The following is a 270,105-nucleotide window of genomic DNA, read 5'->3' on the forward strand; positions in this document are numbered from 1 at the left end:
TTTTCCACCTGAGCTGTGGATCTCTGCAGCTCCTTCAGAGTTATTATGGCTGTTTTGGCTGCTTCTGATTGATTAATTGATTATTTATTTGCTTAGCTCGTCAGTTTAGGCGAACAGCTTTTCTTGGTACGTTTGCAGTTGAGCCACACTCTTTCCAGTTTCAGATGATGAATTGAACAATGCCCTGTGAGATGTTGAAGGTTTGGGATATTTGTTTTAACCTAACCTTGCATTAAACTTCTCAACAACTTTGTTTGAAAACACAAGATTTGGAATACTGTGGATAAAATCATATTTGGAAAGTAGAATTCAGTGTGTCTGGGTCAATAACAATACTACTTCTATAAGTAATGACTGGGTGTGCCACAAGGATCAACCCTTGGCCCCCTCTTATTCACCCTATATATCAACGATCTAACAAACGCATGTCCATCCGCAACATGTTAAATGTATGCAGATCACACCATCATAAAATCATTTTAATACCCTTTGAAAGATTGTACAAACTCTAGACAAAACAAACTCCTATCATTGTCATATTCTATTAAAATATAATTTTCTTATTTGGGAGAATGTGATCAAATGTCATATGTTGTTGGTATTTTAAATTCTCAATGGAATGGCTCCACTTCCACTGCAAGAATACATCCATCTGAGAAACTGTGGGCACTCGAGCCCAGAGCAGAAGAGATTGTGATGTTCCATTTAGAAAAAGCAGTTTTGAGCAGTTGTCTTTTTCTGAGAGCATCAAACACCTGCAACACTCTTCCCACAAATCTCAGGAATGCCATTAAAAATGTTTTCTAAATTAGTAACACAAAAGTGGCTCCTGGATAATCAAAAATGCACACATAATCTAATTTAGCATTTTATTATTAATGTGTCTATCGTATATTGTTTATATTCATTGTGTCTTTTGAAAATATGTTTATTTCTACGTTCATTGTATGACCGTTTTTACGAACGCTTTGTTAAAGTAATTTCGTAATTGCTTGTTTTTAATTGTCCTGTATGCATGTTTCATGTCTTATGTTTTTACACCAAGCTGCAATGGGATTGCGGATGAAAATTAAATCGGGCATATTTACATGTAAACCGGTGCTCATGTTAATATGCATTGTCCCATTGTAAATAAATTACTAAATTATTAGATGGGAATATTACATTAGACTAATAGATACTTTTAATACAGAGTTGTAGGCTTAATAAAACCTATCCTCTTAAAGGTTATTTTCAAAATGTACTTTTAATCTGAAAATGTATTGAATATGATTATTATATACATATACACACACACACACACACACACACACACATATATATATATATATATATATATTCCAAACCCTTTGTGAAGTGCCTTGAGACGACATCTGTTGTGAATTGGCGCTATATAAATAAACTGAATTGAATTATATATTTACCGTCGTAATGATCAACTCTAAACCTGCCCAAACTGACAGTTCGGTTTGGCCTGGACTGCTACCTGTGCTGTTGGAAGTACTTTTTACTTCTGTTGGCACCATGAAAGCATCAATAAAAAATAAAAGTTGTATATTAGGAGCAGTTATTGAATTCTGTAAAATAGTTTTAGAAAGTAAAATTAGTTTTGAATTAGGAAGAATTGAGGTATAATTGCGCTGTTTACTGTAACCGGTGTACAGAAGAAGCCGGTTTGATAATGGGTAAGTTTAATTTTAAGTTATTAAATAAACACTCCTTGAGAAAACACTAAAATAGCTAAAAACCCAACACATAATAAATGTAGAATACCTATTAATGGAACCATAGTGTTCAGAAAATACAAATTATTGCGTTTACATATATTACACACATTAAATCAAATATTTTACTTCGTGTCTTCAAACTTTAATGCTGACATCAGTTGAAGGAGTTTCTGCATCAGAAATCCTGATTCCCCACGTCAATAATAATAATAATAATAACGTTTTTAGTTTGTGTTACATATGCCGACTGAACTTCATTTCCAGGAGCTCCACCTTCGTCCCGGTTTAGGTTTTTTTGTTTTTTTTTTTGGTTCTGTGTGCAGCTGCCATGAAGCAGAGGGAGGAACAGCTGGCTGAGGGAAGAGCCAGCCCGGGGAGTCAGTCACATTCTTGGCTGGGATTCAATGACTGAACCAGACACAAACAAACAGAGAGAGGGAGAGAGAGAGAGACTCGCACACTGACTGGATGAGTGGGGAGACAGACTGAGCAGACGAGCCCTATTTCGGAGCGCGTAAAACCGCAGGATCTCAGTAACAGAATAAACCCGCTGATTGGACGAGTTTTCACACCTCGGCTTCGACACTTTATTTGTGAGTTTGGTTTACAGGAACTGCCCTGTGATTTCAGCAGTTTTCAGTTTTCTGAATGGACGCGCTTGGGAAGCTTCTCCGCCGACATGGAAATGCGTCTTAGCGAGCTTGTTGCCGGATGCTGAGGAGGAAAGATCCAGACAGTTTAACCCAGCTTTCATTTTGAGTTTCCAGCCGCACACAACATGGAGGGCTCCGGCTTCCAGCCCCATCCCGGACTTCAGCAAACTCTGAAGCAGTTCCACATCAGCTCGATGCGCTCTCTCGGTGGACCGGCGGCGTTCTCCGCCCGGTGGCACCAGGATTCGCTCTTCGCCAAGGATGGCAAATCCGCGGAGATCGTGCTCTCCCTGCCGGCCCACACGCCTCCAGTGATGTCCGGCCCGCTCTTCATCCCGTCCGACCGCTCCACGGAGAGGTGCGAGACGGTGCTGGAGCGGGAGCCCATCTCCTGCTTCGTGGTCGGCGGGGAGAAGCGGCTGTGCCTGCCGCAGATCCTCAACAGCGTCCTGAGAGATTTCTCCCTGCAGCAGATCAACTCGGTGTGCGACGACCTGCACATCTACTGCTCTCGGTGCACGGCGGATCAGCTGGAGATCCTCAAAGTGGTCGGGATCCTGCCCTTCTCCGCGCCGTCCTGCGGACTGATCACTCAGACGGACGCCGAGCGCTTGTGCAACGCTCTCATCTACGGCGGGACGTACCCACCTCACTGCAACAAGGAGCTGGGCTCCCTGGAGCTGGAGCGAACCGAGAGGAGCTTCAAAGTCTACCACGAGTGTTTCGGTCGGTGCAAGGGCCTGTTCGTCCCGGAACTGTACACGGGTCCGGCCGCCGCCTGCATCCAGTGCATGGACTGCAGACTCATGTTCCCACCTCACAAGTTTGTGGTCCACAGTCACAAGCGACTGGAGAACCGGACGGTGCACTGGGGCTTCGACTCGGCCAATTGGCGGGCTTATGTGCTCTTAGACCCGGACTACACCGACAAGGAGGAGAAAAGTCACCTGGAGCAGCTGCTTGAAGAGTTGAAGGGGAAATATGACCTGACGGGCAAACTGTCCAGTAAATCCTGCAGAGTAAGTCAGGTCTGCTTCATCTTTATAACTTGATTTTTTGTGTGTGATTTGTTTGGATTTGTGGACGTTTAAACAGCCTCAACCCTCCTCCATTATCTGCATTGATTAGCATTAAATCTGACTTCCACTCCAGACTATCCTCCTGAGTTTACATGGACACCATTACACTCTTTCTTTCCTCAACACCTCATATCCACATTCAATGACTGGCATTATGACCACTTCAACGTGTTTCACTGTGATTTATGAGATAGATAAACACAAAGTGATGCTTTATTGTGAAGTGTTACATGGAAGCATTTAAAGTTTGCCCCTACCCATGTAGTGTTCAGAAGAAACATGTGGAAGAAGGTGCTAAGATGAGGTGAAACCAGACTTTAACTTTTTGACCTACGTCCAAACCACCATGCGTGGTAGAAAATTAACACTGCACATCATCCTGACCTGATTAGCCACACAGTGAAACATGGTGGTGGCAGCATCATGCACTTTTCAACAGGGAAGCAGGTCAGAGTTAATGGGAGGATGGATGGAGCTAAATGCAGAGCAAAAGGGAAAGAAAAAAACTGCAGGCTGAAAGAGACTTCAGGATGCAGCGAAGGTTCATGTTCCGACACTACATATATAGCCACATTAACAATGTAGGGTTTAGATCAAAGCAAGTTCACGTATTACAATGGCCTAGTCAAAGTCCAGACCTAAATCTAATTGGGAATTTGTGGCAAGAGTTGAACACTGATGTTCACAGAAACTCTCTATCCAATCTGACTGATCTTGACTCATTTCACGATGATCAATGGGCAAAGATTGAGTATGCACTTTCCAGATTTTTATTTATCAAAAATAAATGAAAATCATTCCTTCTTTTCTTGTCAGAATTATGCACCACTTTGTGTTGGTCTATCACAATAAATCCAAATAAAATACATTGAGGTTTGGGGTTGTGACGTTACAAAATGTGAAATAGGTTTCGATGCCTCCGAGCATCCATCCTGTCACCTAAACCACCTATCACTCCCCAGGGTTAACCAAGGTCATCTGCTTCCTGATGAATGAGCCCTCAGTGATATATTTTATGAGTTTGAGGGAGGCGGGGCAGGTTTGGGGAATTGGGTTTAATGAGGTTTACAGAAGATGGAAATGTGAATGTGTGTGTGTGTGGTAGATAGCAAAAAAAGATGGGGTTGCAGCTCTTTGCGTGGGACAGGGAAGCTCGGGGCCAAGAGACGAGGTGGCTGATTCTTCGTCACAGAGCAGCTGACATGTGGGACTCTGATAATGAGTGGACTTCTCTGAATGCATCACCGTGGCGCTGCTCCAGGCTGAGCCGGACCCAAAAGATGTCTCATACAATGGAAAATAAATACTTCTTGGTTTTGAGGGTCCTTAAAAGAAGCACTCAAAGCTAATTTATAGATAACTAACAGGAAATATATGTCTGCATTTTTCTTGCGGCGGATGTCTTTGTAACACCAGACAGCAGGGTTGATGTATCACCTGTGCAGTTATGGACGCCCTCAAAATGTTCAGTCTTTTTCAGAGGGTGTCTGATAAACTGCACTGAGCATCATGGAGGCAGCGTAGCCGAGAGGAGGTGAATATGGAGTGTGTGTGTGTGTGTGTGTGGGGGGGGGGGGGGGGGGGTAATCTGGGTTGGCTGTGGTACCACTGTCACTCTCGTCCCAGTTAGCAGACAGACCTGATCCTCGGGGAGCCGCTCGCCAGCACTCTGCCCATACATCAGCCTGACAGGCCAAGCTGCTGAAAGGCCGAACTGGACTCGTCGTGGCTGCTTTTGGCTCGGCTTACCCAGCCCAAATAAAGACACAATGTTATCGGCCTGCCACAGCCTCTCTGATGTCAGGGGTGTTTTATTAATAAGAGACAGGTTACCTTGTCTGCTTGTATCATTTGTCTAGACTCCCTCCCTGCGCACTGAAAGAGGAGCAGAGCTGGCGCTGCCATAAGGAGCTTCAGTGTTGATGTGGCTTTAAAGGTTTTCTTGAGCAATCCAATTGTTAATCATAATTGAAGTTTCTCTTTTTGGCATCTGATGAAGCATTTGGTCAGTTAGCTGATGGTGCAGATGGGGACAGATTGCAGAGGGGACGCAGCAGAACATCCCATTCAGAAGCTGCAAGGTGTGTGAACCGGGCCTTGACATGTTGTCAAAGGGCTGCAACCTCTGACCCTTTGTCCCCCTGCGAAGATAATGACCCAGCCAACCCCCATTCTTTTTACACCATCCAATCAAACGTCCTTGTGTCCACTCCAGCTGCCAGATGGCTTCCTGATAAGGGATGCAGAAATATACACAGCAAACTCCGCTCCTAATGGCTGCTTTATTCTTTTTAAATTTCACCATTAGGGGTAGAGATGTCCCGATCAGATATTTGTTGCTGATTCGGATTTTACCATAATTACCAGCATTCAGAACAACAATTCTTTTTAGCCTTCCTTTAATGAGTAGCCATGTATTCATAAAATGTGATTTATATATATATATATATATATATAGTAGAAGCAAATTTGCAAGATGTTATAGAAGAGCAATTACCATAAAAGAGGATTTCACCAATTTAAAACAAAAATAAAATGATTTGGAGTTGAACTTTGTAAACCGCCTTTATCATCTTAAATGAATGATTAGTTATAATAATCAGGCCCCGTTTTTCTGGTGAAAATGGAAAAGTTATGAATAAATACAGCATGTTCCATAACAGACAGAGGTTATGGGACATGCTCAGCCCAAAAGGTTAAAACAGTGGATAAAACTGAGCAACTTTACTGTTAATTAACAGTGTTAGCATTTATTTTATGTGATTTAATTAACACTTTGTCAGCTATTTAACAAAACGTCCGCCCAGGTGGGAACAAAACGAGCAAAACTGCAAGTATGATATGGCGAAGGAGTAAAATGGCTGGGATCTGCTGAAGCGTAGCTTTGTTGTAGCAGCCTGAAGAACGATTAGCATACTGCCAATCAGCCGATTCTGATCATTAGACGACTTCTCGGTGCATCACAAGCTTATCGTCATTAGAAGATCATTGTGTGCAATATCAATAAGCCGTGTGGGTTTCAGTAATTATTGATGTGCCATTCAATCAGCTAGTCATCATAATTGACCAGTTTGAGCATGATCGATTCTGCCCTCTGACTGAGGGATACGACAAGGGATACAACTAACAATTATTTTGCTAACTGATTAATCTGTCGATAATTTTGTCAATCGATTAATAATCAGATGGCAAAAGTTGCTTAATAGGAGACTTTTTTACAGAATTTGAACCGGGTGAAACTAAAACTATACCACTTGAGGAGTTCTGGATAGAGGATATTTACAGACAAAGAAAGTCTTTCATCCTAAAGGCAAAATGAATATATTTTTTGTACAATTTTGGCCTGCCTACTGCTCTGAGTCAGTTGTTCTTTGAGCAAATGGCATATTTTAGGGTCTGTATACTCCAGTTAACGATTATTCGATTACTAAATTAGTTCATGATTATTTCAGTAATTGATTCATCACGATTAATCTGAATAATTGTTTCAGCCCTGGATAAGACTTTAAAGAAAACTGGAAACCGGTGTTGGCCATTAAAAACCGGATCAGTGCAACTCCAGTTCTAGTTAATTATATGTGAGGCATTGACCTGTATAAGATTCCCATGGTAAAATTACCACATTTTCATAGCATTAACATAAAACAAAAATGTAAAACATTGCTTGTATTTAAAACAGAAAGACAACTACTTCTACTGCTTCTCAAATAATTTAATATATTGATTATTACCTTAATAATATTAGTATTATCTATAACAATATATTTATTGCTATTTTTGCATAAACTACACAAAAATACAGAATAAACAAGTAGTTTCAAGTGCTTATTTTGCCGATTATTATAAATTTTTATAGGTTCTGCTCTTGACAGAGAAACACTGGGGGTATGACAAGGTTATTTTAGCTGGTTATTTAGATAGCTGCTCAGGTAGCTAGCCTGCAGTCAGCTGCTTTACAAAGACCTCAATCACAGCTTTCCAGTTGCAGTTTTAAACAGCATTACTTTTACAATAGTGATACGCAGTGTTTCTTTACTTTTTACAACATGAATATTTGCAACCTGAAATTTTTACAAACAGGCAAATTAGTCTTTGTTGTAAGCATAAGAAATGTGTTGGAGCCCATGTTTCTGCCAGCTGTCCAGCAACAGGTGGTGGAGGGGAAGTGCTGTGCTACCGTCATTAATAAACGAGTCTCTCCTGCATTTTCCCCGCATCTTACTTAAAGGACTTTATAATTTAAGAATGCTAAGATGGAAAAATGTTTTTGTTTGTAATTTTACAAAACTATCCTATTTTGATACCAGCCCATACCTGTCAAATATGCTCCATATACCAATATTTTAGCTTGGTGGTTTTAGGTATCAGAGCATAGAAAAGATTTACAGTCATCAAGGGATATTGGCAGTTTTTAAGAAACGTTCTAGCTACAAAATAATTTCATAATCTCGTGTTCTGTTGATATAATGCAGCTCTAATTACTGTATTTGTACTATTTGGCGTGAAATCCTCCATGAACTTTGCTGAATCAAACTCCAACTTCATAGGCAGCCCCTACATTATGCTGACCCTCGCACATAGTGATTTTAAATGTTGACATTTCTGATTAGCATGGAAATCTTTTAGAAAGAGGATTGGAATGGAAATTAAAAAAATTCCCTCAAAAGTGGAATACATCTGAGCATTAACTGTAAAAACAAAATCCCTAAGAAGTAAGGCCAACACGATCAGTCATCTAACTGAGTGGAGAGCTAAAGGGGGCTCTGTGTGGACCATCCTTAATAGGAATGGATATTAAAACCATCCAAGGGAGGCCAATTTATGCCATTTCCCATTCCATTGTTCTTCTCACTCGATGCAAAAAGCCTGAAACCTAGATTAAAGTGAGGCAATGGCTAGAGGATGAGGTGATTTGGTTTTATGAAAGATGAATTATTCTCCTTTTTAAATTCTCTTTAGCTCCTATTATCAGCAAACTGCATGTGTGGGCGAAGTCCTGTACATCGAGGTTACCCATGTGTTTTAATGTAAACAGTTGAATGTTATGGCTGGATCAGCTGTAAGAGCCAGATTAAAATCAGCTCACCGCCAGCTCATTTCCATTCCCATCTGTCTGCTGACCTCTCTATAAGTCGTGAAAGCTGACATGTTGCAAGACATTGGACCTTGATGGGTCTGTCTGACCCTGCCAGCTAAAACCTGACCCAACCACATCAACCAGACTAAACAAAATCAGCCGCACTTAATTCACATTTACTGTATTCCTTAATCTAACCACTGCCGGTCCAGATTTCCCCTTGTCCTTGGTGATATTATTCTTACTGCCCAGACCACCCCCCATAACCCCCCATAACCCCCCACCACCACCCCCCCCCACCCCCACCCCCCACCCAAAAAAAAAAAACACCCCCACCCCCACCGACTGCTGACCGAAACACTGCAACCACAGTAGAGGCGACGAGTTGAGGCAAAGGGGTGTCAGGAGCTCCCAGGGGTTGTGGCCTTCATTCTGGCAGCGGTGACCCCATGTTAAAAGGGTGTCAGCTGGGGCTCTCTCATGGGTAATGTGTGCTAAAGACCTGCTGCCTCTTTTGTTTGAGGGGCAGGCTTTCAGAGGCTGTGAAGTGCGGCGAGCGGTTCTTAGGGAGCGCCCTGTTCCTTTAGGCACTGCATGGAAAGGTCTTTAACCCTCAGCCTCTCTTATGGTGGGAAATCCACACTGGTGAGACTGCTGTGTCACCAGTTTCCTTGTTATGTCCTGAAAAGACAGATAGGAGCCCATGGTGGTGTCTGCATGTCTAATAGAAAACTAAGACCTGAGGGAAAAAACTCAGTATTATTTTTAATGGAATCTTAAAAGAAAGATAATTCTTTCAGGTAATAATATCCTCAAATTACCTCATGAAACATCTGCTGTACAAATTGAGACTTATTGAACACTTGATACTAGTGGAGCAAAGATAATGAAAAAAAAATATTTTGACACAGCTGAAAATGCCTTACTTAACAGTATAGATGCAGAGATTAGGGTTTTTCTTGATGATACCGAATTTCAATCTTTCTTTGAGTCCTTTGGAAAACCTAAAGCTAATATATTTCCACCTAGATTGATACTAAAGAAAATTAACAATAGGTGTCTGAGCACAACTCCCTGTGGAATGCCTTGTTATTTTAAAACATCTATTGTATTACTAAGAACAATGCAGCTGGTTTTTAACAAGTTATATAGTCGCATTTAAATTCTATGTGAATATAAATTCTGAGGTTATTGAAAAAAATGAAGAAGACTATTTTAAACGCTTATATTTTCCATACTGAAACATGCAGGTGAGGGAGTAAATAAAGTAGAAAAACAACCTTATTATTCAACCAAAGTAATTTCAGGAATCCTTTTTCAGCCCCATGAAATTTCTGATCGCTTCATGTGGATCGCCGTCCTTCCAAACCTCGATGTCATTCCTCAGAATTAACATGCGAAGGACTTCTTGTGTAACTGGAGGAGCGAGGGAGGAGGATGATGGGTGATGATCGGCACGGAGGAGACGAGCGTCCTCTGTGACTAGAGTCGACAAGCGTCCGCTGTGACTAGAGTCGACGAGCTAGTTAGTCAGTCGGGCTGTTAGTTGCAGAACAGATGCCTGTATTAGGTTAGTGTAATTCCACAATCATCATCATCATCAATTCTTCCTCGATAACCTACTGGTTTCCAACTCTGTGATTAAGAGTCAGGCCCATCTGGTGAATAGACAGGAAATCCTGAAGTCTGCATCTGCTGCTTGCTGAGCTAAGCTGCTGCAGTCAGGGGGGCTTTAAACTCCAATAATCCCACATAACTCCTGGAATGCAGAGACCATAGTGCACGTCAAAACTGTCATATTCTCTGGACAGCTTTTTCTTTTTCTTTTAAGGAACATGAAAGACTCAAAAGTCTCTCCTCCCTCTCCAGCCTGTTCGTAGCATCTTGACAATTTATAGCCATTCCCTCTGGAATTTTGTAATTAGAGCACGAATTAGATATGCCGCACAGAGAAATCCAACAATTGTACATTCCCCTTCCACAAATGCTTGCCTGATAGGAGGCCAAAAGACACAAAAACAGGACTTCAATATTTATCCCTTTAAACCTCCTCTTTTAATTGACCTGCAGCTCCGCAGAACTGTTAGACCACATTGGAGATGTGCTAATGGAGCTCCAGCCAGAGCAGAAGTAGGCCCTGCTGGTGCCATATGACAAATCGGCATGCTGCTCTCGCCTACAATCCGCCCACCAAACACCTTCAAAGCTATCGGGAGGAGGATTAGCTCAGGCAGCTAAAACCAAACAGACTGCTCAGTGTTCAGACGGCGTTTTGGCCAAATCTCATTCGTGCCTCCTGTTTTGATGGCTAGCAGATCCCAATCGGGGGTTGTGTGCCGTTGGTTCAGATGGGACTGGTGCCGTGCCAAGTTTGCTGTGAGGAAAAGGGAAAAGAATCAGTGTTTTAGGGATTTACTACATTGCTCTTTGGGATATGCATAATTTATTTTCGTATTAAGGAGGATTCAGATTAACTTTGAATTCTTTGCCGAGTTCAGTCGACGGTGAAGCAGGGGGAGTCTGACTATGTGGGTGTGTGTGTGTCTATGTGTGCTGGTGACGTAGAAAAGTCAGAGTTCAGCTCCAGATCTGTTTTGTGTATCTTTGTGTGTGTGGGCAGGCCTGGACTACAACATTTCGAGGCCTCCGTCAGACTCTTACAAAGGACTCGTCCTCAGTCGGAGTCTGTTCATCTGCGCTTGTGATTGGAGGGCGCCTGTGGTTGCTAAGCAGAGCTGCTCTTCCTGTGCTAAAAAGGAACTATGTGCTCTCTGGCTGCTTGGCTTAAAGAACAGCGCTAGAACACACACACACATGCAGAGAAGTCAGTGCACGGTCTTCTTACAGTTCAGAGACCTCACCCTCCTCCATCCGATTGCCCAAACTCCCTCATTTTGACCTCTGTTCTGTGACTCGGCAACTCCTCTCAGCATCCTTTTCACCCCCCTCGCTTCACTCTGAATCGCTGAAACCTTGACTGACGCCTCCTCTTCATCCTCACGTTGACACGCCCTCCTCGGCCCCCAAGGACCGATGTTCGCGAAGAGCCGCAGACTCAGGGCTCTGTTCCTCTCCTCCGCTGAGATCTCCTGCTGCACTCCCCCTCACTCTGCATTATACTTAGATCTCCACCTCCACTCTGGTGAGCACACGCTGCATGAGTCTATACTCAGACTGGCCTACATACAGGCACATGTCTTATTTGGAGGGACGGAAGCTTATCATCCATCCCCTTCATTACAGATAGATAGATAGATAGAGCAGGAAATATTTTGTCAGGATGACCTCATAACCATCCTCCCTCTCGTTTCAAGTGCTGGCTAAATTCACGAATGAGTGGGATCTACTTTTTTTGGACTCTGCTCCTCTTATGTACGTGATGTACCTACTGAACATTGCATCTGAGAGTGCTCGGATCTTGAGAATATTTTATTTCTCCACCCTGGGTCAAAGCTTGTAGCACAATAATTATTCCATCCTGAAGAGCTGCCTGCCCTCCCCACCATGTGCACTCTTCAGACTTGAGCTAAACATGCTTTCTTGCAGAGATGGAGCAATGCCGCATTGTCAGCAGGCACCCGTATCAAATGAATTCAGCACAGCTGTCCTAGCAGACTCTATCGCAGGCAAGTGAAGAAACATTATTTATTCAGTATTATAGTCACCCTGGGTTCTGTCCCTCTCTGCTACAGCATCATCTGGTCAGGTGGACTGCTTTTTTTCCTCCTCGATGACCTTGGATTAAAAAGCAGAGCACACCTGCCCCACCCAGCTCTACCATCCCACTCTTCCTTTCTCTCTTACTATAGCATAGTTTGTATTTAAAAAGACAGGCGTGAAGAAGGACGCACAATCTGAACTCCCTCCTTCTCTCCTGTTGCAGGTGTCTGGTAGTTGCAGGATTGCCCGAACTGTCATTGCACTAGCCTCCGTCACGCTTGTGGCGTTGACAGTCCTCTGGCTTTACTTCCAACTGGTCGACAAGCACAGACACTCACACCTGCTGCCACAGCCTGAAATAGAGTAGGCCCACCCTTTATCCTATAATGAGGGGACTATTATAAAGCCTGTGTCTAAAGCAGCATGGAGGGCTAATGTGAAGACAGGAGCTTGACATGCTCACATCATCTTATAAAACCTCAAGCTGCTTTTCAGATTATCATGAAAACTAGTCACATCTCCTTTTGGCGCCAGCAGGTCTAATCTGCTGCTCATGAGTGTGCGTTTAAGTCACCTGTTTGCATCCTCCTCCAGACAAGTTGAAAGTTTTTAGTTGCAGCTTACAGAAAGAACATAAACCTATTAGAAGGAGATGCACCGATAAGGCTTTACCAGGCCAGTGCCGAATTTTGGTTTTCTTTGAGGTCTGACATTCTGATTTTGGTTTTAACCTTTTTCATTTTGTTTTTTTTTTCAATCCAGACAAGTTAAAAATAATTCAGGTGTAACCTAGAAACAGATTATAAAATTATTAATAAAGGCTTTTCCAGGCAAATACTGATTTCCAGTTTTCATTGAGATCTGAACTGCCGATTTTGATTTTGACCAATGTTGATTTATTTTTCTTTCACTTAAGAAGCTGAAAGTTTTTTTTTTTTTAACATACTGACTTACCATAAATCTATTAATAGAGATGCACCAATCAGACTCTTGCGAGCAAATATGGGTTTCCGATTTTCTTTTCTGCCAATTCACATTTTGACCATTTATCTTCTTTTTCCTTCACTCTAGACAAGCTAAAAATGTTCAGCTGTAACTCACAGTAAGAATATAAATCTCTAACTAGAGATGCTGCTATCAGGTGTTTCTGTGCCGACACCCATTTTTGATTTTCCAATTCTTATTTTTACCGAATACAAGGACTATAACGCATTGAATTTATGTGATTTGTAGGGAATGACAAAAAATTTTATTAACTTGCATGTTGTTGGATGATGCATGTGTAGACTGAATATAGTGAAACCTTGTGAATATTTAAATCCATTTAAATACTGACTGACTGGAGCAGATAAAGGAAAATTTGGCAGATTACGATCTCTGGACGATTGATTGGTGCATCTCTGCTTTTTTAAGCATGTTTTAAAGGTAATTTATGTGTGTGTGACCTTGTGTCAGGCTGTTGTGTAAAATAAATTGCAGGGAAGGTGGTCTTATTGCAGCGTCTGTTCTGAAAGGAATGTATGAATTATTCCAGGGGTAATAACGGGGCATTGTTGCTTGAGCTCATCTTCAACAAAGGCACCCATCTCTGCATGTCCATATTTAATTCACCCTTTTCAGCTGCTCAACTGTATACTCTGCTAATATAATGAATCCCTCCAAAGAGATTAGTCGCCCTATCATCAGTGCAACTCCCTAATTTCTCTGCCTTTTGTTGTGGCGCAGGCTGCGCTAAATGGGATAAAGGGGCTCGGCTGGACACAGTGGGAGGAAGTGGCTTTTGTGTTTGCATGCAGGTGCAGGGGAATGACAGTAGTTTATACTTATTATTTTGGGTGGGTGAAGATTTTCTTCTTCCTTGTGCTCCCCGAGTGCCGCTGAGATACACCAGAAACCTCTGGAGCTCGACTTGAACCCTCAATCACAGGGCTCCTCGGGGGTTTGCAGTAAATTCTTCAGGCGAATGGTTTTCTCTCCCCCTTCCTCCCTCCCCAGTCCTCCTCTTTCTTTTTCTGCTCACATCTGGTGAACAGCACTAGCACCCTTGTCATCTTTTTACTGCGCTGAGGTCATTTCCACCCTGTCGGTAAAGTGGAAACACATGACGTGCGGGGTTCGGTCTTAATGGGGTGGAGCTGGCACTCACACGCACTTAACGGCCAAGAACTGCCAAAACGGCCTCCTCATGGAATGTCTCAACTTTTAAAAGGAAAGACATTTGGGGTTAATATTGTTAGAATACTTGTTTTTATCACTAAGGAGCAGCCAACATGTAGGATGTATGGTTGTTTTTAATCATGCTCAGCAATAAGTTTCTACTTGCAAAAACAGATTTAAACATCTCAGTCACATTGATAGTTTAAAGCTTTAAAACATCTTTTCTACTCTCAGGAGGGTTTGACATGGTATGCATGGGTTAGAATCAGACTTTCATAGTATAATCACCTTGAGAAAAATATCACAAATCTAACGTAGTTAAGCAACTATTGAAAACAAAAATGTACGACATTATTTAATTGCTTTTACTTTAAACAGAAAAACAGCAATTATTCCAAAGGTCGATAAAATATTTATTGTAAATAGTAATAAGAATTTTGTCATAACGCAAGTGGTAGCACTGATGGCTTGCAGTAAGAAGGTCCTGGGTTTTAAATCCCAGGCTAGGATATTCTTTAGGGAGATTGCATGTTTTTCCTGTGCTTATGTGTAATGACAATCGACTTATTTCAGTTGCAAGCAAAATAAACTGTAGTAAACTTCTTTTAGAACAGCAGTCTGAAAGTCCTGACCAGCAGTGCTCAGCAACAGGTAGGGGAGGGGCACAGCTGAGTTACTTCATGCTTGCCAATTATATGTAATCTCTCAAGAAGTATATGAAAGTCTCTCAGAACTATAGTCCAAATCCTACAGAAAGTCGTCCATTTTGGATCAAAGCCGACATTTGGTAAAAATTGCACACATTCTATTCAAGCATACTCCTGGTCTCTGCTTAGCAACTGAAACATGAATCAGTATAACCTTAAGGCATCAGTGATTTCAAGTTATCAAAAGCTTAATGCTGAACAAAGCATGTGGGTGTGGCAAGGCCTCAAATTTGGACTTCTTGAAATAAGACATGAACTCGCTTTCATATAAAAACCCTTAGGGCTACCAAAGTTTATGTGTGTAACCATAGGTCACTGCTTAACACCCCACCCACTGAGAACAGGAAGTCAAATGTTTTAATAGTGGATGTTTACTTAGCTTCTAACGATTTCTGCTGACAGATAAAAACATGAAGAGTTTTTTAGAAAAAGGTGCATCTATCAGTTCGACTGAGTCCTTTAGTAATCATGTTGATTGTGTAAAGTTTTGGTTCCTGCTGCACCAAAACATTTCACAGCACATCTCGTTGTTTCTCAGCAATGAGGTCTTCTTGTCAGTGAAAACCACGCTCTGCCTACTGACACATTTTGGTCGTTGTTTTGACAGTGCATCATTAGTATTAGCAGATTCATCTTGTCACTCTTTTTCAGTGAAGTCGCCTTTTAGTGGAGGCACTGTTCTGTTTAGAGTTAAAAAACCTTTTGCCTCTCACAGATACTGTACTGCTGGGGAACCTCAGTGGAGTTAACAGTTTTAATGGAGTTTTACTGCCGCGCTACATGGATCTCCATGTGTCTCCAAGCAAATTCCAGGCACACTGTGGTTTCCATTTTGTGGTAGACAGGGCTGCAGTGTAAAAAGGGGTGGGCTCCAGTTACTGCTGTCTGTGGGCAGGCTACAGTCGGCCTGAGTGGCTGTGCAGAGCAGCTGCGTGGATTTTCGACAAGACGTCACAGACTGCACCGGTGCTCATTATTTAGGACACACAGACTCCTGCGTTGCACACCTCTGTCCCCGTTACCTCTGCGTCAACTTAGGTTTTTGTTCTTTTTCTTGGCGTAAAACTAGAGAATAAAGAAAAGTGCTGAGGCAGCAGTTAGCATCACTGCCCACAGATTCTGCTGTACAGAAAAAACAACCCTGACAAACACTAACCCCCCAAGCCCTTGTTTTTATTTTTTCTCAAAGCAAACACGCAAAGGGAGCTCCTTAGAGATGCACCAATCAGAGATTTGGGCTGATTTCCAATAACCAGTTTTTGCAAAGCTTTGATCTGCCGATACAGATTTTTAGCCAATTCTAATTTCATTTCAAATATTATATTAGAAGATATAGGAACAACATACAAACTAATGTTTTTTCAGCGTTCCTGCCATGTGTTGTCATTATTTCTGAAAACACATGGCAGGGTTTACTATTTTGAAACATAAATTATAGAGTTGACATTTTTAGCTATCTTTAGCATCTTATAATAGCAGCATAAGGGTTTTACTACACTGCTCAAAAAATTTAAAGGAACACTCAATTGGAAAAACCATCATGTTGAATATCTATACTGATATGAAATGGGTGACATGTTAGGAACAAAAGGATGCCACAACATTTAATTGAAATAAAAATGATCAACCCATAGAGGGCTTAAATAGCAGTTACCAAGAAATTTAAACTGAAAAACTGACGCAGCAGGCTAGTCCAATTTGCTGAAATGTCACTGCAGTAACTCAGATTGGTACTAGGTAGTTCGTATGGCCTCCACGTGCTTGTATGCATGCCTGACATCGTTGAGGCATGCTCCTTATGAGATGAAGGATGGTGTCCTGGGGTATCTCCTCCCAAAACCTGACTATGGCATCACTGAGCTCCTTAACAGTCTGAGGTGCAACCTGGTGGCGTCACCTGGACCTAACTATGATGTCCCAAAGATGTTCTATTGGATTTGGTTAGGGGAGTATGGAGGCTAGTGAATGGTATCAATTCCTTTATCCTCCAGGAACTGCATGTATACTCTTGCCACATGAGGCCGGGCATTTTCATGCAGGAGGTGGAACCCAGGACCCACTGCCCCAGCGATGGGTCTAACAATGGCTCTAAGGATTGCCATCACTTATCCTGTACAGGTCTATGCACCCCTCCATGGATATTCCTCCCAGACCACCAATGACCCACCACCAAACTAGACATTATGAACAATGTTGCAGGCAGCATAATGTTCACCGCAGCTTCTCCAGACCCTTTCACATCTGTCACATAAGTGAACATGTTCTCATCTGAGAAAAGAACAGGGGATTGATGCCAAACTTGCCAATTCCAGTGTTTCCTGGCAAATGCTAGTCAACCTCCACGGTGCTGGGCAGTGAGCACAGGGCCTACTAGAGGATGTCGGACTCTCAGGCCACCCTCATGAAGTCTGTTTCTAATGGTTTGGTCTAAGACATTCATGCCAGTGCCTTGCTGGAGATCACTATGTAGGGCTCTGGCTGTATTCATCCTGTTCCTCCTTGCACAAAGGAGCAGATACCAGTCCTGTTGTTGGGACCTCCCTGTCCAGCTTTCCTCAAGTAACTCTCCTGGAATCTTCTCAATGCCTTTGAAACGTTGCTGGGAGAAACAGCAAACCTTCTGGCAATGACACGTATGGATGTGCCATTTGGGTGGAGTTGGACTCCAACTTGACAAAATTACAGTAAGCTAGCATATGATTAACAAGTACCATGATTAGCTTGGTTAGCTTTACTAGCTGTAAATATATGGGTTTTACTATTTTAAAACAAAGGCAAAGACATTACCACTGTTAGCATTAGTTACTGTAAACATTGGGTTTTTACTATTTTAAGACAACTACATAAACATTAAAGAGTTGACATTTGAAACTATATTTAGCATTTCATGTTAAAGATCAAAAGACTTAGTGTCGCTAGCATTACCTAAACTGCTGTCACTATGTGTATTAACTAGAAAATGTAGACCCTTATCTTAAGTGTGAGATTTCCAAAAGGCCGCCAACATTTCCAAATCCAGCATGTTCCATGATGGATCTTGACAGCTCAGTATGATGAAACAGAGCCTTCCTGTTCTCTGTCTTAAGTCCTGCTCTCTCTTGCTCTCTTTCAACATGAATGAATCGTAAGCATGTCTGTAGATGTTTCCTGTTAAATAACTTAATACATACTGTGTTTCCTCTGACTTTTTTAAATTCATCATTAAAATCTCATTGATTCTGACAAATGTTATTTTGTATGTGTACTTCCCGCACACCTAGGAGTGTAAATCCTATTGCGTTCAGATATAGTTCAATCACTAATCAGAAAAAGGTAAATCTGAAAATGTTATTATTCTGGTCACCAAATGATGTTTGCCTCTCTAGAGCTCCTTTTCTAATCCATTATTCTGACTTAGCTGAAAAACAACTTCCTTTAGTGATACATCTTTTTCTTGCTTAATAATATACAACATGTGTTGTCTAGGTGTTTTGTGTTTCACCAAATGCCCTCCTGTCCACCCTTATACTTGCTCTTCAGAAACATTAAACTGCAGCCACAGCGAGAGGCTGGAAGGACAGTAAACTTTTATCACACTAATAACCTGCAGACACAGCCAACCTAATGGCTTCGGCAGCCATGACAGGGGTTGCCCAGGGGTCAGGTTGAATTGCAGGACATAAATGGTCAATCCCAACTGGTAGGACAAATAAAGAAGGAAAGGGCAAAAAAACAAGAGGGGCATCTGAGGTGAGCAAAGGGTGAAGACAGCTGTTATTGGAAGAGAGGATAATCACTTCAATTGATTTGCAGTAAAAGAAAGCTATTGATTTGACGGTTCTTTTATAGCGTGTCGATCCACGGCCTTTTAACTTTCTTTCCCACCAAACTCAACTCGCTCTCAAACACTGGGCTCAGTCCGAGCCGTCAAAGGGCACAACTCCTACACAAGTGACAAGTGAGTGAAAAGATTTGTATTTGCCCAGCGCTTGGTGAAAACATCGCCCTCAGAAGTAGCATTGTATTTGTGTTTGCTGGTGCAGGGGTGTTAATGAAGATCCAAACTAAACCTCCTTATTTCTTTTTCTCAGGATTCCTCTTCCTCGGGCTGAGGTGAATGTGTCCTGCAGAGGGTTTGGTTTAGGTGAAGTCAGTGCTGGAACAAAAATGTTGCAAACCGCAGGCCAGACTGTGGTTCTGCGGTTCATCTTTGTCCTCCTGAACGCAGACGGCTGTTTGTTTTGCTTCTCCGTTTCTCAGGGAGATTTAAAGACATTGCCAAAGGTCTTGCACTCACGCCCAAAGCTCGCAATTAGCCCCCCAAAAAACTTTTCACACAGGAAAGTAAAAATGTTCCCGGGTATAGTTATTACATCTGGACTTCACCACTTTACCGTGAGAGCACACATGCTTATGAATCCGACTTCCATCTTGTAAAAGGGCTCTTTGGAAGATGAGATGCCGTTGAATTGTTTCAGTGGCAGGATGTTTGTGTGTTTTGTTCCAAACCTTTTTTCATAAATAGCAGTTTTTATTTTACTGAGGTCAACTGGTTTTACTAGAATTGGGGGGCAAGTCCAGAGGCAAAGGAGGCCTCCCCACCATCTGGCATCCATAAAAAAGGGGGAGCAGGAGGTTTTTTTACTGGGGTTTTATGAGATGGTATGGTGAGACACTGAGGGAAGGAGTGACAGAATGGATGGTGGACTCTGGTTGCCCCCTGAGCTGCAGAGCTTCCTCTGCCGTCTCAATGACAGGTCAGAAGTTCATTGCCTTTTTTTCCTTTTTGCATTTGCCTGGTAAGGTGAAGGAGGTGACTGTCAGTTGAGAGTTAGAGGCCATGAGATACAACAGCTCTGAAGTGCCAAAGTGCGTTGAATTTCTTTTTTGACTGTCATTTTACAAAACACAACTTTATTGGGATTTTATTTGAAAGCCCCACACGAGGTAGTGCAAAGTTGTTAATTGGAAGAAAAAGGTTGCATGATTTCACTTGTTTTGCCAACAAAACTCTAAAAAGTGTGGCATGCATATTCATTCAGCTCCCCTCAGTTGGCATTTTGCAGATCCACTATTGCCAGGGGCAAATCTAAAGGCTAAATATTTGCTATTTCCTCTTTTCAGAATGGATCGAGATTGTCTGTGAAAATCAGTTTTCAAGCCTCGTCAACCAACTGGATTTTCGTCTGGACTTTGGCTTGGCCGTCCTAACATAAATTGGTCTTGAGCTAAGCTATTCCGTTGTAGCTGAGCTCTAGAATGGTAAACTTTAAACAGGGCTTCTTATGGCTTTCTTTTAAGAATTTCCTTGCACTTGAGGCGCCCGGATGCAAATGCTTTTAATAAGGGGTATCAGAGTATAGGATTACAGAAGCATGCCACACCTCTTAGATTTTTATTTGAACCAACATTTTAAATAAAATATCCCTTTGCCTTCCACCTCACCATTACGTGGTACGTTGTGTTGGTGTAGCACATAAAATACCAAGTACCAAATAACAGTGCAAAGATCAAGAGGTATGAACACATATCTGTGCTGTCTATAAAGACACAAGTCTTGTGTATTTTTAAATTGTCTCTGAGGATTGCAGATTGGTGAATGTCAGAAGATCAGACCTGAGCCTTGCAGATGGTGCAGAATTATGTGGCTGCGTAAACACTGGTGACTCAATGACTCGGTGTTGTTTGGGTATGCGTCAGCCTCTCAGATTGCCCTGTGTGCCACAGAGTAACTAACACAGTAAGTTGTTTTGTTCAGCAACACATTCTGGCCTTCTCTGCTTTATGTCTAGAAACAGTCTTACAGTCAGGTGGCGGTGCATTTTGTTGGCATGAGCAATTCAAGTAGGAATAACAGCATTGTTGAGCTCCGACAGCACTAGACTCGATTTGAAGCCATCGCCAAGGACACTCCTTAGAGTCTTAGTCATGTTCCCTGCTGAGTTTTTTTTAAACAGTTTCAAAGGGCCTGAACTGAATCTGAAACTACACACTCAACCTGATAGCTTTTCCAGATTGAGGTCTTCATTGCAGCCATTTCAATTGCTGGTATCCCACATCTAGTGTGTGCAGCACTCTTCTTTTACTGGTGAAACCTTTCAAAGCATTGTCTCTGTAATATGTTGCATTTAGTTGGAGGAATCCCCTTTAGTTGGGCAAACAACAGCCTTAAAATTAGGAACATGCACAATAAAACAGATAAGACTAAATTTAGATTTGACATGGAGGAGCCTGTTTAACCTTGTAAAGACATTGGTAACCAAAAGCAACAAGCAATGAAATTAATAAAACTATTAAAAACTTACCCTTAAGATGTTTCCATGGAAATAATGCATTTGTCATTATATTGCATTGTTGCAGACCATTGGTCGGTCCCTGGTGGTTATTTCAGGCTCTATTTGCTTTGGAAGCCTTTTGGGTTATTTTACAGCCATAGCTTGTCAGCATCATCTGTCAGTCAACGGTATTCTATATGCAGCCATTGTGGTCTTTAGCAATTTATTTAGGTACAATTAGCATAGAAAGCATTAGTAACTGTAAATATCAGTCTCTGTGTGTATTCCTAAAGGGTTGCCAACATTTCCATATCCAGAATATTCCATGACAGAGCCAGGTTCAATGATCTAAACGATAAAACAGATCAACATTGGGTTAATTAGTTCAACCTTCCTGTTGTCTACTGAAAGCCTTGGTCTGAATGAACAGATGACATTACTCCAAAGAAAATGCTTTTCCTTTCTAGCAGCCTCTGACACCTTTTATGCTTTTTCTGAATTCATTTTTAACACTGCAATGATTCTGACAATAGCTACTTTAAAGCTTCCTCCTTAGGTGACAAGGCTACTAGTGGTTTTATTTACTAATTTAGCCCATTTTTTTAGGCTTGCCCATAAAAACTCAAGTTAGTTTAAAACAATAAACTAAAACACACCTAAGTCTTATTATTTCTATACTGACATGCTGAGATAGGTCAAACTTTGTGGAAACTGTGCCAGATCCCCTAAAGCAGGGTGGGTGATAAAATACATCTATCTAAATTAGTCATATCGACCTCTTTCTCTCGCCAGTCTGTGGTCTGGTTCTTCTGTCCCCTCTGTCGCTTCCCTTCCAGCCCTAAATGAAGAAAAGAAAAATGCTGACAGAAAGAAAATAAGTGAGCGCTTGTAGGTTTCTGTGTCACTTTACTCCTTCAAAGTTTTAATTGTTTCCTTACCACTCTGTAGTGCTCAGCGTGAATGAGTTGGGCTCTGTTTAACACAGGATCTGTTCAAGACATAAAATAGGAGGGAAACTTTTTTTTTCCTTCATAGCGTGATAAGCTTATGTTCGAAATGCTTTTTATTCGCTTTATTAGGAGGGGGTTTCCCTCACAAATAAAAGCCGAGACAGAAGTCCTAGGCGGTAAAAATTTTCTTTTTTTCTTTTCAATAAATAAACTGTTTTGGACTGTTGCCTGAAAAATAAAGAGAGCAGATTAGCTTTATACAATCAGTTAATCAGTTAAGTGAATAGGCAATCTTCAAAATGATTATTGATAATAATAGCCGTTTGTTGCTGTTGTTTCTTAGCAACCATATTTTAATCAAGTCTAATCAAGTCAAGTTTAATCAACAATAGAGACACTTTTTTTTTTCTAAAACACCAAAGTTCTCAGTAGCAAATTTATTGAAGAGTCTCCAGATTATCATTATAATCGTTGGAAAAAATACTCTTTAAATAACAAGCAAACTGATTGCATTTGTAAAAGTTTTTCCTTTCTTTTTTTTTCCATCAAAGGCACCTTCAGAGTCAGCAGCAGTCTGAGAATCCAGCTTCATTTCAGCCAAGAGCCTCTCGACATACTTTTGGCCATTTAATCGCACCGTAGTTTGCATCGTCTTGTCCATTAAGAGACAGAGCAAAATAAAGCTTTGGTGATTGACTAAGAGGCTGCAGATGAAGTAGGTCTTGCTTTGGCTGTTTGATCCACTGCAGTGATTCAGGGGATAAAAATGTGGCCTGTGTCTCTTTAAGAGCACTAGCCTGTCTGCAGAATGCATCAGTCCTGTGGAGCAGACACAAGCCAGCGAGCGGACGGGGGGAGGAGCGTGGGGCTTATGTGGAGGGAGGAACGAGGACAGGAGGGAACAGCGGCAGTCTGGGCTTCCAGCCTCCTGGCTAGACTGCTGAAAGTTATTATTGAGTTCCTGTGTAGGGCCTCCCCTCCCTGTGGCATACTCCTCTGTATTCACTACAAGGCAGACAAGGGAGCACAACACAGGCGAGGAGAGAAGTTGGCAGACTCCCGTGCCCCATTGCAGTGACCTTATATGCAACAAATTAAGAATAATTTAGTTTGATTCCGTGTTTTTGCTTGGGTGAAGCCTCTGAAAGCCTCGTCAGCCACACAAGCTAGCAGCCGCACAGCTGCTCGACAGCAGCTGAAACTACGGCCTAGCTCGCTCTTGTCTTGAGTTACAATTTAGCAGACGTCCTGTTTTCTTTGGACTCGCCTTAACTAGTTGAGACAAGAAGGTTGACGGTTCACCAAAGCCACAAACTAAATCCTCTGCTGCTGTGCTAAGTATGGAGTATGATTCAAGGACAGGTGGTTAGGAAATGTACTCCTTCGCCCTCCTTTACATAAGTTCTCTGTGTGTTACATGTTGAAGAATGCAATTTTAAAAAGTCAAAAATCTGACTGATTCTCAGAGGTTTTTTGATTATACAGTGCCTTGCAAAAATATTTCTATATCCTGAACCTTTCCACGTTTTGTCACGTAACCATTCAAATTTATATGTTTTTTATTGGGAGTTTATAAGATAGATCAACAGAAAGTTGTACATAATTACAAAGTGTTCAATTTACTCAGATACCCTGAACAACCTTTAGTACAAGCAATTGCCTTCTGTTCCCATCTGATTACTTAATACTTTGTTTGCAATTTGACCTAAGTATAAAGGAGGATTAGGTTACAAAACTATATCTTGAGCTTTGAAGATCTTACAAAGTCCATAATAACTGTGGAGGAGCTGCAAAAATACACAGCTCAGGTAGGACAGTCCATTGACAACAGCTGTCAGTCATGCACTGCACAGATCTGACCCTTGGGGAAGAGTAGTAAGAGGAACAAATAAATTGTTTAAATAAACTATTAAGTCCTATTTAAAGGTTTCCACAAGCCATGCAGGGGACACAGCAGATATGTGGCAGTTGCTATGGGTCGAATCAGACCAATACGTTGGGCCTACATGCAGAACTGAGTCAAAAAGTATGGAAAAGTATGAGATTTACTTTTATCATTTTCCAGGTCTGGATAACTATAGAAAAGGAAAAATACAGTTTGGAACATGTTTTGAATTCCACAGAATTTATTCCTTACTCTATTATCCGGAGGGAAAATGTCTAACTTTCTAAAAAGGGGAGATAAATACTATAATAAAAAAATTAATTAAAAATAAAGTTGAAAAAAGGAAATAAAGTCCCTTTTACATTGGTTTCTGTTGAAATTGCATATTTCATCTTTAAATTCCCACAACCCAACTTTACAAATTAAATAAGTGTATGAGAGGCCACTAGCTGTACTTTAAACAAATCTGTTTTTAGTGTGAAATAACCCATAATAATAATCCTTTTAATGAGTTTTAGTATCTTGGATTTTCTCCCTGGGCGATGTGAGCTGCCCACTGCTCCCTAAGGTGTGGATTAAATGCAGAAGAAAAATTTCGTTGGACTGTACATTTGTAATGACCATTGCCTTTAACACACATCTCCCCCACCATGAAACATGGCAGTGGCAGCATCATGCTTTGGGGATGGGGATGGGGTTTTTTTTGTTTGTCTTTTTGTAGCAGGGATAGAAAAGGTGGTGAGAGCTGATGGTTTAAAAATCTGTGGAAAGACTTATCATTGGTTTTCACAGATGTTCTCCATGTAATCAGACTGAGCTTGAACTATTTTGCAAGAAGTAAAGGCAGAACATTTCAGTCTCTAGAAGTGCATATCACCTAATCCTTGCAGCTTAAATTGCAGCAAAAAGGTGGTTCTACAAAGCACTGACTAATGCAGATGAATACAAATGTACACACTTTTCAGATTTTCATTTGTAAAAATATAAAAACAATAAATCAATTTTTTCTTTCAATTTACGTTTATGTGCCACTTTGTTTTGTTTTATGACATAAAATCCCAATAAAATCCCCTACAAGTTTGTGGTGACAAAGCAAGAAAAAGTTCTAGGAGTATGAATACTTATCCAAGATGCTGTGTGTTGCACATGTTTTTGCAGCACTGCAGTTGCTCATGTCTTGGAGCTGGAGATTACACAGTTACATACGTCCTGCCCTACACTCGGGTCCCCGCTTGCCTGCAACACTAATCCCTTTCCGGCCGGCCTTCGTTTAGCTGCTACATGAGAGCCGCAAAGGGCCTGCGTCCTCCCAGCTCATCTCACCGTGAACAAGACAGACTTTTATGTAATGCCCTGTCCTGTGTGTTCGTTCTGAACCTGCTGTTGCTTTAAGCTGAGATCCTACAGGTTAAAAGCACCCAGCTGATGCCTGTCCGATTGCAATAAAGAGTATAGGGCTCATCTCGACAACAGATTCAAGCCCTAAACACCTGAGGCTTATCATCATCAGGCTCTGCACATTATCTCCTGCAGCATGTCACATATGTGCCCTGATTACTTCTAATTCGCGTGATTGTTCAAGGCCCCGGTTTGCTGAAAACGCTGGGCGAAGAAAAGGGGGAACCCTGGCTCTGAAATGAGTATTTTGTTCTGTTTGTTGAGTCAGAGCTTAGTTGGGCTCTGCTGTTATGTAGTTGCCATGGAGAAAAACACAGCCTCTTGTGCAATAAAATGGTCCAGGAAAAGACATTTCCAAGAATTTTTCAGAGTGGATAAAACAGACGGCAAATTGCAGAATTCATGAGGTGCTGTGGTCCACCTCCCACCCTCCTCATCCCTCCATTTCAGAGCGCTCACATTCATTTTATGGAAGCTCTGAGGCTCAAGCCCTCTCGCCTAATTACTTCAGCAAGAAGATATGTTTTCCTATGAATGGAGAAGGGAAACAAAACTGGAGTTCAGGCATGGGATTCATGATCATAGGAGCGGATGTTGTGGGTGTTTTATCTCGTTTCCCTTGCAGACAATTCCTTGAACATGTGGAAACAAGAGAGATGCTATTTGATCTGACAAATATTACTGTATGCACATACTCACACTGTGAAAATAAACAAATTTTGCCTCAAAACAAGGACATTTTCACAGCTTACGAATGGCTAATTAATTGTACTCAGTTGGAGGAAAGTTTATAAAACCCAGATGTTTTTTTGTATTTCCTCATTTCTTTCATAAAGTTATAGAGAGAGTTATTTTCTCTCCTCCATTGCCCTACTATCTATGTAGGCACATTAGTATGTTTTAATAGTGCAAATTTGGGTGTGGGCTTTCCTCTGGCGGGTTATTTTCTGGCAATGATGGTTGAACGATCCATTTCATCCACTCCTTTCCCTACAAACACCTGTCCCTTAAAGCATATCACTTCTTGAGTACAACTTCCATCTAAAATGGAGACGATGGATAGGATGTCTTCTTCCTTCTTGTACTTGGAACTCAGTCTCTTTTTTGCAAAATTGCCTTTATAAGCTCTCTGAGGTAATTGCTGATGTCTTTCCATTTGACATTGTGTTAACACACAACTGTATGCTCAAAAGCAGCAAACTGCTAAGTCTCCTGCTTTTATAGAGGTGGTCGCATTTGACGATGATCAATGGATCTGATGCCTTATTTATTACAGTCTGGCTGCTAATTTCCTTACTTATTTTTTAACACACGATATTTATATGTTTTGGCTTCCCCTGTTCTGATAAATAGTAACTATATGGAATCTGTTGTGTGTTTTTGTGCACATGGTTAGATTTACATATAAATAAACAATTTGTATAAATGAAAGAGCCTTGAACCAAACCGATAATATTTCTTATGTTTTGATTTGAAAAACAGCCTATTTTGTTTTTCCCACGACTATATCTAGAGTTGAAGATTTCTTCCACAATATTCGGGCAGCATTTAAAGTTCAAAGTTATTTGGAGACCAAATGTCTTTAACAATATTATGTACGTTAAACGGTGATGGTAGAAGCAGAGATTTTTGGACCTAGTGACCAGAAGGACTTCATCTTAACAGAAAAATAAAACAGAATGGCATCTATAAATTTCACCAGGATTTATTGCTTCAGCTCAACCAATTAGCTCCTTAGCAGTTTCTCAGGACGTGTACTGCGTAGGTGAAATGACCTCACATGGGAACCCTGCCCGAGCAGTGACCCTAATTTCACCTCGCCCTCTCACAGCTTTTATGGCCTCCTGCCTTTAACCTCCCCCCTCTCCTTACCATCCCCGCACACCTCTTAACCTCTGTTATTCATCCTGTTTTCATCTTTCCAAATAAACCTGCCACCTGCCCTCCTCTCTGACGGCCACTCTGGGAGGGTTGTGCTTGTCTAGCTCGGGTTACGATGAAGGCACGGCGCTGCAAACCGAGGCTCAGCTGAGTGGAAAGCTTCTTTTACATTTTAAAGATGGCCCAGCAGTTTGTGGCTCATTGGTCACACAGTTTCTTGTGATATGTTGCTGTCTTGAAGGTAATGGCTGCTCAGATTATTAAAATATTTCACAGCAAGATTCATAATTGGTTATTTACTGAAGATAAATTGTGAGGAAGTGTTGCAGCTTTGTCTGTAGGTTTTTGAGTGGCAATTATGTTTTTGTTAGCGACAGAAAAATATGTGCAAGATCTAAAATGGTGCAGGACATTCAAATTACACATAAATGGTTGGTTTTAGCACTAGGTGCTAGATTTTATAGGGACAAATTTGATCTTAAGCCTAGAAAGTGAACATTTGGTCAGGATTTCCGTAATACACTGGCATCCTTTGTTACTTTTTAATCCTTAACAAATGTTTCTGGTGACTAAGAATATAAATAAATTATAAAAGTAGACTCAGATGGCAGCTGAACCTCATACTCTTGGGGCTTTTAACTTATTCCGTGCAATAATCAGCTGGCAGCCCAGAACCAGCAGTAAAACAGCAGGAAGATGCAAAAATTAAAAGTAGAGAATCAATAGCTCAACTGGATCTCCTGGTAAAAACCTTATCTAAGCAGTTTAGCCTGTAACCTGTTTTCTTGCTGACTAAGAGGAGAATGCTGAATGAGGAAATAAATCTGGAGAAATAAAATGGCACAACTCAGATCATAGTTTAATAATAAAACCTGTAATTAACAGAACCGTTAAAACATCTTAATACCATTAAATTATATTGAACTGGACAATCTTTTGCATTTAAATCAAGTGGGTTCACACAAAGTCGCACACTGAAGGCTGATCAGATATTTTTGTTGATTTGTCTTGATGTAATGATTGATCATTGACCTCTCAGTCTCTCCAGTGTGTAATTTATGTTCGTTTACAAAAAATCAACTTGCCTAATAAATCTCAGAGAAACAAAATGCGGACAAACAGGTTGTAAAATACATGCTGGCTCCTTTTGTTCACATGATGCAGTTTGCAGGCTTATTAGCAGGTTGTAGCGGTAGCTGCTAAATGTAAGTGTAACTGTGGTAGCAAAAAGAGGAAAGATTTAATTAGCTTTTTAAGTGAGTGTAATTAAAAACCTCTGTATAAAATCTTTTTCTGGGGTACAAAATATCTATTCGTATTCTTTTGGTTATCCCAGATGGGCCCTGGAAGGAAAATACAGATATATCTCTTCACTACCGATTAAGCACAGTTAGTAACTGTAAATATTAAACTTTTATTTTATTAAAACCCAGGTATTACAGAGTTGATCTTTTAAACAGTATTTAGCGTTTTGTGTTAGCTATTAACATAGTTAGCACAGTTAGCATTCATAAATGTTACCGTTTTACTTTTTTGAAATATAGCTATTATGAAATTGATATTTAAAACTGTCTTTAGCATCTTGTATTAGCTATTAGAATAGTTATAACCTTTAACATTAGTAACTAAACATAAAGGTTTTGCTTTTTTAAAATCTAGCTATTATGCAGTTGATGTTTGAAACTGTCTTTTTGGTTTATATTAGCTATTAGGTATTACAGAGTTGATATTTTAAACAGTATTTAGCGTTTTGTGTTAGCTATTAGCATAGTTAGCACAGTTAGCATTCATAAATGTTAAGGTTTTACTTTTTTTAAAACTAGCTGTTATGAAGTTGATATTTTAAACAGTCTTTAGCATCTTATAGGCTATTAGTTATTGGCATAGTTTTTAATATTAACTAAACATTAACTTTTGTGGTTTTCAAAACAGAGATTACATATTTGATATTTGAAATAATCTTGTATTAGCGATTAGCTAATGAAAGCTATTGCAGCTAGGCACCACTTTATTTTAGTGACTGAAAGTCCATTTGTTTCTTTTGAAGGAATTATGATTTGTCAGTCAGTCATTTTCTACCGCTGCTTCAATGGTGGGTTTCGGGGAATCTGGTGCCTATCTCCAGCAGTCTATGGGCGGGAGGCGGGGTACACCCTGGACAGGTCGCCAGTCCATCACAGGGAAATTTTATATTTTTGGTTTCAAGTTGTCTACAAAACAAGTAAAGCAGACGAGTATTTAAAAATATTAAGATAAGTGATGTTTCCTGCCATAATCTTGTTAAAAACTGTCTGACAATACAAGACAAACAAATAACAAAACTATCTACGTTAATTGAAAATATCTGTTTTTACAAGCATACAAAAACAAATAACAATTCAAAATACATATTCCATTACTTATAACATTTTGTCTCTGTAATAAATGTAAATGTTTTCAGTTTATTTTATCATTTTTGAATATGTTCTGCTTTATTCTCTGCAGTATTTTTCTTTGAGATTTGCTGGTCTATTACAGTTGCTCTTCCTCCCCCCCATCCTTCTCTGGTGTCCTGCCTCATGGTCTCTGTCTCTGTGAAAGGAGGAGGAGGGGAGGCCAGGATGCAGAGGAGTGATTCAGTACCAGGTACTGGGAATGACCCTGGCCTGTGTTTTGGAGCTGCTGCTGTTTGGGTTGTAAAGAGGTTATCCAGTCACATTTTAATCGTCAATCTGCCTCCTTTGCCCTGGCATTGGTAATAATCTGCGGGATTAAAGCCCAGCTGGTTACACTCTGCACTCGCTGACTTGTTGCGAGGTAGAGATTAATAAAAGTGCTTATCAGTGACAAAGCCAGTTTAGTCTGAAAAAATTCAGTTAACTGCTGAGATGATGGTTTGTTAGCACATCTAACAGTCTCAGAGAGAAAATGGTTGTTCTTTTACCAATTAACCTTTGTTTTTCCTTCATCAGAACTAATTCATTTATGTTAGACACAAAGAGGTAATGTCTGCAATTTTAGTTCTAAGATCATTTTTATGGGCTAAAATCGTACCAAAACATTTTAAATATTATTCTATGTCTTCATAGGTCTGAGAAAATAACCACTAATCTTATCTAAAGAAAATTAGTTTTGAAACATCAAGACATTAATAACAACAGGGAGGTTGTTATTAAGATTTTGACGGGGGAAAAAAAGAGGATTTTAACCTTTATTCCTTTGTGCAATGCTATATAACCGGAAGCCATTTTCTAAAGAATTATATGAATAGAGACATTTTTTGTAAAGGCTCAATCATAAATCTAATTTTTCTTGTTAGTCTTGCAAAAAGAAAAATTCTCTTTTGAAATCATATTGCAGCAATAGATGTGAAATGGGTTTTCTGCAAAAAAAAAACAAGGCCCTTTCAACACACCCTAAACTAAACATATTCCTAGAAAATGTGTGACACTAACAATCTTTTATTCTGTATAAGCTGTATTTCTCCTTAAGTTGTAACATCAAATACACTTCAATGATATGCAAAATGATTGCTTTCTAATGCATTTTTTTGCCAAAAGATATAAAAGTATGCATGATTCAATGCAGTTTTAAAAATAGCATCACTGCTCTTGTTGGTATTGCAGATTTTAATTAATAAAACAGTTTACAGAATGTAAAATTTTATATGAGATAAAGCTGAAATCTCTTACCAGCAGATGTAAGCAGAGATAAGGAAGAAACATAATGCCAAGGGATTAAGCTGGCAAAGATGGCGCTGGCACTGCTGCGCTGCAGAGATCAAGTTATGTGGGGGCATGCACTTATACACACAAACATACATGAAAGCACCAAACCGGAACACTTATTCATGCTTTTTGCCAGACTTTAAATATTTGATAAAAAGAAACAAAAATATTGACAAATTTCTCCACTTTGTTTTTTGAAAGTATGCTGCAGCAAGGCTAAAATCTGATGTTTGATTTTTACTAAAAGTGTATTATATAAAGCTGCCATGTTAGTGCCCTTTCTTTAATCAATACATGCTACAAAGTGAAATAGAAAGTGTGGAAATAACATAGAAGCCTAAAGCAGTTATGCTAATGTGGGATTTATCTAAGGAAAGCAAAGTCATTTTTCTCTAATGTTGAATTTTCCCACAAATTCTAACATTCTCATTCCTTTTATTGGTTTTTCCTAGAAGTTGGGTTTTGTTTTGGTTATTGAAATGAATTTTATCTACATAGGCTATGCTAAATTAAAAACATTAATGCACACCCTGTGGTTTTCTTTTTCTTTCTCATTAACCTTCATCCCCTCTGGCCTTCAGGTCAGCTGTTCAGCTGCTCTCAGCCTACATTGTAAATGTATTAAAAGTTAGTAGAAGCATAAACATTGTGTATGTATGTGTTTATGGATTCATATTTAATTTTCTTGTTCCAAATGTGCAGCAGGAAGGCTCTGGCTCATGCTCGTATAAATACCCAAATTGCTATTTTTTATCTTACACTGACTCAAGTTGCCACTAAAAAACGTTTATGTTAATAAAATATAACCTGCAGAGATTTTTGTTTCGTGTCTTTTAGTCTGAGGTTTACCGCGAGGTCACCCTGCAAAGCGGAGGGAGTGATTCAGATGCCACAGTTGGCATACTGTACTGTAAGAAAGGCAGGCAGGCATGTCTTTGTTGTTGTAGTTGCCATGTTTGGACCTGAAGAGGAATTCATCCTTCCTCAGTGTACGTTTTTCTCTTTTCTTTTTCTTTGCTCTCACCGTTGGGATGATCCTTTCATGGGCACACAGGCGGTTCACTTTATTCAGTAACAGGTTCTTTTGTTCGTGACAAAGACACCAGAAATTAAACTTGTCAGCGAAAGATTACGGCGAGTTCATGGTGTCTTATTTTCTTAAGCCAGATCTGGATGTGACGCACAATAGCAGTGAATGGAGGAAATGCACAAAAAAAAAAAGTAAGACTACAGCATGTCTTCAATGTGAAAAAATTGGAGGAAATCTGAAATCCTAAGTATTTTGTATAACAGAAGAAATTATGTTTATCGTGCCTTACTCACTAGTGAGTAAGTATTCTATTAAAATAAAGCTTAAGTGCGCTGTACGTGGTGTAGCGGTAGAGTGTGTGATGGAGGCTACAGTTCTTGATGCAGCTGGTGATGCTCCAGGTTTGAGTCCCAACCCTGGAGACCTTTGCTGCATGTCTTCCCCCTGTCTCCACCCCGCTTTTTGTAAAAAATAACAATAAAAGCCATGTCTTAAGCATATGACATAGTGAACAAGATTTCTGTTTCCCAAAAAAGGCTACGTTGTCTGTAACAAATATTTTCTAGTCAGTATGGACCATTCCAACTGAAATTAATACCTGGATATGCACTCAACCCTAAAACACCGGCTATCCATGTACATCTTATTTATGGCTCAGTCGGCTACTCCTCGTCTTTACTTAGCCCTGAAAAATAGGTTAAAAATAAACTTTATTTTTTTGCCTGGTCAAAACTTAGCCTACACATTGAAAGATGTTGGAAGTCAGGCTTGGTTAGCAGCCATTTAATCAACCCTAATGATTTTTTAACCACATTTAGACATGAACAGTCTTCATGTGGACATCTTTCCACCTTTTCCTGTTCAACCACATTTTGACATTGTTGTGGAAGGAGAACTATGTCACTTTTTCTATGTCTTTAAATTAAATTTAAATGTATGAGGTTTACCGGCAGCTCATTAAGCTTTTAAAAAAGGGTTGTCCGCCAAGGAGCAGTCAAGGACATTACTTTGTTTATATTTATTTACCTGAAGGATTGTACATATTGGTGGCACTGGTACAGCTATTAGAGCTATTGTCAAATTGACCAGTATTTTCTTCTTTCATACAATAAAAGGTTATTACTTGCAACTCATTAGTTCCACCTTTCTAAGATATATATCTAAGTTTTCTGAATCCATTAGTAAACTTTATCAGCAGAATTTTGATAATAGAGAGAATGATTAATTTAAGACAAATTTAGGAAGAAGTAATCAGTTTACTTAGTTCTGTGCTCTAATTTAAGTTTCTCTGCCTTCAAGTGGAAAAGCTGTAAGTTTTTGGCGTGACTTTCCACCTTTAGGGAGAGCAGCTTGTCCTCCATCCACCTCAGACCTCATCAATTCCCAATCCTAAAGACAATTAGTACAATCCAGTAAGCTTTACTGGCGACCTTATGCCAAGCCTTTTGGCTGTCTTTCTGTGACTGCTTCCGTGACTCAAATAACTAGCCTACATAAATATAACATCCTCAAAATGGACGCAGCGGAGTAGATTGATAAACTAATCTAAGATTTCGAGAGGGGAACTGGGAGCTGTGTCTGCGTGGAACAGGGATGAGGTTTCTGGGATATTCTAATCATGCAGCGATAGTTTTTCGCCCAGCTGTTACTGTACGAGGTGACCACAGGGCTTTATATAAATCAAGGGACTGTCACTTGTCATTTGTGCGGCTGAATGGAGAGCTCAAGGCATCACTGGGACTATATCTACATCGAACCGCAGGGATCATGTTACTGAAACTAGTATTCTCCCACTTCCAACTAAGGCTGTCACCCGAATGAGCCGTGCCAGTTGGTGTGCCCTTGAGTGAGACAGCGCCCCACTAAGCACATGTCGATCTGGGGATTACATTCAGGAGTTTAGGAGGGGAAAGGAGGACGTAATCTGAAACTGTTGTGTCTTGTTGCTGTGCACTTTTCTTAATGCTGTGCTATCATGCAGGGTGCACTGGTATTGTATGACCGCTGCCCGAGGAAGTTCATCTGTGGAAACTATTTTTGTCTCGCCAGATGAGTGCTGCAGCATGTTTTGTATCTTCTAATTTCATTAGTGCTTTTTAGAGCCACAGCAGATGTGAGTGGCTTATACTTTAGCCTTCCATAACTGTGTGTGTGTGCGCGCGCATGTTTGTATGTGTATAGGTGTGTGCTTCTGAAAAGCATGAAATATTTACAGACTTGGCAAGATTACATAAAGTGAAGCACCCTAGCTCACATTTGTGCTCTTAGCTGCATAACATTCTCGTGTGTATAATGAATATAAACCCTGCATCCAGCAGGCATTTAGGCACAGCTCTTAGAAAGAAAAGGGAACTCTCAAACCATCTGTTTATGAGTGCGTCAAAAGCTTATTGTGAAACTTGTTTAGTTTAATGGGTTGTGTCATCCTATAGAGCCAAGCTAACAGTTTCCATCAATAGACGTAGAAGAGGAGACGCCACATTGGCTTCACAGCCCAGTAGAAACAATTTTGAGAGTGGCATGTTTGCCTTTAAAAATATGCTAGCAAACTAGGGCTTTTCTAATAAAAGAAGCACTAAAGTGTACATTCAGTTATTTTAATTGCCTTTTAGTTCAAATATTGAGGTTCACTATACCAGAAAAAGGACAATACTTTACAAATGGCTGATTTTTTTTTTTGAACAAATGAATATCAAACCATTTTCCTCATCGAAGAGTTGACACTGACTGAAACTGTAGTCATTCTTTTAGGTTAATTAAGGTTCAAACTGAACAATTTGCGTTTTGTTTTTCTGAAAAAGAAGCCAACTTCTCCTTAGAGATATATAGAAGGCATCATGTCGTCCAACTTGAATCTTTACCACGACTTTGAATGCAATTGCTTGTTGTTTTCATTAGCCAGTCCAGAGCAACCAATCAAATATCTCCTCATATTGACTTATTTTCCTAATATTTAGCTCTGAAATACACATATTTCACACATTAATATGATTGTGAATAAATATCTAAAAAATGTAATTAGTTACGTATCAGTTTGTGCTTTCTAGCATTTCTGTATAATTTATAGACTTTGTTTGTGGCCCTTATAGTTGTTTTATTTATGTGTAGAATATCATTTATAAGGACAAATCTGCTTGGTCTAGTTGTAATCTAAACATAAAGAAATATCTACATGTAGATTTCAAGCTGGGTTACGTACAGGCTTGTTATTGACTAATGTCTAATTGAAGTCTACATGTAGCTTAAAAGATGAAATCAGAATGTGTGCAAAGTTTTTTTATCGGAAACTTTTATTTCATTTAAACACAAGGCAGCCATATTAGATTTTAAATCATGGGTTTTATGGGATGTCCACTTTTCCCAATCTGAATTCAGACTTCCAGGTGTCATTCCAGTTGATCTACCTCTTTACAGACCGTTTTAATTTTCCTACATAAACAGATTTATTATTTTTCCAAAAACTGTAAGAGTTATTTTGGCTAGGTTGCATCATCTGAAAAGTGTCTGTTTGTCAGATTGCTAAATCTTCTTTGTACCTTCTACATTTTAGGTGTGAAATTTTCGCAGTATAAGGTTATACTTATATTGACAGGTGGAATTAATGCTTACTTTAAGGAACACCGAAGCTTAACAAGGTGTTACCGAAGGAACACCTTGTTAAGCTTTTTACACGTTCAATTATACTTTGTCTGTTGCTCAATTTTTGAAATCTGTTTTTTCAGTTATATAAGCCAAAGTCATGTTACAATCCCTGTTGTAACAGAAGGGCAAACAATAAGGCGTCCTTTAATTTCTTTATAATAATGTGATGAAACTTTGTTTTTAATTTTCCAATTCTGGGCTGTGATGTTTGCTCTAGTCAGCTCTACCCCAGTGCAACATGTTTTGCACACCACAAATTCTTAGCACTAATATTCTACCAAAAAGAATAGGCCTTGCTGTTATTCACCAGGTCAATTAAACAGGAAAATCTCCATTCAGAAGTTGCAATGAGCCGTGTGTGTGATTATAAGCCACACTGGCATGAAAATTGCCAAGGCCTTATCCTTATACAGTATTGCCTTGCTGTTATATAGCACTAATTAAAAAATAATGCATGTCTGTTCTAGCCCATCTGCTATTAGACCCTGTTTAGCCCACAGGTTTGCTTTGAACTGCTCCTTCATTACTGCTCCTCAAAGAAATATCATACAATAGTGAGTTGAAAAGGGCAATGCTTAAATGGAGTCTGAAAGGGGAGGCTGTACTTGGCCTTCAAATACACATTCCTTCGGCTCAGTGCTTCCTCTGTGGTCCCCTGCTTCTGGCCCACTCCCCCCTCCCACTCAAGACTCAGTTCCCACAGGGGACTTAGCCAAAGCAAACTCCTCAGAGGAAGTCTCCCTCTCCTTCGAGTGTGAGGGAAAAGAGAGGGATGCATGTCCAATCAAGGCCCTGTGGGACCTGCGAGGCAGTAGGATGTGCGGGGAGGCTGTTATGACTCCGTGGTTGTGCTGTGTCTATGATGTGGTGGTGAGTAAAGCCTGTGCGGCTGCTCTCCTGTGAGGTCAGTGTCATATTTAGCCAGCAGGTCCCTTGTGGTGTCTGGGAGTGTCTGTTTTCTGGCTCTATTATGTCTAGTGCTCATAGCCTTCCTGGAGCTGGAAACCTCAGGGTAGAAATAGTACCAGACGAGCAGACATCCTTTGTCAGGAAAACAGCAGTCACGTCAGTAATTACAGAGTCTGATTACAGCAGCCCAGCAGCTCTTACAATACCACTGGCCTGGAACCAAAGGCAGGTGAGGGGTCGAGTCACCGTTGAATCGGATGCACTCCAAAGGAGGTCAGGTTTATAGGAACCAACCTACAGTAGCAAAAACAAACACGAAGCTTTGTGTGTGAAAGGTGTGTGAAAGGTGTGTGATGTCGCTACTGGTTTGACAGGTGGAAATAAGAGGGGAGTGTCCCAACACAAAAGCACACCTTATGAAAAACCATATCCATGGTTGTAAATATAGGGGTTATGAAAACTGGAATTTATTGCTTTATATTTTACTGGAGTTATTTGTTAAACATCTGTTTAAAGTTTACAGTTTATGTGGGTAGAATTTCTTCATATTTCAGAAGTTATGTAAATTTAACAGCTAAATGACACATGAATAAATGACCTAATGTGTAAATAATTATTAAGATAATTTTTTCTTTGTCCTTCAATGTTAAAAAGACATTAAAAAAAATCTTTGGTTTGTGATTAAGGCAAAAATGCTACTAAAATAGTACAAAACCTATATAATCTTCTTAAACAGGAAGAAATGTTAAAATCTTCCCTGACAAGCACAGATAAATTTTACAGTTCATTAGCAATGATTGTCCCAGGATTAAGAAGCTCACCTTGCTAGCAAGTTAGGCTTTAGCATTAGCATTCTTGCTACACTAGTTTAAAATGGTTGCTAACTTTCTAAAACCTTTCTAACAAGGAGGAATTAAAAATAATTTTCCATATAACCACAGCTAAAGTTTGCAGTTTGTTGGCAATGACTTTCCCATAATTAAGAAGCTCAGCTAGCTAGCCAGTTTTGGCTGCCCCAGTGCTGTTGCTAAACTAGCTGAAGATAATGTGACCAGATTTTTTAAATCAAATCCAAGATATAATGAAAACATTGGTACAGTTATGGTTTCATTTTTTTAATATTTATTCAGAATTAAATCAGGTGTAAAAGCAGGAAAGTGTCTCTCCACAGTGTTAGCATTTCCTAAGAATAATAAAACAAATAAAGTGATAGTACCAGTACTGTCTGTCTTCTTCCCCCTCCTCCTTTTTCAAACACTCTTCTGCTCTTTCCCTCCTCTTAGCTTTACTGTGCTTTATCAGTCTATTTTCCATCCTTCTATCTCTCTTTAACTCTTCCTATTTTCCCTCTGCTCTTTCACTCTTGTTCCTAACAGTCGTTCTATTTTCCGCCTCTCTCCTCTTCTATCAGTCTTTCACTATTGTAAATCAGAGACATATTTTGATCAAAATCTCCTCCAAAAACAGTAAAACCTATAACATACTGAAAAACTACAATGTAACAAATAAGAATTTTGTTTCTGATGCCCTTTATTTTGAATTTCGGTCCTCACTTTAGTAAAACAAAACACATCCCAGCCCTATTTTATTTTATGTGGGCTCAGCGAATGTTGACAACAATAACTTTTCTATCTGCAAAGCAAACCTTTATCACTGCAAGGATGTTAACAGCAGCGCCACCAGCTACCATAATAACAGTCTACTCACAGCATTTTTTTTCCCATTCACAAAACGTAAAATCTGGGAGATTTCCGGGGACAGCTTAAGCCGGGGTCACGTCATGTAAAACGGGGACTGGTCACCCTAGCTAAAGATGGAAATAAGCTCAAACATTTTAACTATGCAGAATATTAAAGGTTTAAGGCTTTCCTGACAACCACAATTAAGACGAGATGTTCTTAAGTCACAACTACCTCAGAGATAAAAAAACTTGGCTAGCTATCAAGTTTAGCTTTGTTGCTAAATAGCTGTATACAAACCCAAATTTATTCTGAGCCACAAGTCTTAGAAACTCTCTTAATTTTTACAAAGTTGATATATTTAGCCTTACTGTTCTCTACAGGACACTGCACTGTGAAACACGGTAGTGTCAGTACCTTGCTATGGGGATGCTTTTCTTCAGCAGGGAATGAAAGTGAGAATAGATTACGACCGAACAAACGTTTTCAGTAACATTTCGGTCCAAATGTTGAGGTTTGATGTGTCACCAAAGTAAAACAGCCAATATTTCCTGAATTAACATTTCATCCAGGGATATTTTTTCACTGACAGATATACTTTAAAGTATGGATTCACAAATTACAAGGTTTTTATCAGTTTATCAATCTTACGCGTTGGAGCCAAATTTTGACTGATACTGCCCTGGATGGTGAAGTTAAAGCAAATGATGATGATCATCTTCAGAAATGTAACTAGGACGAGTCTGTTAATGTTGCGGCTTGAATTTGTTACTCTAATTGGTTTCCATGCATATTGGCAACTAGTGTGATCACCGAAGATCTTTGATGATGAAATATGGTCACCTCAGTCTGCCCTGTTATACTTCAAAATGTATTATTAGGAATTTGTTTAAAAAACATTCGTATAGGAAGAAAAAAACCAGTAAAATACAAACGTAAGTACTCCAAGGGATTCTGATCAGTTGCCTTTATGCCTTATGTGATGTCACCAGAGGAATGTGAGCAAGGAACCTTATTTTTAGGAGGGAATTTTTTATCTTGATTAAATGATGATGAAAAACTGACCACGACATATTCCTGTACTATATATAAATTAAGTTGAATTGATTTAGAGGAGGCTGCACGGTGGCGCAGTTGGTAGCACTGTTGCCTTGCAGCAAGAAGGTCCTGGGTTCAATTCCCAACCTGGGGTCTTTCTGCATGGAGTTTGCATGTTCTCCCCATGCATGTGTGGGTTCTCACCGGGTACTCTGGCTTCCTCCCACAGTCCAAAGACATGCCTGTTAGGTTAATTGGTAACTCTAAATTGCCCTTAGGTGTATGAATGAGTGTGTGCATGGTTGTTTGTGTGTTGCCCTGTGACGGACTGGCGACCTGTCCAGGGTGTACCCTGCCTCTCGCCCATAGACTGTTGGAGATAGGCACCAGCTCCCCTGTGACCCACTATGGAATAAGCAGTAGAAAATGACTGACTGATTTAGAGGAAGGTCTGGCTAGCTTTACCTATTATTACATCTTACATGCTTGAATCAGATTTAAATAATTTTAATGACTAATATTTAACACCTCCTTAAATTCCTTTTTTACAGTGTGTATGATACATTGTTGTATTTATTTTAGGTGTGCTGTGCCAGACCCAACTTACCTCCTCCTCCCTGTATCAGACACACACACGCTCCTATGAATACACACACCCTCCCACATGCACATACGTATCTACACCCCTTTAACCACCCACCTGACCACACATCCCACTCACAGCTGCTTGTACACACACACACACGCACACACAGAACATGGCCTTGTGTAGAAAACTGACATGATTCATTACCAACCAGGCTCCTCTCAAAATTTCTATATTTAGGTGATTACAGCAAAGCAGCAATAAAGATTTTCATAAGTACACGTAAACCTGCAGGACTGTTTTTCATTCAGGATTTCTGAAGGGAAGTAATCATTTCTCTTGAATCGCACACAGGGAGATGGGAGTGTTGGCCCTTCCTGCAGGCAGGATGTCATAGTAGTGAGTAAGAGAGCAGGAGGCAGGTCTGTGCTGGCTTATGTGCCTGGCTAGGTAAACATATCCTCTGTCTGACAAGTGCAGACCTGAGGGTTGTGAGCAGGTTATCCGTCCTGGAGTTTGCCACACATGCAGGAATACAAAAATTTCTGTGGGATTCAGTACTTTTGCACCCAGATGGATACTTTAACTCCTTGTTGGTTTTGAGAATGCCCTCGAACTGCTTATGACTCTGCAGGTTTGCGTCAAATGTGCGTTCCCATCTGCAGTGAGATCCGAGTGCAATTACTTTAATTTTTCTTCCTCCCTGTCTGTCTTTGGACTGCGGTGTCTCTGTGGTTCGTGGAGTCGATCTGCTCCACCTGACGGCGCCTCTTCTCCTTGGCAGGCAGCAGTGTAGCCCTACACTGGCTGCCAGCCAGGCCCGCTTGAGTGTCTGCTCAGCTCAAAGACCCGCTCACACACAAGTGCACAAAAACACACACAGATGCAGGCATGCCAAGCCCAGAGATTGAATGCTTACACAGACGCATCCTCCATCCTCCTTGCCTCACTATGGCTCTGTAATTTGTTCCCTTTCCATGACCATCTCTTATTTTACTGTGGGAAGGAATTCTAAAACATCTCTTCATGTTCTGACAAATCTGTGTGCTGCTCATGAATAACACCTTTTACAGTCATAGGGCAGTATTTTTTCTTAAAATATCCACTGTACTCTGTGATGTAATGTGTGCACTTCATCTCTGCAAGGATGCCGATGATTAAGCACCAACTCTCTACCTCTCTTTGCAGTCCCCCAGCCCGATCCCAGCCAAAAGGTCCAAGTTTGACAAATTACAGTCTCCGACAGCTGACAAAGACAGGAAACCTGAGTGGTTACAGTCGTTGTCCAAGTCTGCACACAAGGTTTGTACGCTTTACAATATCTTCCAAAATTATTTACACTTCATGGAATTTATAAGACTTTGTCACTTTGTAACCACAAACATTTTTTATGTTTTATGTGACAGACCAACATAAAACTAGCAAATATTTGAAAAGGCAAAGGAAAAGTATTACACATAAAATTGTCAAAACATATGGTATGCATTTGTATGAACCCACTTTACTCTGATACCCCTAAATAAATCCAGTGCAACTGTTTGTATTCAGAGAGAGTCCACCTGTCTGTTATTTAATCTCAGTAAAAATCTAACTGGTCTGTGAGGGCCTCAGATGTTTGTTGGTAGACATTTGTGAACCAACAGCTTCATGTTTAAAGCTAAAATGCTAAAGCATTGAGACAGATGCAGAGGTTCACCTTCCAGCAGGACAGCGACACTAAATCTACAAAAGCAAACGGTGGTTTTACTCAGTTGACTCAGGGAGGCTGAACACAAATCCACGCCACATGTTTCAGGTTTTCGAAAACTTGAACCTTTTTCCTTTTATGTCTCAATTATGCACTTCTCTGTGTTGGTCTGTCACCTAAAATCTCAGTAGAGTACATTGAGGTTGTGGCTGTAGCATGACAAAATGTGAAAAGTTCAAGGGGTTTGAATCCCATTACATGGCAATGTATGTCTGTCAAGGTGAAAAATCACAAGACTAGCACTCCTTTCAGTCACTACATTATCATGTATGTATGACCTCTAATTATATGGCTGTGTTTAAAATAGAGGGGCTTTCTCCATGGCTGATTTAATGTCCTTGTGGTATTTTAATGGAAGTTTTTGTGTGCTCTCAATAGGATCTAAAACAGGTCCAACTGAAACAGAGGCCCTCTGCTTTCCGTCCCTGGTCTCCAAAAGCTGTCGAAAAGGAAAAGCCAGTACCTCAAAAGGAAGCTGAGAGGTGAGTCCTCTAAAAAGATCAGTTTTACTGTATCTATTAGGCACATAATAGCTGATTTTGGCTTCATTTATTTCTTTTTTACACATATTTTCTCCACAGACCCAGCATAAGGAATCGTGAGATTCTAGCTGCTCCTCCGGCCCCCCCACTCCACCCCAATGACAGCCACGTTTCAGGATCCAAAAACATTTCCATAAAAGAGCCGCATAACAGCAAACCAACTCATTGCATCTCTTCTAGTCAGACCGAGGACATAGACACAGATGGAGAGATCGACGTGGACGACTGCGATGATGGTAGGGTTGTGTCATTAGCTTGGCCAAAATTAAAATGAAGCAATAGATACAGCATTGCACAATCCATCCCTAAAGACACTTTTTTTAGTTGCAAGTGTATTTCATGGTGAGTAGAGCTGAATGTCAGTTCGTTGTGATTTCAGAACAACTGCGCCATCTGGTGTCAGAAAGAAGTACAAAACCAATCTGATTAAAATAAAATGCAAAGTGTTCTTCTTAAGTTTAAAAACCAAATGCAGAACATTAATCTATGTTTTATTTTAGTTATAATATTTTTACCACATTATTATAAGTAAAATACATTCTCCTGAAATTTCTTTAGGTCCAGTTCCAGCTTTCTCCCTGACTTCACCTCTGTCGGTGTGTGCTGGCGTGTCCCAGAACCTGTCTCCTCAGAGGCCTCCTCAGGCCATAGCTCCCTGGCAGTCAGGAACTGTTTGTCCAGAGATAGACGCCATGAGACAGATGCTATATGCTGGAATGGACACCAGAGAGGCTCGGGAAAAAGTCCTGCAGGAGATCGTCCGGATGAGAGTGAAGCAGGAGGAGAAGCTGGCAGCCGCCCTGAATGCCAAACGCAGCCTCCAACAGGTATCTCTTCGTTTTATGAAAACCTTGTTTGAAGACACATAAAACAGGCGCATTCCACACTTAAAAACCTTCAGTAAAGTTAGCATGTGTTGAAGTAGTATATCTGAAAAAAATCACTTTAAGAAGTAATAGTTTAAAAATATAAAATCAGTGGTGCTACACTTAGCATCCCTGCTGTTAACATACTGTGCTCCATTTGCTAATAGGAAAGCACTTTGCTGCAGAAAGTTGGAGCATACAGAGAGAAGATCTTTCAACAATCTTTCTAAATTGTTCAGAGTCTTTGGTCTTCTCTTATGCTCAGTCCACAGGGTTTGTGCAGAATGATGTCTGGGGATTGAATGGCATAGAAAAAGGGTGATTTTGTGTCTGGTGAACCGTTATTGTGTTGATCTGGTCATGTGTTTTGGATCATTGTCCTGCTAAGAGGCGCAAAGATATTAAATATAAATCTGACCTATTTTCATTGACCTGAAAGTGGGTCAGATTTATATTTAAAATCTCCTGATATTAAAAGGAGTGCAGGATGGCATGCACTCTATCAAGGTTCCCAAGTATATTTAAAAGAGAAATAGGCCCACAGCATCGCAGATCCTCCACCATGCTTAACAGTGGAGGTGAGAAGCTTTTCCACTTATTCATCATTTGTTTTACACCAAACGTCTGGGGAGTGTTAAAGTCGTAGCATTTAGCAACTCTAAACATTTACATTTGGCATGTAGATGGGTTCTAATGGCTGTTCTGGAGACTTGGTGACCATGGGATGCCTCTCTTTGTTGCACTTTTCTAACTGAGCTTTGGATATTGTTTTTTTTTACCCATCTTACTATTCTGCTCATTGTGCGTGGTGGCCAGACAACTATAGGTCCGAGTGGCATGAAGCTAAGAGGACTTCTGTCCAATGTCATATGAACACCCCAGGAAAATGGAAGTTCCTGGATCACTAGTTAAAAGTTGTTTTCTAGCTAGATGCTAGAGAGAAATGTGTATTTTATGTAAAGGTATGGAGCGATATAGTGTAAATCTCAGATTATGCTACTTCAATAAACCATGAATTTATTTAAAGAAATATCTTTATCTGGGTTGCCATTAAGGCCGCTGTATGAAAGTCTTTAACATCCATAACACTTGTGATTTTCCAGGAGCTGGAGTTTGTGAGGGTGGCTAAGAAAGGCCGCCTGCGCGATGCCATCGAAGCCAAGCGCAACCTGCGGAAGGAGATTGAGCGCCTCCGGGTGGACTGGGAGAGGAAGATGAGGGACGCAGAAGAATCCTGTGGGCGGCTGAAAAGAGAGCTGGACAGAGAGAGACAAGTTCGAGTTTGCGACCAAGGTTGTGAAGCAGAACGTCTTCGAGTCAAGTACTCCACTCAGGTACGATGCTGCTGAATCACTAGGAAACCACTGAGTGGAGTAATTAATGAATAATAATACTATTTACTGTCACTGTTTGCAGTCTAACCCTCAGAGTCGTAGTAGCTAAACAAAATGCAGAAAAATAATAACCACATCATATAGTCATATATGAACCCAATATCTTTATTCCATATCCCACTGTGTAATTGATGTGTCCTTCCTTCTGTCCTTTCTTCAGTGTTTCCTTCCTTAACCTACTTGTGCCCTTCCATGGTATGCTTCCTTGTAACGTTCCATCCTTCTCTCCTTGCTTCCCCCTTTTTCTTTCTTCTTTATTTCTCTACTTCCTTCATTAATACCTTATGACCTTCCTTCCATCTTTTCTTTGCTATGTTCCTTGTCACCTTCCTTACTTATTGTGTATATTCCTTGTATCTTTTCTTTTCTTCCTTTGTTGGTTTTTTTTCTTCATTTCTTCTGCCCTTTCATGTCCTTTCTTGCTCTTTATATCGTTACTGTCTCCATTCTTCTTTATTTTATCGTTGTGTCCTGCCTCACTTTTTCCCTTGTCTCCTTTAATATTTCTTCACGTCCTTCATATCTTGTGTCCTTCATTTATTTCCTTTCTGGTCTCCTTTAGCTCCTTGCGCTTCCCTAGCTCCCTTCCTTCCTTCCTTCCTTCCTTCCTTCCTTCTTTCCTTCTTTCCTTCCTTCCTTCCTTTGTTGTTATCTTGCCCTCTCTGAACAATCCTGCTCAGTTTGGCTAAAAGATAAACAATATTTTAAAGAATAGAAAACAAATTATCTGCTCCCAAAAATCATATAGGCACACCCACACATTGCAGTATATTATTATATAACTATCATAGATAACGTGTTTAAAGTAATGCTAAACAACATTATTGCCAGGACTGTTAGCTTAATTCTGTCAGCCTTCCCGACACAATAACTGAGCTTCCACGGCAACACCATTAGGTCAAAATTGTTTTACAGACACCAGTTTCACCAGAGCTAGAGCAGAGTTTGAAAACTCACAGTAAAACAGAGGTACAGTCTAAGGCACAGAGCCCCATTACATCCTGCTGAAAAGTGCAGGCTCGGCACATTTGATGTGCACGTGTTGGGGATGTCCTTGTTTAGCCCACCCCTATTACACGACCAGATATGTTTCATTATTGGTTCATTGATCCCATTGATGTTTTCAAATATCAAAGTATGCATGTTTACCAAACTGCTGCAGATAGAAAGGATTTAATAGGACAAAAACTTCAGTGTGTTCAGAAATCTCTTTGGCGGTTGGTCTGTCATAGCAAAATAAAGCTCTTCTTTCTTGATTTTTAACAAGCTAAAGTCATATGTTTACTCATGAGTTTGCTTGTAATTATAATGAACTTCCCGCATGTGTGGTTGTGTAGATCGAGGAGTTGCACGTGCAGCTACAGCAGGCGGAGGCCGATCGAGAGCAGCTAAGGCAGGAACTGCAGCAGGAGAGAGAAGCTCGGCAGAGCCTGGAGAGCGTGGTGAAAGACCTGCAAACCCAACTGGCCCTGCAGGCTAGCAGCAGTCCTCCTGAAGACCGCAAGGACGCGAACAAAGACACAAAAAGCCAAACCACACAGCCCAGCAAAGGATCCTAAAGGTTTACATGTAAAAAACACAAAAACTGGACAGAGAGACTCTAAAGGGGCTCCTGTGTTGGAAAAAACATAAAAAGTCACTTTTGTAGAGGAAATAAATCTGTCATATATGATATGTTACATATGTTATACATCAATATTATTATGAGAATATGAAAAATCACTACATGAACTGGAAAGAAGCATGAGCATGTTATAGAGAGTGAAGCAATGAGAGACTTGTTCAGCGATAAACACACACCATTTCAGTGGCGTCAGAGCCCTCCTCCTGACGCTGCCAGAGAGTTTTGGTTTCGGTATAAGCTATTCTGAGACGTACACAGCTACACAACACTACTTGAATATGAAGGGAAGGAACAGGCTGCGTCTGGTGGACGACTAGAGTCTTTGTGCCACGACACATGGGTACACCCAGAGGTGTCACTGCTGACCACTGGAAGCTTACCACTACTTACTTTAGGCATCTGCTCGATTTTCGTGAACGTGTGAAGCATTTAATGACATCCTTTTCGCTCAGTTCCACCAGCAAGAAAAACTGTATACAAGCATATATAGCAGCCTATCTACCTTTTGTATTTGATATAAACCTAAAGTATTGGCAGTTCGGTGGGCTTCCTTCCTGCTCACCATTGTTTTAACTCCTAGATATTTTATGTAAGTGTTGCTTTTGTGGCTCGTTGTTGTTTTGTTTTGTTTTTTCACTCCCAAGCCATCCAGAGGATGTTTTGCCCACTTTAGTTTACACAAGTCTGTAAATCCACTCCTTAGAAAAAAGAAAGTTCTAAACAGCTGTTAACGTTATAAAATGGTACTTCTGATTTTCTAATAATTTAGAATCTACAATAATTTGCTGCCTATTGCAAGACAGAAATCTTTTTTTTGGTCTCTGGTTTTAGGGCTCTTAAATCAACAGTGGCTGTTTGTATGGAAAACATTTTTACATATATACAAAATATGAATATCTATTTTTTTACTTTGAGAAAAGTTATTGCACTTTTTAAAAACAGAACCTAGCGTTGAACTCCCTGTTACATTTTTAGAATCAGAAAGAATCTGAAATTATTTTCACTTTTCCCTCAGTATGCCATCGGATGTAAATACAGTATTGTAAATAAGATTTTTGTTAGTATGCTATGTTTGCTTGGCCCAGACTTAAGTTGATTATGCATATTATTTTTTTGTTCTTACTTGAAACCAAAAAACAGAGAGACTATTTGATTTTGCAAAAGTGTAATTTCATTGTTGCTGTTCCTTGAATATCACTGCTATCACAGGGCATACACCCAGCCAGGTAGACTTATTGATACAAACTATTAGTAGTTGTGAGTTTTTCACACCCAAAGAACTTTAAAGATGAATTATTTGATAAATTATAGAATATATAGTTCACCTTTGACCAAAAATTGACAAATATATGATATAATTCTCAGCACTTCCAGCTCCTTCGTCAGACTAACTGGGAACTTCTGTTGGTTTTTGAACCTTTTGGTGCTCTCATGTGTAACAGACACTTTTTTATGTCTTACCATTATGATACCCTCGCTCAGTATTTGTTGGGCACAGTGTAATAGCAGTATCCATTTTGTTTGCTGATGCGCCTGTACTTTTCTGGGGTCTGGAAGTGGGTTTTCACCGGCCTCTTGTTTCAATGTTTTCCTTTTCCTTTCAGAAAACTTGTATAATACCCATTAAAATTTAAACCAGTTCTAAACAGTTCAGTTTGTTGTGCTTGTTTGGTTGTGTGGACGTGTTTGCATTTTATTTTATGTTTGATCCAAACTGGTTTTAGTTTCACTGGATTTTTTTAAAACTGCTATCTTTGCTCATCTAGAGATTGAACTTTTTGTTCATTTGTCTTTGTAAAATAACTCAAGCTCAGTAAGATTGGATGGGGCACATCTGTAAACATACATATTTTTTATTCCTGCCACAAATTAATACTTGAATTTATGTTCAGGGCTGTTCTCCTGGGAAAGTGAACCTCTGCCCAGTCTTAAGTCTTTTGCAGCATCTAACAGTATTTTTTCACTGCATTTAACTACATCCCCCTTTCATCAACTCTGACCACCTTCTCTGTTCCTGCTGAAGAAAAGAATCCCCACAGCATGATGCTGCCACCACCATGTTTCTCTGTGAGGATAATGTGTTCAGTGGGACATACGATTAGTCTTTCACTACACATACAGTGCCTTGCGAAAGTATTCGGCCCCCTTGAACTTTTCAACCTCTTGCCACATTTCAGTCTTCAAACATAAAGATATAAAATTCTAATTTTTTGTGAAGAATCAACAACAAGTGGGACACAATTGTGAAGTGGAATGAAATTTATTGGATGTGTCAAACTTGTTTAACAAAAAACTGAAAAGTGGGGCATGCAATATTATTTGGCCCCCTTGCATTAATACTTTGTAGCGCTACCCTTTGTTGCAATTACAGCTGCAAGTCGCTTGGGGTTTGTCTCTATCAGTTTTGCACATCGAGAGCCTGAAATTCTTGCCCATTCTTCCTTGCAAAGCAGCTTGAGCTCAGTAAGGTTGGATGGAGAGCATTCTTGAACAGCAGTCTTCAGCTCTTTCCACAGATTCTCGATTGGATTCAGGTCTGGACTTTGACTTGGCCATTCCAACACCTGGATACGTTTATTTGTGAATCATTCCATTGTAGATTTGGCTTTATATTTTGGATCATTGTCTTGTTGGAAGATAAATCTCCGTCTCAGTCTCAGGTCTCTTGCAGACTCCAACAGGTTTTCTTCCAGAATGGTCCTGTATTTGGCCCCATCCATCTTCCCATCAATTTTGACCATCTTCCCTGTCCCTGCTGACGAAAAGCAGGCCCAAACCATGATGCTGCCACCACCATGTTTGACAGTGGGGATGGTGTGTTCAGGGTGATGAGCTGTGTTTCTTTTACGCCAAACATATCGTTTTGCATTGTGGCCAAACAGTTGGATTTTGGTTTCATCTGACCAGAGCACCTTCTTCCACATGTTTGGTGTGTCTCCCAGGTGGCTTGTGGCAAACTTTAAACAAGACTTTTTATGGATATCTTTGAGAAATGGCTTTCTTCTTGCCGCTCTTCCATAAAGGACAGATTTGTGCAGTGTACGACTGATTGTTGTCCTATGGACAGACTCTCCCACCTCAGCTATAGATCTCTGCAGTTCATCCAGAGTGATCATGGGCCTCTTAGCTGCATCTCTGATCAGTCTTCTCCTTGTTCGAGATGAAAGTTTAGAGTGACGGCCGGGTCTTGGTAGATTTGCAGTGGTCTGATACTCCTTCCATTTCAATATGATTGCTTGCACAGTGCTCCTTGGGATGTTTAAAGCTTGGGAAATCTTTTTGTATCCAAATCTGGCTTTAAACTTCTCCACAACAGTATCTTGGACCTGCCTGGTGTGTTCCTTGGTCTTCATGATTCTCTCTGCACTTTGAACAGAACCCTGAGACTATCACAGAGCAGGTGCATTTATACGGAGACTTGATTACACACAGGTGGATTCTATTTATCATCATCAGTCATTTGGGACAACAATGGATCATTCAGAGATCCTCACTGAACTTCTGGAGTGAGTTTGCTGCACTGAAAGTAAAGGGGCCGAATAATATTGCACGCCCCCCTTTCAGTTTTTTATTTGTTAAAAAGTTTGATACATCCAATAAATTTCATTCCACTTCATGATTGTGTCCCACTTGTTGTTGATTCTTCACAAAAAATTAGAATTTTATATCTTTATGTTTGAAGCCTGAAATGTGGCAAGAGGTTGAAAAGTTCAAGGGGGTCGAATACGTTCGCAAGGCACTGTAGTATTCTACATCTAGGCCAAAAAGTTCAATTTGGTCTCATGTGACCAGATTACCATTTTCCACACGTTTACATTTTCAGATGTTCAAAGAGCTATTTAAGGTATTGTTTTAAACCCCAACTGGCTTTAAACTTCTCAACAACATTTTAAGTAGTGTGACAATTACTAGGTATGTGAGCAATAATAGTACTACTGTTATACAAAGCATATCAAATATTCGCAGGCATGGGTCACTGTTCAGTATCAATGCAAAGAGGTTTCAAAAGGTTAGTTTCAAATTCACAAAATGCTCACCGTAACATTCCGACAATTTAAAATCCATTTTAAAAAGAGAATACGCTATGAGTGACCAGTTGCTGCACACTGTCGGTCAGTTGGCTGTACGAAGGCTGCTATATTTTTCCCTCCACCACATCTAGATTTGACTGTGATTTGATGTAGCAAGCAGCTGACTGCAGGCTAGCTGAACCAATTAACCAACTAACATTAGCTTGTTATCCTCTTAATGTTACTCTATAAAGAACAGAATGGCAAAATACAGGTACATCTCAGAATATCTGACTGTCATAAAACAGTTGATTATTTTTTGTCACTCATTTTAAAAAGTGAAACTCATATAGATTAATTACATGTTGAGGGATATATTTCAAACTTTTATATCCTAATTTTTATGATTTGGCCAACAGATAATAAAAAAAAAAAAACTTTAGTGACAATAAGAATATTAGATAAGATTAATATAAAAGGGTTATTTTTAAACAGAAATGTCAGGCTTCTGAAAAGTATGTACACTTCTATGCACAAAATATTTGGGTGGGCTCTTTACACACGAATTACTGTATCAGTGTGTTGTGGCATGGAGGCGATCAGCCTGTGGTTCTGCTGAGGTGTGATGGAAGCCCAGGTTGCTTTGATAGTGGTGTCTCCCATCTCCACCTTGGCAATCCTCCATAGATTCTCTATGGGGTTCAGGTCAGGCCAGTTTGATGGCCAATCAAGCACAGTAACACCATGGTCACTGAACCAGTTTTTGGTACCTTTAGCAGTGTGGATTGGTGCCACATCTACTGGAAAATAAAATCAGCGTCTCTAAAAAGCCTTTGAGCCAGTGGAAGCATGAAGTGTTCTAAAATGTCCTGCTAGATGGCTGCGCTGACTACAGACTTCGGAAAACACAGTGGACCGACAGCAGCAGATGACGTAGCACCCCAAATCATCACTGACTGAAAACTTCACACTGAACTTCTCTGCCTCTCCACTCTTCCTCCAGCATCTGGGACATTAATTTTCTTAATGAAATGCAAAATTTACTTTCATCTGAAAACAAGACTTTGGACCACAGAACAACAGCCAACTTTTTTGTCTCCTCAGCCCAGGTAAGACGCTTGTAGCCCATGTCGGATTCGTCTGTGCATCATGGCTCTTGGTCCTTGACTCCAGCCTCAGTCTTCTATTTATGAAGCTCACCCAATTTCTTGAATAGATTTTGCTTGACAATCCTCTCAAGGATGCGTGTATCCCTGTTGCTGGTGGAACTTCTCCCACCACACCTGTTCTTTCCAATCAGCTTTCTGTGAATATGCTTGGATAGCGCACTCTATGAACAAACAGCTTTTTTAGCAATGAGCTTTTGCTGCTTACCCTCGTTGTGATGGGTGTCCATGACTGTCTTCTGGACATCTGTGACGTTTTCTCAATAATTGTGTAGGCCACTGAGACTGAGAGACCATTTAGAGGCTCAGGAAACCTTTGCAGGGGTTTTGAGTTAATTAGCTGATGAGGATGTGACACTATGAGTTTCCTGTATGTAACCTTTTCACAATATTCTTACTTTCTGAGACACTAAATTTTGGGTTTTCATTATCTGTAAGCCTTAATCATCAAATTAAAACAAAAAGACTTAGGATTATTCACTCTATGTGTAATGAATCTATATGTGAGATTCACTTTCTGAAATGAGTGATAAATAAAACTTTTTCATGATGTTCTATATTTTCAGATGTACCTGTATATTGACACTGCTAAATTTGGTGTCTGTTTATTCTATATGTTTACTTGGGTATTTTATCTTAAAATATATGCAATTTGTGTAAATTCTTTAATTCTTGAGATTGTTAATACAACATGTGCTGTAAAATGAACATGTGAACACTTCACAGTCCCAGTGTACTTTCTCAGGAGCTTACTGGCTTCACAGAAAATCCCTCCATCGAGGCAAGGCTGAAGCCTCACTGTGGGATTACAGCTTGAGGAAGACTTAGTCACTCAAACAAGTTGCACACTTCCTCACTCGGAGTACTCTGCAAGCGAACAAAAGTAAATAAAAAGAAGAACCTGTGGACGATGCGCTGGATCCCGATCAAGAATGATTCTTTAGGATGAGAACTTTATCCCACGTGGGCGGACTCAGATGGGAATAGGAGGGCATGCTGACACTGAGACAAGCTGCGCTACATTAAGATTTTCTGTTGAAGACCGGAGGAAGGTAGGTTCATGTTGTGTGAATGGGACAGGAGAGCCGGTGCCAAATGTATGGTTCAGAGATGAATAACGGGCCTTCAGCAATGGCACCACCATCTCTTGGCCAGAGCAGCAGCCCACCATTGTCCTCTCGGTCGCCTAAGAAGACCACCTTTCAGTCTTTGGGATCTATATCATCAGGGATGTTCTCCCCTTCATTGGCCAAACGCTCCGCTCATGAAGCCAAGTGCACCTCAAACCAGGTGAACTCACCCACTCATTCCATCATGAGCTCACCCAAACTTTGGCAAAAAACATCCGTCTCCAGACTTGCTGAGGAGTTTTTCTGGATTGGCGGCAGTGTGGTTGCACAACCCAAATGGAGGCTGGGTCAAATAGGTAAGCCCCCTCTAACTTTTCAGAAACAAAACATCCGCCAGACATATTTTGGAGATGTTTTAGTAGACCTTTAAATGTTTTCAATTGCACAAACAACAGAGCAGGGAAGCAGAGTAGCAGATAATGAGCATATGGACTGTAGACAATCCTTTAGGATTAGCCTGAATGATGTGCCAGGTTGCGTCACATCTATCTGAGCTTCAGATTACAAACAAAGGTTACCTGCTCACGGCACACAAAAACAATGACCTGACTAGGATCTGAATAAACATCATGGAAAAATGTTATGTACTTCATGATTATCCTACATACTGTAAATTTATGATGAAACAAATAATTTATTTCAGCTCAGGAAACAGTTATTGCTCTTTAAATTCAGATATTAATCTTGCATAATCTGTTTAGGATTGCTCATGTTGTTATTTTATCAATAACACATTAGCAGCTACCTAAAAGCATTTGACACAGATAATAATCTCATAAACAAGTGCTCAGTGCTAAACATCAGCTTTTATGTATTTTATTAATGTATTTAATGGATATAAACACAAATTCATTGCACCATTATGTAATTATGCAAATATTAGTAATTACACCAAGTATCAATAAAACTGAGGTGATTTTTTACTTGTTTTGCAATTCATGCGTTTATTTAAGTATTTGTTCTCAATACTTAGATCTGTCTGCAGTATCTTTTTTTTTTGTGGTTATTATCTCAGTACCTATGCATCACATTTAATTTCCAAGCTTGGGTTTCTGAGGGACAGAAAATTATGCTTTTATGTTATCTCCCCTGTAGTGGAGAGGTGCATGTGCACCATGCAGACTGGCACTCAGATGACCAAACTGAAGGGGAAAAAGAAAGGGCTGGTCCGATTTTTCTACCTGGATGAGCACAAGACCTGCATCCGGTGGCGGCCTTCCAAAAAGCACGACAAGGCCAAAAGTGAGAGTTCAGTGTCACTTTTATTTGTACAGCACTATATCAACAAGGTTTACCCAAAGGCCTGTGTTACAAAATGTAAAAGAGCTGTCAAGATTTAAACCAAGGCTTTGTACAGAAGATCGGCAGTATAATGTAAATGCTTAAAGATGTCTATTGCTCCAATAGAATGACTTTAGATGACTTTATTCTCTGAAAATAAAAATAAAAAACAATTGAAGAATCATTAGGTTTTTATATCAACAGACAGATAAATGTGGTTGTCATCAGCAGACCACGGGAAATAGATATTATATTTTCCAGAAATACAACCACGGAAGCAAACCTTTTTATAAAATTTAGACTTTTTTGTAATTAATTTTTTAACATTTTAAAATATTAGGTACCGGTACATATGTACCTACACCCTTTGCTGTGTGAAACTCAAAACTCAGCTTAGATGCATCTGATTTCCACTGATCATCTTTGAGAATCTCCTGCAACTTGATTGTAATTCACCTACATTAACTTCAGCTGCCTGAAGATGATCGGTGGGGGAACATTCTTATCTTTACAAGGTCTCACAGCTAATAGCGCATATCAGAGCGGAAACCAACCTCTAAAGGTAAAGGAACTGTCTGTAGACCTCCAAGGATAATAAAACGAATCAGCAGCACTGAACATCCTGAAAAGCATTGTGCTCTCCAATATTTGGAAGTGGAAGACGTTTGCAATGACCAGGAACTCCACTAGATCTGGACACCCAAACAAACTGAGAAATCAGGAAAAAAGGATCACCATCTAAGAGGTGACCAAGAATCCAATGGTTACAAAGTTGGAGCTCAAGTGTTTGTTTGTTGATATAGGGGAACCATCTAGAAGCTCAACCTTTGTTAACTCCACCAATCAAGCTTTTATCCTATGGTGGCCAGTCAAACGCCCCTTTTCACTAAAAGGCACAGGGCAGCCAGTCTGAATATTGCCAAAAAGGACATTAGAGATGGTCAGAAACAGTGTGTGGTCTGACTAAACTAAAATAGCACAGTTTGGGCTAAACCGCAAGAAACATGTCTAGAGAAAAACATACACCATCCCTACTGTGAAGCCCAGTGGTGGCAGCATTATGCTGTGGGGATGTTTTTTATCTGCTGCAGGAAATGGGCGACTAGTCTGCGCAGATGGTGTGATCACAGCAGCCAAATAAAAAAGTTTTCAGGAATATCTGCTCCATAATGGCCTGTAAGTCAGACTAAGGTGACAATACTTCCAACACAATAACACCTGGCCATAAAGTGGTCAGGCCATAAGCCAAAAGAACATATCTGGAAAGGCCTAAAAATGCCTGTCGACTAACACTGTCTATCCAACCTGACTGAGGATCTGCAGAGAGGAAGGGAAGATTATACCCAAAACAGTTGTAGTGAGCCTGTAGAGACATAACCACAAAGACTTGAAGGTGTGATTGCTGCCAAAGGTGCTTCAACAAAATATCAAACCGTGAGTGTGAAGATTTGTGTACCTGTGATGCTTGAACGTTTAGATTTTTTATGTATGTACAAAAGGACTTAAAACATATCTTCATTTTCTTACAGTGAGCTATTTTATGTAAAATAAAAATCTTCATGTAAACTATTGTTAAATTGATTTTAGAATCCGACTGTAATGTAAACACAAATGTGAAAATGGTAGAGGTGTGAGTACTTTCTGGTTTCTCGGTCCATCTGTTTTCTGTTGACTTTGGGAATGTTTTCTCTGTTCCAGTATCCATTGATTCCATTCATGAGGTCTGCGAGGGGAAGAAATCAGAGATCTTCAGGCGCTATGCAGAAAACCGTTTCGACCCAAACTGTTGTTTCAGTATTTACTACGGGGATCGAGTCAAGTCCCTGGACCTGGTCTCCAATAATGCAGAGGATGTGCGCACCTGGATCAACGGGCTAAAGTACCTCATGGCTGGCATCAGTGATGAAGACAGTTTGGCCCGCAGACAACGCACCCGGGATCAATATCCTTTGTACAGTCCATTACATTCATCCTGACAGTACAATTAATAAAAGCTGAAATCACATTTCAGATTTTGTGACTGAGCCTTAACTGCGGTTGCACATGGTTGCAGCAGACTTTCTCTGAGGCTGACAAAAATGGAGATGGTACCTTGAGCATTGGGGAGGTTCACCAGCTGCTCCACAAGCTGAATGTTAATTTACCCAAGCAGAAAGTCAGGGACATGTTTCAAGTGAGAACATTTCCCCACACCATTAATTCTGCACACCGCTATAGGCTGCACATAGAAACACAACTACCGAACATCATTCATGATATTTACAACAATAATAATAAATTTGGTAGTTGTATACGATTTAATAATTTTATGAGCTAACATGCTAGCTTACGCCTTGCAAAAGTACTCATACAATTTGATTGGATTTAATGTTACAGACCAACACAAAGTTGGCAGAGCAATAATTGTGAAGCAGAACGAAAAGGATACATCATTTTCAAAATTTCACATGGGTTAAGCGTTCAGATTTTTCTTTGCTAATATTTGTTGGCAAAGAACAATCTGAATGAGGATCTGTAGTTGGGGTAAAACGCAACTGCAGATCCTCATTCATGTTATTTGCCACGACGTTTGGAAGATTTGATAGTTTTAGAGGCTGAAGCTTAAACTAACAAACATCAAATGAATGATATGGCAACAATGAGCGATTAGCTAAATGTGAATAGTACCAAATAACAGCAATGCTAACATGCTTGTCTTTAGCTTCTTTTTGGCTTGTATTTTGAAATAAATATTTTGTGCTAAGTCCCAGTTTTTAAAGCTGGGATTTCACTGTTTATAAGCTGAGTATAGTGACTTACAAAGAAGTCATACATTTTAACATTTTGTCATGTTACAACCACAAACTTCCATAGATTTTATGAGGCAAACCAGCACAAAGTAGTACATAATTGTTAAGTAGGATGAAAAGGATAAATGATTTTCAAACACCTTTTTAGAAATAAATATATGATAGGTTTCATGTTTGTACCTCTCCTGTCAATACTGTGTAAAATTCTCTTTCCCTGCAATTACAGCTGCAGTCTCGTTGCTAAATAATTTTTATGTGTCAACTGGATTCCAGTTTGGACTTTGACTAGGCCATTCTGACAAATAAATGTGCTTTGATTTAAACCATGACATTGTAACTCTTGGTGTATGTTTATGGTTTTTATGGCCTCTAAGAAGTGTTCTTCCAGATTTAACCTGTGTTTAGCTACATCTGTCTCCTGATCAACTCTGATCAGCATTCTCTTAGCATTATGCTGCCACAATAAAAGAGGTATACTCAGGGTGATCATCTGATTTTAATTTACTGAGATTTGGGCAAAAAGTCAGTGAAAAACAATGAGGAAAAACAGGGCAAGAGTTAGGATAACATCGACAAACTTTTTTAACATATTTTAAGATTGATTTTCTCTTTCATTTGGCCATCAATTCAATGAAAAGCAGAAGAAAGATCAAATGATTACATTTAGAAAAAAAACTCATTTATTTTGTAGCTTGGCAGAACAGGACCACAGACTGCCACAGGAAAGCCATATGGCCACCACAGATGGCCTTAACTGCACTGTATTATTGCATTAGTTCAGCAGCTAACTGTATCTCTCCTGATGACAATAACTATACACAAGCTATATTTTATTACAGTTTTTTCAGATAGGCCTATGCAGGGAGATTTCTTCCCTGGCTTATAAAACTCTTCTGTTTATATCTGCAGGAAGCAGACACAGATGAGATCCAGGGCTCTCTGGGCTTCGACGAATTTTGCTCCTTTTACAAGATGATTTCCACACGCAGAGACCTCTACCTGATCATGATCTCCTACAGCAATCAAAAAGAAGTCCTGGATATACACGACCTTGCACGTTTTCTGGAAAACGAACAGAAGGTAAAAATGGATCCGAAAAATCTGACTGAGATGTAATGGGAAAATAAATCCTTAACTTTTCCACCATTTCCCCACCATGTGAACTGGTGTGACATGGTGGTCTCTAAATGTGGTCTATAATGTGGCATTACCATTTGTAGTTTTATTTGTTTACAAATGTATGCTTTTCCTGCTTCTTGTTTACTTTATTGTACATTGTATTTTATTTATTTTATAAAGTATTGTTTTTTTCTATCTGAGACCCATTGTTCATTGCGTTAAACTAATTTTAAATGTACTAACATTTCCTCAGTGGAAATATTACATGAAGACAATTACTACAGAAATTGCAAAGAATGTAATTTTAATTTGAATCAACTCTGCAGATTTCATCAACTGTGGTAATAACATAAAAAAGGAGTGCATTACATAGTTTACATAAACACTTGTTTTAAGGTCTTACTTTAAAATCTGAGAGTTTGTGTTTTTATTTGAAATGTATAAAATATTCATGTTTATTTATTGCTCTTTGTATTATATCTCGTACTTGTATTTGTCGTCTTCCGCTGCATCCGGGACCAGGTGGCGGGGGCAGCAGACTCAGTAGAGACACCCAGACTTCCCTCTCCCCAGACACCTCCTCCAGCTCCTTCGGGGGGAGCCCATGGCGTTCCCAGGCCAGCTGAGAGACATAGTCCCTTCAGCGTGTGCTGGGCCTCTTCCCAGTGGGACATGCCTGGAACATCACTTCACTTTCGGCTCAGCTCTCTCTTCAGCGTCCCCATTACTGAACCCTGCTGGAGTCCAACATGGACCTGGAACAGGTCCGAATTAGTGCCGGCAATGCAGACCCAACTCCTGCTCCACTTTTACAGAGACCGGATGGCCCCTAATAAAAGGCCCCCGACTCCGTACTCCTGGAGCACAGGGCACCACGAGGGACACAGTTGAATGCCCTCTTCAGGTCCACAAAACACATGTGGACTGGTTGGGCTAACTCCCATGAACCCTCAAGTACCTTGTAGAGGGTATAGAGCTGGTCCAGTGTTCCACGGCCAGGATGAAAACCATACTGCTCCTCCTGAAGCCGAGGTTCGACTATCGGCCGGACTCTCCTCTCCAATACCCTGGCATAGGATTACCAGGGAGGCTGAAGAGTGTGATTCCCCTATAATTGGAATACACCCTCCGGTCACCCTTCTTATGAAGGGAGACCACCACCCCGGGCTGCCAGTCCAAAGGCACTGTCCCTGACTGTCACGCAATGTTGAAGAGGCGTGTCAACCATGACAGCCCCACAACATCCAGAGACTTGAGGTACTCAGGGTGGATATCATCCACCCCCAAAGCCCTGCCACCATGGAGCTTTTTAACCACCTCGGTGACTTCAGCCTGGATGATGAAAGAGTCCAACCCCAAGTCCCCAGCCTCTGCTTCCACCTGGGAATGTGATGGCAGGATTGAGGAGATCCTTGAAGTACTCTATCCACCGCCCGAAAATGTCCCCAGTCGATGTCAGCAGATCCCTACCCCCACTGTAAGCAGTGTTGGCAAAGCACCTCCTGAGGTGGTAGTCCTTCTCCATGGCTTCACCGAACTCCTCCCAGGCCCGGGTTTTTGCCTCTGCCACAGCCTGGGCCGCGGCACGCTTGGCCTCACATTACCCATCCCACAAGCCAACTACAGGCGGTAGGGCTCCTTCAACCTGCGGCTGAAGGTCTGAAGACACAACAACAAAGTCTATCATTGACCTCCTGCCAAGGGTGTCCAAGTGCCACACCCTTATGCATGAACATGGTGTTCATTATGTAAAACCCGTGACTAGCACAGAAGTCCAATAATGAAACATCACTCGTATTCAGATCGGGGAGGCCATTCCTCCCAATCACGCCTTTCCAGGTGTCACTGTCGTTTCCCACACGGGCACTGAAGTCCCCCAGCAGAATAATGGAGTCCCCGGAAGGGGAACTATGCATCACCCCTGACACAGAAGCCAGAAAGGCCAGGTACTCCGCACTACCACTTGGCCCATACGCTGAAACGACAGTCAGAGACCTGTCCGCGATTCATAGGCGCAGCCATGCGACCCTCTCATCCACTTGGGTAAACCCCAACATGAGACTGCTGAGCTAGGGGGCAACAAGCAAACCCACCCCAGCTCGCCACCTCTCTCCGCGGGCCACTCCAGAGTTGAAGAGAGTCCAGCCTCTCTTGAAGAGCTGGTTTCCAGAACCCACTCTGTGCGCGGAGGTGAGCCCTACTATTTCTAGTCAATGTCTCTCAACCTCCTGCACAAGCTCAGTCTCCTTCCCTCCCAGCGAGGTGACATTCCACGTCTCTAGAGCCAGCCTAAGCATCGGGCCGTCAAGGCCTCCACCTTTGTCTGCTGCCCGATCCTCTTTGCATCGGTCTCTCATGGTACCCCCTGCAGGTGGTGGGCCCACTGAGGGATGGCCTCGCATCTCTCGTTCAGGCTTGGCCAGACAGGGTCCCACGAGCAGCAACCCGGCCACCAGGGCACCAGGCGCTCTCCGACGAGTCCCGACCCCAGGCCTGGCTCCTGGGTGGGACCCCGACTCTGACGTACCGGGCAATGTCACATGCCTCAATGTTTTGGTCCTCAGGAAGGCGTCTTGAACCGTTCTTTATCTGACCCGTCACCCAGAGCCTTTTTGCCATGGGAGACCCTACCAGGGCCATTTAAGCCCCAGACAACATAGCCTCTAGGATTATTCAAGCACTCAAACCTCTCCACCACGTTAAGGTGGCGGTTCAAGGAGGGGCTTTTTATTATATGTTATACGTAAATATTTTTTATTAATGACAATTTTTGCATGAATGCAAAAATTACTTTAGCAGTCTTCCTTTTAGTTTCAATTTTTAAAAAAATGCTTCAATAACAATTTATTTTATCAAAAAACAAACATTATTTAATAGCGTAGTTTGTTTGTCTCTCCTGAACAAATGTACTGTAGATTTTTTGTATTTCTTCTTATTATTGTTATTTTATGGCTTTACACACATTTTTCCCACTGTTTTTCTACTAATGCAGGGGGCTGCATGTAATTTGAGCTAAAATCTATGAGAAAAACACATTCCTTTTAGAAAGAACGTTTACTGCTGCTGAAATTTAGAAAAAAAACAGTATTTACAATAAAAACATATGTACTATATATTAAGATGTCAACACATTGTGTTATGTTCTTTATAGATGCGTGGTCTGACCAGAGAGCATCTAGTCGACATTGTGGCTAAGTTTGAGCCCTGTCCTGAGAACCTACAGCATATGGTGTTGGGTATTGACGGTGGGTGGATGTTGCTTATCAAGTATATGATGAGAGAAAATTAAGCACATTTCGCCACTTAAACAAAGCTTGCCACCAGCGTACAAATACAACTCATGACACTTCAATCTTTCTTCTTAAGGTTTCACCAACTACATGCGAAGTCCTGCAGGCGACATCTTTAACCCTGAGCACAATCAGGTGAACCAGGACATGACGCAGCCTCTCACTAATTACTTTATTGCCACATCACACAACACCTACCTGACTGGAGACCAGCTGCTCTCTCAGTCAAGGGTGGAAATGTATGCCTATGTTCTGCAGGCAGGCTGTCGCTGTGTGGAGGGTAAGAGACTGCATAATGCATTACAAGTCCTTGTTTTTATTTTGCATGACATTGCAGAGAAGTCAACACCTTTTTGTTATTTATTCCCTCTCTTCCAGTGGACTGTTGGGATGGACCAGATGGTGAACCCATTATTCATCATGGCTACACTTTGACATCCAAAATTCTCTTCAAAGACGTTGTTGAAACAATTAACAAATATGCCTTCACTAAGTCACCGTAAGCTCTGTTGTGTCTTTATTATGCTGAATGTGTTCCTGGGTTGTTTCAAAGCCTCAGTATGTCATGTTGGCTCTGCCCCAGGTACCCTGTCATCCTGTCCATAGAGAACCACTGCACTGTGCCCCAGCAGAAGAAGATGGCTGAGTATCTGAAAGAGGTGCTACAAGAAAAATTGGATCTGACTAATGTCAGTGGGCATGAATGCAAGAAGCTGCCTTCACCTGAGATCCTGAAAGGGAAAATTTTAGTCAAGGTGCATTTTTCTTTATTTAATTGTTCAGACTAAGTGCAGTAAGTTATAAAGTAAAGTGCAAAAAAATGAGTATAAATCTTTATTTTTCAGGGAAAAAAGCTTCCAGCAAACCTTGACCCTGATGCAGAGGAAGGAGACGTATCCGATGAAGACACTGGGAATGAGGAAGAGGATGATAGTGATGATAGTGACAATGATTTACAGGCAAATTAAGGGATGGATGGATGGATGGATGGATGGATGGATGGATGGACATGTTAACAAATAGCATTGAACTGTTTCAGGATGGCAACGGTGCAGAATCAACTAATCAACCCAAAAAGAAGAGACGGTTTGGCAGATCAATCATAAGGAGCTTTAAAAGAAAGGTGCTTCAGATTCTTTAATCCATATCCTTCAGTGTAATGTAAAAAAAACACAAAAGCATTTCATATTTCCAAAAGCTTAGCTTATCTTTTATGTTCTCAGAGAAAAAAGAAAATCCGTATGAAGAACAAGACATTGTCTGACGGTGAATCAGACCACAGCAGCAGCCGAGAAAGAGCTCAGATTGTTTACCATCCCAAGTAAGGTCATTGCATTGAGCATCTTATCCATCAAATGTGTTTACTATCTGAAGTTACATCTGTGTGCCTACAATGTCTCTTCAGGAAAAGGAAAACCATGAGACTCTCCAGAGCTCTCTCTGACCTAGTCAAGTACACAAAATCTGTCCGTGTGCATGAAATAGAAACTCAAGGTAAAGTCAAAGAGCCTCAAGGTAGCAACATATTTTGCTAAAATTGTCACACTAACTATGTTTTAGGATGCAAGGGGTTGTCATGGTGTTGGAAGACTTGTACATTGCTTAGTTTAAAAAAGTTCTTTATTCTAAATGATTTATCATTAAAAGACACTTTCATTTATTTAGTTTGGTAAACTTTGATAGAAGTGGTTTGAATACTTTTCATATTTATCTTGAGTGTTTTATGATCTATTAACAGAATTTTTATCTTGCCTAAGAGTTGCATTTGAGTGGTTGCTATGCAGACTGAGCAGGAACTTGTGTGTGGGGGTGTTCTGGGAAGAGGTCTGTTTGCACCCCAGCCAATCTTCGTGTCCTTGAGTGCCAGATGTGGACGTGTGTGTGTATCAGTATCTGGATAGAACCAGTTTTATTCAGTATGACTTGTATTTGTGAAACTGTGTGTGGTCACACCCATGATGCTGAAACATGAGTGTTTTTTTCCTTTCTTTAATAAAAAGCTGGTTCAGTGTGAAGCTCCTCTGAAAGAACGGACTGTCTCCCTGGCCAGTCTAAGATAACTTTGACTCACTTGTGTCTTCATTCATACCTTCTCTGAAGTTATCAGTGTGTCTAACTCTGACACATGGATTTGTGTCTTGCAGGATTTTTGAGCAGCTGGCAGGTATCATCTCTTAACGAGACTGTTGTGAACCAGATATTACAGCTAAAACCTGCCGAGCTGGTGCGTTTCAACCAGCGCCAGCTGCTGAGAGTCTATCCTTCAAACTTCAGAGTGGACTCCAGCAACTTTAACCCGCAGCCATATTGGAACACAGGATGCCATATGGGTAATAGACATAGATCATGTCCTCAAATGCTGTATGATACTACGAAAAGGGCCTGCAGGTTTAATTTGCATGCATTAATCTTTAATTTTAGTTGCAATGAATTACCAAACAGAAGGCCGAATGCTTGAACTTAACAGAGCCAAGTTTTCAAGCAATGGAAACTGCGGATATATTCTGAAGCCTAAATGCATGTGTAAAGGTATGGACAGTGGAGTGTGTACAAACAGCACAATTAATGTACTCATGTATTACATTGTGAAAGAGTGATAAAATGCTGCTGGTTCTTCTCAGCTGCCTTTAACCCAATGATGGAGGATCCCTTGCCAGGACACAAAAAAACTCAGCTAATGCTAAAGATCATTAGTGGACAGCAACTTCCCAAACCCAAAGACTCCATGTTTGGAGACAGAGGAGAGGTAAGAGGCTTAATAGTAGGACAACAATTCTAAGACTCATTATTTATTCACAAAAAAACCAATAGATCTGACTTTATTTTTTGTCAGATAATTGATCCCTTTGTTGAGGTTGAGATCATCGGTCTGCCTGTTGATTGCTCCAAGCAGCAAACCAGAGTGGTTGATGACAATGGTGAGTGCGGAAAATCCAAGTCAAAGTAATTTTATGTCCCTCTTTATTATTCTTTTAACTTTTGTGTCATGCAGGTTTCAATCCAATGTGGGAGGAAACCCTTGTTTTCAGCATCCAAATGCCTCATATCGCCCTGGTGAGGTTCCAGGTCTTTGATCATGATCCTATTGGACGTGATTTCATTGGACAGAGGACGGTGGCTTTCACTAGCATGATGCCAGGTAGGATCTCTGGTCAAATCTTCAGACTTGGAATAGAGTAGAGTTTAAGTCTGGGTATTAAGATGTGACCATTAAGTAAGATTTATTTGCTGTCTGGTTGATGTTTATGGTCATAATCCTGCTAAAATACCCAGTGACAACCCTGTTCAAGTTTTCTGTGAGAGGTCATCAGATTTTTATTTAAAACCTCTTGGTAAAGATTTCCTGATTCTATGCACTATGAAAGGTTTGTAGGACATTTGGAAGAAAACAAGGCCCACAGTATCATATTTCATTCACCTTACTTTACCTGAGATGCTTTCCTACATATTCATTCTTCTCTTTTACATCAGACCTACCTGAAGTGTTTAGGGGATATTTTTTTGGCTGAAAAACGCACCCTGATTGATTCATATTTCACCCCTTTTCCCCTCAATTTAAGCAGATTAACCCAATATTTTCTTTTCAGATTTTTCAGGAGTGCATTTGGAAAAAGAGGGGTAGAAGCTTATTTTTAATACAACATGCCTAGACTAATTCTATTTATTTACCCTTCATTTAACTTAGTAAGTTATTAAGAACAAATTCTTATTTACAATAACAACCTTGTAAGTATTCTGATACATTACTAGCAAAAGGTATATGGCATATACAGGGGTTGGACAATGAAACTGAAACACCTGTCATTTTAGTGTGGGAGGTTTCATGGCTAAATTGGACCAGCTTGGTAGCCAGTCTTCATTGATTGCACATTGCACCAGTAAGAGCAGAGTATTAAGGTTCAATTAGCAGGGTAAGAGCACAGTTTTGCTCAAAATATTGAAATGCACACAACATTATGGGTGACATACCAGAGTTCAAAAGAGGACAAATTGTTGGTGCACGTCTTGCTGGCGCATCTGTGACCAACACAGCAAGTCTTTGTGATGTATCAAGAGCCACGGTATCCAGGGTAATGTCAGCATACCACCAAGAAGGACGAACCACATCCAACAGGATTAACTGTGGACGCAAGAGGAAGCTGTCTGAAAGGGATGTTCGGGTGTTAACCCGGATTGTATCCAGAAAACATAAAACCACGGCTGCTCAAATCACGGCAGAATTAAATGTGCACCTCAACTCTCCTGTTTCCATCAGAACTGTCCGTCGGGAGCTCCACAGGGTCAATATACATGGCTGCTATAACCAAACCTTTGGTCACTCATGCCAATGCCAAACGTCGGTTTCAATGGTGCAAGGAGCGCAAATCTCGGGCTGTGGACAATGTGAAACATGTATTGTTCTCTGATGAGTCCACCTTTACTGTCTTCCCCACATCCGGGAGAGTTACGGTGTGGAGAAGCCCCAAAGAAGCGTACCACCCAGACTGTTGCATGCCCAGAGTGAAGCATGAGGGTGGATCAGTGATGGTTTGGGCTGCCATATCATGGCATTCCCTTGGCCCAATACTTGTGCTAGATCAGCGCGTCACTGCCAAGGACTACCGAACCATTCTTGAGGACCATGTGCATCCAATGGTTCAAACATTGTATCCTGAAGGCGGTGCCATGTATCAGGATGACAATGCACCAATACACACAGCAAGACTGGTTAAAGATTGGTTTGATGAACATGAAAGTGAAGTTGAACATCTCCCATGGCCTGCACAGTAACCAGATCTAAATATTATTGAGCCACTTTGGGGTGTTTTGGAGGAGCGAGTCAGGAAACGTTTTCCTCCACCAGTATCACGTAGTGACCTGGTCACTATCCTGCAAGAAAAATGGCTTAAAATCCCTCTGACCACTGTGCAGGACTTGTATATGTCATTCCTAAGACAAATTGACGCTGTATTGGCCGCAAAAGGAGGCCCTACACCATACTAATAAATTATTGTGGTCTAAAACCAGGTGTTTCAATTTCATTGTCCAACCCCTGTATAAACAAAAGAACACTAATCTACTGAAGTACTGATAACTTGTTGCCTAAATATGTCAAAATTGTATGTATTTAGAACATTTACTTACATTCCTTTTGTTAATACACCTGTTTTGTTCTTGTCATAATATATTTTACAACACTTTCAAATATCTTTGTTATGGTGGTTATTGTAAAAGTAAGAAATATTGTCTTTTTTTATTCTGATTTAGCAAACATACAGTGTATCCAGAAGGTATTCACAGCACTTTTGTCACATTTCATGCTACAACCTTATACTTAAATGGATTAAATTAAAACGTTCCTCTCATAATTTTCCACTCAATAATGACAAAGGAAAAGTTGTTAGTTTATTTTTTTTAAATCACATTTTCATAGATATTATTCCATGTCTTAGTGTTTTGTTGAGGTGCTTTTTAGCAGTAGTCACATCCTCAGCTCTTCCTGGGTATGTAAGATTGCTACACCTGTCTGTTGTTTGGTGTTTTCTACCATTCTTCTCTGCAGATTCTCCCAAGTCCATGCAGGTTGGATAGGCAGTGTTGGTAGACAACCATTTTTAGACCATTCCTGTTGAACTGGATTTGAGCACTGGCTTTGATTAAGCCACTCCTAGACATTCACAGACTGCTCACATTGTCCTGTTGGAAGATGAATCTTGACTCTAGTCCAGAGTTCCAGAGCACTCTGGAGCAGATTTTCTACATCTAAACGTGCTTCTCCTACGCCCTAAGCTGACAACTCACCCAGTATCAGAAAAATATTCCCACACCATGATGCTGCTAGCACCATGCTTCACACTAGAGATGGTGGAATATATGTGATGCTGTTGATACTTTAATTTCACCAGACCAGAAGATTTTGTTTGACATTTGACAACCTCTAGGGTGCTTTCCTGCTAAATTCAGGTGGGCTACCATCAATACTTCCTGGATGCCCATTATTACATCACACACCATCCAACCAGTCAGCTTGCAGTTATATATTTATTTTCGGGGGTTTGTCTTTTATCCATTAGTTCAGTCTGATTTCAGTGGTTCTCCACATGCTACGAAAAAGTCACTTCTGCAAGGCTTCAGAAAAATACAATTTCAAATAAGATCTACATGTAAATACACAAATATAATAAGCAGATAACGCTTACAAAATTTTTCTGGAAGAAGATGAAGGACAAATATACTAACCAGTTCGATTGTGTTTGCAGGTTATCGGCATGTCTATCTGGAGGGAATGGCAGAGTCATCCATTTTTGTTCATGTTGGTATTAATGACATGACAGGAAAGGTAGAGTACTTTAAAATAAACCTTCACAGTACTTATCCTATTCTTTACGTCTTGAATTAAACTTTATTTGTAAAACAGATCAAACCTGCTCATGCTATGCATGCAGCTAGAAAACACATCCAAAAAGCAGCTCAGAAGCACATGAGGGCCAACCAAAGGCATCCTTCTGTAGACGTCTCTGTCCTGTCCTCTGAAGATGGACGTGCTCTGTTTTTCTACAAGGATCTGGACACTATGTCTCAGGATAGCAGAAATGGTGAACTGTCTCCGGTTGTAAAAGGCCCAGCAGCCAAAGCTGCCCTTCACAAAGGGATCATGAGTGAGCCTGTGAGACGAGCCTACAAAGTGAAGATCCATGAACCTCCAGAAACACACAGAGGCTTCTTCAGCCGGATGTCCTCCACAGAGTCCCACAACAGCAGTGGGGCAGCTCCCTGTGTGAAAGAGGAAAGTTTTGACCTGGACACTCCTCCACAGCTTTCCTGTGAGATTCCTGCTCCTGATAGCCAACGACAAACTGATCAAAAGGACTCTGAGAATGAATCGGGGCAGCAAAACTGCACTGAGCAATATTCAGTGAAGAGATTTGAACCAGAGCACTCTGAGTTACCAGAGGAGCAGGAACCAGAAGAAGAGAGTGAGGTTTTTATTGAACCTGAACACCCTCCAGAACCTCAGCATGACTCTATCCCCCATTCTCAGACTCCACAGCCACAGGCTGAAGCTAAAATCTCTAAACTTATCCCTCCATCATCCCCCGCCAGGGTCAGACGCACCTTAGAAGCTCCTCCATCCACTCTGCAATCAACCCCGATACGAACGAAAGCCCGGTCACACAGCTGCCCCCGAAAACAGACATTTTCTCCTCAGACGCCAGCTGTGACCCGGAAGCCTGCTCTTCGCTGGCACATGCAGCAAGAGCAGACATATGGCAGCCAGGTGAGACGTATTCCCAACGGCCTCTGCCTGTCAGGCAGCTCATCCAGCAACAGCGACGGCAGCAGCGACAGCCTGGGGTTTGTACCCAGGTGCCCGCCAGCTGGGTCAGAGCAGCAAGAGGGCACCCTGCAGAGGGAGATGAAGGCCCTGTTCGACCAGCGGTTGAAAGAGATTCGTTGTAAATCACCTATCTTTTTTGACGGTGAGTTCCATTCACAACAAAATAAGAAAACAAAAAGAAATCGTATTTACCTTCTTTTAGAAATAAAGACCTGAAAAGTGGGGCCTGCATTTTCATTGAGCCCCCTTTACTCTGATACTTGCAATAAAATTCTGTGTAACCAATTTCACCTAATTAGTAAATGGATTGCACCTAGATGTAATTTAATCTCAGAATAAATCCAGCTGTTCTGTGTAGGGCTCAGAGGTTTGTTAGAGAACATTAGTGAACAAACAGCATCATCAAGACCAAGGGAAGCAGCAGACAGGTCAGGGAGAAAGGTGTGGAGATACTTAAAGCAGAGCTAGGTTATAAAACAATACCCCAAGCTTTGAATTTTCCAAAAATGGAAAGTGTAATACATGACTGCAAAACTACATAATCTAAACATCCATCTAAACTGACAGGATGGGCAAAAGGTGCAGGCAAGAGGCCCATGCTAGCTTTGCAGGAGCTTCAGAGATCCACAGCTCACCAGGATAATTACTGAATGGGGCACAGCAAACACACAGAAGAAGGTGCTGTGGCCACATGAGACCCAAATTGAACTTGTAGGCAAAATGCTCTGTGTGTAGGGTAAAACAAATACCACTTAGCACCATTAAAATGCCATTCCCACTCTGAAACATGGTAGTGTCAGCATCATGCTGTGGGGTTGAAAAAGCTAGTCTGATTTGATGGGAAGGCAGATGCAGCTAGAAACAAGCCAGTCCTAAAGAAAACCTGTTTAGATGCTGCAAAAGACTTGATACTTGGGGCAGAGATTCACCTTCCAGCAGGACAATGTCAAACAATGTTCACGTGTTAGAATGTGAAAACACGTACTTTCATTCCACTTCACAGTTATAGAGTGATTTATGATGTTCTTTCACATAAAAATAAAATTAATTGAAATTTGTGGTTGGGGCATGATAAAATGGGAAAAGTAGAAGGATCATTAATCAGATGAGGGTAAAGTGGTTGTTTCTAATCTCAGCTTTTCACTGTTGTTTTTCCTGATTAGATCACGACTCTGAATGAGGAAACCAAAGACATCAAAGTCCTCCAGAAAAAGAAAAGAAGAAAAAAGCACATATGAAGGCATGAAGAAAAGCATGAGACTGAATCTGTAGTATCTGACTTAGAGCAGGAATATAAATTTTATGTGTTTTAGGTCAGCTGTAATGTTTACAGTCCTTACCTTTTCATTGTGAGACATGGTTTCTAAAAGAAATTGCTGGAATCACATGATGCTGCTGCCAACTGTACAGAAATGCTTGCAAACTGTTAAATTACTAGCTTTATATGTGAGTCGTATTTTCAGATTTTAAATGTTAACTTGGATTAAAAGTTATTTTTTGTAAAAACTGGCAGTGATTTTTTTCTTTTACATTTTAGAACACAAACACAAAAAGGACTGTGAGTTTTATGGGTTAAACATTGTTGTTTTGAATGAAAGTAAAGTAGCAAATTAAAAAAATCTATAAAGTTAAGTCAGAATTAATGTAAAAAGAATAGTTCATTTTTAAAAGGATCTCTATGCTTTTTCTTTGTCTGCATTTTCCTGGGGTTTGTTTGCACTGCTGGTCTTCAGGCGCAGACTAAGCTCCTCGGTCAGCACGGTGCAGCATGACTTCTGCAGAGATTAGGGAAAAGACCAGAGAAACAGAACATTTCACTGATAATTAAAATGCAAACACTTGTGATCATATAATCAAGTCCTCGAACCTGAGTACCATTTTTTATGATTTGTTTTAGTTCTACTCGTCAGGCTCTTAAAGAAAAAGGCGATTTACAACTTTACTCATGTGAAACAATGACTCGTACCTGCTGTTCTGCTGCCTTTCTGCGACTCTTAAAGGTGAGCTCAAGAAAAGCCATACATGTCCCCAGCCCTAGGCCCAGAGCGAGCACCAGGAACATCCCCTTCAGTCTGTGTGGCTGCACCGCAGCAGGCTTGGCCTTATCCGCTATGCAGCTGCTCGCCCACCACTTGCTCCGCAGATAGGCCAGCTCACCCGCCTCGCTAAGCTGAAGGATCGCCACACTGAGGTTCTTTATGATCGGGGAACCTTGATTAAATGCAACATTTTGGCATCATGATATCTTTTTATGTTTTTGCTTTTTTCATATATTAATAATAATATAATAATGTATTATTGTTTTCTGTAGTATTAATTTGTATTATTTCTTTAATGTTTTTTTTATTTAATGAACATTTTGGTAGATCTCAATTAATGAGATTTTAGGAGGAGGATTCTTACCAAGGGGGGCAGCGATGCTGTATCCCCTCATGCCAATGACCTCATGCACTCTCACCAGCTCACAATGACGTGCTACTGCCAAGTCCAGAGAAACAGACTCTCCAATGAAGGCAAAGTTTCCCTCCTTTGCTCGTTTGACGCCCTCATCCATTGACGACACAAAGCTCTGTGTTCTCTCCATGTGTTCGTAGATTCTGCGGTACACTGGGTTGTTGGAGTTCTGAGGGAAAGCAACAAAAACATTTCCAGTGAGTCACAACAGAACAGACCTGCCAGGTTAGGTCACACTCACCTTAAAGAAAGCAAGAGTGGAGGAACCAGCCAGGCAGCTGTACTGGATTGTGTCCTGACTGGCCAAGTCCTCAAACCCTTTCACTGTCAGCTGGCTGGACTCTGGGGTTTTGGAGGAGCTGAGGTTGGAGAAATAACAAGCCAAGAGGACTACAGAAAATAACCACCAGCTGCTGCAGATGACACGTCCTGAAAGGGCTTTAGGATGAGGACCAGCACCTGAGATGCACACAAAAGAATTTTGCTTTAATTTGGCATTTTCCCAATTGTTTGGTGCCTGGTGGCCTAAACGTTTGAGGAATCTTGGAGTGAAACATTATATTATAAACACTGTTACTACTGTATTAAAAAACATTAATTGTTAATGCTATTCACTTCTTATAAGAAATTAGCAGTTTGTGCTACAGTGAGAAATATTATGCAATGTTTTGTGGGCTAATTTGTTCATTTCAGATTATATTAATCTGCTTTAATTCAGTTTTAAGAGATAGATGCAGGCAGAATTTTACAATTTTAGATTCTTCCTAAAGGTCATCTACATACGTGTAGCTAAACTGACTTATAGCAGCCATGGTACCAAGCTAATCTGTAAATACATCTTTGATTTAAAAACATTATAAAAAAAACAAATTAGTATTAGTTAACCAACTAACTAGTTTATAATTTAAAAAGAAAGTGAACGGTGCTTTACCTTGTAGAGTCAGCGCTCCAGCTGTGTACCACAAGCTGTAGAGGAAACTGAATCTGTTTCCCTCACTCTGAGCCTCACTCCACTCACATGGGCTTAGTCTGCATTTAGCATGAGAAAAGAAAATCATTTTTAACAAAGAAAGCACATAAATGAATACCTCAGGCAAAAGAAAGTTTGCAAACGTTCCACAGACAAGAATTCGGAAAGCGGCAACAGCATTCAATCCTGTACCCTGTTAAAATCCTTAGACAACTCATATTACCAACCTGCTAGCTATACAGATGCTAGCAGCAGTGCCCATGTAGGCGATGAGTATGCCGATCCAGGTTTCTGATGTGAAGGGTGTCAGGAAGTCAAAGAAATCTGCGCCCTCTGAGATGTCCTTCCTCAGGAGGATGCTGATCCCCGTCTGCATGAAGGGTTTAGTCATGCCCACAACTTTCTCCCGGGCTGCAGTCAGAGTCAGAGGAGCAATCGCAAGGTCTGCCTCCTGTAAAACAAAATGATCAATGGATTGATTTTTTTTTTGTAAAGTTGTAAAGTTTTTGGATTGATTTAACATTTGCTGTGCTCACCCCTCTCAACACCTCTCCAATCATGCCATTCCAGTTCCCATTGTCATCCTGCCTACCATAGGAGCTGTCTTTCACCAGCTTCACTTTGTACTTGAATCCAACTTTCTTGGCCACTTCAGAAAGCAGGTCCATGCAAAAGCCTTCCAGCTGACTTCCTTTGGACATTGTATATGGCTCTTGCTTGAAGGGATAGGCATACAAACAAATTATCAGTTATCACGTACCTTGTTTTTAATATATATAAACTTCTTGACTGACTGATTTAAGGAACAAAAGACAAAGATCAGCTACCTTTATGGTTGTGATTCTCAGTTCAGTTTGAGCTGATGTTGGAGGGGAAAGTGGAAATATAGAATAAATTAGACACTGCAGTATTTTTTTAGCTAGTAATTACAAAACCTTTGACAAAACAACACTACTGTGTCTTAAACAACCTTGATAATGTTTAAATGAATTACCTTGCAAAAGTATTCATAAGTACCTTGAACATTTTGTCAGAGACCATGACAAAGTACCGTGGTGCATAATAAAGAAAAAGAAACACATACATGTTTTTTAAAGTTTTGTTTTAAATTTTTATTTGTTTATTCCTTCCATATTCTGATGCCCCAAAGTTAAATCCAGTGCAACCATTTCAAAAATCACTTAATTAATTAAAGTAGTCCAACTGTGAGTAAAATAATTTTCGTATCAATCCAGCTGTTGTTTTTCTTGCCTCAGCGGTTTGTTAGAGAACAATCAGAATATTGAAGACCAAGGATCACAGCAGATAGGTCAGGGATAATGTTGTCAGGAACTTTAAAACAATTTTTAGTTATAAAATCACATCTCAGTATCTCATTTTCAGAGGAATGGAATGAGAATAACACAACCGCAATCCAACCAAAACATGTCAGCCCACCAGAGCTGTCAGGCATTGCAAAGAAAGCATTATTCAGAGGAGAAACCAAGAGGCCTATTGTGCCTCTGGAGGATCTACAGAGATGCAAAGCTCTGATTTGAAAAATCTGTTGTCACCAAAACTATATATCACCTTCATAGAACTGTGGCAAGATGAAAGTCCTGGTTGAATGAAGTCTTATACGCAGTATGCCACGAGGCATGTATGAGAAACAGCAAACATGCAAAAGAAGAATGTGCTCCTGTCAGATGAGAGCTGCTATATGTGCCAGAAAACTATCACTCCACATCCTCACCACGAAACACACTGGTGGCAGCATCATGCTGTGGGGAGGGAATTCTTAAGTGGCATGAAAGCTGGTCAGAGTTAAAGGGACAATGAATGGAACTAAATACAAGGCAATCCTGGAAAGAAAATCAGTTAGTGGATGCATAAGACTTGAGACCGCAACGGAGATACACCCTCCAGCAGGACAACTAGCCAAACATACAGCCTCAGCTACACTACAATGGTTCAAATCAAAGCATACGTATGTGTTAGAAAGGCCCAGTCAAAGTTCAGATCTGAATCCTACTGAAAATCTGTGGCAAAACCTAAAAACTGATGCTCACAGACAGTCTCCATCCAGTCTGACTCTACATGAGCTGTTTTGCAAAGAATAGCTAATATTGTCAGTGTCTTGCAGAGCAAAGCTGGTAGAAACAGTCCAAAAAACCTTTTAATTGCAGTGAATATGGTCCTACAATATATTTACTCGGTGGTGTAGAACACATACACACTTACCTTTTCAGAATTTTATGTGGGAAACAATGTGGAAATCGTGTCCTTTTCATTCCACTTTACAATTATGAACTGTGTCCATCACATAAAATCCCAATAAAACAAATCAAAGGCTGTGGTTCTAATGTCACAAATGTAACATTTTAGGAGGTACTGATAGCTCTGTAAGACACTGGACAACACTGAAAACACATTAGTCACACAACTTTGAATTAAAACCCATTGATCAGCTGACTTAACCGACTGATCTGAGGTGGTATTTGGGGTCATAAAGTACTTCTGGTATCCTACAAATCTGACCATTTTCTTTCTCTGAAAGTAGACTCTGCTGTCTATTTAGAGCAGAGTGTTAATTTAAAGAGCCTCAGTGGCATGGCAGTGTTTGATGGGAGCGCAGACAAAGAGTATCAAAAGCCTGTATCCAGGCCAAGGCCCTGGGGATCCATCACCACAGGGTGATCCTGACAACCATCAGATCCTCCTTTTCAAAAGATGACATGTTATAAGGGCTCCTCAAGCCCCTGTCACTCTCTGGCCCCCTTCTGAATCAGTGGGTCTTTGTTCGCATCAAAGACTCGATTTATTACCAATTTTCTGAGATTGTCAGTTGGCTTGCTTCCCTCTTCGTTCTTCCACAAGAGTTGGACAGGATGCAGTGCTAAACTTTGATATTCATCCGAGCTGACAGTGTCCATTTAAGTCTTCTCAAGCTTGAGAAAATTCGACCATATCCTGTAGAGGAACACGAAGGATTTGGCAGAGAACAAAAAGGGAAGCTGCCACCACACCAAATGAAAAATGCACTGACCGGGTCATAAGTCAAGAAAAACAAACTCGTTTTCTTCTGACACTGTTTGACACTCTGTCCCCTACAATAACGTACAGTAAATCTATTAAACTGATGTAATGTGCAGGTTTTTTTTTTAGAAGAATCAGCGTCTTACCTGCAGTACACACCACCAGGTCCAAGAAAAACCCAGAGGACAGAAGAAGAAAGACAAACAGCATCCTGGCTCGGTTTACTTTTAACCTATAAGGCGCAAAAAGAGAATTACTACTTTGTTGTACAACAGATGGATATGTTGCTGCAAACTGGCATTAACACATTTAAAACAAATTTAATCTGAGCTAAGTTAGTAAAGTATTTAACTTAAATTTACAGAAACTCTCAAGATGGTCATATAAAAGTTCTACCTGAGATGTGTCCAACACAGTCAGCTAATAATCTGTGAGCTGAAGTTTTTTCAGCTTCAAATTTATCAGGAGAGAGCCAATGATGTTTTTGTGGGTGGAGATAAAAACTATAGAGTTCTTTTAAAAGGGCGGAGATAAACAGCATGATGCACAAACACAAAGCTTCCACTGAGGAATGAAATGTATTCAATAGATGACCAAAGATGGAATTATTTGTTACACGTAATTGAAAAATATCATTAAGATGAAGTGACAACACAACATTATTATATTGTAGCTGAGATAGGTTTGGTGCATATTTGTGTATTTTTGCAGAATGCTGCAGAATTAGAAATATTTTGTTTAAATGTATGGAATTTATAACAATTTCTGATCATAGATGTCCCTTACACAACAAAAATATACTTCCATATGTTTTGTGACAATATATGAAACAGATGTTCCCGTCTTTTAAAATATATTATGAATAAAATACTGTGCAACATATTACAATACAGTGGCTTTTTAAAAGTATTCATACCCCTTGAACCTTTCCACATATCGTCACATTACAACCACAAACATAAATATATGTTATTGGAATTTTATGTGAAAGACCAACACAAAGTGGTATATAATTGTGAAGTGGAAAGAAAATTATACATGATTTAAAATTTTTTTTACAAATAAAAAATTGAAAAGGGTATTGTGCAAAATTCAGACACCTGAGTCAATACTTTGTGGAACCACCTTTTGCTGCATTTACAGCTGCAAGTCTTTTAGAGTATGTCTCTACCAGTGACAACCAGTGACTGAAATTTTTGCCCATTCATTGCAAAACAGCTCAAGCTCAGTCAGATTAGACAGAGAGCGTTTTTGAGCAGCATTTTTCAGATCTTGCCACATATTCTCAATTGGGTTTAGGTCTGGACTTTGACTGGGCCATTCTAACACATTAATATGTTTTGTTTTAAACCATTCCATGGTAGCCCTGACTTTATGTTTAGGGTCGTTGTTCTGCTGGAAGGTGAACCTCCGCCCCAGTCTCAAGTCTTTTGCAGACATCAACAGGTTTTCTTCCAAGATTTCCCTGTATTTGGCTCCATCCATCTTCTCATCAGCTCTGATCACTTTCCCAGCCCCTGCTTTAGAGAAGCATCCCCAGAGCATGATGCTGCCACCACCATAATTGACAGTGGGGATAATGTGTTCAGAGTGACGTGCAGTGTCATTTCTCCGCCACACATAGCGTTTGGCATTTTGGCCAAAAAGTTCAATTTTGGTCTCGTCTGACCAAAGCACCTTCTTCCACATGTTTGCTGAGTCCCCAACATAGCTTCTGAAAACTGCAAACTGGACTTCTTATGGTTTTCTTTTAACAATGGTTTTCTTCTTGCCACTCTTCCATAAAGACCACATTTGTGCAGTGCATGACTAATAGTTGTTCTGTGGACAGATTCCCCCACCTGAGCTGTGGATCTCTGCAGTTCATCCAGAGTCACCATGGACCTCTTGACTAAATCTCTGATCAGTCCTCTCCGTGGTCGGCCTCTAAGTTTAGGTGGACGGCCTTGTCTTGGTAGGTTTACAATTGTGCCATACTCTTTCCATTTTTAGATGATGGATTGAACAGTGCTCCGTGAGATGTTAAAAGCTTGGGAAATCTTTTTATAGCCTAAGCCTGCTTTAAACTCCATAACTTTATCAATGACCTGTCTGGTGTGTTCCTTGGACTTCATGATGCTGTTTGCTCCCCAATATTATCATAACAAACCTCTGAGGCCGTCACAGAGCAGCTGTATTTGTACTCAGATTAGATTACACACAAGTGTACTCTATTTAGTCATTAGCAATCATCAGACTACTTCGAAAGGCAATTTGTTGCACTCAGAGTAAAGTGGGCTAAGTAAGGAGGACTCAGTTTTTTATTTGTAAAAAATGTTTCAATCACTTATAATTTTCATTCCACTTCACAATTGTATACCACTTTGTGTTGGTCTTTCACGTAAAATTCCAATAAAATATATGTATATTAATATTTATGTGTGTGGTTGTAATGTGACAATACAATATGAACCATTGTATTGTAGCTGTAAGTTCAAAGGGTATGAATACTTTTACAAGCCACTGTATATTGAATAATACATAAGGAATTGCTGGTTTATATATGTGTGTGTCTGTATGTTGGTATGTATATATACGAGTACGAGTACGAGGTATTGCTGCCCCTCCTTGAACCGCCACCTTAACGTGGTGGAGGGGATTGAGTGCTCAAATGATCCTAGAGGCTATGTTGTCTGGGGCTTAAATGCCCCTGGTAGGGTCTCCCATGGCAAACAGGCTCTAGGTGACGGGTCAGACAAAGAGCAGTTCGAGAATCCCTCATGATGACTACAGAATCGAGGCACGTGACGTCGCCCGGTACGGCGGAGCCGGGGTCCCACCCTGGAGCCAGGCCCGGGGTCGGGACTCGTCGGAGAGCGCCTGGTGGTCGGGATGCTCCTCGCGGGACCCGGCCGGGCGAAGCCTGAACGAGAGACGCGAGACGAGAGACCATCCCCCAGTGGGCCCACCACCTGCAGGGGGAACCGTGAGGGACCGGTGCAAAGAGGATTGGGTGGCGGACAAAGGTAAAGACCTCGGCGGCCCGATCCCCGGATGCTTAGGCTGGCTCTAGGGACGTGGAATGTCACCTCGCTGGGGGGAAGGAGCCGGAGCTGGTGCGGTAGGTCGAGAGATATCAACTAGAAATAGTCGGGCTCGCCTCCACGCACAGCGTGGGCTCTGGGACCCATCTCCTTGAGAGGGGCTGGACTCTCTTCTACTCTGAAGTGGCCCGCGGGAAGAGGCGGCGGGCTGTTGTGGGTTTGCTTGTTGCCCCCCAGCTCAGCCGTCTCGTGTTGGGGTTTACCCCAGTGGATGAGAGGGTCGCATCCCTGCGCCTTCGGGTTGGGGAGAGGTTTCTGACTATCATTCCGGCCTACGGGCCGAGTGGTAGTGCGGAGTACCCGGCCTTCTTGGCGTCCCTGTCGGGGGTGCTGGATAGTGCCCCTACTGGGAACTCCATTATCCTGCTGGGGGACTTCAACACCCACGTGGGAAACAACAGTGACACCTGGAGAGGCGTGATTGGGAGGAATGGCCTCCCCGATCTGAATCCAAGCGGTGTTTTGTTATTGGACTTCTGTGCTAGTCACGGATTGTCCATAATGAACATAAGGGTTCCATGAGTGCACTTGGCACCAGGATACCCTAGGCAGGAGGTCAATGATCGACTTTGTTGTTTTGGACACTCGGGTGAAGAGAGGGGCTGAGCTGTCCACTGATCACCACCTGGTGGTGAGTTGGATCTGCTGGAGGAGGAGAAAGCCGGAAAGACTTGGCAGGTCCAAGCGCATAGTGAGGGTCTGCTGGGAACGTCTGGCAGAGCCCTCGGCCAGGGATGTATTCAACTCTCACCTCCGGGAGAGCTTTGACCAGATTCCGAGGGATGTTGGAGACATAGAGTCCAAATGGACCATGTTCTCCACATCTATTGTCGATGCTGCTGCCCGTAGCTGCGGCCGTAAGGTCTGCGGTGCCTGTCGTAGCGGCAATCCCAGAACCCGGTGGTGGACACCGGCAGTAAGGGACGCTGTCAAGCTGAAGAATGAGTCCTATCGGCTGTGGTTGGCTTGTGGGACTCCTGAGGCGGCTGACAAGTACCGTGGGGCCAAGCGTGTCACGGCCCGGGCTGTGGCAGAGGCAAAAACTTGGCCCTGGGAGGAGTTCGGTGAGGCCATGGAGAAGGACTACCGGTTGGCTCCGAAGCGATTCTGGCAAACCGTCCGGCACCTCAGGAGGGGGAAGCAGTGCTTCACCAACACTGTTTACAGTGGGGGTGGGGAGCTGCTGACCTCGGCTGGGGACATTATCGGCCGGTGGAAGGAGTACTTCAAGGATCTCCTCAATCCTGCCATCACGCATTCCCTGGTGGAAACAGAGGCTGGGGACTCAGGGTTAGACTCTTTCATCACTCAGGCTGAAGTCACCGAGGTGGTTAAAAAGCTCCGTGGTGGCAGGGTTTGGGGGTTGGATGAGATCCGCCCTGAGTACCTCAAGTCTTTGGATGTTGTGGGGCTGTCATGGTTGACACGCCTCTTCAGCATTGCGTGGCGGACGGGGACAGTGCCTTTGGATTGGCAGACTGGGGTGGTGGTCCCCCTTCATAAGAAGGGTGACCGGAGGGTGTGTTCCAACTACAGGGGGATCACTCTCCTCAGCCTCCCTGGTAAGGCCTACGCCAGGGTATTGGAGAGGAGAGTCCGGCCGATAGTCGAACCTCGGCTTCAGGAGGAGCAGTATGGTTTTCATCCTGGCCGTGGAACACTGGACCAGCTCTATACCCTCTACAGGGTACTCGAGGGTTCATGGGAGTTTGCCCAACCGGTCCACATGTGTTTTGTGGACATGGAGAAAGCATTCGACTGTGTCCCTCGTGATGCCCTGTGGGGGGTGCTCCAGGAGTATGGAATCGGGGGCTCTTTCCTAGAGGCCACCCGGTCTCTGTACAAGCGGAGCAGGAGTTTGGTTCGCATTGCCGGCACTAAGTCGGACCTGTTCCCGGTGCATGTTGGACTCCGGCAGGGCTGCCCTTTGTCACCGGTCCTGTTCATAACTTTCATGGACAGGATTTCTAGGCGCAGTCAAGGGCCGGAGGGGGTCTGGTTTGGGGACCAGAGGATTTCTTCTCTTCTTTTTGCAGATGACGTGGTCCTGCTGGCCCCATCTAGCCAAGACCTACAGCATGCACTGGGGCGGTTTGCAGCCGAGTGTGAAGCGGCTGGGATGAAGATCAGCTCCTCCAAGTCCGAGGCCATGGTTCTCGACCGGAAAAGGGTGGCTTGTCCTCTTCAGGTTGGAGGGGAGTTCCTGCCTCAAGTGGAGGAGTTTAAGTATCTCGGGGTCTTGTTCACGAGTGAGGGAAGAGTGGAGCGGGAGATCGACAGACGGATCGGTGTGGCTTCCACAGTAATGGGGTTGCTGTGCCGGTCCATTGTGGTGAAGAGAGAGCTGAGCCGAAAAGCGAAGCTCTCGATTTACCGGTCGGTCTACGTTCCTACCCTCACCTATGGCCATGAACTTTGGGTCATGACCGAAAGAATGAGATCCCAGATACAAGCGGCTGAAATGAGCTTCCTCCGTAGGGTGGCCGGGCACTCCCTTAGAGATAGGGTGAGGAGCTCGGCCATCCGGGAGGGGCTCGGAGTAGAGCCACCGCTTCTCCACATCGAGAGGAGCCAGTTGAGGTGGCTCGGGCATCTATACCGGATGCCTCGTGGACGCCTTCCTCGGGAGGTGTCCCAGGCACGTCCCACCGGGAGGAGGCCCAGGGGACGGCCCAGGACACGCTGGAGGGACTATGTGTCTCGGCTGGCCTGGGAACGCCTTGGGCTGGAAGAGGTGTTTGGGGAGAGGGACGTCTGGGCGTCTCTGCTGAGTCTGCTGCCTCCGCGACTCGGTCCCGGATAAAGCGGAAGACGACGAGTACGAGTACGAGTACGAGGAATTGCTGGTTTATATATGTGTGTGTCTGTATGTCTGTCTGTCTGTATGTATGTATGTATATGTTGTGCAATTCTTATTTGATTATTAATATTTATTGAAAATTATAAATAAAAATAATAATGTACAACTCCCAACCAAAATCATTCACAACAAATAGATGTTAGAGGTACACTATGGGATTGTGATTATTGGGCTACCAGCACTTTTAGCGGAAAATATTTCTTTTTTATATAAAATAAACACAAAGACATTCTCTTTGTCTATGTGAAAGTGTATTAAACAGAATAATTCCCTCCTACAATCAAACTATTCAGCCCAACAAACTTTCACCTAACCAGAACACTCACTAACTACTAAAAGGTTAAATTCATAAGAGTAAAATCCAAAAATTTATCATTTTATAAGAACCTGCACCCAGTATTAATGGAGATCAAACCAGCAATTTATGGACGAAGGGGAGAATAATCAAAGCTCTTTCACTCTCTCTCTCTCCATATATACAGTACAGACCAAACGTTTGGACACACCTTCTCATTCAAAGAGTTGTCTTTATTTTCATGATTATGAATATTGTAGCTTCACACTGAAGGCATCAAAACTATGAATTAACACATGTGGAATTATATACTGAACAAAAAAGTGTGAAACAACTGAAAATATGTCTTAGGTTCTTCAAAGTAGCCACCTTTTGCTTTGATTACTGTTACGCACACTCTTGGCATTCTGTTGATGAGCTTCAAGAGGTAGTCACCTGAAATGGTTTTCACTTCACAGGTGTGCCCTGTCAGGTTTCATAAGTGGGATTTGAAGCCTTATAAATGGGGTTGGGACCATCAGTTGTGTTGTGCAGGAGGTGGATACAGTACACAGCTGATAGTCCTACTGAATAGACTGTTAGAATTTGTATTATGGCAAGAAAAAAGCAGCTAAGTAAAGAAAAACGAGTGGTCATCATTACTTTAAGAAATGAAGGTCAGTCAGTCCGAACAATTGGGAAAACCTTGAAAGTGTCCCCAAGTGCAGTCGCAAAAACCATCAAGCGCTACAGACAAACTGGCTCACATGAGGACCGCCCCAGGAAAGGAAGACCAAGAGTCACCTCTGCTGCGGACGATTAGTTAATCCGAGTCACCAGCCTCAGAAATCGCAGGTTAACAGCAGCTCAGATTAGAGAACAGGTCAATGCCACACAGAGTTCTAGCAGCAGACACATCTCTAGAACAACTGTTAAGAGGAGACTGTGTGAATCAGGCCTTCATGGTAAAATAGCTGCTAGGAAACCACTGCTGAGGACAGGCAACAAGCAGAAGAGACTTGTTTGGGCTAAAGAACACAAGGAATGGACATTAGACCAGTGGGAATCTATGCTTTGGTCTGATGAGTCCAAGTTTGAGATCTTTGGTTCCAACCACCGTGTCTTTGTGCGGCGCAGAAGAGGTGAACGGATGGACTCTACATGCCTGGTTCCCACCGTGAAGCATGGAGGAGGAGGTGTGATGGTGTGGGGGTGCTTTGCTGGTGACACTGTTGGGGATTTATCCAAAATTGAAGGCATACTGAACCAGCATGGCTACCACGCATCTTGCAGCGGCATGCTATTCCATCCGGTTTGCGTTTAGTTGGACCATCATTTATTTTTCAACAGGACAATGACCCCAAACACACCTCCAGGCTGTGTAAGGGCTATTTGACCAAGAAGGAGAGTGATGGGGTGCTGCGCCAGATGACCTGGCCTCCACAGTCACCGGACCTGAATCCAATCGAGATGGTTTGGGGTGAGCTGGACCGCAGAGTGAAGGCAAAAGGGCCAACAAGTGCTAAGCATCTCTGGGAACTCCTTCAAGACTGTTGGAAAACCATTTCAGGTGACTACCTCTTGAAGCTCATCAACAGAATGCCAAGAGTGTGCGGAGCAGTAATCAAAGCAAAAGGTGGCTACTTTGAAGAACCTAGAATATAAGACATATTTTCAGTGGTTTCACACTTTTATGTTCTGTATATAATCCCACATGTGTTAATTCATAGTTTTGATGCCTTCAGTGTGAAGCTACAATATTCATAGTCATGAAAATAAAGTAAACTCTTAGAATGAGAAGGTGTGTCCAAACTTTTGGTCTGTACTGTATATATATAGAGCAATACATATTTTATTAATATACAGCCATACAGCCACACATTCATGCATGTGTTGCAGTTTATAGAAAATATAAGCATTAGTTTACCATATATGGAAATATATTATGCAATATATTGCAATATATTGTTGTTTCATAAGCAGTGGAAAATCAGAAATAAAAAATGCAAATATTTATTCAAATTAAATAAAGCCTTATTGTGCTTTGATCCAAAGTTATTTTGTTTAGGTTTTTTTTTCTGATCTTTGAATTACTTTTGTCCACTTGTTTTCTTTCTATGGCTAAGTTAATTTTAAATTCACAAAACCTACAATAAACAGAATAAGCAGGTAATCCAAATATGAATTTTTGGCATCATCTCAAGACTTGGAGCTCATCACACAAAAGAAACCGTCAAAATACCAGTGGAAACAAGCAAAAAGCTGGTCAAATTGTAAGATTACAAATGTAGCACCATCTAAGGAAAACTTAACAGGCTTTACAACAGTATACGATTTATTGCCGAGGAGTATTACAATAAAGAAACTCTCAAGCAAAGGAGGTTTTTTATGTACTATCTATGAAATATGTGGCATACATACGTCGTATGACTGTATAAGGTGTGTAGTAAGGTGGCAGTTGATGTAGATGAGGCCAGAGGGCGCGCAGCCGCTGTCCCGTTGCTTTTCTCATCGCTTCTGTCTGTGATGATCTCTAGAAAGATTCCGATGAGTCCGCTTGGTCTCGCGGACCAACCGTTAACCGGTGCGCGTCGCGTGCGAGGTAAAGCGGCGACCAACAATTGGCCGAGGTGTTTTTTTTTTTTCCTAAAGGGGCGTATTTTCAAGCCATCTTGACTGAATATTTAGCCTCATCCTATGTACTTTAAATTGATATCTTCGGGATTTTGCCGTTCCAGAGTTTCCCACCGCCGTCGTTCCAAAGGCTGAAGTCGCGCCAATGAAACCGGGTCGAGTTCGTGCGCCGAAGCGGAGCGGCGGCGGAGAAGCGGAGCGCTGAAGATGACGCTGCTAACGGCTAGCATGTCCGCCTCGGTCGGAGTCTGTCATTAGCTGACATTTAGCCAGGTGCAGTTTTTTCCCTACTTGGCACCGCAGAGGACGGTTCATCAAGCTCAGCTAGGCGGGTAATTATTTTCTCAGCATTTTCAGAATCGTTTAGAATAACTGCCGTTTTGTCACACTGTAGCCGTGTGCCCTGTCGGACCGAGCGACGTTATCACCTCAGATACAGATAGAGACAGCCTTTAGCAGGGGTCTGGAGCACAAAGATATACCCCAAACGTTGCTCGGTTCTTTGTCGTGATCTAGTGTATACATGCTATTAGTTAATGCATTGAGGCACGGCGCAGGGGAGAGCACCTGCTCTCTGTTTGCTGTTTGAATGTATAATAGGGCTGCTAATGAACTTGCAATACAGGCGCTGTCTCTGCTGTTGTGCGCCTAAAATGGCTGACAGATGTTAGCTACTTGGGCTGGTATTTACCACTCTACAACCTAACTATGCACAGCAACAAGAAGGAAAAAAAGCCCTGCGCTGACTTGTGATTCGTCTCAGAGACATGCAACGATGTCACACAGTGTTTAGAGGGACCAATAGGGAGAGAGCGGAGATAAACGCATGCAAGCAGTTGTGTGCTGTATTTGTGTTTGTGCAGCAAGGGTGGTTGAGGTAACAAGTTATTACAGAGCACAACGCCAGACCTGAGCCGCTTTTATATATTAACTATCGTGTTCTAGAGTAAAATACATCATGGCAACAAGTTAAAATACAAAAGAAGCATTTATGTATACCCTTTTTCATACAATACATTACTTAGAAAAAAAAGTTTAAAAAGTTAAAATTAAAACAATTTGTGAAAACTTGTTTATACTACTTTTCATAAACATGTTATCAGAAAAATTATTTGTCAATTAAATTACTAAATAGAAATTCAATGCATTAATATATATTAAGTATAACTAATTTATTAGTGATATGTAAGAAATATGGCACTAATTAAACTGGGATTTAATTTTAAGCGGAAATCAAACAGAATTATTATATGGTGTGAGCATAAGCAATATGTACAGTGCAATAAATGTATCACTGGGAGGCTCTGGAATAGAAATGCACCTGGCTAAAGTACGACTTTTTAAACAAACTGATCACACTGTAGTACTACAGAAGAATAGAGCTGCCACGGAGGCAAAAGAAAAATAGAGCTATATTACGTTATAAAGTAAAAACTTTATATATAAATTTTATGTTTGTACAATATGCTAGCATATTATTACAATATTCATTTTACGTTTGAACAATATATCACGTTTTATATATATTCAGTTCAATTCATTTCAAAAATACTTTAATAATCCCAAAATAAAATTAAATATATACAAAAACTTAGCATTCTTACAGTACAATATTTATATGGTATGAAAGTGCTTATTTATAGTTCAAATGTCCCAAAGATATTGTTAGGACAATACGTTTTACTGTTAAAATGTAAAACATTTCATGGTCAGAAACGCCGTCCATGGCTACATTCATACATATTTGAAATGGTTCCCGGTTGTCATAGGAGTCAGGAGGTCACCTTAATTCTGGCTAATTTTGGGACACTTTTGTCTTTGCTCGACCCTGTATGGGTCCAGATATTTCCGTAAATTTCTCACGTTACTCTACATGACAACTTAACCCACCTGAATTCATTTCAGTTGGTGTAGTTTGTATCCTTAGAGCCTCCCGTGCTCTTTCCTTCAAGAATTGAAGGAAAGTATATTGTAATAACATTATGATGTATTGTGGAAACAGACGAATATGATGTTTTTACGTTATGATGCGATATAGCTCTGTCTTTCTTTTGCCTACATGGCAGCTCTTTGCTTCTGTAGAATACAGATACAGCCACATTTATTGGCACTCCAGGTAAGGATGTTAAAAAAGCTTTAAAATAAATTAATCTTTCTGAATGCTGTATCGTAACCTCACACTGATAATTTGAAATAAAAAAAAAATCCATGTTTTTATTTGAGTTTGGAGGGGGGAACAATCTTATATAAAAAAAGAATTGTTTTTACTTGTTTGCCAGTGGCATTATTGTTGGTATCACTAACAAGCCGTTTAATGTAAATATAGCTGGATTAACTGTGTAAAAATTATTTTAATTAATAGTGTACTTCATATTAGTAATACATGACTTTACAGACGTATGAGGTGTAAATATAACATGACAATTTCTTTCAGCTCTGGGCCACTAGGTTGGACTAGAATCCCTACTTGTCTTTCCATGTTTAAGGAGGTAAAAACAAATCTGCATTAGTTGCTATCTATAAGCCAGCCAGAAAATAGCCCTTTCTTTCATTCCATCACAAAGATAAACATGTAGAGTTTCTGAAACCTTCAGGATATTTATCTGAAACCATCAGCAAGAAACACTCTGGTGGGTTTGTCATGAAACAACAGGTGAGTCTGGCAAAAACACCTCCTGCCCACTGTTCAGTTTGGTGGTGGATCTGTAATGCAGCTTTGTTCCGCTTTCAAAAGGCAATGGAAACCTTTTCAGAGCGAATGGCATCATGAACTCTTTGAAACACCACCATATTTTGAATACTGATATCTGTCGGAAAATGTAAGGTGGGTCGTTGCTGGGGCTTTCAACAGGATAATGTTTCAAAATGTATGCCAAAATCAACACAGGAATTTTTAATAAGACAGATAATCAACTTCTTTTGTGGAAAGTTCAGTTCCCAGACTTTTAAGGCTGTAGAAAATCTATGGGATGAGCTGAATAGAAGATAGAATAAAAGAGGACTTGAGGGCAATCTTAAGAAATTGTGCAAAGACAAATGGTCAAAGATCCCTCTTTCTGCATGGTCAAACCTTGTGAAATGGAGTAGGAGAAGATTAGGTGATGTCCTACCGGCAAAAACGAGGTTGTAAGAAGTATTGACCTGTGTACCCTGTGATTTTGTCCAAAATAATTATTTCTTGGGATGGTATTTTGCCCCTCTGAATAAATAAACTGAAAATAAATATTGGATTTGTCTACTATTTTTTTGTCCTTTAGTTTTTTTCATGACATTATGCTACTGCAATAAAAGATTGAATTATTTTAAGGCTTTTTTGGACAACTGTAGCAGAAGTCTCAAACATTTTACAGGTAATTACTGAAAGTAGAACATCAGTGTTTTTTGCAGCAACTTGAATCATTGCAATATTTCTGTGTATCTTTTAGAAAACAGGAGTAAAGTCTCATGCGGAAGCTGAAGAGGTGGGAATGCGAGACGACTGCTAGAGGACTCAACATGGGAAGGGGTCGAGGCAGAGGGAGAGGAAGAGGCAGGCAGTCCGGTCAACAGAGGCCTCCCTCGCCTTACAGACTTCAGCTCTCCCCGTCCAGGGAGACTCTGACGTACGCCCAGGCCCAGAAAATCGTGGAAGTGGATCTCGATGGAAGACTCCATCGGATTAACATCACAGATCCTCTGCCAGTCATCACAGAGGATGAGATGATGGCTCAGGACATTGCTGAGTGCAACAGCAACAAAGAGAACAGCGAGCAAACGCAAGGTAAAAACAAATCATGGAGGAAACCTACTAACAATAAGAGCCGAAGGAGCAGTAAAAATACATCTCAGCAGAACCAGCGGTCTGGCTCACAGCAACAAACAGGATCTGCTTATTCCCTCCAGCACCCGTCTCACCAAAGCCCTCTGCCTGAGCCCACCTTCCGCGAGCTGAGTTCTGTTTCTCCCTGCGAAGCGTCTCCTCTCCCAGCAGCCTACTACCAGTACATAGAAAAGTCAGAGGAGGAGCAGGACAATCTGGCAGAGTATGACATGGACGAGGAGGACCTGGCTTGGCTGGAGATGGTGAACCAAAAGAGGGTGTCTGATGGCCATGCATCTGTGTCTCCAGACACGTTTGAACTTCTGATCGATCGCCTGGAGAGGGAGTCTATTCTGGAGTCCCGCAACCAGGCTTTATCTCAAAATGCTGTCGATGAGGATGCCTTCTGCTGCGTCTGCCTGGATGATGAGTGTCTGAACAGTAATGTCATCCTGTTCTGTGACATCTGTAACTTGGCTGTCCACCAGGAGTGCTATGGTGTGCCCTACGTTCCTGAAGGCCAGTGGCTGTGCCGCTGTTGCCTGCAGTCCCCCTCCCGCCCTGTAGACTGTGTACTCTGTCCCAACCGAGGAGGTGCCTTCAAACAGACGAGCGACGGACGATGGGCCCATGTTGTCTGTGCCATATGGATCCCAGAGGTGTGCTTTGCAAACACAGTGTTCTTGGAGCCTGTTGAGGGGGTGAAGAACATCCCTCCAGCTCGTTGGAAGCTCACATGCTACCTCTGTAAGCAGAAAGGCAGGGGAGCTTCCATTCAGTGCCACAAAGCTAACTGTTACAGGGCTTTTCATGTTACCTGTGCCCAGAAGGCTGGTCTGTTTATGAAAATAGACCCAGTTCGAGAGACGGGTGTCAATGGCACCACCTTCTCTGTGAAGAAGACTGCTTTCTGCGAGAATCACTCCCCTGTTGGGTCTCGACGGGATGGGTCTGGGGATGAGTCTGTGGAAGGTAGGCTGGTGGGGGGAAGGGGCAGCCGGGGACAGAGATCATATACTCAGAGCCCTCCTTCACCAACCAACAAAAAGCCAACCAAAGGCCAGAAGAAGAAGAACACTAAAGGGTGTGGGTCAACACGCCGCTCGAATGTTCCTGTGCTACTTGTGCCTCAGATCCCTTCGCACAGGTTGGACATATGCAGACTTATCAATTTATGTCTTACATCAGAAGTTTTTTTTTACACTCATATATATTATTTCGCCCTGAAATCCCATAATTGCCCTTTTTAATATGTTATTGTTACATTGTTCATCACAGGCTAAACAAGATCTGCACGGGCGTTGAAGTACAGAGGAAAAATCAGTTCATGCAGAGACTTCACAACTACTGGTTACTGAAAAGACAGTCGCGAAATGGCATGCCTTTAATACGCCGGCTTCATTCCCATCTACAGACTCACAAGACTACAGAGCAGGTGAGCACGCTGTCAACATGTTTTTACAGTAGACAAACCAGATAATATATTAGACAAAATACTTCAAGCTCTGTAAGATTGGACAGAGAACATTTTTGAACATCAATTTCCAAGTCTTGCAACAGATTCTCAGGTGATTTTGGTCTGGACTTTGGCTTAAGCCTTTCTAACACATCAATATGCTTTTATCTAAACCTGGAAAGTTGATTAAAATGGCGGAATTACCTCCTTATCATGTTACTTAGCCATGCAGAGCCCTGTTAATGAACCATTCATTTGATTCAGATGCAGGACAAGGGCCCTTAAGAACTGACTTTGGACATGACTGATGTAAAATATTTAATTGTAGCTCTGAGTGCCGTTGTCCTGCTGAAAATTGAAGCTTAAACTCGATTCTCAAGTCTTTTCCAGCTTCTAACAGGTTTTCTTCCAGGATTATTATTATTATTTAGCTCTATCAATCTCCTCATTAACTCTTTCTTGTCCCCACTGAAGAAAAAGCATGATGCTGCCACCAACTTTTACGGTTGGGGATGATGTGTTCAGGTTGAAGTACAGCATTTATTTTTCCCCCCAGACTGGCATTTTGTCCTGATGGCCAATAAGCACCTTCTTCCCCAATTTGAGGTGTCCATTACCTGGCTTTTTGCAAACTGTAAACATGTCTTCAAATGGTTTTCTTTCAACAATGGCCTTTTTCTTGTCAACGTTTCATAAAGGTTAGATTTGTGGATTCCCAAACGAATAACTGTGTTCTCAATACATTCTACCAGCTAAGCTGTGGATCGCTGCAGCTCTTGGGTTATCATTGGCCTCTTGGTTGCTTCTCTGCTCTTCTTGCCTAAATACAGATGCTCTACACACTTTTTAGATTTGTATTTATATGATTTGCCGTCGTTTAAAAAAGCAGCACCGAATCTTTGCAGACCGACACAGACAGCATCATACAGGTCTCAGTGCTCACATTGGCGAATGCCACTTGCAAACATTTAAGTAAACGTTTTCTGTATAAATAAACTTTATCACTCCCTCATACAAATACCGTAGGAGATATTATTCATATTTAAAAATTTGACAGGCAATTAATATTCTTTGTGCCTTTACTTTGATGTTCAGAAGGAACCTGATGAGAAGCTAAGTGCTGCAAGAGAAGAGTTACGGTACTGGCAAAAGCTAAGACAAGACCTGGAAAGAGCTCGACTTTTAGTGGAACTCATCCGCAAGAGAGAGAGGCTTAAAAGAGAACAGGTAAATGATAAGGGATATGTCTCTAAAGCATTTGTATACCACTTGATGCAACGGACAGAATGTTTTCACTGTTGAAATATAAACAGTTTTAATGTATGCCTCTCTTCTATGTGTTCACATCGTCATCAGATGAAGATCCAGCAGGCTACCCTTGAGTTGACGTTGACCCCTGCACAGGTGCTTCTACGATCCACTTTGGACCAACTACAGGAGAAGGACACAGCTAAAATCTTCTCTCAGCCAGTCAATCTGTCAGAGGTTGGTGGAGTTCCTGAAACACACATTTCATGTAGCAACAAAGTTACCTGCGAGTATGACCAGCTAACATTTTTATTTTGAATTTTATACTGAGGTCCCAGATTACCTCGAGTTTATATCCGAACCCATGGACTTCTCAACAATGCGGAGCAAACTAGAGGGTCATGCCTACTGCTCCATTGGAGACCTAGAGAAGGACTTCGAGCTCATGATTTCTAATTGCCTCAGTTACAACTCCAAGGACACCATGTTCCACAAGACAGCCTTACAGCTGGGGGAAGTGGGAGGAGCCATTCTCCGTCATGCTCAGAGGCAGTATCAGAGCATCGGCCTTGACCCTAGCACTGGCATGCATCTGCCTGAGGCACCGAACAAACACGGTTTCAATCAGTGCACATGGGACGATGGTGAGCAGAACAGTCAGATCTATGTACTCTTTCCTAAACACACCCTGTATACAGTGTTGGTCAGAGATTTACATACACTCATCCTGAGCATGAATGTCATAGGGGCTTTTTAATCAGCCATTTTCAATGATGAACTTAAAATTGTCTCTGATCCACACAGGGTTAAGATCATACCTACAGGGTCACATAAATACATACACAAATGTCTCTTAGCAAGTTGCAGAGAAACCACACACTTTCCTTAGAGATCAACAAGCTTCCAGTGTAATTCTAGCTGGATATTTGAGCATTATTTTAGAATTGGTAGAACTTACTTAAAGTGGTTGAACTCAGCTTTTATTCATAAATAAGAAGTTATGAATTAATAATACAGTTGAGGTTGGGTCCATTAAAAAAGCCTAATGTTGGCTGCTTTTACCAGTTTCAAAGCCTGTTCATGTGTGTGTTTGAGACCATTTTCCTTCTGGAACCAGCTAGCTGTTGACGTGAGGTGAAGTTAAAGAATTTAGGGGTAGTCCTCCATCTTCATTATTCAGCCCTTTTATGCAGTGCACCTTGACAGTTGGTACAGTGTTTTTTGAGGTGAAAGCTTCATCTGGATGCCTCCAATGATTCATCCTGCCAAACAGCTCAATCTTTGTCTCTGACTTTAAAACGTTTCTCCAGGAAACATTTGGCTTGTCCATGTGAGCAGCTGCAACCTTCAGCCATGCATAACGTGTTGATTTTGGAGCGCGGTTTCTTTTTTGGTGCTCCCCTCTCAGTTCAATTTGATGTTAAGCTCACTTCACAGGGGACACTGGCATTCGTGGTTCAGCATCTTCCAGTTTACAACAGGCTTGAGCCTATCTTGGAAATTTAACCATTTCTCTAAATTAGACTGGTCACATTTTCAGCCAGAATTATACCATGTAGCCATCAACAGGATCCTGGCATCCTTCAACAAGATCTGCAACTTGTTAAAGGACATTTATCCAAATGAGTAGTGGTATGTGTAAATATTTTATTTGTTGTGTATGTTTAATTTTGGCCCTGTGTGGATTTAAATATGGATTCAAACTTATACACCCAATTCTTGTTTGTATAAATGAATGACCTGAAGCTGTTTTAAGAGCCAAAAATACTAACGTCCATGAAGAGTGTATGTAAACATCTGACTGGCACTGACTCTGTTCACACCCCCCACCCCAACCATTCTCTCTACAGTCGACTCTCTCCTGGACTCTGAAAACAGACTGCACCTAACCACAGAAGAGCAGCTCAAGGCCTTACTGGAAAAACTGGACATGGTCACGTCCATGCGCACCAGCGGCGGCCGCACCAAACGCATCCGGCTGATACGCCGGGAGATTAACACTCTGAGACAGAAGATGAGCCAGCAGCACAACGTTCAGCCTGTCAATGGAAACAGCAAGAATGACGAGGAAGAGGAGAAGGAGAAGAAGAAGAAGAAGAAGAAGAAGAAGAAGAAGGAACAAAAGGAGAAAATTACGAAAAATGACAAGGTGGATGTGGATAGTGAGCCTTTGTCTGATGTGCCAAACTCTGGGTCAGGTAGGATTTTTTACTTGTTTTTATGCTCATCACAACTTCTTTTATCATCATTATTATAGAATAATAATTGTTACTTGATTATATTTCTGCACTAAATCTGCTTCATGAAATAAAATATTATTCTCATAGTCTGTTACCCAGTCCGTGAGTCCTTACTGCATACTTTATGAGAAAGAATAAGAGGAATAGATTATACAAGTAATTATAATTTATTTTCACAACTAACACGTCAGTTAAAAATTGAATGATTAAATTGCAACTAGTTCATAAAAGAATCATAATTATCTTATTAGTAATGACACTAATTAGTCTGGATGCTTAATTAAGTAAAGAAACCAAAAACAATAAACACAACTACATCAGGGGAAACTTTGAAAGGAATTAAACAATGAATGTTTAGAAAACATTGATCACTGATTAAAGATTTAACTTTATTAAAATGTCTCTGTTTTTGAAATGTAAACCCAAGGAGTTCTCAATAACTGATTTAAGCCGCTTGGAGAGGAAAAGAAAAAATGAACTCCAAGGTCTGGTCGGTTCTGACACTCCTGATAAACCAGACTTGGAGCTTAACTGGAAAAACAAAAACAACACAGAGGACAAAGCAAAGTCCTCTGTGTTGTGTTAGAAACTGGACTGGGCTCTCACATGGTGCTGGTTCTTTGCTTCTGAATCTGTCAGCCTCTTTATTCTCTTGGTCCATTCTTCATCCGACTGCACTGAGCTGCACTCAGAAACCACCACTTGAGATGTCACCAAGCACTGCCCAACAGGAGTTTAGAACAAAGCATGGCCCGTGGGTTATTTGTAGGATTTTGTGCAGCCCACAACCAAAATTCAAGGATGGTAGTGATTCAGCATTCCAGCACAGGGCTTGATGCTGGAGCTTCTCATTTTATCACTTATCGTTTTATTTTGTAGGGTAAATTATGAATCATTTCAAAAGCTTGTTGAGTTTTAAACTAGCAGAATATGGTCTGAATTTCAAAGAGCAGGACTTGACATGCATCTAAGTAAACAGTTTGATAGTCATAAAGATTTCATGTGGCCATGGCGTAACAGTAATGATCATGATGAGGGTATTTTAACAGCCTTGCTCAGAAGAGTGAAAGGTGTGCAAACCGGTAAATAACTGAGAAATTGTTTAAGAAAATAAACACTTTGAGTTTTTATATTCATAATGTTATTAATTTTTCCTTGATGCAGATGACTCTCCACCCGTGCTTGAACTCACTTGTCCAGTGTCCTCACCTCTACCAGCAGACGCTCCTCTGGAACCGCCTGTCCTGGGTATTGTAACAGGAGGGCAGAGGTCACCCGGGCGCTCCTACAAGCGTCAGAGGTCCTCGCTCCGTGGAAGCAAAAGCCAAGGTGAAGATGAGGCTGAAGTTGGAGAAACACCATCTTCACAACCGGAGGCTGTTCACGAGGTCACGCCACTGGGCACGCCTCCGACTCTGCCTCTGGTTGGAGTTGGCCGTCGCACATCTGTTTTGTTTAAGAAAGCTAAAAACGGGGCACGAAAAAACAAGTGCTCCCAGTGGCAAAATGGGAAAACCTCTGATGAGAAAACCAATGGGCTGGACGACACTGCTGTCCATCCAAATTCCCCCAGTGTGAACATCACCACCTTACCTCCTACTCCTAACGCCTCCCCCGAACCCTCCTCTCCTTCCTCACACCAACTGAGGTCCAGAGGTCCCAGCTCAGAGAGCGAGCATGACAAACCTCCTGCACCCACCAAAGAAGAAGGTAAGGCAGAATATATCCTTACATCACAAACATTAAGCCTCTAAGAAAGTTCAGCTTTGTCTAGTTTTAATGTTTGGTTTTGCTAGCCTTGACTAATGGAAAGCACTCGTCTGGAAAACAAGGTGGTGGTGCTGATGATGAGGAAGATGAGGATGACCCAAACCTAACGTGAGTATAGGGCATCAGACCCAATGACCATAATGAAAGAACATCTTAGTAGCGGTATCGTAGTGGTGTTAAAGAACATTTGCATGAGAAATAAGAACATAGTTAGCATTTTTCCACAGACCTGGGACAAAACGATGAATGAAGCAAAATTATACTGTATTATACAACAAATAAACTTTAATTGTCATCGGGTGCTGGTTTTATTATATCTTCCTGTTATAATAAATACCTGCTATGTAGTCAAGCTATTTCATCTCAGATAGCCAGCCTGCAGTCAGCTGAATAACAGACTTACCACTCATAGTTTTAGCTCAATACGAGCGATTCAGGGTGCTCCTTAACTTTTAACTGTGTTTTTACACCCAGATAGTTCTGACCAGCCCAAATTTGTCTTTCTTATAAGGTAGGGGAAAAGTTTAGGAGCCTGCTTTCAGCCAGCTGACTGACAGGGCACAGCAATAGGTGGGGAAGGAACAGCCCTATGTTCCTTAATGCTCCATAGAGCCGAAGAAAACTGGCATCTCATTTAAAGGACTATAAAACAGTATGGCAGAAAGTCTTTGTGATTTTAAAACCATAGACTTTTTAAAGTCTTGATACCTACTCCTGTACAACATTTGTAATTATCCTGCAGAAGACTTTGTTGGTGAGCAAACAAACAGACTTATGGATCAAATTTAAGGGTTTATCAATCACACGGTTACGCTAACAAAGTTATATTTGTTCCTACTAGGTAATATTTTTGAAATACAAGAGTTGGGTGAGTCCAACTTTAATCTTTCTTCCAAGAAAAAAGTGTCTGATCATTAGAAATAATGTAATATCAGACATCCATGAACATATTCAATGTGGCTATTTCAGGTTGACCAGCACTCGTCTTTATTTATCCCAAAAGAAAACTAGTTGGAAATTTTGACTTGTTCAAATTTAGCCAAAATGTTTTAAGCTCATTTAAACATTAGTAGGCGTCTTTATGTAGACGTCCTTTCACCTTTTAGCTAACCTGTGGAAGTGGCATCATTTCCAGGTCTTTCAATGAAAATTTTCTTGGGGTGGATTCTTGCTAGCAGTCCTGTCCTGGGATTTCTTTAGTTTAGTTCAGACCTCCATTTCCCCTCAGGGAAATTTGGTTTACATTAGTGGTTAGAAAACAAACAGAAAAACAGAAGCACGAAACAACTCTCAATATAATACAAGCAACTCGTCCACCATAAAAATAGCAGTTTAGACAGAATGGTTTTAGTGCTTCTTAAAATTGAGTGCATGTATTTCAGTCAGAACAAAGGAAAACTTCAATCAATATCAGAAGTGACTTTATAGCTTAAAGGTAAAAATGACCCATCTTCACTGCTTCTCATCCATAGCGCTTCCCCTCCCAAACGCAGTCGAGGTAAGCCAGCTTTGGCTAAAGTTCCAAGCAAAGAAAATGGAGACATCTCCAGTTGTGGTGTGTATTATAATGAGATAATACAAATGTGATTAGCATTTCATGCAGTTTAAATAAGTTCACTTTTTTGAGCTCATGAGCTACAGTGAATAGAGATGAACAGTATTAATGCAACGTCCTGTTCACAGGAAAGTCTTCGCTTCTGTCTTTAGACAGTGAGACCGAACTTTCACCGCTGGACTTAGTTTGGGCGAAATGTCGAGGATACCCCTCATATCCAGCAATGGTGAGACCCTACTGCTTATTATTGTTTATAATGTACAGATAACCAAAAGACTGAATAAATATTCACAGCCATGTAGCTGACCGAAGTCATTGTTATAGATTGTTGATCCTGACATGCCTCAGGAAGGACTTCTCCATAACGGCATCCCCATCCCAGTGCCTCCAGGAGAGGTGCTCAAACTGGGTGAATGGAGACACACAGAAGAAGGCCACAAGCTCTTCTTAGTGCTCTTCTTCGACACAAAGAGAACTTGGTAAGACATTTGACACAACAGCAAAACACTGGCTTCTTAGCCTGTCAGTAAATGGCTCGGCTTTAGATCTTTGTGTTGGTTTGTAGGCAGTGGCTCCCTCGAAACAAACTACTGCCGCTGGGGATGGATGACACTGTAGACAAACTGCGCCTGATGGAGGGCAAGAAACCCAGCGTTCGCAAGTCGGTTCACACAGCGTACAACCGGGCCATACTGCATTTGACCCACGTGAGACGAAATCTGAACTTCACTCCCTCCAATTTTATATAAAGTTTTTTTTTTTAAGATTTTATCATCTTAAACGAGCTGTCTGTAGAAATCTACAGAAGCTTCTTTGAAGTTCTTAAAAACGTTAATGGTGATGGTATTTGAAGGTTCCTGCATAAAGTTGTGCTTGGTTTTTAAAATGGAGAAGAAGGAGGATCCATGTTTTCATGAATCAGTTTGTTAATTATTTTCTATGTACATTTTTAAAATGTTGCTGTGCGTTCATATGGAGTTTGTGTATCAGGCCAAAGCGAGTCAAGATCTGATCCAGAGACGTAATGGTTTGTTTGTCAAAGGGGTTGTTTATGGTTGGAAACATATTTAGATTGTATTTGCTCTTGAAATGTCACCGTGTTTAATGAAGTGTAAAAGTTTCACCTTAGCATGCGTGTGACACCTGGACCTGGATTTTTACACAGTTGAAACCAGATATTTACACTGTACAAAAAGACTCAAACCCTTTTTTCTCTCTGACAATAAATGAGACTTGCTTTGCTTTAGGAGCTGGATTATTTGACAGTACCCTTATGGTACTTCTCCCTTTGGACGATCCATTTGTACCCAAGCTTCGGTTCCTTCTGTTTCGTGAAGTGCATCATTCCCTCCTGATGCCAAACGTCCACACACCATGGTGTTGCCACCACCGTACTTCTCTGTTAGAACGGTGTTCTCAGATTTGCAAACTGTAATTTGTTTTTTGCGGGGTTTTTTTACGATGCTCTTTAAGTAATGGCTTCTTCCTCTCTGAGTGGCCATCCAGCATATGTTGCCACAGGATCAGTGACTCTTACCAGCTTCAGTCAGCATCTTCACAAGGTCTTTTGCTTTTGTTCTTGGGTTGAAACGCTCATCTCCAGGACATAGAACCCGTCCTGGACATTCCCAAGCTGTTTGTCCTTGCATACAACTGTTTCAACGGATGAAGGTGGCACCTTCAGGCATCTAGAAACTTTATCCACGGATGAACCAGATTAGTGACGGCTCATGAATCGTACAAGAGGAAACCAGGAAAAGGTTGGTGTGCTTTATTGTCAGACAGTGAGCAGGAAAAACGATGTGTGACTTTTTATACAGCGCATGTAAACATCTGGTTTCACTTGTGCAGTCCACCAAACATTTCAATTGAAGCCTTCTGCTGCAATCTCTTTTCTTTTTTTATTTTCCAAAAATAAAATCAGCATCAGATTTTCAAGTTTTTTCTTCAAGCTCCGTCTCTCTTATATTCTAGGTTAAGAGTCTTCAGTACCAGCCGAAATGTTATGTTTTGTTCCAACCAACAGTGCCAACATCTTTGCAACTTAAAGTCCAGTTATCACAAGGCTTTTGGTGAAACTTTGTTTGTGTTTCATTATTTTCCATATTGTGAAACTGTAACATGATAATAGATTGAGAAAGGTCGGTGGAGATACCACTACAGGGGAGGATTCAGAAAAACCCACTGCGATTACCCATCGAAGAACTTTGTTACTAAATCTGACTGGAAAGACTTGAAAAGCACAAATAATCTAGTTTTTAAAACTAAAATCTATACGATTGGTGTTTCCTGGAGCCATATATGTGGCAAAATCTACTGTGTCTGTTCCTGTACAGCTTATACATCTATGTATACAACCTCCGTGTGGTAAAAGTGCATGTGTATAGTTTTGTAAATATGTAAATGTATGTTTATATTCGCTTACATGAAGTAATTTAAGGAATGCAAAAATCAAATATAGAATTTAATTTATAATTTGTTGCCGTAGAGGGAGTTATTTAAAAAGTGAATTATTGAAAAGATTTATGTATGATGCTGAGTAGATCTTTATAGTAGTGATGTTGTGTACCAACATGTCAGCAGAAAGAGGAGGCGGGGTGGCACATGACTGTAGACAGCAGCCTACAGATTTAAATTTTTCTTGGTAGCACAGATTGTTTTGATCTTGTCATTTAAAGTGTAACGCAAGATCTATTGTCCACCTGAGACAATATTTTCACACAGGAATAAATGCTGTTTGAAACAACTGCTTGTGGTGTTTTTGATCAGAACCTTTGGTATTTAGACGGCTTCATCCGACTTTTATTCCATGGCGTAAACACCTATTTAGATGTCTTAATTATTTTGTTTTACAAATAAAAACCTGAAAGCTATGCTGTTCATTTGTAGTCAGCTTCCAGAAACTAGATTTTATAGAACCACAGTTAAGCTTTGATCCAAACCATTGCAATGTGGTTCTGGTTGTATGGTCTTATTCAGCTTCTGTCAGGTTGTATTTAGCTCCATCCATCTTCCCATCAGCTCTGACCAACCTTTCTGTCCTTGTTGAAGAGAAGCATTCCCACAGCATGATGCTGCCACCACCAAGTTTTGTCAGTGCTGGTGTTTTAAGGGTGACGTGCGATGTCAGTTTTCCCATGCCTATAACGTTTTGTAGGAAGTCTAGAAATTTAATTTTGGTCTCATCTGAGCATAACACCTTCCTCGTAGTTGCTTTATGTTCTGAGTTTCTTTAGGCAACATCTTTTTTTTGCCACTCTTCCATAAAATCCAGATTTGTGGAGTGGACGACTCCCGACTGGATTAAATTACTTTGATATTTCCCTGACTTGTAAAGGTCATTTGTTGCACAGGATTTTGTTCAGGGATATCAGAGTACAGGTGGCCGAACAAATGCATGGCACACATTTCAGATTGAAAATTGTCCACGCAAACTCAAAACTCCCATATAATTATCTTTCCACTTCATAGTTATGCAATACTTAGTGGTTGCTCTGTCATGTAATGCATGATGTCCCAGTGCAAACACACTAGAGCTCGTGGCTGTAAGGGGTATAAATCCTAATGGCACTGTGTCTTGGGGTCCTGGAAGTTACTCGGGAACCAAAATGACAATAAATGATGATAAAGGGTATCTAATTGTGAATAAAGTATTTAAGTTTTGTTTTGAGGATTTTTCTGTTGAGTTTTCAGGTCTGGATAAGTGTGAAAAAAGAATATAGGAGAATTGAAAAATATTCGTATTTCAAGATTATTCCCTATCCCATTGTCGAAATGTGTCCTTCCTTATTCTTTCCTCTTATCCTCCCTAGTCTCCTCCCTTACTTCCTTATTTCTTTCCTTCCATCCTAACTTTCTCTTATCGTTTCTTCTGTCTTTCCTTCCTTTATATTTCCAAACTTCATTCCCCATCCCACTGTCTAAATGTATTTCCTTCTTTGTCCTTCCTTCCTTCCACCCACCATTCAAAGTCTTTCCTTTTTTACTTCATGTTCATTCTTTTGTCATTGCTCTTTTCCATGTCCTTTCTCCCCTACTTCCTTCATTGCTTTCTCTTTTGGCCATGTTTCTTAGCTTCCTTCCCTCTCTTTCCTTCTTTCATGTCCTTCCTTGTGTCCTATCTTCCTTCCTTCTTTCCGTGTCCTATCTCCATTCCTTGTGTCCACCCTTCCGTCCCATCCAGTCTCTGTTTTTGCAGTTAACATATTTAAAGCCTGTGCACTATAGAAATATCTACCATAAATGTATAGTTAATTTTAGTATTTTACATTTTATAATACATGACATATATGTAGGACCCCTAAAAGGAACGTGCAAAAATCTGTGCAATTTGACATTTATTTAATGAAACAAAACACACTGTTAAGACTTGAATTGATGGAAAATACCTTGAGGAGACAAGTATGAACACACCAGGTATAGACCCTTGAGAAGAAAGGTAAAGCAGCTGAACTCTCCAGGTGTGAGATGATCTGCAGATAAACATGACAGTGAAGTCTTTCTGTACCTTAAAAGACGATGAACAAACTCATGAAGTTGCCTGTATGCGATGATGATGATGAGCAGACACCAGAATGGGACTGCTTACTTGTTTTCAGCAGAAAATGTAACATGAATAACTTGTCTCAGATGAATGAAAGTATCAGCAGTAATGAAACCCTGCCATTAGTTTTTAAACATAATCATGAAAGTCAAACTTGTTTGTGGCAGTTCCAGTGTCATTTTTCCAGTTTTTGTGGATCTTAAAAGGAAAAATAAAAATAATTATTGCATACTCCCAGCTACCACATCGCTTACATGTGACCTTATTCTTTTTAATCAAATGAACTTGATATTAACTTAATGACCTGAAGTAGCTTATGAACGAACTGTCATCTGAGCGATACATTCACAGTCCGTGAGGAAAAATTCTCTCTTTTTCTGTAATAAAACAATATAAAAACTTTTTCACTTAAATATATTTTTTTTTAATTATGTTCTACCACAGTTCAAACTAAAACTCCCGAGCGCTGCGTCTCCCTGACTGTCTCTAAAGAAAGCAGTGATGCAACGACACGCTCTCGTTCCCGGGTAGGGGAAGAATACTAGACACTCTTTAAATAGTCTAAAACGTAGTGTTTTGATTCTACTCGTCAGTTTATGTCAAGTCCAATATATCTCAAAAACAGATTTTGAAAAATTCCTGTGAGTCAGTGTAAAAATTATTGTCGAGTTGAGGCAGCGGCTTTACATCAGGGCTAACGGAGTCCTATTGAAGCGATAAGAAGCCGTTATCTGTGTTGTCTTGCTGGTCTGATCGGCTGCTTTTTGAACTCTTGCTGGGATTTGGAGTGGTCGAATACTTAGGGGGGTATTTGATGAAGAGGCGGTCTTCCTCCTTTTTAATCCATCTCAGAAGCTTAGTGATGGCGGTGATGGCACAGGTCTTTGTCACCAGAGGACTGAAGCAGGTGTATAGTTCAAACTTGCTGGTCACCTAAAAAACATACAGATTTAATTGAAAAAGAGGAACAATCAGACATGTTCAAATCAGTAGCTTAAAGGTACGCTGTTGGGGATTTGGTAATGTCCTGTCTTGCCAAGTCAGATTACATTAATACTGACCACAAACACCAGGGAGAGGTTTACATATACTCATGGTCATTGATTTAGAGCCGTTTTAGACACATTAGAACCGTTCCTGCTCCAGTACCAATGCATCTAGAGAAATGTTTTGTAAGATGAGGTGAAGACTTAGCTGCTTTTCCACAATGACAACATGTATGTTTGTGCAGGTGAGGCCTTCAAACAGAAAAACACCATACCAACAGTCAAGCATGGTGGTGGCAGCATCATGGCGTGGGACTGTGCCTCCACCAGTGGTTCTGATGTTTTGCACAAAGTGGATGGTTGAAACTTGGACACAACTGATCCGAAACCCATATCCAAACTGGTTTTGGAATGAATAAATCAGGCTAATATTAAGCTACTGAAATGGTCTACCCAAATCTCAGTCCAGCGGTCTCCAGGTGTCCTGCAACTTTTAGATGGGTCCCTGGTCCAATACTCAACGGCTGAACTGGCTCCTCAGCATGCATTAATGTTCCACTGAGTCCTGCTAATGACGTCATCTTTGATTCGGGTGTGTTTAAACCAGGGGTAGAGAGCTACTATCCAGCATCTTTAAATGCATCCCTTCCCCAACACACCTAAAGTAAATGAATGCCTCGTTACCGGGCCTCTGCAGAGCTGAAGGACAAGCTGATGAGGGGAATCACCCATTTCATTAAGATCTACGGGATCTTTAGACAAAAAAAATAAATAAATTAACTTTAGGTGGTTTAAAACCTTTGCACAGTAATACATGTGCTATAACATCCTGCTACTTACCACTCGCTCCAGAAAATAATCCAGTGCCAAAATATTGATACAATTCCTATCAATGATGAATGTTCAAGCACTTATAAAAGCAAGGAAGGAAGAAATAGTCGAGAAGTCTTAAAAATAAAGCGATTTGAACAACGGTATCCATCTTCTAAAATTTATATATATTATGCATGACAACAACAAGACTGCAACCTAAAGCACAGCTCCTCACCCAGGCTAGGATGGTTTCCCTCTCAGCAACGTGATAGATGAGCTTGAGGGGTCGTGAGGTGCTGTGGATGCGGCTGTGCATGTAGCGATACAGATCCAGGAGCCGCATCTTCTCCTCTTCACTGCTGTATGGAGCCTCCATCTCTGGACTACAATCAGGTTCAACACACAAAGTCATATGAAACTCACGGACTCTTAATAACTACAGTTTCACGTCATACTAATAACACAACGTTACACATCAACAAGAAACAAAGCTTTAGAAATCGTTTGAGGCAAGGAGTTTTCCTAATTGTATGGTTCTAATTTCCTAGCCTTTAGCTTCTAACTACAGGTCCTTCTCAAAATATTAGCATATTGTGATAAAGTTCATTATTTTCCATAATGTAATGATGAAAATTTAACATTCATATATTTTAGATTCATTGCACACTAACTGAAATATTTCAGGTCTTTTATTGTCTTAATACGGATGATTTTGGCATACAGCTCATGAAAACCCAAAATTCCTATCTCACAAAATTAGCATATTTCATCCGACTAATAAAAGAAAAGTGTTTTTAATACAAAAAATGTCAACCTTCAAATAATCATGTACAGTTATGCACTCAATACTTGATCGGGAATCCTTTTGCAGAAATGACTGCTTCAATGCGGCGTGGCATGGAGGCAATCAGCCTGTGGCACTGCTGAGGTCTTATGGAGGCCCAGGATGCTTCGATAGCGGCCTTTAGCTCATCCAGAGTGTTGGGTCTTGAGTCTCTCAACGTTCTCTTCACAATATCCCACAGATTCTCTATGGGGTTCAGGTCAGGAGAGTTGGCAGGCCAATTGAGCACAGTGATACCATGGTCAGTAAACCATTTACCAGTGGTTTTGGCACTGTGAGCAGGTGCCAGGTCGTGCTGAAAAATGTAATCTTCATCTCCATAAAGCTTTTCAGCAGATGGAAGCATGAAGTGCTCCAAAATCTCCTGATAGCTAGCTGCATTGACCCTGCCCTTGATAAAACACAGTGGACCAACACCAGCAGCTGACACGGCACCCCAGACCATCACTGACTGTGGGTACTTGACACTGGACTTCTGGCATTTCCTTCTCCCCAGTCTTCCTCCAGACTCTGGCATCTTGATTTCCGAATGACATGCAGAATTTGCTTTCATCCGAAAAAAGTACTTTGGACCACTGAGCAACAGTCCAGTGCTGCTTCTCTGTAGCCCAGGTCAGACGCTTCTGCTGCTGTTTCTGGTTCAAAAGTGGCTTGACCTGGGGAATGCGGCACCTGTAGCCCATTTCCTGCACACGCCTGTGCACGGTGGCTCTGGATGTTTCTACTCCAGACTCAGTCCACTGCTTCTGCAGGTCCCCCAAGGTCTGGAATCGGCCCTTCTCCACAATCTTCCTCAGGGTCCGGTCACCTCTTCTCGTTGTGCAGCGTTTTCTGCCACACTTTTTCCTTCCCACAGACTTCCCACTGAGGTGCCTTGATACAGCACTCTGGGAACAGCCTATTCGTTCAGAAATTTCTTTCTGTGTCTTACCCTCTTGCATGAGGGTGTCAATAGTGGCCTTCTGGACAGCAGTCAGGTCGGCAGTCTTACCCATGATTGGGGTTTTGAGTGATGAACCAGGCTGGGAGTTTTAAAGGCCTCAGGAATCTTTTGCAGGTGTTTAGAGTTAACTCGTTGATTCAGATGATTAGGTTCATAGCTCGTTTAGAGACCCTTTTAATGATATGCTAATTTTGTGAGATAGGAATTTTGGGTTTTCATGAGCTGTATGCCAAAATCATCTGTATTAAGACAATAAAAGACCTGAAATATTTCAGTTAGTGTGCAATGAATCTAAAATATATGAATGTTAAATTTTCATCATTACATTATGGAAAATAATGAACTTTATCACAATATGCTAATATTTTGAGAAGGACCTGTATATTGGCTCACTCTATTCAGAAAGTCTCCTCCCAAAGTAACTCAAGTGAATCAGGACAAAATATATAATGTATCCAGAATAAAAACTACATTTATCAGCACATACCTGGTGAATTGAGTGAGCTGGCGGTGGTTGTCTGGCACGTCGAAGGGCTTGTACATGAAGTGCCTGAGGTCTGAGACCCCAACCTGGCTCACGCTGTAAGACTGAGCTTTGGCGATGAGGCTCAGGGAGTTCTGAGCCACCATGGCCTCCTCGATCTTCCTCTTGCACTCAGCTACGGCGTAAAAAGCCTCCTTGTCTGTGGAGAGCAGCAGCAAACAAACGGTACACTCCGGAGGGTCCAGGTAAGAGATGTATGCATAAAAGTAACAGTCAGGATTAAAGAGGGGCAGGCAGATCGGAGTCCAGATCTCCCCGGCCTGAAAAGCAGAAGAGGCTCCAATGAGGTTGAGCAGAAGGTGGACGTCAGCTGGTGCCAGCCTCGCGTCCTCGATCACGGTCTTCTCCTGGACGATGGTTAGCAGTTGGTTTTTGGCGATGAGGATGGAGAAAACCAGATTGGGGGTGATAGCTTTTTGCAGGATGCAGCTGAGGGAGTCCCTGAGAGAAGAAGCCAGAGGCAAGCAATGCACTGCTGCGAGCAGAAAGCTCGGGTCTGAATCCACCAGGTTGAGAAGGCCATCCAGGATCTTCTCTGAGCCTGCGAGGAGTCTCCTCAGATCATAGTTTTTCTTGTGCTCAAAGATACGGGATATGCTGGCCTGTGTGAGCATACTGATGATCTGGTAATACACATAGAGGAGTTCTCCACGCAGCTGCTGCTCAGACTGACGACTGCTGGAGACACACACCAGAACCAGGGGTCCTTTCTGTAGGAACACCACCGTGTGCTGATCTGATAGAATAGAGACAAAATATGGGAAAAATGTTAAAAATGCGATACTGAAAGCCTCAACAAACGTCTAAAGGCTTTTTAAAGGACTTATAAAAGTCTGATGCAATTTGTTAAATACGACCGTTGCACAAGTATTAACCTCAATTATATATTTTTTCACATTTTGTTATGTCATAACTATATGATTTAGTGTATTTTATTTGCACAAAGATACGTATAAATGTGAACTGGAAGGAAAACGCTGCATGATTTTCAAAAATTCACCATTGGAGCACATTTTACAAATGGGGATTTGTGGACTTTTAAGGTATAGCTGCCCTGTCAACACATCCCTCCCCTGAGCGGTGGATCTCTGCAGTTCCTCCAGAGTCACCTTGGCTCTATTGGCTGCTTCTTTAAGGAATGCTCTCCCGTCCAGCACAGTCGACAGGTTAGCAGTTGTACCAAACACTATTCTCAGATGAAGGATTGAACAGGGCTCTGTGAGATGAAGAAATCTTTGGATATTGTTTTATAATCTAACTGTGCTTTAAACGTCTCCACAACTTACTCCCTGATCTGTCTGATGTGCTCTTTGGTCTTCATGATGCTGCTTGTTCATTTATGTTCTCCAACAAACCTCTGAGGTCTTCACAGAACAGCTGTAGTTATACTGAGATTAAATTACACACAGAGGGTCTCAATTTACTTATTAGATGACTTCAGAAGACAAGCAGATGCTCTGGATTTTATTTTAGGATTTCGGAGTAAAGGGGTGAAGACTTTATAGATTTTTGTTTATGAAAAAACTGAAAACCATGCATCAGTTTTTTTTTCCCCACTTCATAGTTGTTACTTTAAATTGGCTTATCGCACAAAATCCCAATAAAATAAATAAAATACAATACTATAAAATACATAAAAGTTTGTGGTCTTACTGTGACAAACATTGTAAATAAAACTTTGTTAGTTTTGACAATAAAGACCTCTCAACACATTGGACGCAGTTTAAAATTCTGCCATTCAATTATGTATTGATATTTTTGGACTGCAGCATGAAAAATACTTCCTGTGTGTATTATTCCCCTCCGCGGTAGTTTTAGAAATTAGCTTCATTATGTGGCTATGACCTCAAATATAAAATAATCAAATATAAAGATCCGGATGTGCCTCTATATCAATACAATTACAAATAGCTACTATCATCTTTAGACCAAGTGAATGTAAACATTAATAATGCAGATGCAACTACTAGAGTTAACGCAGATTTAGCATGAAAGTCAAGCTCTCACCTGAATACACTGAGCGGATGATGTTATCCCCACTTTGGACAAAAGACACCAGCGCCATCATGACGCCCATTGTGGAAGAAAGAGCCTCTTCGCTGCCATATCGGGAATAAATGGGCTTTCCAGCTTCACTCAGTACAAAAACATGCTTCCTGTGTTGCCGCCAGCTGTCAGCTGTAACATCCTCATCACGGTGACTTGTAAACGAAGGAGACTCCTGGATTCCCGCCTCCAGTAAAGGAGAGGATCTCCCCTTTACGCCTATACCTTGCTCTTCCAGCTTGGCCTTGGCCAGCATTGTAACAACAAACTCCCCCGACTCGCCCTGATCGTTGTCGATGCCGGCATCCTCAGTTCCTCTGTCAGCTGGGTGGGCCGGCAGATTGTTCTGACGACCCGAATCTTGTGACACCAACTCTGTTCCCAGGTTGGAAGGAGGTGCTGCATCCAGACCGGAATCCTCTGCTGTAACATCAGACAGCTGCAAACTGGCAGGCTCGCTTCTGTTAATGCTGGTGCAAGCATCCGTCACCACTGGGTCGGGAAACATGTGGTTCCCCAGGAGACAGAGAGAAGTGGCCAGGGTATCTGCTACAATGAAAGCAAAACTAAATTATGAAATAAATCATGAAAAGTTACAACCGAGAGCAAACGAGCCTCAATGAGAAGTGAGAAAATAAATATTTGGATGGCAACTTCTAGCTCAAGTGTTTAAAAATAACATGCACTGAATTTGTGATACAGATAATGTTCTTTTATATACATTGTTGGAAAGTCTTTATAATCAGTCATAAAATAACAGCCATTTGTAATTTTCAAGCTTCATTGCAGCTAGCTACTTGTTGTTTAAAGTCCGTTCTTTAGTTTTGTCTTCAACGGGAACAGATATATTCTGTGTTTTTGTACATTTGGGATGCTTTTGCAAATGAAGTTATGGATGCATTTGTCTGTATCTGTACAGAAAACCTATTCAAATCAATTCAGAATACATTCACCCACTTCTGACTAATCATCAGTAAAAAATTGTGATCCCAGTGTTCAGGAAGCAAAGTCTGTTTTGTTTTTTAATCTCCAAATCAACTTGTAACTTGTAATGAATTAGATTAATTCTCTTCTGGATCAACCTTTCATGGAATAATAAGATGATGTGTGAACCTTTCAGAGAGGTTTTTTCCTTTTCGTGTTTATTGTAAGACCTTTTTGTAAATAATGGAAATGATCCCACACTGACCCTCTAAAGTATTAATAGGTTTTATGTTGCACAGTAAACTTAAATCTAAAAATAAACAATAAATTCAGTCATTTCTAGGAATATTGATGGCTGTGTAATAGATGTTTTCTTATTCTAGCAAAAAAAAAAAAGTTACTTTGTCACGATCCTAATTATGATGCTGATTTCAAACAGCTTCCAAAGCATCACAAGGTAAAGTGATGGCAACCCTTCCAGCTGTTTATAATTTCAAAATATAACATAATGTAAAGAAAGGATTACAGTGGAACAAAAGTGACCAATTCCAAAAAATACATAAGTCTTTACCAAATTATAATATTCAATGTGTATTAAGTTAAACATTATTTAATATGAAAATCTAAAATGAAAATACAACTACTTTCTTTTTTATTTACATTTCAATAATTTGTGGTACATTAATATAGCTGCTCGTTTTTATATAAATTTTTATTTATAGCTTAGTTCATGTCACTTTTGGCCATCGATGAAGTTTTAGCCCCGATGAAATAAAACATGTTTTAAATTACATGTCCACCTATCTGTATAGCAATGCACTTCTGCATTGGATATGCAATGGGTATCAATATCTATGATAATAATAATATTACCTATGAATATCTAAAGCCTAATAAGAGCTACAACATTTAATTTACCTTTGAGATTAATAAAGTATTTTTGAATTGAATTAAAGAAGCCTGCAAATTTGACTACAATTTGCAAAACAAAAGCTGGGTCATTGTAGATTCTGCTCAGAATGAACTCATATTTACCAGGTGGATTACTCTCTGATGGAGGTGTCTTCACTGCCTGTGCCTCTCGGTCTTGATAATGGTCTACCTCCATGATACCATCCCAGTCACTAGAAATAAATAATACAATCCACATTCAGGTTTGTGATTGAAGGACATTTACACTGAAATGTATGAACCTCGAATCCCTCCGATATGAGAGCATTTAACCAAAGGTCACATAATAACAGAGGAGAGCAACACCTCCTGGACACTAAATAGACACTGAAATTCAAATCTGATTCCAGCTTCATCAGCCGATCTAATGTTACACACCAACAGAGGTCGGTAAGACGAAGAGAGGGCGAGGGGGAGCTAACGCTTGTTTTTAAATAAGTTTCTCAACAGTAAGCACCGCCATACCTGCTACCACAAATACGTTTAATGCATTTAGCCTCTTTATAATGACAAATGTGCGGCGGTGAATCCCAACACAACTCAGCAAAAGACTTGCTGTAGAGACGAAGCTAACAGCCCGCTGCTAACAAGCGAAATATACACAGATGCATTTCATGGCCTCGGCTTAAACGAGCTCCTCTTCTTAAATAAGACAAACAAACATAAACAACAAAACTTACGTTTGTAAAATGTCAAAACGTTGCCTTTAAAAATTGCAATTTGCTACATTGAGTTTTGTCTGCAGCCCGGTTGCCAATGAGCTGTCAAGAATTAGAAGCCGAAAACAATCTTGCTCTTACAACAGAGGACTTCCGGAATTGATGATGACGGGTTAAGCTGGCCAATCAGGATTCCGGACGGAGCCCGGTTAGTCCCGCCCCCTCAGGAAATCAAAGCCGTTGGTGGTTCAAGTTGTACCAGGTGGCCATATGCAGAATTTACTGCGTTAAGACCATTTCTGAAGGCACTAACTTGTTTAACTGGTTTCACATTGAGCACTTTAGGCATTTTTTTAGAGTTCTCTAGTGAGCCAACAATACATTTCTTAGGCTTGTTATTTATTAACTGTGTAGCAATTGGGCTAAACTGTATAATAAAAATATAAAATTTGTAAATATATTGTGGAATTCCTCTGACATACTAATTTGCTCTTGGAGTAACTATAAGGTGTATTGGAGGCACACTGTACAATGTGGTGGCTGTGGCATCTTGCAGTTGTAAGGTTGTAGGTTACAGCTTCCTTCTGTCTAATTTTGATGTGTCCTTGGGCAAGGCACTTAACCCCAAGTTGCCTACCGATCTTCGTATTAGTGTATGCATGTGTGTGCATGTGTGGGGGAAAGGGGAGAATCGTGAAGGAAGGGTCAGGAAAGGTCAGGTTTTCTTGGTTAACATATGGAAGATAGTTGGTTATATGTTGAAATTTATTTGTGGAAAGTCTTCCATACAGCGCTGCAAATAAGCATTTAACTCTTTATAGATTTCTTCTGCTATGGCACTAAAATGCTTCAGATCATCAGCATAACTTTAATATCATACAAAGATAACCAGAGACAAAAGAAAAAACAGTTTTCAGGTCATAATGTCGTTTATCAAAGCAAAAAAGCTATAGTACAAACACAAACTAACACTGTGAAAATATAACTTCTCCCCTTTGTTAATTCATGATTTAACTGTGATTAACCACTTTTTTGTGAGGGTTAGTTGAACTTTACAAGCCACACCCAGGTTGGACTACCGCCCAGACAGCTGGGAACACAACAAATCACATTAGAATAGTATCGAATAATATTACAGGGAACGGAAAGCCATAAAACACAGACATAAAAGATTTGGGAATGACTATACTTCCGCCATAGGATATTCCTGCTTGGAATTTCACTGGGCCAATAGTAAACTGAATCTGCCAAGCAAACTTAAAAAGAAGACCAAACTTTCAAACAGAATGGGCTATATAAGAACTCTATACCATCTGATATATATTCTCAAATACTGATCTAAGGATCCTGAAATAGCATGCATTAAAGCAGCTTCCTAAATTCAACAATACACTTTAGCTGTAAAAAACAGAACAACTAACCATTTATTTGTCTATACAACATGACTTATGGGAATATTGCTATGCTCGGTTAATGGTAAAATTGAGAACAATTGAGAACAGCAGCTGACAGCTTTTGAGCACCCCAAAGCATAGAAATGTGAAAATCGCAGACAAGACGGAGAATATTCTTGGAGAATATTGCAGATGCACTTCCAGCTACACAATGTAGGTCTGAAATTTCAACCAAACACTGACAGCATAGGAAATACAGAAATTATATTATGCAAAGCAGACGTCAAGACCTCCATCATATTCTAAAGACAGGACAAGAATGCTGGGGCATCAATGATAAAGAAGGCAAATTTTTAATAATTAAAAACATTTAGGTACAAGTCAAGTATGAGGTATGAATCAGAATAATTACTAGACTCAGGATAGGAGAGATGGGATTGAACAACACACCTGGCAACCGGCAAACATTAACCTTGGTGATGTTCATACATCAAATAACCAGAAACAATTAAACATGTAGATTATTACTGGAATATAACAGTTGACAAAAGAAAAGGAATATAACAGTTGCACAAAAGAAAGAGTAGAATTATTAGAACTGATAAAGAGCATTACATTGTAATGTTTCGGTCCACAAGTGTTCTCAAACTGTAATGTCTGTTAATTACATGCGCATCTCAATACATTTGAATTTCATCAAAGGGCAATTAACTTCACTTAAGTGAAACTATATATATAGTCAGTCAGTCATTTTCTACCGCTTATTCCAGAGTGGGTTGCGGGGGAGCTGGTGCCTATCTCCAGCAGTCTATGGGCGAGAGGCGGGGTACACCCTGGACAAGTCGCCAGTCCATCGCAGGGCAACACACAAACAACCATGCACACACTCATTCATACACCTAAGGGCAATTTAGAGTTACCAATTAACCTAACAGGCATGTCTTTGGACTGTGGGAGGAAGCCGGAATACCCGGTGAGAACCCACGCATGCACGGGGAGAACATGCAAACTCCATGCAGAAAGACCCCCCGCTGGCTTCAAAACTATGAATTAACACATGTGGAATTATATACTGAACAAAAAATGTGAAACAACTGAAAATATGTCTTATATTCTAGGTTCTTCAAAGTAGCCACCTTTTGCTTTGATTACTGCTCTGCACACTCTTGGCATTCTGTTGATGAGCTTCAAGAGGAAGTCACCTGAAATGGTTTTAACTTCACAGGTGCCCTGTCAGGTTTCATAAGTGGGATTTCAAGCCTTATAAATGGGGTTGGGACCATCAGTTGTGTTGTGCAGGAGGTGGATACAGTACACAGCTGATAGTCCTACTGAATAGACTGTTAGAATTTGTATTATGGCAAGAAAAAAGCAGCTAAGTAAAGAAAAACGAGTGGCCATCATTACTTTAAGAAATGAAGGTCAGTCAGTCCGAACAATTGGGAAAACTTTGAAAGTGTCCATAAGTGCAGTCGCAAAAACCATCAAGCGCTACAAAGAAACTGGCTCACATGATGACCGCTCCAGGAAAGGAAGACCAAGAGTCACCTCTGCTGTGGACGATAAGTTCATCCAAGTCACCAGCCTCAGAAATCGCAGGTTAACAGCAGCTCAGATTAGAGAACAGGTCAATGCCACACAGAGTTCTAGCAGCAAACACATCTCTAGAACAACTGTTAAGAGGAGACTGTGTGAATCAGGCCTTCATGGTAAAATAGCTGCTAGGAAACCACTGCTGAGGACAGGCAACAAGCAGAAGAGACTTGTTTGGGCTAAAGAACACAAGGAATGGACATTAGACCAGTGGAAATCTGTGCTTTGCTCTGATGAGTCCAAGTTTGAGATCTTTGGTTCCAACCACCGTGTCTTTGTGCGGTGCAGAAGAGGTGAACGGATGGACTCTACATGCCTGGTTCCCACCGTGAAGCATGGAGGAGGAGGTGTGATGGTGTGGGGGTGCTTTGCTGGTGACACTGTTGGGGATTTATTCAAAATTGAAGACATACTGAACCAGCATGGCTACCACAGCATCTTGCAGCGGCATGCTATTCCATCCTGTTTGCGTTTAGTTGGACCATCATTTATTTTTCAACAGGACAATGACCCCAAACACACCTCCAGGCTGTGTAAGGGCTATTTGACCAAGAAGGAGAGTGATGTGGTGCTGCGCCAGATGACCTGGCCTCCACAGTCACCGGACCTGAAACCACTCAAGATGGTTTGGGGTGAGCTGGACCGCAGAGTGAAGGCAAAAGGGCCAACAAGTGCTAAGCATCTCTGGGAACTCCTTCAAGACTGTTGGAAATCCATTTCAGGTGACTACCTCTTGAAGCTCATCAACAGAATGCCAAGAGTGTACGGAGCAGTAATCAAAGCAAAAGGTGGCTACTTTGAAGAACCTAGAATATAAGACATATTTTCAGTTGTTTCACACTTTTTTGTTCAGTATATAATTCCACATGTGTTAATTCATAGTTTTGATGCCTTCAGTGTGAAGCTACAATATTCATAGTAATGAAAATAAAGAAAACTCTTTGAATGAGAAGGTGTGTCCAGACTTTTGGTCTGTACTGTATATATATATATATATGTATATATATATATATATACATATATATACTGTGTCTGGTTCAGTGGTTCAGGTGTGGCTTAGTGGAAGAAATGCAACAGATGCAGCATGGGCGCTGACTTTCCCCCAACTCTTGAATGGACTCTGCTTCATAATCCTACCAAGGCTTCCCCATATCGGTGTTGCTTGTGTGGTGGTTTTTCTTCCACTAAATTTTCCATTAATATGGATTGATGTTTTGGTGTTAAAAATCCTTTATTTTACTGGATTCTAACTTTCAGAGAAAATTAATGTTGGGTTTTTTATTTGGTGTAAGTCACAATAATCAAAATTAACAAATAATGCTATAATAAATGTAATAATGAAATTTAAAGAAATTAAGCTAAACAATAAATACCAGACAAAATCGCCTAAGATATATCGCGCTGTGAGCAATAAATCGATGTAGTATAAATGAGTTTCAGTTTTTCAACTGAGTTACTGAAAAGAAATAAACTTTCAGATGACATTCTAATTTACTGGTCATCTACAATTCAACACTCTAGTCCAGTAGGTGGCGGTACTGCACCTTTACGACAGTTACCAACTGCTAAAAAACACCAGAAGAATGTTCTCCCTCGTAAACAGAGCTAACCGTGGAGGTACAGATAATATCCTGCCCAATCAAAGTGATGCTTCTAATTGATTAAATAAACCACGGACCCCCTTCTTCTTCTGGCATTAACCGTATAAGAGGACAGTATGGAGGAGTCATGGGATTTTGAGTTTCTGTCCCGCATCGCTGACAGTTGCTTGTCGTTTATCTCCGAGTTTGTTGACGATTGGCTCGCCAACGACATGAGGGTCTCTATATTTAAAATCCTGCTCAGCTGGCTGATTTTTAGTCTAATCGCCATTCACTTTGCTTGGAAAGTCTACGGGAACACGGTGAACGACATGTATTACCGACAAGGTGGGTGTATTTCGTCCCGGACAGGGACACTTTGCTGCGTGAATCCCTGCTAGCCACGTTAGCAAACTCTGTGTTTTCTTGTGTGCGTTTGCATTCAGGGACTGGACAAAACGGAGCAACACCCGAGGCAGCTACTCACCTGGGCAGATGGTGGGTGTCCGATGTTGGAAGTACTTGTCTGCCTTTGCCAAATAGCTTCAGTTTAATTAGATACATTTAGTCAAGAGGTTAAGTTTGTTTCCATGGTGATAGCCCGCTTTAATGTGGGGTTGTTGTTTTGTATCTTCTGTTATCTTGTAGGGAGAGTAAAGCTGGAGACCCTCCGAAGAGCCATCGGGATTAAAGGAACACTCATCTTTAAAACTGGGCTGGATGTTTTTACATCAGAGACACTAAATGAACATAAACAGTTTGGATCATTTGTAAATGTGAACATCCATCAGTTTTCCAGCACTGGCCACAGAACAGGACACTCTCTGCGGGAAGGACTGAAATAAATTGTGTTGTCAAAATGGACTATCGTGGCAGCAGCAGTGAAGGTATAAAATAACTGTTATATCACTTAAAACGCTACACATAACAGGAAACTATATTTGTATGGTGCAACAAATGTATTCTAGAAGTTTGGGCTCACAGTCAAATATACTTTTTTATGAATCATCCTGGCATTAGTGGAGCTGGATGAGTAGTGACAGCATATGCTGTGTGTAAATAGTTATAGCAGTATTACTATTGAGCAACAGATGTGGCCAGTTTTATTTATGCAATTTGATACATAAATGATCGTGTGTAAACCACTGCTTAAATGATTTTTAGTTGCACCTTACACCATTTCATGTTTTTGAAGGATTACAACAACAAACCTCCGTGTACTTTATTCAGATCTCATATGATATACCAATACAAACTAATTATAAACTGGAAGGAAAATAATGCATGGTTTTTATTTTTTTCTACAAATATTTTTCAGCCTCTAGGTGCTAGGTACAGTTACAAGTCGCTCTGTTCATCTAAAGACTGACATTTTTGCTCATTATTCTTCGTTCAAGCTCACTGACCAAATGAAGAGCATCTGTGAATGTCAATTTAAGAGTTTTTCCACTGATTCTCAAATGGATTTAAGTTTGGACTTTGACTGGGCCATTCTAACACATAAATATCATTTGCCCTGTAATTAGCTGCATACATGTTTCTATCATCTCTTAACTAGCTTTCCTGTCCCCGGTGAAGAAAAGTTTTCCCAAAACATGATGCTGCCACCACCATGTTTCAACATGGGGATATTGCATTTAAGGTGAGGTGCAGTGTTAGTTTTATACCACGCATTTTGTATATAAGCCAAAAATAGGTCTAATCTTAACACTTTCACATTTGCTGTGTCCTCTTCGTGACTTGTGGAAAACTTTAAAATGGACCCCGTGTTTGTTTTCTTTCAACAATATCTTTTGTCATTCTGACAAAGAGCAGATTTGTGGTGGGGTACAGTTAATTTAAAAACTCGTTATTTAGAATTTGGGAACATTTATAGCCTAACACTGCTTAAAACTTTTCTACAACGTTCTCCCTGACCTCTCTGCTTGGTTCCTTGTCCTCCATGGTCCTGTTTGCTCACTAATGTTCTCAAACAATCCTCTGAGGTCTTCACAGGACAGCTGAGATGAACTGAGATGAAATAATACACAGAGGCGGACTCTATTAACTAAGAAGATGAGTTCTGAATGAAATTTGTTGATTTTATTTAGATGCATCAGAATAAAGACGGCTGAATAAAAACGAAGACCACACTTTTCACATTTTTATTAGTAAAACAATTTTTTAAAAAAACACTACTTTGTGTTGGGCTGACATAGGATTCCAATGAATTACACAGATTGTTGTTGTATGAAAGAATTTGAAGTTCAAGAGGAGCAAATGTTTTTGAGAGGCACAGTTTGCTGTATATAAATAGTTTGGTGATTGCTTCTGTGAGAGTTAGTAATTTCTTAAACGATACTCCTGTTGTGTTTATTTTTTAACAGCCCTTTTCAGTGAAAAGGTTTTTTTTTCTAACAGTCTTACTTAGTTTCCACTCCAAGTAGTAAACACATGGAAAATAAGTTGTTTACATCCCCTGTTTGTTCACTGACCATTATTTTCCCAGTGGTAGTCCAGAGCAATCGGCCATTGAGTTTACAACCTAATCAAAGTAAAAATGTATGGAAAATATTAAATAAGTGCACAACCATAATTTGAATTTGGCGATGTTGAATCAAAAGCAATTTCATCTTTAATGATAAACATGAGGGCAAAATGAGGTCAAAATAATATTTAATAATTTAATGTACCATCTTGCTGTGAAATGTAAAGCTATATTACATTCACCAGGAAAACACAAAAAAAATGAGAAAGCGTGTTATGTAGGTCAAAGGTTTTATAGTAAAAATGGCTGGAATTCATTATACTAAAAAGCTATTTTTTTTTAAATGTTATGTTAAAATGTATCTCACACAATATATTTTTTCAAACCTTTGTTTGGGACATCAGCTGACTTTATTTAAATAGCGCAATTCACAGCAAAACTGTAATCTACAAGAACTTTACAAGACAAACGGATCCAATTCATATCTAATTATACAGAACCCAATTCAGTCCAAATTCAACTAACATCTGAGCATTTCATTCAAAACAATTAAGGCATGTAGACAGATTTATATCCACTTTAATGCAACACAACCAAACGCTAATTTTAATACAGTTAAAACAAGGCCAGCAGTTTAAATTTAGTCAATTTTGCAGCAATCCCTTCTCTTGAGCAAGCACATGGCGACAATGGAGAGGACCCACAAGGGTTGCAAAGGGTGGAAATTAAAAAAAAAACTTTCTGCAAACCTTTTATGGGAAGTTAAGCTAAGGAATTTGGGAAATATTCCTAATTGGAGATGTTCAAAGGGAATTATCTGAATTTCTACAAATTATGTGGAATGTATGAGTATTTTAATTAAACCTTATCAAATCAAACTTAAATATATATTTTTTGTTACTGACAGACATAAATGTGATATTTGCAAATTAAACATGAACAATATATATTGAATATAATAATAATAAAAAGGCTGAAAAACGTGGCCCCATAAGTCCAGGGTTCTAGAACTCATCTGTGCATTCCTGCTGTAAGCAGTATGTTATGCACATGTGATTGAGGAAGTGTCTATGCAGCAAATCTGGTTGTTCAAAAAATCCCTGATGAGGGCCAAACTTTAATGTTTTAATCCCAGGTTTATTATTGTTAATTACCAATAAATCCTAGTAATTCCTCCTCAAAACTTCCAATTAGAAATATTTCTGGAATTCTGAAACCCCAGGAACAAATCTCTTTTAGCAGGAATAAACCTCCAGGAGAACCGGGCCCAGTATGAGCAACCGTCTGCTGCAACAAGTTACTCCATGACTGTCAAATTTAAAAATAGAAAACCCTAAAAGAAAACTTTCATGTCTATACCTTTAAAAACTTGACATGATGATCTACTGGTTATGTTACAATGGTTTGCTTTTTTTATTAACTTATTTCAATGGGAATTGCTGGGATAAGTAGGACATGTACATCCATGACATTAGTGCAGGTCAGGCCAGGTACGAGTAAACGCTGCGCAGCTGAGAGACGAGAAAAGAAGGTATAAGAGTCATTGTCACTGAGGACGCTGTTGATGTCTAACCCTTGTGCTTGGGCTTCATCGTACAGCCCGCCATCGGTGACGGCCCCCGCAGCCTCCGTGGGACCGTCCTGACCATCAGTGCCACCACTCAGAAACACGGGCCCCTGAGGTGGGAGCTCTAGGCCCCTCATTTCCATACCCACCCGCAGAGCCAACTCTTGGTTTCGACCACCTCGCCCTTTACCAGTCAATTCCACAGTGGGCTCTCCTCCAGCTAACAGGCACCTGGCGCCCCACCCCTCATTACGCCCTTCGCCTAACACCTGCATGGTTCGGCAGAGGTCCCAGCTCTCCACGCCCACCTCCGGTCCAAGCCTTAGCACTTCGGCTGCGATCTCTGGGGAAGGCTCCTCACGGGAACAGGCGAAGCGAGCCAGAAGGCCATACAGTCTGGAGACCAGCCTCACATCACCACAGACTCCTGGTGAAAGCACAACAGAACGGAAACCAAGCTCTTGAGCACGCTGGCCAGCGCATGTAAGCGCAATGGTATTTGAACCAATCACAACATTGAGAGCCTCTCCGGTTGAACCTGAGTCCTCCTTAATGTCTTTCCAACGGGGACCTTGTTTTGCAAGGACTTTCCTTACTGAAGCTGGCATGGAGTTGAGAAGCTTGTATCGGTCAAGGATAGATAAAACCTCTTCTGGCCACACCTCGCATGTCACCGTCGGACCACTTGCTATCAAATCAAGGGGGTCCCCAATGACATCAGACAGTATGAGTGAAACCACCTTTGATGAAATGATTATTAGGTCACTGATCAGAAATATGCTCCTTTCAATAAAAATACATTTTGAAATAATTGCTGTCAGTTACCTGTGCAGGGTGAGCATGATGTGCAAGCCCTCCGCCCTTCAACAAAGAGAGGGTTCGACGTACTTTGTTAAGCTCTTGGATGGTCGCACCAGCAGCTGCAAATCTGCGAGTAACATTAAGCTTCTCATGCAGCGAGATTGGAGGTATTGGTGCAGGTAACAGTGCAGAGCCTCCACCTGGACAGAAACAAACCTGCTGTTTGAGGGTGGAACATTCGGTTGTGACTGAAGAGAAATTCATATGCTTCTACCTGATATTAATACAAGCAGCAAATCTTTTTCTGACAATTCACTGGTTAACAGCTTGATCTCTTCAGCTGCTTTCTGAGAGTCCTCATCAGGTAGGTTGTGTTTGGCTCCCTCCATGACTTTGATTCGACTGTCTTTTTTTAGCAACAGATGGCTGTGATTGATATAAAGCATAAAATGTAGACATATTGACATTGTTAGTAATCTTTGAGGTTGCCTACACTGTTCAAACAGGTATTCATTAAACTTTTTCAAATCTTCCAACATAAAGTGGTACATATTCTAATTTCCCCTCGGGGATCAATAAAGTATCTTTGAATTGAATTGAATAATCGTTCAGAGTGAGGAAACTCATATGCAGATAAACATTAAAAGTTAGACTCAAATAGGTTTTCTTCCATGACTGCCCTGTATTTAAGTATATGGGCCATTCTAATAATAGCATATTATTGGTGCCGATATCCCGCTGGAAATGATGTCTTGCTGGAATGTCCAACCCTCAAGTCTCTTGTAGCCTTTAACATATTGTCTTCCGAGATTGCCCTGGGTTAAGCTCCGTCCATTTTCCCATCAACTCTGACCAGATTCCTTGTTCCTGCTGAAAAAGAAGGATCCTCACAGCATGATGATGTCAAGGCCATGTTTCATTGTGGAGATGGTGTGTTCAAAGTTTTGTTCGATGTCAACAGATTCTCAAAGATGAGCTGTGGATTTCTGCAGTTCCTCCAGAGTTTCAGAATTACCTCAGAGGCCTTCACAGAGTAGCTGTAGTTCCTGAGATTAAATTACATGGATGGATTTATTTATTTATTGATATCAGAGTAAAGGTAAGTGAATACAAATGCTCATAGACCCCCAGACCTCCCTCTCCCCAGACACCTCTTCCAGCTCCTCTGGGGGAAGCCCAAGGCGTTCCTAGGCCAGCTGAGGGACATAGTCCCTCCAGCGTGTCCTGGGCGGTCCACTGGGCCTCCTACTGGTGGGACGTGCCTGGAACACCTCCCGAGGAATGCGTTCAGGAGGCATCCGAAACAGATTCCCGAGCCACCTCAACTGACTACTCTCGATGCGGAGGACCTGCGGCTCTTCTCCGAGCTCCTCCCGGATGGCCGAGCTCCACACCCTATTTCTAAGGGAGTGTCCGGCCCCCCCTGTTGAGGAAGCCCATTTCAGCAGCTTGTATCCAGAATCTCGTTCTTTCGGTTCAAAGTTCATGCCCATAGGTGAGGGTAGGAATGTAGACCGACCAGTAAATCGAGAGCGCCACCTTTCGGCTCAGCTCTCTCTTCACCACAACGGACCGGCACAGCGTCCTTATTATCGGTGCCGCTCCATTCTCCCCTCACTCGTAAGCACGACCCTGAGATACTTGAACTCCTCCACTTGATGCAGGAGATCCCCTCCAACCTGGAGAGGGCAAGCCACCCAGATTTGAATACAAATGCATGAAACAGTTTTCTGATTGTTACTTGTAAAACAAATTAGAAAACCATGGATTCACAATTATGCACGACTTTCTGCATAATTACAAAAGTTTTGGAGGGAGAATGAGGTTGGTGGTTGTAATGTTATGAAAAATAAAAAATTTGTAAGAATACACTGGATTGTAGATCATTTGTTTACCTTTTTCCGTGCTGCTGTAACGTCTGCTGTATCCCATGCGGCACGCTGATGACTCCATTGATTAAATGATCGCCCAGAATCCTCTCTACCTCTGCAGCCATTCCCAAAACCGCTTTCCCGAAGCCCACAAGGTGCAGGTTGTGTCTCAGTGTGAATGTGCATCCGTCAATAATGACTGAGTCGTTCTTGCGCTCTAAGCTCTGCCTGACCACTCGATCTGGCTGCACAGCTTCCACTGCGGCTCTGAAGATTTCCCGTGCCCGTGAGTCCATGGACATTTTGTGGAAGGTGGGGTTTCTTCTGCCCAAGAGGGCCAGAAAAGACTGAGGCCGGAACACGGAAAGGATGTGCGCCATTGACACCTCAATGGGTCTAAATAATTAATACCCGAAGATGTATAGAGTTAGAAAAGCATGGTAATCATATTATATATACAGTATGAATAATTTAGGAAGATAATACTTGCGTAATGCAATGTGCATTTAAAATTAGAAATTGATGCACATATGTAAACAAAACTGATCAGATGTTTTAAATTTAAAATCTTACAAACTATATGTATGAAACATTTTATATTAGATGGTTATTTGTAAAAATGTACATCGATTTAAAATGATTACATCCATTATTGATCCATTATTGTACACAATACCACACTTCCAAAGACCTCCAGACGATTAGAAAACAAATTCCCATAGATTTGAGGCATAGTTCAATCTCTCCCCCTATAGCTCAGCAAATCATTTGAGTCAAAATATGCAACATGCTGTGTGTACTTACACTCACACGAAAAAGCATTTCATATGCTTTATCTGACAACAGTTTACTAACTGTATTTGTTATATAAAGCTCAGCTAATTTGTCTCACTTTAAATCTGGTCTGCCTACCTGCGTGGGTTGAGTGGGGCGATAAAAGCCTGCAGATTTCTGCAGCAGCCCGTTGTGTGTTTTCCAGCTCAGGGACAAAGTGAAAATCTAACCAAACAGTGACTTGTGTTGTTTAAACTGTGTTTAATGATTAATTTAAGGGATCATGCATTTCAGCTGCGCATTTATCTCTTCTTTATTTGCACTGTCTAAAACTTTATAAATATAACGTTTCAGTCATACTAAATAATATACTATGTTATATAATTAAATTTAAGTAGTACAATATTATTCAGAACCTGCTGATCTACTGGGATTTTCATGTACAACAGAGTTGAACCTAAAAGCAAATGTTGAACCTAGAAGCAGATGTGCTACAGCAGCAGAGGACCACACAAGTGCCCCTCCTGTCAGCTAAAAACTGCCACATTCAAACGGTAAGGTTACAATTTGGCGTAAACAACACGAAAGCACTGATCCATCCTGCCTTGTGTCAATGTATATTATAAATGCAGCTCAGGCATTGCATTATCAAACATGTGAAAACTCAAAGCGGTCATAATTATAAATACAAAAAATATAATAAAATCTTCGTGTTTTTATAATTATTATTCTAAACGATTATATTTCAATTATTTGACTATATGTTTAAGCCATTCAACAAACACACAAACCGGCAGGGCAGCTGTACGGGGTTCATACATTAGGTTTAGAGTTTCCTTTCTGTGGGGTCAAAAGTCCTGGAAATTTCTTCATCGTGTGTTTATTTTGCTGCGGGACTCGAATTTAGAGGCTGCCAGAAAGCAACTCGCTGTCATAAGTGACAGAAAGCGCTGGAAGTGAACGCGCAGCGTGGCAGCTATATGAGACATTTAAATCTAAGCAGTAAAACTGAAGACTGTGAGGTTATTTTGTTGTTCAAAATGTGGCATATCTACGTTTGTGGTAATACGCAACTCTCGCGATAAAAGCTAGTTTCACAGCACTGCGCATGTCAGATGGTGGTTTGTGCGTCACTGACGTGGCGAAGGCGGTGCATTTCGTCCCTCCTCTGCCGTGGACTCAAACCACCCCAGGCGGGATTTGGTCGCAGTTTTTTTTTGGGGGGGGGCTTTATTTTTTTGATTAGCTTCTTTAGCTTCACTGTTGCTCAAATACATTCACGAACCACCGTAACTGCGATCCTTGAGTCGATTTAAAGCGAGACGAGGGTCAGCTTCCCCTCAGACACAGACAGGCCACCATGAAGCTAACGGACAATGTGCTTCGGAGCTTTAGGGTTGCTAAGGTGTTCCGAGAGAATACGGACAAAATTAACTGCTTCGACTTCTGCTCAAACGGAGAAGCGATCATTTCCAGCAGCGACGACGACTCGCTGGTCTTGTACGACTGCCAGGAAGGAAAGTAAGAGCGGGTTATCTTCATTTTAGGCTGTTGGTTTACGTTAGCTGCTTGCTATGCTAGCCGCGGAGGCCTGCTGCGGTGCGGAGAGCGATGCAGCACGACATTAAAAACTATATGAACTTGCTGGTTAAAAACCGGTCCAGTATTAGTTCTTTTTTAAAGCTATGTGCTATCAAATATTCAACTTAATATTTATCACAAGCCAAACAGGATGAAGATTATCACCGTGTTTACGTGTGTGCGAGCGGAGGAAAGGCGCTGTGATTTTAGCTAATATGTTCTTAGTTTTGACTAAATCACATAATTAAGACGACAAACAAGTGCTGCAACTAGTCAATACTGAATAGCTCGATCTTAAATAGTTGAGCCAACTTCCGCCATTTCTTCTTTTGGTACAAATGGACCAACTGTCCAGTACTACATTTTTGACATTTGTTCATGTCGCAGTTTTTTTTAGAGGGCTTCTGTCAACTTTAGTACGACTTAGATTAGCTTTAGTTGTAGATAGGTTCGTGTTTTCGGCTTGGCTTGCTAAAGTATTGAACATTTTCACATTAAAATCACTAGTTTTATCTCACAGAGTAGGTCATCATTGCAGAATGGCAGGAAAAGAATAGTCAGTCAGTCATTTTCTACCATTTATTCCATAGTGGGTCGCGGGGGAGCTGGTGCCTATCTCCAGCAGTCTATGGGCGAGAGGCAGGGTACACCCTGGACAGGTCACCAGTCCATCGCAGGGCAACACAAACAACCATGCACACACTCATTCATTCACCTAAGGGCAATTTAGAGAGACCAATTAACCTAACAGGCATGTCTTTGGACTGTGGGAGGAAGCCAGAGTACCCGGTGAGAACCCATGCATGCACGGGGAGAACATGCAAACTCCATGCAGAAAGACCCCAGGTTGGGAATCAAACCCAGGACCTTCTTGCTGCAAGGCAACAGTGCTACCAACTGTGCCACCGTGCAGCCCAGAAAAATAATAATGTTTTTTAAAAAGTAGTTAGAGACAAAATTCTGGAAAGTGTGATGTGCCTTATATTTAGCCCTCCTTTATTGATACCCCAAAATAAAATCCAGTGCAACCAATTACCTTCACAATTCACCTATTTAGTAAGTAGAGTCCACATGTGGGGAATCTGATCTTAGTATAAATCCAGCTGTTCTGTGGAGTCCTCAGAAGGTTGTTAGAAAACATTAGTGAACGAACTGCATCATGAAGACCAAGGAACACAGCAGACAGGTCAGGGATGCGGTTGTAGGACAGTTTAATCAGCACTAGATCATAAAGCAATAACCCAAGCTTTTAACATCTCCCTTAACAAAATCATCAAAAGTTTGGCACAACTCTTTCTCCTTTCCATGTAAACCTACCAAGTTATGGCCTTCCACCTAAGCTGACAGACTGGGCAAGGAGAGTCTTAATCAGAGAGGAATCCAAGAGCCCCAACTCTAGATGAGTTGAAGCAATTCAGGGGGAGAAAACCTGTTGGAAAAAGGTTCTCTAGTCAGATAAGACCAAAGATAAACGTTCTGGCCTATATAGATAAAGATGCATGTAACAGAAAATGAACACATGCTTATCAAAGTTAACACATTGTCATGATGAGGCATGGTGGTGGGACATTCATGCTGTGGGGATGCTTTCCTTCAGCAGGCATAGGGACCTGGGTCAGAGTTGATGGGAGATAGGACAGGGCGATCCTGGAAGGAAGCCTGGAGGTTCGCCTTCCAGCAGACAGTGACCCTAAATGTACAACCAGGTCTACAATGGTTTAGATCCAGGCATATGCATATGGACCATAGCCCGATGTGGACAAAGAAAACATTTATTTCTTTATTCACACAATTTGATAATTATCACAAAATGGCTTCAAATTAACAGTCTAGTTTCTAAGATAGTATCTGTTTCAACACAACCTTAAAGAACAAATGAAAATAAGGATTTAAATAATTAGAATCAGAATAAAGGAAAACAAAAAACCTCATAAACTTTACACTGAATTCCTTTAAGAACTGCAGGACTTTATGGATTAACAGTAACATTGCAGCAAACTACAGACTCAGGGGGGCTGTATACATGTTCATGCCACTCTTTAGAGAGTTCAATTTGTAAGAAAATAAAAATGTATTCCTTTCCTTTAACTTCAGTTATCTGCTGCTTTGGGTTGGTCTTTCACAATCTCGACAAAATACTTTAAAATATACAAGCTAGGAGTGCATCGATTGTAGTTTTCTGGCCAATCACAGATCTTTAAAAAGACTGACCTGCTGATACCATTTTTTTTTTTATTACTGACACTGTACACCAAAGTTTCGATCTTATTTTATTGAAAAACATTGAACAATACCCGTGAAACTATATAAACGTGTTTTATTTGCACATGAGGCAGTGCTTTCAAATATAAGTGAAACGTTTAGAGCATTGCTGTCCAAACTACTCAATTAACAACAAAAAATCAGTTCCTTTTAGCCTTTTCACATTTTCAGACCTTTGTGGAGGTAGGTGGATAAGATCGGAGGATAAGATCGGTTTCATGTGCAAGTATCGGCCGATCGCCCAAAATTGAGGAAATCCTGGCCGGCCGGCCGTCCAATCGGTGTACCCCTAATATAAGCTGTTTAAAATCTGAAGAATTTCATGGTTTACGATTCCTCTGGCAAGGCTTTGTAAAGGTTGCAAACACTGATGCTTCTCCCTCCAATCTAAACTCTTTATGGTCATTAAATGAATAGAAAGGTCTTCTGCTGGTAATTGCTATTGGTTAGTTTATATTGATTCAGGTGTATTGTTTCTTATTTTGTCTTGTTTTTTGCCTCTCGTTTACATCAGACCAAAAAGAACGCTCTACAGTAAAAAGTATGGAGTGGATCTGATCAGGTACACACATGCTGCAAACACGGTGGTCTACAGTTCCAACAAAATAGATGGTATGTATTCAGAAAAATTAGGTTAAAATGCATTCAATATGGGAATGTTAGATTTTAACTTCTGTAGCATCATTTCCTGTTGTATTGGCTCAGGATGCAAACCCCTGATGATTGCTGTTGCTTAGCTGTTTGCCGCGCTGCTCACTGTAGCCTGAGGTAGTTGTTTGTACAGTTTGAGGGTCTGTGATTCTACCCCATACAGGAGCTAACTGTACAAGTGACTGCCTTGCCTACGGTTGAGTGTAATCTTCAGATGAGGTTGTGTGTAGTGAGGTTTTTTCTGTTGTTTTTCAGTGCATGAAATAATCTAATTCATCTTGGTCTATCGGTGTCACCTATCTCGTGCTTTCCCTTTAAGACACTATCCGGTATTTGTCTCTTCATGACAACAAGTATATCCGGTACTTTCCTGGACACAACAAAAGGTAAGGGCCGTTCTTATGTTTCTGGTTCATGTTTGAAGTTACTGTGTTTTCATGTTTTCTTTGTGTGTTTTGTGATCAGAGTGACTTCTCTGTCCATGTCTCCTGTGGATGACACGTTTATTTCCGGCTCATTAGACAAAACCATCAGATTGTGGGATCTGCGCTCCCCGAACTGCCAGGTTGGGATCTAGTTTTACTCCTTTGTTAGAAGATCTCAGGGTTTTGCACCTAAATGAAAACCACACCTTCCTAACCAGTTTGATTTTAAGTTCGTTTGTTCTTTGTACTTGTTCACCATACATTTTAAAAACTGGTGCTGAATTTCTTGTAATTCTTGTATTTTTAGGGCTTGATGCACCTACAGGGGAAGCCTGTTTGCTCCTTTGATCCAGAGGGTCTCATTTTTGCTGCCGGAATAAATTCAGAGATGGTGAAACTCTATGATTTACGCTCATTTGATAAGGTATGGGCATAGGAGTTTTTTCTTAGTACGTTTGTGAGAAAAGTTTGACACTCGACTTATTAAATTGATGCAAAAATTGCAGCAAGACCTAAATCAATCCCTCTTATCAACAGGGTCCCTTTGCAACTTTCAAGCTTCAGTACGATCCGACATGCGAGTGGACTGGACTCAAGTTTAGCAACGACGGAAAACTCATTCTTCTCTCTACTAACGGCGGAGCTCTTCGCATCTTGGATGCTTTTAAGGGAGCTGTGCTGCATTCTTTTGGGGTAAGAGAAGAGTTAGAGCAAAACATGGACTACAACCGTGGAAAAACAAAGCTGCTGAAATAATAGAACAAACGAGTAAAAACTTCCTTCAGTTTGTTTTGTTCTCTATGTTGATGTCCATGTCATTGCTACTGGTTTTTCTCCATCCACAGGGCTACAACAACAGTAAAGGTGTAACGTTGGAGGCTTCTTTCACTCCGGATTCTCAGTTTGTGATGATTGGTAAGTTCAGGGAAGCATGTCGTTATTTGTCACATTCTGGTTAAAAATAAATTATTTCATACTTAAAATTAAATTAGCAGTGTAACAAAAAGAACATCTGCTTTGTTTAGGATAAGCGTGAGAGCCATTTCAGCACAGATTTAGTCAGATTTTACTTCGAATTTTACTGTAAAGACATAAAAAGTGATTAACTTTGCTTTGGGTCATATGATGTAATCTCGGGCCTTATTGAGGTTCTGCAGCGTTGTTTAGAGATGATTTTGACGGCCAATACCAATTTTTTGGGGTTGTTTTGGGCTCCCACCCGGGAATTTTCTTTCCTTGTAAACATAAAGGAATTTGTCTTCATTCTGTTTCAGTTCAGCAATAAAATATAACAAATATTTACTAAAAGATGAAAGTTTGCTGCAAGTTCCCTGACAGATGTACCAGCAGTTAATGAAGCTATAACAAGATTAGTTATGAAAATAATTTCTGTATTTTCAGGATTTGCCTGCCAGTCACTGATCAGAGCTGATCATCAGGAAGTTGTCAGATTGCTTCGTGCTTTACCAACTCTTCATTTTTAATCAATTTGTTCCCATCTCCAGTGGTTATTGGGCGAGAGGCCCGGCAACACAGAGACACTCTGGACAAACAGTTATCCACAAACATTCACAGCTAAGGGCAATTTAGGGTAACCAGTAAACCCATCAGTCAGGTTTTTGGGCTGTGGGAGGAAGCTGGAGTAACCAGAGAGAACCATGCATGCACAGGGAGAGCAACCCAGTACCTTTTTGCTGCTAGTAAACACTGCTAACAACTGTGCCACTGTGCATCTCAAGATCTGACTTTAAAAATAAAAGTATATGGCATTTAGGTCTTTTATTGTATCGTTGCAATATGATATGATGCATTAGAACATAATGATATGAAGGATGGCTTGGATGCAATATTTGGTAGGCTGTAATATTATGTGTAATCCGTTTAGACTCTGCCAGTGCTAGATTTCAGCAGTGGTGGACTTTCCTGGTCCCATATGGCTGCACCTGATCTAGGTCTTAGCTGGTGAGACGTTAAAGCTCAGCTAGAGCAGTGAAGACTATGTTGGTTAATCAGAAACTATTTGAATGTTGCACTTTTAGTAAATAAGTAGCTTTTCTTATGTTGTGCAGCTCTGTTATTCTATGTACATTTTTCTCTTAGGCTCCGAAGACGGAAAGATCCATGTGTGGAACGCTGAAAGCGGGATGAAGGTGGCGTTATTAGACGGGAAGCACACAGGCCCGATTACCTGTCTGCAGTTCAACCCAAAGTTCATGACGTTTGCCAGCGCCTGCTCCAACATGGTGAGTGCGGGAAGAGAAAGATCATTCCTCTAATGGAAGTTATGGCTCTGGTTTTCATGCAAGACAAACTGATGAATTATTGAAAAATTGATAAACAGGCAATTGTGTTTGTACATTTATAGATTTCATGTTTTCATGTGACTTCTATATTTGTGGGTCTTTTCTATACTGTTAGTTTGGATTCAGTCTCAGTAGAAATGAAGAACATGACTCAAACAAAAATAAAAGTTTGTTCTTAGTAATTTTTTTAACAACCTTAAAAATAATCTGAAAGCAGTTCTCTATTAAAACAGAATATTTAAGCCCAAATTCAAAATATAATGAAGTGTTTTTCTGCCCTTCTGTGCAGACATAAACAGTCTTAATCTGTGAACGAGTTATAGCTGAAGTGACTTAAAGGTTTATGAATTTAATCTTTCAGGCTTTCTGGCTGCCAACCATTGATGACTGAGGAGGAAAGTGAAGCTTCTGTTGCAGGAGCAGCTGACCAGCAGGGGGCAGTGTGAATGTCACAAAATCAAATTCATATTGTAAATAAGTGGTTGTAGAAATAAAACTTTTTTTTTTTTTTTTTTTATATTTCTATTTAACATTAAATTGTTTTTCTTTGCAAAATGATGGTTTGGACCTTTCCTTTTTGTTTTCTGTGCCATTAATCTTTCTTGCTGTGTCTTTGATTTTTTAATTTAGTGTAAGATGACTATTTAAAGTGATGCATTTAGAAATAATGTAAAGTTATTTCCATTTATGAATTATATTTCTTTAGACATTTCAGAAGGAAATACATTTTTAGGTTCAAATGATAAGGTTTGTTAACATGATTGAATTAATCTAGTTTTTCTTATTTAAGTGTGGTTTTAACCATGTTTTTGTCAGCATGGTTAGAGCTGAAGGTATGTTGAAAGCCAGTATGAACTGGTGTTTTATAAGAGCATAAACATCTTACTCAATCTGTTGACCATCGTGTTCGTCTTGTGTGGAAATGTTTGAGTTAAATAAGTTGGGTTAAGTTTCCCACGCATTAAGCTTCCTTTGAGGCACTGTGTTTACTTCATTAAAAACCTGTTTTTGTCATATTTGATATGTTTGTTGCCACCTTCCCTGACCATATTAGTCACGGTTTATAATATATTTTAGAGTTTCATCATTTAAGTCCTGTAGGTGTAACAGGGTTTAGAGGTCACGGTCTGCTGCTCTGTGTTTGGCTGTTCACAGGCCAGCACACCTGCCTGGACAGTCAGAGAGGGAGCTAAATTTGGGGGGGAGGTGATCAGGTTTCACCTCTGTGTCCACATGACACTGTCCCAGTTACTTGAGCAGTCTCCCATCTCATACTGTCGCACACTCCCACAGAGTCCAGACAGTCCCTGCAGTGGTTACACTCGCTGGTCCTGATCAAAGAACAAGGAGTCTTCATATTTTATCCTTTGGACTGAACGTTTGGTTGCGTGGGGACCCTGATTTATTCCAACTGATTTGTCGTCCATCGCTGCCTCCTGTTTTCAACAACACCCCCCACCCTAACCTCGTACCCCTGGCGGGAGGAAGACTCAACTTGACCCGCCATGTTTCTCGCACTGGTGGTGACGCCGGAGCTGAGGCAGTTCCTGGCCAGAGCAAGAGGCGGAGCAGCGCGCCTCATCAAAGTATGCATCCAGGATGGTGAGTGACCCAGTGGATGAGCTGGTCCTCTCTGGGTCAGCTTGGTTGTTTATTTGGCAAAGATTGCTTTAAATCTTGACTGAAATAAGCCTTTTAAGGACAATGCTGGCTTTAATATCTGACTTTATATGGTTTTTAAAGGAAGATCCCGATAGGCCTGCAGTTTGAATATGTCAGACCAAAACCTGGATTGGCTCAAGTTCCAAATGATAAAGCATACTTTTTAATAATTCATGCAGTTACTGCATTTAAATCTTTAATCTGATCATTTTTACATTATGTGTAGCTTTGATATTCCTCTATATTTTTTACTGTGCAGCACTTTATAAATAAAATAATCAGTATTTAACAAAACGTCTGGTATTAAATCAGTTCAAATAAAGCAAATATATTTAAAGGTATAAAGTCGACCTGATTTAAAGTGATTCAAAATCTTGGAAATACTTTTAGTTGTAATGCTAATCTTGTAGATTGATGTTTTGTTTTGAAAGATCTTAGAAAACAGATGATTAACTCTGACTCAAATGTAAGGGCTCCAAACTATTTCCAGTTTAAGGGCTGACCTCCTTAAAGCAACAGAGCACGTGTTGAGGGCATTCAAGTTGCCTGGCATTCACAGGAGGGATGAGGAAAGAAGAGAGAAGTCGGGGAATGCAGTGAAAAGTTAGTCTTGTCCTCAGGAAAATTAAAAACAGAACAGTTGTTGTCTGCAAGCAGCCTGTAAGAAAACCTGGATTAAGCAATAGCTTTCTAGGCGACTGTTTCTTCACGAGGTGTTTACATCATGTTTTTGTATCCAACCAATGTCGTTGTAATATGATTCATGTCAGATGCAATGTGGGAACTTTTTGGGGCTATCTTTGTGAACCCAAACGATCTCTTGAAATATTTGGTCACATATTTATAGGGTTGATGTCAGACAGTGTTGGGGAGAAGCGTTTGGGTTTTAATCCGATACTTTGACGGACAGCCTTCATGTACTGGTATTTATGGGCATACAGTTCTTTGCAAAAGTATTCATACCCTTAGAGCTGTGTTCACCTTACAGCTTACCTCAAAGCTCAGTGTATTTTATTGGGATTTTATGTGAGAGACCAACACAAGGTGGTGCATAATTGTGAAGTGGAAAGAAAAGGATAAATTGTTTTAAAAGGTGCGCATTTGTTCTCAGCTCTTTGTATCAGTACTTTATAAAACCATCTTTTCCTGCGGTTAGAGCTGCATTTCTTTTTGTACATCAATGGAGAGCATCTGTGAACATGAGTTTTCAAGTCTTGCACAGATTCTCAAAAGGATTTAGGTCTGGACTTTGAATAGGCCTTTCTAAAACTTTGATCTAAACCATACCTTGGTAGCTCAGGCTGTATGTTTGAGTTTGTTATTATTCTCTTTTTAGTGCCACTCATCATTTGATCATTGCCGAATAGCTTTTCTGTCCCAGCTGAACAAAAGCATCTCCAAGGCATGATGCTGCCACCACCAGGGTTCATGGTTTTTAATATTAATGGTGATGTGCAGCGCTTTCATTAAGGCCCAAAAAAATTCAAGTCTAATTTGATAAAAGCACATTCTGACCCATGTTAGCTCCGTCATCTACATGGCTTGCTGAAAATTTCAAACAGTACTTCTTATAACCTCCAACAATAGATTTATTTTTGCCACTTGTTCAAAAAAGGTTTCAGGAGTGCATGAGTTACAGTTCTCAACAGATTTTCCACATGACTGTGGATCTCTGCAGCTCCTCCAGAGTTACCATGGGTCTCTTTGCTGTTTCTCTGATTATGGCTCTTCTTGTCAGTGTAGGTGGGCGACCATTTATTGGTAGGTTTTCATAGATCAAAGTGCTCTGAGATGTTTAAAGCTTGGAATATTGTTTTTGTAACCTAATCATGCTTTAAACATATGCAAAATTTTATCCCTGACATGCCTGACGTGTTCCTTGGTCTTCATTATGCTGTTTGTTCTCTGATACTCTGGATATTTTATACAGAGATTACATAAAAATGGACTCTACTTACTAATAAGATGACTTTTAGAGTAAATTTACAAGATTTCATTTAGGGATATTTGAGTAAAAGGGGCTGATTATGAATGCATAGCAAATCTCAACATCATGAATATGTGATATTTTGTGTTGGTTCCTCAAAATCCTAATAAGACACATTGAGGTCATTAGTTGTAAAGTGAAAAATGTGGATAAAAGTTCAAACAATAACAAAAAGTTGGCAAACATCATAACAATGATGTTATTATGAAATATGGTTCATAATTACTTTGATTATACCACATCTGACAGTAAGGTAAAAAAATTGGGGGAAATGCAAATGTAAAAAACATCTAAGGCAGCAATGCTTAGAACCAATGAATCTCTGAACAAATAAATAACATTTAGGCTGCATCCTTATATTTACTTTTAGGAGTGAAGGTGTCACTAAGCTTTATGTTTTACAACAGATGATTCTTCGGTAGTTTCATGAATTTAAATATGAATATTTAAGTTTGGCGGTACCAATAATAAAAACAGAACCCTTCACCAGGATGATCACACTTCTGCCTAGATCTACCCCAATGAACTTTGGTCTCTCGGGTCGTTACTCGGCTATTTGAGCCAACGGGGGACATGTTCTGTTGTCTGTTCCAGCATCAAATAAAACAAGATCACTGCAGCTGATTGCATCACCCTAGAGTTGGGTCCCTATTCAACAAGTTCTCTCAGAAACCAAACAACCATTAAAACCCGACCTATTAAGACAGGAGAGAATGGCTAATGGAAAGTATGTGCATGCAGAGCTGGAATGTGTTGCAGCCCAGAATAGAAACTTGCCCCAAGAGTAAGTCTGAGGGGGAAACCCCCCTGCACCCAACAAAGGACACCAGACTTTAGGTTTCTGCCCATGTTTTATCTTCATTAAACCTCTTCAGAGGTTTTACCCAGTCACAAAATAATCCAGCTGTATTTTTAACTCCAAACTTAAGCTTTCCTCCTGTTTTCTTTTATCATATCAGCCGAGGCTTTCAGACAGACTTTACTCAGGCAACTTCAGGCCTGTGCAGTAGATATATAGTGAACAAATAAACTTTTATCTTTGTTTAATCTGTTTTGATCTTTCTTTCCTCCAACATTTTCCAGCTCAGCTAAGCACTTCAAATTTGGAAAGTTTATTTGATCTTTAAAGTGTTTGAGATGTTAAAATAGTTGGAAAAATTATTAAGAAATGTTTTTTTTATTGTGCTTACAAACATCAGAAATAGTAGATATTTTGCACAGGAATGTATTAAAGGAGATGCACGAAATTTTATTTGCTTTATTTGCTTTAAGATTTAAAGATTTGTTATATGTTTCTTTACTACATAAAACAGTTTCTCTAATGAAATCTAACTTATTTAGCTTCCATCCTAAAGAAAAACAGAACAATACAATCAGCTTCAGGCTGGTTTTTCTAAGCTTTCTCTATTTATTGCGGCTGGAAAACCACGACTGCGCAGCTCTGCATGCTGCATATAGAGAGGCTTCGGTATGTGATGAGTACTGGTCTGATTTTCAGAGCAGCTGGTGCTGGGAGCCTACAGAGAGCCTCAACAAGACTGGGACCAGGACTATGACCACTTCCTGCTTCCTCTTCTGGACGACCAGGAGCCCTGCTACATCCTGTACCGCCTCGACTCCCAGAATGCTCAGGGCTATGAGTGGATTTTCATCTCGTGGTCTCCTGACCAATCTCCTGTAAAGCAATTTTATTTCAAATTAAATTAATCTCAGCTTATCACATTCTCATGCTTTGTTAGAATCTACCTGCCTGTTTTTTAAAGTGCCTGGTACCATTATAATGCCTTTCTTTAAAGGTTCATGTTATTTCTAAGCTTGTATCCAGTTGAAACCAGACATTTACATACATTCCATAAAAAGACAGTAAACCTTTTATTTTTTATTTTTATCAATCAGACTAAACATTTCCTGTTTGAGGTCAGTTCAGACTACCAAAATAGTTTCTACTTGCTAAATGCCAGAATAATCAAAGAGAAATATCAATTTTTTGGGAATCTTTGATTACTTTCTTTAAATTCTAAAGGTGTCAAAAACTATAATTAATATACCTTTAAAACATTTGAAAAAACTCAGATGATAGCACACCTGTGACCCAGATGACCCAGGTGAAGGAAATTCCTCAAAAACATATTGCTTCACCGTGTGACATCATAGAAAAATAAAAAGACACCAGGAAGAGAATTGTGGACCTCCACAGTTCTGGCTCGTCCTTGAGTACAATTTCCACATGCCTGAAGTTCCCCTTGTTGATCTGTTCTGTGAAGGAGATGGGTTCTGTGACCCAATATGAACGTGCTTTGGGGTGAAATGTGCTTAACATTGCTAGAACAAAAGCTAAAGATTTTTTTGAAGATGCTGGTGAAGAAGTTGGTGAATGTCATTTACACTCAAACAAGTCTTGTACCAACATGGGCTGAAAGGCCACTCAGAGAGGAAGAAGCCATTAATCCAAAAGCAACATAAAAAAAACACAGATTACAGTTTGCAAATGCCCTCAGAGACAAAGATGTTGACTTTGGAGATATGTCCTCTGATCTGATCAAACTAAAATTAAAGTCACAACCGTTAGGTAAGGAGGGTGGGAGCATCAGGTTGCGTGGGTGTTTTGCTGCTGGAGAGACTGGGACACTTCCCAAAATAAATGACATAACAAGGAAAGAACATTATGTGGAAATATTGAAACAACATCTTAAGACATCAGCCAGCAAGTTAACCTTGGACACAAATGGACCATCCAAATGGACAATGACTCAAAGCATACCAATAAATTAGATACAAAGTGACTTAAGGACAACAAAGTCAATGTTTTGAAGTGATCATCACAAACGAATGGACTGAAATCCCAGCAAACTATTGGAAAGTAGACAGTCTACTTTCGCTGCTTCCATCATATTTAAGAGGGAAAGCAGCAGTTAGGGGATGCTGAATAAATCACCCGTGAATGTGTGAAGGCTTACAAGGCCAAATTCATCGTGTTACAGAGGGAAAGGGAAAACAATTGTAGCAGCTTTTCTGTCCTGGAGTAGACATTCCCATAAAGTCTCCCCAAGGTCAAAGTGTACAATACTCAAAGAAGTAGCGAAAACACAAGTGCTTCACCTCATACTCTGCAGAACTCAGTATGTTCAATATTAACAGAACAGAAGTAAGAAAAAGACTGAAGTATGGCTTGTTTGGAAGGGCTGTCAGGAGAAAGTTTCTTCTAATTTAAGAGATTTTGACAGTAAAGTTGCTAAATGAAGGACAAGACCTTCTGAACAATGCCCATTGGACAGATGAGACCAAAGTAGAAATGTTTGGTTTTAATGCCCAGCGTCATGTCAGAGGAAAACCATACACCTTATACCACTTATTAAGCATGGAGGTGGAGGTGTGAAGTTTGGGCTTGTTTTGCAGCCACATGACCCTGGCATTCTGCAGTCATTGAGTCCTCTGTATATTAAAATATTCTAGTGTTAAATGTGAGGCAATCTGTCCGATAACTGAAACTTGGCACAAATTATTTTAAACAGGACAATGATCCCAAACACAGCAGCAAATGTACAACAGAGAAAGAAAAGAACCAAGGTGTTGCAATGGCCCAGTCAAAGTCCAGACTGCAACCTGTATAAAACGCTGTGGAGGAACCTCAAGAGAACTATGCATAAAATAATGTATGTAAACATGAATGAACTGAAGTAATGTTTTAAAGAAGAATGAGACAACCTTTGTCTAAAACAACACAAGTCAAACAGAAAACAGCTGCATCCAGTCAGTGCTGCTAAAGGTGGTCCATCCAAAAACTAAATCTTAGGGTCTACTTAGTTTTTCACAAATAGCTTTTTCATTTTGGCTTCTCTTTTATTTGATAAACAATGGCAGGTACCAGTTGTGTGGTTTTGTACTATTGAGGTTTAACTTAATAATTTGAAAACATTTAATTATGTTCTGATAAAATAACCCAAAATGTGTCAGTGCTAATAGTCCCCAGACTTAGAGGCAAATTTGACAAATGATACATAAAACATGATAATAATATGTAACAACGATAACACTGTATGCGTAGGCTGATGAAAATGGTTCAGGTTGATTATTTCAGCTCTCATTTTAAGATTAAGTAGCTTTACTTAGAACCTTAATTGCATTTGCTTATTGGTGAAAGAATATAATAAATAAAGCTAAAGAAAAATAAATGTGCAAATTGGCCATTTTAACCATGCATTGATGTACCTCACATTTAGAGTTATTGTTTTTGTTTTTATAAAACAGATGACTAGAATAAAACCAAATAGATATTCCCAATGCATAATATCTACAACTATAAGTATCAATACAGGAAGGAGATGCAGCGATGCATTCATGCTCCTTTCTGATTGCAGGTGAAGCAGAAGATGCTGTACGCTGCCACTCGAGCCACAGTAAAGAAAGAGTTTGGCGGCGGCCACGTGAAGTACGAGATGTTTGGCACCACAGAGGTAAAAAAAAAAACGTTTAAATTTACCACTGGTTTTGATGATGTGTCTGTAGTTTTATGGTGTTTGTAAAAAGATCCCTTGCTTTCTCCAGGAGGACATCTGTTTGCAGGGTTACCAACATCATGTGTCGTCCTGCTCAGGTCCGGCCCCTCTAACATTAGCTGAGCAGGAGCTGCAGAGGATCAAAATTACAGAGGTGAGAGGTCAGCATGTCCTCACAGGTGCCGTCATCGCCGCACATAGCTTGGTGTATGACCAGCTTCCCTTTTTTACTTTATGCAACGGTCTCCTTGTGTGTTTGTTATAGTGCTGTGAAAAAGTATGTGTCTCCTTTAAGGGTTCCTCTGCTTTTGCTTTTTTTGTCTCAGTTAAATGTTTCGGATCATCAGACAAATGCTAAATTTAAAAATTCTTTTGAAGTGATGGCTTCATTTATTACTTAAAAAAATAACTTTGTGAAAACGTAAGCTAAACTAGAACTAAACCTCATAACTGGCTGTGCCACCTGTGGTGGCAGTAACCGCCTGCAAGCATTTGGGATAGCTGGCTATGACTCCTCACTTCGTTGTGGAGGAATTTTTGCAGAATTATTTTAATTCAGTCACATTGGAGGATTTTTTTGGCATGAACGACTTGTTTGGGGTCATAATACATCATTGTAACAGGACTTAGATCTGGACTTCAACTAGGCCACTCCAAACCCTTCTTGTTTTGATCCATGCAGAAGTGGACTTGCTGGTTAGCTTGGATCATTGCTTCGCTGTATTACCGAGGGGATGCTTGAGCTTAAGGTCACAAACCAAACTGAGGGCCTGACAGTCTGGTACAAGATTTTCGGGTTGAGATTTTCGGGTATTCATGGTTAGATCAGTTATGGTTGTCCAGGTTCTGCCAGACACTGTTTTTTTTTTTGTAAGGCACTGTAGAAGTGGCAGGACGAACACGTTCCAGTCCAGGGGAGGCCTGCGGTGCTTAGGATGTTCCGGGTTCTTTTGTGACCTCCTGGATGAGTGGTTTACGTGCTGTTGGAGTAATTTTGGTTGACCATCCACTCCTGGGAAGGTTTTAAAAATGACTTTGTAACCCTTTTCAGATTGATAGATGTCATTGCCCTTGTTTTTCATCTGTCTTTGAATTTCTTCAGATCAGGACATGATGTGCTTCATTGTGAGATATTTTGGCCTACTACATGTTGTCAGACAGCTTTTTGAAAAGTATTTCTTGAATCTACAGGTTGGATCAGGGCTGGATGTGGCTAATACACTGAACGCCAATCACAGTTATTTCATAATTTAACAAAGGATCCAATTATATTTTCATATAGAGCCAGGTTGGCTTAGAAAAATAAACGAAATCATCTTATAAAAACTACACATTTTGTATTTACTCAGGTTACCTTGGTCTGATATTGAAATTAATCTCAAACATTTAATTGAGATAAAAGCCAAAGCATAATAAATGTTTGGGGAGTCAAATTCTTTTTCACAGCATTGTATAGATCCAGTTTTATTTGAAAGGTAACTCTTTGCTATGACCTCCATTTCAGGGTCGAGTAAAATAGGTATGTTCGCTAATTGCTACAACATCTATATGATTTTAAAAACCACTGGCTTTACATTTTGGTAAATAGAAAGTTCTATCATGCCTTTAAGCATCTTTTGGATCTTTAAAAGGCATTAAATGAATTCTGTCAATCTGGTGCTGCCCCCTGCAGGTGAAGACAGAAATTAGCGTAGAGAGCAAGCACCAGACGCTTCAGGGCCTCGCTTTTCCTCTGCAGGAGTCAGCCAAAAGAAGCCTACTGCTACTGGCTCAGAAACGCATCAACTATGTACAGCTGGTAAGCAGGAAGAGCCATCTCTCTGAAACATGTTCCGGCTCCAGGCCTTTAGGTTTATGAAAACCAACAGATAAGAGTAGTTTAGATAAGACTTTTAATTTATTCATGTGTTTTCAGAGGCTGGATGTGGAAAAGGAGACGATAGAACTGGTCCACTCCAACCCAACAGAAACTCGTGATTTACCCCGCAGGGTTCCCAAAGACACTCCCAGATACCACTTCTTCCTTTACAAGCACTCCCATGAAGGAGATTACCTGGAATCTGTTGGTACGCTGTCTGTGTGAGCGCAGTTTGAGTCATCACTTTGTGGCCCTGTTTAAAACATCAGACAAAAGAAAATAAGTTTAGTCAAAATATTATTATTATTATTATAGCAGCAACCTGTTACTACAAGGTGGGGAAACGGGCATGTTTTTGTTTTAAAAGCAAAAGCTTCATTTGTTATGTTTTAAATGTTTAAGTGAGGTAAAAAGGTCCTGACTGCAGACAGCAGATCTGAGAGGTGAGCACACCTCTGCTAACATGCTAGGTTTTTTATGTAAAAAAAACAACAACACAAAACCATGTTTACTGTGACATTTATCCTGTTTCAACGCAACTGCAGTAAGAAACAAAGCTGTTTAAGATTTGAATGAATAAGTATGCACACCTTTGAACTGCAGCTTTCTTCTTGGGTAGAGGTCTACCAACATCCCACTTCTTGACTTGGTAATATCTGGTAATATCCCACTCTAACTTGCTGAGGTTCTTCAATGTCAGATTGAGACACCTCTTGTCCTCAGCGCTCTTCTGATAACCCCACAGATATTCTGTTGGATCTGGTTCTGAACTCTGCCTAGGCCATTCCAAGACTTCCATTTTCTGATGGTGAAGTCACTTGTTTTTGTTAATTTGCATCCACGTTCACTGTGATGCTGAAAAAGTAAATGTAAAATTAATCTCCAGCTTTTTTGCAGACATTTGAAGGTAATGGCTTAAAACTAAAAGGTATTTGGACCTGTTAAAAGTAAATTAATCCCCCTTGACAGGAAAAAAAACACAATTCTGAAGAATCTGACAAAAAGTAAACCCACAGCATGATACTGCCACCTCCATGATTTACTGTCGGCGTTGTGTTTTGTTGTCAGTGATGTTTTAGTACCACACACACTTTCTGTAATAAATTCCCAAATTTTCAAGCTTGCTTTCATCAGACCACAACACTTTCTCCAACAAGGTTTTAGGAGACGTTAGTCAGGCCTAGAGGTTTTCTTTTATTTGGAAGAATATTTTTGTAATTTGACCCCACTCCTTTGTCAAGATATGTAGAAAATACAAATGAAAGTTTTCACATGTCGATCACGGCCAGCGCTTGCCAGAAATTCCTGCAGCTTTGTCAGTGTTGCTGTCTGCTTCTTGACAGTCTCCCTTGCCAGCTTCACTCTTTCTTTTCATCAGTTATGGTGGAACATCCATGTTTTGTAATGTCATGGTTGTCCCATGTTTAGCATTATTTTTTACCCTGCTTCTGACTGATGTGTTTGTACAATGAGATCATTTTGATGTTTAGTAACCTCTGCAAACAATGGCTTCAGCTAAAGTATGCAAATAAGCAAATTCCAGGAACATCCCTCTGGACAGCAGAACCTTATTTCCATTTAATCAGATTCTCTTTAACTGGTGGCGAAAGTGAACTCAAGACACCTGAATGCTGGAATTGAATCAAAAGGTGAAAAACGTATTAGCTTAAGGGTGTGAATATATTTGCATCAACCGAGTAACTGAAGCCTTTTTACATTTTATATATGCCACCTAAAACATTGCACAGGATAAATGTCGCATTAAAAGTGTAAAGATTTTAAATTCATTTATCACTGTAACGGATTTTACATCAGGAAAACCAGAAATCCTGATTGTGGTCCGCTTTTAGGGTCCACTGTGCAATGGCTCTTGTTAGTGTATGAATCCCTGAGAAAAAATGGGATCATGATGAACCATTTTAAAACTTTGTTCAAAGAATGTGACACAAATCTTGTGCAATTTGACTGAAAACTAATTTCTTGGAAGAAAATCATAAATAAGCAGCAGCAGCAACAGCAATATTGCATAAATCCAAAGACCCTTAAACCTGTTCTTTGTTGAAACACATTTTGATACAATTACAGCATTCATTCTTCTTGAGTTCACACGTACCATCAGTTATAGAGAATCTGATTAACTGGAAATAAAGTTCAGCTGTGCTCCTAGTAGTTATTAACTCAGTTTACGTCCTTTAGCTAAAGCCAAAGCTTGCAGAGAGGCGACCTAAAATCAAAATGGTCTCATTGCACAAACAAAATCCACAGCATTAAATATGCACACCACAACACAGAGAAGATAGTAATCAATATTTAGGGAAAATATGACTTTACAAACACTTGACATTTCTCCAAAACTGATCAAAAGAAGAAGCTGCGGGAATTTCTGCCAAGCACTGATAGTGCTGAACATGTGAAAAAATTCTCCATTTGTCTGGATGTGCTTTTTGTGCCAAACATTCATTATGAAACTGTGACCCAAAGGTTCTGGTGTGGTTTCATCAGACCATAACACATTCTCATGCAGGGTTTTGGGAGATTTTAACCAGGCCAGGGCATTTTCTTATCCAACTGAGTTATTTTTCCATCCAACAGATTTGTTTGTTTTTCACTTGAATTTCACAGGATAAACACATTACATGTGGTAAATACGTTGAAATGATTTATCATGGCCCTGGGATGGACTGGCAACCAGGGTGTACCCCGCCTCTCGCCCATAGACTGCTGGAGATAGGCACCAGCTTCCTCACGACCCACTATGGAATAAGCGGTAGAAAATGACTGACTGATTTATCATGGTCAAACAATTCCAGTCATTCAGGATGAGTTTTCAGTTTTCTCTGTATTCTCTGCATCCTCTATTTCTATTACACAGTTTAGATGCTTAGATGACTCACATATAATACCCCGGCCCTTTTTGAACCTAAAGCTTAACAGCTGTTAGATGTGTTTCTTCTGTTGCATTTCTCAGCTATATTTATGCTCATGTTCTGTCTCTCTTGTGGCCGTTGTTCCAACTTTTTTTGCCTATATCTTCATTGAAAATGACCGTCTGAAATACAGTTTAAATTATTTAAAAGGTTAGAATAAAAAAGGTAAACATAGGATTCAGTTTGTAGTTGTGCATTACAGAGAGCTCACACTTTATTGAAAATGTAAGAACCCACAGATATTCTTCAACATATTTATTGCTTGTTATCACAGATAATTTACATATTAATTTTTCTGTTTAACATAAACACAATAAATACATGGGAACATGAAAAAATGCCCTACAGCAGTGTGTATTTCTCTGCAGTGTTTATCTACTCCATGCCAGGATACAGCTGCAGCATTAAGGAGCGGATGCTTTATTCCAGCTGCAAGAGTCGACTACTGGAGGAAGTGGAGAGGGATTACCATTTGGAAGTGGTTAAAAAGGTAACAGATGGATAGACGGGCGATGGGCCAGAACATTAGATAACACAGTTTCATACGCAGATTCATTACTCACGTCATGCTGTGTACGTCTCTCTCACATGGTGAGCATTTGTAAGTCAGAATTTCTAAAACTGTAGCTGTGTATTGGGGCTTAAGACATCCAGATTTACAGAAACTCATCACCAGTAAAAACCCGGTGACAAGACCAGCTAAAACTTATGCAACCAAAAGATGGTTTATTTATGTCAAAGTTGTGTATGTCCAGGGGTTTATAATGAATTAGAAAAAGGAAAGTCTGCATTCTGAATCATGCATTTTGCCCACTTACATGTCTCCGTCTTTTCTTTGTTTTGTTTGGCGTTCTCGTGCAGTTGGAGATCGATGATGGAGACGAGCTGACGGAGGAATTTCTGTACGACGAGGTCCATCCCAAGCAGTACGCTCACAAACAGGCCTTTGCAAAGCCCCGGGGCCCTGCAGGAAAAAGAGGACATAAACGTCTTATTAAGGGGGCTGGAGAGGCCATTCAGGACAGCTAGAGGCAGATCCTAATAAAAATGAAAGATATCTTAAAAGTGGCATCTGCACTTTCAGGCCTTACTTCCTGTTTGTCCAACTATTGAAAATGTTTTTGTTTGGTATGCACTGTAGTCAGTGTCTCTTGGTCTTTTTGATAATGTTTTACAGACAAAATGTCACTCATATAAGATAATCTGCTCTTAAGAATTTGTAATTTGCTAAATCGGCATGCTTAAATGTCCAGGGAAGCCTTTAAATGAAAAAAAAAATGCAATGAAATTTCTCAATACCATATGTTTATACAGTGGTATCAGATATTTTTGTTAAGAGTTTTGCATTTTTATTGTCTGCTGATATCCAACATATTTATTAAACACTGTTTGTTGATGTGTTGTGTTTAGAGACTGGACACTTAATTGAAGAGGAATTAAAGCAGACTAGGAGCTTTGCAGTCCGACTACAATTCCAGTGTAAACTTGTCATGGGCATGAATGTTATTGTAATTGTGAGCTTTTATTAATTTATATGAACTGTTCTTTTCACAATGTAGGTGGAATAATGAACGAGAACTGAAAATCTTCAACCCAACCTGAACATATAGGGTTAAACATAAACACCCAACTTCAGCAATATTTGGTTAAATGTCCCTGAGCAAACTGCACCACCATGCTGCTCCGGGCTGAGAGGGAGTCCGTCATGAAAGAAGCCCTTAATCCAAAATCAAACCTCAGGCTTTAACATTGCAGTTGATCACATGGACAAACAAAATGCCCTTTGGAGAAAAGTTGTATTGGCAAACCAGACAAAGATTAGGATATTTGGCCACAATAAAAATAAGTATGTTCGGAGCTTATGCTAATGATGCTGGTGCATTGCACACTATGAGTAGAATAATAAAGGAGGAGGGCTGGCCCAAATTTCTTTAACCTCACCTTAACTCAATATAAACATACCTTCCATTCATATTTGGCAAAAAGTCCCTTGGAAAGCTCAGCTTCCACCACACAATGCCCATGTGAGAAATAAGCCCCTGTTTCAAAATCAAACATCAACCTCCACACATTTTGGGGCTGCCCACATGGACAAGCCAAATGCCTTTAAAAGGGTTTTATAAGCCAAAACAACTTGGTTGTTGACTTGTCTAAGACAACAACTGAGCTTTATTGGGCACAACAACAAGAAAATGCTTGGAGTGGTCAAAGTGAGGTTTTCAAACCAAAAAACAATGTACCAATTATCTAGCATGGTGGTGGCAGTATCTTGCTGTGGGGCTGTTTCCCTGCGAGTGGCACTGGTGTATTGCATAAAGTTAATAAAATGACAAAAACAGAGGGCTACCTCCAAGTTTCTTTAACCTCAATTCAACTAGACTGCAGAGATTTGGACTCAGTGGGGTGTTGCAACAGGACAATAATCCTCAAACGTTCCAAATAATTTTGGAAAAAAAAAACAAACATGCTCCTATTAAGCACATGGAATACCTTTGATCTTAATTTTATTAAAAATTGATGGACTGTTTAAAAACTGGTGCCTGGAAACCAAGCAATTTTGTTGAGCTCTACCATTTCTGTTAAGAAGGGTCAAAAATCCAAGCAGAATTATGGCAGGACCGCGTTGATGGTTACAAAATGGACGTGGTTTCTCTACAGCTTGCTAAGGGACATTTATTCAATTATTAGTGAGGATATAGGCATGTAATGCATAAACGTGCCCCTGAGTGTTGTTTTTTGTGTAATCTAGAAATAGAACTCTTCAAATGCACGACTTAGAGCCCAAAACTAATATGACATTCAGACTGGATTCAATGATCATAATTTCAGCTGGAAGTCTGAGTAAAAATCTGCAGTCCTATCAAATTAAGACACTCAGCAACAAGACTGATTTCTGCTGATTTTAGGAATGAAAACATCTGCATCTAGATCAGCTTGTTTGGACGCTGCAAACATTCTTCTGTCATTTTGGCATTTTTAAAGCACATAAATGTCACACTTGAAACTCTTACACATTAAGCTTAGATTTCTTGATCAAGATTAATCTCCTTGACTGCAAGTAATTCAGTGTCTTGGTCATGTTACAGAATGAAGTGGTCACTTGTTCTTAGAAGATTTGTCATTTGGTTTTGGCTGCTTGCTGAGCAGCTAATTTATAATCACCTCATGGAATTAATCTTTAAGTCTAAGAAATGTTATAATTACATTTCCAAAAACATTAAATTGTTTATATTGGAATGCAATAATGTTAAACTCTATTATCAAAAAGCAAAAAAAGACTAGATGTGGTGGTGGAGACAAGACAAAATGACCTTTTAAGGATTTGAAGTAGGGTCACTGAGTACATACAGAGCATCTAAAGAGGCTGAAAATTGAGATGGGTTCACTCTGTACAAGGTGTCGAATTGCCAAAGAAATTGGAGATGCCAAAAGGTTCAGAGAATCCAAGGATTTTCTCTGTACACTGGTGTGGAAACAAAAACAATGTCTGAATGCTAAGAATGCTAATAATAAATCAGAAATGTCTGCAGTTCAAAGCACATCATGAGGTCAGGACAACTTTGAAAACCATTTTTGTAAACTATTCCTAGGTCTGTCACATAAAAACTTTATAGTCTTCCTGGAAAGCCTGAATTTAACTCTCTAAGCTCTAGAGATGCGTGACTATCTACCCACACAAAATTTGAAAGCCAGCATCTGACAGGGCATGAGGGCGCATGAGAAATCCTTTTTCAACTTGGATACTGACCGATGATGCATCCAAAGCATAATATAAGTAAGACCCTGGGCAACAATAATACTACCATTCAGACCTGATAGGTTTTCCAGGAAGGCCTGTTTTATTTCAGACAATGAAACACCACATGCTGCACATTTGGTTGTGCAGTAAATAAAAGAAAATCAGATGTCCTGCAGTCCACACCAAATACTGAATTTGTTGCACTATGTAACAAAACCTGTGATAAACAGGATTTCAGCAGCTGAGCACTAGAAAACTATTCAGATAGACAAACTGTGTCATAAATAAAAGGGTAAAGCACATGCAGTGCCTTGCAAAAGTTTTCATACCATTTGAACTAGTTTTACATTTTGCCAAACTTTATTTTATTTGGAATTAAAGGTTTAGATTATAAAACTTTATCATTGGTTTCAAACATCTCACAGACCACTATTTAATCCATCATCTAAAAATGGAAATACTGCAGCATAACTGCTAACCTTCCAAGACATAGCTGCCCACTGGCTGCAAACTGGAGAGCAAGTAGAGAATTATACACGAAGCAGCCAAGATGCCCGTGGTTTCTCTGGAGGAGTTGCTGAGATCCACAACTCAGGAAGAATCTCACCTCAACAAATATGCCTTTAAGAAAGAAGGTACTTTGGTCAGCAGAACAAAACTGAATTTTTTGCCCCACATGCAAAATGCTGTGTGTAGCAGTAAAAGTAACACCGAACACTAGATCCTGATGGTGAAACACAGTGGTGGCAACATCATGCTGTGGGAATCTTTTTCATCGGTAAGGACATAGAAGCCGGGTAGAGTTAACATGAAGATGGATGAAGCTAAAAACAGGGCAAAACCTATTAGAAGGTGAAAAGATTTTAGACTGGGGCGGAGTTTCACGTTCCAGTAGGACAACCCCAAGCTTACAGCAAAAGCTACAACAGAATGGTTTAGATTAGAGCATATTCATGTGTTAGGATGGCCCAGTCAAAGTCCAGACCACAATCCAATTAGAAATCTGTGGTAACACTGAAAAATTAATGTTCAGATACTCTCCAGCCAGTCTGACTGAGCTTTGCAAAGAAGAATGGGCAACGAGTTCAGTCTACAGAAGGGCTGGTGACTAACAGACTTGCAGCTGTGATTGCAGTGAAAGGTAGTTCAACAACACACTCATTCAGAGGGTCTGAATGAAAAGGCACCCCACACTCCATGTTTTCACTTTATCAAAATCTTTTTAAAAAAACAACAAAAATATTAACGTTTGATTAGCTGCCAACTATGTGTAAGATTTGTGTAAATAATCTGTTTTTAAGGCTACATTTTGCAGAGCATCACACCATTGAGACAGAATTGTGCTGTTGCAGATGTGAACAGCTGGGAATTTATTTTTCAATACCTAAATGGATTTTTATGTTGTTGCAGAAGACCTGAATGAGTTATATTATGTGAGGTACTGGAAAGAGTATTTTCCCCACATTTCAGGATAACAATGTATTAAATAATAAAAGATTTTGTCTCTGAAGTTATAAAAAAAGTATTTATTTAATTGCAAGTTAAACTTAATGAATGGAGAGTGTATGTGGCGGCAGCTCTGGGTTCAGTGCCTTTTTACGCTGAAAGGCGATCCATCTGCCCTATGAGTCATAGTTTACCCCCTTAAACAAGGGGTGATTGAACAGGAAAGTTGGAATAGGGGAAATTTACCTTTAAAACAAATGACATCATTTTAAAAAGGTGATGTCCACTGGTTGTTATCACGGCTAAGTCTTTGAGGAGCAAGGATTTGCAGAAACTCTCCAGTCTGTCAACGACTAAGTGAAAAAAACCCTGAAGCGTATAAAAGCAGTGATCCTCGAGGATGGAAGGACATTTGTAGTTTTTTCCATTACAGTACCTGATATTATTAAACAGATCATGGTGCAGAAAGGTCAGGGTTGCAAGTCTTACTGGCTCCTTTTCTAACGCACATTCTTTCCAGTGACTGGCCATTTTCAGGCTAATGTTATTTTGTTTGTTTGTGTGTCTGTTAAGCCTCTTAACTTTGGCTTCCTTCAGACAAAAAAAGGTTGCGAAACTCAACAGATGACCCAGCGTTGATGTCAGCATACAGTGGAAAATTTTGCAACACCCTATTTTTAAACTGAATGTTTAGAATTTAAGCCCTTTTCGCATGTTGTCATATTACAACCAAAAACGGGTGTGTTTTATTAGGATTTTACAACACAAAGTAGTGCATGACTGTGAAGTGGAACGAAAGAGATGCAAATACAAATGTTGAACCTGAAGGACACATTGTATTCCTTTCGCTTTACTCTCAAATTCCTAAATAAAATTCAGGTCAACCAGCTGCCATCAGAAGTCACCTCATTTGTCCACGCGTGTACTTTACTTTTAATATAAATCCAGCTGCTCTGTGAAGGTCTCCGGGGATTGTTAGAGGATATTAGTTAACAAGCATCATCTTGAGAAGACCAAGGAACACATCGAGCAGGTCAGGTATAAAACTGTGGAGAAGTTTAAATCAAGGTTTGGTTTTAAAAAAAATATCCGAAGTTCTAAACATCTCACAGAGCACCTTTTAATCCATCATCTAAATATCGAAAGACTACTGCACTACTTCAAATCTACCAAGAAATGGCTGTCCACCTAAACTGACAGGCCAGGCAAGGAGAACATTATTCACAGGAGCAGCCAGAGCACCCATGGTAACTCCAGAGAGATCTACTGCTCTGGTGGGAGCACGTGTAGACAGGACAGATATTGGTTACATTTCTGAAACATGGTCGCAGTAGAAGAGTGGCGGGATTGTTGAAAGACAGTCGTTAGATAGGTTCTTTCCAAATTGCCACAAGTCATGTAGCAGAGAAAGCAAAAATGTTGGACAGATCTCTCTGCTCTGATGAGACCATTATTCAGCTTCTTAGCCTACATGCAAAATGCTAAGTGTGGGAGAAAACAAACATTGCACAACATCCTAAACACACCATGTTCATGGTGAAACATGGTAGTGGCAGCATCATGTTGTGCTTTTCTTTAATAGGTCAAATGACAGGTCAGTTTTTTTTAACAAATGATGGAGCTAAATGCACAGCAATGCTTAACGGCTCCAAAGGACTCAATACCTTTAACCATCCAGCAGAATAAAGACGATAGTTTTTAGTTCTTACATATCTTCTTGGCCACCATTCTACCACTTTACTCGTTTTTGTAAGACCACACGGCAGGGTATGGTGTTATGATGTGTTACAAACACTGAAAGCAACTGAAAAATCAGTCAAAGTCCAAAGAAAAACATAGAATGACTTTCAAAAAATCTGCAAAGAAATTGAATTATAATGACCCCCAAAAAATCCGGATCTATGTAAACAAAAGGTAAAGAAAACAAGTGTGTGGTAAAATGGATGAACTCCATTTGCCTAGTTCCAGCTAGTGATTTTACCACTTACCTGTGTTCAAGGAACTAAAGGAGGAGGTGCGGCCTAACCTCCTGTATTTGGAGGTTTCAGGGAAGTGATGTCACAGGAGGTACCAGGTGAAGAGGGGAGAAGAAACTGTTAAAGTGTTAAGTTAACTTTGGGGTTTTGTTTATTAGTTTTGAAGTGTTAGAGTTAGGATATAATTGTTAAACCGTAAACACAGGGTTGTTGCTAGATAGAAGTAGCTTCAGTGATTTGACATTAATTCTCATGTTGGAATATTCCTGTAAGATGGAAGATTCCATTTCAGTTAATTGTGTTTGGAAGGGCATGAAGGTATTTAAGCAGATCAGGAAAGAAGTTAAGGAGGGAGGACCAGGTCAGTGTAACTGTGTGCACGTGACGTTAATTTTTAGTTGGTTTGAGTGTAGTTATGTTTATTTTGCCACTTTCAAGTTTAAGTCATTTTTGTACATATTTGTGGTTGCTCTTTTTGTAAATAAACCACCTGCTACACTGGAGAACATCAGCCTGCTGCCCTTCTTCAGCCACTTTGGCGACAATATACCACAAGGTGGTCTAAAACTTTTGCACGGTTCTGTAAAAAATGCATGTTTTATTCCATGCTCATGTTCTGTTGTTCAAACAACAGATGTAAACAATGCCAATGGTTTTACAAGCATTCTTACATTAAACCATTCAGTTAATCAGTCAATCATCAATCAACCAACCTTTATTTATAGAGCACTTTACACCCCTAAAGTGACCAAAATGCTGTAAAGGTCGATAAAATAAAACAAACATGAACAAGACACAAGCACCTACAAAAAAAAAATCGACAAAAAGAAAACAAAAGCCAAAAACAGTAAAAACAAAAAGCTAAGATGTAGATCTGATGATGGTGGTGGCTTAGAAACCTTGAACATACTTGGAAAATGAGTCGAGTGTTAATGATATTTACTCAGAAAGTGATTAACTAATCTATTCCTGAATGTGAGATATAAAAATAGGTTAATATTGTGAATAACAGACACCCAGAGCTCCTACAATTATAGCTTTAGTAGAAAACAAATATTTAAACTGTCTGGATCACTGGATCCGAGAGTGTCATTCGATCATCGATCATATACACTAAGATAAGTACAAATGAATAACTGTGTGTGTATCTGGTAGATTCATTCATGAACGGGAATTAAGGTACAAGCCTGGCTTGACTTTCTCTCTGAGGCCTGCAGAAGCAAACTGTACTCCAGAGAAGTCCCCAGTAGAGATGCTGTCTCTACGAAGCAGAGTGGAGCGGTTTTCCCAGTCTGAAAGGACAACAGTAGCCACATCACCGTGGTAACGTGAAGTGTGGTCAGCGGACAGAACGGGCCACCCAGCCACTGCTCCAGAGGTTAGCTGGAAACTAACCCTTTGTTCACAGAGCTTTCTTCAAACTTCGTCGTCGCCCGGACAACTCCTCAACACGTTCATACGAGGTCAGGGTTTGGGCAGAGTGATAGAGAAAGATTTATGATCTGAACGTTTTTCATTTTATGAAGTTTAGTTTTGTTTGTGTTGAACTCAGCTATCTTGGTGCTAGCAGGTTATCTGCAGCACACGTGCTCAGTTTTGTGCTCTGTGTTTGTGTGTTTTTAAAGTTAAGACAAATTTTATTTAAAGGGTGATTTTAAACAAAGAAGATTGATCATAACGCGCTGTCCGCCCTTATGCATTTTAACCCTTTTATTAACGGTATTTTAAAGGTGTGTGTTTGATTCTGGTGCTAAGCTATCAGCTTCTTTTGTTAGCTTTAACTGCTAACAGCTAATGAAACACCACTAAGCCCCATTTCTCCAGAAAGATTTGGCTCTTTTCCAAAATATTCCCTTAATAATATTTCTTTAAATATTTTAATAAATAAAGGCAGCTAAGGAGACACAGTTGAGAATTAGTCATCCAGAAGGTTGGTTTTATTCAGCAGATCATTATTTAAAACATTATTTTATTAAAATAATATGTTAAAATAAAATAATATTTTATTTTATTTTGCATTGTGAATGGTTGTCTAAATGTTGCTGATTATTTCCTAAGTTGGTTCCAAGACTAACTTAACTTCATTTCCAGATTCTTCAAGATAATCCTTGGTTCTCAAACATAAACATTGCATGGTAATGTTGCATCACTCTTTTTGTCATGATTTCCAATCATCTTTAATCAACTTGTTTATATTGTACATAGCCCATTAGTCTTCGTTATTCTTTAATTCTGCTTGGTAGTTTAGTTGGATTGTTTTAGCATAGTAAAGAGTTTGTTGATTGAAATATGTTTGACTTTGAGTTGACTTATTTTTGTTAATAAATTCTTGTATTTTAAGAAATTGTGTGAATTCATTCCATATGTGCAGAGTTTATGCTGTTCAATAACGTCAGAGCTTGGCTCACCCTTTTGATTTTGTCCTAAACACCACCGCCTTACTAGGCTGGTATTCACAGGACAACCCTTAACAGACCAAAATATTATTTGATAAAATATGAAATTATTAATATTAAATATTAAGTAATATTTTCAGATTCATAGTCACAACACGCATATTCTGTGAATTAAATCAATCACAATTAGCTGAAAATGAGAAACAAACGCTTGGTCAAGCTGCTAAAAGCCCCACTTAAGCAGTTAAATCCAGGCCAATCCTCTTTGATTAAAAGTCTGCTGACGAACAAGGTTTTCTCTTTTAACTCACAAAGGATGGATTTCTGCTGCACATTCCGAGTACGGAGCAGTTTTCTCAGAATTTCCTTGAGTTTTTTTTCTTATTTAACACTGAGGGAGGACAACTGGTATTCACTGTGACCCAAAAGCACCCGGTTCTCAGTAAGTTCTGGGTAAAGGGAGGGTGTTTACACAAGAAAAGTTAGATGTATTCAACTCAAGAGCAAGCAAGTGCGGCCTTGGGTTTTGTGTAGCATTGCTTTGCGATTACCAACCAACAACTGTAGTGGTGCCAAGTGGATAATAGCAACTCCGTCATGGTCAGAATTTGTAGAAACTGTCTTGTGTACAAAACAGAGGAGGAAACTTTGGGAAAGTGTTGAAAATGTTCTAATAAGTTATTAAAGACATCTCAAATTTTGTGCAATAAGTGTAAAGCTTGATGTTTCATCTAAAGCTTAAATTGTTGGAATAATGTAGTAGTTATAAGGTACTTATTGTGTAATCAAAAATAGATATCTTTAATAATATACAGGTCTAAAATAGCAGTCAAAATACAGGCAAATTATGATTATTTTTATTTTCCCAAAATATTTTAGAAACCATGTTTGAAGAAGATCCGTAAAACAGGTTTGTAATCTTGTTATGATGCCTGAAAAAGCCTAATTGCCTGAATTTACTCGTTTTCTCAGAGTGGACAAGTTAGAAAAAAAAAAAAAAAACTATATACCCTTTAGCTTTTTTCTACTTTAGGATGTACCAGAGTAAATCAAACTCAGTTTTTTCACATAAACAATTAGCTCATTTGTGTGCAAGAATGCTCTAATACACCAAGTCCATCTTAATACCCCTGAATATTGAAAAAGTAGTTAATCTGAGCAATTTAGTTAAAATAGTTAAATAGTTAATAGTTAAAATAGTTAACCTCGTAATTTATTTATGTTTTACACTCAAAATCAATGGGTTTCACAATCCTCTCAAGGTTGCAGTTTCCCCCATTGCATGAAAGCTGTGTGGAAGACACAGCTTTCTATTAATTTGCTTTTGAACAGGGCAGCTTTATTAAACAGTGACCCTTTGCTGCTTACATTATGCCAACATTTATAATTTTTTTTATTTGTCTTATGCAATTCTCAAATTTTGTAAGAAACTGAGTTTTGGATATTATACATTTTTTTGGGACCCACTTTTACAGAAGGAGAATAAATATTAATTCAAATATAATATTGGAGAATATCCTGCGAATCTGGAGCAACTGAATATATTTTATAGCTAAAAAAAACAATCACAGACCTTTATCCATGCATTTTTACACAAGGCATGAGCAATGCAGTTTCCTTCACGTCTAAACTGAAGCAGAAATGATTAGTAAATAACCATTACCTGCTGATTTAACATGATTCAAGTTAGAAGACAATAAAACCTGCAGATGTTAACATTTATATAGCTGGAGCCAGATTCTTTCCGTCTTCCAGGAAACGCACATTAAATACTTTCGTGAACAGGAAGACAACTTAAGACGCAGGAACATTTTCTGGGCTTTTTTTTTCTGCCTGCTGACTTTCTAGAAACTAGTTTTAATAATGAAAAAAAGACTGATCGCATGCAGGAGCTCAATGCAAACATGCAGATAAAACACTCCCAAAATGTCCTGACTGAACCTAAAGTGCAGAGGCACTCTGTCCTCTCATCTCATGCTTTGATGCTATCATTGTTCTGAGAGTACAACTATTTGTTTAAGAGTACTCACTCAAAAAAATGACATTAAGCTGATGTAATCAGAATAAAATCCATGATTTTAGCAAATGCTGTTTATGTGGAGCAGACTGAAAGTCAACCTCGATACATCCCTCAAAATAATAATGTTTTCTGGAGGTTAGTACATTATCCCCAGATGTTAATGTTCTTTTTCCTTTGTGAGCCACAAAAAATATTTGCTCAGCGACATCCAGTAGAGACAGATAAAGTCCACAAGACTTCTTAGAAATACGCTCATTCAAAAATTCCTGGGAAGGGGATGAAGATTCCACTCACTGGGGTCAGGAGACTTTTTTGTGAATATGACTGATTCTAATGTTGCATGTTTCTAGACACAGCTTCAATCTACTATATTACATTTACACCTGCAAGAGAGGGTTTAGTATGTCTAATCTCAATATCTATTTTGATCCCAATAGAAAAAGCCTTGGATTCAAAACAATAAAGAGAAAAATCCAGAAAAAAAACCCCATCCTGAACAGTTCTATTTGGGTCTTGTTGAGTATTTGCCCAGTAAAATATACAGTAGATATGATAAATATCTTCTGTAGAGTACTAAATCAACATGCCATGGAATAAAACCAACCAGAACAGATCTAAGGGTGGCTTATTTAGCTTGATATAGTGTAAAATATAGTGGATACCAAATGTAGAACACTAAATAATCAGCCCAAGGCATGGCTACCCTAGATTACCTCGGAAGGAAATGCCAGGAGAGATAAAACGAGCAAAAGTGCCACTTCAAGTAGTGCTAAATCATTCCAGGAATGGACCACACGTGTTAATACATGAAACCATAATCCAACAAAAACCACAAAGTGGCACATATAACAGCTGAAATAAAAATTTCTCGGGCCTAACACTAGACTTTAGGCCGTTTTTCAGACTATTGTTACAACAACAACCTGTTTTTGCGAATGCAATTGCTCTGAAGCTCCACGAAATGCTCCAGTCGTATTTTTCCAAACAGGATCGAGGGAAATCTATATAACTGGAAATAGCCTGTGCGCATTCCTATTATCTTTAATGTCGAGGCGGTGAATTCCCAGAATAAGGGCTCTGTCAGGGCCGCCCGGCGGGGCGGAGCCAGACCCTGCAAATATTCCTGGAAAGCCAGTAGGCAGAAGCTGCCGCGCGCTTCCTGGGAGCGACCGCGCGCCGTTTCCAGCGAAGCCGGGCAGAGAGCAGAGCCGCGTGAGGCTGCGGGAGGAGGGCACGTTCCAGAAAAAAAAATCCCGCGCGGACGAACCGAATGTCCCTCATAGAAGCTGCTGCTGTAGAGCGCGTCGTGACGCGTACGCGGCGGCTGGAGCGATGAAAGCGGCAGCGACGGAGGCGGCAGGCTGTGCGGGCGCTGTGACGTCAGAACCGCCAGTGCTGTGAGGAGTTCTTAGAATCGACTTCTAGGAAACGGTAAATTTTAAAAGCCAAGCCTTTACTCTCTGTCCTTCACACATTTGAATCCCATTCTGGCGACAGAGCACTCTGAACCGCTGCTGCTGCAGTACTAACCTTTTTGGGCGAATGTCGGTAGTATTTATTAAATCTGCTCCTCTTTCCACTGAGAAGTGGCTTTTTTCACGTTAATGACAGCAACATATCTTGTTCGGCTTCGCGTTCGTCGTGTCGCTCCCTGCCGACCTTTCCATGCAAAACCGATACTACAGGTTTGATTTGTTTTTTCTTTTTGTTTTGTTTTTTAGAAAAACGGCTGCCCCAAAAAGACAAAGCGCGTCTTTTATGATTGCGTTTATTTTCTGACGAGGAAAAACCAAATCGGATTTTTATCCCAGAGGATTTTATAGCATGATTCTTTGTGAACGAGGGTGAGTAGACTTTTCTTTGTGTTCTGTTTTGACGCCAGTGCGCATATCTGGAGAGAAAGTGTCTCCAGTGTGTTTGTCCGCGCTAAAACATTTTCGGTCTAATCTGAATGTGAAGTTTATTTAAAAAGGCACAATTAAAACAAATAAATTCACCAAAGCGACTTACTTGAAAAAATACTATAAGTAGATGGACTTTAGTGTAAATATGTAATAGTAAAATTCACATGGCGCTTCATATATATATATATATATATATATATATATATATATATATAGTCCTTTTTAACTACTGTACTTTATCTATCTATACAAAAACGTGCCATAACAGCAAAAGTGTCACTTCTGCCACTATATTACAAAAAGGATCACAAAACAAACTGAATATATTTAATAATAGTATTAACTGTATTTCCCTTCAACGTTAAATGTCTAGAGCAAATTAGCTAAAGAGAACATACCTCCTCATTGATACAAATATGCTCGTTTAAATCTTTCTTTCCTACCTCATAGCAACATAACACCAAAATGATCAGGGAACAAAAATTCAAAATGGAAGAACTGTGCTCTTTAATGAAAACCTGGAAGTGTAACGCTTTGTTCATTTGTAATGGGATTTGTCCATGCCAGGTATAATAATTTTTCCATGTTTTTTTCCCCAGTCCCAGGACTCTTCTCCCTGGTGCTCCATCCACTCAAGCCCCGTGGGGCATGCGGGAGGGAACAGCAAACCCTGCCCCATGCTTTCAGAGTGCACCTCCAAAATGGGACCCCACCAAGGACCTACGGGCGATTGCCAACAACTTTTGCCATCTAGAAAATTCAGGTAAAATGTTCTATATCTGCAGCATCTTTTTCAGTTGACAGATAAATTTTTTTGTGGGCTATAGTTTTTTTTTTTTTATCGTATTGTGAGGTGCTGTGTGGTGTGTTCAAGTTAATGATATATACAGGAAAAGTCTGTTTCATGTTTATGCCTAGGGATTCTCTTGTTTTGTTTGTGCATTTATTAAAGTCCTATCTTGCTGTGTAGTAAATACAGGTGCAAAATCAGTGAGATTGTCATTGCTACCACATAAGATTTATTTTTTTTATAGGCAGCACTCTTTGGTAGATTTTCTTCCTGTTTTTTTAGATTTGATCAGAGCAGAACTAACATTTGGGATATATGTGTGTGCTGCAGGATGGTACTGGGGAGCTATAACTGCAGCACAGGCCCACGCTGCCCTTCAGGAAGCCGCAGAGGGAGCCTTCTTGGTACGAGACAGCAGTCACCCTTTGTACATGCTGACCCTATCTGTCAGGACTGTGCGAGGACCCACAAGCATACGGATCCAGTACAGTGGCGCCCAGTTTCTCCTGGACTCTAGCTCCGGGGCCCGGGCCAGTCTCTCGTCCTTCCCCAACGTGCCCAGTTTGGTGCAGCACTACATGGGGGCAGAGAGGAAAGCCGAGGAGAAGAAGGTGGAGGAGCAGGCGGCCCCGGCAAAACCTTCTGAGCTCTCCGCTCAGGAGACGTCCGTGGTACTGAAACTTAGGCGAGCTGTGTACAAACCTGAGAGCCTCCCCTCTTTGCAGCACCTCACTCGTCTTGTCATTAACAGAAACACAGACTGCGCTGAGCAGCTGCCACTCCCCAAACCTCTGTTGCGTTACTTGCAGGACTATCCCTTCAAGGTATGAGGAGGAATGGAGAGGGGGCTGCTTGTAAAAAAAACAAAAACCTGTTTATTCAAAAGAAAGAAAAAGACATTCAAACAGGTCATTTGTGCCTGTGGAGGCCAGTGAGAAATATTTCGGACTAAATTCAGTGAAGACAGACACGTCTGGTTTCAGACTTAAACCCTTCAAGGACTGAGCTTGTCGGGTGGGGGCAAAGCACCCCACAAAAGGACAGTGCTGTGATCTCCTTTAATATGGATGTGGACTTTGTCACTGCTTCTGGATGTACATACTGTTTGTAAGAAATAACACAGATTTCACTGAGACATCTTTTATGCCATTTTATTTTTGTCAGCAAAGCATTTTTGTACTTTTTACATGTGTAAATTTTTTTCTATTAAAAGCAGAACTTACATCTTCTGTGCTCCTTAAAATACAGTGATTATTCAGAGGGTTAAGACAACAACTCATCGCCACTAACAATCACATGCTGACTGCTCTTGTGACACTTCTTGTGAAATATTTTCACCCAGAAATCACCTTAGAAACACTAAGGCTTTCTTTTGCGGCCTTTGAAGCGGGGGAGAGAAGCAGATTGTGCTCGAGAAGCGAGGGCGGCATTGTGTGCTTTTGCTCAACAATGCATATGGCCAGCATCTGAGTCAGCGGGGTGGGCGAGCGAAAGGGGAGGACTGTTCATCAGCAGATTCACAGAACTACTGAATGCTTCCTGGGAGGAGTGAAACATATTCTGAGAGGGAGCATTCTAAGAAAAGCTTCGGTAATTACCTTCTGCTCTGAGCCTGCTTGTGTGCTGTTGCACACGCCTTTTTTATTGTGAGATGGGGCATGATTGCCAACTGTCAAGGGGTTAAAAGTGCAGCCCTGATATGGAAACTATTTGTGCAAAATTGCTAATTTTGAGGAGATGGAATCAGGTGGGGGGAGGCGAGCAGAGGCTGTGGTGACCTAAGCTAAAGCCAGCGTAATAGGATCTGGGTTTCTCAATCCTGATTCACCTTGGGGTCCTTATGTGACTCCTCTTTCTGGAGGATGCAGAATCGTGGCCTAAGAAGCGAAACAAACAAAAAAAATCAGATATAAAGATATTGATAACAGAATTTACAGTGTGTGCTTTTATTTAAGCTAAAATAGGCTGAATTAGGGTTTTCACTGACCTGCTGCTCACGTCGTGTCGTGTTTCCATGTACCGCAGCTCCTCCACGTTCTCCTCCACCCACTGCCTTATGAGCGGGGGGTGTCTGGGATCCACCTCCAAGTAAACACGGCTGTTGTTTATAAAAGGGAGGAACAACATGAAAAAGGCTTGAAATCAAATTAACACAACAGGATTACAGGAGGTAACCTTGAGAAGAGGCCTCATATGCCTGGAACTGTATTCACGGGAAGCCTTGCAAAAAGCTCGTTAAACACGCAACATGATACGTGTGTTTTGCAGAGAGCACCGTTTCTGCAACAAGGTGCCATTAGGAATTAAACCCAGGTGTGTGTGTGTGTTTGTGTGTGTAGATACAATGGGCTGCCTTACCCACGGTTTGACAGAAAGCCTGGAGCCAGAGTTAGAATCTGTCTAATCACATTTAGTCCATCTTCACCTCCATCTAACGCAGCATAGTCCTCAAACCTGGACATCAGAACAGAGTAAAATAAAATAAAGACGATGCAATACACGAACTCTATTTGTTGCATTTAAACAATTTAATTATGCACCTTTTGCTTTTATTCAGAATCTGACTTTATCATTGTACCAAATGCGAAAAGATTAAATCCTTGCATGCAAGATCACAAAAAAAAAAACAACAACATAAAAACAATATTTGGCACATACATGTAAGCCAAACATTATTCATACCCCTGGCAGATTTAGGTTTAAAGTAATCTTTTCATTTTACCAACCTGTTTCTTCAGACTAGAAGTAATATTAACATTTTGGAGTGAACCAGTACCGACTTCAATCTCATAAAGAATCTGTGGAGGGAGTTTAAGATAATTTTAAGCTCCCTCCACAGATTGTTTATAACAATATCTTCTTAAATGAAAAATGTTGGATGCAACACAAGGTACATTTCTTTTATTAGCTATGTTTTTTAAATTTCATTTTAACATCATAGTAGGTCGGGTCACAAACATCCAACGACTTTCTACTCAAACAGACTTGGGCTGATTCATTAAACTTGTTCAACTACAGCAAAGTTTTTAGAAAAAAGTTTTCATTTTTGTAGACTAAAACATTTTCTAGACCAACAAAATAGAAAAATCCAACTCAAAAGATTAGGAAAATTGACAACTTTATCAAGTCAACCTCTGAGACCCTTTTTTGGGCCTGAAATAATTGGTTCTTTTTTACTTTGTTTCATTTAAATATTGCAAGTTTAAAAAGGAAAAGATTTCAGAATGAAATTATTTTGTGATTTTAATTGGGGAAATAAAATGGTCGCTGTGACTTTTAATCGGCGATTTTAGCTTGAGGTGCGAAAAGTTTGGACACCACTGAATTAGGGTGATGGCAAGGAGGCCTTCCGATCTCAAAGCCTTGGAGCTCATCACCAAAGATGAATCGTCCGTATACCAGAGGAAACATGCAAAACTCAGCAATTATGAGAAGGGTTTGATGCAGTGACATTTTTTCAAAAGCATGGCTAATTTCCTATCAGAAATAAACATCTTGCTTGAATGAATCTAATTTTCAATCTAAATCTGAGAACAGCCCCGAGCTTAACTGTGTTCAGTCTAGTGAATTTCTAATATTTGCATTTCCATTTGTTTTTCTACCTCAAATTTATTTTTTAATATTTACTGCAGTTTTGATTCACCTTGAATACACCCGTAAAGCAGTCAGGTCTCATTATCTGTAGCGTTTTACAAAGCATGAAACGATAAGCACGGGTAGGCTTCAATTCACAGTAAAGGGTCACTTTATTGTTTTTCTAAAAATGTTTACCTATTTTTATAAATGTATGTTATCTGGAATTTATTGGATAAACAAACACAAAATACTGCAACCAGCTGACATTAGAAGTTACTTCATTAGTTAGTAAAGATGTAACAGCAACAAGTAGTGGTTAATAGTTGGCCTGTCACATAAAACCCCAATAAAATATGCTGAAGCTTGTAGTTGGAATGTGACAAAGGTCAAGAACACCTTTATTAGTTTTGTAAAACTAAACAATCACAGTTTCAAGGCCTATTGTTTAACCAAAGAACCAGAACTAGTTTAAATCACAGGTCCAATTTAAAACCCTCTCAAGTTGTCCAGATTCTAACAGTGATGTAAAATAACTTTTTTTGTTTGTTATTTATGCACACATTGAATCAGAAACTCAAAACACCAATCAGATACAATCTTTAACTCAAGCTGCGATGTGGCAAATCAAAGTTCAACCATAAACGGTATCATCCAAATAATGGTCAATTTAAAATCTACTTTGTTCTCAGAAATGCAGATTGTTTTATCTTTAAAAAATGGATCAAGTCTAGAAACTCAAACATTTTTCCATACTAACATTTTTCCCAACCTTATCCAGGCACTAAAAATAAAAACAGCTAATTTCATACTTTTCCAGACATTTTAAGCAAGAAATGTTTGTTAATGTACTATTTGAGTAGATAATTTGCTAATAAATAATATATAGTAAAAACTGTCCTGTCAACAGTGGTTGGTGCAGGTTTGTGTTCAGCTTAGTTTTGGCTCTTAAATTAATATAAAAAACAATTAAATTCTTCTGGGGAACTAAATCTGATGTGTTGACATCTTCACTAGCATACATGCTATTTATAAAGTTATTAGATGTTTCTCCTGCCTACCTACCATAAAACACACCCAATCTATCTTAATGCACGTGTACTTCAATGTAAAATGAATCATGTTGGTCTGATTTCAAGGCATTTAATGGCAAATGGAAAACAGAAACATGAAACTTGACTAATTAGTTTGTTTGATTCGTGTATGTCTGGATAAATTTCCAGTTACCTCTTTTCTAACAAAACTCAATTTACATACAGTTAGGCCTTTCTAAACAAAGAATCAGCACGTGAGCAGCTTGAATAAGCAGTTATTAAACATTTGAAGACCCTCACATGTAAAGGTTTGTTTGCAGGTTTTTCATCACCTAAAAATTTCAGGCTCCAGTGATGCCATATCCTCTGAAAACAGGTATGGAGGGTTACTGACCAAAGCTGAAATGGAGCTAAACAGACCTAACATCCTGTCTGCATCTAGAAGAAAAAAACACAACACAAAAAAAACCGTATAAATCAGGATATTTAGATAAAACCACAACATATCCTGTGTTTTTTTTATTTATTTACCTTTTATCACATCCATATGATAAACCTTTAGTCTGTCCTGAAGCCCCAACCTATACAAGAAACTCTTCTCAGCCAATGATGCTTACAACAACATTGAAAAGACATAGAAAAACATAGAAAGAGTAAATTCAAACCTCTTGGACAGTCACAGTTTGTTTTCTGTGTGCTGTGGGGCATTTACCTCAACGCATTCTCTCGGCTCAAATCAACCGCGTCCTGGCTTCGATCACAGGCAAAGGCTTCGAGCTAGTGAAGGAGAAACAAACACACTGAGTAAAAATGTTCTGTTCTCAGGAGGGGATTGAGTTTCCCTCTACTGCTCTGCATGAAACATTTCCATTTTACAATATATTAAAACAATAGAAATACAGAAACAAATCTTGTTTCCTATTGTTATTGTTATTATAAGCATGTGCTTGAACATGTGTTTATTTCTCCCTTAAAAGTACTACAAGTATTACAAATGAAAGTGGGGAAGGCTGGAGACGAGTGAATTGTCTGCAGTCGCCGCTCCAGGCAAAAACCAACGTGAACCACAACTTGTGCAACACAACCACACACCCAGGGGTGAAAGTAGTTTTAAACTCTTGCCGGTATTTAAGGGCGGAGCTAAAAGGGGGGCTGGGGAGGCAATGGGGGCATATATGCATGCAGTGGCGATTGCTCTAAGACTGCAAGGGAAGCTTAGCTTCCCCTAAAATGTCAAAAAAATAAGTGATCAAATATAAACTGTTGTGTGTACATGTCATTGACTAAATATGCGCTACAATGCGCTCAACTTGTGTTCAGAATCAGCTTCTTATCACTGGTAACGACGCGGCTTTCCTCTCCCTCATTCCCGCAGCTTCACAGTGATTAAAACAGTGAGTTCAATAGCGAAGTAAAAATGCTGGGCTTTGTCCCGCTCATCGGACGTTCAGCGTCTCTGCGGGTCTATGGTGCAGTGGGCTGGCCTCGGCTGGCCCGGATGCTCAGCTTCTGCATGATGATTGGATGATTTGTCTGAGGCAGAATCCCTTTTTGAGTGACAGCGAAATGAGCGAATCAGCAATCGTGAAATTGAGCTTCCCCTCCTTGAAAGACCAGCATCTGCCACTGATCATATATATATATAATTTGTGTGTGTGTTAATTGATACTCTCATCGGTGCCTCCCTCAAATTATATATATATATATATATATATATTTTTTTTTTCCAATTGTTAAAGAACTTCCATGTATGAAACAATGATAAACTATTTTCTGATGCATAACTTTTCTTCAGTTTCCGTCTTTTCTTTTGAACAAAGAAGTTATTGTTCTCTGCATTGTGGTCAAGTTTTGATTTCATTTAAATAAAAAAATATGACAGTTCGGTTGTTTTCGAAGTTTTTTTTTTTAAGTCTGTAGATGCTAAGTGATTTGTAGTTCGTCCTGTTTTAATGCAAGCTGCGGTTTTTTATGTCTGTGCACCACCTGTGTAAAATCTCCCCGTCCATTAAATCGATTTCCTTGGCAACCGTTGCGCATGCGCTCTCGTGTAGCGTATGTGAAATCTCTGGTCGTAAGCGGTGTTTTCGGGCTGTATTGTGTTGCTGTAATTCAGCAAAATAACATGAACCACAACTAGTTTCTCTCCCTTTGCTTTTAACTGGGGTGTTTATCAGCGAGCAGACAGACATTAAACGTAGCGGTGCTCGTTGTAAAGGCTGGCCGTTCACAAAAGCCTCGAACTCCGAGGGGAGAGACGCAAAGCAAGAGCATTGAGGCTCCATCATAGCAGAACAGTTCAGAAACTATTTGGAATGAGGGAAAAAAAGCTATATTTATAAACAGATGAAGTCGTGTTTTAGACTGACTATTGGTAGCGGATCCGATCTTTGTGTGCTCCTGAGTTTTTGCAGCCGTAACTGGTTCTGGATGACGGCTTCATAACAGACAGCCGTTCTTCCGTCTTCCCGGTACTGTGAACCGGCGCTGACTCTACCGGACCGTACCGGCTCACTTTCATCCCTGCATACACCCAACTGATCTGGCAGGTTTTAACAAGCAAGTGGAATGTGAGGAAGAAAAAGACAGCATCCTAACCTGTCCTGAGAGTTTTACCACTGCTGAACTCATATTAGTAAACATTGTGAACGGTTTTCTCAGAGAATGAACTATTCACTCAGATTATGAAGAAATCATCTATATTTTTAGGGCACCATTCCTTATCTAGTTTTCCAGATTTCTGCTTGGTATGCAGTAGGGGTCACTTCAACAGATGCAACACTGCATGAATCACCTAACATAAAGCATTCACATCCACATTCACATACATATATTTTTATATACATGCAGCCAGAGCTACATCTACAGGGGTTGGAGAATGAAACTGAAACACCTGGTTTTAGACCACAATAATTTATTAGTATGGTGTAGGGCCTCCTTTTGCGGCCAATACAGCGTCAATTCGTCTTGGGAATGACATATACAAGTCCTGCACAGTGGTCAGAGGGATTTTAAGCCATTCTTCTTGCAGGATAGTGACCAGGTCACTACGTGATACTGGTGGAGGAAAACGTTTCCTGACTCGCTCCTCCAAAACACCCCAAAGTGGCTCAATAATATTTAGATCTGGTTACTGTGCAGGCCATGGGAGATGTTCAACTTCACTTTCATGTTCATCAAACCAATCTTTCACCAGTCTTGCTGTGTGTATTGGTGCATTGTCATCCTGATACACGGCACCGCCTTCAGGATACAATGTTTGAACCATTGGATGCACATGGTCCTCAAGAATGGTTCGGTAGTCCTTGGCAGTGCTGATCTAGCACAAGTATTGGGCCAAGGGAATGCCATGATATGGCAGCCCAAACCATCACTGATCCACCCCCATGCTTCACTCTGGGCATGCAACAGTCTGGGTGGTACGCTTCTTTGGGGCTTCTCCACACCGTAACTCTCCCGGATGTGGGGAAAACAGTAAAGGTGGACACATCAGAGAACAATACATGTTTCACATTATCCACAGCCCAAGATTTGCGCTCCTTGCACCATTGAAACCAACGTTTTGCATTGGCATGAGTGACCAAAGGTTTGGCTATAGTAGCCCGGCCGTGTATATTGACCCTGTGGAGCTCCTGATGGACAGTTCTTGTGGAAACAGGAGAGTTGAGGTGCACATTTAATTCTGCCGTGATTTGGGCAGCCGTGGTTTTATGTTTTTTGGATACAATCCAGGTTAGCACCCGAACATCCCTTTCAGACAGCTTCCTCTTGCGTCCACAGTTAATCCTGTTGGATGTGGTTCGTCCTTCTTGGTGGTATGCTGACATTACCCTGGATACCGTGACTCTTGATACATCACAAAGACTTGCTGTTTTGGTCACAGATGCGCCAGCAAGACGTGCACCAACAATTTGTCCTCTTTTGAACTCTGGTATGTCACCCATAATGTTGTATGCATTTCAATATTTTGAGCAAAATTGTGCTTTTACCCTGCTAATTGAACCTTCATACTCTGCTCTTACTGGTGCAATGTGCAATCAATGAAGACTGGCTACGAGGCTGGTCCAATTTAGCCATGAAACCTCCCACACTAAAATGACAGGTGTTTTAGTTTCATTGTACAACCCCTGTATATAGACAGACAGACAGACCTCAAATCTATTCTCACTTTCATTTTATAATAAAATATACATGTACGTGGTTTGTTGTAGCACTACCACAGCAGTTTCTAAATGTTTTATTTGTGTAATGCAACTGTCTTTTGTTCCTGTTGCTAAATAGTGCTGTTGTATTTGCATATAAGAACAGGAACCTTGAGTGACCAAGAATAATGCCGTTGTCTCCTGGAAAAAATGGCACTAAATGTTGCACTCACTTTTTAACCCTGTGCTGACATTTGAATATTTAACTACATGTATCAGTTTACAGACAGAGTATTTAATAGGCCACGGGGAGTGTTCAAGGAAACACGTTCCAGCCACGCATGCCAACTATGCTATGAAGTTACACTGAAAAGACTAAATAAATTCCTGAAAGTTTCTTCTACATAGCTCCCTCTAGAATTATTTCTTCAATTCAATCTCTGGCCTTTGAACTGCTTTATCTAAGTAATGTAGCCCGATGGAGACATCGCTATTACTGGGTCGGAAAGACTGTAATATGAAAACCCAGAAGTCAAAAGGCCTTTCTCTTGTAGAACTATGAACACCCTTACTGAATTTTCTGGTGATTCATCCATTGCTTGTTCCTGTATTTAAAACAGGCCCTGAACAAACCGATTATGTAATTCTAAATGTTCAGCGAACAGCCTTCATTAATTACATGCAACATGATGCATGATGGCTGCTATGAGGCTCAAAAGCTGTTTCGTACTGTAACCACAAAGCTCACCTGAGGCAGACTCTTCAGCAGACTGAGAGAAATGGCACCAGAACCACAACCAACTTCCAAGCATGTTTGGTGTGCCTCTGCAGCTCCAGGATCCTTCTGCAGATCTGTGAGCACCAGTTCAACCAACTCCTGCATTAAAGGAAAAACAAATAACAAATAGTTGACTTAAGTTAAGTTTCTAGAATTGTACTGTGCTTCAACTCATATGCCAGCAATAGAAATTTCTTTGTAAATACAGGAAATTGTTCATTGGAAACTTATGGTTTAAACTGCGGCGTTCCACAAGGATATATCTTAGTCCCCACACTTTTTGTTTTATATGCTAGTTTGGTGGTGTAATCGGGAGACATGGCAGGAATTTTCATAGCTATGCCGATGACACACAGCTCTTCAACGCAGTGTCTCTTGATGACCCCAGACCCACTGATGCAGTTTTTACCTGGCAGATCATTTCAAACAGCTCTATCAGGACAGAACTGAAGTTTTAGTTATTGGTATCGAAATTCAAAGAAAGAAACACACGATGAAACTTTAAACACTGGCAATGAATCCTTAAAAGCAAGTCAGAAACCTCTGTATCATATTTGATTTAAACTCAAGTTTCACAACCCACATTAGTAATGTTACAAAAGTTGCCTTTTAGCATCTAAAGAACATCACCAGAGTGTGAGTTTCTCTTCTAGGTCAATGTAAAAGCTCCAGTTCATATTTTTATAAAAGACTACACAGCATTATTCTGTGTTTTTTTTTTTCATCCTTACTAACCTCGGTTTCAGGCCTGGGTATAAAAACAGGAGGCCTCATTTTTAGCGTCAGGTCTCTGAAGTCCCACTCCTCGATAATATACTGCAACGGCATTCTGTGGATCATTGTACGATGTTTACTACAAATAACTATCAAATGTGATTTTACACAAAGACATACTGCATGTAGGCACTCACCTAGACAGACGTCTGGTGCAGAGTTGCCAAACCTGTTCAGTTTTCTCTTTGCTGAGGAACTCTGTTAACCTCTGCGGCTCAACACTTTCTATCTGGGTGAAGATTAGGAGGAGATCCAGTCATTCGAAAAGCAGCTCTTAAAAATATTTAATAAGAAATAGTTGAATGAGTTCTGCGGTAGGTGACTCACTGTTTTAGCACCAAGCAAATGAGCGATGATGTACTGGCTTGAGTGCTCGGGCTCTGTCACACCTTTCTCTTCAAAATGCGTTTTCCAAACATCTAAAGCCTGAAGTGCTGTGATCCGGCCAGCAGGTAAGGCTGGAGCGCTGCATATGGGTCTGGTGTGGAAGCTCCAAATCCCCTATAAGAGTTATGATAGTGACACATCATCTACCAAACTAGCTCATTCTTGTGAATTTATGAAAAAAATTTTCAGTGTAGCTGCATGTTTCTCATTTAATAGAATTAGCATCATTAATGACTACTGCACAGTGCACACCTAACAAGATGGTCCACTTACGAATGCATACAGGAAAATATTTCAGTTTCATAAAATAACTATGAGTTGGGTAGAAAACCTTTGGATGAAGCTGAAAACAGACTTTTTTTGCTGTTTTTCTTTTGCTGTTGATTCATTTAAAAATCAGTTAAATGAAAAACACTTTATTAATTCCACAGGAAAATTAAATATTGTTGTAAGTGATATACAAGTTTCTTCAAAGAGCTGTTGTATTTGCTGAAGGCAGGAAGGATCTTCTGTAGTGGTCAGAGGAAGTCTAGGACTGAACACACCACCATCCATACCACCTGAGCTACCATCACCCCATGTGGGAGACAAATGCAAATTAGAGTATGACTCTGAAGTGAATGGAAACATGAACATCAACTTTCAACTCCTGAAACAGATTCTCAGTTTAATTTAGGTCTGTACTTCAACTGGTCCATTCCAACACATTAATATGTTTTGATCTAAAACATTCCACTGTAGCTCTGGCTGCATGTTTAGGGTCGTTGTCTCCCTAAAAGGTGACCCTACACCCCAGTCTCAAAATTTCCTTCCAGGATTCTCCTGTACTTAGTTCCGTTCATTTTCCTACCAACTTCCCAGCTTCCCTGTTATAGGTGAAGAAAAGCGTCCCCACAACATGATGATGCCATACCATATTTCAGAGAACAGATTGTGTTTTTAGGGTGAGGTTCAGATGTGCAACAGAATGCTGTTTTGTTAACAGAAGAACTGTTTTATACAACCCTAATTCCAATAAGGTTGGGACGTTCTGTAAAACGTAAATAAAAACAGAGTACAATGAATTGCAAATCCTGTTCAATCCATATGCAATTGAATCCACTACAAAGAAGATATTTAATGTTCAAACTGAAAACCTTTATTGTTTTGTTGCAAATATTTACTCATTTTGAATCTGATACTTGCAACACATTCCAAAAAAGTTGGGACAGAGGCGACAAAAGACTAGGAAAGTTAAGGACTGCTGAAAAAAAAACACCTGTTTGGATCATTCCACAGGTAAACGGGTTAACTAGAAACAGGTAAGTGTCATGACTGGGTATAAAACAAGCATCCCTGAAAGGCTCAGTCGTTCACAAGCAAGGATGGGGCGATGTGAGGTTCACCACTTTGTGAACAACTGTGTGAATAAATAGTCCAACAGTTTAGGAAATCTTTTCTCAACTTACAATTGCATGGAATGTAAGGATTTCGTCATCTAAAGTCCATAATATCATCAAAAGATTCAGAGAATCTGGAGAAAGCTCTACATGTAAATGGAAAGGCCGAGAACCAACATTTAATGCCCGTGACCTTCGATCCCTCAGGAGGCACGGCTTTAAAAACCTACATCGTTCTGTTGTACACTCAATAAGCGTTTTGGAAACGCTTATTGAAGTTAAAAGGAAATGTGATGTAACACGGTGGTAAACTGTCCCAGCTTTTTTAAAAGGTTTTGCAAGCATCAAATTCAAAGTGAGTGAATATTTGCAAAAAAACAAACAATAAAGTTTATCAGTTTGAACATTAAATATGTCTGTAGTATTCAGTTGCATATAGGTCAAACAGGATTTGCAAATCATTATATTGTACTTTTCACAACGTCCCAACTTCATTGGAATTGGGATTGTTCCATCTGTCGGTGCTTATAATCTTATGACTGATAAGTATATATGACAAACAATGTGCTAAAACATTACATTAACAATCATTACACATATATTTCAGTTGCATTGATGCAAATATAAATTTTAGGATAAAATGTTTTTTTGCAGGGTCTTCTCCCTCACTTCAGCAGTCAGGAGCAAACCAAACTAAATATCTGAGGTTTAAACAAGACAAACCTCCTTCAAAACGCAGAATAATGATGGTTTCATCATCTACACTTGACTTTATATGTGTGATTTTAGCCAGTGGAAATAAATATGCGAGTGTCCTAATTTATTCCTGACCAGAAAATATATTTTTATTACATTTTCAAGATATTTCTAGAAGGTATTTTCTTTAGTTCTTTTCTTTATGCCTTATATTCCTTGAGTTCTCCAGGAACGTTAAAACGGATTTGAAATATCCCTATGTCCAAACGTGGATTTTCATAGGGTGTCATACATTTTCCGAATGACTGGTAGTTCCTCACATTATAATTATCGCTTTCTGCTGCTGTGTATTTTCTGCACAAATATGGTCTCTTTAAACTCAGAAAGGCACCAGCTACACATCAACAAAGGGTAAAAATGAAAGCAATGAAAGCATTCCTTGTTTGTATGTAAAAACTTGGCAATGAAGCAGATTCTGATGATGTGTGTTTATATAATTTTCTGCCTGAATTGCTTGGGTGCAGAAACTATAAAAAGTGCAGATTTGTTGTGCCTCTTATTTTAGACTCATTCCCAGCCCATGTCAACAGGTTCACATGACAGTTCGTTTGTCATCCACTGTGTTCTCAGTATGTTCTGCTGAGCAGTTTACACATCAAACAACACATAATTACCTTTTCCCCATTGCGCCTGCATCCCAAACAGCGTCTACCTGTGCCGAGGGTCCTTCTCCACCACATGGTGAAATAGATAGTCTCTAGATCTTAATTTAGTCCTCTACAACCCCTATGGGGTCAAGGTGTTCTAGCTCCCTCTCTTAAAGCGACAGTACATAGGCCTATTATATAGCTCTGAAAGAGAAGTTTCAAACTCACTTCACAACATAAAACATGCAAATACTGTATGTACTAAAACCAACAGCACGTTTGTTTGCGTCCTGTGTATGGCGTAGGACACCATGACGCAACACGTTTCTAGGCGCGACGTGCCATACGCAGCGCTCGACGAGAACTCTGAATGGTGCTTCCTTTAAAGACTGCGGGAAATCAGAATTTTATTAACTTGTTTTCTCAAAGGTGGGTGTCAAATAGCAAGAGAAACTAAAAACCGTACCTAAACTCTTGTATTACAGCTGTTTGGTATAAATTATATGAAAAACCCAACGGTTATGGTATAATTCCGTATCGTATAGAGAACATTTCTATCATGCTAGAGGACAGACCGGGACCAGAACCATTCAAAACCTTTCAAAGTGAATACGATAAAATCCAACGCATAAAATTTATAGTTTTACTTTCACATATTTTTATTCTAGTCTTTACACGCTCTCATTTTCTTGGTTAGTGTGTATAATGGGTAAGTTCCGCGGAGTCCCTGAATGCAGCAGTGTTGTTGTAACGCGGTCTTGTCAGTTTGGACGGACTGCTTTAAAATGTTCAGCGTTTTTGAATGGTTTAACGCCAGAGCGACGACATTTTCTCTCTAAAAGGCTCGAATAGCACCGGTATGTAAACGTCGTACAACATTCGAGCTTTTTATGTACTAATTTTAGACAAGCCCACCTGCTTGTTTTTAACGTTGGTGCTAAAAGCTAGCATAACACACAGAGGGAGGATCCAGTATTCTCTATTTTATCTTTACAGGCCAGGTGAAAAGTCCATGTGAAGCATGGCCACTCGAATAGAGTGCATATTTTTCAGTGAATTTCACCCCACTCTGGGCCCAAAGATAACATATCAGGTAAGCGAGCAAAGCTAGCCCGGGAGAGGCTAAGTCCAGTTCTGGAGGGCTACTATCCTGCAGCTTTCAGATGCATCCCTTCTCCAACACACCTGAATCAAATGAATGGCTCGTTACCACGCCTTTGCAGGGCTGAATGACATGCGGATGATGGGCATTTGAATAAAGTGTGTTGGAAAAGGCATGCATATAAAAATTGCAGGATGGCAGCTCTCTAGTATTAGACTGAGGCACCCTTATACTACCTAGACTTTTCTGTAAAGTCAATCTAAGGTGCTTTAGATATTGTCACCAGAATAGCTTTGTCCTGAACACTTTCTTTAATCAAAAGAAAGTCTACCCTCCAACATAAAAGCTTCCACATGCAAATTCCTCTAATGATCTCACATAAACTGTAAGGCGCTGCCTGATCAGAGTTTCATGTTGTTTTACCTCTTTAATGCGTGCTTTGATTCAAATCGTCCTATTAATATGTGCCTATATTCTGTATGACACCAGCGAAACCTTATGTTGTATGTGGGATCAATGCAACGACTTCAGAAAAATTTGGGCAAATTTTCTAATAACAAAAGAGGCGTAAAACATTTGGGGAAAGTAGCAGCCCAGACTGCATTGGCTAGATTTGGAAATTAAATATATTTAATGATCTTACCAGGGGCAATAAGGCCCAGAAACCAATCATTTGGGAAAAAGCCAAACAGGAATCTAGACAAATTTGTACCTGCTGAAATTCTGAAGATGATCTTTGTTACTGTTGGCTTCAGCTTTGCCGTTCACAGGACCATCCCTCATGGCTTGGGGGGTCATCAGAGTCTAAGTCTGGCTCAAACACATAAAGTTGATGCCCATACAACTCAAGCATTAGCATTTTTTTTAGATCATCGGTCAAAAACTGTTAAAAGTCGCTTGTCTTCCAAAGCTTTTACTGATGCCAGCTAATCGGCTCTTGTGATCATCGACCTAAATACAGAATTCACCTTTTTCTCTGCACTTCTTAGAAACCTTATATTCTATGAAGTCCTGCTTTAGAAATCTATACTTGATTACTCTACTTTGTTTTAATGGTCAGTGTACATTTGTACAAAAATACATCACTGAATAGTATCCATAAAAGTTGTGATCAAAGTTCCTGTTGTTGTTGGCTTTCTTGTTTTTGTGTTTGCAGGTTTTTTTTTAGTTAACTGTAAAAAGTCTTATCCCAAACTATCATGGTGTTCATTGATTCCTCTGTCCTCTACTGACAGGTTCCAGAGGAGTACATTTCACGGGAGTTGTTTGACACAGTCCAAGTTTATATCATCACCAAGCCAGAACTACAGAACAAATTAATAACAGTGTATGTCATCTCAACAAAAGTCCGTTTGTTTTAGTCTCTAAATGTATGATTTGTTTCTGTTTCAATGGAACTATTAATCTTTAAACACTTATATTTTATAGCACGGCTATGGAGAGGAAGTTAATCGGCTGTCCCGTGTGCATAGAGCATAAGAAGTACAGCCGAAATGCCCTCCTCTTTAACCTCGGCCTCGTTTGTGATGCTCAGACCGACACGTGCGCACTTGAGCCAATAGTCAAGAAGCTGGCTGGGTACCTCACAACTCTGGAGGTAATATATTACTATTATCATGTTGTTACAGCTATAATTGTCTTTTGTTCCTCATATTTTGATAGTGAAATGACTTGAAGGTGATATTTGTGATTTTCTCCCCTGCTGTGTTGCAGTTGGAGAGTGGCTTCATATCAAAGGAGGAGAGCAAGCAGAAGCTTTTACCTATAATGTCAACTTTGTTAGAGGATCTTAATGCCACAGGAGCCTGCACATTACCCATAGGTAATATTTTGTATTATTAGAAATAATTAGAAATAATTATTAGAAATAATGTTTTGTTGCTACACTGTGAAGCATCTCGATGGGAGATATCTCAGCAGAAGGAAATCATTATGCAGCCTAAAACAGGACTGCCTATTCCTGCTGACTTTTAAGGATTTCCAACCAGCATTTATTTTTTTGGTGACAACTGGAGATTTTTTTTTCATACAGTATATAACAACCATCGTATAAATACTACTACAAACATAAACGTCCCTAAAGAACCAGAGCTGTTCTTAACAATTTAGAACCAAAAGGAAGTTTTAAGATATTCTTTGTTGCCTCTGTTAGGATGGAACAACCTTGGAACGTCTTGCATATTCCAAATAATAAAAAAACAAGTACGCAATTATTAGCTCTCTCATGGTCATGCTTTGATTATGTGCAATTCACCGCGACAAGCTTATTTATTGCACACATTCATATAGTCATCAGCACCTAAAGGCTAAGCTGTATTAAGGTTTGTAAATATCTCCATATTTGTGAAATATGTGACTCAAGACTCATTTCCTGATTCAGAACTGAAATTCTATGTAGGAAGCTTAAAATAGGCATAAGCAAATATATCTTTGCTTAACAAGCAATGACAGGGTGTAATGTGTTATGAGTTTGGCTTGTTTTAAAACTTGATAAGGGCTAATAACCTTTATTATGTGATGATCAAATAAACCTTAGAAGACTGAAAGGGTGGGCGTCGCTTTTCCCCAACAACTACTCCAGGTAATGATAGCTTGGGGTTGGTGGTTTTATAGCGTGCCTATAACGTCTTTATAGTGATTATAATCTGCTTCTGCTTGTCAGTTTCCAGGTACTAAAACGTATTTCATGAGGGAAACAATAATTTACAGCTTCAAGGTCACATATGTAGTTTCACATTTTTAACTTATTTTGAATGATTTTTCCTAAATTTGTAATAACAGTGTCTTTCAAAAGTGTTTATATCCCTTAAACGTTTTCACATTTTGTCGCATTATAACCACAAACTATGATGTGTTTTATTGGGATTTTATGTGACAAACCAACACAAAGCACTGCATAAATGTAGAGTAGATTAAAATAAAAACATCCTTTATTGTCCCTCAGGGGGGAAATTCAGGTGTTGACAGCAGCAAACTCACAAGAAAGTGAAAATGCGCAGACACACATATAAAGATAAGTAATAAAAATAAGATAAGATAAAATAATATAGATGTTACAGTCAGGTCAAATGTACAACTTAAGAAAAACTAAACAGTTCTGAACAAGCAAATACGAATTCTAAGAAATGTGCAACTGAGGAAGATCATTTAAAAATATTCTGTCCGTTTTTAAAAAAAAATACATTTGTGCAAAAGCACAAATTATTATATTTAGAAGAATATGGAAAACTGTAAATAATGGCAGGGATGTCAACAACTTATTGGGTTTGCTGGAAGGTAGGATTAATGCTAATGCTCCCTTGTGCAGGATGTAAAGTTGAAGGCCAAGAATAAATGGCTTTACAAATAAAAATGTGATAAGTGTGGGATACATTATGCCCCCTTGAGTCAATAATTTGTAAAGCATCTTTCGTTGCCATTACAGCTGCACCTCTTTTGGGTTCTCTACCCGCTTTGTACAACTAGAGACTATTTTTGCCAAATAAAATAATGAATGGACAGCATCTGCAAATTTCCAATTCTTACCACATGTAATCAACTGTATCTAGGTCTGGACTTTGACTGGGCCATTCAAACACATTAATATGCTTTTATCTAAACCATTTCATTGTAGCCATGTCTGTATGTATATTGTTGTTCTGTTGGAAGGTGAACCTCTGCCAAATTTAAGTGTTTTGCAGTCCCCACAGGTGTTCTTAAAAGGATTGCAGATTATTTATTATTAAAAGAAAAACAGTAATTAAATCTGTTACTGTTTTTGAGCTAAAATCTGCACTAGTGGTTACATTTTTCTTGGTACCAGTTGTGTTTTCTAATCAGAAATACAGAAGCAGTCATACGTGCATGCACAATTTTGACCAGCTTTCCTGTCCCTGCTGAAGCTTCCCCACAGTATGATACTGCCACAGTAGTGGTGTTGTTTTCAGGGTGATGGGCAGTGTTATTTTTTTGCATCACGCATAGCATTTTGGATGTAGGCCCAAAAGTTGCTTGTCTGACTGTAGCATCTTCTTCCTCATGGTTTGTAGCAATTTTAAATTGAACCTCTTGTGGCTTCTTGTTAACAGTGACTTTCTTATGATTTTTTTCCATAAAGGTGAGAAAAAGTACACAAAGATGGACAGATGTTTACTAATAATAATTTTATATAAGGTTAAATGAGTAAAGCATGTAAATACAACTACATGCCACACTTTTTAGATTTATGATTGGAAAAACATGTCAAACCCTGCATAATTTCCCTTCCACTACACAATCAGGCAATATTTTGTGTTTCTCCGTCACATGAGTGGTGGCCTAGTGGTTAGAACAGGAGGGTTGTGTTCCAGAGGGGACACAAGGGGCCAGGTTCGTATCCCACAGATTACCACTCTGGGTCCCTGAGCAAGACCCTTAGCCCCAGAATGCTCCGAGGGGCGCCGCACAATGGCAGCCCACTGCTCCCTATAAGGGATGGGTTAAATGCAGAGGACACATTTTGTTGTAATGTACATGTGCAATGACCAATAAAGATGATTATTATTATGAAAACTCAATAAAATACGTTGGGAAAATGTTCACTGAGGCACTGTACTCTGTGGTAGCCTGAGGGAGAGGGACTGTGGAAGTAGGGGTGGGCATTTATCGTTTTGCTTATCGTTACTATAAAAATAATTTAGATTTATTGTCATTGTCATTTAATGATGTCGAAAACCCCCAAAAATGTACAGTATTATCGGGATTGTTACTTTTACTATTTTCACCACTGTTTGTTCCTTGACAGCATCAACAAATTTAAAAATCTGATTAAATGCAATGGCTATTTGCAGTTTAGGGATAGAAATCACCCTTCTTTGTGGAATGGCTGCTCTGAAGCAGCCTGTTTCAAAATGGGTACATTTTGTTGAGAGCAGTACTTATGTTTTTGTGACTTTAACTGCAGTGACACGCCTAAAGAAACACCGCAAAGAAGTTGTAAATACTTAATTGTCACTTTTATTGTTATCATAATAAATACCACAAAATATTCTTATGAAATTTTAAGTCCATTCCTATCCCAAAGGAAAGTAAACGTCTAAAAAAACCCTGTCCATATATCTGTCTGTTTCTTTCTCCAGATGACTCCAACACTATCCAGCTAATGCTCATCCAGCAGCGAAAGGACCCCCCCACTGTCCAGGAATATGACGTGCCTGTCTTCACCGAATGCAAAGAGCTTTTCATTAAATCTCAGTGGGACCTCACCACTCAACAGGCAGGATGAGCACTGTGCCGTTGCTAATATCAACAGATGTTATGATAAAACATATTCTAGATTTCCTAGAAGAAGTGGTAAAGAGATTAGTGTGTAACACTTGTTATCACGTCGGAAAACGTGATGTGGACACGTTTCTCATTTTAATTTTTTTATGTGTGGAGATGAGCTTCTCTTATAGGACAAAGGGCTCTTTATTGATGTAGTACAGTGTTATTACGGTAATAAAATAACATATCCTCACACTAATGGTAAATAAAGCTTTGCATTCTTTGAACAAGTGAAGCCATAGAGCTTGGGATAAAGATGTTTATTTTCTGTTATATTGTTTGATTTAGATATTGCCTCACATCGATGGGTTCAGGCACATTCAGAAAATCTCTGCCGAAGCAGACGTCGAGCTGAATCTTGTTCGTATCGCTGTGCAGAATCTGCTGTGAGTACATTCCTGTAACACAGCACCACCTCACTACATTATTACCCACATTTAGGACTGGATCAGCAATGCTGTTGTAGTTCTTAGAAATGTAGTTATTCTGCTAGTGAAAACATATTTTAAATACAGTTTATTTGCTTTAAATTATCTGGCTGTTTGTGGTTGAATTTGTGTGTGTTGTTTAACATTCCCTCGTCTTCCGGGTCAAACAATAAAAACTGATATATTTGTATCTACCCTCCACTTCCAGGTATTATGGTGTTGTGACTTTGGTATCGATATTCCAGGTACTGGACTAATTTTACAACATGTTGTTTAGTGTTTTCCATTGCATGCACATTTGGTGTTGTGAAACCGTTCATGAAATTATCCCAAAGGTCAACCTTTAAATGTAAAATATTTGTATTATATTGTATTATTGGCTCCCATTAACAGTGTTCCTGGTATTTCCTAAAAAGAATGAAAAATTAAATTTGTTTCAGCAGTAATTGGTACTCGTACTTGTCATCTTCCACTTATCCGGGACCGGGACGATGGGGGCAGCAGACTCAACAGAGACGCCCAGACGTCCCTCTCCCCAGACACCTCCTCCAGCTCCTCCGGGGGAGCCCAAGGTGTTCCCAGGACACACCGGAGAGACATAGTCCCTCCAGCGTATCCTGGGTCGTCCCCTGGGCCTCCTCCCGGTGGGACGTGTCTGGAACACCTCCCGAGGAAGGCGTCCAGGAGGCATCCGGTATAGATGCCCGAGCCACCTCAACTGGCTCCTCTTGATGTGGAGGAGCAGCGGCTCTACTCCAAGACCCTCCCGGATGGCCGAGCTCCTCACCCTATCTCTAAGGGAGTGCCCGGCCACCCTACGGAGGAAGCTCATTTCAGCCACTTGTATCCGGGATCTCGTTCTTTCGGTCATGACCCAAAGTTCATGGCCATAGGTGAGGGTAGGAACGTAGACCGACCAGTAAATCGAGAGCTTTGCTTTTCAGCTCAGCTCTCTCTTCACCACAATGGACCAGCACAGCGCCCCCATTACTGTGGCAGCCGCACCGATCCATCTGTCGATCTCCCGCTCCATTCTTCCCTCACTCGTGAACAAGACCCGATATACTTGAACTCCTCCACTTGAGGCAGGAACTCCCCTCCAACCTGAAGAGGACAAGCCACCCTTTTCCGGTTGAAAACCATGGCCTCGGACTTGGAGGAGCTGATCTTCATCCCAGCCGCTTCACACTCAGCTGTGAACCGCCACAGCGCATGCTGTAGGTCTTGGCTAGAGGGGGCCAGCAGGACCGCGTCATCCGCAAAAAGAAGAGACAAAATCCTCTGGTCCCCAAACCAGAACCCCTCTGGCCCTTGGCTGCACCTAGAAATCCTGTCCATAAAAGTTATGAACAGGACCGGTGACAAAGGGCAGCCCTGCCAGAGTCCAACATGCACCGGGAACAGGTCTGACTTAGTGCCGGCAATGCGAACCAGACTCCTGCTCCGCTTGTACAGAGATCGGATGGCCCCTAGTAAAGGGCCCCCGTTTCCATACTCCTGGAGCCCCCCCCACAGGGCACCACGAGGGACACAGTCGAATGCTTTCTCTAGGTCCACAAAACACATGTGGACCGGTTGGGCAAACTCCCATGAACCCTCGAGTTCCCTGTAGAGGGTATAGAGCTGGTCCAGTGTTCCACGGCCGGGACGAAAACCACACTGCTCCTCGACTGGGGACATTATCGGGCAGTGGAAGGAGTACTTCGAGGATCTCCTCAATCTTGCCATCACACATTCCCTGGTGGAAACAGAGGCTGGGGACTCGGGGTTGGACTCTTTCGTCACCCAGGCTGAAGTCACCGAGGTGGTTAAAAAGCTCCGCGGTGGCAAGGCTTCGGGGGTGGATGAGATCCGCCCTGAGTACCTCAAAGCTCTGTATGTTGTGGGGCTGTCATGGTTGACACGTCTCTTCAACATTGTGTGGCGGTCAGGGACAGTGCCTCTGGACTGCCAGACTGGGGTGGTGGTCCCCCTTCATAAGAAGGGTGACCGGAGGGTGTGTTCCAACTACAGGGGGATCGCACTCCTCAGCCTACCTGGTAAGGCCTACACCAGGCTATTGGAGAGGAGAGTTCGGCCGATAGTCGAACCTCAGCAGTAATTGGTTTGTAGCATTATCCAGGTTTGGATACATGAGGAAAAACTTCTTTTTCCAAACTCTCTTACCTATTTTATTTCTAAAAGACAGAAACGTCGGTTTGTGAAAGGCATTATAAAAAACTTCATGAAGTGTCACCCAATTTACTTCCATATTTAATTAGAACAGCCTTTCAGACCCAAGGCCTTTTGCATGATTAGTTTTCAGAAATCCAACTAATCAGGAAAAATGCTGTTTAGGTCTGGATCCGGATCATCCTATGTCATTTGGGAATCTCTGCACCACATTGTTACATAATTTTACAAAACAAACATTCTATGGACTCCAACCATGTGATTTAAGGCAATAGAAATTATTGGAAAATTATGATTTTTATTTGCTTTTACAGCCGGTAGAGCAGTTGGGGCGGGGAACTGTGTTGTTTTAGTGCTTTTAGACTTATCAGCATTCTTTTGATAAGGTGGATCACAATATTCTGGTATCATGTTTGGACCATGTGGACATGAAAGCTGCAGATCTGTTTTGGTTTGATTATACCTTACAGGCAAGGGTCCTCTCTGTTCATTTAGGCAGCTGTTCCTCCCCTGCAGCCACTCTCCGTTTTGGGGTCCTCCAGGGCTCCATATTGGGTCCATTGCTATTCATTTTATGCTGTATAACTTGATTCTGGGCTCTATCTTTAGGGAGAACAATAATGTTTTTCATTTTTATGCTAAATTCAGTCTTACGTTCCAGTTAAGATAAATGGTAGTTATCCTGTCATCACTCCTGAACTGCCTGAAAGAAATCAAAATCTGAATGAAGTTAAGCTTTCTGAACCTAAATGAAATTAAGATGGGGTTCATTTGGTGAGGAAAGGCTAATCCCATTCTCAGTTCAGTGCTTTAGTTATGTCAACTTTTGTTGTTTTTGAATGTGCTAAACAAATACATTTAGAGTGTTGCAAATAATACTTGGACAGGCATAGCTAAATAATAAAAGAGGTGCTAAAAACGTATTTAATGACATGAAAATATGAGTCTGGAACATTTTTGTAGGAACCCTGTAATATACATCTAGACTTTATTGACCGTTTTTGGGTCAATTTCAATGATCATCTTGTTGCTTCTTTCAGTATTCAAACGTCTACTGCACAACGCCAAAGGTCCAGAGCCTCATTGATGACAAGTCCATTCAGGACGAATGCCTCAGCTATGTCTCCAAACAAGGTAAGGAAAAAGAGCTGCTTAAAAAAATCAAATTTTTATATATTTCCAGATGTTGACTACACAGTTTTGTTTTTGGGTCATGATCAGGTCAGAAACGTGCTAGCCTCAGGGATGTGTTCCAGCTCTACTGTGGTCTCAGTCCTGGAACTACGGTCCGAGACCTTTGTTCTCGCTACTCGCAGCAGCTTCAAAGGGTTGATGAGAGGTCAGCTTAGCTCATCCTATCACTTCCTGAAATGACTTTACTGCTATGGAAATATGAGGTCACTGTTGTTTAACCAAGTGTGTGTTGTGTGTTTTTTCTTTCATGGTGGGGGGGGCAGGAGGCTAATCCAATTTGGGTTGATGAAGTCTCTTATTCGACGGCTGCAGAAGTATCCCGTGAAGGTGGTCAGGGACGAGAGAAGCAGACCGCCTCGTCTCTACACTGGTTGTCATAGTTACGATGAGATCTGCTGCAAAACAGGTTTAGATGATCTCTTTAGACACAGTTTTGTTTTTTGTGTTATAGATTGTACCATGTGACTCATCCTAGTACTGATACCCTTTTTGGTACATTCGGTGATTCAAGAAGCACTAACATTTCCTTGTTTTATAAAATTCTTGCAAAAGTTCAGCACACTATTTATAGCACAAATTACAGAAACATTGCAGTGCAAAATATTCCCTGATTACATGTTCTGTCCATGACTAATAAACACATGTTTAAGAACTGTGAGCATTACAGTTTGTACACTAGGGAAAGAAGAAAAAAATCTAATTTTAGCTGATTAAAGATCTAATACTACTCAAAAGCTTGTTGGTCTTTCAAGAACCTAAAGAAAGGAGCTTCACGACCTAAGTCTGAGATCTAATATCTTGACCTTGAGTTAGAAGACAAAAGTGAAACATTGTGGAAAGTGTGCAGCCATTATATCTGGTGTAAAACTAACAACATTTTAAAAAGAGAACATCATACCGACAACTTTCTCTCATTGACAGAAACTGTGAAGTCATCTCACAGCCGCAAATCCTAAATGGAGATGGAGCGGTCATTAGTTTAAACTCAGATTAATTGGGTTACACATTAGGACAATCATCCGAAGTGCAACAACAAGTCCAAAAATTCCTTAATGAATGCTTTAGACTGGCCTAGTCAGAGCCTGGACTTAAATCTGATTAAGATGCAGTGGCATGACCTCAAACAGGCTGTTTGTGATTTAAAACCACCCAACGGGGCTGAATTAAGATATTTTTGCAGGCAGAGTGGACCAAGAGTGATATAGGACTCCTCAACAGTTATCGTAAACACTTGATGGCAGTCATCTTTTGTAGTCACTAATCTTTTTTTCATGTAGAGCCAGGTTGATTTATATGGCTTTTTTCCCTTAATGATTGAATTCATCATTTGAAAACTGCATATTGTATTAACTCAGTTTATCTTTGCTTGATAATAAAGCAGATAAACTGTTTTAACTGCACTGTGTCACTTTAGACAGCCATTATTTGTTCTATATTACACTCTTTAAGCTGAGAGAAAACAAAAATGCCAACTATCACTTTTGACATAGTAATATATCATGATTGGGGCTGTTCCACGTTCAAAGTAAGACATGTAAGACAATAACATTTCTTCACAGGTATTCAGGCAAACCTTTTTTGAGCACAAAGCCTATTGCAGTCATAAAAACATCTACATTTTGAACTCTTTGGGACACTACATGCATGAGATGAGAAGTTATTTTAACTAGACCTAAAAGTCTGAGAAGGATATTTTGAAGTGACCTGGAGAACTGAAGATCTTCAAGCTAACGGGTCCAATCTAAGGTCTTTGTTGGAACCAGAGCAAAAGTCACCCTTTACTCCTCTCATCTAATCTGATTTGCATCAGAGTTTGTGTTTTTGGGAGAAATTGTTAATCAATGTGACGTTAAAAAGATAAACACACCCATGTTGAAAGCCTAAGGGGAACCGGGCTGTACTATAAAATGTTATGGAAAGACTCAATTTGGTTTCTTATTCTCCTATCTGTTGCCTTATCTGCTGGTTTTACAGGGATTAGTTACCAAGAGCTGGATGAGCGTTTGGAAAATGACCCTAATATTGTCATCTGCTGGAAGTGATGTTAAATGAAGCCATCCACCAGGAAGCCTCAGCCAAGGCTGCCAAGACCAAGACACAGCAAGGATCGAGTTGTGTTTTGTAGTTTTCTTTGCTTAATTTTTTTATGTGCTATTTATTCCTTGCCGTAAAAGGATGTGGCTAACTTCAGTTGGGATCTGGTTATTGTTTTCTTTTTTTGTAAGCAGACATCTATAACAGAGCATAACTGTCTGGTTAATAACAAGAATATACATTAAAGTTGTGTTTAAACTGTTTCATACTCAGTTTTACTGTGTGTTTTTTTTATTTTATTACTGTTTGAAAAAAACAAAAATATGGTAATTGCTGTTACATGTCCTGAATACATTGTGGCAAAAAAGTCTATATTTACTGTAAATACCAGACAACATTAACCTTTGCAGCAACACATAGCTATTGGTACGTGGCCGGCAGACTTCGGTAGTGCTGAATGGGATTTGATTACATTTATCTAACTGTTGGAATTAGTTATTGTTTCACACATACCTGTTTTTTAAATGGTTCCTCATACTGTTGGTTTCAAACAGGACAAGTTTGGTTGAATTAAAAATATCAAATACCAGGATGAGCATTTCAAATCTCACTTTAAACTAAAACTACAGTGTAAACCGTGTCAAATATTTTATTTCTTTATATGCTACTTTCAAGGTTCAAATCATCTTATGAATTGGTCTTGATCTATAGCTATACAAGCAAAAAAAAAAAAAAGGGAATTTAAAAAGAAGAAGCTCAAGATTCAATGTGGGATACTGGAAATACCTTTGTGTTAAAATGTTATGTTTGTCAAACTGTAATATCTCTCGTAATATCTTGCAAATTAAACAAAAGAAATGCAAACAAATAGTGCCTTTGAGACTGGTAACGAAATAAATCAGCAGACAAAATCTAAAGTTCATTGTTTAAAAAACATTTCCATGGAGGAAAATATTTTTATTAATTTTGTTTAACCTTTATTTGATCAGGAAATAGCTTACACAGATTTAAAAATATGTTTTTCAAGACCACTTAAATGATTAGACACTCTTTGGAATAAAAAATAAATTAAAGTGGACTCCAGACTTTTGCGTGATACTGTGCTTTTTAATTCATTTTAATACGGTCTAAATATTTAGATAATAACATTTTACTCAATCTTAAATAAGTTCATGGATGTAGCTCACTACGAGGGAGTTGAACTTCGTGCTTTTTAAATTGAACTCAGTCACTACGCTGTGATTGGCTACGATGATACTGAAAGACGCCGTTGCCTGACAACGTCAGCGCCAATCAAATCGTCAGCGTTCGAGGCAAGCCATCCAGCTTTTGTAATTTATATAGAAGTCTGGCGCCCCTTCGTGGCGACCGCTGCAAACTGCACTCTGTTTACGGTCACCTTGGCAACTATCACTTCTGGTGCTGGTCACGATCAGAAAAGTTCCCGAAAGTGGCTGCAAATGTTATAAATTACTCCATATTGTTTGGGATAATCAAGATTAGAAATGGATACGTCGGTGGTGCTGCCCGTTGAAGCTGAGGGGTTTATTCAAAGTCTGAAAACTTTCTCTCTCAAAGATGTGGGCTCTGCGAGGTAAGATCAGACACTGATTAGCGTGATCTAATGTAAGCTAACAGTAAGAGGTCGAAGGTGACGTTTCTGAGGAAAAAAAAGATCATAGCTTGACGTCTCCGGAAAAAGGGTAATTGGGTTTCAAAAAATATATAAATATCCCATTCACTCTGATACCCCTAAATATAGCCTTCAGAAGTAACCTATTTAGTAAGGACAGTCCACCTGTACGTAATTTAATTTCAGCTTTTGTGTTAAGCCCTCAAACGCTTGTTAGAGACCATTTGTAAACAAACAGCATCATCAGACCAAAAAGCACGGCAAACGGGTCAGGGATAAAGATGTGGAGAAGTTTAAAGCAGGATTAGTGAATAAAACTACATCCTAAGCTTTGAACATCTCATTGAGTTTTGCTCACACTTTTGAAAATGGAAAGATATAACTGGAAACCTACCAAGACATGGCCGCCCAGTTAAACAGACATGCAGAAGAGGCGCTTGGCAACTCTGGAGGGCTTTAAATAACAATTGTCCTAAAAATGGTTTTAAAAGTTTCCACTATGGAAACTTATAGAGAGCCTGTACAATGTAATAGATTCGTTAAAGCATATTCATGTCTTAAAATGGCCCAGTCAAAGTTCAGACCTCAATCCAATTGAGATTCTGTGGCAAGACTTAAAAATTGCTGTGAGCAGATGCTGTTCATCCAGTCTGGCTGAGCTTGAGCTATTTTGTAAAGCAGAATTGGCAAAAATTAGGTTTAGGGTGAGGTGTTTGTGTCAGTTTCCTCAGAAAGTGCAGTCTCTGCTGAACTTATTTCATGATGCCAGTGCTGTTGCTGATGCCAGATGATTTCATCCGAGATCTGTACTCTGAGGAACCATCTCTCTTGCACTGTTCTTGATACTAATAGATATTTGTTCAGGTTGTGACCTCCGTAAGTCGATAGTCATCACCTTTTTTTGTCCATTTTAGTTACATGTTAAGGGTTGTTGTACTGCTAAACATCAAAATTCAATTTAATTTTATTTGTTGCATTAGACTAAATCTGTAGAGGGTAATTCCTTCTGTTGTGGTCATCAGAGGTGAATTCTGTACATCATTAAAAGCGCTAATAAATGCCTTTTATATACATCTTTTAAACATCATACAAACATGTTATTTAACATGCACAAACAGGCCTACAGGACCTTTGCAACACAAGGCAATAACAAACGAACCGGGCCAAGAAGCTGCTTCCTCCCAAAAACTCAAAAAGCTCCAAGAAGAGAAACCTTTAACTGCAAAAGGCTGCAAACCCGATCACATATTATAACACTAAATATTCAGTTAACAATATGTTTTGGCACTGTTTAATATTTGCAGCTTAGAATCCTATTGTTATTGTGGCTCATTTATTAGTCCAATATGTTAACGTTTAGGTTTTTCTGTGAGCCCATTTTTCAAGAATCATCCCAACTGCTGCCAAGCTGGAAGAAATTTCTAAACTCTGTGTGAAGGCTGAGCTCAGTTGCACTGGGAATACATTTTACAACTGTGGTGTGGGAAGTTGGCGCTGATTCATTATGTATGGATTTGATTACGAAAATGCCTCATATTGTAGCTGTTTATAAACTATTCTCCTTTTGTCTCATATTTCATTTCTTTTTGCGTCAACAGGTGGTTCAGACAACATGAGTATATTGAGAAACTAAACATGCAGGCCATACTGAATGCTTCGGCCATGCACGATGAGTTTGTCAAGGAGCTCCTGGTGTCCTTCGGAAAGGTGACCTCCAGCTCTTACACCTGTGGGATACAAATAACGCTAACTCACAGCGAGGTTATTGATGATAAATTCCTCTTTGCAGATACCTGTCCTGGTCCATGAGATGATCCTTTCGGAGGTGTGGAAGCAGAAAGTGTTCCCTATCTTATGCCAGCTGCAAGACTTCAACCCTAAGAGCACCTTTCATCTCTACATGCTGGTGAGTGTAAAGAGGAAATATGCAACATCAGCTTGTCATGCAGGTTTGCTTAATCATTTTTGTCTTTCTTAGATCCACCATGAAGCTACAATCATTAACCTGTTTGAAACAATATTGTTTCATAAGGTCCGTAAGTTCTCAAATATTTCTTATATTACTTTCAATCATTTGCAGCACACTCTAAAGGTTTTACATTTGTTTGACTAAGCAAGGTTGCAGAGATTTTATTATTTCTAAAACTTCTTTTTATCGTAGAGACACAGCACCTTGCAAAAGTATTCATACCCCGCACACTTTTACCAGTTTTGATCTTTACAACCACAAATGTATTTTATCGAGATTTTATGTGACTGGCCAACACAAAAAGTGTATAATTGGTAAAATGGAAGAAAAAGGATCTCTGTTTGGTTTTATCATATTTTTTTACTAATAAACAGCTGAAAGGTGGGGCATGTATTTGTTTTTAGCCTCCCTGAGTCAAGACTTTGTAGAGCCACTTATTGTTAAAGTTAGAGTCTTTATATGAATGTTTTAACCAACTCTGGACATCTAGAGACAAAAAATGTGTCTGTCGTTCTTCTTAAAATACGTAGCTCAAGCTCAGTGAGACTGGATAGGATCGATATCCTGCCTGAAGATAAACCTCCTTCCCTGTCTCAAGTCGTTTGTAGCCTCTAACAGGTTTCCTTCCAGTATTGACCTTTATTTAACTCCGAGAAACTTCTCATGAACTTGGACCTGCTACCATGTCCCATGATGGTGTGTTCAGGGTTATGTGCAGAGTTAGATTTTGGTCACACATATCCTTTTTGCATGTAGACCAGAACTGTCAACTTTGGTTTGTCAAGAGCACCTTCTTCAACCTGTGTTATGATACTAGGGGGGGTGAATACTTTTGGAACACACTGTCCATGTGTTAAGTGTCTGGTTGTTCAGGATTCATGTGAGGCAGCTGATGATTCTCTTCTTGACTTGGTGGATTACTGCCATCGTAAACTCACTCTGCTGGCCAGCGAAGCAACCAAGGACTATGCTGTGGTTAATGATCGACAGATGTCCTCTATAGAGGTAACATTCAATTCTTTTGGGTGCGTTCTTGTGTCTTTTCCACACCGTGGCACCATTCGACCCAGGCATACAAGTCATATCGTTTTACTTTCCTTTAATCAAGGAGCTGCAGGCGCAGAGTGTTGCACTGGAGTTTGAAATCTCTCTGAAAGCTGTATCTGTGCTGAGCTACATCGCAAATCACACTGACAGGTAAACGATGTAGGAATTGGTATAAAGTCATATTTTGACTATGACGTCTATTTCCAAAGTAAAATAGAAATATTCAACAAGTCGCACAGGAAGCAGAAAACAAAACAAATGTGTCATCTCTTTCCTCTCAGCATTAGCGTCATCAATCGTATGCTTTGCACGCACAATATGCCTTGTCTGCTGGTTCAGCTGATAGAGTCCTGCCCTTGGAGTCGGAACAAAAAAGGTATATCACAGCATCTGTATTTCAGATGAGCAAAAGAATAATATCCTATACTAATTCCTGCACTAAATCCACATGATACAAAATCATTTTGCTCACCTTGAAATCTCTAAACATTTTGCAGACTGATTGACATTGTGCCCTCTAAACCTGTCCATAAACAATTATTCAAAGGTCACAGTTTGTGATCTATAGGCTGTCTCCATTAGATCCTACCTTTTAAATAACTTTCTCCAATTGCAAATCCGATCATCAAGCTTCTCTCTTTGTAATAGCAAATGGATTACTTTTTCCTTTGAGTAAATGAAAACAAGGACACTAAACCTTTGCTCCAAGCAGACTTTTAATCCAACCTCCTGTGCCAAGTATTCTTACCCCTTGAACTTTTTCACATTTTGTCTTTTTACAATCATGATCCTTATTGTTCTTATGTGACAGAAAAACACAAGGTAGTGCATGATTGTGAGTTTCAGATTCTTTGCCAGGTGTTTAAAGGTTGGGATATTGTTTTATAATTAAACCCTGCTTTCAACTGCTTTATTTCTGACTTGTCTGCAGTGTTCCTTGTTCTTAATGGTGCTGTTTGTTCACCAATGTTCTCCACCAAACCTCTAAACCCTCAGCAGAACAGCCATATTTATCCTGAGATTAGGTTATACATAGGTGTACTGGGTTTTGTTTAGATTTAGCAAAGTCTAAATACAACAACATCCCAGAATGCACCACTTTATGGTGGTCTATTATGTTAAGAAAATCCCAATGAAATACATTGAAGTATGTGGAAAAGTTCAAGGAGTATGAATACTTTTGTAGCGCACTACATACTCTCTGTTGCCCCTGTAGGTGAAGTAGAAAAGTACATTAATGGCAAATGGCAGAGGATTCCTGCTGAGGACCATTTGAAGATGACCAAACTTGACGGCCAAGTCTGGCTGGCTCTTTACAGTTTGATACTAAAGGAAGACTGCCATAGGAAATACGACTTCAACAATTTTAACAAGAACCAGCTTCTAAAGGTACACATTGAAACGAATACGAACTAACTATGCGTTTCTTTATGCTCAAGGCCTTATGTGTGATTCCTCTGTAGATGGTAGATGTTGAGCTAATGTTTTGGAAGTGTCACTGTTCCAGATTGTTGTCCATTACATCCTATCTGATCTCCTTCCTTGGATTCAGTCTCCAGAGGTTGTTTCCTTCTATTATAAGCTTCTCATCCTCTTCCTGTATCAGTAATTATATAACCAGAGAGCCTCGAGCATCCTCTTCTGTGCACATTTTATTTCCTGACTCTGATGATCTCTGGGACCTGTTCTGATGTCTGGACACTGCTGCTGTGCTGTTCACAGCTCAGGGGTTTCTTGACAGACGTGCTGATCGATCAGTTACCGAACCTGGTTGAGCTTCAGCGCTTCCTGGCTCATCTTGCTGTTACAGACCCAGCCCCGCCAAAGAAAGAGCTCATTTTGGAACAGGTACAGTCACATTCACCGATGTCCACTCATCCCCACTCCTGTGTGCTTACTCTCGGATCTTCTTTATGTATAGATCCCAGAAACGTGGAGCCAGATTGTCAGAGACAATTCCGGGAAGTGGAAAGCAATAGCTAAATATCAGGTCAAAGAAACGTTCAGCCCATCTGACAGTGACTTGCAACAACAGGCCCAGAGGTAATACTGCAAACACTCACCTGAGTGTGAAGTAAAGGTATATTGAGGAACAATTCATGAACTGGTGCTTTAAAAATGTTTTAACAAGGTTGGCCCGAACATACGACTTGGCTGTGATGGAGCGTTTGCTCCCAGAGAAACCAAAGTGTGGATCCTGTGGTAAAGAAGCTTCAAAGAAATGCTCTCGGTGCCAGGGAGAGTGGTACTGTAACAGGTGAGGTATAGAGGGGTAACAAATGTTGCACTGGATTGCAATGCATACCTCTAATTTAATAGTTTTTTTTTTTACAGTGCCTTACCAACGTATTCACACCCCTTTTGTCACATTTTAGCATGCTACAACTACAACATTTTAACTGATAGACTAGCCCCAGTAGTGCATAATTGTTACATGTTAGGTAAAAGATATAGCCTGGATTGACATTCAGCATCCCTTACTCGGAGTATAGAGTCCACCTGCGGGTAATTTCATATCATCATAGATCCAACTGTTCTGTGAAGAACTCAGAGGTTTGTTAGAGAACATTTATGAACACATAGCATCATGAAGATGGAGAAACCCAGCAGACAAGTCAGGGATAGAGATGTAGAGAAGTTTAAGCATGGTTAGGGTTTAAGATGATGTGCACAGCATTGAACATCTCACGAAGCACCGTTTTGCCATCAGATAATGGGAAGAGCATGGCACAACTGCAAACCTCCCAAGACCTGGCCGTCCACCTGACAGGTCTGGTAAGGTGAGCATTAGAAAAGGGAACTCTGGATGAGCTGCAGAGATCCAGAACTCAGGCTGTGAAATATTCCAGGACGAAAGCTATTAGTTTTGCCCTTCTTATAAAGGAGCAGAAAAAGAAAACCATTGTTGAAAGAAAGCCTTAAAAATCCTTGTTTTCACTTTGTGTTAATGAATGTAAGGGAGACAACAAACATGTGGAAGAAAATGCTCTGGTCAGATGAGACCAAACTTAAACTTTTTGGCCTGCAGGGTTATGTTTTAATCATATGCATCTGTGAGAATTTCTGAGTCAAAGTCCACAGACAAATCCAATTAAGAATCTGTGGTAAGGCTTGAAAATTACTGTTCCATCTAAATAGACAGAACCGAAGCCTTTTACAAAGAAGAATGTTTAAAAACATTGTCTCTAGATGCCAAAAGACATCAGCAAGAGATTCACAGCTGTGGTTTGAGCAGAAGGTGACTGAATATAAATACATGTCACACTTTTGTGTTTTTTATTTGTAAACAAAAAAACAAAAAAAAACATCTAGCCAGTATGTTGTACTCTAACCTGTTTTGTCTTTCTTTTGTAAAGACAATGTCAGGTAAAGCACTGGCCTAAACACAAGAAGGCTTGTCAGCTCATGACTGAGACCATGGAGAAGATCCAGGGGGACCTGCAGATAAAGAGCTGAGATTAACTGGAGGCCAATGAAAGGAACAAACATATAAAGACATAAAGCATCTGCCTCTGTATGATGCTGAAACATAACATTTTATTTGAACATTTGTCCTATGCAGAAATCCCTGAAATGCCCTTAGAGATTATTATAGGATGTAGTGTTTTGGTTTTAAATGTGTTGTAATAAAGATTTAAACCTGTTTGTTTCATACAGTCTCTTTTTATGTCTTCATTCTTTTACTCAAACACAGGACACAGTGATGCTTTTGTGAATTTCTTAAGAAGACTTTCTTAATTTCCTTTAAGAAATGCTACCCATGTTTTACAATTCAGAAACCAAGAGTTTTTAACTGGTTTATTAGATGACTAATCATTATAGTCATCTTTAGACTTTACCCTCTTTGGTTGCTGAACTGTTGACTTTTTGCAGGAGGTTTCATATCACTAGACATAGTCAAATCTTCGGAAAATATGTAAGATTGGATGCAGATCAGCCTTATTTGCATTTTTGCGTGTGCCTCTTCAAGCTGTTTCTGCTGCGGCTGAAACCTGAATCTGTCCCTCCTAAGACCGTAGGTTTGACGGGTTGGGGACTTTGTCCGCCCACTCAGCTGCTCTCCAGACACTGCAGCACCCCCTCGTACGTGAAGACATTCCGGATGTTGCTGCAGCTCAATCTCATCTTTCACTCTGTGTTTTTTTTTTTTGTTTTTTTTTTTTCACCCGCTTCTTCCTTCAGCAGCTCCTTCAGCGGCTCAGGAACGACTTAAAGTGATGTTCTGCTGGGGCTGAGCCCAGCTGTCACACCGGGGGAGGGGGTCACCGTGATGGTCGGCCGCTTTCCAGAGGTGTAGCGCAGGCTGCACATAACCTCCGTTACATGGAAACAGTCCGACGTTTCTGCGGAAAGTTTTGCTCTCCTCGGATGGAAGAAGTTCTGAGACAAAGCGGCCACGACGGCGTGGTTTTCTCCTCTGTTCTGGTAAGTAACACCACGCAGAGCTACCATTGTTCACTTTTACCCAGTTAGATTTTTAAAGCTTATGGTTCTTGAAGGACTTTTCGGACACAACTTTCTTTTATTTGAACTTTTGGAAAACGGAACATTATTTACAGTGATGGTTTTAGTCAGGTTATGAAGGTGATAAGCAACTATTCTTTTAATGAACTTTCTTAATATGAATCGAGGAAACTACAGCGACCTCCACGATTTTTAGAAACAGTCTGGAAAAGATGTGTAAACATGCCTAATAATAAATTCATGATTTATTTCAGGAACTTTATTTCCCCGTAAAAGAAAGAAAACCCCTCCAAACTGAGTATATTTATTCAGCAGGGAATAAGAATTGTTTTTTCAGAAAATGCTCTTGCTACCCTTTAATTCCTATCAAATAAATATAGCTTTCCTTAGAAAGTTATTAAAAAACTCAAACTGTGACAAGTATGCCTGGACAAGGACTGGTTCCAGTCATTTCCCTCTTCTCTATCTCTTGACCAGTGGAGATTCTTGGATGAATGGTGCCCTTGGCAGCCCTCTCCTTGTGTGGTCCCTCAACCAATTTCAATGAGCAAATTAGATTCTGGGACAGGACAAAATGCAGAGCAGTCCCTCACAAACCACATGAGCTAGTGCCCTTAAACTCAGCAGGAACCAGAGAATGTCTATTTAATACATTTTCTGCACATTTATAAAAAAAAAAAAATGGAAAAGTTGTTCAGGGCACAAGTGACAGATAAGTTAAATTCCTTTATCAGGTGCGCCCCTCTCTAATGCCGCCCTGGGCAGCTGTTCATATGGGCCAAAATTCAACTCGTAACTTTGCAGTTGTGATCATTTTGTAACTCATTTTACATGTGTGCGCGCTTTCTGTCAAAAATTAGATAAAACTTTGATACTTTCTACATTATAGATACGTAGTGAAGACATCCAATCTATAAAGCAAAAGTATATAGAATTATGCAGCAATTACAAAAAATTGTGAAATAACACAACACATCTTTTATATTTTAGATTCTTCAAAATAGCCCCCTGTTGCTTTAATTTAATAATAAAGAATCTGTAACAAAATGCTAATAACCTAAATGTTGGTACTGCCGCATCATGAGCTATATTTTACATATTTAGTAAAATTACTACATAACAATTAGTACATAAAGGTTTGGCTGTGTTACTGAAAGTTGTCCTAAAATTTATAACTTGACTCAACATTACATGATGTTATTTTTTTTTTCCTTATACTTAAACTTTACTTAAAGATGCAGAAACAACACGATGAATAATAAATTATTGTTTAGTTTTGACTTAGAGCTTGCACATAGTTGGGACAACCATTTTGTTTAGTATTTAACAGCTTCTTAAGATTAGATTTTTTTTTTAACTTTAACTTAGTTTTTTTTATTTAAATGATCAAATGGTCAAACATCTCAACATAAATCAAAGGCAGAACTGGAAAACCATTGTGTTGTGAATGTGCTGAAGCTTTGTTCTTTAGTCTTTTCTTTCCATGCAATCATCCCACAAACTGTCAGCTCCATCTGTCTGCAAAACATTATGTAAACACAGTTCTTCACTCCCTCCGCCTAAAACTTCCCTTCACACATGTAATTTTGCATATTTTAATAAATCAGTCAAAAAGAAATGTAAAACATTGTTTAATTTATGGTGTGACAACATTTTTCTTAACCTTAAATGAAGGTTTCTTTTAGGGGTTTCCACAGCAGCTGAGCTCTTTCTCAATCAACATAACAGATAGAAAATATTTTCATTTCTGATTTCATTTTTCTTGTTTTTGAAAGCTTTTTTATTTGAGAAACTCAGAATGTCAACTTTGTCACCTTTACAAAAATAACAATACATTTGCCTAAGGGAGTGTTCACACTTCTATTTTCTCACAATGCTCAAAGCAGAAGTTTGCACCAATGTTCTTATGTTCAATTAGGCCATTTAATATCAGACCGTCAAGTCTGATAAAAGACAGAGGTTCATTGACTGATTGGACAGGTTTAACCACATGCATGTTATTTTGGGTAGCTTTTAGTTTGCTATAAAAAGAAGTTAACCAGGTGAAATAAAATGATCTGGGTTTTTTTTTTTTTCATGTTGCAAGCAGCATTGCTACAGCGTTTCCTTCATGTTACACTCTTAAAGTTTATTTTCTGTTAGTGATGATGTCGGAAGCCCAGTTCTGACGGCCATGATGTCTTGGGGGGAGTTCATCGAGCTCCGTGACCTGAACTCTAGCAGAGAGCAGATAGAACTCGCAGGCCCGCGTTCGCCATGCTCACCCCCACGCCTGGAGAGAACGAACGCGCTGAGGATCAGCCCGGGGAAGGTGCCTGACCTGCTGAGCCGCGTGGGCATCATCAGGGTCCTGAGCAGCTCCCAGGACCCCCAGTATGTGGAGGAGAAAGGAGAGGGACACAGCTTTCAACCCTGCAGCCATGCTCAGCCAACGTGGTGTGATCTGTGTGGTGACTTCATCTGGGGGCTTTACAAGCAGAGCCTGCGGTGTGTCAGTGAGTTGGTTCATAGTTTTGCTGCATGCACTGTTGCCTCTGTACATCTGCATAGTCAGGAAGGACAATGAGAGATTTTTAGACAAAAGGAAGACATATTCTTTATGAATCACATTTTTTCTGTTCTGACCTTTTAGGTCTGTCTTGCTGCTAGAAATGTGGTACATGAAATAATAAACTCAACAATAAAACTAGCCCTGTGATAGTTTCATTGAGATTTATAATTGATACAGTATGCTTGTAAATGTTTGCAAATACTTGGTGTGGCATAAAGCTAACACTGCACATCACCTGAGACACACCATCGCCACTATGAAATATGGCGGTGGCAGCATCATGCTATGGGATGTTCTTGGTGGGAAGAGACAGGGAAGTTGGTCAGATTTGATAGGAACATGAGGCCGGTTTTCAGTTGTGCAACATGTATGACTACTTCTATACATCTGCAGGATCGGGGAGCACAAGAACGGCAAAGATGAAGTTACTTAAAACCAATTAGTACAGCAGGTTAAGCTTTAAATGATCCCAAACACTCCACAAGTTTTATCCTTGTTTTTTATGCCATGCCGGCAAGATAACACGCTTGTACATGCCTGCAAAGCACTATACACTATATGTGATGAAAAACTAGCACTGCACATTACCCTCAACACACCATCCCTACTGTGAAACAATGGTGGCAGCATCATGTTGTGGAATGCTTCTAATCAGTAAGGTTATGGACGCTGGTCAGAGTTGGAAAAAAGATTTTTGCTTTAAGCTGTGAGGCATGTTTCATTACCTCTGTACATCTACTTTTTCAGAAACCACAAAGAGAGGAAATATAAGAGTTATTTACAGAAACCGATAGTCAGTACTACAGACTATATGCAGACTATAAGCTTGTTATAGTTTTAATACTGATTTAAAAGCGGACTGTTTAAAGCATGGTGGTTTTGTTGCTCTGGTCATTATCAAAGCTGCAAACCTGTTTCCCTTATAGCTCACTCAGATTTACAGAACGTTCCTTTGAATCAGCTAAAACCACCTCAAAAGAAGAAAGCAGCTGTGGTTTGTGCTTTGCTTAATGGGCCAAAAATACATTTTTACCTTTCATCCAAATATGACCCCCATCTAATTATTTTGCAACAACTACAGTTGCACTTCAGAGATAAGTGATTGCAATTTGTTTGTTTATGAATACATCAAAGATGAAAACAGAGAAATTGCTGCTCCTGCAGCAACATTCATGACCAGCAATACCTTGAATGAAAATCGTTTTTGGTCTTTGTGTTTTTTTACCTGTGTCTGCCATAAACACGCTATCTTTCTGAATGTGCAGACTGCAGATTCACATGCCACTATCGCTGCCGTGCCCTGATTCAGCTGGACTGCAGCTGGGAGCGAGGCTCTGTGGCGGACCTCGCGGCTGTTGTGGAGCACACCATAGAGACAGACACGAATGTGGTAAGGCCTATTGTGCTTGTCAGCAATGACCTACTATGCATTGTTAGTGGAAGTGATCACTGCCCACGGGCATAACAGGTACTCTAGTAGGCCACCATTTCTTTATATTTATGGTTGTTGTATAAGGACTTCTCTTTAAGCCTCTTTTAATGCAGATCTAGATTGCTTGAAACTGACCTACTTTACAACCAATACGGGGACCTTTCTTTTAGTGTATTTAAAAGCTTCTTTACCTATTTAACTAAAGTTCAAATAATATTGCTTGAGTGTTTTGCATAAAAGCTACATCTCAAACTGGTCTGCAATAAACAGCAGCAGCTTTGTAAATAGAAGTCAGATGATTAAAACAAAAGTTTTTTTTCAAAGATTTTTATGGCTCTAGTGGCCTTTATTTATTAGTAGCTGGACAGGAAGACATGCAGCAAACAGCCTGGAATTGAACCAGGGGACAACTGCATTGAGGACTGCAGCCTCTGCATATGGTGTGCCTGCTCTACCACTGAGCCATGGAGCGTCCCTAAACAGTCATTTGCAAATTGTTGTTTTCATATAAGATAAATAAACAAGAAAAGTCTTTTTTGTAAATAAAATGTTTTGAATCTTCAGAATTCTTCAAACCCTCAAATTTGTACCAAAACAAGCCAAAGAAGGGCAGAAAAAGTAATTGTATAAATCGTATGATTTTTCTGTTCTTTATTTATAGGCCTTTCACGCTACTAAAAAATCTTGTGGTACCTCTAGTCCTATTGGGTCTGCTCAGTTCTTATGCAAATTGGCGTGGAGGTTACATTAAGACTGTCATGTTGCAGAATAAAAAACATACATAAATGTATTAAAAATCTGAAACATTCTTTAAACTTATTATCAGTAGTAGCAGAAGTATTTCACGTGATGGTGAACTCTTTTCTAAAACCAGGAACTGCTGTAGTGCTTATATCCACTTATGTTCACTGAAAAAAAAAACAACCTGTAAACCATATCCATATACCAGTACTTTTTGAGTACTAACACAATTTTTACAAACAATGATATGTTTTACTTAAAACAACAAAGCAACAATTATTCCTTCTGTAGCCAAAGTGGCACTGGTTATTAGGGAACACGAAGGAAAACATAGTAGCACCTCTTCAGCTAGCTGAGCAGCACCACTCAGAAACAGATGGGGGAGGGACAGTGCTACACAGGTTTATTTCATGCAGAGAGTAAAGCCCCAGCTCTCTCTTCTCTGGCATCTCATAAAAAAGGGTTTAAACCATAGTAATGGTATGAGCCAACCAGCCCGTGCCATATTTGTAGCAGTTTCTGAACTTTTTGTCTGTGACAGCACATACTCTTATTCCTGCATGGCAGAAACAAGCTGATAAAGCAATGTTGCTTGTTCTGCATTAAAAACCCTTTCAAGATTTATTCTAGAGAAATTGTATATTGATCAGTTTTTTTTTTTTTTAAAGGTGCCAAATGCCAATAATTGAAAATCAAATAAAAAATTTTAAATGTAGTTTAAAAAGCAATTAGTATTTGATTATTTATTCATTTTTACACTTGTTGGGAATATTGTAGCAATAAGTCTTGTCTGTTTAGATTTTCGGGGGATTTTTGCTTGATAGTAAATAGTTATTTCGGGGGTATAGGAAAGATGACATTTTCTGGTACTTTATTAATGTCATGAGGATGTGAGGCGAAAAGTAGCTACAGGAAAGAGATTTCTTGTAAGAGCTCATTGGTCATATAACAATTAAAACTGCAGTAACCAGGCCAGGGTATCTAGTGTTAGCTTTTAGTCTATAATAATAATAATTAGTGATAACCATGTATTATAAAAATTATACATCATGCACAATGCTGCACCCATGGGAAATTAAAACCTAGATTAGTGAGGTTTCTCTGACTTTCTGAGCTGGGAATGGTGCTTTGACTGATTTTGAACTGAAACTTAAAAGTGGTTTCTGCTCTTCTGACTTCCCGCTTCAAACAACCCTAATTTTCTATTTGTTTACTTGAGATTGCTTCTCTGTTACTAACTGCAACGTGCTAAATTTGTAGGTTTAGATCTAGCTACTTGGACACAAGTACCTCTTAGGTTTTAAACCAAACCTCCCTTGATACAGCTTGAGAGCTGAAGGCAGGACATCTGCTGATTCTTTTTTAACAGAATTGTTTGTTCATCCGTTTTAAACTTGTATATGAACTAAAATTTTGTAACACCACGGCTAGATGGTGTGCATTTTTTAAATTTGGGGTATAAAGTGCAAATGCTAGCCAGGCTGTGGGTGGTGTCACCATGGTGACCCCCATCATCACATGACAATCAGGAGGCGGGAGAGGAAGTGGAGGACGGAGCAGCAGCAGAATCCCTCCTCCATGGGAGGTTGTTCAAACTTTATCTTTAAATCAATCGCACACTAAGAGTACAGAGGAAAAATGCAACTAAATTAAATGAACTTAAAATAGTTGGCTTTTTAAAAATATCTACATAATTCTATAGTTTTATAGGAGGGTTTGGTGCAAAGGTTAGTATTTTTAATATTATATTGTCTTCAGTTATTTAAGTTATTTAAATGTTTTTTTTTTCTAGAATTTCATTTTATGTCTGTGAAATTTGGCAGTTAATTAATAAAAATACTAGTCAATGTTTTGTTTTTAAATACAGGTGCATCTAAATAATATGTATCAACAAACGGGTAAACTATTTCAGAAATTCATTTTAAAGGAATTACACAAAGAGGCGATCAGCCTGTGGCTCTGCTGAGGTGATAAGGAAGCCCAGGTTGCTTTAATTGCAGCCTTCAGCTCATCTGCAGTGGCAGAGAGAATTTTTGTTGTGTAAATTACAAGAATAAAGGCGTAACATTACGAGAATAAAGACAGAATATTATGAGAATAAAGTCGTAATTTTTATGACAACTCTAACAAAAAGCGCAGACTTTCGTGTGTCAAAATGAGGAATGTTGAGCAACTTGTGAAGTTAAACTTTGGTATCGGTTTCACAAATAAGGAAATTCTCGTACTCGTCCTCTTCCGCTTATCCGGGACCGGGTCGCGGGGGCAGAAGACTCAGCAGAGACGCCCAGACGTCCCTCTCCCCAGACACCTCCTCCAGCTCCTCCGGGGTGAGCCCAAGGCGTTCCCAGGCCAGCTGAGAGACATAGTCCCTCCAGGGTGTCCTGGGCCGTCCCCTGGGCCTCCTCCCGGTGGGACGTGCCTGGAACACCTCCCAAGGAAGGCGTCCAGGAGGCATCCGGTATAGATGCCCGAGCCACCTCAACTGGCTCCTCTCGATGTGGAGGAGCAGTGGCTCTACTCCAAGCCCCTCCCGGATGGCCGTACTCCTCACCCTATCTCTAAGGGAGTGCCCGGCCACCCTACAGAGGAAGCTCATTTCAGCCACTTGTATCCGGGATCTCGTTCTTTCGGTCATGACCCAAAGTTCATGGTCATAGGTGAGGGTAGGAACGTAGACCGACCGGTACCGGAACGTAGACTGACCGAGAGCTTTGCTTTTTGGCTCAGCTATCTCTTCACCACAACGGACCGGCACAGCGCCCCCATTACTGTGGCAGCCGCACCGATCCATCTGTCGATCTCCCGCTCCATTCCTCCCTCACTCGTGAACAAGCCAAACAGACATTCCATCTTCCTTTGACCCACAGGACCCACAGATGTCCAGTAACACCTCACATTTTTTTTATCTTCCACCTCAGCCCTAGACCCTTCTGCTTCTACATGTTTGCCTTCAACCATATCAGAAGATGCTGATGCTTCCTTTGCTTCCCCCTTCCACCTGTGTGTCTCAAGAAGTCAAGTGAAGAGACAACTGGAGAGACTGAACAGGAATAAGGCTGCAGGTCCAGATCATGTCAACCCTAGAGTCCTGAAGGCCTGTGCAGAGCAGCTCTGTGGGATTCTGCAGCACCTCTTCAACCTTAGCCTGGCCCAGAAGAAGGTTCCGGTGTTGTGGAAGACCTCCTGTCTTGTTCCGGTACCAAAGAAAACTCACCCATCAGTCCTCAATGACTATAGACCTGTTGCCCTGACATCTCACATCATGAAGGTCCTAGAGAAACTCCTGTTGGCCCACCTGAGTAAGCAAACAGTAAACCATCAGGACCCCCTTCAGTTTGCTTATCGCTGTGGAGTTGAAGTTGAAGATGCCATCATACACCTGCTTCAACAAACCCACTGTCATCTGGACAAAGCCAGTAGCACTGTGAGGATCATGTTCTTTGATTTCTCCAGTGCATTTAATACAATCCAACCTGATTTGCTTTGTCAGAAACTCCAAAAGACTCAGATGGAGGCCTCAACAATCTCCTGGATCAAAGACTACCTGACAAACAGACCACAGTTTGTGAGACTGAAGGGTTGTGAGTCTAACCAGGTAGTCAGCAGCACAGGAGCACCACAGGGGACTGTACTCTCACCATACCTTTTCACTCTGTACACCTCAGACTTCCAGTACAAGACAGACTCCTGTCATCTACAGAAATACTCGGATGATTCTGCAGTCATGGGGTGGATCAGAGATGGACAAGAAGCTGAGTACAGGAAGGTGGTGGACCGCTTTGTGGCATGGTGTGGAAACAATCACCTCATTTTGAACGTGACTAAAACAAAGGAGATGATTGTAGATTTTAAGAGAAACAGGAATAAGTCAAAAACTATTTCTATCATGGGAGAAGAAGTGGAGGTGGTGGAGGAGTATAAATACCTCGGTGTTCACCTGGACAACAGACTAGAGTGGAGATGCAACTGTGAAGACATCTACAAGAAGGGACAGAGCAGACTGTACTTCTTGAGGAAGCTTAGGTCCTTTGGTGTTTGCAGCAAGATGCTGCAGATCTTCTATAAGTCTGTTATGGAAAGTGTGATCTCTTCTACCATCATCTGCTGGGGAAGCAGCATCAGAGCCAGGGACTTTAAAAAGCTCAACAAGCTGATAAAGAAGGCTGGTTCTGTTCTGGGAACTCCTCTGGAACCTCTGGAGATCATTGTGGAAAGACGGATTCTTCATAAAATGAAGAACATTATGGAGAACCCTGAGCATCCTCTTCATGAGACTGTCCTACAACAACAGAGTGTCTTCAGTCAGAGGCTTCTTCAGATCTGCTGTAAGACGGAGCGCTATAGGAGATCCTTCCTGCCCACAGCCATCAGCATCTACAACGGCTCTATGAGGAAACCTTCATAATATGAGCTTTAACAACATTTAATTTCCCTTTGGGATTAATAAAGTATTTTTGAATTGAATTGAATTGAATTGAAGACCCCGAGATACTTGAACTCCTCCACTTGAGGCAGGAACTCCCCTTCAACCTGAAGAGGACAGGCCACCCTTTTCCGGTTGAAAACCATGGCCTCTGACTTGGAGGAGCTGATCTTCATCCCAGCCGCTTCACACTCGGCTGCGAACCGCCACAGCGCATGCTGTAGGTCTTGGCTAGAGGGGGCCAGCAGGACCACGTCATCTGCAAAAAGAAGAGACGAAATCCACTGGTCCCCAAACCAGACCCCCTCCGGCCCTTGGCTGCATCTAGAAATCCTGTCCATAAAAGTTATGAACAGGACCGGTGACAAAGGCAGCCCTGCCAGAGTCCAACATGCACCGGGAACAGGTCTGACTTAGTGCCGGCAATGCGAACCAGACTCCTGCTCCGCTTGTACAGAGATCGGATGGCCCCTAGTAAAGGGCCCCCGTTTCCATACTCCTGGAGCCCCCCCCCACAGGGCACCACGAGGGACACAGTCGAATGCTTTCTCTAGGTCCACAAAACACATGTGGACCGGTTGGGCAAACTCCCATGAACCCTCGAGTACCCTGTGGAGGGTATAGAGCTGGTCCAGTGTTCCACGGCCGGGAAATTCTTATTATTAATAACATCAGCATTAAATTATTATCAGTATCAGGACTTTGAAACGATTGTGCAAACAACTGTCTGTTTTGAAGAAAGAACCACACACACTTGGAAGAAATTGCTTCTTTTGTGGAAGAGGAGCTGTCTCATAGCAACTTTTTTTCTCCTAAAATCACTACTTTATTCTTGTATTATTACCACTTTATTCTGGTAATATCATGACATTAACTCGTAATGTTATACTTTATTCTTGTAGACCTAATATTATGACTTTATTCTCTTTGCAAAAAAAAAAACAACCTATTTATCTTGGTCTGGCTTTCGATAATTTCGAGGCTTACCCTCCTTTAGGAGGGTGAGATTGACTGTATTCTGGACCGTCTTCCCCATGACTGTGTAGGCCATAAAATAGCATTTATATTAAAACTGTCCTCATGTAATATTACATTTTCTGATAAATGTTAAATTTGGTTTTCAAAAGCTGTGGCTAAGCCATAATAATGAAAATTAACAAATAAATTTCAGTCTCACTTTTTGATCTGAATTACTGAAAACAAGTTCCAGATTGAATTCTAGTTTACAGAGATGGCGCAGGGTTAACACCATCAGTTTTATCGGATGTGAGGGGTGGAGTGGGTTGGTGGAGTGGGGGGATGCAAAGAGGGTGGAGTGCAGGGTCTGGCATTTCCGTCCAATCGCGAACCTCTCCGGCGTTTTGTGTATTTCTGAACTGGAAAACCGACGGTCTGGGTGGGGCCTCTGCGCGGGGGGAAAGAAGCGCGGCAGGCGGGGCGAGGAGCTCCACACATCCTGTTTCACACACACTGGAAACGTGGCCGGTAGTGAGAGAGCAAGAGGGAGGGGGAGAACTGGGTGAGACTGCGCGGTTTGTTGTTAAGGTTTCATAGTGACTTTTCATCGTGCGCGAGATAGCTGTAGAAGCTAGCTTACAGTTACCGTTATTAGTTACCGTTATTAGCTCTTTAGCTAATTTTGTGTCGGCAAATTAGAGACGCGCTCACTCAGAAGTGACTCGGAAGGTCGTTTAAAGTTTAGTTTTGATAAGCGAGTTGATATTTTGTTTTATAATCGAGGCGATAAGAACCATGACAAGCGAGGCGAGCAGTTCGGATAAGACTCCCTCCTTCGAGATGACTTGGGGCAGCTCCACCAGCAGCGGCTACTGCAGCGAGGAGGACTCCGACACCGAGTTCGAGCAGTACTTCACCGCCCGGACATCCTTCTTCCCCAAAACCCCAAAACCCAACGTTACTGATAACGTTAAGAAGGTGAGACAGAAAGAAAAGTAGTTGTTAATACAGAATAATGATTCATATAAGGCGTATTAAAAGTTTTTTTTGAAAGAGGAAGTGAGTGGAGGCAGGGTCGGGTGGTTAACTCTCGCGTTAGTTCAGTAATCCGTCTTCTTTATGACTGCATGAAAAGTGTTAATTCATAATGAAAAGTTGTTGACGTGGTAAAAAATTACACAACCTGTTCTGGTTCTTCATTTAGGATATGTTAGTATGTTAATATGTTAGTTCCAGGGAACCCCAGCAGGCGTGATTCTTGCCAAACATGTTTCCTGGTTCAGGGTGGAGTTCTGCTTCCTCTATTTTCTGGTTCCTGCACACAAAAACATTGTTTTATCTGATTTATAACCATAATTAACGTTTGAAGAACACATAGGGTTTGCTTTCTTTTTCTTTATTGCAATTCCAGAGCCACAAATTAATTGCTTTTAAGATTACCCCAGATGTTATGCTCTTGTGACGCAGATTTTCTTCTCAAGTTTCCAGCCCAACACCCACCATTCATTGTCGACAAGTCTTGGTGGTTTTTGACTAATTTCCCAATTCTAAGTGACTAATCGAATCTCATAGTTTTGATCATTATCTCTTTCTTTTAGTCACACACCCACTCTGGGGTGTCAGCTTTCTTTTTACTGATAAACGTCATCGTGTCTTGCAGAAGCCATTTTTTGTTGGCTAAACAAAGTTTTGTTTATGCGATGCTCCTTATGCAGGTGTGTGGAGGCAGTTTTTATGCATGTTCTTTTAACCTGCCAAATTGCAAAATATCAGTTCCCACTGACTCATTGATTTATTGACTCATTAACAGCAGCATATTAACGCTCAATCCTCCATGCTCCATCTAAAGATCAGGACTATTGCTCCTTCGTGCTGCAAATTTCTGTCAGTTCTTTTAGTGTTTCTTTTAAGTAAATTAATCAACAAGGTAAATTTTGTTCTGAAATGACAAGTTACAGATAGAGAACACACCAAATAATCTGCCACAGATTTTCAAGTAGGTCAAATACTGAAAAATCTGAATTTCTCTCTTTAGGAAATGCATCAATACTAAAAACGGAGTACATCTGCTACCAGCATGCACTTCTACGTTTTTTTTAAGTTGATGGAAAACCGAAAAAGGTTATGCATAAGTAGGAACAATTTTGTAATTTTCTACAGCAAATTTTCCCCATATTTTGAAGTTATCTTTCATAAAAAAATAATCTGAATTAGCAGGTCAGATCTCAAATAAAACAAATCGGTGTCAGTCCGAAAAAGCCTTATCGGTGCATTTCTAGGTACAGATACTTGGATTAACTCTTCTAAAGTCTCAGTTCTTTCTACTACTTAATAAACTATGCATAGTGTGACTAGAAAGAATTTTTGCTGCAGTATAAAACCAAATTAGGCTTCTGGTCATCTATTTGCCAGAGGCCAAATGTGCATGACTGCAACGTGACTGTAGGTGTGTGGTTTGTCAGGCAGCTGACTTAAGAGGATGTGGCTTTGAAACAAGGGATAGCTTTGTCTCTCAATTGAGGGAGTCGAGGAGGGGGGGAGGTTTTTTTACATGAATTCAAGGCTGAGGAATGCAATGCCCTTGGTTGCAGTCATTGCACAGCTGCAAGTTATTCCCCCCCTCCCTTCTTCCTCGTCTTCCCCACCAGCCTCCTTTTATCCTCTCATTAGCCCTCCTACACTGAGAGATCAGGGGAGTTAATCAGGGCTGGTCATGTCTGACATCATCGCGTTTGTCTTTGCTGCGATGTCAGGAAGTTGGATCTGATGCAACTTGTGTGAGCCTTTGGGAGGGGAATGGGGATCATAACACATTAACATAATAAGAGTCCAAGCAACAACGATGGAGTTTTTGTTTTAATACGTTTCACCTAACTTGTTGTCAAAGCCAATGCAAAATAGATTTACAATGTGTGGTGTATGGATTAGAAACAATTATTATTTACACACATTTTCTGCTATTTGAAAATCCCCAGTATTCTTATATCTATCTTATCACAGTCGTTATAGGGCTTCTATGACTACTGTCATTTTTTATGCCAGCACGAGTCAGCAACTTTAAATCTAACATAATATAAAAAAATAAATAAAACATGCTTTTTTTAGATGCTCTGTTTATTGTTTTTTTCCGTTTTTTTATTTATATTTTTTCTGAATGAGTAGGTTTTGGATTTAACCATATTTGCATCTGAAAAAAAAAATGGTAGAAAATAACAACTGAAAACATTTTTGTTTGACTATGCATCATATACTTGGAGTGAAACACTGCCACCTAGTGCTTCAGCACTGTAACTTTCTATTGTCCCCTCCAGGATGAACAAATTGAATCTGGAAAACAGGAGTTGACAACTGCTGAAATTCTGCAGAAGGTGAAGGAATACAACTCCAAAATCAATAGCAATCTGTTCATGAACATGGTGAGTAGTTGCTGTTTAAACCTAATACATGAATTTTAGCAGAAAGCCTTTTTTTTTTTCTTTTTGGTGTAATATTTTTTAATGATTTTTCTTGAACAGAACAAGGACGGGTCCTACACTGGTTTTGTGAAGGTACAATTTAAGCTAGCACGGCCTGTGTCGGTTCCTGCGCCAAAGAAAGGGGGTCCTGATGCTGGAGGGAGGCGAGCCAGCGGGGTGAAGCGTCGCACCTCCTTCTACCTGCCAAAGGATGCCTCCAAGCATTTGCACATAAGTTCTCGTACGTCTGCTCGTGAGGTCATTGAGGCTTTGTTGAAAAAGTTCACCGTGGTAGACAATCCCGGCAAGTTTGCGCTCTTTGAACGCAGCGAGCGGCATGACCAAGGTATTTTTGCTAATTAAAAAATATAAATGTGATCTTGGATCATATTTTCCTACTTCAAAAATATATATATATATTTCCACTCTGCCTCCTCCAGTTTATCTTCGGAAACTCTCTGATGACGAGCGGCCCCTCCGTTTACGCCTAAATGCTGGGCCCAACGAGAAGGTGCTCAGCTTTGTTCTCAAAGAAAATGAAACCGGGGAAGTTAATGTAAGTGTAGCGTCTGCAAAGGGGAACCAGATCAAAGCTATACCTATCATTCCCTTGAACTTGATTGATCTTTCTTATGGTCATTTATGTTCTTCCTTCCTTTTTTTGCAGTGGCATGCTTTCTCTATGCCCGAGCTGAAGAACTTCCTGCTCATTCTGCAGCGTGAGGAAGAGGAACATGTAAAGCAGATTGTGCAGCGATACACTTTGGCTCGCACCAGGATGCTGGAGGCCCTGTCCGGCTCAACCCCAGGCTGAAACCATTCTGTGCTCGGAGTTTGATGTGCAGCTCCTGGCTGGTTGATTTGTGACCGGTCGCCGCTGCATGCTAAGACCCCGGAGAAAACCTCAGAAAAAAACACCTCTTGGATGAACGAGAGAGTGAGATAGGGCGCAAGACTATGAGAGTAAGAGCTAGCGCGAATGTTGGTGTGAAATGATGCGAGAGATGAGAAGTGCCTTACACCTGGAGAGTCTGATGTGCCTGAGAGAATGAGTTGAGAGGACTGAAGACTGGCAGATAGGACTGTGGTTGTAATGTTCTATACCTTATGGGTGCCATCTGATTATTCTGTACCTAAGCTATTAGACTTCAGCTTAAATGGTGATGAGTCTCTTTTAAATCTTTGGAATTCCTGTGAAACGGGTTTACCCTACTGTAGCTCAATAATTTTAAAAACAACAAACCAAATTGACAACATATTTTTAAAGAAAAAAATCATTTGACCCTCTATTTTCATTGTCATTTCAAATGTTCCATAAATCTTAGACTCAACATTTCCAGATTGTAATTCTTTATAAAATTTCCCAAGTCTATAGCTGAAAGGTATTTGGATTTTCACTGCACCCCAGTCTGAAGAGCTGCTGTGTCCACTCTACAACCCTGATGGGTACAACTCTTTACTTAGCAGTCACTTTGTGAGTATGACTGACGTATGGACATTTGTATGCTATTATGAATGTCAGAGAACTGTGTCACAAGTCACTCTTAGGTGACTTCATTAGCGAACGACTGTTGCCATATTTGTGTTTTAACTGGATGCTGCTTATCATGTCTTTAATATTCATGTTTTTTTTTCTGTCAATCACCAAAATGTATGTCTTCTGTTTTTTTCCACTTTTCCTGCAGTCTGTGCACAGTTTTAAATGGAGCAGTCTTATGAATGTGTGGTAGATGTACACAGCATTTAATTAAAAAAAAAAAGCACAACATAATAAAAGCATTTAAAAACGGTGGTAATGGCTATTTTCAGATATAATTTATTTAAAATATTCACAGTAGTTTGGTGACATCACATGAGGCACAAGAATCAAGATGATGTGCTGGTATTATTAAACAGCTGAAATCATGAGCTGTTGTCATATCGTCATATGAGCTATAACAACATTTAATTTCCCTTTGGGATTAATAAAGTATTTTTGAATTGGAATTGAATAAAGGGCTTTTGACATTTCAAAATTGACCCTAAAGCATTCAAGTTGCTAGGGGTTCACCCTTGATTCTGATTGATTTACAGGAAAACACAAAATGACCACAACATATATAGATTTAGAGGTGACATACATCTCATGAATTTACAGAAATGTTCTTGTTAGTTACCTTTAAAGAATTAAATCTTATGTTTTTACGAGCTAGTTTAGAGAGTTTGGTGTGATGACCTGAAATGTCAGGATATCCTTGTAAAACATTGCAACAATTTAAATTAATATTACTAGTAATGGGAGCAAGAAAACTCCATCATATTACAATATCATTAATAACTAACTTTATCAGGTCAGTCAGTCATTTTCTACCATTTATTCCATAGTGGTGTCATGGGGGAGCTGGTGCCTATCTCCAGCAGTCTATGGGCGAGAGGCAGGGTACACCCTGGACAGGTCGCCAGTCCATCGCAGGGCAACACACATACAACCATGCACACACTCATTCATACACCTAAGGGCAATTTAGAGTGACCAATTAACCTAACTGGTATGTTTTTGGACTGTGGGAGGAAGCCGGAGAACCCATGCATGTACAGGGAGAACATGCAAACTCCATGCAGAAAGAATCGAACCCTGGACCTTCTTGCTGCAAGGCAACAGTACTACCAACTGCGCCTGTGCAGCCCAACTTTTATTTTTATTTTTTTAATCAGGTGTTGACCGAAAATCACGTTTGTGTAATTTTAGATCAGTCAATGACTGTGACATGATTTTAAATATTGGATGAATAAAAAGCCTGAACGTGGTTTTCCACCTGTCAGGTGAAGCTCGGTGAGTCTGACTGCAGCCTGTCGGTGAGATCAGCTGATCGCTTCGTCCTCACGTACTGCTGCTAGCTAAACAGCTGGCAGTTATGACACCACGTATCGGTTTAACATTACATATTAAGGTGAGATGATATTATGTGGTTTTCTTGTGTGAGGAAGGATGGATTTCGTGTGTTAAGGTGTCAAGCTGTCCTGCGAATAATTTTAGCCTCCGAAGCTAATATGCGTCAGTGGTTGAAGCTAAACGGTCCAGACTGTAGGCACAGTAGCTACCGTTTGTTTACTTGTTGTTTAGCGGCTTTTTTTTTTTTGTTGAATACAGATGTCGAACTTGGGGAAAATATGTGTGTTATTTAGTTCGTCTAGTGAGGTATCTAGCTTTATGAATGAAGTGGCTAGCGTTGTCTTCGTGTTCGGCCCACCAGGTTAGCTGTTGGTGAAGCTAGCATAACGGTGACACTCGTACTAAGTTTTATTAGCTTCTACATCCTACAGTTTACTTCAGCGGCATGTCAACTGCGGAAAAGCACATTCTTTAAGGTAAAATTAGCTTTTATTCCCCATTCAGTACTGTGCTTTTTGTTTTTATTTTGAAATACAGAATTAGCCAGAGTCACATGAAATAACAAATGTGAGTAAAAAATAAAATAGAATCTCAGGAGAATCCTCTATGCGTATATAATGTAATTTGTGAATAGGCACTTGCAAGTGCATCTCAATACATGATAACATATATATATGTGTGTGTGTTTATTTTGTGGATTATTGGTTACAGCTAATAAACAAGATTCAGCTGGCTGGCTGTTCTCAAAGTCCTTTATTTGAGCATAATAATGAAAAATTAAGTGGAAGGTAAAAGTGAGGCTCAAAATGGTTCTCCAGCAAAAGAGATAGTTGCAGTCTTGAGGATATTTTTGAAACAAAACCCATTGAGGAGCTTGAAGGAGATTCACAAGGCGTACTGCTTCAACGAAAATAATTCTGGCATTTTTCTGTTAAGCCAGAGACGACAAAATATGCGTCTTTCCTGAGCAGTGGAGAAAAAGGGACACTGTGGACACTGAAAGTAAATTGTGCATTAAATTTGGGATTTAATGGGATTTTTTTTGCTAAATTTACATTTAGGAAATTTCCACTTCAGACCGTTGATATGATTTGACAGCAGTAGGATCAGAAGTAAGCTACCTTTGATCTGGAGCTATGTTTCTTATCTTTTTTGTTTTTTAAGTTGAATGGTTAGCGAAGCTGTCACCCTCCTATGTTAGACGAGTCTAAACAGAGCTGTTTAGAAGGAGTGGTATTTCAGACAGGGTTATTTTAATGTAACTGAAAGTGAATAGAACTTGGTCATAAGTTATCAAAAGTTCCTTTTGAATTGAGTGTAAAAACATCACTAGTAAAACAAGGTTAAAGAACATCAATTCTATTTTTTACAAAGTCAACTTGCTATTATACCAAAATAAATGTTTTCAGGGCAGGGGAGAAATTGCTTGTAAATTAGGCACCAAGAAAACAATTGCTGTTTATGAAACTGTAATAATTTAGGAGGAAGTTTGACTGTTTTCTACCAGCTTGAGAAAATGTCGGAGCAGGAATCTGGTTCCATGTTTTATCGTGCAGCTTGTCAGCAGTCACTAAACAAACAGCTGGTACTTTACACTTACCAGACAGCCCATGTCTTATTAGGAATGCAGTTTTTCTTTGTGCTCTTTCACTTTCCAGCTCCTGGCCCTGCTGAGAAACTGAGAGCATCTAGCCGCGGAGCGGAAGCTTTAACTGGAGATAAATAATGTCTTATCTCTGAGGATGGGAGGAAGTGGATCCAAAGTCAAAGGTGCCTGGCCTTTCTCAGGCAGCGGAGATGCAGGGACAGACGGAAACGAGCAGTCTTTGGCCCGTCTGAAAGGGTCCAGGAATGCAACGCCGTTTGTTTTCACAAGAAGAAGGTACAGAAATGGTTTCATTATAAATGAATAGTTGGTAATTGTTGAAAACTGAGTGGGATTAATCAACTAAGTAATCAATCCATTAACAAACACAATATTGAAATATAATATTCCTTCCTTTCTTGTCTATTTGCTCCTCCTGGTTCTTTCCTTCTGTGTGTCCTACCTCAATCCTGCTTTTCCAACCTTCCTTGTGTCTTTCCCATCTTTTCTTGTTTTAACTCTCCTTTCTTTCTATCCTTTTGTCCTTTCCTGTGTCGTGCCTCCTTTCCTTCCCTACTCGTGCCTTCACTTCCCTTCTCTGGTTTTTGCCGTTTTCCATATTTAAAGTCTGCCCACTGTAGAAATATCTCCCTTAAATTCAGAGTAAATCTTAGTATGTTATATTTTAAAATAAATGTAAAGGAATGATGACTTTGGGAAGTTGAGTTCAGAAAACTTTTGAATCTTTACATCAAAACTGTGCCAGAACCCTGTGAAAGGCTGCTAGCAGTGCCATTATTGCATGATTGTTCTCATGTCAGAATTAGTATTAAATGGGCATTTTATTAAGGACAGCAGACAGCTTGTTGTGTCGACCAGTGTTCATGTTTCCACCTGCCGACGAGGGAAGAGGTGACAAACTACTCCTATCAGTAACATTGATTTCATGACCCCAAAATTAATATTATTTCCGTTATAAGGTGGATTATTGTGCCCATCAAACAAAAGCAATCTGGAGTAATAACCAGCGGTTCAATGTTTCAGCTAATAGAATACATAGAAAAATCCTCCTGACTAACTTTTTGATGTTAAAACTCCCTGTTTTGGCAGCTCCTTGTACTACGATGAGGATGGGGATCTAGCCCATGAATTCTACGAGGAGACGGTGGTGACAAAAAATGGCAGAAAAAGGTCCAAGTTGAAAAGGATCCAAAAGAACTTGATTCCACAGGTGAGCGAGGACACACAGCAGTATTGACCCGGCATGTTTTCTCAGAACTGGCCCATTTGTTTATTGGAAAATTGTGTATTTTTCAGGGCATGGTGAAGCTTGACCACCCATGCATTCATGTAGATTTCCCAATCGTCCTCTGTGAGGGGTGAGGAGTGTCTCAGCTCTGATCTTCTCAACACTTCTCTGCGCAAATTCTTGTCACAGTCAGACGGGATCATCGTCAAGACTGTGGAAATGGTTCTGCTTGGGAAAACATGAAAACCCTCAGCCCATCTTGTTAAAATGTTACATTTGAGCTGTGGTTACAGAGAGCATTGTTCTCTGCTCTCCGTACTTTTACAGAAGAGGTTATGGAAATGGTTTATTTTACAAAACAAATCCTCTGACATGTAGGCCATCTTGGAAATGTGTCTACATCGTATTTCCCCTGTGAGTTTCTTTTCTTCTTTTTTGCAGGGAGAAACGTCAGCGATGTGAAACGGCTGTAATTGTTTCTGCGTTCTGTGAAACGGTGAACTGTGTGTGTTAAACTGTACGGTTCTTTTTACATGTCGGTTAGATCTGTGGAAGAGGAATGACAGAATAATGGGTAGCAATAAAAGTGGATTTTTTAATTTCTTATGCATATGCTCATGTTCTGTATCGTCACGTCTGAGTCTGTCTTAGTTTCTGGAGCTCAGACCTGCACTATTGAACATAATGTACTGTAAATACTTTCTTAGTTGGAAATACTTGAATAAATGGTTTATTGATCCGAGTCATGAGTCAGATCCTTGTAATAATGCCATTAACGTATCTTGTGACGTTCGGTATCTATGGAGTTAATTTCCTATCAAAATATTTCACACAAATAAAACATGTTTTACAAACTTGCACTCGAGGACAATTTGTGAAACGTTTAATTTGCGTGCCACATTTTGGCAGGAAATTAACTCAATAGGTATCTTCCATCCTACAGTTAAATCCTCGTTACTATTAAGGTTTTATATTTCAATTCAATTCAAAAATGCTCTATTAATCCCAAAGGGAAATTAAATGTTGTAGCTCATATTATGAAGGTTTCTTCAAAGAGCAGTTGTAGATGCTGATGGCTGTGGGCAGGAAGGATCTCCTGTAGCGCTCCGTCTTACAGCAGATCTGAAGAAGCCTCTGACTGAAGACACTCTGTTGTTGTAGGACAGTCTCATGAAGAGGATGTTCAGGGTTCTCCATAATGTTCTTCATTTTATGAAGAGGCCTACAATGACCTCCAGAGGTTCCAGAGGAGTCCCCAGAACAGAGCCAACTTTCTTTATTAGCTTTTTGAGCATCAGAGTCCCTGGCTCTGTTGCTGCTACCCTGGCAGATGATGGCAGAAGAACTCTCCACAATCGACTTGTAGAAGATATGCAGCATCTTGCTGGAAGTTTCCTCGAGTACAGTCTGCTCTGTTCCTTCTTGTAGACAGCTTCACGGTTGCATCTCAACTTTAGTGGTTGCAACTCCTCTATAAATCTCTGCTCATATGATCAGAAAGCCTGACAGACGCTGGAGTCAGGAATATGGGCCCACTTTTTGTTTTCAGAACTGTGTTAATTTTTTTTTTGGCATAGATTCAACAAGGTTTTAGAAACATTCCTTAGAGGTGTTGGACCATATTTGGATGATAGCGTCATACAGTTGCTGCAGATTTGTCAGCTGCACATTCATGACGCAAATTCCGGTTCTACAGCGTCCTAAAGGTGCTCGATTGCTTTGTGATCTGGTGGCTGTGGAGGAGGCATTACAGTGAATGTATTGTCACGTTCAAGAAACCAATTTGAGATGGTTTGTGCTTTTTGACCAGATGGGGTCAGATGGGTGGTCATGATTTGGATGGGCATGGTCAGCAACAATACTGAGGCTGTGGGGTCTAAACGATGCTCAATTGGCACTAAGGGGCTCAAAGTGGGCCAGCAGCCTGGCCTGTTGTTACAAGGCTAGCTGAATCCATGCTTTTATGTTGTTTTAGCTAAATTGTGACCCTACAAATTGAATGTTGGAGCTGAAATCGAGATTCATCGGACCGGGCACCATTTTTTCCCATCTATTGTCCAATTGTGGTAAGCTTGTGTGATCTGAAGCCTGTCTTTCCTGTTCTTAGCTGACAGGAGTGGCACCAGGTGTACTCTCCAACTAATGTAGCCCATCAGCTTCAAGGTTTGACACGTTTCCCATTCATACCTTGGTTACAAGAAGTAGGTATTTAATTACTGTTGTCTTTCTATCATCTTGAAAAAGTCTTACCTCAGCAAGAGAACAAAAAACTGGACTGGAAACTGTACCTAATAAAGTGGCCAGTGAGTGTGGGATGTCGATTAGTTTGGCCTGTGAGAATGCACCAAGTGAATGAAAGGGAAGGCTATTCGCAGGTTTAGTTTGAAGGAGGTTGTTTAACTGTTTTTATTTGATGAAGCAGGAGCTGGGCTTGTTTTAAGTCTGAGTTTTGGGCGTTCCAAGATCAATTAAAATCTTTTAAAATCACTTCACAAACCTACCATTAATTTTCTATATATTCATCATGTTTTTTTTTGTAATTTTCTTAAAAACCTTTTTTAAATGGTGATAACTTATCGTACACTCAGAACCTTTTACTGTCGTAGAATAATTGAGTAACATGCTGTCTGGGTTTTGATTGGACCAGTCAGAGCTGACTGACTTTTCCCAGAGCGTCCTGCTTCCTTTTTTTCTGTTTGGCGAGGATGAGAAGATTAAACGGATAGCTTACACTTTCAGGTCTTAACTGATGATATATCAGTTTTCCATATATTTGGAAACATTTTTTAATTTGTGTATGTCTTTTATTTTACTTTTGCACATGTCAGAATAGATATGTATCATTTATATTTTTGGATTACTTAATTTTGTTCATAAATTAAAATATTTGCTGTCAATGAGTGGAAATACATGGTGGAAGATGAAATGATGTGAAACAAATCCTATCAAATACTTCTTTTCAAAAATATTTTGATTTAAAATAGTCTGCTTTTTATCCACAAACACAAAAAGCATAATGTCTTAATTCTGATACAGTGCCTTGCAACAATATTAATACCCCTAGCCCTTTTTCACATTTTGTCAAGTTACAACCAGACAGTTTGGTGTGTTTTTTTATTGGGATTTTATGTGATGAACCAACACCAAATAGCACATAATTATGAAGTGTAAAGACAATCATACTATATATAATTTCCTATTTGCATAGAAAAGTCTAAGCAGGGCATGCAATTAAACTATCCCCCTATTCTCTTATACAGGTCCTTCTCAAAATATTAGCATATTGTGATAAAGTTTATTATTTTCCATAACGTCATGATGAAAATGTAACATTCATATATTTTAGATTCATTGCACACTAACTGAAATATTTCAGGTTTTTTATTGTCTTAATACAGATTATTGTGGCATACAGCTCATGAAAACCCAAAATTCCTATCTCACAAAATTAGCATATCATTAAAAGGGTCTCTAAACGAGCTATGAACCTAATCATCTGAATCAACGAGTTAACTCTAAACACCTGCAAAAGATTCCTGAGGCCTTTAAAACTCCCAGCCTGGTTCATCACTCAAAACCCCAATCATGGGTAAGACTGCCGACCTGACTGCTGTCCAGAAGGCCACTATTGACACCCTCAAGCAAGAGGGTAAGACACAGAAAGAAATTTCTGAACAAATAGGCTGTTCCCAGAGTGCTGTATCAAGGCACCTCAGTGGGAAGTCTGTGGGAAGGAAAAAGTGTGGCAGAAAACGCTGCACAACGAGAAGAGGTGACCGGACCTTCAGGAAGATTGTGGAGAAGGGCCGATTCCAGACCTTGGGGGACCTGCGGAAGCAGTGGACTGAGTCTGGAGTAGAAACATCCAGAGCCACCGTGCACAGGCGTGTGCAGGAAATGGGCTACAGGTGCCGCATTCCCCAGGTCAAGCCACTTTTGAACCAGAAACAGCAGCAGAAGCGCCTGACCTGGGCTACAGAGAAGCAGCACTGGACTGTTGCTCAGTGGTCCAAAGTACTTTTTTCGGATGAAAGCAAATTCTGCATGTCATTCGGAAATCAAGGTGCCAGAGTCTGGAGGAAGACTGGGGAGAAGGAAATGCCAAAATGCCAGAAGTCCAGTGTCAAGTACCCACAGTCAGTGATGGTCTGGGGTGCCGTGTCAGCTGCTGGTGTTGGTCCACTGTGTTTTATCAAGGGCAGGGTCAATGCAGCTAGCTATCACGAGATTTTGGAGCACTTCATGCTTCCATCTGCTGAAAAGCTTTATGGAGATGAAGATTTCATTTTTCAGCACGACCTGGCACCTGCTCACAGTGCCAAAACCACTGGTAAATGGTTTACTGACCATGGTATCACTGTGCTCAATTGGCCTGCCAACTCTCCTGACCTGAACCCCATAGAGAATCTGTGGGATATTGTGAAGAGAACGTTGAGAGACTCAAGACCCAACACTCTGGATGAGCTAAAGGCCGCTATTGAAGCATCCTGGGCCTCCATAAGACCTCAGCAGTGCCACAGGCTGATTGCCTCCATGCCACGCCGCATTGAAGCAGTCATTTCTGCAAAAGGATTCCCGACCAAGTATTGAGTACATAACTGTACATGATTATTTGAAGGTTGACGTTTTTTGTATTAAAAACACTTTTCTTTTATTGGTCGGATGAAATATGCTAATTTTGTGAGATAGGAATTTTGGGTTTTCATGAGCTGTATGCCACAATCATCTGTATTAAGACAATAAAAGACCTGAAATATTTCAGTTAGTGTGCAATGAATCTAAAATATATGAATGTTAAATTTTCATCATTACATTATGGAAAATAATGAACTTTATCACAATATGCTAATATTTTGAGAAGGACCTGTACTCCTAAATTAAATATAAGGCAACCAGTTGCCTTTAGAATCAGAAAATAGAGTTCATCTATATGTAGTTTGATCTCAGTATAAACCCAGCTGACGGGTCAGAGATAAAGTTGTGGAGAAGCTTAAAGTAGTGTTAGCTTATAAAATATCGCAACATCTCACAAAGCAATGTTCAATCCACCATATGAAAATGGAAGAAGTGTGGTACACCTGCAAACCTCCCAAAATGTGGTCGTCTACCTAAACTGACTGGGCAAGAGGAACATTATCAACACTGGAGGCATTTCAGGAATCTACATGTGAAATGTTATTGTGTGCTGGAAAAATAACACTGCACATCAACCTGAAAACACCATCCCCACCGTGAAACGTGGTGGCAGCATCATGTCCTGGCGATGCTTCTCTTGAGCAGAGACAAGGAAGCTGGCCAAACTTGAAGGAAAACCTGTTAGAGACTGGGGCAGAGTGGCACCTTCAAGCAGGACAATAACCCTAAATCTGCAAGCAAAGTATGCAGGACAGTGGGCATTGAGGAAACACTGTTTTAGATTACAGGTGTCAAAATCCAGTCCTTCAGGGCTCTTGTCCTACAACTTAGAGTTTCACTGCTTTGATATGCCAGAATCAAACGATGAGGCCATTAGAAGAACGTGGCTACATGTTGACGATGCTGTTTAGCCATTTGAATCAGGTTGGACTAGGGGCACATTTAAAAGTTGCAGGACACCGGCCCTTGAGAACTGGAGTTTGACACCTCTGATTAAGATCAAAGCATATTCATGTGTTAGAATGGCCCAGTCAAAGCCCAGTCCTACATCCAACTGAGGATCTATGCAAGACTTGAACATTCCTGTTCACTGATGTTTTCTGTCCAGTCTTACTGAATTTGAGATAGTTTTGGAAAGAAGACTGGCTGAAATTTTAGTCGCTAGATGTGCAGAACAAGTAGAGACCTATCCCGGTTATATCTGAGCTTCTGAACAAGGACCTTCAATAAAAACCTTTTGGACTGAAATAACTGACCTTTTCAAAGCTGAAAAAAACACATTTATCATTTTGCAATGTAATTACCAGAAATTTACTGCAAATTGTTTTAACATTATTATTGCTAGATCAAAAAGCCAGTTTGTTTATGGTTGTTTATTTTATTTAATAATGTTCAAATAATAATGTGAGAAACAAAATCCAGTTTACACTTTCTCACCACTAGATGGTAGCAAAAAGCTACTCCCTCTGGGACGTGGTTTTGTGTGTTGCTTGAATCAACACTCTTATCACGTTTTCTCATATTTATCTGATCATTTTGCTAAGGCAAGAAATCAACAATCCTAAAGTTGAAATTAGATGATCCGATGCAAAACTCAAAAGAGAGATGTGACATTTGAGGTTGTTGACATTTGGCACAGACTCAAGCTTTAATGGTAATGTAAATACAGGTCCTTCTCAAAATATTAGCATATTGTGATAAAGTTAATTATTTTCCATAATGTCATGATGAAAATGTAACATTCATATATTTTAGATTCATTGCACACTAACTGAAATATTTCAGGTCTTTTATTGTCTTAATACGGATGATTTTGGCATACAGCTCATGAAAAGCCAAAATTCCTATCTCACAAAATTAGCATATCATTAAAAGGGTCTCTAAACGAGCTTTGAACCTAATTATCTAAATCAACAAGTTAACTCTAAACACCTGCAAAAGATTCCTGAGGCCTTTAAAACTCCCAGCCTGGTTCATCACTCAAAACCCCAATCATGGGTAAGACTGCCGACCTGACTGCTGTCCAGAAGGCCACTATTGACACCCTCAAGCAAGAGGGTAAGACACAGAAAGAAATTTCTGAACGAATAGGCTGTTCCCAGAGTGCTGTATCAAGGCACCTCAGTGGGAAGTCTGTGGGAAGGAAAAAGTGTGGCAGAAAACGCTGCACAACGAGAAGAGGTGACCGGACCCTGAGGAAGATTGTGGAGAAGGGCCGATTCCAGACCTTGGGGGTCCTGCGGAAGCAGTGGACTGAGTCTGGAGTAGAAACATCCAGAGCCACCGTGCACAGGCGTGTGCAGGAAATGGGCTACAGGTGCCGCATTCCCCAGGTCAAGCCACTTTTGAACCAGAAACAGCGGCAGAAGCGCCTGACCTGGGCTACAGAGAAGCAGCACTGGACTGTTGCTCAGTGGTCCAAAGTACTTTTTTCGGATGAAACCAAATTCTGCATGTCATTCGGAAATCAAGGTGCCAGAGTCTGGAGGAAGACTGGGGAGAAGGAAATGCCAAAATGCCAGAAGTCCAGTGTCAAGTACCCACAGTCAGTGATGGTCTGGGGTGCCGTGTCAGCTGCTGGTGTTGGTCCACTGTGTTTTATCAAGGGCAGGATCAATGCAGCTAGCTATCACGAGATTTTGGAGCACTTCATGCTTCCATCTGCTGAAAAGCTTTATGGAGATGAAGATTTCATTTTTCAGCACGACCTGGCACCTGCTCACAGTGTCAAAACCACTGGTAAATGGTTTACTGACCATGGTATCACTGTGCTCAATTGGCCTGCCAACTCTCCTGACCTGAACCCCATAGAGAATCTGTGGGATATTGTGAAGAGAACGTTGAGAGACTCAAGACCCAACACTCTGGATGAGCTAAAGGCCGCTATTGAAGCATCCTGGGCCTCCATAAGACCTCAACAGTGCCACAGGCTGATTGCCTCCATGCCACGCCACATTGAAGCAGTCATTTCTGCAAAAGGATTCCCGACCAAGTATTGAGTGCATAACTGTACATGATTATTTGAAGGTTGACGTTTTTTGTATTAAAAACACTTTTCTTTTATTGGTCGGATGAAATATGCTAATTTTGTGAGATAGGAATTTTGGGTTTTCATGAGCTGTATGCCAAAATCATCTGTATTAAGACAATAAAAGACCTGAAATATTTCAGTTAGTGTGCAATGAATCTAAAATATATGAATGTTAAATTTTCATCATGACATTATGGAAAATAATGAACTTTATCACAATATGCTAATATTTTGAGAAGGACCTGTATATATTTCAGTGTGTGCGCTGAGTCCCCACAGTAAAAGGGTAGGGCTTCATTTGCAGCCCTTCCCTGGTGTCTGTAATTGAGTGGAATGTGGTCGGGTGCGTTCTTCAGGCCAGAGGTCAGCCACTTTGATGTGTTTTCTCTTCACTCCTCTTTTGATATTTTGCTGCAAGTTCATCCTATACCAAAAAGATGACGCTCAGAAGTTATGAACCTCGTGAATGTGACCGCGTGAAGCATTGTTCTGATCCACGGAATGTGATCCCTGATGTATACAATATGTGTGCTTTAAGTGGGGGAGAGTCGTCCATGTGAACGTGGACATGAGAGTCAGTGGTCATGAATTATGTGCTGTCCTCAAAAAAGTACAAAAATGTGCTTTGAATTATAAAGAGTGAAAAAAGAGACATTGCTTTCCTAGAAGTATGTAAGCTGCAGTGGTTTAAAGTGAAACATCTGTGAATGCTGTTGCTGATCCATCATGTTGCAATATATCTAAATGTATGTGTGTGTGTGTGTCTCCCATACAGCGCTTTTAGTTTGTTGCTGGAAAGCGCTATATAAATAAACTTGACTTGACTTACACATTACATCTGAATGAGAAGGAGTTGAAAAAAGAAGCAGTTTTGCTTATTCAACTGACCAAATAAAGGGATAGTTCAGGATTTCTTGACAGGAGGTTCTGTTTAAAGGGAGCAAGCTGTTATTGCTGTGCTGTGAAAAAGTATTAGCCCCCCCTTACAAGTTTCTTATTTTTGTGTTATAACACCTAAGTGTTTCAGGTAATCAAACAATAATGTTAATATCAGATAAAGATAATCAGAGTAAATGCGAAAGCAAGCATTCAAACGACAATTTAATTAGTTAAAGAAAAACAGCAGTCCAAATCAACCTGTCTCCATGTGAAAAGAAATTACCCAAGTTGTTAAATCAACATGAGACAAGTTAGTAAAATTTTACCCAGGTCTAATTGCTGCAATGCCTATTGGATCAAGAAACCTTTTGAAAAACCTGTCTGATAAGATGAAGTAGGCTAAAACAATGTCAAAACACAACACATTAAAGCAAAAGTTAAAGACATTCAAGAACAAGAGAGTAAAACAAAGTCATTGGCAACTATCAGTCAGGAAAGGATTACAAAGCCTTTGGGACTCCAGCGGACCGCAGTGAGAGACGTTTTCATAAATGGAGAAAACGTGGATCAACATGGAAGCTTCTCTGGAGTGGCCAAAAAACGTCTAAAACACTACAGGCCTCGCTTGCCTCAGTTAAGCTAAGTTTTCATGACTCAACAATAAAAAGGGGACTGGACATAAAAATGTCAACGATGGAAGAGTCTGAAGGGATCAATCACTGCTGACCAAAAGAACACAAAGATTTGTCTCATATTTCACAAAAAAGCATCCTGATGATCCCAAGATTTTTGTGAAAGTATTCCGTGGAAGGATAAGACAAAAGTGGAAGTCTTTGAAATGTCCTGTTACATCCAGCATGAAGCTAACAGCATTTCAGAATAAGAATGAACAAAAACCATACCTAAAGTTACCCATGGTTGTGAGATGTTTGCATCTGCTTGCATGCTTCAGGACCTTAAGTTCCACCACACTTGAGTTATGCAGCAGGACAATAATCCAAAGAACACTAGCAGGCTCACCTATGAATGGATTCAAAAATCAAAACAAAATGAAGGTTTTGAAGTGTCCTCATCAAAGTCTGTGTTTAATTCTGATATTCATGCTGGAAAACCCTCCAATGTGATTCAATTAAAACAATTCTCCACTATTTGTCACTTTGGTATGTATGTATGTATGTATGTACAGTATAGCCAGTTCACAACAGATGTTATCTCAAGGCCATTTACAAGTTACACAGATACAAAATAAAAACCCTACAATACAATCACATATTCAGATTAAAATTTAGATACATTATTTCCATTCTAACCATAGTTGTAATACAAAGCAGTAAAATTCTGTTTAAAATGCCTTTTGATAAAAACGTATCTATGTAAGCCATGTTTTGAGTGACTTTACTCAAAAACAAACTTGCAATAAATAAAAACTTAAAACACTAACCCTTCTACATTAAAATCTATTCGCTCCTGTGAGAGTATTAAGGATTGCATTCAGGACTACCTTACAGCAATGTGATTTACAGTGTTTAGGAAACAGAGTTACAGTGGCACAGTGTGCTTCCATTTTCCCTCCCATTGTTTTTGCTTCCTGACACTCACTTGTTCCTGCTGATGTAAAGCTCAGGAGCTTGACATCAAAAGGGAAGTTGATACAAGAGGAAAATGAGGCTGATTCTCTTTTCCTGTCCCTTCCTTTCCTCCCGCTTCACCCTCATTGTCACCTCCGTTCTAGATTTCCCTTAACCTCTCTGCGGAGAAAGAGCACGAGGGACAAACTGATGACTAGGTGAGGTGAGTCAGCAGAGCTCAGAGGATAAGCAACGTAACTAACCCTGGCGAGGGAAAATTCCTGCGTCAAAGTTACCTTGGTCATGTGTTCAGACATGTTTCGGTTCATAAGTGCAAGGCAATCTCCCTAGTACCCAGGGCTTAGTTACAGGTCTAACTTTGACCTTTTAGCAGAAAGGTTTAGCCCACTTTAACCAATCTTTAACACCCAGACTCTCAAAAATCTTAGAGGCCAATGCGGCTCTAATTGTTTAGTTAATTCTGTGTCAGTTCATGGTTTTAAGCGTCCTTTTACCCCAAGCCATATCTGCTGTACTTGGCAACATAACAGCATGTGGTGCTTGCGTCCTTTAGTGAGTCATTGCCCCTGGCTGTCATCACACGCCGGCAGGCAGCAGTGACATCTGCATACCAGATGCCTTGTGTGCCCACTGTCTGAAGTGCACTCAAAGCACTGGTGGAAAAAAAACTTACGTACCAACATAGCCATAAAAAGTGTTTGAACAAAACCAAAAGACTTGCATACAAATTTTCCCTCAACTTAAAAGAATGTCCATTTGTTTAATTGCCTATGTTTTAAGTATACAGCATACATCAAACCACTTACATAGTTGTAGGTTTAATCATTACTTTTAGCGATGCTGCCAGTTGTATCTTAATATCTGTAAGTGCAGTTTTCTTCCTTTTAATTTTAGCTAAGGCGTCTTCAGCTTTACTGGGCATAAAAGGAAAAGGGTACACTTTTACTTCTTTATGTGAACAGATGTGAGTTCTTACAGACTTTGGTTTTTTATGCTTCACTGTAGAGGAAATAAAAATGCTGATACATCAATGCTAAGATTTTAGTGCACACAGTATTGAAGTGTTTGTGACAATGTAGACTTTAAAAAGAGTCCAATGGCCTCTAGAAAAGAAAGTAGCTCAAAGTTGTTTTAAACATTTTAGATATTGCTATGACTGTAGACACGGGCCAGTTTGGGTGACAAGTAGGGCTGCATGCTATTGGGAAAACATGTATTTCTGATACTATTTCTGAATGCGGCAAAGGTCTTTATCGATTACAAAGAACCTATTTTCCACAGAATTCTTCTCTCCTTTCCTTCTTCACAGTGTTTCCACCACTGTTTCTGAGCTTTAGCCACTAAATATGTACATCAAGTTCGATCACCAAGGGCAGCGATTATTTGCATGCCCGGGACTTACAATAGCCAACCAAATTTTGCACCTCGGCGGTCCCTTGCAATTTTAATATTGCACCCAATGATCCTGAGATCACAATTGCGATTCTATTGACTACGGAGCTCTTCATAGAGAACAGGCCATTCATTACTTGAATGGCCTGTTCTCTCATCTTTCCCATTTTGAGAAATTTCTAAGAGAAATGAGTCATAGAATCGGGGAGTCAATTGTTTTAAAATAATTTTTTTTTCTGTTTCTCTAAACTCTGATTTCTGATTAATAAAGTATAAACTTTAAAACGCTTCAGTTATATTCATTTTCCGGGAATTGTTAGAGGTGCCAACATGTGATTTTGTAGAAAACAACAACAAACAAACAAACAAACAAATAAACAAACAAACTTCCCCTCATAGTCCACAAGCATGACTGTTAGGTCAGTTGGTCTCTCTAAATTGCCCGTAGGTATGAGTGTGTGTGTCCATGGTTGTCTATCCTGTGTTGCCCACTGATGACCTACTGACCTCTCGCCCAATGACTGCTATAGGTAGGGCCTAAGATGATACTTGTTTAAAGGTTGTTGTTTTTAAAGGATACTTTGAATCTGACAAACGATCCTCATCTGAACCCGTTTTCTAATAATTGAATATGACTGTAGATGGCTTTGAGGTTATCTTGCTAAATTATTAAATGTTTTAATTGCATTGGGACAAAAGCAACATAAAGCCAACTACTTTTTTTATTAAGAACAATATTTATGAGATGCTGTTAACCAAGTTTTTAACAGCCTCCCATTAGTTTAAACTGGAATTGTTTGTGGTGAAAATGAAGGCTTTGATTGTTCTGTTACAAGCAGAGGGAACCGATTTGGGCCTTGTTAATTTGTGTTTCCAAGCGTGAAAAGATCATTGTTTTCTCAATGCACCAATCTGAATTGTTTACTGTAAGATCCTATATGTATTATCGTGACTAAGCACCTATCGATTGCTCTGGATCAATTCAGCATTTTTGATCATTTTTTGTTGAGCTGGACTTGACCTCAACCTTTAATGCAGGTAAAGATCAGTTCATGCACAATATCCTGAGGTACTGGATCAGACAATAAGGATGTACTGTACTTCATACCTATTAGAAGAATCATTTTATGTAGCTGGTTAGCAGGTTTATAGAGGTCTCCTAGAGGTCCCCTCCGTTATGGTGTATCTCAAGGTTCTGCTTTGGGACTGTTGTTTTTGCTGTTGTATATAGTCGCTCTTCAGCACATTTTGAGCATTTTTAAAGACATTTCTTGTCATTGTAGCAGATTATATTTCTTAGTTGTATATCTCACATAGGTGGTGACTGTGGCTCAGTAGGAAAAGTAGTCATCTTGCAATCCGAAGGTTGTTGGTTTGATTCCAGCTCCCTCCTGCCATATGTTGATGTGCCCCTGGGCAAGACACTTAACCTCAAGTTGCCTACTAATCAGCATATCGGTGTATGAATGTGTGAGCATTAGTGAGAGCAATTGGGTGAATGTGGCTCTAGTGTAAAGTGCTTTGAGTGGTCTGTATGACTGGAAAAGTGCTATATAAGTTCAGTCCATTTACTATATAAAAGGTTGGATGGCTGGAAAGAAATCACATATTTTTTGTGCTCCAGACAAAACTATAATCCTGGTAAGGGAAAATGTTACTCCTAATCCTCTAGACACTTATGCTAAATATCTTATCAGGAAACTTAACCATACTTTGACTCAGATTTTATGTTAGACGTTCATGTACAATCTCTGGCTCACTCAGGTTTTAATTACTTAAGAAATATTGAAAAGTTGGACATTTTAATTTATTCAGTCAAGACAAAACATCTTTGAAACATCTGCAGGTTGTTCAAAACACCTCTGCCAGGTTTCTGACTGACTAACATGTGACACCGCATATAGTCCAGCTTCACAGGCTCTTAACTGCACAAAAGTACAGGTCCAACAAAATAGGCTACCTCATTCTTACTTAAAGAGTTCTCCTGTATGCGGAAAAACACCAAACCTCTAAATCCATAAAACTACAGCAGGTCGCTGAGGTACTGGGGCCAGGAAATACTGGCTGTGATACATGTGAGGCAAAAAGGGGACAGAGCTTTTGACACAATAGCCCCGGGACTCTGGGACTTTCTCTTTTGAGTTTGAGACATATGGACTCCCTTAAGGTTTTTTGACAGGCAGCAATATTTCTTCTTATTTAATCAGATGTTTTAAAACCATTTAATGTTTTTGAATCATTATCTTTTGTACATGTTTTAAATTTGTGTCATTTTACAAATGAAAAACCTGCAACGTGTGGCATGCATTTTTATATAGTCCGTTTATGTCCAACTTTCATTGCCATTACCGGTATGTCTCCGCCTTTCACATCTGGACTTTGACTAGACCATTCTAACACATGAATATACTTTGATCAAGCCATTCTAATGTACCGCAGTATGTTTAGGGCTGTTGTCCTGCTGGAAGGTGACAATCTGCCCCAGTCTCATGTCTTGTACAGTCTCTGACAAGATTTCTTCCATGATTACCCTGAATTTTGTTCCGTCTGTCTCTCATCAGCTACCCTGTCCCTGTTGAAGAGAAGCATCGCTTCAAAGTAATGATACCGCCACACCACACCGTGGAAATAGTGTGTTTAGTGTACTGTATTAGTTTTCCTTCACACATACTGTTTTGTTTGTAAGTCAAATAGAAGAGTTTTGGTTTCATATGTCTCCTAAATGGCTTGTGGTAAGCTTGCTATGGCTTTTATTCACCAACATCCTTCTTCATGCTACTTCTTCCCAGATTTGTGAATTACACAACTATTCGTTATCCTATCAACAAATTCTCCCACCCGAGCTGTGGATCTCTGCAGCTCCTCTAGAGTAACCATCATCCTTTAGGCTGCTTCTCTGATTAATTCTGTTCTTGCCTGGCCTGTCAGTTTAGGTGCGCCACCGTGTCTTAGAAGGTCCACAGTTGTGCGTAGTCTTTCCATTTTCAGATGATGGATTGAAATGTGTTCATTAAGCTGTTCAGTGCTTCGTTTATTGTTTTAAACCTAACTCTGCTTCATCATTGACCCTTGTTGGGTTCCTTGGTCTGATGCTGTTCACTAATGTTCTCCAACAAACCTCTGAGGGCTTCAGAGAACAGCTGGATTTATACAAAGGCTGAAGTACACAGATGCAGAATCTTTTTACTAATTAGGTGACTTCTTAAGGTAATTGTTTGCAATTAATTTTATTAATGAGCATCAGAATAAAGGTAGTAAAAAAATATTAAAATCACCATTTTATGATTTTTGTTAGTAAAACACCTTACTGTATGTAATTTTTTACTCACTAAGTCCTGCAAAACATTTCTAGTTTTACAACTGACTGAAACAATTTGAACAATATGGCATAAATTACTATGGATTCTGTTGAGAATTATATTAATCTTCCAGTTTAAGGGTTACAATTCAACAGGAAACTGTTTCCACTCGTGGATATAATGTGTCTGAAATGTCATTAGTGAATTTATTTTGGGAATTGGCAAGCCATCCTGACATCTTGGGGGTTAGTGTGTCTGTTTTACTGCGCCTGCTGCTCAACGTCTTGGACTGAAACATTCCGGGCTGAACCGGGACACAATGGAGGGAAGGAAAAATGAATAAAACATTTAATGAAAGTCCTCAATCCCACTCATCCGATACGTGAGGAGTTCCGTGAGGTGAACCCGTTTTATCTAAGAAATTAATTGCGCTGACGGAGTTTTTAGGATGTCCGGAGAGGTCGCCCCTCCTTCCTGGCCTGAATGGAACATCCTGAAAATGGTTTGAGCTTTTCTGACTGAAGGAGTTTGAACTGACAACATTGCGGGGGGTGAGCTCACTTCTTCCCCGCTGTAGTGCCCGTGGGAAGACCGTGGAGCCCAGCTGACACGGTACAACACTCTTTCTCATGCCTTTCTAAGGGTTTTCCAACTTAGTTTTGACACCCGGAGGAAATGTTTGTTTTGGTGAGACGCTGAAACGCGCCTGAAGTTTCTTTGTTATTTTTTATATGGGAATGCTTCCCCAGTCTGCTGTTAAAGGTAGGTCTATCCGTCTGCTTGCAAGCTGGAGTGATCTTGCTTTACTGGTTGTTGTTAAACTCCGAACTGAAAAGAAAAACATATTATAGATTTTGACGGTAGAGGAAGTTTTTTTTTTTTTTTTTTTACAAACACTAGTTTGCTCTTTCAACCTTTGTTTTGTTGATTTGCCTACATAAAGAATTGCAGAAGCACAACAAAAAGTCAAAATATGTTCCCAGCAAGAAAAAATATTATTCCGACAAGTTTAGATTCTGTTACTTGAAACCCCCCCCCCAAAAAAAAATATTCATAATGCGGTTTTATACTAAATTATTTCAATTTCTTACTTAAATTGTATAATTAAACATACTAGTCATTCGCTAGTTATGTACAGTGCTTTTTTGTAACTTTTTTTATGTTTCATCCTTCTCAGTACATACAAAATACAGTTTTCAGATTATGATTTCCCTTTGTTCCCTATTTGAAAAAGTACTTGCCCCCCTAAACCTTATAACTGGTTGCACCATTAGTAGCAAGTGTTTCAATAACTAGCAATGAGTCTGGAGGGATTTTGGTCCAATCTTCTTTGAGAATTACTTAAATTCAATCAGATAGCAGGGTTTTTGTGCATGTTTAAGGTCATGCCACAGGATCTCACTTGGATGTAAGTCTAGACTTTGACTAGGCTTCCAAATTCTTTGTTAAGTTTTATTTTTAACCATTTAGATTTTAATTTGTTGGTGCTTTATGGATCATTGTCCTGCTGCATAATTCTAGTGTGCTTAAACTTACGGTTATGAACTAATGGCCGGACATTCTTCGTCACGATTTTGTACTGTAAGTCATCCACGTCCTGAAGAAGCAAACCAGCCCCAAACCATCACACTCCCACCGTGTTTGACAGTATTGTTCCTTAGAAATTTGTATTTGGGCTCTCTAACCCTTTCCAGGCAAATAGATGTCAATTGCTTTGCATTTTCTTCTTGAATTTCTTTAGATTAGGGCATAATGTATTGCTTTTTGACAACTTTTAGCATATTTCCCTTTAGTGGACAGGTTCTGTGTAAGTAGTTTCTTCATTCTACAGGTTGTAGGGGGCTAGTGAAATCAAACTGAGCTTTCCAAACAATGTGGTTAATCACAGTTAATTCAAAGGGGCACTTACTTTTTCCAGATAGGGCCATGTTGCATTTTTTCTGATTAGTTTTGTTTTATGTTAAAGCTTGTCTGATGATTTGAAACATGTTACAAACAGAATATGTGGACAAAGGAAGTGTATTGCAGGAATTTCTAAACCTCAGTTTTCCTCTCTAAATTGTAGAGCCGACGGACACTCTACTCTGTTGAGACACATCTGAAGACATGTTGTATTGGACTCTTTCTGACTGGAGAGTTCCGCTCCTGATTGTTCTGCTGTGGGATGGCCTCTGCGCTTTGGGAGTGAAGCCCACGAGATGGCCCCTGTTCTCCCAAAAGCCCCTACTCCTCGCTTGGAATGTCCCAACTCAGGAATGTGGCCCCTGGCACGATGTTTCTTTCCAGCTGGACCAGTTCCAGATCGTGGCCACACCAAATGAGGGCTTTGTCAGGCAGAACTTGACCATATTCTACAAGGACCGTTTGGGCTTGTACCCCTACTTTGAGCCAGGTGAAACGCCAGTGCGTGGGGGGCTGCCACAGATTGCCAGTCTCTCGGAGCACCTCAGCGAAATGCAGAAAGGTGTTGATAAGTACATACCAAACCGAGAGGCTGTAGGTTTAGCAGTCATTGATTGGGAAGAGTGGCGGCCCCTCTGGATACGAAACTGGGGAGCCAAAGACATCTATCGCAGGCATTCCCGTGAACTGGTGCGCCAGAAGAATCCAACTTGGTCTGAGGAACAGGTGGGAAAAGTGGCCCAGCTGGAATTTGAGATGTCAGCCAGGAAGTTCATGCTGGAGACACTCAAGCACGCCAAACACCTGAGGCCCAACAAGTTGTGGGGGTTTTACCTGTTCCCAGACTGCTATAACCACAACTACCTGCGCTTTCTGGAGAGCTACACGGGCCGCTGCCCCGATGTGGAGGTGGCCCGGAACGAGCAACTGAGGTGGCTGTGGACTGAGAGCACGGCCCTCTTCCCCTCCATATACATGGGCACAGTGCTGCGTTCCTCTTCTTCAGGACGCCAGTTTGTACGGAACCGTGTGAAGGAAGGGATGCGTTTAGCTTCATCCGGCGGTGGGGTGGCACGTCCTGTCTTTGTGTACACCCGACCCACCTACGCCAACTCTCTGGAACAGCTGACAGAGGTGACACGCTGCCTTTTTAACCTCTCCTGCTGACAAGTTTGATTTATCATTTTATTTATCGTTTTAAGTGATCTGGTGGAAGCTTAATATAATGCACTTGTGTCATCCCTCAAGGACACAAGTCTCAATCACAGAGGCCCTTTAACTCACCCCACCCCATGCTGAGTGGAGCTACAGCTCTTTAGTTTTTCTTATCGGCAGCCACAGTCCTTTCCTGTTTTGGTAGCAGTCAGACATCCCTAATACTTTTAATTTGTGTGGAGCTGGCCGGAAGGGTGTTGGTTACATTGAAAATCTGCCTAATCACACATTAAGATAAAAAGGGGAAAAATAAGAGCTTGTTTGGCCCTTTTTTTTAAATTAAGCAGTTTTGTTGAGCTGTGAATTTCAAGAGCTGAATCCTCTTTTCCAGTTTGACCTCGTGTCTACCATCGGGGAGAGTGTTGCTCTGGGAGCCGCAGGAATTATCCTGTGGGGAGATGCAACATATGCAACCAACAAAGTAAGCATCCACTCAATCACTACCTCTTGAACTTTTTCCACATGTTGACACGTTTCAACCAAAAACCTCAGTGTATTTTAACAGGTTTTTTTGTGACATACCTTCATAAAGCAGTGCTTACTGGTGGAAGGAAAGACATACAAGTTTTCCAAGTTTTTTTTTTTTCACAAATAGAAATCCAAAAGATGTTGCATGTAAAATTTCATTCAGTAACCTCTGTTATTACTTTGTTGAACCACCTTATGCTGTGATTTCAGATGCAAGTCTTTTAGGGTTGTCTCTGTCAGCTTTGCACATCTAGAAACTGAACATTTTTGTCCATTCTGTTTTGCAAAAAAGCCTGAGCTCCATCAGATTGGATGGAGTGTTTATGCACATTGGTTTTCAAATCTTGACATAAATTGTCAAGTAGATTTAGGTCTAGAGCATTCTGAAAGACAAACATTTATTTACCTAAATCATCATAGCTCCCGCTGCATGTTTAGCATTGTCCTGCTAGAGAGTGAACCTCCACCCTAGTCTCAAGTCTTTTGCAGCCTATAAAAGGTTTTCTTCATGGATCACCCCATATTTGGCTTCATCCACCTATATTCCCATCAACTATGACCAGGTTTTCTGTACTTTCTAAAGTATTTCTGCAACATAATGCTGCAACATGTTTCAATGTGGGATGGTGTGTTCAGGGTGATGAGCAGGGTTGGTTTTCCTCCACACACTACATTTGCCATTAAGGCCCAAAAGTAAAAATGTTTCTTGTCTGTCCAGAGCATATATTTCCACATGTTTGCTATGTCCTTCTTACAACTTACTTTGAACTATTCAATAATCATGCCACTCATCCATAAAGGCCAGACCTGTTGAGTGCAGAACAAACAGCTTTCCTGTTACCAGATTTTCCCTCCTGAGCTGTGGATCTCTGCAGCTCCTCCAGAGTTACAATCGGCCCTACTTATTTGATATGATGGTTTGAACAGTGCTCTGTGAGATGTGTAAAGCTTCTGATGTTATTTTATAACCCTAACCTTGCTTTTGAAATCCGCCCCCCACCCCAGACTAAAGGGAGACCGATGCATGCTGCACTTTTATTTTTTAGATAATTTGAAAAGCATGCACCATATTCCTTTTACTTGACGGTTATGGTGTACTTTGCTTCAGCCTATCACATTGATTATATTTATATTTTGTATTTATATATATTCTAACAAAATATTTCAAGTTTGGGGCTGTAATATGACAAAAAGTAAAAACATTGAACAGGTATGAAACCTTTAGCCAAACACTGTTTTCTTCTTGAGATTTGATCCTCTGCTTGTCTGTCACATGCAAAGTCATTTGACACCCAGGGCTCTGGGTCAGTCACTCATTATACTGTGAGCCACTTGTTTTGCAAATACACAGAAGATACTTGTCTAAAAGAACCTCTAAGTCTGTGATTTCAATGCTGGCTGCAAAAGGTGAAACTAGGAAACAATTTTAAAGGAAGACTCATACAAAAGTGTGATTATCTGCATAACTTTACAGTTTTCTTTCTGTGCTATGAATGGCTTATGGGCTGCTTTTAGCTACAGGGTGTGTAGACATCAGTCTGGGAGAATTTGCACATACGTGGGCTATAAAAACATTGTGCAAAGTTCAAATCTCCATCTCCTCCCTCCTGTCTGCTCTCTCCGTGTTTGCACATCTGTGCTCACTTGGTAGAACAGAGGCTTGTGTGTAAAATCCATCAATTCAGGAGCTTCTTCCAAGATTGTGCAGGGGTGTAATTTGGTGCAGGCATTTTGTGCGTTGGAATACAAGCTGTGAACCACCTAGTAGACATGTTCTTAGTTACTGTTTTGTTCTGGGAAAGAAATTTGAATACATGTTGCAAACAAAATGTATTCTCTGATCTGAAACCACCTTTATGTGGAGAAAACTCAAACACTTGTTGGATTTAGCTTAAATAGACAAATTAAAGGGAATATTTATTGTTCCCCATTATTTACAGAGCAATATTAATATTAATTATTATGTTTTTTTACTTCTACATTTCTACAGAGAGGCCAGTTTCATTAGTAGGAGACATTTGCACGAAATCATGTAATAAAAAACAAACACACCAGCAAAGGAGAAACATTTTGATACCATGCTACATGCCTGCAACTGTATTGGTTACAGCTACGCTGGACTCCATTTGTTTAAGATAGAATGATATTTCAAGTGTTTGACTTATTATAATGTAACTAAAATGAGAGTTACACTTTATTGTCAAATTGTGTTATTTTCAACTGTTTGGTTTATTTGAAGTGTTATGTAAGGCATATCTAAGTTTTTAGTGTTTCAGCTGCAATAAACTGAGGTCAGAGCAATCTGTTTGGAGAAACAAGAAGAAGTTATGACATAACAGTCAGGTTAAAATTTATTCAGATCTGGTCTGTGAGAAGGTTAATATTATTAACATCTCTAGCTTCACTACTTTATTTTGTCCATTTAAAAAAAATCCACATCTCTAATATTCTACAAAAACACTGTAATACCTCAGTCCTGCCAGTAGGTGTTTAACTCTGACGTTCAAATAAGAAAATACAGAGCATGACTAAAAGATTATTAGACTATAGTTTATCTCAAATCAGTAGGAGCTCATGTTCTCTTTAAAATTGTTTGTCGTATATGTTCATTCAATAACATTTTCAGATTACATTTTAAGTTTATTGGAAGCAGGTACAGAGCAAAACATCAGAGATGTGTCAAAACCCATTAAAGTTTTTGTGCTTTCTGGCTGAGAAAGTGGTAGTGGGCAAGCGCAAAGTCAGCTTCTTCACATTTGTCTTTTAATAATCTCCAGATTGTAAGTCTTCACAGATAACACCATAAACAGAGGTTTTAAAAATCTCCACTAAGGAAGACATTTGAACAAAATCTCAGTTTTCTCATCAGAGACTTACTTTACGTATGGACAAGACAGCAGAACATCTGTGATGGTGTGGATAGGGCCTAAATCAACTCTTAATTGTAAATTGTAACAGGCATTTTTTAACAATGTGTTTCACAACGGGCAGTGATACCTGCTGTGTTTCACTTATCTTAAAAGTTGAACTCCTGACTCGGGATTTGCATTAATGCTAGTTTAGCGTGTTCTAGCCGCAAGTTAGAAAACCAATGAGATTTCCTAACTTTTGTGATCAGTGATCAGGCGTAGCCACAAGCTAGTGACAGTGTATTTCTCAGTATTTTATTAATTCCAACTAGGGCTGCATGATACCTGGAAAATATTTCCTTGCATTACTGTTGCTGGAAATTACAATTAGGATATTATTTGTGATAAACCCATAAAGGTTGTTTTTTAGTACTGCAGAACTTGATTGGTTCATCTCTTTATTATGATAGCCTAATAACGACTGAAGGAAGAATGTTTGACAGTTATGATAAAGTATGGTAAAGTGTCCATATGTATTAAATATGTATATTTTCTCTCTCTCTGCTCTCTTTAGACCACCTGCTCTGACATGAACACATATCTTCAGGGCACACTGGGTCGATACCTCCTCAACGTCTCCATGGCAGCAGAGCTATGCAGCCAGACCCTGTGTGGTTCCCACGGCCGTTGTTTGCGCAAACATCCAGACAGTGATGTTTACCTTCACCTCAGTCCCCTCACACACAACCTCAAGAGGCAAAACGGCAAACTGACGGTCACCGGTGAGCTGGGAGATGCAGAAGGGATGCTTTTCAAGACAGACTTTCAATGCCAGTGCTACAGCGGCTTTCAGGGGGAGGGCTGTGACCACAAAGACCCTCTGCACCAAAGAGGGGCAGCAGCTCCAACCAGAACATCAGCACTGCAGTGTGTGATCTTGCTGATAACCTTCGTGCTGCTGTGTTAATACCCAACAGTTATCTGCAAATACACTGCCTTACAGAAGTATTTATTTACATTTATTTAAAAAAGATTTTGTCCCAAAAACCTGTTTTTCTATGTGATAGACCAACACAAATTAGTACATAATGGAAAAGATCTGAATAGGGCCACCGATTCTCAATTAGATTCAGGTCTAGAAAATTCTAACACATGAATGTACATTGATCTAAACCATTGCGTTATAGCTCTGGCTGTCTTTTTGGGGTGGTGGTTCTGCTGAACAGAACCATCCCTACAGCATGATGCTGCAGTACCATGTTATACCATGGGAATGATGATTTTCAGAGTGGTGTCAATTTTGTTCTCATCTGATCGAAGCACCTTCCTCCACAGGTTTGCTGTGTCTCTTGTAAGGCTTAAAGAAAACTACAAACAAGACTTCTTGGTTTTTTTTTTCTTGCCACTCTGCTATAAATGCCAGATTTGTGATGTGCAGGACTTATAGTTGTCTTATCTATATATTCTCCCATCTGACTTGTGAATCTCTACAAATCCTTCAGAGATTTGCTGTTGTGCTGAACTTTCTATTGCAAAATAATTTGAACAGTGTTCTGTGAGATATTCTTGGGATATTGTTCAATGACCTAACTCACTTAACTGTCCGCGATGTTCCTTGGTCTTCGTGATATTTGATCACTAATATTCTCAAACAAACCTCTGAGGCCTTCACAGAGTAGCTGTATGCAAAGATTAAGTTACACAAAGGTGGACTTCTTAAGGCAATTGGTTGTTTACAGAGGAAAGGTGCAGAGCACAAATGTATGCCGCATTTTTCCAATTTATTATTTTTTTCTTGTGAAAAGTTTTGAAAAACGACGTAACACTTTATGTTGGTCAGTCACATAAAATTCTAATAATATACTTTAAAGTTTGGGTTATAATGTGACAAAATGTGAAAAGGTTGAGATATCAAGGCTTTTGCAACGCACTGCACGCAAGCACAACGAGGGATTACTTAGTAATTTTCTGCTGCAAAACCTTCCTGAGAGAAAGTAAAAGTTTTTTTATAAATGGGGGGGGGGGAGTGAAAACTGATGTTTGTAGTTTTTTAAACAGCAGAGGGCTTGCTGGAAATGACACTGTTTACATTTTGCTCTCAGTTTCCCCCTCTGCCACTGTTTCCCAGGGTGTCAGATTCAATGTTTCTCTCAGAGATCTGACGCTTCTTTTGTAAATGTGTTGCATGAAGTGAAGGAAGGAAGTTGATGCTGGGTGGTCAGAGTGGAAATAAAGCACTTAAATCAGCTTAGAGCACAACATACCCAAAGGGGCCCGAATTTGTTTCCAACATGACCACTCTCTGGTGTCTGATGTTTTTTACGCAGGCGATTGCAGTATTACTATTTATTTGAATGTATGTTAAGATGATTTCTAGGTTTTTATTTGTACGTCTAAATTGTGACTACTAATGCCTTTATAAAACAGTGTGTGTTTTTACCTCAAAAGCACAATGCAGGAATTTCATTTGTGGATTGGTTGGGAAATAAATTTGCATACACGTGTGAGAATACATGCTGTTTTCTTCTGATTTGTCTCTGTAAATAAAACATTTTTTGTGAGCCTGTGCAGTTTCTTGTATAAATCACTAGAAGCATTAATGGTAAGATCTGATTTTTTCACAGTTTCAATGGAGGTCTTTTTATTCACCAGGAAAGTCTGAGCCTGCTGATCCCAGGAGGCATGCAGCAGCAGCCTCTTCCTCCACTGTGTAATTACAGGGTGTTAGCCAAAAGTTATTTATACTATTTTAATGAGCTGAGCAAAGCTTGCATATGAATTTGGATGTGTAGGAGTTCATTATGGCTTTTTTGATTGTGTCCTAGTACTGTATGACCTCTTCAGATAGCCTCAATAAACAGTTATGTTTAGTTCTGTTGATGTGCTTATATTGAAAACTGCATGAGAGAGAAATAGCTTTTATCTCGCCTGTGACTTTAAGGCTGCTTTTACAGGATTTGCAAGTCTCTTCTCATTTGTTGATAGAGACCCTGTGCTCACGTCTTATTGGTTGCAGTTTTCTTTCACTTCCCCTTTTAAAGCTTCCTTTCCCTCCCTGTTCCAGTCAGATCATGAGACTTCTGGTGTCTTAAACAAACCACAAATTAGAACCTCTTGAAGCTTGTACATTAGGTAAGTGTGGTTTTTTTTGGTTACAAATACAAGTCAGCTTTAAGTTTTCTGTTAATTTATTTTACTATATATAAAGTTACTTCTTGTTTTAGTGCAAATAATAAACAGCTGTTCACAAGTCTTACCAATATCCTCACTTAGATTCATCTCTGAATTGTGATTGGGTCATTCTTACACATGATGGCTTTCATTTAAACTGCTCTAGTGTGGCTTTGGTTTCTGGCTGGATGTTTAGGGTTGTTCTGCTGGAAGGTGAACCTCCACCCCATTCACAAAAGTATTTTGCAGCCTGTAACATGTTTTCCTCCAGGACTACCTTGTGTTTATCTTCATATTTTCTCTGACCAGCTTTTCTCTCCCTGCTGAAGAAAAACATCCCCACAGCATGATGCTGCCATTACCATGTTTCACCTTGGGAATGGTATGCTCACGGTACGGTCTGCTACATGAGCTGTAGAGCTCTGCGGTTCCTCCAGAGTTACCATGGACCTTGTGGCTACTTTTCTGCTCTTTTTGCATAACCTTATGTTATTTGACAATACATAAGATTGGTGGTTTTAGTGTCAGTACTTCCACAACTTTCCAATTGGAATAAGGTATACAGGTCCTTCTCAAAATATTAGCATATTGTGATAAAGTTCATTATTTTCCATTTTTCACATTTTTGTACTTTTTCGAGGACAGCACATAATTCATGACCACTGACTCTCATGTCCACGTTCACATGGACGACTCTCCCCCACTTAAAGCACACATATTGTATACATCAGGGATCACATTCCGTGGATCAGAACAATGCTTCACGCGGTCACATTCACGAGGTTCATAACTTCTGAGCGTCATCCTTTTGGTATAGGATGAACTTGCAGCAGAATATCAAAAGAGGAGAGGAGAGAAAACACATCAAAGTGGCTGACCTCTGGCCTGAAGAACGCACCCGACCACATTCCACTCAATTACAGACACCAGGGAAGGGCTGCAAATGAAGCCCTACCCTTTTACTGTGGGGACTCAGCGCACACACTGAAATATATACAGGTCCTTCTCAAAATATTAGCATATTGTGATAAAGTTCATTATTTTCCATAATGTCATGATGAAAATTTAACATTCATATATTTTAGATTCATTGCACACTAACTGAAATATTTCAGGTCTTTTATTGTCTTAATACGGATGATTTTGGCATACAGCTCATGAAAACCCAAAATTCCTATCTCACAAAATTAGCATATTTCATCCGACCAATAAAAGAAAAGTGTTTTTAATACAAAAAACGTCAACCTTCAAATAATCATGTACAGTTATGCACTCAATACTTGGTCGGGAATCCTTTTGCAGAAATGACTGCTTCAATGCGGCGTGGCATGGAGGCAATCAGCCTGTGGCACTGCTGAGGTCTTATGGAGGCCCAGGATGCTTCAATAGCGGCCTTTAGCTCATCCAGAGTGTTGGGTCTTGAGTCTCTCAACGTTCTCTTCACAATATCCCACAGATTCTCTATGGGGTTCAGGTCAGGAGAGTTGGCAGGCCAATTGAGCACAGTGATACCATGGTCAGTAAACCATTTACCAGTGGTTTTGACACTGTGAGCAGGTGCCAGGTCGTGCTGAAAAATGAAATCTTCATCTCCATAAAGCTTTTCAGCAGATGGAAGCATGAAGTGCTCCAAAATCTCCTGATAGCTAGCTGCATTGACCCTGCCCTTGATAAAACACAGTGGACCAACACCAGCAGCTGACACGGCACCCCAGACCATCACTGACTGTGGGTACTTGACACTGGACTTCTGGCATTTTGGCATTTCCTTCTCCCCAGTCTTCCTCCAGACTCTGGCACCTTGATTTCTGAATGACATGCAGAATTTGGTTTCATCCGAAAAAAGTACTTTGGACCACTGAGCAACAGTCCAGTGCTGCTTCTCTGTAGCCCAGGTCAGGCGCTTCTGCCGCTGTTTCTGGTTCAAAAGTGGCTTGACCTGGGGAATGCGGCACCTGTAGCCCATTTCCTGCACACGCCTGTGCACGGTGGCTCTGGATGTTTCTACTCCAGACTCAGTCCACTGCTTCCGCAGGTCCCCCAAGGTCTGGAATCGGCCCTTCTCCACAATCTTCCTCAGGGTCCGGTCACCTCTTCTCGTTGTGCAGTGTTTTCTGCCACACTTTTTCCTTCCCACAGACTTCCCACTGAGGTGCCTTGATACAGCACTCTGGGAACAGCCTATTCGTTCAGAAATTTCTTTCTGTGTCTTACCCTCTTGCTTGAGGGTGTCAATAGTGGCCTTCTGGACAGCAGTCAGGTCGGCAGTCTTACCCATGATTGGAGTTTTGAGTGATGAACCAGGCTGGGAGTTTTAAAGGCCTCAGGAATCTTTTGCAGGTGTTTAGAGTTAACTCGTTGATTCAGATGATTAGGTTCATAGCTCGTTTAGAGACCCTTTTAATGATATGCTAATTTTGTGAGATAGGAATTTTGGGTTTTCATGAGCTGTATGCCAAAATCATCCGTATTAAGACAATAAAAGACCTGAAATATTTCAGTTAGTGTGCAATGAATCTAAAATATATGAATGTTACATTTTCATCATGACATTATGGAAAATAATGAACTTTATCACAATATGCTAATATTTTGAGAAGGACCTGTAGACTTTGACTAGGACATTCTGACACTGATCAATATGCATTCTTTTAAACCATTCCATTGTAGCTCCAGTTGTGGTCCTGGTGGACATGAACCTCCTCCTAAGCTTCAAGTCTCTTGCGGCTTCTATTGGATTTTCTTCCAGGATTGTCCTGCATTTAGCTCCATCCATCAACTCTGACCAGATTTCTTGTTCTGCTGAGGAAAAAGATTCCCACAACCATGATTCTTCATGGGGATGGTGTGTTCAGGGTTCCTACCTGATCTGTGGACCTTTGCAGCTCCTCCAGACTTAGCATGGGTCTCTTGGCTTCTCCTCGGATCAGTACTCTTCTTACCCAGCCTTATTTTAAGTTATTTGACACTATTTCCTAGTCTTACTGCAAATTAACAACTAGATGTAGGTCTGGACTTTGACTGAGCCATTCTGACACATATGTATACTTTGGCAAAAAATTGCTTTCAGTTTGAATTTTGCATTATGTTTTGATTATTTAACTATTTTGTTTCCTTTTTTATGGCAAATGATCTACAGAAATTAATTGAATTGTATATTTTGATTGATACTGGCACAAAAACTAAACACTTTGCAACTTTATGAAATTTCACAACACTTCTTAGTGACAGCACTTTGTTCCTCTTTTTAGCTATGAGGTCCTTTCACCCCGAGGTGCTGCTCCTCTTCGGTCTGCTCAGTATAACTGCAGGGCTGCAGGTTGCCTCATCTTCCACCCAGGCGCCGTTTCTCACTGTGTGGAACGCCCCCACTGAGAACTGCCTCTCACGGTATGGTGTAGATCTCGACCTGGGAATGTTTAGCATCGTCCAGAACCAGAATCAAACCTTTATGGGTGACAACATCACCATCTTCTATGCTGACAAGCTTGGGCTGTACCCTAGGTACTCTGCTCAGGGGCAGGCCATCAATGGTGGGGTTCCACAGAACAGCAGCCTAGATGAACACCTTAAATTAGCCAGTGAAAACATCCGCTACTACATCCCTGACAGAGATTTCCAGGGCCTGTCTGTGGTGGACTGGGAGAGCTGGCGGCCTCTGTGGGCAAGAAACTGGGAGAGTAAACAGGTGTACAAGGAGGGGTCAAAAGCACTGGTGAGGTCCAGGCATCCAGACTGGAGCCCTGCTCAGGTGGAGGCAGCAGCACGGGTGGAGTTTGAGCAATCTGGGAGGAAATTCATGGAGGAAACACTGAAACTGGCACAGAAAATGAGACCAAATGGCTTGTGGGGGTTTTATGGATTTCCCAGTTGCTACAACTTTTACAATAACAAGAGCATAAACTACACAGGTAAGTGTCCAGATGTGGAGGTGAAGAGAAACGACCAACTAATCTGGCTGTGGAACGCCTCCTCTGCTCTGTACCCTGACATCTACCTGAGCCTCGAGCTGCGAGGCCTCAGCAGGGAGGTGCTGCTCTACGCTCATCACTGCATCCTGGAGGCCATGAGAGCGGCAGATCAGGTTACCCCTAGGCAGTTGCCCGTCTTCACCTACGCCCGCATTGTCTACACCTACTCGTTGGAGTTCCTCTCCAAGGCAAGCCGCAGGTTAAATGCCCATAAACCTTTCTTCTTCATCATGATATGATGTAAAAAGTGTTCTTCTGTTTTCGCCCCGCAGGAGCACCTGGTCTACACTGTTGGACAGAGTGCTGCTTTAGGAGCTGGAGGGGTGGTGCTTTGGGGAGACCACACTTTTGATAAATCTAAGGTACAGAAAACGCAATGGCCATTCTAACTCAGTGGAATACTCGCTGAAATAATCCAACTTTCCTATACATAACTGTGGAAATATGTTCAGGTTAGTTATTAGCTTTTTGTTGGATTTTAAGATATGTGTTAGGGTTAGCATGATATTAGGAAATATGCTGCTGTGATATAACAACTGTTATAAAGTGAATTTTCCTTATTTTTCTTTTCACAAGTGTAATGATCAGAGAAGGCATCAAGAAGTCTATAGTAACTCTGGAAGAGCTGCAGAGATCCAACAGCACAGGTGTTGGAGTTTGTTAACAAGACAAATATTACTTGTGCACTCCACAAATCTGGCTATTATTGAAGAGTGGCAAAAATAGTAGAACTGATGAAAGAAAGCATTGAGAAATCCCGCTTGTAGTTTGGAAAAAGCCAGGTAGAGGAACACTGTAAACATGTCAAAGAATGTCTTCTGGCCAGATGAGACCAAAATTAAACTATCTGGCCTGCATGCAAAATACCCTGTGTGGTGAAAAACAGACCATCCACAACACAATACATGATGGTGGCAGTATCATGCTGTCTGGATGCTTTTCTTCAGCAGGGGCAGGAAAGCTGGTCAGAGGTGATTTGAAGACAAACAAAAGTAAATACAGGGCAATGCTGGAAGAAAACGTGCAAACAATTAGATAGTAGGGCGGAGTGTGTCGGAATAGTCCAGTCAAGGTCCAGACTTAAGTCCAATAAAGAAAGAACATTGAAAAATGTTGACAGATGCCTTCCATTTAATCTGACTAAAGCTATAGACTTGGAATTGTATTGTAGCAAAATATGTTTCTACAAAGCATTAACTCCGGGGTGTTGAGTACATTTTTTTTTTACTCCAGATGCACAATATGACTTGATTAATTCCCACAAAATTACTATAGAAAGACAATTAAGTGCGGATTTATTTTGCTTGATCACATGCCGCCTCTCCTGCTTTCATATTACCTTTTTGTAGGATCAGCTGATGTAACAAGACACATGTGACCAAATGTACTTTAACACAGACAACGTTTTTCATTGTATACTCTTTGCTCTGTATGTCCAGGCTACGTGTGATGCAGTCAAATCCTACATTGATGAGACTCTAGGTCCCTACCTGGTCAACGTGACATCAGCTGCAACTCTCTGCAGCAAGGTTTTGTGCTCCTCTCAGGGACGGTGTCAGAGGACGGACCTGAAGTCAGGGGCCTACCTACACCTTAACCCCGCAGCGTGGAAGATCCTCTCTGAGAAGAAACCGGAAGGAGGGACAAACTACAGGGTTTTAGGACAGATGGATGTACAAAGTGTTATACAGATGAAGTCTGAGTTTCTGTGCAGGTGTTATCCTGGGTGGGGAGGGGAGAACTGCTCCAAGCCAATTTAGAGATTAGAATTATTTAGTCAATAAAAGAGGGGAAGTACAAGCCAGTACCAGAGCACGCGAAATGGTTACTCTGGTACTCCAGCCGCTTCTCAGAACTCAAAGATGTGCAATTTATTATTGGAAACTCCATTTTTTCTTTTCGGTGTGTTTGTGCAGATTCATGCTCATTTAAAAAATGCTAAAGTATTCTTTTAAATCATGACTTATTTTTGTATCCCCATTGTTTTTTTTTTTTTTCCTATATGCACTGATGATTTTTTTTTTACATCAATCACTAATTTGTCATGTTGTCTGCTTATAACATTAAATCCTTCTGCAAACTGCAAATATCTTGCCAGTTTTACTGGGGGGGATGTATTTAAAGCTTTTCATCCCCGACCAGAACAAAACTCTTAAAAGAATACAATACCATCAGTCCTGCGATGAACTCCAGGTGGTAAAGTTGTTGTTTGAATTTATCGTTCATCTTCTAAACATTTATCATGCAAGTAACATTTGATCCTCTTTAGTTAACTGTTTCCATAGTTGTTTGATTTGAATGAGCATTAGATGCTGAAAGACAACAAAAAAGCATGGAGTTGTTTCTGACATCATGAACTTCCTGAAACACCAAACTACATATATTTCAAGGAAGTTGGTCTCAAATCTTGCCATTAGTTATCAGATTGGAGGAAGTCTTCCTCATCATCTTACACCCAAGTTTGAGACATGCTGTGAATTGTAAGCCAGTTCAATATGTTGATCTCCCTCCAAAATGATTGGCACCCTGGTAAAGATGCAGCTCTGTAGCTTCCCACCACTGTGTGATTTGGTCAGGTCCTTGTTCTTACAAGTTTGCAAAATTTCCCGTTATTTAAAGCTTTTTGAATATCATTCTGACTGTAGATTACAGTACATTTATGCGATTAACTATTTTCTTGCAGCCCTTGCCTGAAGAGTGACACGCATCTGCCTTAGTTGAAGTGAATGCTTTCTTGTCTTTCCCATTTTTAAGAGTGGCTAAGTGAAAATGGTTGTTATGTGGCATTATATTTATGCCTCTGGGGGAAGCAGGAAGTCATGGATTATTTATTAATACTTGAACAACACGCTCACCAATTTTAACAATAAAGTATAATTAAAAAATGTCAGATGAGGCACTAATTGAGGCACCAATTATAAATGATCATCTCTAAGTGGATTTTGATCCTCTCAAAATAAAGCTGGGATTTTTTTTATACTGTGAAGTTTTGCTACTGCAATAAAATGTTCAACCCTTTTAGTGCCTTTTATCAGGGGTGCTCATAATTGTGGAGGTTTTGTTTTTGAAAAATTACATTAATTAATCACAACTGCCTCAATACGTAACATTTCTTTGTAAAAATGTGGTACAATTTGGTACATTTTTACTAAATCATCATACAAAGGACAACATCACTCCTTAATCTTACAAGATATTTTAGATTAATTCTGTTAAACCTTGTTAAAACTCAAAGAAATTCCTTGACACTTTTTTTGATTGTAATTCCCTTGTGTCCTATTAATATTTACCTGTTTTACCACTAACAAAGCTGTTTATTTGTCAAAATAGTGAACGTCGCACCAAATGACGTGTCACGCCATTTGATAAACTGCACCACACCACAATATATCAATGCCAGAAAGAAGTGTTTTTTAATTTATTTTTCATTTAAAAAAAATTTTGGCGCCTCTGCGGCAAAAAAGCTTCAGTGCAAACAGGATGCCGTGTTTTCCGTTCATATTTTTTTCTGTATATTTCTGCTTTTAGTTCCTCTTTCAGTTTATTCATTAGCTCCATATTCTGCCTTTTGATTTTCCCCGGTTCTTTCCACAGACTTTCATTCTTAACTACTTGCATGGGATAGACAGCTATACATTTTTTTGGGGCATCACAGGAGGAGTGGTGGAGACAGAAAGCTCTGGAGGTGTGGAGCTTTGAAGTTGGTGGTGAAATGTCATCTTCATTTAGTGAAAGCTCAAGAGATGGAGGTATCAAGTTCATAATGATGTCAACCTCCCTTTTTCTGTGTTTTTTTGTGTATTTCTCCATTTCTCTCTCAATATATTCCGCTTTGAAGAAGAAAGCGATTGGACATTGAAAGGCTTAATTTTTCCTTTTTGTTTCTTCTCTTCATACCTATTTATTGATCAAGACTTTTAAACATTATTATCATAGTAATAGTAAGTAGTAGTAGTAGTCATAATATTACGATGCTGTTTGTGCCCTATCTCTATCTATCTATCTATCTATCTATCTATCTATCTATCTATCTATCTATCTATCTATCTATCTATCTATCTATCTATCTATCTATCTATCTATCTATCTATCTATCTATCTATCTATCTATCTATCTATCTATCTATCTATCTATCTATCTATCTATCTATCTATCTATCTATCTATCTATCTATCTATCTATCTATCTATCTATCTATCTATCTATCTATCTATCTATCTATCTATCTATCTATCTATCTATCTATCTATCTATCTATCTATCTATCTATCTATCTATCTATCTATCTATCTATCTATCTATCTATCTATCTATCTATCTATCTATCTATCTATCTATCTATCTATCTATCTATCTATCTATCTATCTATCTATCTATCTATCTATCTATCTATCTAAATATAAAATGAAAAGTAAAGTAATGATTTTTAAGAATTAATAAGTAAATTCTGTAAGAAATATTTAATTTTGATGTAAGACACAAAACACTGACCACTATTAATGTCAGATTCATAGCTTTTTGACAAAAAAAATAAAAAAGCTGATTTCACCTGATGACTTTGCAGATCATTCCAAAGATGTTATTGTAACTTCCCAGTTGGGATTGGTCCTTTTTATCCTCAGGAAGTCCAATTTATTGCCAGTTCAAAATGTACATTATGGTGTCACACCACATGACACCCATTTTGTGGACAAAAATGTATTTGGTTAGAATTTGTTTTGATGCATAGACATCAATGCTTTAGGTGGCTATTGATAACACAGAATAATTTTATGCACTGCAAAACTATCAAATATTTATTTGGAAAATAATCTCTTATTTGTTAGTGCACACATATGCTGGACAGTCGCTCCATATGACATTTTTGATGTTTGAATCACAATTCTAGGTAGGAATTGTAATGCAGCTGCAACATCTTTGGTATTAGTGTTCTATATATTGTCAGAACAACAACATTTGAATATATTTTCTTACTGATAAAAATTTATATTTTATATGTGACACTAGGAGAGCCAGAATTGTGTTATTTGTCAACCACCTATGTATGTAAATAATAATCAGCTGCTTTTTGATGCTGTTTTGTAATTTTTTTTCCTATTAAACAGAAGGTTTTTTAAATTGCATGTATTATTCCGTACAACATTTCTACAGATGCACTGAGGATTTGATATTAACTTGCTTGTTGGTGAATGACCAGCAGGTAGTGCTGTGGGACAACTAACCAAAGACAAACACCAAGGTCACAGCTGTAAGAGCTTTAAATCAAAAAAACAGTCAGGACATATTAGGTAACAACATGTTTTACCCATTATATTTATTAGTCATTAGGATTATAGACCATCTCTGTAGCAGTTTATCATTTATAATAAATTAAAGAGACTGACTGCACCTTAGAGAACGTGAGGTGACCTTGATTGATTTAGGAGTGGCATGTACAATGTTTCCTTTTCTGATAGTCATCACTGCCACAAACTGATGTCATTGATAGTGATTTTTCCCTCCTGTGTCCGTGGAACACCCCCCCCCCCCCCTTTCCTGCCTCCAGCTTTATTAGGCTGAATTGTTACAAAATAAAGATGAGATGGATACCTGGCTTTGTAAGCAGAAGCAACACATTTGCAGCTAGTGCTTTTAAAAAACAAAACAAAAGAAGATTTCCTGCTATACTGTCAGAACAAGACACAATGCTGAACTTGTTTCTTTTAGTCCAAGGATGAATGTTTACCTGGAGCGGTGTAATGAAAGCAGGAACATACAAAATGGCTCACACACTGATTGTCAGTCACTTTGTGGTTATTGCAATTTTCCCTGACCCTGGCAACCTAAAGTTTGCTTCCTCTACCCAAATTAGGAGAGGACATTACAGTATAGCCTCTTAATGCAACACTGCTTTTAGAAAGTTTGTTTCATTAAATGTGTTTGTTAACAATGTAAAAATGTATTTTGTTATGGCTGGATTTTACATTAAGAGCATGAAACTTTACACCTTATAGTTAGTGGAAGATTTACCTGTTGCGAACTGCATTTTGATAGGTTATCTCACATTTCAAAATTGCCTTTGCACTTCCACAGAGACCATTTGTGATCTGTTTATCTGCTCTGAGTGGTTTCCTCGTCTTTCTCCAGCCTCTGCCAGGTCTGGCAGGCCTCTTTTATTTTCCTATCCATTCCATCTCTGTGTTTCTTCATTTTGGCGTCTCGGTCTGTCACCCCTCTCCATGGTCACGTCCTTCCTTTTCTTCGCTGCTTGGTCTGCAGATCGTCTCGCTTGCTCTGGGTTTAATCGTGGTTTTGTCACGCTCCATCTCAGTGTCCTTCAGACTCCCACTCTCTGACCGTGGCTCTTAAAGACCCTGTGCTCATACTTGTTTACATAATTTATGTTTGTGTATGTCATCAAAGACATCAGTGTTTTGCACTGATCAGGCTGTTAAAAGCAGGGTATTTGCCTTGAAATGGTCAATGTTCCTGTTAAACGGGCAGACTCAAGGTCTAGGTTATTCTTCTGTTGTGCAAATAAAGAAAGATGCCATTCATGCTGATGCACATTGTTTTCCACAAGGGTTTGATAATATCTCTTCTTGAATTAATGCATATGTAGATATTTCTTTTCTATTGAATTTGACAGGGTACATTCCATCTCTAACCTTTGATCATAAGACCACGACTGAGCTTCATGGAATGAGCTTCCTGCATAGAGTGGCTGGACTAAGGATGCCTTCCTATGGAGTCCCCGGGGCAAAAACAGAACTTCCTGAAGGGACTATATATCCTTTCTGGACTTGGAACACTTTGGGATCCTTCAGAATGAGCTGAAGAGTTTAGCTGGGGAGAAAGACATCAAGGTTTCTCTCCCAGACGATGGATGGATGGATGGATGCTGCTTAGTGACCCAATGGAAGAATTTGGCCTCATCCTTTGATGACAAAGTGATGTTAGTCTAAACTTGGTGAGCCTTGTTTTACTTGCAGACGCGAAAAGTTTAAAATTGTTCTACGTCAAAGGTTTGCACCGTAGGACATCATTCAGATAATTCCTCATCATTTTCACCAGTTAAAGTAATGCTGGAGATAAAGTATATACCCACATTTTGTCACATAAAAAGTTGTGGTTGTCAAGCAGGTAGTGAGAACCTTTCCCACAGTGCTGGAAACCAAACAAGCTTATGTCAAGGCTCTACCTCCTCAAGTATCTTTCCATCAACCTCTCAGAGATTTAATTGGTTAAGGTGGGGGTTTTCAACCCTGGTCCTCAAGGCACACTGCCCTCCATGCTTTAGATGTTTCCCTGCTTCAGCACACATGATTTCAAATAATGACTGATTAAGAGGCTTTTGCTGACCTGCAATCATCTTAATCAAGTGTTTCAAAGCAGGGAAACATCTAAAACCTGCAGGGCAGTGTGCCTTAAGGACCAGGGTTGGAAAACACTGGTTTAAGGTCAATGGAAAATACCAAATTTTAGTCCATGCTGGTATATATTTTCAGTCATAGGAGGGTCATGTGATGGGTAGATAAAAGCAGACTTGAAATAACAGCTTATTTTCCCTGCTGAGATTACTGCCAGTGATCTTAGACAAAACCGGATCCTTTGGACCTCGTCTCTCCACACATCTTTAACCTGTAAGGCACACCAATGTGGCAAATTATGTTCAAATGGGTTTGGAAACCAAGTAAAAGTTGATTAAAGATAATTTGTGCTCAAGGGAAATGTTAACCCCCTAAAATTGAAAGAATGTGTTTGACTGCAAACTTGCAACAAACACCGAAACAAACTAACAACAAAACTCTTCATAAATTTGCATCATAAACTCAATAAATTTGGTGTTCATAGGATTTAGATTATGTCGAAATTTGATTTTCTTGGCTGAATTTCAGAAATAACTAATTATTTCTCCAGATAGTGTTGGTCTTTTTCCACACTCTTTCTACAGCAGCCCAGAAAGAAAATGTAATTTTAACCAACACCAAAACCTCTTCAGCAAATTTCAGAAAGAAGGAGAAGCAAGGTATATCTAAATGTGTTTAAGTCTGAAACCTTAACAACAGACAGAGCTACATACAACACACGGCTCCTTTAAACAGTCCTTGCTTATGACACATACATTTTTGTTTGTATTACAGCCAAACTCACACCCTGAAGCTCTAATGGAGCTGTCATTAAGATTCCTATCTTGCAAATATGCAGGAGTATTAAAAATAACTTGTTATGTGGGGGATTTTGGTGGAACATTATATTCATGAAGTATTGTTACTTTGATTGCACTCCTGGTTTGAGTGGTGCATGTGTGTTGGGATCAGTGGTGTCCAATTCACAGTGTTCAACTCCTTCATCACTGGGTGTGTTTTCCTTCTGACTCATAAATATAATTTTCATTCAAGAATCTATCTAGATGCTTTGGATGTTTTAACTATTGTTTATGTGCAGTGGTAAGTTTCTTTTAAACATAATAAAATAAAATATGTGGATATAAAATGTTTTCCACAAGTACTAAATGTTTTAGTTACTGTTCTAAATTTGGCCTATTGATTTGAAGCTGTTGATGACAACACCCCTGCATTATCATAATAGGTAAAAAAAAAAACAACCTCTAATGGATTTTTGCATTTAATCTTGTAAAATATTTTTGTAAAAGAACAGTGTGTAAAACAGATGAAAAGCACACTTGGTATTACCTTTTTAAACATCCCATTGTGTGTAAATTAAATCAGAGTAATCCATCAGACGCAAAATAAAATAAACATAAAGGCTGAAAAATGGGTTCGCTTGGAAGTCACAGCATTATGTTGGTTAAGGGATAGAGCCCTACAATTGTCATTTTTTTCTACACAGCTGCAGTCACAGTCACACCGAATCCTCCAAGCATGGCTGGATGCTGATGAACTCATGGTGATCTTTGCATTTAACCTTTAATTAAAGCAAAGTACAAGATGATGGTGATAAATAGCGCTGGTGAGGCTTAATCTGTATAGGTGGTTGTTATTTCTGTTGCACATTTGCCTCCTTGTCTACATTCCTCCTGATCAGAGGTGACCTGACAGACTGTCACATGTGACTTATCGTAAAATGGTCTTAACTGGGCTCAACCACAGTCCCACAAAACCCAGTCAGAAATGAATATTGTCTTCCTTTAAGAGCAACAGCAGACATTACATTCAAACTATTTCCATAGACACAGGGTTCCTGACAGAGTAGCACGATAAAGTTCCCATTAATAATCTAGTTGGAGAATGATTCTTCCCAAAATTAAGTAAAAGAAGAGGCCTATCAGACCTCATAAAGTGCAATTTGTTTTCAATGAGGAGCTCAAAATGTCTGCTGATATCAAATTTATCTTGATAAATCTTAAATATGGTCTACTTTCATGAATACACATTGATGACACTGAGCACAGCTGAGTGATGGCAATAAATAAAAGTAAAATAATGAGAAAATTACTTCTTTTAAAATCCCCGACCCTCCTTCAGTTTGTAATTATTTCTAATGTATTTTTCTTCTCCAGCATAATTCATTTTAGCCTTTTCTCGTTCATTTTACAGGATTTGATCTTAGCTCATTTGAATAAACATTTTGCTTCATATTAGTGTGGTTAATGAAGTGAATCTCAAAAGAAAAATGCTTTTGTTAGAGAGCAGAGACTGCTGCTGCTCAAATATTGTCAAACTGGTCAAGTCAGCAGGGAAACTGCTAATTAGATATTAGATTTAGTCTGTTGTAAAGCGCCAACAATGATGTGTAATTTTTTTCTGAACAAAGTCTGAATGCCAAGAGTTAGGCACATCAAGTTTAGCAAGTACCAAGGTGAAAATGTATTAATCTTTTCACTTTACGGTACTTTTAAATTATGATTTTTGAAGTAAATAAATGTAGAGCTTTCTTTATTTTTTTTTTCAGGTGGTGATAATATTTCACAAACTTAAATGGCAACCAAACAAGTTCTTTTGAATAATTTAGGCGATATTATTGAACCATTATCAGTGACCGTTAAAGAAAACATCAGTGAATAATAAGTCTTGTTTATTAATAGTAAAATTTTTATTGTTATCATTTTAAAAAAATTGTCTAATGCAAAAGTTTAGAGATGTTTAACCTTTGGGTCAGGGTGCAGCTTTTACAATTATAGGACCCAATTTTTGCCCACAGTCCAACTAAAAAAAACTCTTTTAGAGCTGCTAATGTTGCTTGGCCTTTTGTAAGAAGTCAACTTATCATTTTTTGATAAATATATACTACAGTCATATTCGATAAATTAGAATATATAAAGTTACTTTTTCAGTATATTTATTTCCTTGAGTGAAACACATTATATAGATTAATGACACACAGACTGATGTTTTCAAGCCTTTATTTCTGTTAATTATGACAATTTCTCGCTTACAGCTAATGAAAACACTTAGGACATTTAGGATTAGAATATTACGTCAGACCAAAAAAAAACCACATTTTTGATACAGAAATGTGGGTTTAATGAAAAGTATGTTTAAGACCTGCTTAAAGGTTGTTATTTTCTAAAGGTACTTTTAATCTGACAAACAAGCCTCATTGGAACGCATATTCTGTCAGTCAGTCATTTTCTACCGCTTATTCCATAGTGGGTCGCGGGGAAGCTGGTGCCTATCTCCAGCAGTCTATGGGCGAGAGGCGGGGTATACCCTGGACAGGTCGCCAGTCCATCGCAGGGCAACACACAAACAACCATGCACACACTCGTTCACACACCTAAGGTCAATTTTAGAGTGACCAATTAACCTAACAGGCATGTCTTTGGAGTGTGGGAGGAAGCCGGAGTACCCGGTGAGAACCCACGCATGCACGGGGAGAACATGCAAACTCCATGCAGAAAGACCCCAGGCTGGGAATCGAACCCAGGACCTTCTTGCTGCAAGGCAACAGTGCTACCAACTGCACCACCGTGCAAATATGACTGTATAGGAATTTTGAAGAAGAACCACTTTTTTATTTATGTTTTTAGGATTTAAAATAAAGAAAAAAAAACTTTGCAAAAAGGGGATGGAAACATTTTCTTGTCTGGGATGTTGCTATTTGTGGAAAAGCATGTTAAAAGATGTTTTAAAAAAAGCACATGTAGTTTCCAACCTAATGACAAGAAAAATAGATCTAAAGAAATATAACTGGTACTTTTAGTGTCATTCTGTTGTGGTAATTCAATGCAATTATTCCATGGAAAAAAACTGAAAACTACCGGAACCTGCATTATCTATATTTAAAAACATTAGCTTGTGCTTTATCATTCTAGCCAAAGTTATTAAGAGCCATTGTGGATGAACCACTTGGGCCCCGGAGCTGGATGTTGCAGAACCTTGTTTTGAGGGAAATTTCTGCCAATTGTAAAATGTTCATGCTACAGTGATAGTATATTGTAAAAGTTGGGCATTCAGTAGACATGTGCAATGATGATATCTTAATTGAAACAAAAATTGTGGGTTTAAAACAGAAAAACATGTCAGTGTCTCAATAACTTGTCGTGTGTCACCGAGCATCAATTACAGCTTAAAAATGTCTCATGAACTGAATTGAATGTTATTGAACATCTAATAACCTTTTTTTATTTGATTTATTAATTAAGCTGTCATTCACCATGGTATGGTGCCCAGCTTCCATAAGCTTACAAGACACTACACAAAAAATACACAAAGAGGAACACTAAAAACACTAAACACCCAAATGACATAACAAACATACATTATTGAGGATACAAAACTCCCTGTCTTCGCTGCCAAGCATTTAAAAAATATTTTTGCTTAAACATGGTTTTCATGGACAGTTTGAGCACCTCTTGTAATCTCTCTGTTAACCACTAAAGGATCCAAATGTCTGCAAAATCCCACAATTAGAGCTGAACTTTATTTCTGATTAATAAATCTCACCATAATTGATGTTAGGTGAATACTCAAAACAACTGAATGCCGAAGTTGGATAAAAAAGGTGTTTCAACAAACTTTTCCATTAAATTTATTAAATTGTACAGCATACATAAGTCACATTAAATAATAAAAAAAAACAGTAACAACTTAAACCATTTATTTATTGGCCTCAGTTTTTTTAAATCACATAAACTCGGCATGTTGACTGGGATGTACACAATTATGAGATCCAGCTTATATCAATAAAATTCATTTAAACAAATTTTCTTTCCAGATTCTCTAATTTCAGAATTAGGTTCCTTTGTCAGTTTTTGTTGCTACAACTGCTTAATGAATACACCCACATTTTAAGGAAATTACTCTCAGACACAAATAAATATTTTTACAACACGTTTTATTGATAATAACAGTTTAAGGTGCCCATTAAAAAGTGGTAAGAAGGTTTATTTCCTGCCTCCAGGACCCAATCTATTCTCAATGACTTCTAAACTTTAAACATTAAGTGTAATTTATCAGTAGTCAAGGCTCCTCTTGCAATCTTAAAAACGGTCTGCTCTTCTTGTTTTATTTACCAACTGTGTGTCCTTATTTCATAAAATTGTATTGTAAACAATAAGAAAATGAGGCAAATCCATGTTACTGCACAGCAGGTAAGCACTCATACAAATATGCACTTACATGAATTTAAGATTAGTCTCCAGCAATCGGGGTTTTCTTGGTCTCAAGAGAAATGTCATGGTGAGTCGTAACCTTTAGTGGAGCATGTTATCTGCTCTGATGGCGCGGCCATGCCGGGATGGGGACCAACACGACACAATTGGATTTGAAAGGTCCTCATCCGAGTCGTGCCCACCGGCTATCTTGGCTCCACAGTTCAGCAACACCAGCACAAAGACATGCCACAGAGTTTCAAGGATCTGATCTGTCTTTCTGGATCCACATTTCCTTGGCCCTAATTAATCAGCTGAGGGTGGAGCTCGGTCACCATGTGTTTTAAAGGAGCTGACACATGATGCAAACAAACATGACACAGAGAGGACCCTAATAAAAAAAAAAACAGTTCGACATGTTTCAACTGCTCTTTTTTCCTGCTTAAATGCTACAATAGAAGAATGTAAAAGAGGGCTGCAAGGAGAAAAGACAGATGTAGCTGCGGTAAATAAATGCAGATCTGTTTGCAGAAGTGCTGACATGGATATCTGTCACCACAGCTCATGAGTTATGAAACTGACAATGCAGCTACTTGCTTAAACCACAGAGATCAGAGGATGTCCTTGATGTCAACTTGGATAGACAAATGGAGATATACATTACATAAAGCATGATAAATAAAAAAGAACAACTGCAGTGAGGTGATTCTCTGAACATCACCAAGTTTGCTCAGTGTCATGCATGTGAAATCACTCTCCATCACTGATTTGACAACATCCTTGAAACTAATTGGCACCCCTGAAAAAAAATAGTAGAAGAAATAAATATAAAAAGCCCCAGAAAAATGTATAATCTTACACTGTACAAACAATCTTTAACTACATATACACTGCTCAAAAAAATAAAGGGAATACTCAAATAACACATCCTAGATCTGAACGAAAGAAATATTCTCATTGAATACTTTGTTCTGTACAAAGTTGAATATGCTGACAACAAAATCACACAAAAATCATCAATGGAAATCAAATTTATTAACCAATGGAGGCCTGGATTTGGAGTCACACACAAATTAAAGTGGAAAAACACACTACAGGCTGATCCAACTTTGATGTAATGTCCTTAAAACAAGTCAAAATGAGGCTCATTATTGTGTGTGGCCTCCACGTGCCTCTATGACCTCCCTACAACGCATGGGCATGCTCCTGATGAGACGGCGGATGGTCTCCTGAGGGATCTCCTCCCAGACCTGGACTAAAGCATCCACCAACTCCTGGACAGTCTGTGGTGCATCATGACATTGGTGGATGGAGCGAGATATGATGTCCCAGATGTGCTCAATCGGATTCAGGTCTGGGGAACAGGCGGGCCAGTCCATAGTACTCAGGGTGGATCTCATCCACCCCTGAAGCCCTGCCACCGTGGAGCTTTTTAACCATCTCGGACTTCAGCCTGGGTGATGAAAGAGCCCAACCCTGAGTCCCCAGCCTCTGCTTCCACCAGCGAATGCATGACGGAAGGATTGCAGAGATCCTTGAAGTCGGGTCAGCAGCTCCATACCCCCACTGTAGACAGTGTCGGTGAAGCACTGCTTCCCCCTCATGAGGCGCCAGATGGTTTGCCAGAATTGCTGAGAGGCCAACCGGTAGTCCTTCTCTGTGGCCACCAAACTCCTCCCAGGCCCGAGTTTTTGCCTCTGCCACAGCCCGGGCCGTGGCACGCTTGGCGTCACGGTACCGTCAGCCTCCCACAAGCCCACAAGTCAACCACAGGCCCACAAGCCAACCGCAGGCAGCTGCGACAGGCACCGCAGACCTTACGGCCACAGCTACAGGCGGCAACATCGACAATAAACACGGAGAACATAGTCCATTGAGACTCTATATCTCCAACCTCCCCCGGAATCTGGTCAAAGCTATCCCGGAGATAGGAGTTAAAAACATGCCTGGCCGAGGGCTTCGCCAGACTATCCCAGCCGACCATCATCACACACTTGGACCTGCCAAGTCTGTCTGGCTTTCTCCTCTTCCAGAGGATCCAACTCACCACCAAGTGGTGATCAGTGGACAGCTCAGCCCCTCTCTTCACCCGAGTGTCCAAAACATGCGGCCGAAGGTCTGAAGACACGACAACAAAGTCGATCATTGATCTCCTAACCAGGGTGTCCTGGTGCCAAGTGCACTGATGAAAACCCTTATGCTTGAACATGGTGTTCATTATGGACAATCTGTGACTAGCACAGAAGTGCAATAATAAAACACCACTCGGATTCAGATTAAGGAGGCCATTCCTCCCAATCACTCCTCTCCAGGTGTCACACTGTCTTTTCCCACGTGGGTGTTGAAGTCCTCCAGCAGAATAATGGAGTCCCCGAGAGGGGCACTATGCAGTACCCCTGACAGGGACGCCAAAAAGGCTGGGCACTCCACACTACCGTTTGGCCTGTCCCTGACCTAAAGGCGAAGAGATGAGACCCTCTCATCCATTGGGGTAAACCCCAACATGAGAGGGCTGAGCTAGGGGGCAACAAGCAAACGCACCCCAGCCCGCTGCCTCTCCCTGCGGGCCATTTCAGAGTAGAAGAGATTCCAAGCTCGCTCGAGGAACTGGGTTCCAGAGCTCACGATGTGCGTGGAGGTGAGCCAGACTATTTCTAGTCGATATCTCTCGACCACCCACACGAGCTCAAGCTCCTTCCCCCCCAGTGTGGTGACATTCCACGTCCCTAGAGCCAGCCTAAACATCTTGAGATCGGGGCGCCGAGGTCTCCACCTTTGTTGGCTGCTCTTTGCATCGCTCTTTGCATCGGTCCCTCATGGTTCCCCCTGCAGCTGGTGGGCCCACTGGGGGATGGCCTTCAAAAATGTTAATGTAACATGCATTCAGATAATATGTTTAGTTTAATAAGTAGTAGAGCTTTTCACCACATTGGCATCTGGTTGTAAAATACTAATACTTTCCAAAATACTAATAAACAGCCATTATAATAAGTAATTCTTAACTCTGTGTTCAGGAAAAAGTATGTGTTTCAGACTACAAATCCACACATTTCCTCAAAATATCATAACTATTTGAAAGTAGAAAAACAACTTGAGCAGGACTGTTTTCTAACTCATTGGGATAACTTCAAGAGTCTAATAAATTTTTTCTGTAAATGTATAGATATGCTATTAAAAATCACTTCATTCAACTTGACAATATAGAGGTAAAATCATTGTATTCACTAAAGTATAGCTAGAATCATGTTGCTATAGCACTCTGGCCATGATAAAGTAGTGGTAAAGTATTTAAATGAGATAAAAGATAAAAATAGATTAAAGTTACCAGGGAGACAGTTATAAACAGGTAATATCCTGGCATCCAGCAGTAAAAAGTTTTAGGAACATTTGTTTCATATTGTTTGTATAAACATGATTTATGATTGAGATAAAAATGTCCTACTTGCAGCTTTTGAAACTGAAAAGACAGAACTGCTTGTTCAAAATCTAGATTTTTCTCTAGAAATCAAGTAATAAATGAAAGCCTTCCCTGAAAACCTATTTGACTTTCATGAAGTGAACTTCTTTGTGCTTTTATTTGTACAGATTTCTGATTATTAGCATTTTTGCAAGGTACATCCATTAAAGCAAAAGACATATTTGACATAGTGTTTCATAATATATTCAGTCTAAATGAGATTTCTCCTTTTTGTCAGCTTTGAATAGACTTCCTTTGTTGCCTTACATCTCTGTCACTGATGAAAAAGTTACAATTTTTTTCCCTGTTGTTCTAAAGTTTTGCTCCTGATAGTCTCCCAACATAAGTGCATTTTTGAAGAGAAGAATAATATCCATCATCTCAGGTCAAAGTGTTCGTTATTTTTGATCAATTAGCGCCCAGGTTGGCCCTTGTGGTCACAGCAGGGGGCAGTAGAGAATAGTTTCTGAAGCAAGACGCTGTGAGAAACTCTGCTGGTTTTTCAGGGCGAGGTCACCAGGGTGTATTTCTTCTTTATCTCTGTAAATGCTGCACTTTGTATTCGAGGATAAAATCAAACTCTTATTGGTGGATTTGTGGATTGTAGGTAATGGTGGAAATAAAAAAAAGAATTAAAATTAAATAACTGATCTAAACCTGTTGCAGCCAGTTCTCTCTCAAACTGTTTGTCTCTGTTTTTTTATGAATAATACAACAGATATGGATTGTTTGTGATTGTTATGGTTTTCCAGATCTCAGTTTGCTTGAATTGCAGCTTTCCTTGGAGCTGAGTGGCTCCACAGGGTGGCATTGGCTCGGCACGCTGTTGTACTTGGGCGTTGCTAAACAGCGGCTCAGCCACCATCCAAATACTCCATGTCTGCACCTGTTTCCAAGACAACTGACATTTAAAGGGGCAGCTCTGGCTGTTGCCTGTCTGACCTTGACCAGCACTCTGTTTGCTCTTAAAAAAGTGTTTGCATTGAGAGTTCTTGCCTCTTTGCTAAATCACTGCCACGGCAGGGCACTGAGGGGCAAAAGCCAAAACGTTAAAGTTGCGTTTAGGCAAAGACACACGAGGAAATAACATAATTTTGTCTTTTTAAACATACCATTTAAAAAGAAGAACAGAATCGAGTCATGGTTTATGTTTAAAGTGGAAAATCTGCCTAACTTGGGAAAACAAATGAGCAAACTCAAAGACCTGCACTGCCAAAATTAGCTGGCGGCACACTTCTTATGTAGGTGTAGCCCTTGATTCATTTGACTAACTTACTAACAGGTTTATGTAGACTGGTGCTCGTACAGCGCAACCGCTACAACCCCAAATTACAAGCTAAAACGAATGTGATGGAGAATGTTCCATCCCTCCTCCTCTGATTTGTGGTGAAAACCTCCTTGTATGTTCTTTCATGTTATCAACACAGAGGCTGATGTTTCAATCTGGCTGCCATCTCCTGTTTCCTGATGATGATTACGAGGAAATTATTCACTGACAGGTGAAACCAGTCAAGCAAGAATAATAGGATTTTTCATCTCAGAATAGCAACAGAGGTTTTGTGTTTTAAAACCTGATGTTTAGTGTAAGAAAGTAGAGAGCTGGAAAACAAATAAAAGGCGCATTTTATGCACAACAATTGTCAATATTTAAACAGACACAGTTATAGCAAAAAAAAAGTAAGTGCATCATCCATCTTACATTCTGTGATTTTTGTGGAGTACTTAATGTTTTCCTCAACCTTGTTTAAATTTTGGCTTTGTGCTTGTATAAAAACAAGATTGAATCTATCTTGCATTGTTGTAGAAGCTAGTCAAAATCAAGCATTTTACAAGTTAAAACCTGGCTGTGGAACATTGTTTACATTTTACAAATTATTTGTTATGGTTTCATAAGACTTCTGCAAGAAGTGGCAGGTTTTGATATGGGCTATGTGGGCAGTTGCCCAGGCAGCCTTAGGAAGGGGGCACATGAAATTCAGATTAAAAAAAAAGTATAACTTATCTGTTAGTTGTTCAACTAGTTTTCTGTTGCTTTTGTGCATGGGCACTCTATGGGGAATTAGCATCACTGCACGATGAGTAGGCATTTCCTGCTTGCTGCTGAGAATAGGGAAACTGTAGCTTAGGTCATTGTGTGGTACTGCACTGCATTTTATTCTGAATCAGAATAAATCAGAATCATCTTCTATATCGCTTATTCCATAGTGGGTCACGGGGGAGCTGGTGCCTATCTCCAGCAGTCTACAGGCGAGAGACAGGGTACACCCTGGACAGGTCGTCAGTCCATCGCAGGGCATGAATCAGAATCTCATTTTCTTATTTTAATTGTTTGGGGCGAGGCAGAAAAAGAAGTCCGAGATCTTATTTCTAGAAAGCCTTTAAACCTTTACTGCTTTTCTTGTTAACCTGCTGTATTTTACATTATTTATCAAGGTGCAGTGCCTTTCAAATGTAAACATATGATTGTGTAAAAAACGTACGACATGCTGTGAAAACATTTGTATTTTTCACAAATATTTCACACATATATACAGCCTGCTTCAAGTCACTCCACTGAATCTGTGGGGTAGGTTTTGGGTCACTGCAATGTTGTAGGGTCCAGTCCTGCTTCAACATTTTATTTTCTTACAGATGGTCTTTAAAGCACCCTTTGACGCATGGTAGATCTTATGGTGGATCCTATGATGGTGAGCTGGGCAGGCCCTTCTGCAGCAAAGCATCTCCAAACCATGACACCTCTACCTCCATGCTTCATAGCTAATATGAGATTATTTTCCTGGAATGCTGTATTTGCTTTATGCCAAACATGTCCTCTGTTCTGGTGTCCAAATAATAGCATTCAAGACTCATCTGTCCAAAGAACATTATTCTAGATGGTGTGGTTTGACTGTGTTCTATCTGGTAATTTGTAGTCTGGCATTCATGTTTTTTCATTGAGAGCAAAAGATTCCTCCTTGCAAACCTCTAACCCAGGACTTTATTGCTGCAAGGCAACAATGCTAACAAATGTGATACCATGCAGTTTCTGATGCAGAAGTCATTAAACATAATAAACAATGCTGAACACCTACAGATTACAGTAGTAACACAAAAATGTTTTGAATCAGATTTCCTTAGTCTTGCTGCTGTAAAGGTCCTTAACGGAGATAATTGCTGCTTTCTTTGGTAACCCTAGAAATGTGTCTATATGATAACTCAACGATTGCATTTATTTATCTGTTAGGATTCCTATGAATAGTTTATTTTAACCTGTGTTTAAAGGTACAATACTATTCACAATTTCTTCCCAAACCCCCTCATCTATATATAAAAAAAACTAAAAGGTGCATCTTCTTCAAGTTAATGAAAATGTATGAAAAACAGAAATACAAAACAAGAAGATGGGCAGGGGGGTACATTGTGAAATGCTGCTTTTTAATCACACAGGCATATGAGACAAAACCGCCAATGAACCTAGCATTCATGTTTTAGAACTAGAGAAGAAAACAGAGGAAATCCTTGCGAAGGGAGGGCGAGTAAACTCAACACAGAAAGACGCTGGTCAGGATTGGAACAGGCAACCTTCTAGCTCTTAGGAAACAACACTAACCACCAAAATCCACTATCGGATATCAATATAAATTGTTTTTTGCCTGACCTTGATTCTTTTATTACATTACTCCCATTATAGCTTTCTTCACACTATCAGATTAATCCGATACAACTGATCTGCTTCTACAGAGAACAAAGAGAATATAATTCACCTCAAAGGGAAAGCTGAACTTCTAATGTTATTAAATAGATTGGATATATGAAAAAATCATCCCAATACATTTTCTGAATCTTGTAAGATGACTGCAGGTGAAGCTCAGTGCTATTTCAAACTTTGGTTATTTAATTGGTATAATTATTTAGGACAACACAAGCCTTGCATAGTGGGGTAAAACTCTTTATTTTGTCCTTATAAACCAAAATATGGTCATACCTCAAAAGACATACATCAGGAGGAACAAAAGAGGAAGGGAGATGAAAAGGGCTACATCTAATAACAGTTCAAAGATTTAGAAAAGGATAAAATTGCAGGATCGCACAAAGAAACACCAAGTGCAGCACCACTATAACACTGGTCAAGGCAATCATCATCTCTAAGACCCAGGGGGCCTCCATGCCAGGTGCTACTGCAAATGTCCAATCAATCATTATTCTGCTGCTCTGCTGAAATAGAGAAAAGAAGAAGATCTTTGTAATATAGTTATTCATTTCAAATGTAGGGAAAACATTCTTTATAAATTCACAAAAGAATAATTCTCAGTTCTATTGAGGGCAATAATTTAGCTTTACCAAACCAATGTTTGAGGTTCTTATGTTAAAACAAACCTAGTCCACTTGGATTCTACTGTAAGGGATGATGACAAGAAGAACCTTTAATCATAAACCACATCCTTCATTTTGCAGCTGTAAGTATTGTCTTATTTTTCTTTTGATTTAGCTTTTTTGTCTCACGTAAATGTTTCAGATAATCAGTAAAACAAAACAAAATGTCAGTAAATACAAAAAAATTAATTTAAATGATTTTTTTACATATTAAAGGACAAGGAGGCAAAACAACTTGGCTTTATGTGAAAACATAATTGCTTCCCTTGTTAATTCATAAATTAACAATGATTAACCACATTTATGGTTTTTTTCTCAGTAGTCTCAAACATGATTACTGCCTGACCTTTAGAATCAAGAATTCACTTAGTTAGAACCTGTCTGACCACATGAAGTAGGCTACAAGATCTAAACAAAAGCACATCATGCCCTGAACTAGATACATTTGAGAACCAATGAGAACAAAATCATTAATCCCTACTATACCTGTTTTCTAGTCATGGTTCCAGCACCGCACGGGTCCACTGTGCTCTACCATGCTCTACTTGGCACGAAATCTGTTGTACAGTGCAACGTAAATTAAAAACTCGTTATCACACATCACATCCTCTTAAAACAGTGAGGTTGCTGAGCCCATGTTACCCTCCCGTCCACAACTTGCAGGCCGATGACCATAAATGGCGTCCATGTTTTGAACCACCGCCACAAGTTTTGGTTTGACTCGTTGTGGTAATTAGGTTCTGTCAAAACAGAACCCAGAACAACATCTAAAGGGCTGCTGCCCTTACCTACCTTAGTTAACATGAGTGTTCAGGATTCAACAATAAGAAAGAGACTGGGCTAAAAATTACATCTATAGGAGAGTATTAAAGTTAAAACCACTGCTGACCACATTTTGAACCTTTTTGAAAGGTCTGCATCCCGAACAGATCTGCAGTAAAATTAATACATCATGGTGATAGTGATGGCCCGGGGCTTGATGGAAAATGCTTGATGGCAACTGTTGCCACCAAGGCACAACTTGTTTTTAGGCTTAGGTGGCAATTACTTTTTATTACTGTGAAAAAGTATAAATAGTAATCTTCATTGTCTAATTGTTATGTTAACACAGTAACAATATGATGATAGGAGTTTACCATTGTATTTAAACTCAGTTTGTTCACAAATACAGATCAGCAAATAATAACCAATTATCTTTGATTTTGTTTAACTCAGCCAATTTAACTTGGCCCCCTCTCACAGGTTCCAACACATCTGAACTGAAATGCTGTTGGTGGTGGTGATGTTCTTAACAGGAAGAGGGGCCCCAAATAAAATCTTGCTTAAGGCCCCTTACAACCTAGGGCCAACCCTGTGCAGCAAATTGTCACCTCGAAGCAGGTCCTCATGTACTTAAGTAGTATGAACAGGAAAATTATAATGTAGAAAGGCATAAATGGAGCACAAGCAGAGACACTTTACACATGCTTAATCTGACATAAACATCTGCTTATAAAGGCTTTCAAGGTCATGAAGATGAAAAACCAAAACCCCTAATGCCCCCTTGTTCCCTTCCCTTCATTATCACCACCCTCCCTTCTTATTTTTTTGCTTTTTTTTTCTTTTTCTGCCTTTTTCATTCTGCTTTCCCTGCGACGTCTCCCTGATCGGGCAGCAGACAGCGTGTAAGTGGTCTAACCCAGAGAAGTCTCCAGGAGCTCTCTGGATTGGCTGTGCTCTGCAGCACTGTTCACAATCGATTAAGACACGGTGAGCTCCCGTTAACAGCTTTTCTCTGCTGCTCCTGTGGCTTTGGTACCGTCACATAGACTCCAGCATCGCTCTTAACCCTTCAGACGGTGTCCTCTCCCTCAGTGTCTTTTTCAATCTCCTCCTTCATACTTTTGCTTTTTATTTTCAAAGCTCCAGAATAACTCCTTCCCTCCATCAGCACTTAATCATCTTTCTTTTTTATAACTTACACTTCTGTGTTCTGATAGTTTTACTTTTCTGCTTTTTGACTCTTGTGCCAATTAGAGGCTCTTCTCTCCTCGCTCACCCTGTTCTATCATCTTAGATTTTACCTTCAAACAGAAAGAGGGCAAAAAAGGTGAAAGAAATTTGTTAATTGACTGTGTTAAAGAAATAAGAAGTGAAACCGAAAGTATATTTCTGAAAGACCATCATAGATACTGTATCAACAGTATGTGTTGTATTAATGTTCAGTTTCTCTGCAGGAAGTAGTTCTTCCTTCATGATGATTTAAGTTTTGGGAGCTTAAATTGGATATTTGAGCCAAAACAAATTACCCAGAGGCGAAACATTATTTTTATGCTTTAGTACAATTTTAAACACAATTATTTTGACAAATACCCTTTAGTGTCACAATCAACAGATTTGCCAAATGGGACAAAAACACTGTATAGTAAATGTTAGAAATTCTTTGTTTAATCAGAAATTTAAACATGTATCAAAGGCCCAAAGTGCCGAAATTATATAAATAAACAGTCAGTCAGTCATTTTCTACCTCTTCTTCCGTAGTGGGTTGCGGGGAAGCTTTTGCCTATCTCCAGCAATCTATGGGCAGGAGGCGAGGTACACCCTGGATAGGTCACCGGTCCATCGCAGTATAAACAAGTAAGTATCAATATATTTTGCAATATAGAAGTTGCGCAAATAAAAACAATTATTTATCTATTTAAAATATATATCTTGGGACTTCAGAGTCCTGCTAACTGGGATGAAATTTAAGTCACCTAAGTGCAGGTTGCCAGAGGTGAAGAAAGAAAAAGGTAGCAGACCAGTTCTGCCTCTCGTGCAGATACCATCTGTTGGAAAGACGCCAGTAAAGAGTCTGGGCAAGATCTATCACCGCACCTCGAAAGACACCTTATCCCTCCACGCTACCGCTAACCAATTAGCTAACCTGGCTGATGGCAATGGACAAGTTAGGATTGCCAGGCAAGTGTAAAGCTGGGCAGGGGGCATCTGGTTGGGCAGGCCTCAAAAGCAATATAAGATCTAGTTACAGCAAGACCCAAAGAAAACGAGTCACCACCTAATCCAAAATAGGTCAAGTTAGGGGTGGAGGAAACTCGCGGTAGTAGGCTGGTAGGGATGCAGCAACAGGGGGCATGAACTAGGCGTGAGCAGGCAGCAGACTGAAAAATATCTTGGACAGAGCCCTGGAAGTCTGATCCACATCGGATCAAGTTCCTGGTTCAGTCCATCAATGATGTCCTTCCTAGACCATCCAATCTTTTCTGCTAGGGTCTGACACACACCCCATTGTGAAAGAAAGGAGGATCGCTGGAGCATATCTGAAGTTGTTGTCCGAGAGCACTGGGAGATGGCGCTACTGTTGGCACCATGACCAAGTGTTGAAGGTCATCGCAGAAGTCATAAGCACTGGGATTTCTTGCAGTAGACAACAGAATCCAGCAAAGCAGAACATCATCTTCTTTAAAACTGGAGAGAAGCCACGAGAAGCCTAAATCAAACAGCTCACAACAGCAAGAGACTGGCAGCTGAAAGTCAACCTAGGAAGATAGCTCAGATTCCCAGAAAACACAGTGGTAACTACACTAAGACCAGACATCATCCTGGTATCTGAAACATCAAAGCACGCGGTCCTGTTGGAATTGACTGTTCCCTGGGAAGACCGAAAGGTGGTAGGCGAATGCCGAAGCAAAGGGTGGAGGACCTGGTGCTTCCCCAATCAGGTTGGGGGGCAGAGGATTCGTCGGTCGGTCACTCATCAGAGCCCTCAAACCTCTTGGAGTAAAAGGACTTTACATCAGAAAAATCATTGCCAAAAAAGTGTCAAGGTAGCTGTGTATCAAGCAGGGGGATCCGTGGACCACACAAGCTACTCAGACACAAGCCAGCACCTGATTAACCCCGGCTTGGTTGTCTGGGGAGGTTGTATGAACCGGGGTGAAACACCTCCAAAGATAATCACTGAAGATGTGTCTGTGTTTCGCTATAGGTGTATGTTAAGAACTGTATAAAACAGAAAATCACTGATAAAATTTTTTAAAAACATCTTTATTTCAGTATTTTTTATTTCATTGTCTTATTTTCCAACACAGATTATTTTCTCGGCCGCAAGTGTGGGGCCAACCATTTTATAGGCAAGGTGATTGGTCAAACTGCTGCGCTGATTACAGGTCAGATGTTAGGATCTGTTAGATGAGCCTTTATTTCTATTACAATCCTCTGTAAAATGAAAGCGATGTAATTTAAAATACTTTGTTTATCTCACAAGTGATGAAAGTTTGTTTTGGATTGTGCTTTTTTTTGTAATTGTCATGTTGAGAGTTGGGACCATTTATTTTGTTTATGTGAGATTGTTAGTGGCCTGTCAAATGACTACTCATTGTTGGCATGATTTTAAAAATAGTGTTTAAACCTGAAACAGACATCAGTATAACGTTTAGACTGGATTGTGTAAATTCTGTACATTTCAAATTAATAATAAAAAAATTGAATATAGTCTAAAAACCTTTATTTTGAAAAACTGTCAGTTTTTTTTTATTAAACCCCAATTAAACCTCTTTATTTTATTAATTAATACAAATTTATGTAAGAAATGTTTTACCTTTATGTTCAATACTTAAAATGTTTAGTTTAATTCAATCTAGACTATAATTTTTAGTATACTAATCTTAAGTATCCGAGTGTTTTCTCTCAAACAATTCTAACACTTGTTTGACTGCAACTGGGATCAGGTCGGGTCGGTTCCGCTCACACACTTGCAGACTCTGATCTCCACCACATCTCACTCTAACAGATTTTTGTGCTGACTCAACCTGCAGACTGTCCTCAACTACTGCAGACTGATGGGGTAAAATGAAGAGGAAAATCACGTGATGTGTCCCCAGTTTATTGTAAGGCAAATTTAATAAAAGGGATTTCATCACTATTTGTGGACTTCTGACCTCATTTGGAAATCAGTAATTTAGAGGACACACGATGCAAGTACAGGTGTCAAAACATAATTTATCTACTAAATGTAATACTTTTTATGTTACCGCTGATCTTTTTAAGTTGAAACAGTATCTGAAAGATACTTTTCTTGTTTCAAAGTTAGCTCTGTCATGTGTAGATTGTTGTGCACAAAGCTCTGATTTTACCAGAACCAACGCTTCATCATCTGGAGCAAACTGTGCATCATAGTCAGGCATGTGGGGTTCTTACGGCTCTTTTAGGTCAATTTCAACATGTGTGTTAAAAGGTAGCTCAGACAGGTTTATTCTTAACAAACAGGTGTAAAGTGTAAAGATCTACACATGCTTGACATGGCAATTTTTAGACAGATACTTTGTTAAAATTGTAGATGTCTAGATGGATTCCCCCTTCTACTGACACATTGAGTCTAGAGAAAATGCTCTCGTCTCACATGAATCTAATCTTAAAGAGAAAAGCTGAATTGGTCCTTCAGTTGTAGATGTACCTCTGTGTTTGGATGTAATTTTGTCTGACAACAAGATGAATAACGTGATGTCTTTGCAATGTTTTTCTCCCAGCACCAACAATTAAATCATTAGTTTGTCGCAGCCTCTCTGCTCTTCGCTGTCATAACCGCCTCTGCAAGATGAAAGAAGCTCAGCATATTTACGTACAATTAGACAAGCAATTCATACAAAATGTGAGGGCAGAATGTGAATTTCCAGCTTATTGTGCGGCTCTTCTTGCCGAAGCTAGCAACGGCACAGAGAACCGCCTGGAGAAAATCAGGGTTTTTTTCTACCCGTGGTTTTTATTGTCAGAAGGCAGTGAACCATTTTGTCTGAAACATAAAATATGTACAGTGAGAGAGGCTAATGGGTCGATCTGCCCTGACAGAATGATCTTTTCTTCTTCCTTTTTTCTATTTTCTCCAAAGAGGTTCACAGAAAAAAAAGCTTTAAGTGGTATTTAACTCTATTCTATTTGAGAAAAACACCCTGCAGCTGCTAAACTTTCCTAGGTTTTCTGCATACATATGTAAACATGCTTAGAAATATTTTTTTTGTTTAGGTGTAGTTTTTATTCGTTGAGTTTTGTTTACTGGATTACATATTATTGAAGTTATTGTTTGTAAGCTGGTCATTTGTAGAGCTTTTATTTTTCCTAATGAAGATTCACCAGTCTGTGTATGTGGGTGGACAGCAAGGCACACACACACACACACACACACACACACACACACACACACACACACACACACACACACACACACACACACACACACACACACACACACACACACTTGTATCTCTATCTGTGCTTGTAATTGACTTCCACTCATTTTAAAAACTGAATTTTTCCTTCATTGTCAAGGTCATCATGGAAGAAGCAATTTTAAATTCTCAAAAACTGATTTCCACCCATAACACAGTGTCCATTGTTGTTTCAAAAAATATGGTACAGAGGACAATAGATCTTTCGAACAGCAGGATATCTGGATCTCTCTTGAGGTCTATACCTGGTTCATAAGAGAAAATATAAACTTCTGTTACAATCTTAACAGGTTAAACAACCACTCAACAAAATAACAAAATAACCATGAAAAATAATCACCAACTTAACTTGAAATCTTTTTTGTTGTGTTTCTCTCAGCTCTAGAAAAATAAATAGGTTAGGGTTCTTACATTATCATACAGATAAGGTGGCAACCAAGTTTACTCCTTGTAATCTTCGATGTTCTGGTCACTTTATGATTCAGTCGGACATCAAGAATGCCAGTCAGGCACTGAATGCTGATTTGAAATCTTTGAAGCATGTACAAATTAATAGATGTAATGGCAACAAAAAAAGGAGGTAAATACTTTAATTTCTGTAATTAAACTGACTCTACATTTCAAACCTCTAGATAATTTTAGAATGCAACAGGGAGAGGATTAAATATTTATTGGAAAAGACATTTGGGGTAAATATTGATGTGGAGTAGAGCTGGTTCTTTGGCTGTGGAGAAATTAAATGTTTCTTTGCTGTGTTTTACAGAACCAGAACCATCTCTAACACCAGCTCTCGTTTAGCACTCAAACTGTTTTGTTGGAAAAACACAAAAATCTTAATAAAAAGTATTTAAATGAAAGATGTTCCTCGTGCCTTCATCCCAATATGCAGATTCTAGATCTAAAATATGGTTTTCTTACCTTTTTATTTTTATTCCCCTTTTGTCTGAAGGTTGAGATACATATATGCCAGTTCATTGGACTGAGGAGGATTGTGGAAAAGAATTGAAAGCTCTAAAACATAAACAAACCTTTAGAAATATGGTGTTTTGCCAACATAACTTGTGAGTCATCCACTCTCTGAAGAAAATCACACAAGCATGAGAAAACCAATCCTTACCTGACAGGTACATGTGGGTGTTTAGGTTTTACAAGATCAGTTTGATCAGAACTGGAAACTATTTTTTTTATTGAAAGAAGAGCAAATTCAACTATGTTTACAACATTATTGCATTTTTTTTGCCATATGTTTGTATTCTCCTGGAGGATTTTGGTGAGAGTTAAAGTTCAGAGTTCATTCTGTTGATCCAGTAAAGTTAGTTCGAAGAAACATGCTGGGAGGATGGTTTAGCAAGTGGGCTGCTAAGTGATATTTAAAAATGCCTGTCCTTTTTCCAGACACGTTTCCTGTGTCAACATGGTTCAGAGTAACAAACCATCTTTTGAGTAAAGCTAGATTCAAAACTGAGCTGTGGGCCATATTTGGACCAGAATACAACTGTGAATAGGCATGGGCAAGTATGAGAATATCACTCTGGGATAACTGGGTAAAAATCCCACAGTAGCAATGTATTCACCCAAAAATGTAATAAAAGCCTTTAAAATTAACAAATTGCTTTTATTTAAAACAGAAAACCACCAGTTACATCTATTGCTGCAAAATTATTATGGCATTAGAGCTGAAAAACTTAATCCATGGAATATGGATGAATGCCAGCTAACCTCAATCCAAATTTTCCACTGTGAGCTAGATTGAAGTACAGTAATACAACTCGTCCTCTCGGTGTTAAACAACTACAGTGCTATAAAAATACTTATAGATTTCCTCTGTTTTTGTTTTTTCTGCCACATTTAAATGTTTCAACATCAAACAAAGATTAAGATGCACTAGGGAGGTTTGCAGGTAAGCAACACAATTAAGCCCATTTCTCAAAGATTGGGTTCTTGTTCAAAATAATATTTCCTTAAATATTATTTTAATAAATAAAGGCAGCTAATTAAACACTGTTGAGAATTAGTCATCCAGAAGGTTGGTTTTATTCAGCAAATCATTCTTTAAAATATTATTTTATTAAAACCATATGTTATCTGGTCTTGCATTGTGAATGGTTGTCTAAAGGTATGCTGATTATCGCCTAAGTTAGTTCCAAGACTAACTTAACTTCACTTCCAGATTCTTCAAGATAATCCTTGGTTCTCAGACATGAGCATTGCATGGTAATGTTGCATCACTCATGATTTTCAATCATCTTTAATCAACTTGTTTATATTGTACATAGCCCATTAGTCTTCCTTATTCTTTCATTCTGCTTGGTAGTTTAGTTGGATTGTTTTAGTATCGTAAAGAGTTTGTTGATTGAAATATGTTTGACTTGAGTTGACTTATTTTTGTTAATAAATTCTTGTATTTTAAGAAATTTTGTGAATTCATTCCATGTGTGTGCAGAGTTATGCTGTTCAATAATGTCAGAGCTTGGCTCATCCCTTTCAAATTTGTCCTAATACCACCGCCTTATTGGGCTAGGATTCACAGGACAACCCTTAACAGACCGAAATATCATTTAATAAAATATTAAAGTATCAATATTAAATATTAAATAATATATTCATATTCATAATCACAACAAGTGGCTCGGGCATCTGTTTTAAATGCCCCCTGGAGGCCTCCCTCAGGAGATGTTTCAGGCACGTCCCTTTGGGAGGACAGCCCAGGACACGCTGAAGGAACTGTCTCCCGGCTGGACTGGGAATGACTTTGGCTCCCCCCAGAAGAGCTGGAGAGGCTTTCTGGGGACAGGGAAATCTGGGTGTCCCTGCTGAGACTGCTGCCCCCATGACCCGGTCCCAGATAAGTGGAAGACGACGAGTATGAGTACAAAGATTAAGAGTAAATACGAAAAGGGAATATGACAACCAGGTGACCCAAATATTGTTTAAACTAGGTGTTTAGATACACTTTGTCTCTGTCTGACATTAAATCAGAAAAAAAACAACATTCTGTTTTAGGTCAGTTATTATTATAAACATGTGTATTTTCTAAATCCTAGAATAATGAGTTGGAATTATAGAAACCCTGATCAAAATTATTTTGCCGGATTTATGCTTATGCTTCCCCATTTAAACCTAACTTAAGCATAAACTAAGAATTAGCAAACAAACTTTTCAAATTGCAAACTTTTACTGCTACTTTTGCTGCTATAGTCCATGAGCACAGCTGTACCTGTTAATGTCAGAGATTTCATATTTATTTTTACCAGATTTTACCAGACTGTGTCTACGGCTGAATGACTCACAGGGGTTTCAGATGGTGTCTCACTGTAATATGCCTATTCCACACAGCCCACGAATAACACTAATCACCAAGAATTACTAAAGTTTAGGATTCTTAGTTGAATTGTAATGAGTTCCTAATTTGTAACTGATACGTATTTTGTTCTCAGGCGTTTCTTGCAATTCGTGAGCCATCAAAATTTTGGTGCAGAACTCTTAAAATATTCAAAGGTCATTCTTAGGTATCCTAACCGATTCCTAATTGATTTGTAGGCATTCCTACGGTGGCTGGGGGGTGCAAACCAACATTTACAACCATTACAAAATCTAAAACACTTTTACAAACCTAAAGACAAATGAACATTTCAGAAAACAATTTAACAAGATGCGAAACAATTTTAAAAGTACTGAAACAAATTTACATTTCAGAAAACAAATTAATATTTCAGAAAACAATTTAACAAGATGCAAAACACTTTTACAAGTACTGAAACAAATTTACATTTGACAAAATCAACTGGAAAGGGAATGTGCAAACGCCGAGGCTGACCCGGAAGTCAGCCTCAGGGGCTGCATCCTTCGAAGGACCCGGTCTACGTGGGCTGGGTCCTTCGTCGACCGCTAAAACCAGCGCCATAGAAAGAGAAAGGGTCTTTCTATGGCGCTGGCTAAAACCGCGGAGGCCGGAAGTGAGCAGCTGCGGATTGGGCGGTCTAGCCTTTACCAACTGTTCACATTAGCGTAACAGCTGTCGCCTAGCAACCATTGCTGCGAGGAGAAAAAAGCAGTTAAAGCAGAATGGAGCCAAACATCTGGTAGTTTTATTTTTAATTTTTGAGGAACCTCAGCAGTTTTATCGTCATTGCAGACATCTCCTTTATCTCCGGCTGAGAGACAATCATGTTCAGGTAAAAAAGAGGTTTGATTTAACTTAAAGCTTCTAGCCAATAAACAAATAGATAGCAACTTTATGGCTAATGTATGTCTATATAATTTATATATACATAAACAACAACTTTCAATTTTAAGATAGATGGGAATTATAAAGTATTTGATCCCCTCTGGCTGGTCTTTGAGTAATTATATAATAATGCAGTGTTTTTAGTGTATTAGTATCTACTTGCTTTGATCACTTAAAATATCCAGAATCATGCCTTAAAAATAATGTGTTTTTCCATCTCCATTCTTCCCTTTTCTAGACCAGACCCCTTTACTGCAGGATCAACCTGAGTGTCCCAGTCCTGAAACGTTTCTTCAACCAGGAGGACACCAGGCCTGATTTTCGGCTGAGCAGGGAGTCTCTGGCAGTGCTACTTAATCTTTTGCACCAGGATAGGCAACATGGATGGGTGCTACTATTGAGACCTTGGTTTTTCTTTTCTGGCTGGCAAGTGGCACATCCTACAGAGTGGTCTTCAGAGTGTTTGGGATGCCTCGCTCTACTGTCCATCGCATCGTCCACAGAGTTACAGAGGAGATGGTGGCTATTCGTCACCAGGTCATCTACCTTCTAAAGACCCCTGAGGACTTAAGGCAGTGTCCTGTGGGTTTGCAGGGCTGGCACGCCACAGAGCTTTTCTTAAAGCTGTGGGTGCAATTGACGGCTGCCATATCCGCATCAGGTGTCCAAGCAGACCTGATGGTCAGTGCTACAGGAACAGGAAAACTCTTCCCTTCCATAATCCTGCAAGCAGTTTCTGACCATCAGAGCCATTTTATTGACACGTATGTGGGCTGGCCTGGGTCAGTGCATGACTCTAGGGTGCTCCGCCACAGCCCACTGTACAGTTTATCCTCCTCCAGGGCATTTTATCCTTGCTGATGGAGGGTACCCATGCCTCCAATATCCACTCCCCCTCATCACTCCCTACAAGAGGAGAAGACAAGATGTAGGAGCCCAGCGCTTTAACAGCCATCATTCCAAAAACACGCTCTATTATGTAGTGTGTTTTTGGAATGATGAAAACCAGATTCAGGGCCATCTTCCTGCAAGCGCTGGAGGTGCACCACACCTTTGTACCTCACGTAAGTTTTGACCTAGATCCATTTTATATAGACATTATACATAATATATACACATATATGCACCCTCTTTTAAATTGTTTTCAGGTCATAACAGCATGCGCCATCCTCCACAACATCTGCCGTGGTGCTGGGGATGTCATGGCCCCAGAGGATGACCCAGAGGAGGCTGTAGAAGAGGATGAGGGTGAGGTCGGGACTGAGACAGTCAGCGTTGCTCTCTGGCAGGACCAGCTTTCAGCTGAGGTGTCTGCCCTGGAGGAGGTACCACCAGAACATGACTACTGTGTCAGTCAAGTATAATATTATAGATGTGATTAATTTTTGAGGGGTATAACTAATTGTAATATTTTGTGAGCACCATCTTCTAATTCTGCATTTTTCCGATTACCTCTTAGTGATGTGGCAGCCGTCAATTCAGCCAGTCCTTTAAACCCACTTGATGGACGATGACGTGGACAGTGGAGAGAGGCATCACAAACATCTGC

At 40.1% G+C, this 270,105-nt stretch overlaps 17 protein-coding genes across 39 annotated transcripts; 13 read left to right on the forward strand and 4 right to left on the reverse strand.

Annotated features, from left to right (window-relative positions):
- Nucleotides 1–1,744: 1,744 nt before the first annotated feature.
- On the forward strand, nucleotides 1,745–47,840 carry skib (v-ski avian sarcoma viral oncogene homolog b). 2 transcript variants are annotated; one of them, XM_047348291.1, is made up of 7 exons: nucleotides 1,745–3,408; nucleotides 41,208–41,321; nucleotides 42,145–42,248; nucleotides 42,348–42,544; nucleotides 42,867–43,135; nucleotides 44,278–44,508; nucleotides 45,906–47,840. In XM_047348291.1, the coding sequence occupies exons 1-7, from the start codon at nucleotides 2,506–2,508 to the stop codon at nucleotides 46,125–46,127; spliced, it is 2,040 nt and encodes a 679-aa protein (XP_047204247.1). In that variant the 5' UTR covers nucleotides 1,745–2,505; the 3' UTR covers nucleotides 46,128–47,840. The 2 variants fall into 2 exon arrangements, with proteins under 2 accessions (XP_047204247.1, XP_047204248.1); XM_047348292.1 differs by having other exon boundaries at nucleotides 1,748–3,399.
- A 4,392-nt stretch (nucleotides 47,841–52,232) lies between these two features.
- On the forward strand, nucleotides 52,233–69,502 carry plch2b (phospholipase C, eta 2b). Of its 3 annotated transcripts, XM_047347019.1 has the most exons (21): nucleotides 52,233–52,794; nucleotides 53,594–53,740; nucleotides 55,478–55,721; nucleotides 55,823–55,952; nucleotides 57,478–57,648; nucleotides 60,839–60,932; nucleotides 61,054–61,257; nucleotides 61,356–61,476; nucleotides 61,561–61,732; nucleotides 61,823–61,936; nucleotides 62,017–62,100; nucleotides 62,201–62,298; nucleotides 62,383–62,471; nucleotides 63,122–63,307; nucleotides 63,399–63,506; nucleotides 63,599–63,723; nucleotides 63,811–63,895; nucleotides 63,970–64,116; nucleotides 67,217–67,296; nucleotides 67,375–68,437; nucleotides 69,459–69,502. In XM_047347019.1, the coding sequence occupies exons 1-21, from the start codon at nucleotides 52,440–52,442 to the stop codon at nucleotides 69,473–69,475; spliced, it is 3,834 nt and encodes a 1,277-aa protein (XP_047202975.1). In that variant the 5' UTR covers nucleotides 52,233–52,439; the 3' UTR covers nucleotides 69,476–69,502. The 3 variants fall into 3 exon arrangements, with proteins under 3 accessions (XP_047202975.1, XP_047202974.1, XP_047202976.1); XM_047347018.1 differs by lacking the exon at nucleotides 69,459–69,502 and having other exon boundaries at nucleotides 52,234–52,794; nucleotides 67,375–68,834; XM_047347020.1 differs by lacking the exons at nucleotides 53,594–53,740; nucleotides 69,459–69,502 and having other exon boundaries at nucleotides 52,235–52,794; nucleotides 67,375–68,834.
- A 69-nt stretch (nucleotides 69,503–69,571) lies between these two features.
- On the reverse strand, nucleotides 69,572–75,174 carry si:dkey-183j2.10 (glutamate receptor U1). 2 transcript variants are annotated; one of them, XM_047347033.1, is made up of 10 exons: nucleotides 75,131–75,174; nucleotides 74,881–74,966; nucleotides 72,547–72,578; nucleotides 72,256–72,435; nucleotides 71,947–72,170; nucleotides 71,681–71,778; nucleotides 70,991–71,208; nucleotides 70,699–70,918; nucleotides 70,262–70,506; nucleotides 69,572–70,070 (listed from the first exon to the last, which is right to left on the reverse strand). In XM_047347033.1, the coding sequence occupies exons 2-10, from the start codon at nucleotides 74,942–74,944 to the stop codon at nucleotides 69,972–69,974; spliced, it is 1,380 nt and encodes a 459-aa protein (XP_047202989.1). In that variant the 5' UTR covers nucleotides 74,945–74,966; nucleotides 75,131–75,174; the 3' UTR covers nucleotides 69,572–69,971. The 2 variants fall into 2 exon arrangements, with proteins under 2 accessions (XP_047202989.1, XP_047202990.1); XM_047347034.1 differs by lacking the exon at nucleotides 75,131–75,174 and adding an exon at nucleotides 72,714–72,736 and having other exon boundaries at nucleotides 74,881–74,942.
- An 8,211-nt stretch (nucleotides 75,175–83,385) lies between these two features.
- On the forward strand, nucleotides 83,386–98,399 carry brpf3a (bromodomain and PHD finger containing, 3a). 4 transcript variants are annotated; one of them, XM_047347021.1, is made up of 13 exons: nucleotides 83,386–83,917; nucleotides 87,011–88,531; nucleotides 88,663–88,819; nucleotides 89,936–90,067; nucleotides 90,197–90,325; nucleotides 90,420–90,732; nucleotides 91,939–92,286; nucleotides 93,493–94,038; nucleotides 94,125–94,206; nucleotides 95,571–95,653; nucleotides 95,782–95,879; nucleotides 95,978–96,132; nucleotides 96,219–98,399. In XM_047347021.1, the coding sequence occupies exons 2-13, from the start codon at nucleotides 87,030–87,032 to the stop codon at nucleotides 96,400–96,402; spliced, it is 3,729 nt and encodes a 1,242-aa protein (XP_047202977.1). In that variant the 5' UTR covers nucleotides 83,386–83,917; nucleotides 87,011–87,029; the 3' UTR covers nucleotides 96,403–98,399. The 4 variants fall into 4 exon arrangements, with proteins under 4 accessions (XP_047202977.1, XP_047202980.1, XP_047202981.1 ...); XM_047347024.1 differs by having other exon boundaries at nucleotides 95,806–95,879; XM_047347025.1 differs by having other exon boundaries at nucleotides 94,161–94,206.
- Nucleotides 98,400–99,977: 1,578 nt separating this feature from the next.
- mon1bb (MON1 secretory trafficking family member Bb) lies at nucleotides 99,978–114,096 on the reverse strand. 4 transcript variants are annotated; one of them, XM_047347027.1, is made up of 6 exons: nucleotides 113,961–114,096; nucleotides 108,332–108,420; nucleotides 106,334–106,918; nucleotides 104,270–105,062; nucleotides 102,231–102,378; nucleotides 99,978–101,129 (listed from the first exon to the last, which is right to left on the reverse strand). In XM_047347027.1, the coding sequence occupies exons 1-6, from the start codon at nucleotides 114,035–114,037 to the stop codon at nucleotides 100,902–100,904; spliced, it is 1,920 nt and encodes a 639-aa protein (XP_047202983.1). In that variant the 5' UTR covers nucleotides 114,038–114,096; the 3' UTR covers nucleotides 99,978–100,901. The 4 variants fall into 4 exon arrangements, with proteins under 4 accessions (XP_047202983.1, XP_047202982.1, XP_047202985.1 ...); XM_047347026.1 differs by having other exon boundaries at nucleotides 106,334–106,921; XM_047347029.1 differs by lacking the exon at nucleotides 113,961–114,096 and adding an exon at nucleotides 108,928–109,061.
- tcta (T cell leukemia translocation altered) lies at nucleotides 113,462–114,754 on the forward strand. The gene is made up of 3 exons (XM_047347035.1): nucleotides 113,462–113,821; nucleotides 113,920–113,971; nucleotides 114,122–114,754. The coding sequence occupies exons 1-3, from the start codon at nucleotides 113,611–113,613 to the stop codon at nucleotides 114,162–114,164; spliced, it is 306 nt and encodes a 101-aa protein (XP_047202991.1). The 5' UTR covers nucleotides 113,462–113,610; the 3' UTR covers nucleotides 114,165–114,754.
- Nucleotides 114,755–116,331: 1,577 nt separating this feature from the next.
- On the reverse strand, nucleotides 116,332–121,153 carry glyctk (glycerate kinase). 2 transcript variants are annotated; one of them, XM_047347030.1, is made up of 5 exons: nucleotides 121,092–121,153; nucleotides 120,204–120,575; nucleotides 118,583–118,734; nucleotides 118,333–118,508; nucleotides 116,332–118,247 (listed from the first exon to the last, which is right to left on the reverse strand). In XM_047347030.1, exons 2-5 carry the CDS (start codon nucleotides 120,557–120,559, stop codon nucleotides 117,357–117,359), a joined length of 1,575 nt encoding a protein of 524 aa, XP_047202986.1. In that variant the 5' UTR covers nucleotides 120,560–120,575; nucleotides 121,092–121,153; the 3' UTR covers nucleotides 116,332–117,356. The 2 variants fall into 2 exon arrangements, with proteins under 2 accessions (XP_047202986.1, XP_047202987.1); XM_047347031.1 differs by having other exon boundaries at nucleotides 120,984–121,110.
- Nucleotides 121,154–122,078: 925 nt separating this feature from the next.
- Nucleotides 122,079–129,194, forward strand: wdr82 (WD repeat domain 82). Its single transcript, XM_047347464.1, has 9 exons — nucleotides 122,079–122,474; nucleotides 125,311–125,408; nucleotides 125,767–125,833; nucleotides 125,913–126,012; nucleotides 126,180–126,296; nucleotides 126,410–126,565; nucleotides 126,718–126,787; nucleotides 127,973–128,115; nucleotides 128,537–129,194. Exons 1-9 carry the CDS (start codon nucleotides 122,314–122,316, stop codon nucleotides 128,564–128,566), a joined length of 942 nt encoding a protein of 313 aa, XP_047203420.1. The 5' UTR covers nucleotides 122,079–122,313; the 3' UTR covers nucleotides 128,567–129,194.
- A 248-nt stretch (nucleotides 129,195–129,442) lies between these two features.
- On the forward strand, nucleotides 129,443–143,445 carry LOC124856708 (twinfilin-2). Its single transcript, XM_047347463.1, has 8 exons — nucleotides 129,443–129,777; nucleotides 133,323–133,501; nucleotides 136,183–136,278; nucleotides 136,370–136,474; nucleotides 137,993–138,118; nucleotides 138,236–138,386; nucleotides 141,474–141,595; nucleotides 141,967–143,445. Exons 1-8 carry the CDS (start codon nucleotides 129,681–129,683, stop codon nucleotides 142,132–142,134), a joined length of 1,044 nt encoding a protein of 347 aa, XP_047203419.1. The 5' UTR covers nucleotides 129,443–129,680; the 3' UTR covers nucleotides 142,135–143,445.
- A 10,377-nt stretch (nucleotides 143,446–153,822) lies between these two features.
- Nucleotides 153,823–156,605, forward strand: LOC124856652 (cytokine-inducible SH2-containing protein-like). Of its 2 annotated transcripts, none has more exons than XM_047347346.1 (3): nucleotides 153,823–154,113; nucleotides 155,186–155,349; nucleotides 155,707–156,605. In XM_047347346.1, the coding sequence occupies exons 2-3, from the start codon at nucleotides 155,235–155,237 to the stop codon at nucleotides 156,204–156,206; spliced, it is 615 nt and encodes a 204-aa protein (XP_047203302.1). In that variant the 5' UTR covers nucleotides 153,823–154,113; nucleotides 155,186–155,234; the 3' UTR covers nucleotides 156,207–156,605. The 2 variants fall into 2 exon arrangements, with proteins under 2 accessions (XP_047203302.1, XP_047203301.1); XM_047347345.1 differs by lacking the exon at nucleotides 153,823–154,113 and adding an exon at nucleotides 154,120–154,526.
- Nucleotides 156,512–169,075, reverse strand: hemk1 (HemK methyltransferase family member 1). Its single transcript, XM_047347344.1, has 11 exons — nucleotides 168,814–169,075; nucleotides 166,005–166,178; nucleotides 165,815–165,906; nucleotides 165,639–165,732; nucleotides 164,874–165,002; nucleotides 160,696–160,760; nucleotides 160,515–160,564; nucleotides 160,316–160,421; nucleotides 157,735–157,830; nucleotides 157,364–157,474; nucleotides 156,512–157,253 (listed from the first exon to the last, which is right to left on the reverse strand). Exons 1-11 carry the CDS (start codon nucleotides 168,877–168,879, stop codon nucleotides 157,190–157,192), a joined length of 1,047 nt encoding a protein of 348 aa, XP_047203300.1. The 5' UTR covers nucleotides 168,880–169,075; the 3' UTR covers nucleotides 156,512–157,189.
- A 12-nt stretch (nucleotides 169,076–169,087) lies between these two features.
- nprl2 (NPR2 like, GATOR1 complex subunit) lies at nucleotides 169,088–181,267 on the forward strand. Of its 6 annotated transcripts, XM_047347337.1 has the most exons (12): nucleotides 169,485–169,643; nucleotides 169,783–169,879; nucleotides 171,124–171,215; nucleotides 171,317–171,485; nucleotides 171,602–171,710; nucleotides 174,985–175,121; nucleotides 175,460–175,557; nucleotides 175,808–175,844; nucleotides 178,812–178,905; nucleotides 178,993–179,110; nucleotides 179,229–179,371; nucleotides 180,940–181,267. In XM_047347337.1, the coding sequence occupies exons 2-12, from the start codon at nucleotides 169,808–169,810 to the stop codon at nucleotides 181,005–181,007; spliced, it is 1,137 nt and encodes a 378-aa protein (XP_047203293.1). In that variant the 5' UTR covers nucleotides 169,485–169,643; nucleotides 169,783–169,807; the 3' UTR covers nucleotides 181,008–181,267. The 6 variants fall into 6 exon arrangements, with proteins under 6 accessions (XP_047203295.1, XP_047203297.1, XP_047203293.1 ...); XM_047347339.1 differs by lacking the exons at nucleotides 169,485–169,643; nucleotides 169,783–169,879 and adding an exon at nucleotides 169,088–169,215 and having other exon boundaries at nucleotides 171,124–171,234; XM_047347341.1 differs by lacking the exons at nucleotides 169,485–169,643; nucleotides 169,783–169,879 and adding an exon at nucleotides 169,088–169,215.
- A 1,086-nt stretch (nucleotides 181,268–182,353) lies between these two features.
- On the forward strand, nucleotides 182,354–189,297 carry zmynd10 (zinc finger, MYND-type containing 10). Of its 2 annotated transcripts, XR_007035504.1 has the most exons (13): nucleotides 182,354–182,593; nucleotides 184,231–184,339; nucleotides 184,422–184,538; nucleotides 184,611–184,664; nucleotides 185,475–185,606; nucleotides 185,710–185,798; nucleotides 185,930–186,024; nucleotides 186,865–187,037; nucleotides 187,371–187,496; nucleotides 187,570–187,691; nucleotides 187,780–187,905; nucleotides 188,359–188,428; nucleotides 189,005–189,135. XR_007035504.1 is itself a non-coding variant. In XM_047348213.1 (12 exons), exons 1-12 carry the CDS (start codon nucleotides 182,505–182,507, stop codon nucleotides 189,102–189,104), a joined length of 1,332 nt encoding a protein of 443 aa, XP_047204169.1. In that variant the 5' UTR covers nucleotides 182,354–182,504; the 3' UTR covers nucleotides 189,105–189,297. The 2 variants fall into 2 exon arrangements, 1 of the variants encoding a protein (XP_047204169.1); XM_047348213.1 differs by lacking the exon at nucleotides 188,359–188,428 and having other exon boundaries at nucleotides 189,005–189,297.
- Nucleotides 189,298–189,817: 520 nt separating this feature from the next.
- LOC124857553 (ras association domain-containing protein 1-like) lies at nucleotides 189,818–205,463 on the forward strand. 3 transcript variants are annotated; one of them, XM_047348858.1, is made up of 7 exons: nucleotides 189,818–190,073; nucleotides 192,240–192,607; nucleotides 193,929–194,053; nucleotides 203,528–203,632; nucleotides 203,732–204,017; nucleotides 204,112–204,227; nucleotides 204,339–205,463. In XM_047348858.1, exons 2-7 carry the CDS (start codon nucleotides 192,286–192,288, stop codon nucleotides 204,483–204,485), a joined length of 1,101 nt encoding a protein of 366 aa, XP_047204814.1. In that variant the 5' UTR covers nucleotides 189,818–190,073; nucleotides 192,240–192,285; the 3' UTR covers nucleotides 204,486–205,463. The 3 variants fall into 3 exon arrangements, with proteins under 3 accessions (XP_047204814.1, XP_047204813.1, XP_047204815.1); XM_047348857.1 differs by having other exon boundaries at nucleotides 192,255–192,607; XM_047348859.1 differs by lacking the exons at nucleotides 189,818–190,073; nucleotides 192,240–192,607; nucleotides 193,929–194,053 and adding an exon at nucleotides 200,679–201,194.
- Nucleotides 205,464–206,354: 891 nt separating this feature from the next.
- tusc2a (tumor suppressor 2, mitochondrial calcium regulator a) lies at nucleotides 206,355–210,119 on the forward strand. 2 transcript variants are annotated; one of them, XM_047347783.1, is made up of 5 exons: nucleotides 206,355–206,601; nucleotides 206,975–207,019; nucleotides 208,202–208,425; nucleotides 209,239–209,359; nucleotides 209,446–210,119. In XM_047347783.1, exons 3-5 carry the CDS (start codon nucleotides 208,286–208,288, stop codon nucleotides 209,509–209,511), a joined length of 327 nt encoding a protein of 108 aa, XP_047203739.1. In that variant the 5' UTR covers nucleotides 206,355–206,601; nucleotides 206,975–207,019; nucleotides 208,202–208,285; the 3' UTR covers nucleotides 209,512–210,119. The 2 variants fall into 2 exon arrangements, with proteins under 2 accessions (XP_047203739.1, XP_047203740.1); XM_047347784.1 differs by lacking the exon at nucleotides 206,975–207,019 and having other exon boundaries at nucleotides 206,358–206,601.
- Nucleotides 210,120–224,501: 14,382 nt separating this feature from the next.
- On the forward strand, nucleotides 224,502–233,197 carry hyal2a (hyaluronidase 2a). Of its 2 annotated transcripts, none has more exons than XM_047346312.1 (4): nucleotides 224,502–224,964; nucleotides 226,268–227,238; nucleotides 227,651–227,740; nucleotides 231,211–233,197. In XM_047346312.1, exons 2-4 carry the CDS (start codon nucleotides 226,309–226,311, stop codon nucleotides 231,601–231,603), a joined length of 1,413 nt encoding a protein of 470 aa, XP_047202268.1. In that variant the 5' UTR covers nucleotides 224,502–224,964; nucleotides 226,268–226,308; the 3' UTR covers nucleotides 231,604–233,197. The 2 variants fall into 2 exon arrangements, with proteins under 2 accessions (XP_047202268.1, XP_047202269.1); XM_047346313.1 differs by having other exon boundaries at nucleotides 224,502–224,814.
- Nucleotides 233,198–233,657: 460 nt separating this feature from the next.
- Nucleotides 233,658–240,825, forward strand: hyal1 (hyaluronidase 1). Its single transcript, XM_047346534.1, has 4 exons — nucleotides 233,658–233,768; nucleotides 237,059–237,966; nucleotides 238,051–238,140; nucleotides 239,218–240,825. The coding sequence occupies exons 2-4, from the start codon at nucleotides 237,061–237,063 to the stop codon at nucleotides 239,536–239,538; spliced, it is 1,317 nt and encodes a 438-aa protein (XP_047202490.1). The 5' UTR covers nucleotides 233,658–233,768; nucleotides 237,059–237,060; the 3' UTR covers nucleotides 239,539–240,825.
- Nucleotides 240,826–270,105: the final 29,280 nt, after the last annotated feature.

This window comes from Girardinichthys multiradiatus, chromosome 20, assembly GCF_021462225.1.
Source record: "Girardinichthys multiradiatus isolate DD_20200921_A chromosome 20, DD_fGirMul_XY1, whole genome shotgun sequence".
Classification (NCBI taxonomy): domain Eukaryota; kingdom Metazoa; phylum Chordata; class Actinopteri; order Cyprinodontiformes; family Goodeidae; genus Girardinichthys; species Girardinichthys multiradiatus.

Excerpts from the sequence above, each read along its gene's own strand:
- hyal1 (XM_047346534.1), top strand. The coding sequence starts at position 237,061 with ATGAGGTCCTTTCACCCCGAGGTGCTGCTCCTCTTCGGTCTGCTCAGT. Across the intron at positions 237,967-238,050 it reads CGTTGGAGTTCCTCTCCAAG|GAGCACCTGGTCTACACTGT; the intron begins GCAAGCCGCAGG and ends TTCGCCCCGCAG. Across the intron at positions 238,141-239,217 it reads ACACTTTTGATAAATCTAAG|GCTACGTGTGATGCAGTCAA; the intron begins GTACAGAAAACG and ends CTGTATGTCCAG.
- hyal2a (XM_047346312.1), top strand. The coding sequence starts at position 226,309 with ATGTTGTATTGGACTCTTTCTGACTGGAGAGTTCCGCTCCTGATTGTT. Across the intron at positions 227,239-227,650 it reads CTCTGGAACAGCTGACAGAG|TTTGACCTCGTGTCTACCAT; the intron begins GTGACACGCTGC and ends CCTCTTTTCCAG. Across the intron at positions 227,741-231,210 it reads CAACATATGCAACCAACAAA|ACCACCTGCTCTGACATGAA; the intron begins GTAAGCATCCAC and ends TGCTCTCTTTAG.
- tusc2a (XM_047347783.1), top strand. The coding sequence starts at position 208,286 with ATGGGAGGAAGTGGATCCAAAGTCAAAGGTGCCTGGCCTTTCTCAGGC. Across the intron at positions 208,426-209,238 it reads TTTGTTTTCACAAGAAGAAG|CTCCTTGTACTACGATGAGG; the intron begins GTACAGAAATGG and ends CTGTTTTGGCAG. Across the intron at positions 209,360-209,445 it reads AAAAGAACTTGATTCCACAG|GGCATGGTGAAGCTTGACCA; the intron begins GTGAGCGAGGAC and ends TGTATTTTTCAG.
- zmynd10 (XM_047348213.1), top strand. The coding sequence starts at position 182,505 with ATGGATACGTCGGTGGTGCTGCCCGTTGAAGCTGAGGGGTTTATTCAA. Across the intron at positions 186,025-186,864 it reads TTGGAGTCGGAACAAAAAAG|GTGAAGTAGAAAAGTACATT; the intron begins GTATATCACAGC and ends TTGCCCCTGTAG. Across the intron at positions 187,038-187,370 it reads ACAAGAACCAGCTTCTAAAG|CTCAGGGGTTTCTTGACAGA; the intron begins GTACACATTGAA and ends TGCTGTTCACAG.
- si:dkey-183j2.10 (XM_047347033.1), bottom strand. The coding sequence starts at position 74,944 with ATGCTGTTTGTCTTTCTTCTTCTGTCCTCTGGGTTTTTCTTGGACCTG. Across the intron at positions 72,171-72,255 it reads TTGGAGAGGTGTTGAGAGGG|GAGGCAGACCTTGCGATTGC; the intron begins GTGAGCACAGCA and ends TTTGTTTTACAG. Across the intron at positions 70,071-70,261 it reads GAAAGGCAGCAGAACAGCAG|AAGTCATGCTGCACCGTGCT; the intron begins GTACGAGTCATT and ends TAATCTCTGCAG.
- tcta (XM_047347035.1), top strand. The coding sequence starts at position 113,611 with ATGGAGGAGTCATGGGATTTTGAGTTTCTGTCCCGCATCGCTGACAGT. Across the intron at positions 113,822-113,919 it reads CGACATGTATTACCGACAAG|GGACTGGACAAAACGGAGCA; the intron begins GTGGGTGTATTT and ends GTTTGCATTCAG. Across the intron at positions 113,972-114,121 it reads GCTACTCACCTGGGCAGATG|GGAGAGTAAAGCTGGAGACC; the intron begins GTGGGTGTCCGA and ends GTTATCTTGTAG.
- plch2b (XM_047347018.1), top strand. The coding sequence starts at position 52,440 with ATGGGACAGGAGAGCCGGTGCCAAATGTATGGTTCAGAGATGAATAAC. Across the intron at positions 57,649-60,838 it reads TTCTGGAAAACGAACAGAAG|ATGCGTGGTCTGACCAGAGA; the intron begins GTAAAAATGGAT and ends TGTTCTTTATAG. Across the intron at positions 63,896-63,969 it reads CAGAGTGGTTGATGACAATG|GTTTCAATCCAATGTGGGAG; the intron begins GTGAGTGCGGAA and ends TGTGTCATGCAG.
- skib (XM_047348291.1), top strand. The coding sequence starts at position 2,506 with ATGGAGGGCTCCGGCTTCCAGCCCCATCCCGGACTTCAGCAAACTCTG. Across the intron at positions 43,136-44,277 it reads CCAAACGCAGCCTCCAACAG|GAGCTGGAGTTTGTGAGGGT; the intron begins GTATCTCTTCGT and ends GTGATTTTCCAG. Across the intron at positions 44,509-45,905 it reads GAGTCAAGTACTCCACTCAG|ATCGAGGAGTTGCACGTGCA; the intron begins GTACGATGCTGC and ends GTGGTTGTGTAG.
- LOC124856652 (XM_047347345.1), top strand. The coding sequence starts at position 154,507 with ATGATTCTTTGTGAACGAGG. Across the intron at positions 154,527-155,185 it reads ATGATTCTTTGTGAACGAGG|TCCCAGGACTCTTCTCCCTG; the intron begins GTGAGTAGACTT and ends TTTTTTCCCCAG. Across the intron at positions 155,350-155,706 it reads TTGCCATCTAGAAAATTCAG|GATGGTACTGGGGAGCTATA; the intron begins GTAAAATGTTCT and ends TGTGTGCTGCAG.
- brpf3a (XM_047347021.1), top strand. The coding sequence starts at position 87,030 with ATGCGGAAGCTGAAGAGGTGGGAATGCGAGACGACTGCTAGAGGACTC. Across the intron at positions 94,039-94,124 it reads TGCACCCACCAAAGAAGAAG|CCTTGACTAATGGAAAGCAC; the intron begins GTAAGGCAGAAT and ends TGGTTTTGCTAG. Across the intron at positions 94,207-95,570 it reads GAGGATGACCCAAACCTAAC|CGCTTCCCCTCCCAAACGCA; the intron begins GTGAGTATAGGG and ends TCTCATCCATAG.
- glyctk (XM_047347030.1), bottom strand. The coding sequence starts at position 120,559 with ATGGCGCACATCCTTTCCGTGTTCCGGCCTCAGTCTTTTCTGGCCCTC. Across the intron at positions 118,509-118,582 it reads GCTGCTTGTATTAATATCAG|GTGGAGGCTCTGCACTGTTA; the intron begins GTAGAAGCATAT and ends GTTTCTGTCCAG. Across the intron at positions 118,248-118,332 it reads ATCATGCTCACCCTGCACAG|GTGGTTTCACTCATACTGTC; the intron begins GTAACTGACAGC and ends ATTTCATCAAAG.
- hemk1 (XM_047347344.1), bottom strand. The coding sequence starts at position 168,879 with ATGTGGTGGAGAAGGACCCTCGGCACAGGTAGACGCTGTTTGGGATGC. Across the intron at positions 160,565-160,695 it reads AGCCGAGAGAATGCGTTGAG|GTTGGGGCTTCAGGACAGAC; the intron begins GTAAATGCCCCA and ends TTTCTTGTATAG. Across the intron at positions 157,254-157,363 it reads CGACACGACGTGAGCAGCAG|GCCACGATTCTGCATCCTCC; the intron begins GTCAGTGAAAAC and ends TTCGCTTCTTAG.
- LOC124857553 (XM_047348858.1), top strand. The coding sequence starts at position 192,286 with ATGATGTCTTGGGGGGAGTTCATCGAGCTCCGTGACCTGAACTCTAGC. Across the intron at positions 194,054-203,527 it reads TAGAGACAGACACGAATGTG|GATGAACAAATTGAATCTGG; the intron begins GTAAGGCCTATT and ends TGTCCCCTCCAG. Across the intron at positions 204,228-204,338 it reads ATGAAACCGGGGAAGTTAAT|TGGCATGCTTTCTCTATGCC; the intron begins GTAAGTGTAGCG and ends CTTTTTTTGCAG.
- mon1bb (XM_047347026.1), bottom strand. The coding sequence starts at position 114,037 with ATGTATCTAATTAAACTGAAGCTATTTGGCAAAGGCAGACAAGTACTT. Across the intron at positions 108,421-113,960 it reads GACACCCACCATCTGCCCAG|TGACTGGGATGGTATCATGG; the intron begins GTGAGTAGCTGC and ends ATTTATTTCTAG. Across the intron at positions 105,063-106,333 it reads CATCCGCTCAGTGTATTCAG|ATCAGCACACGGTGGTGTTC; the intron begins GTGAGAGCTTGA and ends CTATTCTATCAG.
- nprl2 (XM_047347337.1), top strand. The coding sequence starts at position 169,808 with ATGGCCACTCGAATAGAGTGCATATTTTTCAGTGAATTTCACCCCACT. Across the intron at positions 169,880-171,123 it reads GCCCAAAGATAACATATCAG|GTTCCAGAGGAGTACATTTC; the intron begins GTAAGCGAGCAA and ends CTCTACTGACAG. Across the intron at positions 175,558-175,807 it reads ATCGCTGTGCAGAATCTGCT|GTATTATGGTGTTGTGACTT; the intron begins GTGAGTACATTC and ends CTCCACTTCCAG.
- LOC124856708 (XM_047347463.1), top strand. The coding sequence starts at position 129,681 with ATGTTTCTCGCACTGGTGGTGACGCCGGAGCTGAGGCAGTTCCTGGCC. Across the intron at positions 133,502-136,182 it reads GGTCTCCTGACCAATCTCCT|GTGAAGCAGAAGATGCTGTA; the intron begins GTAAAGCAATTT and ends TTCTGATTGCAG. Across the intron at positions 138,387-141,473 it reads AGATTACCTGGAATCTGTTG|TGTTTATCTACTCCATGCCA; the intron begins GTACGCTGTCTG and ends ATTTCTCTGCAG.
- wdr82 (XM_047347464.1), top strand. The coding sequence starts at position 122,314 with ATGAAGCTAACGGACAATGTGCTTCGGAGCTTTAGGGTTGCTAAGGTG. Across the intron at positions 122,475-125,310 it reads TACGACTGCCAGGAAGGAAA|ACCAAAAAGAACGCTCTACA; the intron begins GTAAGAGCGGGT and ends CGTTTACATCAG. Across the intron at positions 125,834-125,912 it reads TTTCCTGGACACAACAAAAG|AGTGACTTCTCTGTCCATGT; the intron begins GTAAGGGCCGTT and ends TTTTGTGATCAG.